The sequence below is a fragment of the Hesperophylax consimilis genome, chromosome 15 (genome assembly GCF_061612785.1).
Source record: "Hesperophylax consimilis isolate HC1 chromosome 15, BYU_Hcon_1.0, whole genome shotgun sequence".
Taxonomy (NCBI): Eukaryota; Metazoa; Arthropoda; class Insecta; order Trichoptera; family Limnephilidae; genus Hesperophylax; species Hesperophylax consimilis.
The window spans coordinates 9,350,794-9,639,151 of record NC_142850.1 but is presented as its reverse complement, the minus strand read 5'-3'; the positions used below and the strand labels follow the sequence as shown (position 1 = coordinate 9,639,151).

Sequence of the window (288,358 nt, the reverse complement as noted above, 5' to 3'; positions counted from 1 at the left end):
TTTATGGATTTGTTTTTGCGAAATTTTCGTTTCAATCTAAACACGCATAGGTACATTTCTTATAAACAATTCAAGCAACACACGTCATTTTGATTTGAAACGGTACCATCTCACAGTCATTTCATGCGATATTCGACTCTAGAGACTCATACTTTGAGTTCAATATCACAAAAGATTACGGAATCACATAAAACCTTGCGATGAACAGTCCACCGATTGCCCCCTTGATTGGTTCATTTAGTAAAACCATATATAGGGACACAGATCAACTTTGTCTAATAACTTCTTACCTGGATCAACATACTACGGGAATAGATCAATATATATGAGATCAACAAAATCTTTTGAACTTGATTATCCAAAAATGAAACTTTAATGCATCATTTACTACGTTTCGTGACTTAGCAGGGGTGCCCGGGTTCATGGGGTGAGATTTGTCTAAGTCATTTTATAAGAGAAATTTTGAACATTGATTGAATAAAATTTTATTTTAATGTATCTTTTACCATCTCTCCCGACGTAAGTTTCTTGTAATGATTAAGTTGAAACAAAACGTAATATCCATAATATGTGCCTATTAAAATTGCGGCGAATAGATTGGTGAGAATTAAATTTTTCAAATTTTAAATTATGATTGCTAAAAAATTTATTCTAATTTGTTAATTACTAAACATGGCTAAAGTCATTTCAAGCTACGATTCCAACCAACGATGTTTTAGTATATGCTCGTCAATCAACATGAGCCATAATGTCTGTACATCAGAGCCCTCGAGAACTATTACAATTATGTGTACCGCCGCCCCGGGAACCATTTATTAGATAACCAACACCCCTACCATAGGTCACCGCCAACGTTTAGCGAGATTGTTGTTTATTTCTTATATTTTTTACATCATATCCACACAGGAGGCCCTGAGGAAAATCGTAACCCTCAGGGCCTATGTCATCTTTGTGAATGCTGTGTTGGGGGAATTTTGAAGGAAAGGAAGGAGGGTGAGTTCTGGGAAGTAAATAGGTTTGATGGGTGGGTAGTAATCTGGGGTTCAGTGTGTTCGAGTGATATACATAATAATGTATGCCGGCATAGTCCAGTGGTAACGCATTGGACTGCCATTCCGAAGGTCGCGGGTTCGAACCCGGCGTGCGCAAATAAATTTTATTATATTAATTTGTGTTATTTCACAATTAATTAATTAAAATAATATATAGTATATTTGCGGCACGTTCCAGAGTGGAAGATACTACCAGTATCGCCCTGGTGTAAGACCACCATTCAGAATTGAAACGTTGCTCCAAATGGCTTTAGCCGTGTTTAGTGACTAGATCTGAATAGCCAGATACTTCCCCACCTTCCTCTTTCCCTTCCCCACTTACCTTCAGCCTCACAACATCCCCCAATTGGGGATGCCATAGTCTCACTGGCTCCAGACGGGAGCAGTTGGGACTCTTGTGAGGTATTCACTATAAAAAAAAATAAAAAAATAAATCTAACTCTCCTACTGCGTTGCAAGGCGATGCGTTGGAAGAGGACTAATCGATCCGGCCCACCACGCATTTGGTAGGCAAGCGCATCCGCCGCCAAGAACCGAACAAACCTCACCCTATAAACCCGGGCACTCCTGATAAGTCACCAAACATATCAAACAACTTGGGGAGACCTATGGCAGAAGTGTGGGTTATCCAATAAATGGTTCCCGGGGCGGCGGTACACATACCCTCCTCCCAAATTGTGATAAACTTCTACTTTCAAATGTAAAACATAATTTGAAACGTACCTAAATGACGGCCTCCGTTATCGAGGGGTATGGCTATCGACTAGCAATCCGAAGGTCGCGGTCTCAAATAAATTTTACTAAAATAAATTGTTACTATTTTACAATTAGTGTTTGGCAACCAGATCTGAATAGCCAGGTACTCTACCAACTTCCTCCTCGTCATCTCCTTCGAGGTTCACAATATCTTCAGTCTCACAACAGTCACAACAACCCCAATTGGGGATGCCATAGTCTCACTGGCTCCAGACCGTAGCAGTTGGGACTCTGGTGCGATATTCATTTTTTTTTTAAATGAAAATAGAAATATTGGTTCAATATTATAATCAGATATTCGCAGCTCGTTCCACATGCGAGCCGACTAACGATAAAACGAGTCGGAGAAACGACCCGTTCATATATGTATAGATAACATCAACTTAACTGTGAACGTGTATTCCGCTCCTTTTAACTGGCTCTAATAAAATATCTGTAGAATAGACACAGCATACGCACATTTCGTCATACATGATTTTACCGTACAAATGCCTCAGGGATCTCATTTCTACAGTATTCAGTCTACTTTCAGCCTTCTTCTGCCAGTTCCATGCCTCACTTCCATATATTAGGGTAGGTACCAGCACTCCATTGTGGACTGCTAGCTTCGCTTCTTTGGACAGTTTTTTTGTTAGCTCCAACCTCGTCCAATCATCCGTTAATTACCCATTATAACAAAGAACCCGGCCACCCCTACTAAGTCACGAAGCGTAATCAGGAGAGATGGTAATAGATGCAAGTTCAAAATTTCCCATATAACATTATGCCTTTTGCCGCCATTTTGGATTTTGATGGTCAAAAGGCATCCCTCAACCAGTCTCTTTCGATCCGGCCCGCCACGCAGTAGGTATTTTTTTATGGATTTGATTTTTGAGAAAATTTCGTTTCAATCTAAATACGCATACATTTCTTATAAACAATTCAAGCAACACACGTCATTTTGATTTGAAACGGTACCATCTCACAGTCATTTCATGCGATATTCGACTCTAGAGACTCATACTTTGAGTTCAATATCACAAAAGATAACGGAATCACATAAAACCTTGTGATGAACAGTCCACCGATTGCCCCCTTGATTGGTTCATTTAGTAAAACCATATATAGGGACACAGATCAACTTTGTCTAATAACTTCTTACCTGGATCAACATACTACGGGAATAGATCAATATATATGAGATCAACATAAGAATGCCAATTTGGGTAGATCAACATAAATTATGCATCCGATTTCCATACAAATTTTGAAAATTTTATGAACAGTACATCAAATGGTTTTTCTGGCAAACTGGCAACATTGATAATTATTGTACCACTGTTGTCAATTCATTCAGATGTATTCCAAAATTGCCAAGTTATATGGTGTTAAAGGTGGATCAACTTAGTCTAACAACTTCTTACTGGATCAACATACTACGGGAAGAGGTCAATATATATATATATATATTTATATTTGCTCTGTTAAAGCTGTTTGTCTCTCTACAAAAAAAAATAAAATAAAAAAATAAAATAAATAAAAAATAAAAATGTTTCTGTTAAAAAACTACAATACATCGACTTTTCATTTGACTCCATTTACTAGAGACCGGATTATATGCAACAAAAATAGCCCAAAATATGCAATAAAAATAGCTAAAATATGCACGAAAATCCATAAAAAGGGTCAAAATATGCAACATGAAATAATACAGGAAGTCGTATTTTTACATATTTTTTTTATTTTAGTAAGCTATTAGTTCTCAAGGATAACAATTATTTTCAAAAATATTAATTATAAAATGTATTTAACAATAAAATTTTGAATTTACCTTTAAAAACGTATATGACTAAGCACTGTTCAAAATTTTCTGTAGAAAAATTGTATCTACGATCGCTTAATATATTTTTGTAAGCGGAAAAGGAACGTTCTACGTCTACTGATGTGGCTGGACAGAATTTAAATTTGGGTGCGATTTTTGAACTTATTGTTCCGGGCAAAATTTCACCTGCCCCGTTGATGAAGTTATCAATTTGGCACAAAGGTTCAAACCCTGGGTTATTATTCAGTATGTTTTCAAATTTTTCTTTGAGTTTACTCGGGAATAGCTTTGGCAACGAGGAATTCATAAGGCGAATTTCCTTCATAACCTGAATAGATGCATTCAACGCCAATCCATGAGTTTCAAGCGTTTTTATACTTGCAGGTATGTAGGCGAAATGAGTGGTAATCATAGCTAGTTTTAATACTGGCGTCGTCAAACAATTCTTTGCACTGGAAAACTTCCGAAGCCTCTGCACTATCGAAGTCATTGATAACACCCTTGATGGCTTCAAAATGTTCATGGTAAAACATCGTAGCTTCGATCCATGTACCCCAACGTGTTATTACTGGCTCAGGAGGTAAAGGGATATTTGACAGTTTTCAGGAAGCAGCATTCAGGAAATATTTTTTTATACCCTCATTCATAAATCTGGCGATCGTAGAATGATTTGCCTTTTCAAGTTCTCTGCAGGCCACCAAATAGGAAGGTGAAGGTTCAAGTTTTAATGCACAAACAATCAAATTTGCAATGTAACGGCCGCAATTGTTGGTGGTTTCGTCAGCTGAAATCCATATGATGTTATCCTCGAGTTCATTGCGTATTTCTTCCAGCACATGTAGATAAATTGATGGTATGTAATTTTTACTTAAAATAGATTCATCCGGTATATTTTGATTTATGCAATATTTTCTGAGAAAATCCTTCAAGGCAGGATTTGTCAGTTTGTATAGAGGGATATTGCTTGCAAGAAATGCTTCACATAGATCCACGCTAAAGTGATTTTGTTGTTTACCTTTGGAGGTTACTTCACTGTTACTGCTACTTGCCACTGTAAAAACTTGTTGTCGCGGGCCCTTCTTCTTCACTCCTGCGATATGAACACTGGTTTTGACATGCTGGTCTATTTGGAACTTTTTTGTGCTAGAAATTTTTTTCTCGCAAACTCGGCAGTATAAAACTTTTCCGTCGTATGTAAATATTCCACGATATTCAGCTATCCACGTATGGGCACTTTTTTATCAGGGGGCATGGTTCACTTTCACAATATACAACTTCGTGCAAACAAACAAAACACTAGACGAAACTCTAAAGAACAGTGTGTGCGACCAGTCAAAAACAAAATTCGCAATTCACTGAATTACCATAAAAATAAACCAAATCACCCCTCATACGAATGAATGAATTGTTTTCGGCAATTAGCCGAATTAAGCCGAGTAGGCGCGAGCGCAGGCGAAGATGAGAGAGGTTCCCCCCCCCGCTCCGGCCGCCGGCCGTAGCGATCAGTAAGATCAGTTATCAGTTCTTCGCTCAGCTTCGCTGGCCGCGCGCCTTGCTATCTGACGTCTATAGTGTCGCTATGTGAGGCATCTGAACGATATCAAGCGTAAATATGCAAGATCTCAAATTATTTGCTAAAATATGCAACTACCGCTGAAAAGGGTCTAAATATGCATTTGCATATGCAAATATGCAAATGCATATAATCCGGTCTCTACTCATTACAGTGAAGAGATATTGCGTTAAGTATTCATCGGGCGTACACAACTTCTTCTACCATTTAAACGGTGACCGGATAAATCATCACATCTTTAAAATCTTACATAAAGTCATGGGAAGTGATGAAACAATAACTTGATTAAGTAGGTTAGGTTTAAAAAAAAATTTTCATCGTTTTTAATGATTTTATATCGCTTTTTAAAGGTGTGTTGAATAGTCACTGTGTTTATACATTAGTAACCAGTTAGAATTTTATTTTCTGACGTTTGGAGTGCATTTTATAATATAAGACGCCACAAACCGCCTTCTTTATAGCGCCATCTGTTGGACGTATAAGCAAAATTGGCTATTGTGTCTCTATTTGCACAGACGACTGAACTACAGCAACGCGTGGCGGGGTAGAGCTGTAGATTATAATAATTTATCGACTATTCATCATGATATATAGCTGTATTTGGAAAACAGTATAAAATAAATTTGAATTACATTTATGGAGCAAATCCGCTACATTACTGCGTTGTAAATGAATACAAGTTAGTTTTGTGGAAGTTACAATATTTTGGAAATATCATGCCGCCATTACGCGATGTTTTATGTATATTTTATGCCTCCATAAAATTGCATTACACTGAAAGCCGCCGGGAGATGCCGTTTTATTTTTACAGTTTGGAAATTCGTATTGACATTGAGTGCTTTCTTTCGCAGAGATCGTAAAATTCATATTTCGTTTGAAAGACATTTTGCATACGTCTGACGGTAAATTCCATATTATATTTGATCGTAAAGTAAAGTGAATACTTTCGAAAGGAAATGCAACTTAATTTTCAGAAGGATAGAAGGCAGAACGCGGTTGGCGCTAACAAAAAATTGTCCAAAGAAGCGAAGCTAGCAGTCCAAAATGGAGAACTGGTACCTACCCTGATGTATGGCAGTGAGGCATGGAACTTGCAGAGGAAGGATGCAATTAAACTGAATACAGTAGATCTTGAATGATCGTGTGAAAAATGTAGAAATCCGCAAAAAAATGCAAGGCTTATGAGGCGTCGTGAGTAAGATTAAGAAATTGATGCTTAGATGGTTTAGGCATGTAGAGCAAATGAACGAAGAAAGAAGTGTAAGGAGAATATATGACGCAAATGTGAATGGTAGTCGAAGTCGGGGACGCTTGAGAAAGACATGGCATGATCAATTGAATCAAATACTTAAGTCGGGCCATGTCAAGAGCCAGAATAATAGAAGAGTATGTATGAGACGATGTATGAATGTGAATGAGGCAAGAAGTACGTGCAAAGACAGGTTGTATGGCGGTCCGTTCTCTCTGCCTACTCTTGCAAGGACACGGTACGATAGTTTGATTCGATTTAAAGTTGAACATGGCTTCGTCTCAACATTTGATAATGAACTGGTAGATTCATAAATATAATGCTTTTCAATTACATGTTGAATATGTTTCCAAATTTCTCTTACAATAAATCAAAACCGAAATTTTCTCTGAAATCATGAGATTCTTAATTGGGTATTTACTTTAAAATCAACCTATTTAATTACATACCATAAGTATACAATTTGATGTGACATTTTTTTAAATTTTAGCGACAATAACAGTATGTCAAAATCAATTTCAGTATTTGTACGAACACGTGTTCGCCGTCCTAATAGGACATTCGCTTTTGACTGATACTTTGTTACGAACTCTGTTAATTCATTCGTTGAAGAAAACGAATATTTTTACAAGATTTTTAATAAAGTAACAGTGTTTCATATCAGGAAGTTTTCTCCGTCCAATCTTTTTCTAAACTTTATTCAGGCAGTAGGTACCATGATTTTGCAAAGCTCAATCGAATTAAGCTACCTAGTCAAAGTTAGCCATCTAGATAGAGTAAGGTTTAACTGAATAACAAAGCAGATGCAGCAGATTTTGGAAACAAAAAGTAAGGACAGGTGAAATGACAAACGGTCTAGTTAAAACAGGACAACAAGATCAAAGAATAATAATGTTCTGGTTGTCGCCAGGGATTCTAGTAGGAAACAGGTTTTATAAATATACTATTTTTTAAGCCATTTGCTCATTTCACATTGCTGTGATATTATTTTTCCCTCAGATTTTGTGTGTAATTTCGCATAATCTGAATCTAATACAGTTGAAATATCTGATGGAAACTTACAGAAAAAATGTTTCTAATAATATTGTTTGTAAGGCGCTTCTTAAAATGGGGTGTATAGTAAAAAACAGGCTCTTTGGGACCTTTTACACGCCCATATACATGGGATCGTTATGGTACAACTTTAAGAAGGAGGACATTTATAGGTTGAAAGTATGTTACCGCATTTTTTACCAACTGCTACACAGTTTTCAACCCTGAAATAGCTAGAGGGATGCTGGCCCAAGCACAGATACCAACCCTTAGCTTGACATTGAGGTACGCGTCATTGGGGAATCTTTCGAAACTCGACGAAAACGACAAAAGTCTATAAAACTAGACTAAAACTACAAGTGGAGGTCATCGCTTTTCATGTATTATGAATGTACAAGCGGTTCAATGCATAATGAATGTGGATGCGGGTCAATGTATTATGAATGTAGATGCGGGTCAATATTTATTTATTTATTTATTTAAACGCCATAAAATGGCTTTTACAATAGAATGATGTATCGTATTATAAGTATACGGTGTTAGACAGGGGAATATTAGTAATGTGTACACAAAAATATTATTGCAAGTGATACAGTTGTTAATAGAAGTGCAGTGAGACAATACATAATTAAAAGAAATATATACTAGTGTAATAATAGTTGAATGAATACTAGGTTTGTATGAGACCTGACATAAATAGAGGTATGAGGTGTTTATGATAATGGATAGTAATTAATATAAAATAAATTCTATTTAGGTATAGAATGTTTTAATAACAGAGAATATTTTATTTGAACAGCTGAGCAGGTATCGAAATTTGACTTTGATAATACAGGGCTGTCAGAGATTTAATGATACTTTTATAAGAAATAATAATTTTTAATAAAATATTACATATAATAGCTAACACTATAAGATATCTGGAGTAAATAGTTTAGATGTAGTAAAATATGATATAGGACCAACGCAGAAGAATATTATCATGCCTAACATTGATTATTGTGATTAAGGTGTGTTATTATAGCCTTCTTATAACTATATTCCATGCAGTTGAATATATCTACTACTTCTGAGAAAACATTGCTAACTGCATGCAATCTAGGTATAAGCGAGTATCTAAATGACTGATATTATGAATTTACAAGCGGGTAAATGTGAACAAATATAATTGACTCCTTCAAAAGTTTCAAAGAAGTTGTTCTAATAAAAATTCAATATTCATTAAGGACGGGTTGTTTCGGAGAATTTGAACAATTTATCGAATTTCAATGTTCATTTACGGGTTCTGTGAAAGTCCTCTTCAAATTCTATTATTATATCATTATTTTTTTTTTTTTTACAGTGAATGCCTCACAAGAGTCCCAACTGCTCCCGTCTGGAGCCAGTGAGACTATGGCATCCCCAATTGGGGGATGTTGTGAGGCTGAAGGTAAGTGGGGAAGGGAAAGAGGAAGGTGGGGAAGTACCTGGCTATTCAGATCTAGTCACTAAACACGGCTAAAGCTATTTGGAGCAACGTTTCATTTCTGAATGGTGGTCTTACACCAGGGCGATACTGGTAGTATCTTCCACTCTGGAACGTGCCGCAAATATACTATATATTATTTTAATTAATTAATTGTGAAATAACACAAATTAATCAAATAAAATTTATTTGCGCACGCCGGGTTCGAACCCGCGTCCTTCGGAATGGCAGTCCAATGCGTTACCACTGGACTATGCCGGCCGTCATGTTATAGGCTAGTTGCTTGACAGAACTGAAATAAAAACAGAACTTAAATATATCTTTCACAGAACTTGAAAATGAACGTTGAAATTTGATGAATTGTTCAAGTTCTCCGAAACAACCCGTCCTTAGACTTTAAGAAAAAGTCAATCGGTTTCCCGTATAAATTTAAAATCGGATATGTTTATCCGAGACACTATCTAGGTTGCAAACCAATTCTTTACAACTTTTTGATAATTCAAAAAGATAGCTACCAAAAATATGGGAGAAATTAGTTTGGTAGTTAGTAAATGTGATGCATTATAAGAAGACGTTGTCCCGGTAAGGCAGAGATCCTGGGTTCGATTCCCAGTTCATACCGTTATCTTTTTATTTTCCGTGTCTTGTTCTGTCTCATGTTTCGAATAGATTTGTCGGTATTATCTTCTTCAAGGATATATTACATTGATGCGTATAAACTTCAAAAGTTTAAGAAAAGTTTTTCCAATAAAAATGAAATATAATTTAGTTAACAGAATCAATTACTCTGAATGTATTGATACGTTTTTTACAGTACGGGGCTTACTACCAAACGCATTGCAGCCTGGAATCTTCGGGGATCGCTACGATAACACGCCGGCCAAAGCTGTCTTGCGCCCCATATAAATCAATATTCAACTTTACAATATTTTTAATAGGATATACAATATACATATATCCTTTGTTATCTTCAACGAAAACTTGCACTCGTTTTGGCATGGAATCTATTAAGTTTTGGCATTTCTCTGTGATCTTGGCATTCCGAAAACAAACCTAAATTACTGTTTATATTTTAAATTAAATTAAATTACTTAATTAAATTACTAATTTAAATTACTTACTTACATGATTCCATATAATTGAGCTACGATTAACTCACCAAACACAAGAGCCTCGTCTCTTTATGGTGAGGAAAAGCTATTATTATTTACCTTGATAACACTGTATAATATGTATAATTGTATATTTATTGTAAAAAACATACAAATATTAAATAAAATAAAAAAAAAATAAAAAAATATATCATCTTCCTCCTGTTCGTGAACTCCAATTTTTTATCATATTCTTACATATGGACCACAAATTCTCTTTAAGGTTCAGATCGGGTGTATTACCAAACCAGTCTAAAAGAATATTCGAGGAACACGGTGACAGTAAGAGGATAACTCTTTTAGACATGGGATATATAAATTGGATTGCACGACCAGGAGAAAAATGATGAAGCGGAAATTCAAGTTCGGTTTCGGAATGACAAGGTCATGGAAAACTGTCTTAACTTAATAGACTTCATGCCTAAATGAATGAGATTATCATTGTGGTTAAGATAGGATACATATTAAATCCTATTAAAAACATATATTTATCGTTGAAAATATTAATAATTTATTTATTTATTTTCACATATACGGCACAACATGTGCCATTCACATACTAAATTACAGAGAATAGTACAGCAACATAAGGAATGCAACAATATAAATGTAAGTATAATAGTATAATCAGTAAATAGTAGTAAGGTTAAAAGTATGAAAAAAGGAGACATAAATAAAATATAAGTAGCAATCTGTAGTATAGTATTAAGTCAAAGTAAGAAATTATATGTAATAATATACAATAAAGTAGTATAAGCAAGAATGAAGTGCTTATAAAATGTCTGAAAGTCATTAAGAGTTTGTCAAAAATAAAATAAAAAATTTTAGAAAGGTATATACTATTGGAAAGTGAAAAGAATAAAATATATACTATTATAATATGAAAAGGAAACAAAAGTAATAATAATAATTTAATAATTTAATAGTAATAAAAGTAAAAATAATAATAATTTATAACTAAATCATGTATTTTAGAGTCGAAGATACTCCCACTACCACCCTGGTGAAAGACCACCATTCAGAATCTGAAAGTTGCTTACAATGACTTTAGCCATGTTTTTTAACCAGATCTTATCATTCCAACCTTCCTCTATTCCATCCCCTTCCCCTCTCCGCTACCCCAGTCTCACAACATACACCATTTAGGAATGTTTAGTTCCACTGTGTAAAAATGGTTTGGAGCAGTTGGGACTCTTTTGCGATATTAACATTAAAAAAAAGCTTACATGTTTTTTATAAAAGCTTATTCCCTTAACCTGTACTTTTATTTTGAATTCTCATCTCTAACGCTATGTTTTTTGTTTTGTTGTGTAGTTTTAAATTTATTTATATACCTATCCAAAATTTGGTTTAAAATAACAGAATAAAATAGCTGATAAAGAAACTTGAGTCTGTGGTGTTTAATAGGGATGGGAAGTAGATGGCAATGCTATACTTTAAAAAATACTCCACAGAATAAGAAGAAAGAATGAGAGAAACCAATGAAAACCTTATCTGAGAGGAAACGGCCTGCTGTCCGTACCTCAAAATTTGAAACTGGTGCTAGCCTGCTTGGCGTTCGTAATTTTGCAATATTTGAAAATTATTGCCTTCTGTATCTAGATAAATATAAGATACTGGAATATAAATATACGACTAGGGATGGTGAACACATGTCATGCGGGTAAGGACAGTTTTTTTTATATAAATAGATTTCGATTATGTTATGAGAAAAGGGAAAAGGATATGTTTAGAAGTGTTTGGCAACTACGGCCTACTCACTAATAATAGCTATTTAGGTATATACATACACGTAAAAGCAATATAATCAACATTTCGATTCCGATCTGTGATTTCTCACCAGGATATCTAGCACGGTCGATCGATAAAGATTTTATCCAAAATGTTGATAACTTGTTGAAAGCCAACGTACAAACCACAGTTCTAGTCGGATAAATTAAGAACACATACGGCCGTTCTTCTCAATCCTACTGATCAACTACTGACCCGAAATTTTGGCTCAACACTGCTCAAACGCACAACTATGCTCTTTCCAATGAAAAAGTGACAACTGAATGATCAACCAATTTAAGGAAGCCAAACTATTGGATTAAGCTTACCTCAGTAAATGACTACTTATAAAAAGTGTCAACAGAGTGAAACATATTTGCGAGGCCAAGGCACGGTGGCATTAAAGTCAAGCAAATACTTTATTTTTAACATATTTCATACGCTAAAATATTAAATATCGGTTTACGTATTGTAGTACTTAAAAAAATATATGCATTAATAATAAATACAATAATTAATTCTTCAATGTTAATTTAGCATTGAAAGTTTTAACTTTGGAGTCATTTTATTGTCTGAAAGTGGGCATGGCCACTTAAGATAATCAACAGTAAAGATGTTTGGAAACAGGCGAATCGAATGTTACTGAATAAATCACTTGGCTGATCGGACCCTGAGATTGATCGTTCGAAATGTTGGGAACAACGGCCGTTAGTCACTATGAACTGTTGTCTTTCCGTTGGCGATATGAAGTCATCACAGGAACGATGACAAGTAACCAAAAATATCGACAAAACCTTTATCCATCGACTGTGATAGATACCTAGATTGAAAGTATCAACCAGATCATGGTGCAGTTATGCCATATTCATAGTTATTTGCTTTTAGCAATTTAAAATTTATATTTGATAATTTTGTATGTGTGTAGTATTGCCAAAATAAAAATAACTATGGATTTCCTCTTTGTGACTGTAAATAAATAAAATAAATAAATGGTAAAACTCTATTTACAACAAAATACCATTCAGTGGTCAAGTGGTTCCAAACGAGTGCAATTTTCTTTATATTCAAAACATTTTTTTGTTCTACAAAAGTTTTTGGGTTTGCATGATTATCGACAATCAAACTATGCACATTCCCGTATTATGAGTATTTTAAAATCTGATATTATGTATAATAAATGTAGGTATAAAGATGCAGAAATTTTAAAAAAAAGTTTTAGGAAATAGAGTCACGAGTCAATGAGTTCTTAACCACGTCATATAAAAGTAAAAGTAGCTGTGATCCAAATATTGTTATTTTTTGGTTATCGGGCGGAGACGGTTTACATATAGTTACAGTGAGCACATAAGCGATAGGCCCATTGTGCTATCTCCCATTTTACCTCATTCCTTTAACAGTCACCGGTCCCTTTTATAAAGTTCACCAGGATTGTCATTGTCTATGTCTTCAATCCCCTTTGGTTCACTGAAGGCCCCACTATGAAAGTGTCCACTCCCCTTGGTTCACCGAAGGCCTCACGAGGGAAGAAGGCCTCATTTCTCCACTCCCTTTTGATTTCCTGAAGGCCCCACAAGGAAATAGTTCACGGAGGTGGGACATCAAAATTAGTTTAAAATAGGGTAGAATTTTATGTTGCAGATAAGTTATCACGCGTTGTAACAATAATCGCAGTGACAGCAGTTCGTGTTTACACTTTGCTCTTGCAAAAAAACTAAAAAAAACCTCCGAATTCGTGTGCAAACAGTATTTATATGGAAAATTTAAGTGCCAAAAAAGTTTATTTGATAAAACAGTAATAAAATAATACTATTCTAGCGGATTCTAAACATTTTTATCGAAAGTTTTAAAACAACCTAAGATTGTGTGTTTGTTCTCATTGAAATGTCCATCCCACCGATGCCTGATGAATGCTGCCATCGGCGTAAAAAAATAATGCTGGATAAGATGACGTCCCCATCACAAAAAAAGGCCTCGGGAATGATTTCTCCAGTGGTTGAAGATGAGGCATCTGACGGAGCATCGGACTATTCCGACGTGTCTGAAAATGAGAGTGAAATCCCAGTGTCCTCAGTCCAGATACTGAACGACACTGAAGCAAGTCTAAGAGCACTCCAAGATGTCCTTGCTGAAAAGCAGTCAAGAGTCTCAAAGGATCAACAACTGCGGATAAGCGCATATGTATCCGCTGTATTCAGATCAGTTTCACAGCTGTTATTGGAACGAGAGGGCTTCAAAGCTGATCTGGCAACAGTCAATGCCAAATTAATAGTGGCAAAGGGAGAGATCGCGATTGAAAAAGCAGAAAACCAACACAGGTTAGAAAAAATATTGCAGTTGGAGTCGGATCTAGGACCAGTGATGCGTAGAGTAGCCGATGCCACGGAAGCAAGCCTGTCGTTTGCCGATATTGTGAAAAATGGCCCACAGAAGATGATACCATCAATCAACCGCTCAGGACTTAACGTTGGGACCCCCAAACCTGCTGTATGCATCTTCCCAAAGCTGGATTCTACAAAAGATAGCGACGATACGAAACAGCTACTAAAAGATACATTACGACCATCAGAACTTGGAATCCGTGTGACGGGCATTAGGAGTATCCGAAACAAAGGCGTTGTAATCCATACTGCAACACAAGAAGATCAGGATAAAATACTGAAAACCCCATGTCTAGCAAACTCGGACACTCTAAGCGCTCGATTACCAACAAAACGGCTTCCAAGGGTGATTTTCTTCAACGTTCCTCGTGACCTAACGGACGAGTGCTTCCTAAAAAATGCCTTAGCAGGAGCCCAGGACAAAGCAGGCCTAGATTACGCAGTAAAAAGTTGCAAGCTAAGTCACCTTGCTGGCGCTCGAACAGGATCAACTTGCCACCGGGTCTTCGAGGTTCCTGCCCACATTCGTCACGTGCTGGTGGAGCAGGGGAAAGTCTTTGTGGACTGGAATGTGTGCCGTGTTCGTGACTTCATTGGACTTACAGTGTGCTCCAAGTGCCAAATGATCGGACATTCCTTCAAGTTTTGCAAGGACCAGCAAAGATGTGGACACTGCGCAGGCGAAGGTCACGCCCGGATAAACTGCCCAAAAGCCGCCGCCGAGCCTGTCTGCGCCACCTGTACAAGATTTGGGAAGCCCGCTGCACATCCGACTGGAGACAAGGACTCCTGCCCGGCCTACAAGGCTGCCCTTGCCAAGGACTTTGCAACTATTGATTATGGCGTCTAATTACATTGAAGAAGATGACGAGGTAGATTACGAAAATACTCATAATTTCTGTGATTGGCTAAAGTTTCATAGCAACTACAATATGGAAAATATTAATATTGTTCAGTTGAATGTTAGATCGATTTATAAATACTGGGATACTTTGAATGTCTACTTAAATACTTGTTGGAAGCATATTCATGTGTTAATGTTATGTGAAACGGCTATAACACCGAATCTTGTCTGTCTGTATAATATTCCTGGATTTAATTGTTACAACTATTGCCGAACTAAAAAATCTGGAGGAGGTATATTGCTATATGTTCGAAATGAATTCACATTTCAACAGAAAACAATAGAAACAAATCATTTTGAATGTGTGCTTGGCTCTATGACACTTCCAAACAAGAGTATTTTAAACATCATAGCAATATACCGCCCCCCCAACTCTAGCCAACCACAATTTCTTAATGAAATATCTGCCATTCTGCATACTATAAGCCCCAAAGAAAATGTTTTACTTATAGGAGATATTAATCTAGACTTGTTAAATTGTCAAAACCCTATTATTATGGCATATGAAAATATAATGTCGGATAATTATTTAATCAAATGTATTTGTGACGTAACTAGAGAAGCAGTTTTAGCAGGAAAAGTTACTCGTACTTGTTTAGACCACATATTTGTCCGATTTAACAGTGGATGTAAACAAAGCAATTCTCTTTCCTCATGTGTATGTAATAATATTACTATAGCAGATCACTTTTTAACTGCAGTTAATATTAAATATAGTGCAAGGAAAGAAGCCCCAGAACACAGGGAAAGAATTTCGTTTTTATCGCAAAACAAAATCGACAAAAACATTCATAATTTTAAGTGGCACTCCTTGCTTGAGGAACAAGATTGCAATATACTATATAGTAAAATTAAAAACAACTTTAAGAATTTGTATGAACAGAGTAAAATCGTTATGAATTATAAACCCAAAAAAAGACCTCTGTCAATAAAACCTTGGATAACTTCTAATATCTTAGAAAACATTAAAAAAAAAGATTCATTGTACAGAAGGTGGAAGAATTTTCCTAGCAATCAATTCTTTGAATTGGAATATAAAACTTTCAGAAATAAGGTGACAAAAGAAATTATTAAATGTAAGTCTACCTTTTTTAACAATAAATTCAAAAGTTATTTTGGAAATACAAAAAAAACTTAGGATGAAATAAATAAATTATTAGGACGCAAGTCCAAAAGTAGTTGTGACGAAATAATCTCGAAATATATGTTAAATACGAATAATGAAGAAACCGTAGCAGATAAGTTTGTTGAATATTTTACAAATAGTGTTAGCTCTATGATACATAAATGTGATTATTTAGCATCGACCGTCAGGCCGAATGAAGTGCAACATAGTATGTACCTACCCAGAGCTACCTGCCAAGAAATCAATATTATTGTTAGCAAATTAAACAATTCAAAGTCACCAGGGATTGACAACATTCGAATGTTTGACATTAAGACACATATTAATATTTTAGGGCCTGTTATAACACACTTTATCAATTTAATTTTATCGCAAGCAGTAATACCAGATGAACTAAAAAGTAGCATCATTAGGCCAATTTACAAAGGGGGCAAACATGCAGATATTCAAAATTATAGGCCAATAAGCATATTGCCAGCCCTAGAAAAAATACTTGAAAAATACATTTCCATAAAACTTAATAAATATCTAGAATCTTTATCTTTGTTGGATCCCAACCAATATGGATTTCAAAAGAAAAAAAGTACGGAAATGCTGCTTCAGGAATTTTCAAATCACATAAATTATGAATTAAATCTAAAAAAACAAGTTTTGGTTTTATTCATAGATAACTCTAAGGCATTTGATACCATTGATACAAATAAACTATTAGAAACACTGGAGGCAATAGGAATTAGAGGAAAGCTGCTAGTTTTATTAAAAAATTTACTAAGTGATCGACAAATAAGAGTAAAAATTCTTAAAAAATTTAGCAAAAGAAAATATATCTCAACAGGTGTTGCACAGGGGTCAATTCTAGGGCCAACCCTTTATATTATTTATGTCTCAATTATGAGAAAATTGTTTTCATTTGTTAAACATTTTGTATATGCAGACGATACGGCGCTCGTAATATCGCACGAAGATCTGGTTACTGCAATGAACCTTATGCAACATGATTTTATTGCCCTACTGAAATGGTCGCATGATGCAGGCCTCTTTATAAACGCCAAAAAAACTAAAATTATGCACATCAGATCTCCACACGCCAGATGTAATGTAATTCCTTCATTATATACACACACATTTGACTGCATACATAAAAATGTTGCACAGCCCTGTTCATGTGAAACCATTGATTTTGTCAAAAGTTATGTATATTTGGGTGTTACTATTGACTGCTACATGAAATGGGATGTACAAATTGCTAATGTTTGTAAACGTCTACGAGCTATTGTGGGTAGGATTTATAAAATAAAATATTTCGTGCCTATAAGTACTTTCAAGTTAATCTACTTATCTCTGGCTGAATCCACTATACGTTATGGAATTACTTCTTGGGGACATTCTTGTAAAACTAATATAAGCTATATACAAACATTACAAAACTCCATTATAAAATTGTTAATCCATAAATATGACAATCAACACAGAAGTAACATTAAATTAATATACAAGTCTCTGAATATTTTACCTGTCAGAGGATTATTGTTTTATAATATTGTAAGTCAACATGTTATATTGTCTGATTCATTGTATAGGGAAAGAGTTTGCCATAAACATAACACAAGATTCACTCAAAATGAAGGACTGGTAGTTCCGAAATGTACTAATAAATATGGTGAAAGAACTTTAAACTATATAGTACCCAAAATGTTTAACTTATTACCAATGACAATTAAAAATAATAACATGTATACTGCTAATGTTAAATATAATCTAAGGAAATGGTTATTGGATAATAATGATCTATACTGATGCCCCTGAAATGGAATTCATATTCTTAGAAAATGGAAAAACAATTATTTTGTAATACCTGACTACCTACCTCTATTTATGAAACTATTGATGTACTTGTTGATAATACTAATTTGTTCATACATTTATTTTTACTTGCTTATTTTATAAGGCTTTTATGTTTTATGTTGATAATACTAATTTGTTCATACATTTATTTTTACTTGCTTATTATATAAGGCTTTTATGCTGCTATTTAAACTTTTCTGAAATGTAACCAATTTATGTAATTATGTACCGTTCAAATTGTATCTTATGAGTGTATAAATGTTGTCTCTATGTCCCTGCTGACAAACTACATAAGTAGTTTAGCAGGTTTAAATGTGAATAAATAAAAATAAAATAAAAAATTAAAAAAAATAAAAACAAAGTACTTATCTAAATAGGATTAATGCTAGATATAGCAATATTAACTGACATGTTGTGAAAAAAATAATTAAAACAAAAAAAAACAGAATTAAAACCGTATAAAATTTCAATAGAGAAAATATAATAGAGATTTAATATTTTCTTATGTTGACGATGTAAGGCATTCTTAAAATAGTTTCATCGCTTTCCTTGGTTCCTACCAAAGATATTAGAAGAACGAGATGTGCTATGAGCAGTTCGTACTGAGTGGAATTGTTTTGCCGAGTGTCGCCGGTTTTGTTCACCAATACTACTGCACACCTTCGCTTACGCTAAGGTATCCGCACTAATACATAGAACAGATTTCTGTGCGTACACGTCCCAATACCGTTCAAAGTACCCTAATTAGGTAGTACTCCGGCTACGGTCCGGCGGCCAACATAGCATATCTCGTTCTTCTAATATCTTTGGTTCCTACCTAAGCGTTACGAGTTCGAATCAGCTTATTCCTCCATAATTATATTAAAAAAAAAATATTACAGCAGGAGGAATTAAAACATTTTCGGTTATTTGCTACCGACAATTTGTACACGCCGACATATAGTCCTCAAAAAGCTCAACAGAGAGATATATTTTATATTATTATAAATGTACTTACATACAGGTCTTTGGCCACATTTAAAAGGTTCAACTCACATGTAAACAACATTACAAACAGTCACCTGCCAGAAAAACAATTTCAAATCACAACAGGTAGAGAATCACCTTTCGGATTAAATAAAATAAAACAAGTTGTTGGTTTAAGAGTAATGATAGCGACCTTGTTTCTTGTTCGGTGAAATATCTCACGAAATGCTCTGGCGTTATCTCCGTCTCGGAACTTGTCAAGCTTCACAATAACGTTATCGTGCATTCACTCAAAAACTACGTTTCAACAGCTTTCCTTTGAATCTTCTCTCGCTTTTCAAAGTAAAACAGTCGTTCAATCTTCCACTAAGATTGGCAGATTTATTAGCATTTAAGTTTTATATTACATTACGGTTTTATTTTTAGAATGCGACCGTTGTGTTTTAATGTTTAAATTAAAATTTGTTTTTAATGTCTCTGAAACAATTCACTTTGAGTCACTCTCGTTACTACGTTATTGAGATAGCATTCAAGTTTTACAACCGTTTGGAACCATTGCGACTAAAAAAAACCCATTTTTTAAAATAAAAATGGACATAGGAAATAGCAAGTTTATATTTGCGCCAGTTATCGTCCTACTCCTAGTTACCATTCAAGATATGAGTTTTTTGTTAATTGCTTTCAATTAGACATTAAATTAAAATACACTAATATTCGTTAAATAGTACAAGACTATAATTCCCTCATAGGTTCTCGCGCCAATTTGTTCTCCAATCTCCAGAACGGTGCAGGCATATCTTAGAAGAGGTCCAAAACGGCTGTATTTTTTTGTTATTCGGATGTTTCGACAGTGATGGTCACGATCGATACTAAAACACCCACGACATGAACATAAAACACGATTTTCACGATGGCTTCAAATGCCCAAAACAAACACAGATATTTTGCGACAGTATTTGACAACATTGCAATAAAATACAGCAATATCCCACATACGTACCACAAAATATCGTTAACACAAATATCCCATCAAATTTAAAACATGTTCACTAATATAATCAAATAAGAAATCTATACCACAAAGTCATACATTATTTAAAATGTATTAACAAATGTCGTATTTTAAATGTTCTTCTGTTGACGTAATTGGATATTGTTTTTTTTCGATTAAATATTTTAGTAAGTAATTTTAGCTACAAGAAATTGGAAACTCAGAAAGCTAAATCTTTTGTGTGAGAATTTTAATGTTACTGTGTATATATATGATAAATTGGTCATTTTGATGACATTAACTTCTAAACAAGATAAATTCAAATTATTTTAAGCAATATTTATTCCCCTGAAATACCCAAACAAATTGAAAAATCTCCAGAGAAAGAATAAACGCCGCTGACAGGAATTGAACCCGCAACCTTCTGGCTGCCGGTCAGCCGCTCAGAGCACCAGAATGGTTAATTCAGGTGAATATTTATTGCTTATAATAATTTATTATCCTTTGTGCTATGCAAACATTATTTTTCTCATTAACATTAGTTTATTATTATAATAATATTAATTCATTCCGATTATCCCTTATTTCGAACCGTCACTACTGCGACTGTGGCGAACATTTTTGTGTTTAGTAAGTTTATGATATTAACAAGACAATAACTTTGAAACAATGAAACCTTAATCGATTTAACTTCTAACTTATAACTTTTCTCCATTGTTTGATATTTTCTCAATTATTAGAGAAAACGTTTTTGTTTCGTTTGTTAATCAGATAACATCTTAAATCACGTAAACTCGGGTAATTCGTAAACAGACAAACAACCCAAAGACGATGTAGTCATTGAGCATTGAGTTACCCACACTCAAAAGTACGGCAGCCCTAACAGGTTCAGTATTTTCTGAATCCATAATGACTGTATCAAATATTTGTATTGCGTTTCGACCGTCACGTACCAGGGGAAACGTGAAACGTAGCAACCTCTGAACGATCAAATATTCTTCTGTGCCGCTCCGCCTAAATTATTTATGCCCCATCCGGCTGGCAAGACCAAGTGACGACGTCTCTGTCGAGGGGAATATACCGGAGACATGAAAAATGACGCCCAGCCGATTATGCAGATGTGAAACTTACCCTATTTACTGCTAGAGGGAAGCTTCACGCTTCGCAGACCCGACCAATTTATTCAGAGAAGCAATATCTGGGTCCGTTATATTATATTTCGCGAGTGTAAATATTCTAGTCGTACAACGTGTATTATCTTTGATATAAAGCAGTAGATCTGTGTGCTGGAGCAAATGGAAAGTCGATGTGTTAAGGCATCTTGAATATCTCACAGCTTTCTTTCGAAATTTAGTACGTCATGGTAACCGCTTTATACTCGAAACGTCGTGGAGATTAATCTGCATAATCTTAATCGCAGAAGAAGCGAAAACACTGGTAAGGTGGATTCTGATTTTTACCACTTTGAAATACTCAATTTACTGTCAAATTATGCAAAATAAAGTCAAGATGCCGAAGTATCGTTTGTTCTGTAACAGATGTGAAACAGAGATACCAGAACCTAGTTTCGTCAGCCTAAAAAAGTTAAATCTCAGTTTTTTTTCAGATAGTTTTTACCTTGCAAATTTGAAACCACTACTTTGAACTACACTGAAATTTGAAACTACTACAAGCAGTGACTTTTTCAGATCATATATACTTTTTTATGTGAATTTCTTCGCGACTGTACGAAGAACCGAAATCATAAAAGGCGTTATTAAAAAAATGCTTTTTGCGTCTGTTGCATAATTTATTTCTGCAAAACGTCGCTCAATTGTTGTCATCTCAACAAAATTATTAAATATTCATCCTTTCTTTGTTTACTTTTAAGAAATATGGCCTAGGGTGGGACTAGGGCCTCGGGTTTTCCATCATCTCAAGTAAGGTAACTGCTGAGAGGTCCGTGGACCATTAGACGACAAAAACTGAACATATGAATATGAAATGACGTTTTATCACAATTACAAGGACGCATAAAGACAAGTTATTCTCTTACTAGTTGGACTTTCACATAATGGATGTTATTTAAAGTCTGTTGATAGTCATATTCAAAAAAGTCTACTGGTCTGTTGATGAAGTTATACTCAAAAAAATTTAAAGTCATCTTAACTATTTTTTAGTTATTGTCCGGTACTTGACGGTCACACCAAAACCAAACGTCGAAATTCACATTAATTTCAGTATTTATTATTTTGAAATTCTGTTCGCGGAGGGTTAAGTAATAAATAATAAACACAAGCTTCACCAATATCTACATATATGACCCGATGATGAACACCGTAACGCTGTCCAAAACGTTGACTAAAGAAGAATAAAATAAGTTAAAAAATGATAATGCTTTTGGCTGTAAATATCTCAAATCATATCTGTTTTTACTACCACTGAAGCGTCCCAACTGTAAAAGTTATAAAAACTAGTATTGCTAATTAATTAAGAACCTCTTTAGTAGTGCATTTGCCTTGATAATATATGATGATGAAAAGTGAACATATTTGCATTTTCATGAACACGTGTTCAGACATCTATTTATTTACTAATTCATTAACAGACCATGTCCAATTACAGCATATAACACATTACACGAAGTTAATTCAAGGAGTCAAAATATTCGTAATTTCCTGAAGGTTTATCGTGAAACCTGTTAATTCATTTGTTAAGGCCTGCAATCCTGTTTTTAACCGGAATACCAAAAATTTGAAGAGATTTCGCATTTTCCTCCGTGTGCCTCCCCATTTTATGGATCCTCAAATATATTGACATTTTGAAGGGCATAAAAAGTGGAAGGTTGGGAAACACCTGGCTAATCAGATCTGGTCGCTAAACATTGAAAACAACCGTCGATATTTCGATTATGAATAGTGGTAATTTTTCAACACGGCGACCGTCTTCCACTTCCACTTCTTGTCTCAAGATAACAATATTTTTTAATGAAGCTTTAACATCTGGTGTTTTCAGATTTAGCGTACCTTCATATTAAGAGGTTATAATTTACCTTCATCTCGGGTAGGTTGTATCTTGTATTTATATTTGAACAGTATCTGAAGCTTCAATGTTTTATCAAAAGAACATCTTTATTACAGTGCTTTATCATCATTTCCATGTTTGCCTGCCATGTGATAAAACCATAAGTAAATAAATTTATAAACATGCACCGTGTGAGAAAAAAATTTAAACAAGATCGGCAGCCATTTTGGGTGCCAGCATAATATACGAGTATATATAGGCCTTTTATTCATGCGGTTTTGAAAAGTTACCCCGAATGTATATAACACAGCGGGTAGATACCAACTGACAATAATGAAAAGTTTCTATAAACGTAATTTTTATTTTAAAAACGAGTCACATAAATTTTCTGTATACCCTGTATACTTGAACATCGCCAGCATGTTTTCTTGTGGTTTATTACCTTTTTATTACCTGCCTCATTCCCTATCTAAACAGCCTTAAGGCATTGTATTAGTTATGTCGTTGTTGATCTACAGCTTTCCGTAGGTTTTACAAAGTAAGACATATGACGCTCGAGAGCATAATATATGGGCACGACGTTAGGTACCATACCTCAGCTAAGATAATCTAATATAATTCAGAGGTACAAAATTCAAGAAAACAAGCGTACGTAATGTTTAGGACATCTTAAACTTCGTTAAAGAAGTAAATATGAGAAACCTTTTTTTTCTAATCTAAAAAGGGCTTTGTTTTTTTGTTCAAGTGTTGTTATATTTTCATCAAATGGAAAAAAATGAGTAGTAGATGTAAAAGAAAAAAACTTATACAACTTGGTAAAATTATGACCAGAAAAGGGGAATAAAACAACTTGCGAGGAGCGCGGCAGGCGGCGCAAGGTGCCTTCATCGCACACAACCAATGGGACATCGTGAATTTTGACGATATATTGCAATTAACATTTTTTAGGAATGAAAATTTTGTTACTTATAAGATTTGTAACAAGGTGTGCGTGCATCACTTTACTTACATCGCAACTATGTTCTTGGTGTGTGGGACCTTTAAGTACCTGCACATTATCATTTTGATATTGGTCAAATTGACAGCCCTGGAATTCTGACTTGGAGAGTTGCTAAACAGGAGGGAACAAGGATCTGTGATTTGCATTGGAAGCAGTCGCCATTCTTTGATCACCAGCCCAGAGCAGCGGGTATTCCTCTTGGCTGAGGTTCGACGAACACATTCGCCACTCCTGAGTGAGCATCAGCTTTGCATGTGGAGCATTGACCATTGGATTGATGAAATTTGATGGCATCTGCCGATCCTGGTTAAAAGGGACCCTTTTGGAGACCAGCAGCGGGAGGCTGTTTTGCATTGGACTACAACATTAGTTTTTGGATAAATTATAAACTGGGAGTTGCTGTGAAGAACCGGAATCTACTACTTCGCATCAAGAAAGAACTGGTATCACACCTTCATTTTACCTATGCAAGCCCTTTGCCAGACAGATTATATAGTAGGGTGCTAATTAATTTCTTTTTTTTATGTCTTTTTTGGTGGTAATACATTTTAGTTTTCTAAAATATTTTTTTTATTTCTAAATAATAAACCCTTCCTTATTATTTGTTGCCACTTAATCTAATTCAAATCACACCAAGATAATACTCAAAAATTCTTTTTGAGTATTATCTTGGTGTGATTTGAATTTTATTTTTTTAAGCAACTAATTAATTAATTTTAGTAATTTAAATTTTCACAGTTTTTTTGTTTCATTTCGAAGGCTCGTCTTGTAAATAATGTTTATTTTATATATGTAATACAAATTTTAGATTGTATTATTTTTTTTTCATTTCTCTATAATTTTTTACGGTCTCAAAAATAAGAGTAATGAAAAAAGAATTTTTACTATAAATGCACCTTTTTTAGTCTTTTTAAACTTTGTTTTACCTAATTTTAGAAATCTTGTATCTCTTCATACGTAAATTTAGTCTCTATCATTCGAAAATGCTATATATTTCAATAAATATGTTACGTTGTTTTGGAGATTTTCTTTTTATAGTTTTATATTTTTCCCTTTCTCCATTGTATATTTAATTATTGATTACTAATAAAAAATATTTTAATACACCATATTTTAATTTATTTCACTGTTCTTACCCAAAATATCTTTACAAAATGACTTAATTTATGTATAAAATCATGTGACATTATCACGGGGTACTTTTCGTACTGTTAAAAAACCTCCGAAGAAATTAAAAAGAAAGAAATTTGAATTTTTTTAACATAATATAGTTTTTTTAATACTTTAACTTTTCAGGAACCTAATTATATTTCTCTTAATGCTACACTTATGAAATTATTAAAGTTGCCCATAAAATAAAATTTATATATAAAGTCACCTCTCTTCTCTCTATGATGCTTTAAAACACCCTAAAGAACCAGAAACATAGAGGGTGTCGAACTAAACCCCCTGATTTTTTATAATAAAAAAGGTTTTTTGGAGTTGTCACAATAAAATTTGTAAATATAATTGAGGTGGGTGATAGCGTGGCATCGACGGAAACAGAAGAAAAGAGAACTCTTTGATTTAGCCTTGAGACAGTACGGGAAAGTCCGGCTGCGGCCAGAAGAAGACAGGAGCTTCAAGCAAGGCACGATGGTTGCATTGGGAAAGAAAGAGTACCTAGATCTATTTAATCCACGACCTCCGTGGTTGAGAGGTAAGGCTCTTGACTAGAAAGCCTGAGGTCGTATTTATTTATATTGGTAATTTGTATTCTTCCACATTTTATTCATTTAAAATCATATACTTACGGCCGTTCCAGAGTGAAAGCTATTATCAGTATCGTCCCGGTGTAAGACCACTATTCAGAATTGAAACGTTTATTATATTTACGACAATTATTTTTTTTCGTAGAGTATGGTCCGTTTTTAAAACGGTGGTGTGAACAGGGCCATTGGCCACCCGTTTTTAAAACGGGACCCGCCTCCGATTTGAAAACGGAAGTGGGAACGGGCCCTTAGTCTCGGGATTACGGGATTTTCGTTGAGTTCACGACCTTTTTTCAATCGTGGAAATATCTTTTTTTATCGGCAGCATGTCGTTCATTGCACACAATCCTTGAGATCTTGTGAAATATGTCATACATTTTTTGAGGAAAATTATAAATATATACATACTATGCTGTTTCTTAGATGCAAGGAAAACTTTATTGAGGCCTGCATGACATTTAGTATTTAGTCTTTTGACAATTTATTTAGGCAGACGAGCTATAACTTATATTTTTTTCTCACAGGAAAATTCATTTGGCAGTTTTTGATGTTTTCTACAAGACACCTAAACATAAATCCTTGAAAGACAAAAAAAATACGACAATCGATTGTTGACAAGCAAAAATCAGCCAAAGAAAAAGATATTTTTCTCCGTATCGGAATTAAACATGGATATTGTAGCGCTAATCGATTAAAATCTGTCTCCACAAGAAAAACTCGATTGACCTATTGATCGGGGACTTATTTCCAAAAGCTCTTCATTAATAAAAAGAACCAGAGATATATCAAATGTTACGAATAGATACCTGAAAATTTCGAATTCGAAACGAATTAAAATCATTACCACCTGCGAACGGGTTTTTCTGTATGTGGGAAAATAGCGACTAAAATAAAAGCATCCCTAAATGTTAAAACCTTAAACACTTTGATTTTACTGAGGTCGCATATTAAGACTCAAAATATCTATTGGTTTTATTACTGTAATGTTTATTTTTGAATTGTTTTTCTATCGGGCAACTAATTTTAAATTAGTGATTGTTTTTTGATTACGTAAACTACTTAATAAATTTATAATACCTGTATCGAACATGAACAATTATTTTATTGCATTTAATTTTTATGGCGACTAAAGTTGAACACCTGCAAGTTTGATGACCCCTTTTTCCAAATCATAATATTTACCAGTTAAAAAATCTATAAGTCTTGTTACCAGGCAGCAAAAATACTGAATTTAACCTGAAACAGTTCGATAACCCTATTTTCTAAAACGAAATCAAAATATTGACAAAACCAGTCACTGGGCGAAATTATTATTGGCACTAAAAATACCTACCTTTTGAAACGTAAATATGTTTTTGCAAGCTGACGTCACACAAACGCTGGTAGAAAGACATTATAAATAGACCATTTAAACAAAATATTGGCAGTCAAATTTCAAAAATTAACACGAGTGGACAGAACACCTCCAGTTAAAACGCGATCTCAGGAATTTATAATTTAAAAATTATAAATTCCTGAGTGTCAACTGAAATTTGTAGTCGCTTCTGTTCCTCCATCACGGCACAATCATTTTAAAGATTACAACTATTTGCAACGATCTGTTTACGGCCGGCACTCTATCAGCTGAGCCAGACGCATCTGTCATCATTACAGTAACGAGGCGTCTCCGTGTGCCGGCTCTTATAATAAAATGACCATGCTGCCGTTGATCACCTAGAGGCTGGCCAATCCCTGCTGCGTTGATGCTGATAACCTAGAGGCTGATGAATTCCTCCTGGCTACCGACTAAACCAGCCACAGATGCTGACAACCTAAAGGCTGACGAATACCTGCTGGCTACCGACTGAACTTCCCACTGCCGCTGATCACCCAGAGCCTGCCAACCCCTGCTGCATTGATGCTGACAACCTAGAGGCTGATGAATTCCTCCTGGCTACTGACTGAATTAGCCATTGATGCTGAAAACCTAGAATCCGGCCAATTCTTCCTGGCTACTAACTGAATCAGCCATTGATGCTGAAAACTTGTAGGCTGGCCAATTCTTCCTGGCTACCAACTGAATTAGCCATTGATGCTGAAAACCCAGAAGCTGGCCAATCTTTCCTGGCTACCGACTGAATTAGCCATTGATGCTGAAGCCTAGAGGCTGTCCAATTCCTGCTGGCTACCAATTGAACTGGCCACTGCTCCAGCAGTCGCCTACGCCATTTGCTGTATCGAATGGCGCGATGATGCACAATGTGCTCCATTCTGAAATTATCACTGAAAGAATTTCGATTGTCTCAGTTTTCTATCTGTGTTTTAAATCCCAGTTGTATTGAAATACACATAACTATTTCTTGTGAATTGGGTTGGCTGTAAAAAATAGGAAGTACCTATAAGCTACACCCCTTTGTACGTTCTGTATACCAGTACAATACTTGTAATTCAAATTTGAATTTTGATTGGAATCGTCTTTCTTTTATGATGGTTTGGATAGAACACCTCACGGTGTTTTACTTAAATCATTACCCAGGTTGAGGACTGATGTTTGCCGGTGCTTATTATTTACAGTCTTTTCTTGTGCAGGCAAAGACGTCCCGTACAGTACTTAAAAAATAAAAATAATCGGTATCTCGGGATTGAAAAATGAAAGCACCGTCATACCGGTTCAAAAAAAACTCCCCGGGATTGAAAGCCCTAGTAGGCACTGTGTGCAATTTAATTCCACTGAACAATATTCAATTAACAGTTCACAACTTCATCGCATCGTTCAAACACGAACTTTCAAACTCTGATGGGATGTGTTTTAATGAATGATTTCTCAGCTCTTACACTGCAATACCGATTGTGAAACTTGCCTTGAAAATACCTACAAAACACCTGTCTAATACGGTTCTCAAATACATATCTTACCACTGATGATGAAAAATGAGCTGATATCTATCTATATATAAAAATTAAAAAAATTGTGTTCGTTTGCTCACAATCTTAAATTTTTGAAAGTTCTTCGCCGACAGCTTTGAAACATTGACACAATGTTGCATTCGACTACGCGTGTTTTTATTTTATATTATATAGATGTCACCTATGACAGGTAAAGCATGCTTTTATTGAAAAACATGAGCCATCTGTTTGAAAAATAAGATTTTTTTAAACAGCGCCATCTATTGGACGTAAACGCAATAGGTGCTATTTTTTATCTTACTGCACGATCACTGAGCACAGCAACGTGTGGTGGGGTACAGCTAGTTAAAAATAAAATAATATTTATTATTGTCAATCTGTAACATCAAGTTGGTCGAAAACACACCAATTTATCTAATAAAAAAAAAGATTTGAGAGGCTGGCAATGTTAGTGTAGCAAAATTCAATAACAACTAAAGCTTGTCTAAAAATACTCACTTACTTAATTAAAGTAAAACTATGTGTACATCACTATTTAAAATATTCGACATGTCAATGTTTCTTCAATGAGTTGACAACAAAATATTACTACGAACAGTGAGCAATTATTATTTTAAAAAATTAAAATACTAGATAAATTTAATTATTACAAAATATTTATTAAATTTATGTAACAAAAATATTTATAAATTAAAACTACTGATGCAAAGAGTATCTAACCTAACTAGTCAGAAAAAAATATCAATATGGTATGAAAATAAATTTATAAAAATATTTGTCTAATAATAGTATTTAATTGCCTATTAACGTTTTTTTTATTTCTATTTTATTAAATTATAATCCCATTCCTTACCATTTCTTACTAACCATTAACCAATGTTTTGCGAAAAGAATAATTTGTTTCCTAAATGTGGTTGGCTAATTCAGAATAATGGTATTTTTTAATACTATACTTTGTTTATTTGTAAGTGTCTATGTTAGTTGAAAAGCATTCGATTTGGTTGGTGTTCCATCAAACATAAAACTAAGCGTAATATTTACTTAACGCAAAACACAAGTTTTTAGTCATTTTATTTTATTTGAGACACAAAAATTCTTATAGGTAGTTTAAAATAAATTTACATTCAAATATAAATTTCCCTAGACTAATGTGTCTGCAGAAATAACATTTTGGTTCTAGGAGTGTAAAATATGAACCTTAAAAACATTGTTAATGAAATTAAAAATTAATGCTATTATATGACGGGACGGAACAGGGACTAATTAGTTGTAATTTTCGAATAGTTTCCGGACAAAGCCAGGCTTTTATGTGGGTTATATGTATTATGTAGTCACGCCAAAGAACAATACATTTCACCCTACAGCATCTGTCACCGGGTCTATGGGAACTAACAACTCACCCCATAATCCTGATTTACAACAGGTTCCATTATTTCAACTTTTGATTATCCAATGGGTGGTTGTGCGAAGTTGTATATAGTCGCAGGCTCTGTTGATGATTTTTTTATTATGATTCCACGCTGGAGGCTCGTAGGGTCATCCCTGGGCGGCTGTTGACCAAAGTGGGGGAAGAAAGGGCTGCCGGAAGGGTTAAACTCGCTTACAATGAAATTCTTGCAAGGGTTTTGAAAAAATAATATTGCACACAAAACAGACTAAACATATTAAAGTGGTTTCCATAGCAACTCAGGTCAGTGGCGGTTCAACACACTTTTAAAATATGATAGTCTTACCTAACGTAACCTATCTAATCTGGTTTTTTTTATATCCCTTTCAAGAAGTGATGAAGTGTGTTGAATTGCCAATGTCCTGAGTTGTCCAATTACCGAACTCTATGACTTTTTGTTTGAACTTAAACAATATTTTAAAAATTGGAAGTGTTTGTTTGGAGAATCTGGACAAGTGATAGAATACCTACCTATTGTGTAATGTTTTTTAAAGAACATTACTTCAATTGCCATTTTCAAAACTAGAACTGATTTTTCGGAAATTCAGACTACACTCATTGATGTATTTAGATGAAAAACGAACGAAAAAAATGGTTCCACTGCTTTACCTCCAATAGTCCACTTGAAACCTCCAACTCTCTAACGCCGAACGACCTGAAACCATCGAATACAGTTCCGGTGCTACGCGTATGATGATAGTGGAACACGTTTCGACAAGTTACTAGTAACGTTAAGTCGATTTTAAGATATTAGTATCTGATTTTCTTTTCTCAAAATTAAGTTAAGTTCCAGGACACCCTGTGATACCCACATTTATTTATAAGTATTCAACCTTTGACCTTATCAACCTTATTTTGGGTGACACTGATGTGGGTAACATTATTTTGGGTGACACTGATGTGGGTAACATTATTTTGGGTGACACTGATGTGGGTAACATTATTTTGGGTGACACTGATGTGGGTAACATTATTTTGGGTGACACTGATGTGGGTAACATTATTTTGGGTGACACTGATGTGGGTAACATTATTTATTATTTATGAACAATTTAAATTGCTAATTAGGCAATTATGATTGTATAATGTATCTTTGTTATTGGATATTTTTATTCTGTAAATATACATTCAATATTTAAATAAATAAATTATTGTCATGTTTTGTTAATATTCTAGATAACAAACTTTCTTCCCAACGCATTTTATTTACTATAGCGAATGGTAAACTTTACAATATTATTAATGCCAAGTGACGTGCAACAATATATATGACAACCATAAATATAACATATGGACAAATAAGCTTCCTTTGCTGTGGTTTATAGTGTAAACTGTACAAAAAAAATCCCACTCTCATTCAAAACTCACAACAATATTACAACATTTAAATCTCAAATAAAAAGCTGGATACGTAATATGGTGAGATCAGAAATATAAAATATTATGTGAATACCGCACAAGAGTCTCAACTATTACCAACTATCTCTAGCCAGTGAGACTGGCTAGAGGAATGGGGTATGTTGTGAGGCTGAAGGTAGTGGTGAGGGTAAGGAGATGTGATAGAGGAAGGTGGGGAAGAATCTGGCTATTCAGATCTGGTCACCAAACACGGCTAAAGCCATTTCAATCAACGTTTTAATTCTGAATGGTGTTCATACACCAAGGCGCTACTGAGAGTATCTTCCACTCTGGAACGTGCCGCAAATATACTATGTATTATTTTAAATTAAGGCAATACCATACGTAGTAATGCGTTTTTTTGGTTTGAAAATTTGGTCGCCTAGAAATGTTTCAGATGCTTTAATTAAATACTGCGAGTAGAATACATATTGGCCTTTGAAATAATCGAGTATTTTTTAGATAAGTCTGTTTATAAGCCCAGAAAAAATAATGTATAAGGCATATGAAAACTGCTTTTTAAGTTCAAAATCTCCTACTTACGAACCCATTTTCAGTTATGATTTTATTGTATCACGTGGATAAATAAAATGATCGAAAAAAATTAAATATTTATGCCTGAACATCCACAAAATAAAATAAAAGGCACTTTATGGCCATGTTTTTTTCTGGCATAAATCAAAACAGGCGGATGGTGTTAAGCGGGAATTTAAACCTTATCGCCATCTACGTAAGGGTTGTTATTGATAGCGGCTCAATTTAAAATACTACACGACGTAGTGCATCGCCTTAATAAATTGTGATTTGTATAACACAAATTAATCAAATAAAATTTACTTGCGCACGCCAGGATTTGAACACGTGACCTTCAGCTTGCTTGTCAAGGGCCCTACTCCTCGACTAAAACTGATTGGGAAATCATATTATATCACCTAAATAAATAAAAACAATGGCCGCCAAGTGAACGATTTTTGTTAAGAAATTATTATTAAAATGCATTAATTTTCCATTTCCGGAATCTCAATTCTTATTTTTATCTAACTGCGTGTTTTAAGTGCATATTTACAACCGTTTTCTAATTTTCTGTATTTTACCTGCATAACAGATTATATTATTATGCCATTCAGGCGTCGTGAAATATTGCTAGAAATGGAACACATTATTGAGTTATGGAAATAACCTACCAAGATAGTTTTTTATGATTCAGTCTTTAGTAATTTGCCAGTAATAAAATATAAATTAGAATTCTAATAAAATGAGAATTGGATTAGATAAAAAATATTTTCGTGTTCATATTCATTCCAGCGTTAATAAGGCATCGGAGCATTAAATCCAGTCGTAATTGGCTCTTTATTTAATGTGTATTGCTAGCATTGATTACCTATAGTCAAGATTACCCTTGGAACAACGAAAGTGATTTTATGTACTTACCTCTATCGATCCGTCTACTAAGTATGGAGGCTAGACTAAAAGAAAATTAAAACATGCAATAATTATGTTTTGAACCAACCTATTCTAACTTCTAATATTACCGATCTAATTGTAGTTGAGTGTTACGCATAAGGTACTTACACATATGCATTGCTTGTATACAGCACATTTCTAACTTGTTATTCTTCTTCAGAATTCAGAATAAAAATTTCCATTTAAATTAAATATAAGTTCATTTTGCATAATAAAAATGATACACTCTAAAACTTTTCCAACAGCCGAAAAAAAAATTACATTTGCAAATGTTATTATTATAACTATACAATATATGTATGTGAAATTCTAAAATTCAAAAACACAGCACTATTATTTTCAACAAATATAATGAAATTAGGCCGTCGTTCTTAAGCCCCCGCATATCCAATTTATACCGATTTCTTCTCGTCCTCATTAAATCATTAAAAACACGTTCTGTTCTGTCATTTTATATGTTAGGCATGAAAAAATTCACAGTGTATCTTTAAATGCAACAAAAGCATTTGACGAGAGATGTTTGCTCTATTTTAAACGAGTCGTGTTTTATTAAATATTTTAACAGTTTCGCTTAATTACTATCGTTTTTTAATATTAGCGCACTCCCTCTAACATTTTTTTTACATATCTCCCTTTCAAACCATCTTAAGGAACATATTACGTTTCCTTTGGGAGGACCGATACATCTGTAACCTGTTCCTCAATGAACTCATAAAATGGTTAGCCTTCCAAGCAATTGATCCGGTTTGTATCTCGGCCATAGCAATTTTTAATTGTTGTATCCGAAACTGCTTCCTAATTACAACTTCATTTGAACATGAATTGTGGACTGTAAATGAATTAAAACGATATGAAATGATATGGTGTTTGTTGGAATTATTATGTGTATGAATGAAACAGGGTGTGGAAAGAAGAATAACAGGATGACCAACCCCCTCCTTAAGAACCACATCATAAGTCTCGCGGAATCTTTTTACTCGGGCATTCCAACCCATACGAACCCCTCCATTAATTGCCTCGCCAAGTACGACGCAAACACCAAAACAAAGCATAAAAAACCAAAACAAATCCTTAGAAAATTTCCCTCCTAATTGCAGCCATTTTATTGCACACAAATCTTTTCACAAAACCAACAAAAATCTCTTCCTACAACCAATTCTAAACTCATGTTGAAAGAGAAAGGGGCCTTATTGGCCCGGAGCTCTGTATGCCATTTATTCAAAAAGTCAGGATGACCAATCAATTACCAATAAGGCGCATCACACAATATAGTGAGTGCAAGCACAACACAATCACGGCAAGGACACGAAAAACACAAACAACTTGCTTCCAGTACTTTTTTAACCCTTTTTCTTTTTTTTCTTCAAACAAATGCACTCGAATTTGCAGTTTTCTTGATATTGTTCCAAATTTCAAAAACTTTTCCAACAAGTCGATGGTTATAAATAGGTAGGAACGAGATAAATGACATTCTGATAGAAACTAAGCATACTATCATTTCAAAACCAAACAATCATTATTGTCGTATTTTTCAATCTTACAATCTTTATCTTTAGTTTACATTTACAACATTGCACACAAACCTAAGCATATATATTGTTCGCATCAAACTTTATCTCATGTTCAAGTAAAACAAATAACATTGTGGGTAGTTGTGATAATGCCCATCTAGTATACGTCAAACCAATGATCTTGCCATTATATCACAGACACTTAAATTAATTAAGCAATGGCGTCTCCCATGGAGTCCGGCTATATTTAATCAATTTTATCACTAAACGATTATGGTCTAAGTCCCATGATGGAGAGTTTAATCAGCAATCCGTAGGGGTCTATTTCTGTCCATGGAGACATATTAATTACGAAGGTTTAATGTAATAGAGACGTTCGCAATACCGTTTATAAAAAAGCTTAGTCAAATTTAGGGCTTTTGAATTAAGGGCCGTAAACATAACGCAAAAAAGGTTCTGAAGCTTTTAACACTTTGATACCAGAAATTGTTCAAAATGTTGACTAATTTAATCTTTTTGATAGTTATTTTATTCACAAAATTTAAATGCTATTTTATGCCGTTTGTTGTTAAATTGAGATATGTCATGAGTTATGTATTTTGGTACGTATTTTTTTATAGCGCCGCTTTTGTTTTGGGGCGCCATATTGTAAAAATCTATTTACAATGTATACTCACCCTCTCTCTATGAATGACCTGATATGTACCTATTAAATATAACTGTTGTTAGTATCACTTAAACTAGGCGAAGCCCAACCAAGTGCCGCCCGCAGGCCCTAGCAGAAAAAAACCCGCGGAGCGGGTTTTTAACTGCTAGCCTTTTAATAATACAAGCTGTGCCGTAGAAAATAAACTGACAGTTAAAGAGACCGTTTTCAAACTTTTGCACTGGGTTAGTATACGAGTATATACTAGTATATTTAGTATAGGTGAGTGGCAGGGATCACTATCAAACCCTGCAAAAACCTCTACAAAAGTCCGAAAACAGGTATCTTTAAGGTCAGTTCATTTTCTATAGCACGGTGTGTAAATAACAATGGCGGTTGTTGTACTTACAGCAAAATCATAAAACAATATAACAAGAAAATCTAATTCCTTTCTTATTATTTTGTACGATATTTTGGGGAGTTTCTTATCTCCCGGGGTAACAATTTACTTTTACTTCAGAACTTAAATTCATATGGCTCCAAGCTCTCTTCTCGACCTGAAAATCATTACTTAAAATGAACAAACGATATAAAAGGAAACCGCAAAAGCGGGAGAATCAGTTATAAATATTAAGTTAATTTGATTCTACTCGGGTTATGGAGGTTCTAGTTGATTGGATGTGATTATGCCCCGCAGTATATCGATATGGCTTTCTACCCAAAATATTTTTTACTTTATGACTGGCTTTTTTACTGTAAATTCAACGTTATTACCAACCGATTAGGCTACGTTGTGAGGTGGTTTAAAGGAAGAGCTGTAGGAAGAGATTTTCGTGAATTCAACCAATTCAATTCAACCCCATTCCCTCAATTTAGGATGCGGGTTTGGGTACCGCAGCCCCGGGAGCATAGGTCATCCCAAGAGGTTCGCTCTGTTCAGTGATTTAGCAGGGGCACCCTGGTTCATCGGGTAAGGTGTGTGCCTAACAGAAGCGTGGTGTGACAGATTGGGAGGGCTGGCTGGCCAGGTTGGTTTAGGAAATCCCTTTACTTCTCTAACTGGTCTCTCTTAACCTATCGTCTTGCGCCGCAACGGGAGGGATAGATTCATTTGTCCGTCACTCCTGGATACACTGATCCCTAGATTCCTACACAACCCTTATACCTCTTTTCCTTACCAGAACTTCCTTTCCTTAAAAGGACTGTCCATACATAAAGATGATAAAGGCCCTGAGGGAAATTATTTTTCTCAGAGCCTCCTTTTTGGAAAAAAATTGCAAATAAAATATTTAAAAAAATAATATAAAATTCCATCTTCGAAAGCCTCCGGGTCGCCATAATTTATGCCGCTCAACAAAATATTTATTTATTTCTGTTAATTATTGTATGCATTCCAATCTTACGTTTTTTTTATTAATTACTAAATAATATTATTTTTGTATTAAATTGCTAAAAAAATAAATTTGTTTTATATAAATAAAAATACAAAAAGCAACATTTTGACTAAATTAATAAATTCAGGCCAAGTTGGCACAAAAATTAATTCGGTTGCTGTGATCAGTTTTAGTCAAAATAATTTCAGATGGGGTGAGTCGAAGTTCGAATCTTCTTCTTTCGTAAGGCGGGAAGGTCAGAGGGAACATCTAGGTTAACGAGCCAGTCTAGGGCCTCAGGTGTCACCCTGTGGACCTCATCAATCCCACCGGGGAATGAATTCAGCGGACATCTTTGACCACATGTTCAGTGGTTTGCACCGCGTCGCGTTCACACATCGCCGATTCTTTAAGGCGCCATATGTACATCATATGGGCACAGCGGCTGTGGAATAACCTTATTAATATGACACTTTTGAGTAAGATGCTTCCTCAATATGCAGGCAGGGGCGGTTTTTTGTTTTTGCACAGTATGTCTTCAGTCTTTACATAACAACTTTCAACGACGTCTGTGCTCCAGTCATCGATGTACGAAAGTACGCTCCAGTCGTAATTCCCGCCAAGTCATTATTTGAGCTACCTTCTAGTACAAGACTCCCGCGCAAGAGCAATCGGGCCGTGCATACCCCGATATGCACAGAACCGTGTTTTACCATACTACTGAAACAGCATCGGGCAGTATCGAGACAATCCGACTTAGCCGAAACGGTGACATGAACGAGACAGATTACAATCACGTTTTAGAGCAGTGCACATATATAACTCATCCCGTGCATTATCGAAGCGCTTTGATGACGAGTGAATTTTTCGTCACTTTGATCATACGTAATCCAATACATCTGGAATTTATTCGCTTAGAAATACTTATGTACAATGTTAGCGCTACGACATTCCCACATTGGAACTTGTGCGCGGTGAACAGTTTCGCTATATTTTTAATGATGATTTGCGTGTTCTTTACTCTCGAGATGATTTTTGGAACGCTGACGTAGCAGTATTATTTAATCAATTATTTTACAAATGTAACTTAGTAGATAGAAAATTGCGGCAGGTACCCCCATTCATTCATTTGCTCCACCTAAATTACATATTTGGTACATTTTCAAAGTGAAATGCAGTGCTGACAATTTCAGTCACGGACCGCTTCTATATTCAGGTACAATATTTTTAATTATTCCTTGATTATTAGTGATTCACCTTGGCCAGGAGACCTGTCGGTCTTCAGTCTCTTATGTAGAGGCATAATTTGTAGTCGGAGACCCACTTAATTTGGATGCCGCATCACTGTACACGATACCCACGAGGTAACAATAAACGTGCTGGTGACATCACAAACCACGCGGCGGGAACAACCTTTACGTGCGGTAGTTGAAGCGCTACTCCTAAAGTTGAGTTAATTCCATGCTATCAGATTTTTTTAATAAACGTACGCCCAATGCCAACAGAGAAGTAAAATGTATTATTTTGCACTTATTGTGATTATTTTTTCGTTCGTTTTACGTGAATGCCGCACAGGAGCCAGTGAGACTATGGCATCCCCAAATGGGATATGTTGTGAAGCTTAAATTAGTGGGGAGGAGAAGGAAATGGAGAAAATGTGGGGAAGTACCTGACTATTTAGATCTGGTCACCAAACACGAATAAAGTTATTTCAAGCAACGTTTCATTTCTCAATGGTGGTCTGCCACCAAAGCGATACTAACAGTATCTTGCACTTTGATGCTTGCCGCAAATATACTACATAATATTTTAAATTAATCTTTTGAAATTACACAAATTGTTGACATCCCTATTTCGTTTTACTTCAAGGAATTGAAGAACTATTCTCCTTGCTTTTTAATACAAAAGCAATTTTTTAAAATGTATACCGATCACAGACATAGGAATTAATAGACGAGAAGATAATGGCGAGGGGTAAAATCAACTGTTGAAGAACGAAGGGGGTGAAGCTGACTGTGATTCGTCAATAAATCAATCTGACAGTAAATAGGCATCTCGCATTATAATATCACCATTTACTTCTTAAAAGTAAAATCTGCTTTTGAATGAATAGACATTTTTACATGGGAGCGCAAATTACTCGCCACGTTATGAACAAATTTGCGAAGTCCAAATTCGGCAAAAAAATTCGGTTCTATTTTCAGAGTCGAATATTTCGTTTAAGTATTTAGTTAAGACACTTTTATAAATGTTCATAATTTACTTCCCAGCAACCAACCAGCTTTGTGTTTCGCGTTCAGACATGTTTCTACAACTGATCCATATTATACAATGTGAATATGCTTAAAATAAAGTAAAATAATGCTTATATATGGAATGTAATACGACAATTGGGTTTATTCTCTTTTTCACATCTATTTTTACAAGTTTTCATAGCATTAGGTCAACATTTTGCCGTGTTATTTCGTAAAATGAACCGATGATGCCTCGACCATAGTTCGCACAAGAATGATGACGTCACGTTTTCAAATTTCACTTGAGGCCATACGCGAGCACAGCCGGCTCCAATGGAACCGGTATGGGGAGTGGGGATAATACGCTTTTAATCACTTAGGGCAGGTCTACTATACCGATACTATCCGCTCTGTCAGATAACGGCTTAGCGGAGGTAAATAGACAAAACTTCGTAGCTGCGTTAATGACTCTGAGATGATTCAATGTTCATTCAAACCAAAAAGCTTAGCTGTCGCTCTGTTAGATTAGTGAAAACGACCGTTACATAATTTTAAATCAGGTCACCATAATACTATAATAGGTGATTATGTCTTTCGAAATTCACCATTGTGTTATTATTTGACATCTATCACCAAATCCTGTGAAATACACGTTTGTCTTTAAAAATTGAATAAAACGCTCTCAATTCCAAACCATAAAAATTGAATTTAATCTGAAGTTCGTGTCACTGTCACTATACCGCATTTCAATACAAATTATATTCTCAATTTGACAAGTGCCTCTCAGTGAGATTCCCGATATACCGTTTTACGGATAAATTCGTTTTCATTTTTCGATGTTACCATTTTTACCAATAATTTAGGATATTAACTGTCATTTGACCTAAAGTTTTGTAACTGATGCATTTATACGTTTTATATGTTTTGTAGTATGAATGCAGTAAGTCGGAAAGAATTATTTTTTTGATCTTTTGTTTCTTGTTTCTGATATGCGATTCATTTAGTAAACGCACCAGAAAAGTTTCACATGGACAAAAATGATATGTTTCAAAATATAACGAAAACACGTGTTCTTTTCCTAAAAAAATCATGACGGAATGGGACAATATCAGTGTCAATTAAAATATTTGTATAAACACGTGTTTCGCCGTCCATTAGACATTCTAAATTATATATTCTTTGTTACGAACTCTGTCAATTCGATCGTTGAAAGCCTGCAGTTCCGTTTTTAACAGGAAAACGAATAATTTGACCAGATTTTTATTAAATCAACAGTATTTTATATCGGTAAGTTTTCTTCGTGTAAGTCTGTGTAGCAGCGTGAATCAAACAAAAGCAACACATTATTATGTTAGGTCAAATTATGTCCATATCAACATTATTGTACCGCAGAAGATATTTTTCAGAACAACCTCACTGAAAGAACCGTATTTTCCAGTGGTTTTTTTATTCAAAATTGTCTTACTTTGTCGACAAGCCAATTCTTTGCAATGCCTAAAAATCAGTTTACATTTCTGTAAGGAATTTTCTCTATCGTATTGGGTTGAAATTATTTCATTTTAAAATTAGCACAAACTTTTTAGCGCAGCTTTACATAAGGATTAAGCTCCGTTTATTTTTTTTATTATTTTCATCCCTTCAAATTGTCCTTACAACCGTTATATTTCGCGCAATAAATTCGTAATAACGAAATTACTTCACCACCCACCCTCTCAATGGAAACCACTGTAGACAAAGATAACACACATCATGTCTATTCCAACCATAAATATGAATTTCAATCCACCCTATTCATTCACCATAACACTTATTCATATAAAGGTGATATAAAGCCTCAGCCCTCCAGGCATCCGCATTTTATTTTTGTACCATTTTTTATCATTTTACCGTTGACATTCATATTGCTAGCAAGTATTACGGAATTGATAAATGAACGTTGGTGTTTTTTATTTATCTCTCTACATTTTTAACAGATGTCTATTTTAATTAGGCTAATGAATCAGAAATTTCAGGGAATATCGTTTCAAAGGTTTTTCAAAAGCATGAAAGGCTTTTCAACATTTTTGGCATATTTCCACATAATATTGTGAATTTAATATGTTATTTAACAACAAGGGTAAAACAGGGCAAAATGTCAGTTTTCCAATATTAATATTTATACCCGTGTCAATTCTGTTTGTGTCTTGCATTTGGCAGGTCGATAATTAACTGAGTTAGTTATAGGTTATCAAATATCGACGACCATTAGCAATTATTCTTTCAGTGCTCTTTGAGGAGTCTTCCTCGAATGGGTTTCGCATAAACATGTTATTTACATCTTTTGGGAATCAAACTTATATTATTTACTAAAACAATAATAAATTGAGTATCATTGTGGATATAAAAGATTTGTAAGAAAAAATATACTAGTAATTTCAATACTCTTTGTGTGAAGTGTACAGATTTTATTAAACATTTCACAAGTTGCCGAATTCAATTTATTTTTTAAATGATTTCTAAGGTGCACATTTGAAGTTATTACTTAAAACAATAAATGAATAATTTTGCAGAAGGTTTTAGGTATTAATGTATTGACCGGAAAAAGAATCATGTTGTGAAGAAACTCGCATATTCTTTCATTTATTTTGTAGATTAGAAATGTTAAAAAATACAACAAATTATTATAAGCAATAATTATTAGTCGCCTGAAATATCCATTCAAATTGAAAATATCTCCCGAGTAAGAATAATAGAATTTGTTATCCTTTGTGTTATGCATAAAAAACATTGTCTTATAGTTTATCATTTAAAAATATATTGAAACAGATTTCCAGCTTAATTTTACGTACGTATCAAAAAAAAACCATTGTAATTTAATTTTAACAATAATGATTTTGTCTGTTCGTAGACGAGCCAATACTTCCTAAAGAACAAGTATTGAGGAAATAAATATATTCAAATATTTTACAGCTTGTGACCAAAGGAGGAGAGAGTGAACTTTAACAAAAAAAGACAAACATTATCGGATTACAAATAATCTCACAATGTTTGAATTTTTTCCCACTTCCGTCATAATAAAGGAAAATATTGCTTATGTAATGATGGAGTGAATACACTCGGGTGGGAGCCTGATGATTTGTACCACTCGGCCACTGACGGGACGAATTTAAAACAATTTTTATTTTTCTTCAAAATTTTTGTTAGAATCATAGTTTTATATTACTTATTTATGTTGAGTTGTTAAAAAGTTTATAAAAACGTGACACCGTTGTCAATTTTGTTTATTGAACATTTAACGACAATAAAAAATATTTTTAAATTGTGTTTTTAGATTCGTACCTAACATTCTTTTTACTGCAGTATGAACTGGATCTCTTGGAATCATAAATATAAACTTCTTGGAATTTTTCGGAACGACAAATATAACGTCGTTTTTTTGTTATTTGGTATTCACTTTGATGTTTACTATGAACATAATATGTTGACAACCTCGATAGCTGCTTTTTAGGACTCCAGATGTATTTATTTTTATATGTTAAAACCGTGAAAGCTATTCTCAGTATGACCGTGGTGAAATAACACCTTTGAAAAATTACTTCTTATTGATTTTATGGGAAACAGAATTCAATAGATACATCTCTCTCTTAAATTGTTTTATAATATTTTATTTTTTCCCCGTAGGGGTAGGCAGAAAAGACGGAAATGCAAACAACGCGGTCTTGGCACACTTCCCTTGCCTCATTCACATTCATACATCGTCTCACACATACTCTTCTATTATTCCGACTCTTGACATGGCTCGACTCAAGCATCTGATTCACTTGATCATGCCATGTCTTCCTCGGGCGTCCCCGACGTTGGCTAAAGTGCATCAATAATTAGAAGTGACAAACAATATTAACATAAAAAAACAATTAAAAATAGAGTAAAAAAATAGAGTAAATTAAAACATTTAAAAATACAGTAATCAGTGATATTTAAAGAAATCAATAGAAGGTTTATGAACAAGGATGGAATAAGTATAAGATTAAGGCTCTCGACTAGCAAGCTGGAAGTCGCGGGTTCAAATCACGGGTTCAGTTAAATTTGAATTGATTGATTTTTATTTCACCTCCTTTCAGAATTGAAACGTTGCTTGAAATGGCTTTGTCCGAGTTTGGTGACGATATCTGAATAGCCAGGTACTTCCCCACCTTTATCTTTTTCATCTCTTGCCCCTCCCCACTACCTTCAGCCTCACAACATACCCCAATTGGGGATGCCGTAGTCTCAGTGGCTCCAGATGGTTGGGAGCAGTTGTGACTCTTATGCGGTTATTAGTTTCAAACGGTTTGAAACCGCTGAATCGGAGGAATGAATAGAATGAGCAATATATGTTGACAACAAGTACGTATGTATACATACAAGTTGTATGGCATGCTGCCTTGGAGGAAATATTATGATCGGTAGAATCTTAGTAGAATAGTGTTTTATGACGTTTTATTCTTGTGTATACGCATAGGTTTATGAGTTGCAGGAGTTCGCAACAGTTTAATTTTGAGTTAAGTATACTAAATTTTTAATTTAAGTTAAATCATTTATTTTCCGTCCATCTTTTAAATTTGAATGAATTTATTTTTAGAGTATTTAATAACAAATGATTTATATTTTCTAGTGGAATATTTAATTTAAAAATTACAATATCTTATATGTATTATGGTTCTAGTGTCTATATTATTTTATATTTTAGTAATATTGTTTTTTATTCAGTTTATCAGTTTACTGTTATATCATGCTTTAATTTTTTGTATAATTTTCGATAGATCACTAGATATATTCTGTTTTTTTAACTCCATGTAAAAGCCCAGCTGGGCGTAAAACCATTTAAAATAAAACGTAGAAAATTTTATGAACTTGCTTGATGTTGTTACTGTGAATTTTGTAAGATGGAGACCAAACTACTGAGTTGAATTCAATTATGCTCCTGAATAGAAATACGTATAACAGATTAATTACATGTGAGGAATTACAAATTTTGGTTTTATTATATTGTTTTCTTACCTCTGTTTATAATTTGGTGAATGTGACTAGCAACATTTATTTATTTATTTAACGCCCAGAGGGCTTTTACATGGTTGGTAGTATAATTAATTAATTTTAATTTGACAGATAGGCTACTTTGAAACATAAAAAATAAGAATAAAATTACATTTGATAAAAGCTATGCAACAAGTCGTACAAACACAAGAAACAAAAACAGAAAATTACAGCTATTTGTAGGTTTACATGATGTGTTTAGGAGTATTGTTGAAATAAATGTTTTAAATGATCCACAAAACTTGCCAAGTTGGTATTGAATATGTCAACATCACCCAAGTAATGATTTCCCATGGTGTGAAGTCGTTGTATCGGAGAGTGGGCAATGTAGTTACGCTTATGTGTGCTGCTGTAGAATATTGTATTTTGTCGTGTTGTTACTGTGGGTGTATGTATGTTTATAAGTTGCAGGAGTTCACAACAGTCGAATTTAGAGTTAAGTATTTTGAATAAGAACGTTAAATCGTTTATTTTACGTCTATCTTCTAATGTATGTATTTTTAGAGTATTTAATAAGAAATTGTATTTTAAGTCTTCGACAGGGATATTTAATTTGAAATTTATATAATAATGAGGTCTGAGACATTTAAAAACATTGCTATAAGTGGTTTCAGCTATGTTATGTGGCAGGGTACTCAGGTTATAGATCGTGGGTACAAAACTCGACGAGCGCAAGTAAAAATGTAAGTATTCAGATTTTTTCACAAAAGATATATTATGTAAAAAATTGGTAAAACAATACTTTGTTTATTTCTTGTTCGTTTTGTTGTACAAATCTCACTATCACCGAGATGACCGAGTTCATAATCGACACGTGTCTAGGAACGACTTTTGATTATTATTTTTTAATGATAAACTAATATTTATAAAACCTTGTCTTTTAAACATTAGTTTATCATTAAAAAATAATAATATTTGACAAGACAAAAATATTTCACCAATAAATGAAGATATCATATGTCTCGACGCCATCTAGTGAGAAATTTAGCACTAACAAAGCCTTTCCTACAAAAATAAAGTTGGATGTTTACAGGTGGAAAAATATAATAAGCAGTAATTGTTGATTGAGGTACTAGTACATATTGAATCATTTGGCGGGTTGGAAATAAGCCGACATAGCTCAGTGGTTTCAGAGCACCTGACCGGACATCAGAAGGCACGGATTCAATTCCCGTTGGCCGCATTTATTTTTACTCGGGAGATATTTTCAATTTGTATTGATATTTCAGGCGACTTTTGATTAGTATAGTAAACAGTTTTGAATATCTAAATACATGTTTCCCAACCTCTCTCTCCAACCTTCTTACCCTTAAAATATATTTTACTCCGGACAGTTACAAAACCCTCGTACGGTATCACAAAAAGAAAATTATAATTAGGTAGGAAATTACCTACTATAGGATGCATGCAATTTAAATACATTCACAAGGCATTCCAAATTTATTCAAAATGGTTTGTATTACCTTTACTAACCTGATTTGAATAGTCACGTTCTTCTTTGTTCCTTTCAAACAGTGAGACACTTGTATTATGGTCACTTAAAAAAAACCCTTGGCTTAAAAGTTCCACTTGGAAGGTATGTTTTAATTCAGCGTGGGAGTCGATTCTACTTCCGAAGCCATTTAAAATTACTAAACTTTAGCGATTAGTAATTAGTAATTGCGTACCTACAACATGTGGTAAACACACCTGCGATATTAATTAAATTACTGCTGTGGTTTAGATTGTAAATTTACTGGAGATGTTCCTAGTATTAAGCCCGTATATTACTGTATTATTATATTTCAGATTATGCGAAATTTTCGTGTATCACCTGGTTTGGAGAATGGAACGGATAGTAGAATATACACGTGTGTGTTAGGTGTGGTCGGTTTCTGGAATATTTCTCATTGAACTGCGAATTGTAGAGACTTATTTATAATAACGGACCTTTTATATTCTGGTAAAAAAAGTATGGATGGAAAGATCTTCATAAATTAATATTATATACACGTATGTAGGTACAACAGCGGGTACATCCAATATACCGGCTAAAAGAAAAAATAATTATATCCCTTTTGGGGAATATTACGAGATGGAATGAAACGTCGAAATTTATAGGAGAGAGTGTTCCCTTTCAATTTATGAATTCCGAATACTTAATTCTGATATTTTTTCATAAAAATGGAATAGGTACCGGAAAAAAACCTATAGTTTTATTAAGTACTAGCAGACGTGTACCCGGCGTTGTTCGGGCTTATGAATGGTTTGGAGTAAAGTTTTGAGGTTGTGAATTATACTGTATAATTGTGTAAAATTGAAATATTTTTTTTTTATTTCACTTAATCGTGCCATGTCTTTCTCGGGCGTCCCTGAATTCTACCATTCACTACTGTATACTACATTGTTACTATTCAGAAAACTTCATTATATCGACTTTTATTCAACTCCGTATCTCATTCCAGTGCATATAACGCCTTTGTTTTCCTTAGGCGTCCCCGACTTCTTCTTCCATCCAAACCCCTCTCTAAACACTCCTTACACTAATAAGAAATATCATTGAAATATTTGCAATAATATATATATGTAGATATTGATTAAAATAAGGATATAAAAGGATACAGCTGTGCGATAATCGCGTTGACTATCGACACATGGGTAAGATTATAATGGTTATAATTTAGGCAGGTATGTAAATTAGCCTAAGTATATTAACGCTCCGTTCGCTAAACCAAAAAGATAGGTATTCGCAAATATGACTTACGGAAGAGTTGGTTGTGATGTTCGATGATGTGGTTCTTTTGGCAACGTTCGTATGGTGGAGGAATTCACAGGCACTCTTATATGATTGAACTAATTCTAAAAAAGTCCGACTAAAAACAACTCCAACTATGGCTAAAAATCGAATTGACACATCGGTTGTTTTCGGTGAGGTGTTTTTGTCAACTGTCATTAGCTGACGTTTTCGCTACGGCGCGGGTGGCTCGATTCAACTCAAAGCAACACTGCGCAGATTCAAACCAGTAAAATTTTAATCCCAGCCTCTTTATTAGTTGGAGCGGAAAAAGCTTTAAAACAATTCAGCGTCACGAAACAACAGCCTTTATTTCAATTTTTCTTCATTCTAAAACCCAAAAATGGAGTTGGTATTTTTACACCTGAACATTTTACAAAAGGTACGAAAATGAACATTTATGGAACGAATAATTTGCTAACCTAAAGCTTTTGTTCTGAAATATGTCAACAAAATGTTATTGCACGCCACGGCCAGTCAGATATAATGACTAAATTCAGTTCATAATACGTTTCCACTGTAAGTGTAATAATTAACCTGTGCTATAATAATTAATAATTATACTGAGGTGGGATTTCACTCTGGGGAGAAATATTTGAAAATAACATTACTAACAATTATAATTTCGAGAAATTAAAATTCATAACTACGTACATAATACATGACATCAGCGCGTGTTCTCTCTGAACACTCTCATGCAGGACCGGATTAAGTCTGTGAAGGCCCTTAGGCCGTTACCGGTATAATTTACTCTACCTTTTTTTCATTTTTCATTGAAGATTTCTTCTTCGTTGACTAAATATTGCAATGAGGTATATAAGCTTTGATAAGTTATTCTAATAAATTGAAAATAAATTTCATTTGAAACCTGAGTACCTATCTATTTTAGTGGGAAGCTAAGAATGCTCAGTATTTCATGTATTGCCTAATAACATTATAATTTTTACTGTTTCTTTTACTCTCGTGAAAAAATACGACAAAGAAGATATTTTTTTTTTTTTTAGGTTGACGAATATATTGTGTAAAAACTTTTTAAAATGCGCCATTTTCAATTTGCCGCCAAAAAGAAATGTTCGTTTTTATTCTAGAATTCGGTGGCGTTAAAGTCACGCCGGGTGACGTTGGTGACAGCCGTCTTACCAGACATTGGCGTTTTCTGTGTCATAATGACGTTTACATCAATAATTAGTAATTAAAATATTAAAATTACACATATTTATACATATAACACTGATCACAATCAGAAAAGCAAGCGTTTGTGAAAATACCCTATTCGGTCTTATTATTGTTCCTAGTCAGAGCGGGCCTAAATCAAGAACTATTTTAAATTTAAGCCTGTGACAGACCACCCTACAACTGCACTATATTTTCGTGGCTTGAACTATTTCAGCATGTCGCTTGCCATAAATTTCCATTGGTAGTGTATGGCGAGCGATATGTTGAAAGAGGATAAGCCATGATGCGTATATAATAATAATAATAATAAAATAGCATTTATATAGCGCAGTTTTGTGTTGTTTCACTTCAAGTGCGCTTAACTATAATAAACTTAAAATAAAATTTCCTATTGTGTTCCTTTAAAAAAAATTTATTACATAATATGAAATAAAGAATAAACGGTTTACACAAAAGCAGAAAATAAAATTTAACAATAACAGTGCTATTTTAGTAGAGGACAACAATAAAAGACAGTGACAGTGCACGAAAAATAAGAACTTTAAAATTAAAATATTATATAAAACAGGAAGACATTAAAATATTATATAATAGGTGGACATTAAACATAAAAGTACAATAAGGAGGAAACCGAAACCAAACAATTACCGGAAAACTTCAAAACCTGGCTTTTTATAGTATATTAAAAGAAGCTTAGATTCATGAGAATATAAATGATTTTTATATTATTAAATATGATTTTTTGAATTATTTTGTTTTTAAAACCCGTTTAAATTCAGCCAAATTTTTTATATTGGTAAGGGCTGGGGGAAGTTTATTCCAAATGAGTGGGCCAGCTACACGAAAAGAGCGATCATAGTAAACAGCTCGATTTGACCGAGAAAGTTCGATTAAACGATTGGTAACATCTACATTTGCTGACCTCAGAGTAAGCTGTCTATCGCTTAGGTTTTGTCGGACACATAATTCCGATATATAGGCTGGCGCCATTCCCTGCAATGCTTTGAAGGTCATTAAGCAGATCTTGAACTCTATTCTTTCAGGGCATCGAAGCCAATGAAGACGATCCCTTAGAAGCGGGGTTATACGACAGTGCTTAGATTCACCAAAAATCATTCTCGCCGCAGCATTGAAAACGGACTGGATTCTGTTGAATTGTTTTTTAGGTAGGCCAGCATATGCACTATTACAATAGTCCATACGTGAGACAACGAACGAATTTATGAGTGATTTTGCTCCATCAGAGGGAAGGCATCTCCTAATTGATTTTATCTGCCTTAGATGGAAAAAGCCAGCACTTACAGTTTTTGAAATTTGCGATTCAAGAGAAAGACAATTGTCTAAAGTGAAACCTAGAAATTTTATTTCCGTAGAAGGGGTTATATTTGTATTCTGAATATGGATTGGACTGGAGTCGATGAGGGCTTGTCTTCCAGGAGAAGCTATCCAAATAAATTCCGTCTTTGTCGGATTAAGTTTGAGTTTATTAACAGACATCCAACTTGAAACCGTGTCAATGAAGCTAACCACCTCGTTTTTAAGGACGTCTTTTTCATCCGGGGAGCAAAACTTGAAAATCAAACGATCATCCGCGTAGCCTTGTGATTCAAAGCCAGCTGAGTGAATGAGTCGTTCGAGACGATTAGTATATAGAATGAAGAGAATGGGACCCAGTACAGAACCCTGGGGAACTCCAAATTCGATGGGAGTTTCAGGTGATGTATATTTATTGAAAGTTACTGAAGCTACTCGTCCAGACAGGTACGATGACATCCATTGGAGTACATCACCTCGAACGCCAAATTCGGTTTCAAGCACATTTAATAAAATACTATGATCTACAGTGTCAAATGCCGCACTCATATCAAGAACAGATACCAAACCCAACTTACCTGCTTCCATCCCGATGATCAAATCTGAAATTACCCGCAAAAGGACAGTTTCCGTTGAATGAAACTGTCGATAAGCAGATTGATTTTTGGCAAATAGACCGGCCGAGTTCAAGTACCCCACCAATTGTTTGGCAACGATTTTCTCAAGCAGTTTTGACAGAAATGGTAGGTTAGATATTGGCCTGTAATTATCCGTATTGTCTGTATCAAGATTTTGTTTTTTTAGAATCGGAGTTATAATTGATTTTTTGAGTGTTCCCGGTACAAGTGAATTTACTAGTGACTTCTGGATAATTGCGGTAATTATAGGCGTTATATCCGGAAGACATTTCTTTAAGAGCCAGGTAGGTATGGGGTCTTGTGTGCATTGTTTATTAGGACAAGACATCACAGCACGCGTGACATCTTCTTCCGTTACAGCTGCGAAAGTAGTGAAGTCACCAGAGAGCGGACTTGGTGCTGCGACAGAAGGCGATCCTGCTACACTGAGGGCCCGAATGTTTTCAACCTTATTTCTGAAGTGTGTTGCGAGGCTGTTTGCTTCAAGGGAGGAATCAACCTTGATGTTGCTCTCTCCAGACAGAGTCTTTATGTTTTGCCAGAGCTTTCGAGGGTCCTTTTCTGACTCAATTTAGTCACACCAAAAGTTTGATTTTTTCTTCGTCACTTCTTCCTTATACACTTTTTGCTTTGCAATCCAAAGCTGCCGATTGCTGAGAGTTGGGTTCCGTCTGTAAGCTCTCTCCAATTTACGCATTTCCCTTTTCCTTTTAAGGCATTCTGCATCGAACCATTTACTGCAATTTCTAATGCGGCAGATCTTCTCTGTGAAAGGAGCATTTTTATCAATTAATGCCAGTAGCGTAGAATTATAGAGAGTAACTAACTCTTCTACCTGCATTTAGCAATACTTTTCCTTATCACAGAGAGGCGAGGTTTTTAATTCGATGCAAAATGTCTCGAAGTCGAATTCTCTCCAATTTCTGGAGATAATAGATTTAAACTCCAGTTTTGGAGGATCGAAGGCAAACACGGATGTGATGAGACGATGATCCGATAGTCCAATGTCCGTAACATCTACGATTTTCGGAGGAAAATCGACCCGGGAAATTATTGCGTCAAGTGTGCCTCCTGCATCATGAGTAGGTGAGTTAACCCACTGGTCGCAGCCGAAGTCACGCAGAATTTTATTAAATTTTTTAGTCATGGGATTGGCTTTCTTTTCCAAGTGAATATTTATATGTCCTAGAATAACAACTTCGCAATTGTAATTGGAGGTGCACTCCAGGAGAGATCTAAATTCATTGAAAAAATTACAGTCGGTGTGCATGACCCGGGACGATAGATGGAAATTATCACGAGGGATGCACCATTAGCTGAATCCTTGCAGCCGACAAACTCAAAAGTGGTATACACCTGACGTATTCCTATACTGTCTAAGCGAATACCATTTTGCGCTACAATTGCAACCCCCCGTGATTTGTAAAATTAACGTTGCTTGTGTCCGTTTTGATCGGTCTTGCAGCTTCATACACCGAGAAACCGCTTGACCGAAGTGTTTTGATGGAGTATGAGTCTGCATTCTCATGCCAAGTCTCCGATAGCGCCAAAATATGAATATCTTTGCCCCTTATCAGATCCACAATATCTTCGTGTTTATTAGCAATGGATCTCGCATTCCAAGCCGCCACATTCAGAGACTTAGGTGGACGCAAATTTCTGGTTTGTGCTAACCGCAGATTTTTCACTAATTTTACTTTCCTCCCGGCTCTACACCCTCGTTTCCTTCCCTTACGTTGGGGAAGAAGTACACCATTGTCCTTTTCATTATCACCACTATTAAAACTATTATGATTGTTTATTACCGGTAAGGGTCGTAAGGCATACAGTTCGTCCAAAGTATATCTTATCATGATTTATGACCTTACTACCCATTTCGAAATGTTCCCACAAAAAATAAAACGTAACCTTACACCAGTCATCGCTCCACCCTGGCAGAAAAACATGTGGCATCCATCTGTGAACCCACACTGCACTTTTAAATACAGCTATGTCTGTTAAAAGTTTTTGAATAAAACTCTTACTTCAATATTTTAAATTGTCATATCTATTAGAATTTACACTAAACAACTATTTTAACATAAAAAACACAACAATTTTAATATTTCACTTATAAGGACGAACTTTCAGAACACTAGTATAAGAACTACCCCGTCAGCTTCTAAGCGCGAACACAACTGATTAGCGTACCTTTTACCTAAACTAGCTGAAGAAACTGACGTTGTCCGGGGTTACTCAGAGTTTTTCAAATTCAAATCTAAACAGTGATTTCTCTCTTATTTTGAATGTCAAGTTCCAAAAAATTCTGCTTTAAAGTGTGAGGAAAGAGGGTGGGGGTAGTTTTTCCAAATTTCATGGAGACAGTTAACTTCCTCCTGTTTTGAATTTCAAGTGTGCAAAATGTCATCAGTAGTAGATTTGTATAAAAAACAAATCCACACCACCATACACTTCTTTGTATATAATATCCGAGCTTTCATTATTGCGAGTTGTAATTTAACCCTTAAATGCATACTGTTGCAAAACGGCAAAATACCGTTCAATCCACCTTTAACTCTTTGGTGTATACTTAATGCATGGCGTTTTAGAATTATCAAGTTCACGGTAATATATTTTATCGAGTTTCATCACCTTTTTTTTCTTTCGCGAATGTCAAATGTCATTTTTCTTTAACAATGTGAAGATTCTCGAAAATTTGTTGGAGGTTAGAATTACAATTTGGTTTTGCTGTTATTATTTAGATTTTATTAGGTTAGTAGATACAATAATACAATACTTATATGTAATAACTCGTTTTTTTCCGGTAAACTTATTAGTTTTGAGAATTTTTTTTAGGTTTTTTATTTTTTTTTCATACGTAAATTGTTCATATTATTTTTTTATTAAATACATGGTGTTGTAAATCTGCAACAATTTTTTTTAATCAAATATCATTAAAAAATTACAAAAAAATAAATTCTTTATATTTCCTTGCATATGCATGTAAATATCTACAAAATATATGTTTTTCCAGAAAAATTAATAAATCATGCATTTAAGGGTTAAGAACCGCTGGGACTGAATAATTATGGGTTGATTGTGTTTACTGTCGCAAAACAGATAGCCTATTTGTAATTTTTTTATTGGTCCTCGTGTGTTCACTGAAAGGAACGAGCCCGTGTGCAATTGCCCTCTCTGCAATATAGTTAATCCGGCACTGCTCCCAAGTCATCATCATTTAAATGCGAATCTTAAACAATTTGAAAGTTTCCCTTTTAAGTAAATGGAAATCATGATAATGCCAAACTACCCCCCTAATGGTATCCTGGAACTTAGAAATGTAACAGGCAAAGTGATGAAGCAGCGGAGAGGTATAACTTTCTACAGTACGGGGGTTTGTACAGCGATACAACCTTGATACAACCCTTAGATAAGAATGTCTCTACTGCAGGGGATGAAGATATTTGTCCGACAAACTCTAGGCATAAATTGAAAGTAAGATTTTCTACCAAATGATAATTACGATAAAATAGAGTAAGATTTCAAACTGCGTTTTAATATCAACCTGAGTCAGAAGTTGGGTACATAGAGAAAGTGACGCTCTACAATTTGTAATTTCACCTGTCTGTTAATTCCGGTTCAAGATGGTGGCCTTGTCCGATACTACATTTTTATACCGCCAGAGTTCGCATAATCGTAGTTCCTAATTTGAGCTGTCATATCTGAATAATAAATATTATCGTACCTACCGGCTGGAAGAAAGTTTGAAAAAAGATTTTTTATTGAAATGGTGACATTTATTTGGAAGTATTCTGTAATTCCGTGATTAACTATGCCTCTCTGTCCAGAATACTAATGGAGGAAAACTCAAATAATAACGAATGGCCAAGAATAATTAATAACTTCGTATACGTATTAACTTTGTATGATTTATAATTTACTATTCTTATGTAAATGCCCCTAATAAGGTTGTACAAAAAAAAGGTAATTATTCGGAATCGCTTGACAAGGATTATATGAAATATTTTTAAATAAAACCTCCTGATTTACCTTAATTACTATAAAAGGAATCTGACTGCATTTGGGATATTTTTAATTTTAGCATTTTGATTACGTAAATCGAAAATTGCTGAATGCTGAAATTGCTGAAAATTGCGATGACAGCTGGAATGGTTTCTGTTGATAACATTTTCTTTTGTTGGTATTCCTGATACGAGTGGCTAGATTTTTTACCATATGCAAATACTACGTAGATACTATTTTAGCCAAACTCGAAAAATAAAATAAAGATATTCGGGTATGTTTTATAAAATAGAAAAATTAAAAAAGGTGAGGTTATTATGGGTTAGGTTAGGTTAGGTTGGTTTATTATTAGGATTAAGGTTAGGTTAGGTTGGATTATTATAGGTTAGATTCGATTATTATAGGTTAGGTTGGATTATTATTAGGATATAGGTTAGGTTAGGTTGGATTATTATAGGTTAGTTTAGGTTAGGTTGGATTATTATACGTCAGGTTGGATTATTATAGGTTAGGTTAAGTTAGGTTGGATTATTGTAGGTTAGGTTCGATTATTATAGGTTAGGTTAGATAATTATTAGAATATAGGTTAGGTTAGGTTGGATTTTTATAGGTTAGGTTAGGTTGGATTATTATAGGTTAGGTTAGGACATAGGTTAGGTTAGGATTTAGGTTAGGTTAGTTTAGGTTTGATTATTAGTTTGGGTATGTTTTATAAAATAGAAAAATTAAAAAAGGTGAGGTTATTATGGGTTAGGTTAGGTTAGGTTGGTTTATTATTAGGATTAAGGTTAGGTTAGGTTGGATTATTATAGGTTAGATTCGATTATTATAGGTTAGGTTGGATTATTATTAGGATATAGGTTAGGTTAGGTTGGATTATTATAGGTTAGTTTAGGTTAGGTTGGATTATTATACGTCAGGTTGGATTATTATAGGTTAGGTTAAGTTAGGTTGGATTATTGTAGGTTAGGTTCGATTATTATAGGTTAGGTTAGATAATTATTAGAATATAGGTTAGGTTAGGTTGGATTTTTATAGGTTAGGTTAGGTTGGATTATTATAGGTTAGGTTAGGACATAGGTTAGGTTAGGATTTAGGTTAGGTTAGTTTAGGTTTGATTATTATAGGTTAGGTTACTATAGTTAAGGTTAAATAAAACTATAATTATAATAATACCTAAAAATAAACAATTTAAGTGTTTTAAGTAACATAAAAATATTTTATTTTTCGAGTTTGGCCAAAACAGTACCTAACCAGAATTTGCATTCAGAAATGATTCAAATTCTAGCCACTCGTACCAGGAATACCAACAAGAGAAAATGGCACCAACAGAAATCATTCCAGCTGTCATCCCATACAACGAAAGTGAATTTTCGATTTACGTAATTAAAAATTAAAATGCTAAAATTAAAAATATCCCAAATGCAGTCAGATTCCTTTTATAGTAATTAAGATAAATCAGAAGGTTTTATTAAAAAATATTTCGTTTAATCCGTGTCCAGCGATTCCGAATATTTACCCAAAAAATATTGCATAGTACTTTAATTTATATTATGTGTGCGTGTAGATTATAATTAAGCAGGTAGGTATTTAAGTACCTTCTAACAAATCTTATGATTTATTAAGTAAGAAAAATTAGAAACATTCATTTTGGATGAGAGGTCTTCTGTTCACAGAACTACTAGTTTAAAGGCTTTTTCGTTGATATTGAGATGGTGAAATAATAGTCAAGATACTATAATTAACACGACTTATTATCTCGGATGACAGATGATGATGAAAAGCAACTGGGCAACCTTGCATGTTCTCAAATATCTATATTGTAGTCCCTCTTTCATGCTATCTCTGTCATGCAAGATGCCAGTCACACGTTTGTTACAGATATATTGTGGATTAACAAAGAAAGAAATGTCAAGAGATTTTAGGACATGCGTGTGTATCAAATAATAAAAAGGGAACTTCTCGAGAAGACATCACTCGTTCAAGAAAATCATATTCAATATTGCGTGATAAGGAACTCCAATGAAAAATACTACGGGTTAAAAAAAATATTCATACAGATCAACAAACGCTGATTCTAAATTTGTAAGCTTTATTATATATTATTTTACGTAGAGTTTATAAATTGAAGTTTAAAAAGAAAAAAGGATCATCACATTAAAACACACCGTTTGGTTGGTGCGACTGAATTCGCTTATTTACCACAACAATTTATGTATGGTTTATAAAATTTTCCAATTCCGATTTGCCAATTCGTGGCGAATTTCCAAGATTTTGCAAAAATTTGATTTTTGTGTGGAAAACTCTTTCGTGGGGAAAATGTAGGGATTCTGGGCATTTCTTGATCATCCAACAAAAGAAACTGGGCAACCCATTCGAAAACTGACGCTCGTAAAAAAGCAGCAACAATTATGATTCAGCACCATAGTTTTTTTTTATTTTTTTTTATTACAATTATTACAAATCACGTAATATTTTTGTACACGACTCAGGGATGGTTTTACGCATTTATGTGTTTAAAGGAGCACTCAAATGTTTAGTACTTGCTGAAATGCGCAATATATGGCATGGCGGTGACCCTTTTGGCAAAGAAAAATCAAAATTCAAAATATTTGTTGTAGCACGAATTTCAAAACCCTGCTATATATATATATTCCTTTCCGTCAGGTCCAGTTTGAGATCCGGATGCCTTTTGGTTATTGCGTCTAAGACCGGTACAATTTTCGTTCACCCCATATCCCATCTTTGGTCCCTGGCGACCATTATAACACATCCTTTTATGTTTGTTCGTCATTAATTTAACCAGACAGGTACTTTCACAATAAACTCGTAATTACGAACTCTGTGAGTGAAAAAAGTTGAAATAAATTGCTGTTATTATTTAGGCCGTAAAGGCGTTCGTCGTCATTAAATTACACAACTATTTGGGATTTTTTTTTCGTTGCTTTGTTCACTTTTCATAAATTTCCCGTGAACTCGTTAATTTGTAAGCTAAATGGAATATTAGTATTTATTTTAAATTCTGGTTATTTTTTCGTTCAAAAATTCTTAAAGGGTAAATGTCAACGCTTTCAAAGTCTTATACCTGAAAACAAACTTTTCAGTTTATATTTTGGTAGAAAGCAGTAACTTTGTGGTCAGGGTATAAAATTGAAGGGTCTTATTTTATATTCTGAAGATGCTTGTACCAAGCGAAACCGGTCTGTTATAGAAAATAATAAATTAAAAAATCGTGATTTTTAAAAAAGTAATTGTTGTATTTTCAGTTTCGTTTTTGCTATGCACGTTGTCCGGAAACTTGTAGTTCAAGAGGAAAAATTGTGAAATTTTCCACGCATAAAACCCAAAAAACTCCTTTTCGATTGGCGTACTTTTTATTTTTTTTTAATTTTTACCCAAAAATACATTAACTTCGAACTTGATTTACTCGAAAACGAAAGCCCAAATCAAAAAAAGGCGTTGTATAAATATTTACAAATATTTATATAAAGTTTTACAATTAAATTGAATCAATCTATCAAAGAATGCATTCTTTTAAATCCATTTCACATACTCGGCCATTAAATGTTTTAACAAACTCTATAAGGAATTATGAAAATTTTAAGAATAAACTAAAAATACACTTTATCTCAAAGTAATGTGGTTGTGTGGTATAATATTGCATAAAAAATCAATGTTAAAAATAAATGTCATACAGGAATTTTATTTTAATGTATTTTCAGTAATAAAATTAGCGTATAGACTAACTGTTGTTCTGTACACATATATTCACAGTTTTACAGTTTATAGGTACGTTAGTATTCCTTAAATTATTTAATCTATAAAACTCAAGATGACACTCCTTCCATAAACTCGAGTTATTCTCAAACAGGGAAATATTAGTCAACGGCTTGAAACATATATTATAATTTTACCCTTGTGCAGATCATTTGAAATAACCCTTAAATGCATGATTTATTATTTTTTCTGGAAAAAAATATATTTTGTAGATATTTACATGCATATGCAAGGAAATATAAAGAATTTTATTTTTTTGTAATTTTTTAATGATATTTGATTAAAAAAAATTGTTGCAGGTTTACAACACCATGTATTTAATAAAAATTAATATGAACAATTTACGTATAAAAGAAAAATATAAAAAACCGAAAAAAAATTCTCAAAACTAATAAGTGTACCGGAAAAATACAAGTTATTACATATAAGTATTGTATTATTGTATCTACTTACCTAAGAAAATCAAAACAATAACAGCAAAACAAAACTGTAATTCTAACCTCCAACCAATTTTCGAGAATCTTCACTTTGTTAGAGAAAAAGTGACATTTGACATTCGCGAAAGAAAAAAAAGGTGATGCCACTCGATAAAATATATTACCGCGAACTTGATCATTCTAAAACGGCATGCATTAAGTATACACCAAAGAGTTAAAGGTGATTTGAACGGTATGTTGCAGTTTTGCAACAGTATGCATTTAAGGGTTTATACTGTTTTATACCGTCATTGGACGGTGGGTATATATATACTTTGTAATTTTCTTAACTTTAACCCCTGTCTGCTGTACACTTACTGACATCAATATGTATTATTTGTTATCACCCTATTAACTAAATAAAATATTTGGAATATATTTGGAAACTAGTAGTACAAGTGGGAAACTGGAATCTACATCACATAGAGAATCGAATTCTTTTGTTTTTAATAACTATGGGCTTATTGTAATACGCTTCGACGAATTAAAAAAATCTAAATTGATTCCAAAATCTTACAAGTCTATGGCTTTCAGGAATATAATATTATGTAAGTTCAAACATTTTCTTCTGTTTCTTGCATGTTTGAAATCTGCAGGCTTCCTTTCATAGGCCGTCTCACAATGAAATACCGCCTTAGGAAATTGGCAGTCTGTAATTGAATGTTTCATTTTTAATTTCCAACTTAGCGTTGTATTTTCTTTGTGTCCATTGTATCTTTCCGACAATGGGGTAATTTCGCCACAATACAATATGCCCCTGCAGAAGCCTATTTATGTATTAAACCCGGTTTTAAGTAAAGTGATTTGGTGGGAAAAGGGAGGGTAAAGGAATAGGTACTACATTTAAACTTACTTTTAAATTCATCTAAATTTTATAATTCTGCTAATAATAATATTGGTATAATTATAAAAAATATTTGAATCATCGTAAGTATACCGCCGTTTTGTAATAAACCACTTTGTGGCGTTGTTACACAATACGCCTACTTATTACTAGAGAGGATTTTATCTTTTCATAAGAGAAAAATATAAAATTCTTAAAACTATTCTTTAGTGATGAAATATTATTTTATTTTACTAAAATGTGTGAATTATTAATAAAATAGTATAATTTATCACTACTAAATTTCAAAAATGCATGCAGGGTGTGTTCGTTTTTCACATCTTTTTTTGTTTGTTGCTTATTAGTTATAAGAACTTAACGTTCTTTAGACAAAGTTTGCCATAAAATTCTCCTCGTCAAACTATGTAAGCTCGGTATCGATTGAAAACTTTTAGACTGGTTCGCAAGCTATCTAACTGATAGAGTTCCACTAGTAAAAATCAATTCGTTCCTTTCCAACCATTTTATAGCTTCAAGTGGTGTACCACAGGGGTCTCATTTAGGTCCAATATTGTTTTTACTGTTTATAAACGATATTGTTAATATATTTGATAGCGATATAAATTATTACTTTTTGCAGACGATTTAAAAATATTTTAAAAAGTAAAAACCGTTGAAGATTGTATCAGTCTACAAAATAACTTAAACAGGTTAGTTAATTGGTGCACTTTAAATAAACTATATCTCGATATGAATAAGTGCCATTCAATAAGATTTTACAAAATAAATCAACCAATTATTTATTAATATCAACTTAATAACTCAACCCTTACCTTTGTCGAAGAAATTAATGATCTGGCATCATTTTCGACTCTAAATTAAACTTTATATCTCACATAAACTCAATTGACAATAAGGGAATGAAAATGCTTGGATTCATTCTTCGAAACTCCAGAGGCTTCAGAAATATTTCAATCTTGAAAATTTTTGTATACATTTTTATTTCGAAGTCAAGTCGAATATAACTCCTCGATCTGGTCCCCCCATTATTGATTCAATAGAAAAAATTCAACACAAATTCCTAAGACACATTAACTTTAAACTCGGTATTCCCATTGAAAGTATAAACTATAATTACTTAGTGAAAAAAAAAATTATTAAAACTCTCAAATCGAAGAATTATATCCAACTTAATATTTATGTTCAAAATTGTAAATGGTACTGTAGACAGCCTTGATGTAATTAACCTCATTGAATTTCATGTACTCTTAAGAGCTACTCGTTCTAAAACCCTATTTAATTGTAACAATTCTAAGACTGAACATTTCAAACACTCGCTTGTACCTAGATTACATGAAATTAGTAATAGGTACACAGATGTAGCGGATCTGTTTAACTGCACAGAAGCTAGGTACAAACAGGCTTTATCATATCATTTAAATCATGACCAATAAAATGTAAGTCTACTCATAATTACGTAAAAAGTCTGTGGCTTGACTTCAGTTAACTTGTATATTTATATCTATCATTGTATATTATATAAAAGCTGTTTGTTTCTTACAAAATAAATAAATAAATAAAATATAAAAAATTATGTATATAAAATGAACTGCCTGGGGCAACTGAGGAAACTTGGGTCAATAATAATATTCAACATACATTTAATGACGTTACAATACACATAGACTCGTTATCGTCACACAAAATTAATAAAAAATGTGGCAAGTAAGAAACAATCTTATGCTTCCAGTAAATTCTTATTCAAACGTTGTTCATCTATGAAAAATATAGTAATTCAAAAATATATGTGCATGAAGGAAATAAACGATAGGACCGAGCGGTGTTGTCGTATTCGATTATACAGTTGGGTCGAATTCTACCTCGAGGCCAACTAGATTTTGAAGGCCTGGGCGCCTGACGGATTTTGAGATGTCAAGTCATGTTGATACTTCTGATTTGTACGTTTTTTACCACAAGCATAATATATAAGCAGAATGATATAACTTTTTAATTAGTTAAACTTACCGCAGTGATTTCGTAATTTGGCAGTTGTACGCCCAGACCTACACTGTTGTCGGTCTTACATTTTCTCTAACTACGCATAAAATGTTCGGGAGAAATAAATGTATTATTTATAATAATCTATAATTGTAAGTAAATTGTAACGTGTATTAACAAATTAACTGTAATTCCTTGGATTTTACTAGTGTTCTCATTACACACGAGGGCGTACTTTTTGCTTGCCATTTTGAGATTTCTACAGCGCGGGAATATTTTAACATCATTGCGCACATTATTTTCTGTGATCAAGAAACAACTACCGTGAAATAATGAATCCTCCGATTTCCTATCACATTAGGAGGTAGGTACTTGGTTTTACATAAAATCTAATATTTCTTATTTAAACAATAATTTTCTGTTCATATTGTAAGATATGTCAAACAATTTCAAAATTCCTGTCATAAAATTTTCAGTTTAACTGGCAAATGTCCATATTGACCTACCAACACATTAAATTATAATATGCGAGATGATTTCAACTGACTTTCGACTTTGCTTTACCTACGTGTGCTCTAAGTATGGGTGTAGAGATATTCCCTTTGTTCAAGAAATATGTCAAGGTTCAAAATGATAACCATTATCCTTAAGAATCACTTTCCCTCAATGTTAAGTTATTGTGATACGCTGTCTGGAAAATTTTAATCTGTTCAGCTTTAAAAGTAAACCTTTTGTTTTAAAATAGCCGATAAAATCACGATTGTAAGATTATTTTGTTCGGCTTCTACATCTTGAAGAAGTTATTATAGGAGTTATATTTAAATTGTATGTCTTCTTTGTCTAAATTTTAAATACATTTCAGGAAGTATATCGAGTGAGCAGCGTCATATTGCCAGCGAAACCGATTATTATTATCAAAAATTAAAATCAAATAGTTCTATATCGTTTTTTACACCACTAAAAAATGCTCTTCGCCATCATTTTGAGGCTCGTATCAAGGGTAAACATCCTTCAAACAAAAGTAAGCCATGTACAAAACATTTCACAACTCATCGAAGAAAGCAAAGTGGCTGGGCCTGTCCTATTATCATAATTATTCTCAAAAAAAATACGAACGAGAAGAGGTTGCTTCATTTATGTTTTAAAGACGTGGAATTAAATATACAAATTGCCCTCGCTTTGCTGGATTCTGTACGAAATCAAAAACATTTACACAGATTGGACATTTTGAATTGCAAAGCTTCGGCGAATGTTATTTACAGTTTAACAAAAGTAGTAATCGTTTCGAATATCACTGAATTAAATCTGGACAATTGTTTTATGCCAGAATTAAACTGCTGCAGTATATTGGACGGTACAAAATCATTAAAAAAACTATCTCTCTCAAACTCTGGAATTAATGACTGTGGAGTAAAACATATTGCCAAACTACTTCATCATTCTAAGCCCCAGGCCGAATACTTGGAAGTCTTGAACTTATCTGCAAATATCATAACTAATTGTGGTGCGAAATGTATCGCTAAATGTTTGAGAACGAATCGCCGCTTGACCTCCCTCGTCTTGGCAAATAATTTAATAAGAGATGAAGGTTGCTGTGAAATATCCAATTCAATGAAATGTTTTTGTTTAACAGATAAAGAATTAGTCTCTAAGAACCGACGGAATATTGAGTATTTAATCAAAATACCAGAAATCTTTGAGGTATATGTCCAACTTAAATTAAACACTGTTGAAACTAAATCAACAACTTCAAATAATAATATTGATGATGAAGACGAAACTGAAAAGCAATCAATTCCAGAACATTGCCAAAACACAACTGTTTCTAATAATCTTTGTATTGACGATATCATTGAAAAACATTTAGGAGCAAATAATAACGATTACCCCTTTCGACGCTCGGAACTCTTTTGCGAAAATGAAAATGTTTACTGTAAAGGAAATAATTCGCTGAAGCATTTAAATTTGGCTTTCAATAGTATAGGACACCGGGGAATATGCCATATAATAAAGGCAATTCAGTATCAAAATAAATATAAAAGAAAAAGAGAAGATGTAAACATTTTAATAGAAGGCAATCCAAACGTTGTTACTCTTCCAGAATATCATATTTTAGCAGACTTAATTTGAGAAAAAAATATGGATATAAATAATATATATGATTTGTAGGTAGGTACCTAAAATTATTTCGCTAATATGAAATAAAATGTTGATGGCTACTCTACATTTTTAATTATTTTATATATTTTACATATATATATATATATACGGTCTTAGGTACTACAAAACGTTGTGAAAATTTTTTAGATTGATGTAGGGTAAACCACCAAATTATTGGCACTTTAAGCAGCTACTTCACAAAACCGGTAAAATTTGCATGTAAAAATATGTTTTAACAAAGAGAAAAGCATTTATATTGGTCTTCTAATCTCTACAGAATATTATAAAGTACTTATCATTAATAAATTATATCGTTTTCATCAATATAGTGTACCTTTTAAAAAAATACCTCAAATACCAGTTTCTGGCATAGCCAAACCTTTCATTGGCAGTGATTATTACCTATTATTGTCACTGTTCTCCCGAGACTGAAAAATAGCTGCTAGGTCTTATGTAGGGGTTTTAAAATGTATTATACATCGTCTATGTTGGTACCTATTTTAAGATAATTCTTAATAGAAATAAACAAAATAAAATCCTTTGTTGAGAAAAGTAACATTTATTTATATAGGAACATCCCATATCAGTTGAAACGCTTATAGTTAAATAAACTTTCCATAAAGTATTAAAACAAAACCAAAAAAACCTTCTACCTAGGCTTGAACAAAAAATAGAACAATTTTAGCTTAAGACTATTTAACTTCCTTAATTATATTTAATTAAATCACAATCTAATTGATTAAGATCATAAGTAATTCTTAAGTCACGTTAGTCATCTGAATCCTGAGTCAACATTTTTTCTATCTCAGCAGCACTGCAATTTTTGCTAGTACCTACTTGCTTTTTGGTTTTCTTTGTTATTATTTTTAAGTGCAGCTTTCAATTTGCCATTGTCAAGTTTATAGAAATCTTCCGAAAACAAAATTTTAGACACGTTGTCTTTAGTTTGTTTTTTGTTTTTCTTTACCATTTGTTTCTCTTTTTCCAATTTCTTTTGTTCTCTTTCTTCTTTTCTCTTTTTAACACCTTCTGCTTTCTCTTCTTTAATTTTAATTTTTTCATTTTCCTGAGCTTTCCATTCGGTAGATGTTAGTACAAAAGGCGTCTTCTTGGTATTTTTTATCCCTTTTCTTTGTGGCGTTTTAGGAAGTACCAAAATATCTTGTAATTTTAATATATTATCTTCCTTAACCAGTGGTACTTTCAGTTGCATAAAATTATTTTGATCTGCACCTATTTTGACATCTCCAGTTACTCTGATAGACGGTTTTTGGGGAGTTGAATATATTGATGATTGCTGCTGACTGCTAACGGACGCTTTGTAGATAGATGTTTGTTGAACAAATGTTTGTTGTGTGGATGGTTGTTTGTTGCTTGGTACGTAAGTGAATGATGGCTGTAAGATCGAAGCATGCTGTAAGGAAGTAGAGGCTTTTTGGGAGGATACTTGCTCTACGGATTCTGGCTGAATGAATGCTTGTTGAGTGGGTGAAAGATGATTGTGTGGTTGTTGGCTAACTGTTTCTGGAATAGGTTCTTGTAGGGTTGATGTATCTTCTATAAAATAATTTAATTCAGAGCATTGGACTATTTCCTCAACATCTTGTGAAACATCATTCGTTAACGCTTGAGATGGATTAGAACAGTTTTCTGCCATTGTGTTTTGAATGGTTGAAATGCGGCGACGTCTGCAGGTTGAAGGAGCCTAGTGCAGTTAGGGTATAACGCTATGAGAATTATACCTAAATTAGTACATAATTCACTGGTAGCATACGTCAAGTGCCATTTGTGGCCATCTCTCTGTGGCCTCTTACATCAGATGCAGAGACTGTGGAGCTGGCAGCTGTTACGGCTTCTGGTGTTCGAAATGTAACTAACTGTTGGATGTCTAGCTAAAAACAATTTAAACCACTTCTCACCATTATTAAAACTGCTGGCTCTCCCCGATTTATTGATAAAGTCTGAAACACTCTTTATCAAATCTTCTTTCCTCTTTGGAAACCCTTTTTTGCTACTGATTTTTATCCAGTCAACAAAAAGCTGTTCTTCTTCGTCAGTTAAAATTGTGGACGGACCGGGCTTAGAGCGATGATCAGGATGTTCCAATCTGAATTGTATAGTAGACCGTGGTACGCTGAAGGTTTTTGCAGCAAGTTTTTTGCTCATGCCTTTTGATATTTCGTGTAGAGCTTTTTGTAGGTATAAATTTTCCGTTAAAAACATTTTTTACTATTTTTTTCTCTAGACTTCTTCTGACTAGGCTTAATTTTGAAAGTGGCTGAAAAGACAATATTTTTATTGGCACGTTTTTACCCAATGTTTGACACCCGTGCCAATAAATGGATTTTATATAATTGGCAGTGGGCCAACTTTTGGATTGGTGTGTTCAAAACGTTAGAAAATATTTTCAATGCAATTTAAACTCAATTTTGAGACAAACAAGGTATAGTTTTTAATAAACTCAAATTATTTTAAATGCCCTTTTATTGGCATGTGTGCCAATAAAATGGATAAACCGATTTTACGCATACCAAATGTTGGCACCCCACAAATAACTAAAAGTTGGCGGTTAAATTATAAAATAATGTTTTAAAAATGGAGTTAATATATTCAATAATAAAACAAAATGATTCGGTATAAGAAAAACAAAATAGATTTGCAATTTTTAAAAGATAACGATAGCTCTTACCTTAGTAAAAAACGAATATTTTGATTGTTTTTGTCGCACAGGTTGCGGCTTGTCAAACAGATGGTAAATGCGCCGCCATGTTTGAAAAAAATTAAAACGTGTGTTGCCAGTTGAGTAATAAATGATACTACTGTTTAATTTCTACTAAAAAATATAAGATCTGGCTACAAAAAATCTTAATTTTCTTAAAAAACTAGAGCATGCCAATAAATTGGTGGAGTGCCAATGATTGGGTGGTTTACCCTATGTATCGACCGTGTATGTGAACATCTTACTAATTGAAACGTAAAATAGAAACTAAAAAAATAGTTCGTGGAAAGATACATAAGATATACACATTGCTTATCCAGTCAAATAGGGTTGTTGGTTATTACTTTAAGTAATACTAATTTGCAATAGAATTTCTGAATTTTTCCAAGGTATTTTTAATTTTCTACACATTTCTTAATTTTGAAGATGTTTTAAAAATATATACCATTTAAGAAACTATATAAAATTATCTTTTAATTTTATGTATTTAAAATATACTTTAATGTTTAAAAATTGCATTAGTTAAATTTCAAACAAGAATAAAATCTCTAGAAAAATAATTCCCGGAGGATAACCAAAAAATCAGATATTTTGGCGAAATAAATAATAAAACCTACTCGTATGTGACGTCAGTGTGACTTCGTTCGTTTTGGCGGGCTTTGAAAACTATAATATGAAATTTTTAACTATATGAACACAACATTTATTATTCAAAAATATATTGGTAAACCTCCTTGCTAATAGACGTGTTTTAAACTTTACACAACTGATAAACAATCATTCACCAAACATGAATGATTGTTTATCAGTTGTTTAGAACTTCAAATACGTTTATTAGTAATGGCCCATAAATTATAAAATGAACTTACACTTTAAAAATTACACCGAATCCATTAAATTGCACAACTAAAACTTCCTTCAAATTTGATGTATAATTTTTAATCAAAAATGGTCTGGACTCATGACCTAAACTTACCAATTTAAGTAAAATTCGAATACCATCACGATCATCCTGACAAACCGATTTCTTTCATATTTAATCAAAAAGGATCAAACTATTTGATTGAATAGTGGTGTTCACGAAGTGATTTATTTTATTGTAATTAAAATGACGCCACAAAGTGATTTTGCAATTATTAAATAAATAAATAAAGGTTTTGTAAATTCGGCATTCGGTGTTCAAATCACGCACAAAAAAGTTCAACCAGGCCTGGGTCATGCCTGGGTGTAGTTATATTTAAAAAACTCAGCATCCGGAAAATCTACACTAGCGACACGACTGAATATAAAATTACGCAATATCTTTGTCGGAGTGTACGAAGCTACAAAATATCTTTTGCCTTTCACCGATGGATGCCGCTAATAGTTTTAAATGAAGTTTTATTTAATTGTGTGCATTTTATACCAAATTAACCACTTCCAAAACAGGCCAAACACAATTTATCAATGTTTGTTTGTTACTTTCGCTTAATTTACTATTGATCTTTGTCTTCATCTCCTCAAGTTCTAAATACATAGCATTATTACGTAGATTAAAAACTACAGAGCATATTTAAATCCTGATGGAATAATGTTGTATCCTGAATATTCTTTGTCTAAAACGTAATCACTGTACAATATATAAAAAAATAATTCAATATTATCAAATTTAAATACACCAAGCGGTTTGTAAACACGGTCTGATTTTAACGAGTTTCGTTTAGAGACACAGTTTACAATAATTATTCATGTTCACTTTCGTGGCGACCCAGCTCTACGAAAAAAGATTTATTTGTCATATTGTCTATTGTTCGATGTTGTAAGAAAATAATATCTCTACTCTGTTGTCTATTGTCATTCATTTGTCATTTGTGATGGCTGCTAGGTTTCTGCGATTTACGATAACGTTATCGAAAAAGAAAACGTCCTCGTAATACTTACATGGAGTTTCGTTGTGTTTTCATTCGGCGGGGAAAACTGTGGTTGTGATATAATAATGTGCCAATGCTTTTGTACGACGATTTAGTGTTTTTGAAGTATATTGGATTCATGTTGGAACGTAGTGACTTTGACAGATGCTCGTTTATTTTGATCTCTGAATGATGCAGAAATGAGCTGGTTAAGGAACAGCCCTTTGCGGGCAAGTTTCTCGAGACAGCCAACGAGACCCTTGGAATCTGCGGCTAAATGTGACCCCGGCGCCTGCTATGAATCGTTTTGTAAACATTGGCAACAAGCCGAAGAAATCATCCTGAGAAGTCATGTACGTTACTTATATATTTATAGGGTTAATATATCGAATTTCAATACAAATATACTATTCACATGTCCGGTTAGTTGTATTACGTATTGAAGAAGTATTGTGCAATTGCAACATGTTTAATATTTTAGATAGTGACCCAGTGACTGGTTTTTTTTTCAGTCAGCTGTAGTTTGAAGAACATTTATTATTCAGGTTTTTCAATGTTATTTATATTTTTCGGGTCATTCAAATTTTTGCTATAATAATATGAACCATTTTCAATATTTTTGTATATTAATTGGCATAAAAATAAAGTATTTTTAATGGAATTAGGGTTGAATACCAAAAGTATGTATACAGTTTTTGCCACTTATTTTTGGCATTCTTTATTTAATATGCACTAATGTGAATTAGAATTATTCCAGAAAAAGTAGAGAATTGCGCTGTTTTTGTCAAGAAAGAAGTTTTAACCCATTGACTATTTCACATTCTTTTCATTATAATTTTACGGTTTTGTGAAAGCGTTAAATTTTTTCTCTGCAGGGCTCATCGGTACCGTCCCACGATGACGTCCTCGGAGTGGTCAGCCACTTGGAGCACCTGGTCACCCTGCTGCTGCTGGAAATCCGACACCACTCGTCCTCCTCCTCCTCGCTGGAGGGGCCTGGCGGGGGACCCCAGAGGGATGGGGCATCCCAGGACCTAGGCCGGGGGGGCGTCTGCCTAGAGCACCTACTCAGTGAGAACTTGCTCGAGAAGTTGTACGAGTGGGGGAACAGAACGGGAAGGTAAAGCATTAAATCAAAACATTACATTAACTCCGCACAGGAGATCCTGAAAAAAATAGACCTTTGTCATCTTTGATGATGCTGTGTGGTGGGTATTTTTGAGAAGAGGAAGTAGTGAATATGGGTCTTGAAGAGACAGAATATGTAGCTGTTAAATGTGAATTAAACTTTTTTATGTGATTAACGCATAATAGTCTTGACTGCTCTGAGCCAGAGAGACTATGGAATTGCCAATTTTGGGTACTCTGCAATGCTGAATAAAAGTGGGGATTGAAGGAAATGGGAAAGAAGTAGGTTAAGTAGTATGGGTATCGCAGCAAGAGTTACACAGTACTCACAAAGATACATCGCTTCCATATGGCATGTTTCAAACAAGTTTTACAACTTCCGAAAAGAAAATTTTTGTGAAATTGGAAAAGGTTAATTTTTGTTACAATCAAATTTATTTATTAGCTGTATCCCGCCACGCGTTGCTGCGGCTCAGTTCGTCTGTGGAGATAGAGAAACAAAAACGTGTGTTGCTTTTAAGTCGTACAGATGGCGCAGATTTTCAAAAAAGCATGTTTTTACCTGTTACACAGGTGACATCTGTATAATATTGATATATAAAAACAAATGCGTGTTTGAACGCAATGTTGTGTCAAAATTTCAAAGCAATCGGCGAATTAAGATTATGAACAAACGAACATTTACATTTTTATTTATACAGATAGATTTGCAAAAAACTGTCATTCCAATAACATTTCACAATATTTACAATTACGATTAATCTTATACCTACGAGTAAATTAATATTTTATAAACATTTATTAAATCAGTTGCGATGCATCATCGTGTTGAAAAATATACTTATTCTAATTTGAATTCATTGAGGTTTGACTGAAACATGTTTATCTCTGAAGGAAGTTGGTTTAAAAGTGTAGTCATTCTCCCCAGAGGCATGAGACTTGGTAGGTTGGGCCTACCTCTTGGAAAAATAAACCTTTATATACAAACTTTTGTATATAAAGGTATCATATAAACTTTTTTTTGCATCTTTTCTATATCATGTGAGTGTATGGCGTCTTCAGGTCCCCAAATTACCTAGCCACTCTCGAGAATGCTACTAACCAGAGTAAAATAAAACATTTTTATGATTACTGTATTAGAAAAAGATTTTGCATTTGCAGATAACAAAACCTAGCATTCGCAATGCAGTGTTGCATGCCAAATCAATAAGAGAACGAAAAGTCAGTCGCCTGTCAAAAGTTATTCCTAAATCCTTCGTTAAAGAAATATGTTTTAACAAGGTGTCAGACATTTTAAAGAGTACAGAGTATGCTTTGCCCTTGTAAATGACATAATTGTACACTTTCCGCTGTTACAGTAAAGTTTATTTCGATTACTTGACTCTACTATGCCGTCAATATCGAATTGTGAACAAATAGAGTCCTCTTTCGTCGTTATTCCGGTATACAGTTTAATATTGTCAGTACACATTTATTTATTTATTAACGGACATCGTCCAAATTACAAAATAATAACACGAATACAGTAAAATGAAAAATACAGGAGTAGACAAAGGTACATGAAAGCAAAGACATAAGGCAGATATAATATAAGAAAATAAAGTGACAAGTCGAATCAAGTCAAGACTACGCCGTGGGTCAGGACCACAGGACACTTATAATATTCCGTCACTTGTTTAGCGACCGGCAAAAATCATTCAGACTTATCCCAAAAAAGTTAAGGTTTTGACTTGAGTTGACCAGTCTACACATTCTGGACAGTGGTGAATAATATACAAAATTTGTCGAATGATGGTTGAGGAAGAGCAGTTCATTATTTCTGAGTCTGTGCGAGGGGATATTGAAGGGAATGAGTTGCAGTAGAGTAGGTGAATCAATAAATTTATTGAATTGATCCTTTCTACAACTCACTTGCTGAAACTTTATAAACTATTGTACATAATGTTTTCTCTTTACTTTTTATAATAACTATAAACAAAAAAAAACTTTTTCTACTAATTTATATTATACTTTAGGTACTTGAAATATAGTAATCGTTTTATATTACCCACACTCGGGCAGTGCCTTAGTGGGTTTTCATTTCTTGTGTATACTATTTGGTATTATATATTGTGTTATTATATACTATCTATTAATATGTATAATATGTGTAAAGAAATGAAAATAAATAAAGTAATAAAAAAAAAATAATAATAATAATAATACCATAATTTTGAAGAAGCAAATGAGGTAATTTCTTTCCCGACGGACTTCAAAGGAGAGAGGTTTAGAGTTAGTTCAATTTCATCATATGAGTATTTGCCTTTTTCTAATCCTAGCCTCCCAGCAATCCCTCTTAAGAACTGACATTGTTAAACTTTTAGAATAACTCAAAAAAAAATAGTATTCAAATAAATCAATGTATACACTTGTTGTCTTTGCTAAAAATAATAAGTAGGTATAAACAAGGCCAAAGTCTGTTTCTCAGTGACATTTTCATTCAAACTAACAAACTCATCACTTTCAAAATAAAAAAATACAAAAAACTCTGAAGAAAACCTTAACTTGAAAATTCATAGCCCGCATCACCTAAATGAGAATTGTAATTGTCCCTCATTAGAAAACGTTGACCATATAACGTATCTAGGTCTAAAAATAGATGGAAATTTAAAATGGAACAATCACATTAGCTATTTAGATAATAAAATTAAAAAACTAAGTTATTTTTTCAAAACTATCAGGAATGTGCTCATTAAAAAAGACTTAATCAAAATCTACATGGCTCTCTGCCAATCACTGTTAGAATACGGTATTATCGGATGGGGCAGTGCAAATAAAAATATACTAAATCCACTAATTAAAACTCAAAAAGCCATAGTGAAAATTATATTGAAAGTTCCTGTAAGAACTAGCACTGACGAAATGTTTACCAATCTTAACATCATGTCAATTAAACAACTATACTCATTTACATTCATAAGTACAAAACCCAAGAAATAACAACAAACACGTACAATAGAAACACTAGATCTCATGGTCAAAAACTTATCCAACAAATAACTACTAATACAACTTTTGGGCAAAAAAGCTTCTTATATCATAGTAAAACTCTACAATAAAATACCACTCTCACTCAAAAACCTCAACACTTTAACATTTAAATCTCAAATAAAAAGCTGGATACTTAACATAGGGAGATCTGAAATAGAAAATTTACTGAGATCAACTGAACTATGTATACCAAAAAACACTTACTTATTTTATAATAATTTAAAAAAAAAAAATTATACTACATGATATATGTTCATAATTAAATAGGGAATTCTCTTCACACCAAAAAATCACTTATTATAAATTATTCATATGTAGAAACACTTCAGACACAAGAATACATAGTTTTTATAATTTTCAAAAATCATTTATTAAAGTTATAATGACTTTAAAAACAGGCGCGAATGAAATATTTCAATGCAGCTAAAAACGCCCGGTGATTGATCAAGCGTTCAAGGGCGAACGATGACGTCACTGTTGACCGGCCCGAGTAGATCCTGCAAACCGATGGCGGCAGCGGCGGCAAAGGTGTGACGTAGCGGTCAAGATGGCGCATGACCGTTTTCAGAGCCGAAATAGCACGCAATTTTTAAAACAACTACAAAAAATTGAAAATGCATTTAAAATAAAAGAAAAAAAAGAGGCACATAATAAAATAATTATCTTTATTGAAATAAATTATTTACAAAATGCACGAGAATTCCCTATTCATATGTAACTTTGATGTAATATTAATTTTCTTATAATTAAATTATACATAATATGTAAATGAAATCCTCAGCACGGGAGATCCCAGTGAGGATATCATTATATCTATTTGTTACAAAAAAAAAGATAATAAAACACTTATTATTATTATTACTGTCAAAAGTGTATAAATATGTATGCACCAATACACATAAATGTATATGTGGGTACGTGTTGGATACCTCGACTCTAACTGTGCAACCTTTAGCTGGCTCTTCAGATCTGATCACCAAACATGGCTAAAACCATTTCAAACAATGTTTCGATTCTGAATGTAGATCTCTCACCAAGATAATTCTAAGAGTATTTTCCGCTCTGAATAGATTTAACAATTGGTTTTAATAACTTAGGTTTATAAAATAATTAATTATACAAATCATCAAATACTTGCCATCGGTCATTATTAAGGCGATGCCATACGTAGTAATGCAAAATCATGTGTTTTTGGTTTGAAAAATTGGTTCCCTAGAAATGTTTCAGATGCTTTAATTAAATACTGCGAGTAGAATACATCTTGACCTTTGAAATAATCGAGTATTTTTTAGATAAGTCTTTTTATAAGCCCAGAAAAAAATAATGTATTAGACCTATGAAAAATGCTTTAAAGTTCAAAATCTCCTACTTACGAACCCATTTTCGGTTATGATTTTATTGTATAATGTGGCAAATTAAGTTATTTATAAAATGATTGAAAAAAAATTAAATATTTATGCCTAAACATCCACAAAATAAAATAAAAGGCACTTTTTGGCCATGTTTTTTTCTTGCATAAATCAAAACAGGCGGATGGTGTTAAGCGGGAATTTAAACCTTATCGCCATCTACGTTAGGGTTATTATTGATAGCGGCTCAATTTAAAATATTACACGACGTAGTGCATCGCCTTTATCAAACAACATCTATCTTCTTCTTCCATATATAAATATAAATGTTCGCTTGTTCATAATCTTAAATCTCCGAAAGCTCTTCGCCGATTGCTTTGAAATTTTGACACAACGTTGCGTTCGAATATGTGTGTGTTTTTATATACCTATATTATGTAGATGTCACCTGTGACATGTAAAAACATGCTTTTTTTTTAAAAACAGTGCCATCTGTTGGACGTAAAAGCCACACGCACTATTGTTTCTCTATCTGCACAGACAGAATCAGCCAAAGCAACAAACTGGGGTACAGCTAGTTAATACATAAAGATAGCGTAAATTTACAGCAATGGTCTTGTTTGCCAAGAATTAATCATTTTCTTAGACAATCTTATTATGAATCTTATTAACTAAATGTTATGTTGGTACAATGTTGATGTAAAAAGTTTATAGCACTTAGTATGATTATTTTACCACACTTTTTTTGCCTCTAGTTATACAATAATTATTGGTAATATGACTTTTTTGCCTCTAGTTATACAATAATTATTGATAATATGACTTTTTTGCCTCTAGTTATACAATAATTATTGGTAATATGACTTTTTTGAACTTTTCAAATTTTCGAAACATTCAGTTCTCAATTTATATATTTTTTTAAATGAAAAAAAAACTCTGTTTCACTGTTTTTGTATATAAAAATGTAATCTCCTACCTGAAATGGAAACAAATTCTCTCTGTGCTATATACAAATTCTTTTCGGTAATAAAAATACCAATCGAGAATTGTTACGGTTGCGTAAAAAATTATCAAAACAAGTTAGCATTTCAATGAAAATTGTTAACCGTTATCAGTGGCAACTGTTTGGCTAGGTACTTATTTTTATCAATACTTAATTATAGGTCCTGTTCATTCACGCTATTTACCTTGCCATTGTTTTCTTTCAAGTACGTATTAACTTACCACTGCGTACCTAATTCTAATGTCTCGCTAGAAATTACGCCGAGAAAATTTCATTTTTTAAACACTTCATTTAATGGCAACTCTGAATCAAACAACTGAACTTAAATTTCCTTTACACACAAAGAAAACTTTATTAATTTCTATTTGTTATTTGATAGGAGTTAATCTCTCAATCTTTTATTCTAAAGGTGCAGTTTATATTCTCTACTGTATAAATTAAGTCAATTAATTATTAATAAATTAAGCAAGCATTAAATATTGCGAATGTGTGATGACAGAACCTATATTGTTAACCACAAAAATTGAATTAATTGTTGTGCAAACTATCCTGAATTTATTGATGTAGTTAAAATTATATTATTTTTTATAAATTTTATTCTATAAATTAAAACAAATTAACTTAATTTTTAAAATTAAAAAAAACAATACAAAAGAATTCAATGCGTACTACAATTTACGTAAAATTTTGTCAAGAAGCTTAAATTATTGCAGCTCAGAGGAAAGGCCTTCTAAGGTAGCCGTCGTATGATGGAATGGGTTAAAGAAAAGCATTAACAGATGCTGACCCAAGATAGAATCTTGAGGGACTCCAGAGATAACCCAAAATTCGACAAAACTTGAACCTTTATAGAAAACGAAATGTTTACAATTTGCAAAGTAGGAAGTTAAAAAAAAACATTAACGATATGTAACACATCGAGAAGAGAATAGATTTGGCCAGGCAATATTGTTATAAATCAGTAGCCGAGCTACCTCACCGGCAAGATAGGTCAATATATCGACAAGAATAGGCATACATGACAATCTTGCGCAATCTTGACCGACAATACAGAAATCTTGATGCCAAGAAATTTCTGTAAAAACTTGCTCATTTGCCAGCATTTTTAACGAATGCTCATCTTAATCTCTATCCTCTCTATCTTTTTTAATAGCGATATCTGCATAGAAGTCTACAGAGAACCTGCTTTAGCTGAAATGAATATTTCCTTGAATTAATTATTGCTTATCAATGGTTTGTATTATTGACTGGTGATAAATATTATTTGTTTTCCATGAGGATAGAAGTGTATTTTAATTACAAACGGCATATTAATAATACTTTATCCGGTCTCATCACCTACTATGTACTGGCTGTTAAATAATTTATGCCAAATAAGGTGAGAATGCTGTTATCTGGATGTTGTGATGATTCATTCTGCTTTTCTAGCGCATTCTACTCAAAGTTATTTACTTACGAAGTTCGTATAGTTAATGAATGATTTTGAATGAGAGTAGGAACATCCATCTGGTTAAATTCCTCAAATTTCTCAGCAATTTTCTGTTAACATAATAAAAAATCTCAAAAATATATTTCATTTCAAAATAGGCAAAATAATAAGTTTATAATAAAACTGATTTTTTTTTTAATCAATTTATACCTTTGGACTTTTTGTCTTAATAACTATCTAAAATAAAATAATTTGTTCAAGCTGCTGTTTTTATCTTGAACTCTTTATGCTTAGCATTATAGATATATTATTCCCAATGATATATTATTATAGATATATTATTCCCAATTCCCAATAAAAATAGTAATTGTTTACCTATTTTTATTTAGTTATTTTATCATTTCTTATAATTTATTATTCATACTATCCATGTTGTAATTGTTAGTATGGTTACCCTTTGCTTGTGTCTGATAAGCCAGCACAGGTACCCTGTACTGTAGTTAACAGAAGACTATTATTGTTGCCAAATTACTATAAACTTACTGCTCAATGCTTCTTTTGTTGACATTTTTGTTTTATTTTTCGTACATTTCTTACTAAAATTTTGTTTATTTTTCTCTACCGGTCTCGAAACAACCGTGTCATTAACTTTTCTTTTTTGGGTTTACATTTAATGTTATTATTATATTAAATTTACAATTATGTATTTTTTTAAATGATGTAATTGTAAAGCTGCACATCTTGATACAGGAATGCCCTAGTGAGATGTGCAGAGTATGTTTTTTTATGTTAAAAACTGTTTTTTGAATAAATAAATAAATAAATGAGTTAGAAAAAACTCACTCCGGGAAGGACAGCATTACAAACTTAGAAGAAAATCTTATTATCTTATCATCCATTTTCAGATATTTTAGATTATTTAATGGATGAACCTTTCCCCCGCTTTTTTTTTTTTTTTTAACATTAACCCATTGGCCTCAAACGACGCCGTCCTGGCGTGTGTACGTCGATGTGTCTTAAAATCAAACGACTGAGGGTCTGATGTCTGTCGGCTTAAAAACGAAAAAGGGATACATTATTTACATCTGTGTTTAAAATTTTAAATGCCAATCGCTCTGTAGATAATTAAGCATTTATTTCGTAGTAATTGGCAGGACTCCGTTTGTACAATTTATTTCCTGATATTTACAATTGAAATTTTGTTATATTTCAGCTTCATTGAATTTTTTCAAAATGGCGTGTGGTTCGGGAATTGACAAGCTTGTTCGTAAAACGCATGGTGGGCGGCTAACAAGAGCCCAAATGGCAAAAATGTATATTATGGTAATAAGTATGATTAATATACAACTTTTCTTAGTCCAATTATAAAAAAATGAAGAAAAAAAAATTGGTTTTTGAAAAGAAACATTTTCATATCCTCGTTTAATCATATTATTTTTTATTTTAAACAATGCATATATTTTTTACATACCTTGATTCAATCACAAGTAAATTAAAAAAGATTGTTTCGTTTGCATGTTTAGTTTAAAAGTTATGTAAGATTTAGTACACCACCGCACTTAAAACTTTTGGTACAAAATTAATTCGGATGCAAAGGACAATTTTTTAGCCAAACAATTCGGAGGCCAATGGGTTAACCCCACACTGGAGGCCCTGGAGAAAATAATTTCCCTCGGGACATATATCACCTTTTGAGATGCTGTGTGGAGGGTCTTTTTTAAGGAAAGGAAAGAGAGGAAGTTCTGGGAAGGTAAAAGGCATGAGGGTTGGGTAGGAATCTATCGATCAGTGTATCCAGGATTGGCGACATATGAATATATCACTCTCACTGTGGCGCAAGACACCAGTTGGAGATGTCAAAAAGTCTCCCTAAACCAGCCTCTCCCGATCTGGCACGCCACGTATCTGGTGGGCAACCGCATCCTGAACACACCACACCCGATGAAGCCGGTCATCCATGTCGAATCACATTATGTTTCGATATGTTTTTAAACGGAGTATGTTTTGATTCACAGATATCTAAATGCAGTCCGCCTAGAGCAGATGAAACTGTACTCTCTTCTGGTGACTCACGCTGGTCAACAACTGCTTTGTGCCGAGCCATTTCTACGGCCTCTACTAAAACTTCTCAGCAGTTTCAGAACAGAATTGCCAACCGGCGATGTTGAAGGTACCAACTTTATTTATTTTATACCTTTGCAAATTTTTTTTCATGTCAGTTGAAAGTTCTCAATTCTAATTGCTTGACATGTTTCGCAACCCTAATATTGTTGATGGAAAATGTTTTCAATTTCATTATTAAGGCGATGCCATACGTAGTAATGCAAAATCATGTGTTTTTGGTTTGAAAATTTGGTCGCCTAGAAATTTTTCAGATGCTTTAATTAAATACTGCGAGTAAAATACATCTTGACCTTTGAAATAATCGAGTATTTTTTTATAAGCCCAGAAAAAAATAATGTAAAGGCCTATGAAAACTGCTTTAAAGTTCAAAATCTCTTACTTACGAACCCATTTTCGGTTATGATTTTATTGTATAATGTGGCAAATTAAGTTATTTATCAAATGATCGAGAAAAAATTAAATATTTATGCCTGAACATCCACAAAATAAAATAAAACGCACTTTTTGGCCATGTTTTTTTCTTGCATAAATCAAAACAGGCGGATGGTGTTAAACGGGAATTTAAACCTTATCGCCATCTACGTAAGGGTTGTTATTGATAGCGGCTCAATTTAAAATATTACACGACGTAGTGCATCGCCTTAAATTTATTTGTTCTAGTTGAGTTTTTGATTATATTGAGCATTTTAACTTTATAATTATTTATTCTTGTGTAAATAATTTCGTTGTTTTGAACCATTAGTTTGAATCAAATTTCAATAATAGCCTGCAATTGTGAATGTTAACCAATTTTACTTCTACAAAACTACATATCTTCAAATGAAAATTTATACAATCACAACTGAAAAAAGGTTTATCAATAAATAAAAAATATATCATCTGATAAAAATTTATTTCGGTATTGTATTTCAAACTTATCTTGGTTGATGGGAAGATTTACGATCATTCTGATAACGGAGTTATGAGTTTTTGTTTACTATTTTTTCTAAATGGAATGTCCTCTATTTTTAAGTACATCTATTTGAACTTCGATTTTGTTTTCTTGATTGAATGAATAAATGAATTTATAAAAATTGAATGATTGAATAAAATGAAATCTTGGAAGTGAAAATTAAACCAGTTCCCGACATCCGATCGAGCTGAAACTCGCCAGATTGACTTGTTGTCGTTGATAATGTATTCTATCAACTTTTGGTGGCACTCATTAGGATTTGGCTTAGGTGTTAGCGAGGAAAATTCAAGCCTCAGTCAAACCAAAAAAAATTATGTATCTACATATACTGGGGTAAAATGCGCTAACTTCAAGGGTGATTCTACATGATTTTAGAAGCAAAATTCATAAGTAACTTTTTTTGAAATACCAAAGATTTATGGTAGTTTTTAGGTTAAGAAGCTGAATTTTTTGTACAGGAAATCATATTGAATCACCTCCTGAAGTTAGCGCACTTTACCCCCTTACACATATATGTGTGTATAGTGAAACTTGCCTAAGAAGTTTTGTTTTGCAGGCCATTGAAATTCCATACAAAAAATGCAAAAAACATAATTTTTTCCCTCATATGAAGTTTTAGCTAAAACTGCTTCCCACCTAAGAAGTTTTAAAAGTTCAGCGGTGAATCCATCACAAACAATAATTAGTGGCAAAATATAACTAAAAATGTATCTTTTTTCCTAAAGTCATAAAATTTATCACTGTCTGCATCCTTTTTAAGAAGTTTTAGAAGTTTGGCGGTGAAACTATCATAAACCGAAACTAGTATCACAACATAAGTATCTGAAATTAACCTTTTAAGAGTCATAAAATGCACAACTGTTGAAGCAGATTACGCAAGTTACACAGCGGCATCTCAACATTTTTGTGTTAGCCATGATTGAAAAAATATGAAATTATAAATATATCAATAAGTGTGTTGTTGTAGCCGGAAATATAAAATATTTTTAATTCATTTTATCTATGAAATTTAAAAATACATAACACTATAAACTTTGTGTGCAATACTATAAAAAAATTGCACAAATTTGCATCCCTAGAAGACAGCACTGCCAAAAAATTTATTTATAAACTTATTTCTTAATAGTCTTAAAAATATTAATTTCTACATAAATCTGAAAACATGCCCTACACGAAAAACAACAATCAAAAGGTATTTTCAAATCATTTTTTTGTGTTACTTTGAAACTCAAATGTTTTCATTTTTGCAATGCCGTTTTACGTAAATAATTTTGACATTCATAGATAAATTATTTCGTAAGCTGTCATATAGGCTACATTCATGAAATAAACCTTTAAACCTGCAGTGACATTAGTGCAAGTGTTTCTGATTTTGTTCTCTATTCAAAGCATAAAGGTTAAAAACCATGCACTTTTTCAGAATCATACGAAACTTTCTCGGCTTACATCACCTGAAAATGATTTATTTTGCAGTCTGCAAATCTATTATTGAGTATGGTATCATAGCATGGGGAGGCGGCACTTCATCTGCACTAGACCCAATCATAAAGGCTCAGAAAACAATTTTAAAAATAATTCTAAGGCTACCTATAATAAGGAAGTTGAGTGAAAAATATTTTGACTTATAAAAAATATGTTCATGTAGATCAAAAAATATCGATTCTAAATATATAAATATATTTCTATATTATTATTCTTAGAATTAGTTAAACGTTCTTGAAAAAGCATTCAATAGCAATAGACTGTATACGCTCCACGATTGGTTGAAAGAATTCTGACGTCACATGTGTCGTGACTTGTACGTACAACGGATCACCTATGGTGCATCTCTTTCTATTACATGAGAGATGGTCGGTTTAGATGAGAGAGGTGTATAGGCCAAAGGTTTATTTGGGTTTGTCAAATATATGTACGTATTTGTTGTTATTATTATATGAAATGGATTTCTAAAGATACATATTCGTATAGTGCTTTATAATAATATGTTGTTTATTGCATAACTCAGAAGTTTTTATTATTATACATGTCACATAGCATGTGATACACTTCAGGCCGCCGGCCGCCCAGAAAAGTCTCACAGTGAACTGGGCTGTAAACCGTTATTTTACTTTTGGTCTTTACTTTTCTGCGCGGTGGTCCTGAATTCGCGCGGGGAACGTCAACAAGTAGCGACGGTAATACCGTACAAGTACCGTACCGGGCGGGAAGAGCAAATATTCTAACTTAAAATATTAATTTAACTATGAAATCTTAACCAATTTTCTTTTTTTTTAATAACATCAATTCTAATAGACGGTTAACATTGGTAAAAAAATTACTGGAATTCCTTGTTGAAGAATTAAAAAATTTTCCATACAAAATGCTTAAGCGACGTGATTTTCACAGTTCGAATGACGTCACACCACACCCCGCCTCTTACCGCTCGGATTCCGCTCGTTTTGGCGGGCTTAATAAAATTTAAACTTTGAGAATTAATTTAATTATGAAAACAAACTTTAAAAAAAAAAAAAATACCAGTATTTAAGTTTGAATGCGAACATTGATAAAAAAAATGGACTCAACTTCCTTATTACAGACTCGAATCTACTTTTAATATTATGAATGTTTTTGATATTCGGTAGCTATATTCAAAAACTAACCTAACTCATCTATACTCAAATATACATAATTACTATGAAAAAAGTTCAAATACACAATGTACTCGAAGCAACAACAAAAACTTACTACAAATACCGATAACACATACTACGTTTGGTCAACGAAACTTTAAATACTTTGCGACAAGACTCACAAAAAAAATTTCAAAGATAATGTAAAAAGTTGGATCAAAAATAAGAATAGGGCCTTCACCGGTGCATTCACCCAAATTCGCAGTTATTGAAGTCACCACATTATTGAGCGAATACATCTTAATACAAGTATAGGTATGTTCAAAGGTATTAGGAACTAACACGAAAAATTCTGCCTCAACACAGGCTAGCCTATTGGGGTGGTATTGGAGAAATCTCAACCCACTGCACTTTTATTTTCTTTTTACCTTCATCATATTATGTTATACATATTAAAAGTTACAAATCAATGTACACCATAATATGTATTTATAGTTGTAATCTGTAAACTTTCCTAAAAATATTATTATTATTATTGGAACAAATTCCAGCGTGGATGTGTGGATTCCACATTTGTGCGTAAGATCTGAGCACGGTCTAAAAAATTGGCATGCACGTGTTCTCTATAAACAGTACACTGGTTAAATACAAGGACCATACATACATTCATAGAAATATTAATGTAACAATATTATTCTCTCTATATATAATCTATGTGTTATTTTTATTATTTTGAGAAATTACTAACCTTTCCTCATCTGTGGTGTGTATTTACTACACATTGCTTCTAATAACTTTAATAACTCCATAAATATAATAAATTCTTGGTTCAGATTTTAGGTAATCCTCCGTTATACATTTATGCACTGAATTAAAAAATAATATTTTACATAGTTTTCAAATTCAATTAAAAATCAGAGATTTTTGTTAAAAATCAGGAACAAATACACCAATACAATCATCCGTGTGACACTGCTACGCGAAGAGTGTGCGAAAAGAAATGACACGCTATTGATGTCCCGCTTTAGTTCACTATGCGGGAACATGAGAAATCCACACGTCCGCAGTTGTATTTTGATTTAGACCATCGATACCTACGACCGCATAGCTGTGTGTGTGTGTCCAGCGCCTGTTGTGCCAGCCGGCCGTCAGTCGGTCGCGGGCCGTCGTTAGATATGGACTCCTCACACATTTTTTTAGCATCTGCCGATGGTTTTTTCATGTTTTTAGCAATTAAATTACAATTGTTACCACTTTTGATGTAAAATACAATAAACATAAGCGATTAGCCATGAATATTCATATTTTTCCCATATTAAATTGCTTATTTTGAGATGTGTATTGACTACACAGCACCGAAACACGTGGATTTTTTTAGTACAGTAAGGGAAAGGTTAACCTCAACACAGGCTTGTCCTACTGAGGTTAAAAATTCTAACGTATGAAAGATACAATGTAAAGAAACAATAAACAATACATTTGTTTTAGGAATATATTGTGTTATGGTTGTGAATGTGTTATCTAATGATAACAAGATATCTGGTTTTATAAAATTATTTGTTTATGTTTTCAGGCCGCCTCGTGTGTCTTTTGGAGCAACTCTGTGTGGTTCTTATGCAGAATTCCAACTTTGTGGACCTCTTCTTCTATCCCACATCGCACAATCAGGACAAGCAAAACTCCAGGTCTTTCAATAATTCATTACTGTTACTAGACTTAGTGCATATCCTAGACCAGGATTGTCCCCGTTTATGTCACACTTCCGCTCGCTAGGATGGTATTTTAGCCATCCATGTTTTTTTATCATCTTCATGAGCTTAACATGCATGTTTTAAACATAGTCATAAAAATTGGGTTCTGCTCCTCCACCCTCTCTTTTCTTCCTACCCAAATCGGCCAAATTTCTTTATCAGTCATATAAAGATGTTGATCCATTAATAAAAATAAACGACCCATCATTAGCTTTCACTACAAAATATTGTAATTTAAAAATAAACATATAACTTGTCATTACAACGAAGGAGAGATAGAATAACTGTTAAGAAATGTGGAGAAATGGTCTTACACACAATCGAGAGTATTGTGAAATTGATACAATAATAGTTAAAAAATATGGTAATATTTACTTGCATTTCAAATCAAGTTGGAAAAAAAATTCTAATTCTTCGCTCACTAAGATGACAAATTGTCCATCGTACTTACCCCATTGAGTTTGTGGCTGTATTAAGCTGGCGGGGGGACTGGGTCGACCAAACTCGGTCACGATCTAGCGGAGAGGAGTGTAACTAGAGAATGCTGCCCCTCCAACTGCTTCCTCGGTACTCTGAAGAAGAATATGTGCGAAAATTCAAAATGACATTCAATCTGCCGTCCTAGCGAGCGGATGAAGGTTAAAGATACCTCCTGGTCAGTTTGTTATATTTTTTTTACCTTCATTTTTTAATGCGTATGGTTTGACGATTGTAATGTGTCATTTTTTTAAGCTAGTATGTTAATGTTCCAATTCAGTTTTGTTCCTGTGGCTCTGCTCCTAGCTTTTGTCCACCGCGAGGGTTCAGTGGGTCAGCAAGCCAGGGCGGCCTTGCTGCTCTGTGCCGCCATTTCAGCCAGGAACCAATATGTGGCCGAGTTCATAGCTCACCGCTCAAATGTCTGCCCTGTTCTAGCTACTGGTAATATATATATTTTTTTTAAATCTGTTATTTCTCGGTAGATCGCTGCATGCTTAAAGATTTTTTACTATACCAAAATGGGACTAATCCAAACAATGAAGTTAACTGAGCTATCATAATGTGTTGACCCCTCACATTAATTTGTTCGCTTTTGGAAACAGCTCTTGTGGTCTCATGGAAATCATTCAGTCTCACTTACTGTCATGGGTAGAAATATTATCTAAACGGTGTTCGAAAGAGAAAACACCACGCTTTATATTCAAATCTAGAAATTAACCTCAGAAGAATCAAAAGGTTCCGACAGCAGTTTGAGAAAAATGTATGAAACTTTTTGAATTTTTTATGAATTATTATTATTAGAAACATAATAAAAGTGAGATCACAATAATCATGTATTGTTTCATAGTGCTTTGACACAAACAAAGTATTGAATTCTGTAAGTCTAAACACTTTAGGATAATGTTTATAATTCGTTTGTCTAATAAAATGTGTTTTTTCGTATCTGTAATTGGTGAATAAACTTTGTAATTTAGTTCATTTATTATGTTCAAAATTTTAATATTTAAAAAATTATATGTTTGTATGTTTTAAAATTATATGTTTTTATAATAAAAGCGTATTTTATCACCTTTCAAAGACAGTTTTTGGTTTTCGGATACATTGAGAATTATTCCATTTATGTAGGTATTTTGATTTTATTAAAAAGTGGAAATTTTCAAAATTGTTAATACTAAGTTTGATGATCACATGTTGTTTAGTTGTGTACATTTACTATACAGCGCCGTTCATATATAATTGCACCGCAGGAAAACAATTAAATGACTATCTCTCGCGGTATTTTTCTGTAATAATTACACTTTACTTATCAAATCATTTCCACGACTTAAAAGTAATTACAAACATTTTCTGATTGCACAGTTTACCCGCCATTTTCCCGTCGTAAACTGAGTTTTTCTGTAAATAATCTATCAAATGTATTGCCTTTGCTTTTATTTGGTTCCTTTCTCTAATTGCACAGTTTCTTTACCTTTTACTACTAATAAACTGTATTTTCCCTTCAGTAATCTGTCAAAGCTAAATCATTTGCTTTTGTTACCTACTTAGAAAGTTTCTTTCTTCTGAAAACTTTTAAAGACTAGCTCAGACCTGTGAAAAATCACGGGATGTTAGAATTCCAATTTTAATTCCAAAGACTATTAAAATATTTTGCTAAAGGTAGGTTACCTACTTTATCGCTTGTCTGAATTATTTTTCACCACAATCAGTTCCAATTTTGAAATTGACACTATTCAAGACAAATTATAGTTCATTGGACATTAAGGCGAAGCTTAATGCCAAATCACTATTTTGATTAATCTTTATAACGAATTGGTGTACATTATGAATACCAAAAAATATGCTTTAGATAAATTGAAGGTTTTCCTATCGCTTCGCTTGATTAGAATACAAATAAAATATAAATTACTCAATAAAAAATATTAATGAACTCGTAAAGAAAACAGCTTTAAAAAAATACTGTATTACAGCTAAAATTATCTGTGACAGTTTCACTTGACTAACTTTTTTGCTTTCTTATAAAATTATTTACAAAATAAATAAAAACCAGTTTTTTTGCTTGAAATCGAACGTTACTAGACTCCGTTTGTCAAGCGATTTTGCCTATTACCTACGATATAAGGTATACCAAGAATAAACACATTTTTGGCTTGTAGCTTCCTCTTAATAATTTCACGCTGAAATAACGCTCATCACAGAAAACCGAAAGTAGTATGTTTCATGTAAATTCTAACACAATGTGAATGATCGCACTATTTTAAATGATTTTTCTCCCTTTTTTCTGTCATTTTTTTTTTTTTTTTAACTTGCAGGTCTCAGTGGTCTTTATTGCTCCCTCCCGAGGTTTGTGGATGTCACCCAGCCCGACTGGCACCGACTCACACCTGATGATGTGAATGACATAGATAAACTAGGAATTTTCATGAATTCCTTGGAATTCTGCAATGCAGTAGCACAAGTAAGCCCTATAAATTCTCTTTGCTGTGATTTTCACTATCTTGAATTTGTAAGTAATCATAGAAGATGATTATTAAATACAGTAGTAGGCCTCTGATTCTCTATCTTTGAATCCGTATCGCTGTGATCTTTAACCGCATACTTTGACAGTTCTCACATATTGGAAAGTGCAGTTAATATTCACATTTTTTATGTGTATTAAAATATTGATCTATGTCCTAGAGCCACTTTGATTTCGATAGCTGTCTTAGACCCTTCTTCCACAGGGATACGCAAGTATCCTATACCAGGGTGGCCACAGACCTGGAAAACCGGGAAAACCGGGAATTATCAGGGAATTTTACCGAACCGGGAATTATCAGGGAAATGTCAGGGAATTTTAAAATATTCTTAAAATATCAGGGAATTCCAACAATAAAACGAAATTCGTTATTTACGATTTGTGAAGTCCCAAAGTTGTGTTTTATTACTTTTACTTGCGGCCTGTGTAACAAAAGATATGCCTACAAAGACAAACTAAATAAGTAGGTATTTTTTTATTATTATTTTCGTAAATAGCCCTTGCAACACAATCATGTCGTAAACCACCCGCCTTGATTTTTACCCTATACTATGTACTTGCGAAATCTGTAAAGAAAAAGCTAGCAAAGTTACAACAAAGTGTCAAAAGGGTCGGACACCCAGTACGGTCGTAATAAAATTTAAAGATCATCATTATCAACATTTTTACAAAGTATCAATACAGTAGAACCTTGTTAATTCGAAATCCACGGGACATCAAAAATCAAATTTCGAATTAAGGAATTCCCACGTAATTCGAATTTTTATGAAAAAAAAAAAAAATACGCCGAAAATCGATTTTCTCGGCCGCCTCTTCAAATCCGGGTGGTATTTTAGTTGTAAATTCGTATTAATACCAATTATTTCTTTATTTTCGCGGCCGATTACCGTAGCGGCGGGCCCTTTAAATTCAGATATTCGCAATAAATTCGTAAAAATGCTATATATTTACGCGTAAATCGAGATTTCGCTGCCGATTTCGGTCGCGGCCTACCCTTTAAATTGAGATATTCGTAAAAATACGATATATTTCCGCGTAAATCGAGATTTTGCGGTAATTTTCCGTCGCAGCCGGCACATTATTTCAAATATCTGAATTTAAATTCGTAAAAATACGATATATTTCCGCGTAAATCGAGATTTCGCGGTAATTTTCCGTCGCAGCCGGCACATTATTTCAAATATCTGAATTTAAATTCGTAAAAATACGATATATTTCCGCGTTAACTCCTTGAGGTACGAACTTTTTTTTCTTATTTTTTACCTTTTTTTTTTTTTAATCAATTGATGTAACTTATAATAACGAGGAAAAAATATTTTAAAAAAAATTGGACTGAAGGCTTTTCAGGAATGAGGTGGTCAAAATTTTATACCACAGTACACATGGGAAAAAAATATTAGGTTCAAATCAAAAGTTTATTAGAAATAAAAAAAGGCCATTTTATATGACTAATTGTGGAAATTTTCAAAACAGTTTTTATCTTTTTTTACACAAAGGGGTACTTTGCAAACACAACATATCCAGTTGGAACGTATGGGCCTGTCTTTTGTACTACAATTCGCAGAACGACGTGAAGTAGTATGTTCTGGCCGATGGGCGCTATTTTTCAGACGTATTTCAGGGTCCACGTAAGGCTTATGTCTCTTAATTTCCACCACCTCCGATGTGGACCCACGCTTTTTGGTGCATTTCAGCTCCTCTTCAGCCAAAAGTCCTCTGTAAACTTGCCTCCTGAAATCTTTGAGCCTCAATGGATTGTCTTTGTCAGCCTTACCCAACTTGCAGAGCTCTGTGTAAACAATGTAAGAATTTACAATTGTTGCATCTAAAAAGTGGAAAAATAAACGGTGCCACCATTTTTTAGACTTTCTGTTTATCGAGTAAACCGCCTTTTTTTGATCAAACTTGTCCACATAATTCATGCAGTTGTTATAATTATTTAGAGCCAACGGACATGGTACCCTTGTGATCTCACCAGTTTTCTCTTTACGGTTGACATGCATGGCATCCTTTGGGTTGTGAAAGTTTGAAAGGAGGTGTACAGCTCTTCTATCTCTCCATTTTATCATGGAAATTCCTGTATCACTCACGTACCAGTCATATTCACCTCTTTTTAGGTTTTTATCATCCTTCATCTTAGGCAAATATTTTCTGGTTGATTGGACAGTTCCACATGAGCGAATATTCATATCTTTCATCTGTTTTTGTAGGGGGTAGCAATTAAAATAATTATCAAAGTAAACTGTGTAGTTACGACCTTGAATAGATTTGTAACATTTAATCTTACCTGTACTGGATACTTATCAAAAGGAACAGATTGACAAAAATTTAAGACAACTCTTGGCCCTAAGTTAGACTCAGCGTAGTCACCAATTTTTCCTGTGTATATTTCAAATTTTAAGTTGTATCCATTTTCTGCACACATCATCCAGATTTTATAGCCTATTTTAATGGGTTTTTTGGGAATGTATTGCTTCAATGTGCTGCGGCCTTTGAATTTGACCATGCTCTCGTCAATTGCCAAAGTAGGTGATGGCTTGTAATTTCGATCAAAGGTGTCTGACAAGCAGTTCAACAAAGGCCTTATTTTATATAATTTATCGAAATTAAGTTGACCTCTAGCAGGCATCAATGAATTGTCGTTGAGATGAAGGTTTGACAACAGCCAGCCAAACCTATGGACTGTCATAAATCTTGAAATATAGGGGTCGTGTAAATCAGGGGACGATGACCAATAGTCTCTATAACTGGGGGATTTTTTAATTCCCATTACTAAATTTAGTGCAATGAATTTTTTAATTTCCTGAACGGTTGTGGGTTGGTGATTTTTCCCGACTTGTTGTGCGTATAGATTGGTCTGGAAGCAGATATTTTCAATCAAACTAGGAGTCCAAAATTTCAGAAAAATTTCCAAAGTTGTGGGATTTTCCATCGTAAGAAAGTCATTATGTAGTCCTGTTTCTTCACGGAATTCACCAGGGAGGGCGGTATTGAACGTACGGCTCCATTTAGGCACGACTATAATCGCAGGTATGATAGGTGTAGATGCAGTTGTGCCTGGAACAGCAGCGGTGGATGACAAAACGGACATTGAGATATTAGGACTATACTGGGCAGATGGAGAAGACGATACTGGTCGGTTACGCGTACGCGAAAGATGAACATCAAAAGTAGATGGTGATTGTGAACCAGAAGGGCTGGATGTGCCTGCTATAGGGTGCTTGAGTGTGGTAGATGAAGAAGACGCCGGGATTTGATTCCTCACACAAGATAGAGGCAGTTCATCATCATCATCGTCCGAAGAGGCGCTAACTGTGACATTTGCTAGATGCTCCTCCTGTAGATCCTCTTCCTCATTGTCTGAGCACCCATAACAACTGTCATCATCAGAAGGTATCTCTTCTAAAAGTATTCCTGCGATTTCTTCTTGGCGAAGACCTTTCTTCGGCATGGTGTATCTGTAAAATTATAAAATCAGAATAACCATGTTGTAAGACTAAAAAAATTACCTCAAGTACGGTGGTCGAAAAGCAAAACCACCAAAAAATTTCGATTTTACAAAAAAATACTATATTTATAGACATTTCTTATTGATAATTCAACAAATGAAATACAAGGGCACTAGAATTCATAAGAAATGGACAAAAATTCGAAATACATACCGTTATATTTCACTTTAAAGTCGGAGATCACAAAAAACCACAATTCGCTGGCAATTGTCAAACACATAACCAAACCGTGCAAAGCCACCTATTATCGCTATTGGGAACTAAATAGTAGAGAATCTATGTCTCACATGGCATTTAAAAAACTTGTCAATAGATGGCCGTTTTAGCATAATTATTTATTTTCAAGGTGGCCGAATTTTGAAACCACAGTACTTCAAAGAGTTAAACGAGAATTCGCGGCCGTATTCCGTCGCGGCCAGCTCTTAAAATTCAGATTCGAAAAAAATTCGCAAAAATACGATATATTTCCGTGTAAATCGAGAATGCGCGGCCGATTTCCGTCGCGGCCGACCCTTTAAATTAAGATATTTCATGTAAATTCGTAAAAATATGAAATATTTCCGCGTAAATCGAATTTTATCGGCAGTTTTTCGTCGCGGCCGGCCTTTTAAGTTCAGATATTTGAAGTAAATTCGTAAAAATATGTCATATTTCGGCGTGAATCGAAATTTTTCGGCCGATTTCCGTCACGCCGTATATTTTAACTCGGATATTCGAAGTAAAGTTAGTAAAAATACGATATATTTCCGCGTAAATTGAAATTTCGCGTCCGATTTCCGTCGCGGCGGGCCCTTAAAATTTCAGATATTCGAAATAAATTCGTAAAAATACGATATATTTCCGCGTTAAACGAGAATTCGCGGCCGTATTCCGTCGCGGCCAGCTCTTAAAATTCAGATTCGAAAAAAATTCGCAAAAATACGATATATTTCCGTGTAAATCGAGAATGCGCGGCCGATTTCCGTCGCGGCCGACCCTTTAAATTAAGATATTTAATGTAAATTCGTAAAAATATGAAATATTTCCGCGTAAATCGAATTTTATCGGCAGTTTTTCGTCGCGGCCGGCCTTTTAAGTTCAGATATTTGAAGTAAATTCGTAAAAATATGTCATATTTCGGCGTGAATCGAAATTTTTCGGCCGATTTCCGTCGCGGCGGGCCCTTCAAATTTCAGATATTCGAAATAAATTCGTAAAAATACGATATATTTACGCGTAAATCGAGATTTCGCGGCCGATTCCGTCGCAGCGGGCCATTTAAATTCAAATATTCGAAATAAATTCGTAAATATACGATACATTTACGCGTAAATCGAAATTTCGCGGCCGAGTTTCGTCGCGGCCGACCCTTTAAATACTATATTTGGTGTAAACTCGTAAAACTACGACATATATCCGCGTAAAACGTATTTTCTCAGCCCTTCAAACTCGGATATTCGAAATAAATTTGAAAAAATACAACATTCCAGTGTAAATCGATTCAGATTTACACAATAATAATACTAATTAGGATGATGTATAACCACGTAAAAATACATTTTTCGGCGTTTTACCGCCACGGCTGACTTTTAGATTCAGATTTACGAAATATTATGATTTATTTTCGCAAAAATCAAATTTTTTCGAATTTCACGAACAAATTTTCGTGCGCGGAGAAAAATAAATTTCGAATTACGAATTAACGAATTTCGAAAAATTTTTGAAAAATTTTTTCTGCGGTAATTTTTTTGGCGAAAATTTCGAATTACGCGTTTTTTCGAATTATCGGGGTTCTACTGTACTTACTTTTGTTTATTTGTCTATTTTTGTCTGGTCTTTTCATTTGTACACAAATTGTCTTCAGGCGAAATATCATAAATTTGTAATAAGTGTATTTTGTTTTGAATAGATCATTGTGGTGCAAAGAAATAATAAATGCTTTAGATGACGGAATTCCTTTTATTTATGTATCTGTTCTAATTTTCTGGCGTAGATGAAAATCGTGTTTCAAAAATAAAATTTTGAACGATATGTCCTTTATACCAAATAAAACATATCAGGGAAAAATATAGAAACTGCCCTGGAAAACCTGGAATTATCAGGGAATTTTGAAATCCGTTTTTTGTGGCCACCCTGTATACTCATGTTGTGTTGTTGCAAATTGTTGCAAACAAATTGTCGCGCACTCTCCCCAAACTTCTCTACTGAAATCATGAGACTCGCGTCGACACCAACGGATTCTCGAAGTCAAAACTAAAATGTTTTCAAAACCAAACAGTTGTGGAGCTGTTTGGATTCACTGTTTTATATCTAGCATCGATCTAAAGCACCGCATTGTTACTGTGAGTGGGAACATCCTCTCCTGGCTGGTCACAGGAGATTGGCGTCGCCGATGAGTTTACAAAATATTGGCAACGTGTACAATCTGTGTACGAACCCCTGCTCAGATGTACGGTGGTAGTCACTAAGATACTTGAATAGTCGAGTATCGGATACTTGTGTATGTATCTCTTTGGAAGAAACGCTCTTTCTCTCTTTGTTAAAAATTTGTCCTTTTTCTATTCTTAATATTTATATTATTGTAATAAATGAGACAACAATTTAGGTATATAAGATCATGAAAGGTTGTCCAAGGTCTCATCATTAATTATTATTATTATTCTGCCATTCCAAATCTATTGATTATTATTAACGCCATTGTACAAGAGGCAAAGGCGTTACAATAAGTAAGTAGATCTTTGTAATGTTAAATGTACATACATACTGTTACTTGTTTTGATTCCAATTTGTCTCAAATAGGTGGCACACCCTCTGATTCAGCAGCAATTATTAGATTTCCTCTATCAAGGTTTTCTGTTACCAGTTATGGGCCCTGCATTATTACAGGTAATTAAATGATTTCCATATTTTTTTTTTAAACAAAACAATTAAATTTCAATCACTTATTTTGTCTTCGGACTTGATTCAACTGATAATTATTATTAATTACTACATAACTTCATTTTTTCCAATATTCTTAGTTTGAATTTTTTTACTTAATGAAATATGTTTTTAATTATGCTTTGGCAATGAATTTCAAGTCTGTTAATATTTGCTTCAAGTTTTTATGTTGATTTTACGATGTGGTGTTCGAGTTTTAATGCACACATTCATCTGGATTGCACAAATCAATGTCCTATCTCCTTTGAAGTTTTTTCCATCCCACCTATGCTTTCATCCTTCCCACTAATCACAAATTCGCCCTAGACTTGTGTTTAGAAGAAGAGGAAGAAGTTATGTATGAGAAAATACCCATCTCCATTATAATATTATTGTTAATAGTTTTTCTTAGTCGAAGTTTAGTCTTGGTGTTAGTATACTATATTTTTATACACAGTGTAGTAGGTACCGAGCACATATGGGTATTTTCCTTATTTTAATATTGGGTTAGATTGATTTTTTGTTGATTCTCAGCAAGATGTGGTTCAATGATGGAATAGTTCCAACCGTTGCCGGTACTGGAATATGTACCTCTTTTGCCAACAAATTGTGTAAGATGGATGTTTTGAAAAAGTTGCCGCTACTGCATCATAAATATGGTGTGCAAATAATCTGTGCATCCAGCTCTTTACATATTTATATAAGTATTATAGAATTATTTGAATAGATCAGGGGGTGGGTCTATATCTTCTGCGTTAGCTAAGACGGCGTTATCAAAACTACTTGGGGGTCATCCAGGCTCTTTTATGTACGTTATGTGACTTATTTAACCTGCGTCAGGCTAAAGAAAAAAATACAGACTCACCCTCCAGGTTATGACTCTTAAAAAGAAAAACAATGTTTGCCTCTTAATTTATTTACTTTGATTGGTAAAATGGTTGGTCAGACATACGTTTTTACCGAAAATAAATAATAATACATCTCTACAAACTCATTCAATACTTACTTTTTTGATAAGTAGGTGGTGTTTAATTTGAAACTACATAATGGCAAATGGGATTTTTACGCATAGAATAACTTCATGATTTTCAACAATTTGGGCATCTCCTATTTTATGTAATATTTTGGTTTGGTTCTCATGTAATGTATTTATCTGGTTTGGTTTCGGTATTATGTACATATTTTCTCGTTCAGCTTTAATGTGATATGTCTTCTGTAAATGCCATGCTTTGACGTGGAACATCCTACATTCTGGTTTAATTTGATGTGAAATATCCTCCTTTTTCTTATCTGGTTTAGTTTTGTTCTCATTCAAACATTCTACTTTCTATTTTATCTTTTTTTTTCTATTCTATTATCTGGTTTAGATTGATGTGAAACTTTCTACTGTTTGGTTTTGTTTTACTTGAAACATCCTACTTTCTGGTTTTGTTGAAGTGAAACATTCTTCTTTCTGGTCTACTTTGATATGAAACATTCTACTTTCTGGTTTAGTTTTCTGTGTAATGTCCTACTTTCTGATTTAGTTTACTGTGAAACGTCCAACTTTCCTATTAAATTTATGTGAAACGTTTTACTTTTTTGGTTTAGCTTGACGTGAAACAGTTTGGCTTGAAACCCTGACTCTGGCTTCTTCAGTCAATCATCCTCTCATTTAATCATTGTTTTATCTTTCTTGGGTTTGGCTGGATTCAAAACAATGTATCTTCTGTCTTCTATGCTTCGAAATATCCTTTTCTGGTCTGGTTTGCGTGAAACGTTCTTTCTGGTTTGGTTTGGCGTAAAACATCCTTTCTGGTTTGGTTTGGCGTGAAACGTCCTTTCCGGTTTGGTGTTTTCTGGTATGGTGTCGGCTTCTGGCAACTTGGTCTTGGGTACCTGTAAGGCCGTCGAGCCGTCCGTACTAACAGTCCACCAATGTTCCCGCCACGGCCAGACCAAGCGAGCCTTCGCCTCTACGAGACCGCAATACTTGCAGACTGGCGTGGATGAGCAGATTGCAGCCATCGCCTACTTTGAGCTCGTCTTGCGCTCCGTGTCTGAGCCCGGCCTGCTCAAGTCTCTGGTAAAGTTTCTGCTGGACAACAGTTACGACGGAGCCAATATCTTGGATGCTTTGGTACCTCTCATTGACGGTGAACCAAGGGTATGTACTTACTTTATTATTACAATGACTTGTTAATTAAGTGGTTTTATCTATTTTTAATAGGTATTGCTGTAAAGATCTGATGTTTTATTTTATTCATTAACTTCATACAAACCGTAACTGTGATTTGGATTGCTGGACATGTTGGCATCTTAGGTCACAATACTGCGGATTTATAGGCAAAACAAGGAGAATCCAACCCCATTGTTATCCTCATAAACCACATTCCCTATGTTTTTATATTTCCCGTGCTCGCAATATCTTCTTGACATACGGCTTTATCAATCATCCGTGCTAGACCTCCTGAACATGACAGTCGAAATGATGGTTTAAAATAAAATTGATAATTCCAAATAATTAACAAGTTTTGTAAATTAAAATATTTTTTTGTGTAATTTCGATTAGATATTATTGTAGACTCCTATTTTAGATTATATAAACAAAGTTTAGAAGTTGATGGTCCTTCCAAACAACATGTTCCATTCTCTGATAATGTATGATACTTTTTAATTTTCCTTTAACTTAGTCAAACAAAAGTAAAATATGTACTTGTTATGTGCAGCTCTCCATTGTAACTCTGTCGCTCTTCGAAACACTTGTGGATCTAAACTGCGAAGATTTGATGCTGGAGATGGTGTTGAAGTATCTAATCGGCGGCCACCACCTGATGGTCTCCCACCGGAGACGGTCTCTGGACTGCGACCTCCACTGCAAAGCCACCAACATGCTGCTGAACCTGGCTCCGGATTGCTGCATCAGCAAACCTCTCACAAATGTCACCAGTTCAAGGAGAAATAGTGCAGCTGGCAGTAGGAAGCCTTCCATTTCCAGCATGGATCAGAATTTGCATAGTCTCAGCTCTATCGGAGAACAAGGGACCTTCTATCCTACTCAGAAGAATGTCGTATCTTATGGGGTAAGTGTCCCTATTTATTAATAATTTACTTGGTTCAAACGTTGCTAACAATGTAAGTTGTAACTGACTGAATTATTATAGGAGCGCTAATAAACATAATCAACCTGCAGACAAGCTGTCATGTGAAGCTTTGTAGGACTACCTATTGTAAACACAACTGTGTGATTGTAATAATTATGTTTGCACAGTTAAATAAATTTCAAAAATTGTTGTCAGGTGACAACATACTGTTTAATTTATCGAAGAAATGTGACTGATGTCTTCGAGAAATGAAACAACCGTGGAAAAATGAATAATAATATAGCGGAGATTTTTAATGTCTGCTAAAATAAGAGGAGTTTTACAAGAATTTTTGCTGTAATATGCTATGATTTGTTTTTAGCTGCACGCAAACGAATCGCTGTACGGAAACTACCACGCATACCTCTGTGAAGCGCGCAGGAAAATCCAACTCTGTAAAAGCGGTTGCAAACAGTGGAGCTCAAAATACGACGGCCACTCCAACGGGCTGTCCAAAATCCCTAATGACAAAGTCATCCTGTCAGTCGTAAAAGACTTCCAGCTCGAACACTCCAACCTAATCAAAGACAGTAGTAATCCATTCACTGTAGAAAATGACAATGATGAAGGCCTCAGCGAACCGATGTCGCATAACAATCTACAAACTTCTCCGCATGTTGTTTATACCAGCAGTAAAGAAGAAGACAGTTTGCAGTCCATTGGAGAGAGCAGCGGATACGATAGCTTCAAGTACAAGAACGAAGACCATCACGGTACTCCTGATGAAGAACACGCCACTTCTGAAGATGGGAAAGAATTCACAGAAGACTCGTTCTGGAGACAAGCGGAGAGTATTGATAGACTGTCTAGCCTAACTCATGAGACTGTTAAAAAAGGGGCTGAAAAAGATGCCAATACTAGGATTGTTGATGTAAATATAGGTAAGAACATTACTTTCTGATATTAAATATAGCAATTTAGTTTAGTCTGGAGTCAAACCCTCGGAGAGGGTTGGGAGACAAAAATGTTAATGATTAGATATGTATTATTTAGTTTTTGGCCATTCCTCACCGCAGTCACACCGTGTATGTTTCAATAACATAAATTTATATTGTTAATTATTATTTCTATATTGTGTTTCAGGACCATTGTTAAAAATAACTCTAAGTAAGTTGGGGCAGATGTTGGATAATGATGTGTATGTTAACCTTAGACTAACCGGCCTTATCACAAGACTTGCAGTTTACCCGTTGCCTTTGTTGAGATCCTTTCTACTGTGTCCGTGGATCGTTCTACAGCCTTCTATTACTTCGCTTTATCAGGTAAATACCATTTTACACACTTAATGGATTCATGGACTTTCTGTATATCTTCCAGGAGTCATTGTGCTGTCCTCTTGTGTGTTTGAAGATCCTGGTTGTAAAATTTTAACAATAATAAAAAGAGGAGTCATGGAAAGCTGCCAAACGGCAAAAATACATAATATTTTTTTGCTGAATTTACTCAAATTTAATTTCACAGCAATGAATGAATCACAAATCATTTCCTGCAACTATTAGTGACTTATAACCCCAACAGTTAAACATGTCTCCCGAAGTGACAAAGTCCTAAAAATTTAATTTCACAGCAATGAATGAATGAATCACAAATCATTTCCCACAACTATTAGTGACTTCTACCCCCAACAGTTGAACCTATCTCCCGAAGTGACAAGGTCCTTGAGGGATAAGCCTATTGACTCCCTGTTCAAGCCTTTTCCATCTGTTTGATTTCTCCAAATGATACACTTCAAAATGGGTCAATTATTATAAATGACTTCTAAGATACAGACATTCGGAAATGCGTAGATTTTTCCAAATTACTTAAACACAAAAAAATATTATCTCATAACCTTTGTTGTTAGATGCATAAAAAATATTTTAATTTAATTTTTCCTTTAGATTCTTGTCTCCCTGAAGCAGAAGATCGATGAATCCGTCCGAAACGAAGCCGAAATGTACCGCCTTTTAGAAGAAGCTCAGCATTTCTTAATAGACCGAGAGATCCGCCTTTCCAATGCCCGCAAGAACGCCATAGAGCTGATTGGATACAAGAACCAACAAGCCAATGCTGACAGGAACAGCTCTACTCCAACACACATCAATCAGCAAGCAACGCACTATCAGAATTCAGGTATAATATCAAATGGTTTGATGGTTGTCTAAAAACCGTTAAAAGGAAAGGGGCCAAATTGTTTTAACCTCATTTTAAGTCTGTTTTTATAACATTTTCAACAAATGTTAACCTAACCTAACTTAATTATGATCAAAACTTTAATCATTTCGAGCATAAGTTGAATTAAAATAACATTTTGATATTTTTCAGAAAAAGTGTTGTTGTTATCAAAATTGACGCTTTTAAGAACTACATTCATAGATTTTTACCTCTTGCCTTTTTTGTGCCTTGTGTTACAAAATATTATGGTAAACAAATTTTATGCATTTTATTTGGCTCTCGCCAGTTTTTTAACCCGGCTTATCTAAGCCCATATCCAAAACTCTTACCAATTATACCACTGAAGTGGATGTTCTCAATATTGCTTAAAAATGTCAGCTATTGAAATGATTATATTCTGTAATTTTGATGAAGTTGAGTTATTGATGATTCTGTTTCATAAATATTGCTTCCTTTGATTTTACTACTAACGCCTTGAATTGTAACAGTGTTTTGTTTCCCTAATAATTCACAGAAAAGCTTTAAATAACATGATTATTATATTACCAACAAAAGTAAGGATTACCGCTTTTTACTTACTAATGCAATTATTATATCATATACATATACATCAAATGTCATTACATTTCAGCATACATTTGCTTTTGCATATTTACAAACTCTTTTTATTTTAAAACGAAATTTATTGCAGGAAAGATTTATATTGGTGTCAATTTCTTATTTTCATCTCCATTACTAGGGTTGCCATACATCCATCCACTTTTTTCTAGATTTTCGTAAAATCTTTGAAATTTTCCAATTTTCAATTTTCCCACGGTAATTTATAATATACATTATTCTTGTCTTTTCTGTATGAACTATCTCGCAAATTATATTGCAGGGTTTTTTTTGACTGTTGTATTTTTTTAGCTTTTACAAACTCATGCCTCAATTGTTACCTGGTAATAATTGCTACCATTTACTGTGACCTGGGAATTATTATTATTAAATTTATTGTACAAAGGAAAATGACAGTATAACTAATGAACGATATATTTAATATTAAAAATGCGGATTGGGACATTCAGTAACACAGAAAAAATGGTTTGAGTTTTTTTTTTTATATTAACTCCACACAGGAGGCCCTGAAGAAAATAATTTCCCTCAGGGCCTATGTCATCTTTGGGGATGCTGTGTGGAGGGTCTTTTTGTGGAGAGGAAGGAGTGAACATGGGTCTTGAAGAGTCCCATGTTGTAGGAGGGAGGAAACACAGAGGCCGGCAGTTCGTTCCACAGCCGAGCTGTTGAACTTAAGAACGAATCGTAGAAGCGACCCGTTCTTATGTGACAAATGTCAATTGTGTACAAATGTTGGGCGCGCGTTTGGCGTGTATCCCGACTACGCACCGGTGCCGAAGGGATCAATGACGCTAGTTCCTCAGAGCATCTTCCATTGTAATAACGAGTGCAGATATGGTTCTATTTTTGCATGTTGGTACAATGCAACAACAATAGTGACCAGATGCTGTCATATTACCATGTTCTTCAATAAAAGCTGTTAAAATAATTTGACTAAACTTCTTAATTTTACTCTACAAAATCCAGTATTGAATCTGTCAAATGATAAAACTGTATAAATATACACCCAAATATGTCACCCCGATCTGCCATAGATATCGTGCCTTTTGGCGGGCTTCAAAAAATTATTTTAATTTGGAGAATGACCTTTAAAAAATATTGTACTTGTATTAAAGTTAAAAGGTCAATATTTTTCAATGGAGTGGAGTTCGTTATTTTTTTTTTTTATTTTTTTTTTTATAGTGAATACCTCACAAGAGTCCCAACTGCTCCCGTCTGGAGCCAGTGAGACTATGGCATCCCCAATTGGGGGATGTTGTGAGGCTGAAGGTAAGTGGGGAAGGGAAAGAGGAAGGTGGGGAAGTACCTGGCTATTCAGATCTAGTCACTAAACACGGCTAAAGCCATTTGGAGCAACGTTTCAATTCTGAATGGTGGTCTTACACCAGGGCGATACTGGTAGTATCTTCCACTCTGGAACGTGCCGCAAATATACTATATATTATTTTAATTAATTAATTGTGAAATAACACAAATTAATCAAATAAAATTTATTTGCGCACGCCGGGTTCGAACCCGCAACCTTCGGAATGGCAGTCCAATGCGTTACCACTGGACTATGCCGGCCGTCAATTATTGTTATTGTCAGTTAACAAAGTTCCTATTATTATTTCAATTTCAGAAAACTCAAATTACATTTTACACTGTTGGTGGGGTAGAATACAGGCCACAAATGAATGTTTCGATTATTTTTATGAAGATTTTTATTTAGTGAAATAAATATTATTTTGGAAATATGGCAACCCTTCTATAAACATTTATTTTAATAAACTGTTTTATTATTCTTTATTCTTATGTATGTATTTAAAAAGTGTGTTTTCAATGATTGTGACCAATTTAACAGATAATATAGCGTCTCAGCCAAATAGCGGGAACTGGGAGCAAGCACCGCCCTCACCGCAGCCTCAAACACTTAGTGAGCCCTTCAAACGAAACGAACCCAAAAGAAAAAGCATTTCGTCTAGCTTTACCGCCATGTTTAGTCGAAAGATGATCACTGGAGGTAAATTACATATAAAATTGATGTACATACATACACACCCCGGTTACTGAGAGAATAACCTCTGATTTACATACGATCTATCACCCACTTTCATCGATACCGTTCAAAGTTATACTGATATAGTACAGAGCCGTGGAAAATCACGGGTTTCTTATTCCAATTTTGAAAAAGACAAGTAGACAAGACAATAAGTTTCTGTTAAAATATTATTTAAAGGTATATGTACCTACTTTGTCGCTTGTCTGAATTACTTAACCTCTCAGACATAGAATTTTATTTATTATGTGTCCCTTTGAGAACTGTCAGAACATGATAATTTTTGTGTTATTTACGAGTTTTACTAAGAGCTTCATAACTCACGTTTTGGGAAACGTAGCCTCATTCTAAAAAATGTTTTGGAAAGATTATGAAATCCACTATCGCATTGTGTTGTTATACGTAAATATTTGCGTTTCTAAATATACATTTTATGAAAACGTCAAAAATATGTAAAAATCGCTTACCATTATTTCAAAGCCTTGAAAAATGTACTTTTTTCTGAGTAGTATAAAGAAATAACACTTTATATATTGAAAAAATATATTTAAAAACTATTAGTCACCTCAAAATATTAACCGTCCAAACTAAAATATTTTTAATAAATTATTTAGAAACGCAATAAATTATTAACGAACATCTTGACAGTTTCAATCGGCTTAGATAATGCACCTCTACGTTCCATAGATATTCTTGAATACAGACGCGTAGCGTTATTCATTATCGATACTCTGTTTTTTAAATCATGGTAATCCGTATACTAGTAATGGAAATAAATCAATTTTTGTAAAATCTCGCGCGTTTACGTGAAAAGACGTTCTAATTTCTTGACCGCTATTATCATATTTACGTCTTTTGACGTTCTAATGTTCTGAGTGGTTAATTAATTAAATTACTTGTTCTTCACACAAGCAGTTCCAATTTTGAAAATGACCCTTAAATTCAAAGCGTATATGAGTTCATTGAATGTGAATATTTTCTCCTGGAAATAACGCACATCACAAACAACCGATATTAGTATGTTTGAGTATAACCTTTTTTATTACATCTCTCAAACTTCAGTCGTACAAAAAAAGGTTCTTATTTTAATATCTGATTCGAAAGAACCTAATGGATGATTTCCTATACTTTTTTTATTCAATTTTCCAATATGGACCAGCTGTCTCATCCAGTGGCATCCCGTGACTTTTGGGTATACTAGAGAGCTAATATTACAAAAAATGACATTAGTAATGTTGTTGTAGCTGAAAACGATTTTAATTTTATTTCGATTTTTCGTATGAAGGTATTCAGGAAATTTCAGTTTAGCTGTGTGCCGCACGGATTTCCTGAAAATCTTCATACAAAAAATCGAATTTTCGAATAAAAATAAAAAATCGTTTTCAGCTACAACAACATCAACGTGATAATATTTTGTAATAATTAGCAATCTAGTACACCCAAAAGTCATGAGCCGCCATCGGTCTCATCCTAATGCCATAGTTTAGCCAAAACTTCATATTTTTATCTGCTCTAATGTTAACTCTTCTTTTGTACAGTGTCAGAAATGAACAGAATCAAATAAAATTTTAATAACTGTAATTTTTGACGGCCTATTTGTATGAAATTGCTTTATTCAGTGTTTTAACTTTGAACAGCTGATCGGTTAGTAAAAAATTAAACATTGGGTGGTAAGATTTATACACAGACTCAGACTGAGGTGATTCTCTTGGCAACTGGGACATAGCACTGTTACACGTATCACTGCTATTGATTTTGGTTATTTTTATATAAGTTATTGAAACAAAAATAACTTTTTAGGTCTTGTTTTTTTTTTCAATTGCAATTTTTGCATTTTTTCTTTTTATTTTTTGATTGGACTAGTTTTTTTATGTATAAAATTTACACATTTATTATTTTTATAGCGATATGCTTTTATATTTTTCTCTAACACAAATTATTATGTACAGTGGCAAAAATTAATCACACTATGTTTATATTTTTGTTTAGTATTTAAAATCAAGCCTAATACTATCTCTACCATTTTTATTTTGAGTTTGTATATTATAATTTTAAATCAATTCTATTACAATATTATCTTCCATTATTATTTTCCTTTATATAATATAATAATTTGTGTAGATATCAAATCTCTTCACACCACAGCATCCCTATAGGTGATGTAGGTCCTAAGAGAAATTATCTTCCTTCGGGTCTCCTGTGTGGAGTTGACACAATGAAACCCATTTAGATGTTTCTCACATTAGAAGTTTTTATGCTTAAGGCAGCTTAACCTTTTCTCTGCGGGAGACGCACGCCTGCGACGCACTGTACATGCCCTGTACGCGGGTGGCACATCTGTGCGACGCAAAGTTTCTTCGGCGTTATGGGTATGAAACATGCTTGAGCACGGTAAAACTTATACTCTTAAAAAATCTCACATCTTTACACTACTGACATCTTACGATATTTATCCATAATACGTATCCTAATCATCGATACAAAGATTTGAAGGGATCTTCCAACTCAGAGCGAAAAATGAATCAGTTTGAATTCTTCCCGCGTCTTTACACACGTTATTGCGCAGGCGCATTTTATAAGATTCTCAAACAGAGACGCTCGCCGTGTAGATTACATTGTTTTATCGAATTATTGTTTGCTTTTTCGTGGATATGAACTATTTTAATTACAGTGTACATTAAATCTGATTTATCATATTTTAAAATAAGTTCAGTTACATACATTCATTCAAACTATTGAAGAAATATAAAATTTCGTCAGTGTTAGATTATTTTCAAATAAAGATACGTGGTTAATCTTTTTTATAGTGAAAAATCAAGTGTAGAGTTGTACAAGTTTGACTTTTTATCAATTCTTGAAAGTATTTTTATTGCCAAAATACAAAATGTCGGGTCGTGGTCTTAATGACGAAGAAATATTTGGTGCTACTTTAGAAATAGATTCAGATTTTGAAATTAGTGACAGTGACATCGATAATAATTGCGAAGCTGCTGAAATACATGAAAGCCATGATTCTGCCGTTATGCGTTGAGAACTGTTTCAAAATCACGATAAAAAAATATATTAAGTGATACATATTTACGGTGACATAATAACAGAAAAATTATTTCATTATTTTTGTAAATTTAAGTGTAGTTATTTTTTATTATATGAACCTTTTTAAGTGTGTCAATATTTCATGTATCCAGTCAAACGCGACATCGCACCCATAAATCAACCACTTACATCGCACCACAGTTGAAGAGCTCTACTCCGGCATGTTTATAATCATGTGTATCGTTAACCTTGAAATAAACATGGCCGCCCGGGCATACCATATCAGTTACATTATGAATATATACTTCGAATTTTTATCAAGCCCCATTGATGTTCGGATTGTTTATTTATACTTGAATAGATAATTCAAGACATAAGCGACGTATTTTTTAAAACAAATTTTAAAATCCATGCGTGATTATTGTTTAAAGTCATAAATTAGATTGATAATAAATAGCCCCGCGTGTGAACGAAGTGATACAAATTAATGACGCATAGAAAAGGTTAATGCTAAATCACTATTTTGATTAATCTTTATAACGACTTGGTTTACATTGTGAATACCTTCAATTTAGATAAATTGAAGGTTTTCTTATCGTTTCGCTTGAGTAGAATACAAATAAAAAAATAAATTGCTCAGTAAAAAATATAAATGTAAGGTACTAAAAAAAAAATTTTCAATAGAAATGTATGAACGCGTAAAGGAAGCAACTTTTAAAAAATACAGTATTATAGCTATGATTATCTGCGACAGTTTCACTTGATCAACTTTTTTGCTTTCTTATAAAATTATTTACAAAATAAATAAAAACCAGTTTTGTGCTTGAAATCGAACGTTTCTAGACTCTGTTTGTCAAGCAATTTTAAGGCCTATTACCTACAATATAAGGTATACCAAGAATATATACATTTTTGGCTTGTAGCTTCCTCTTAAGAATTTTTCCCGTTCCTTGGAAAATTTGAAAAGAGCGTTTCACTGTATTATTATATGTATACGTATAATAATACAGTGTACTATAATATAGTACTATATATGTATATGTATTTTTTTTTTTTTTTTTATTAAGTCAATTACAATCTTATATTTTATTTTTTGAAGTATTTTATAATCTCTACCATAATTATTTTCAGTTTCTATAACATACAAATAGTATTATTTTTATAAAACACTTATAATTTTTATGCACCATGTTTTTGAGATTTGTATTAATAAAGATACTCTTCAACCGAATGGGAAATAAAATTATATTCCCTTTTTTGCCAGCTCCTGGTTTTGCTGCAATTTACAACTTTGTTTCTAGTGGTAAATACAAAATATTCTAAAAAAAGTATTACTGTTGCTTTAGATTTACAAGTTATTTACTGGAAATATAAATCTAAATTAGTACAAAATGTTTGTTTGGTTGGCTATTTTGCATCTAAGGACTGATTTTTGCATGATTGCATGTTGGTAAATCATATGTTCATTTTGGAGGTTAGGAAAAAAAAATCATTACATGTATAGGTACATATTGTTCTTTATTACCATATATACACTCCCCACGCAGCATCCCCAAAGATGACATAGGTCCTGAGGGAAATGTTTTCTAAATTGTAAATACAACAAACTAAAATATTATGACTACAGAAGTTCATTAACCTTTTTCACAAATAGGTACATATATGTTTTTTCACAAATATTTGTTTTAGGGTAAATGTAAAATATATTATAATCAACGCATTCATAGATGGCGTTAATTTAAGTATTTTATTAAAATACACTTTTGCAACTTATTATTTCATTAGACCAATGTGTATACAAATAAATAGTCCTGTCCGTATAAAAACTTTCTTTCAATATAGGCATACAAATACAATATTGAATTGAATCAACGATATAATATTGTATTTTTGTGCCTTTTTGAATGAATTGAGTTTTTAAATAGACAAAACTATTTATTCATTTTCACATTGCGTACGTATTTCGGGAGGCGTGTTTGGGTACCGCCGCCCCAGGAACTATTTATTGTACAGGGTGCGGCAGAGAGGACGGACGGTTTTAAAAAAATCATAAAATAGTTAATTTTTACTCAAAAACAAATTTATTGATGGAATCAGGTTCGCGAGGAAATAGCATTTGAGACAGTCAAGTGTGGAAAATCACATCAGGCATGTGGTGGCCGAAATCGTTGATGCAGTGCTGGAGGCGTTCTTGGAAGTTCGCGTAGACTCTCTCCATTTTCAGGAGTTCGAACTGTTCGCGGAGCTCCTCTTGGTCTTCTGTTGATCAGTTCACCACGCCTGCGAAGTGATTCAACCCAACGAAGGATGGTGTTTCGAGAGGGAACAGCTCTATTCCGATGAATGTTGAAGTGGCGACGAAACTCACGCTGTACGACGGTGACTGACTCATTATTTCGGACGAAACAATCATAGGCGAAAACGCGGTGCTCCACCGTCCACGGCTCCGTGACGACAACTGGTAAAACAATGCTAGGAACTAACGAGTCAAGCGGCACCCCCCCCACCTCTCTCGTAGACGGACGGGGAGAGTACTATATATCTCAAAAACGTCCGTCCTCTCTGCCGCACCCTGTATAACCAACACCTCTGTCATATGTCACCCCAAGTGGTTCGCTGTGTTTGGTGAATTAGCAGGGGTTCCCGGGTTCATCGGGTGAGGTGTGTTCAGGATGCGCCTTCCCACCAGCTACGTGGTGTGCCAGATCGAAAGAGGCTGGTTTGGGGAGACCATTTGACCTCTCCAACTGGTCTCTTGAACCATCGCCACGCGCCGCAGTGAGAGTGATATATTCATATGTCCATCACTCCTGGACACACTGATCCCTAGATTTCTGGAACTTCCGCGGGGGTAGGCAGAGAGGACGGACCACCTCGGTCTTGGCACACACTTCTTGCCTCATACATACTCTTCTATTATTCTGACTCTTGACATGGCCCGACTCGAGTATCTGATTCACTTGATCGTGCCATCTCTTACTCGGGCGTCCCCGACTTCTGCTACCATTCGCATTTGCATCATATTTTTTTTTTTTTTTTTTTTTTTTATTTATTTAGAATAAAAGTAAACATTCACAAGAGATAAAAATATATTACATTTCATATCAGACATCACTTTTTTGTTTACCCAATTTGTAGAGAAATATTCTCGGGTCAAACTGGGGAGCTAGTCTATGTGCTTATAGATAATAATATGAACAGTAAAAATGGAAAAAGAATATTTTCAAAAATACTGTAAAATACTACAAAATATTGTACAATAAGAAAATTACATATAATTATAGAAACAGAATATCAACGAAAATCAAGAATATCAACATATATCCTCCTTACACTCCTGTCTTCGCTCATTCGCTCTACATGCCCGCTCTACAGGGATTAATGTTTGCAAAAAGGGAATTTTAATAAAATAACTAAATTTACGCCATCTATGAATGCGTGGATTATAACATATGTTACATTTACCATTAAACTTTAAATTGATAATCTTAAAAAATAATATTGTAATCCATAAGCAAAGAAGTAGACATTCATGATTTTTTTATTATTCTATAATCCAGAATCTTTGTGTTTTATGTGACCTTAAGTTATCCTTAAGCTAATCAAAAATTATTATTATCCTAGCATGAGTATTGTAAATTTAGAATATTAACTAACAGTTTTTGTTAAACCCCCTTAATTTAATAATATAGAAAATACTATTGATAGTAAATTATTGTGGTGAGAAGTGAATAATCATTTCCAGCTAATATTTATTATTTAGGCACGATTTTGCATCTTTTTTTGTATGTGTGTTTTATTTTACTGCGCATTTTAAATTTATTTACTTCTCTTCCTATCTAAATGAACGTAATATAATTTTGAATAAAATCTAACTCTTATTTATGACGCACATATTATGTTATGACATTGAATATCAAGAACACTTTAAAGCACTCTAATAATCACTAAAGCACTCATTTAATCAATCTCTTACAAACAAACAAAAAATAAAGTAGAACATTGCATGAGAGAATATATTTGAATCGGTTTTGTATCTTATCCCCAGTGAATTAAAAATTCCTTCAAAACCTCTCTGACAATGATACAGTTTCAATGAGCCCCTATGCGGAAAAGCAGTGTTATCGGAATAGCGTTTTTTTGTGCAGATTCATTCAAATTACGTGCCATATATCCAACTACATTCACAGCGAAAATCGTTTAAAATGGTAAGGACTTGAGAGCGCTCTTCCGGTCGGCCATTACTTCATTGAAACTGACAGTTTGTGCGATCGGTGCTTTTGTCGCAAATTTGTCACTATTATGATGATAAATTGTGGTATTTTATTAATAGATTGTAACATTTCTGGAATTTTAAATATTCAAGTTTTTGTTAGTAAAATAAAAAATATTGATTTATGCATAGACATTCAAACGAAAAGATGAGCCAATCAGGGAAAGGGAACCATCCCACTCTACGGCGTAATCATCCCACTTTCGGTGATCTGTCAATAAATGAATCTGACAGTATACAGGCAACTCGTATTGTAAAAAATCCCCATTCGGTCCTTGAAAATAAAATCTGCTTACGAATTACTAGTCCTTTTTACAATGGCGTTCAAATTGCTGGCTGCGTAAAAAACTCAACTACATATCTCAAATAGGAAAAAATGAAAGTTCCCAATTTTTTCCAAAATTTGATATTTTGTTTAGTTACTTTAGACACTTTTACAATAATTTACCCACCTCACTCAATTTTAGCGTCGCTACGCCATGCGATTCGTTTTAAGAACTAAAATTCAGATCCTGCGCTGAAAAGTGACAATGGACAGCACTGCAAACCTTGGCTTTACTTAGTGAACTTTTACTTTCCTGCGCACGGTTTGGTTATTTCAATGTGCGCTCTTCGTTGGTATGTACGACTGTCGTAGTTTATTCATAGTATTCTCGAACCCTCCTGGTGACAAAAATATGGTCACCTGGTTTGCCTTTAACTCGTCGAAATTATACCCAGATTTCATGTTAGGGAAGGTCTATTAAATTAAATGTCTATGGATTATAGAAAAATGAGTACATCGTCGACAGCAATCCATCACCACGTAAGTCATCCTGCAATGTCATTTGACGGTGGTAATAAACCTACATCGGTTGGATTAATATAAGATATTTTTTAATGTAATAGTCTTACTATGAAAAAAGAATCACCGCGCATCTCAATTGCCCTCCGTTTGGGTAAAATAATCGCCAGTTCTTTGTCTCTCCTGAAAAGTGGACAAATATGATTTACGCAGTGATGGATTGCCGTTTTAAAGGATTGTGAATTATCGCCAATTTAAATGGATTGTTGACTGGATGATTCTGTGTTTCTCCAATCCGTAGAACCCAAGGTTGCGTGGTTACTCTCGGTGTGTAAAATCAGAATTCGAATATTTTAAATTTAGTTTTATTTTAACAAACTCACGTTACAATAATTTTATGAACAAAAGTAGATGGCGTACGTTAGAGGGGATTTAGAGCTAAACCGGCGGCTGAGACCACTGGAGAGAGAATGAAATATTTGCCGCGCGAGTTTACAATGATACCAGTCTCACATAAATGTAGGGAAAAGTAAACGTTGTTATTATTTTCGGGAGATGTAAACTCCCTATAATTTACCCTACACCGTCGATGATATGCTCACTACAGTCGTAAATGTTTTAAAGTCAATATCTCAGAACTCACTTTTTAACATCACGCTGTTTTTCCACACATAGGGCCTCAATTAAAATGTATTTCGTCACAATTCAGTTACATATTTTATCAGATAGTGCGCACTCAGTATGTATTAGCATGAATGCAGTTAAAAGTTCAATGGATGTTATTGACGCAATTTCAAACAGCTCACGAAACCCCAATGACCCGGTTTCTATACCGTGATATTTTGTTTTGACCCCTTCAGTAATCATTAAAAAGTTGAAAAAAACGCTTCCACGTTAAATAAATTGTATTTATTTTCACCCGAGTATATTCGTGAGTAGTCTTTTCTGCAGGTAAAGTTTGCCCGAGTTATTTCGGGTGTGAGAATCTCCGTACATAATAGCCGCCCAATTATACTCGGGCGTAGTCCAGTCCTTAAGCGGTTAAATAAGGATTTGAAGTGTTCTGGATTATGTGCACCACATGTTGTTACGGATAACTCTTTGCTAAAATTTTATTACAACTGCAAAGATCCATGGTACAATAATGTCACTATATTTATGTTTAAAAAATTCCTTATAATAAAAACAAAAACTTAATTTTGTGTACTATGTCTTAACATTTTTTAAATATTTTCAGGCATATCAATGATACCCACAAACAGTGTTCTTCAAATAGAAAATTCCCATCCCAGAGGAAGTAACCCATCGCCATACAGCTCCTTCAGCGAGGATAACCTCTGGCAGTCATCCCAAATGCGAAGGATCATCGTCAACGCCGTCATCCTTGACGAATGGCTCAGAGAATTAGGCTCCTTGGCTCAGGAACACGTGGTTAGTTCCATTACAGACCTGATGAATAGCACAAACTTGGAAAATGGAGAATCAGCACACGCTCAAAATAAAGTCTTATGATCGTTAGGTGTACAGAATAAATTGTTACATGTTCAGAGTGAACTTAACATGTACAGAATGAACCTTACGTATTAAAAATAAAACTACTTGTTCAAATTGAACTCGATATGTTTAGAGGGAACCTTGTGTGTTCATATTGAGCCTTACAAGTTCGAAATGAACCTTTCTATATTTAAAATTAAGGACGGGTTGTTTCACAGAAATTCAAATGTAACATTGTCAGACATTTTTTTTTATTGATTTGCAGTTTTAAGGTCCCCGTTAAATGCCGATTCTAAGTCCGTTTCAGCTTTTGAACAAATTGTGATCAGCAGAAGAAGACAAATATCATGTTGTTAAGCTTGTCAGCTATTACAATTAGATAGAAAACTGAAATGCACCTAGAATCGGAATTTAAAAGGTAAACTTTGAAATGTAAAAAAAAAATGGCGCTGAATGGCCGTTTGATGACACTGTCACATGTGAATTTCTGCGAAACAATTGAGCCTAAATGTTCAGAATGAATCAAACATGTGCATTATCATGGCATACATTTTGAACCTTATGCTTTTACTTGAAACCATGTGTGACATCGTTTTGGTCCTAGCATGTCCATTTTGAACTTTACTTTATGTGTACAGAATGAATTGTTGTGTCATAGTTGTGAAAATGTAAAGAAAGCATTATATCAGGGCATGTTGCATGCCCTGAGAATTATTATTTTAACCCCTGACAAAGCATAATTACAAATAAGCTTTATTTCTTGTTATCCCATTAGTTTAAAGTTTTCTGTGAAAATATCTCCCTTGTGAACGTCCATTTAACATTTTTACAAAAGCTTTTGAAGATTAATAATAATAATTCCTTATGTCCATCTAACTTTTCTGTCCTTGTGATGTGTGAAACTAATTACTGCTTAATCTTTTGTCATACGTGTTAAGTGCATAAATAATTTTTTATTATATTCAAATCATTTATTAAGCCTTTCTCGCTTTAAAAATCATACATATTATCATTTTATTCACCTTTATAGCTTTATCTATTTGTAGTACCTAGTGATGGGCATAATCCAAATATCCGATTATGAATTTTAAGAATCAAATAATATTTGAAATGAATGTATTGAACAAACAGTGAATTTGACTTATTTTACAATATTTTGGCCCAGCACCGAATTTTGAAAAAAAACGGTCAAAATGCAAAAAAAATTATATTTCCAGCCTTTTTTTTCTTTCATTTGCAGAAATTTTTAATCTAAGAATATTTTGTTCTAATGTATTTAATTTATTTTAAATAATAGTAAAGCACAATACTATTATGTAGTAAGCTCAAATAATCCATGCCCTGTTATCAAAATACATATCAAAATTTTAATATTTCAAAACAAATTATTTATTCAAAAATGTAAATCTTGATTTTGCCCATTACTAATATTATAAAGCATTGTGTTTGTCCCAATGACGTTACAATACACATAGACTCGTTATTATCTCACAAAACTAAGATAAAATGTGGCAAGTAAGAAACACTCATGTTGCCATTAAAATCTTAATTCAAATGTTTTTCATGTATGACGAAGATAGACATTCAAAAAATATGTGTATATGAACGAAATAAACAATAGGACTGGCAGCGTTTTTGTATTCAAAAGATGCGTCGAATAACTACCTCAAGGCCGACTAGAAAACAGTCCTCGACAAGTTATCAACTCAGTGCCGTGCCATAATAGAGGAATGACAATTTGCAAATGACGGCGATTTTTGTTGATACTCGTTATTGCTGATTTGTATGTTGTTTTACCGCAAGCATATAAATAACCTACATAACGACAGCTATTTGGCGGTTGCGTGCCCAGACCTGTACTCTAGTCGGCCTTGCATTTTCTCTAATGATGCATAAAATCTTCAGGCGGGAAACAATTGTATTATTTATAATATTCGATAATGATAAGTAATTTCCTTGTATTTAAATGTTATTATACTAGTGTTTGCCGAGTAATTAAAACACTTTCTCATTTCACACATTTAGCCACCTTTTTAATGCAATTTACTTAGAGGTAGCACACAACCTTACGTTACTTGTGACAGTTTAGTACTACATAGTAGAAATCGAAAGCACTACAATTGACTTACTTTTTGCTTGCCACTTTGAGATTTCTACAGCGCATCTATATTCATATATATTGTGACGTCTTTGGTTTGTCCTATTTTATTCTATATTCTTATAAGAGATACATTGTGAATTTAACAGATTTCAAGCTGGTAACATTTTGAAAATTAGTCATTTCATCAACAACTGTTTGAATAATATTTTAATGCTACCTATTGAAATATTTTTTAAACAATTTTAACTAGCATAAGGAATGTACTGATAGTACAACTAAACATGTAGTGCAATAATTTTAATGATTTATTTACACATGTTTTTTAAGCTCTTGTCAATTATAATTTGAATAACACTAATTTCTGACTTAGTATTATTTCATTTTTTTAAGTTCTGCTACATTTTTTTATTTAGAAAATTACAATGCTTATAATATGACTTCTTGATAAATTTATCATAGATTAACACACTTCATGGCGAAAACAAGGGTCCCATTCGAGAAAATATATTTTGTTTTAAACAACTATATCTTTGAAAATAATTCAAATATTTTAATTTAAAAAAATTCATAGTACTCACCAAACCGCAACGATAAAATTATTCTCTGAAATTAAAGTCTACTTTTGTAATACGACTCCATAAACTGAAGTTAAAGTCAGTGTTGGGCCATTTAGTAATGTTTTATAAAAATATAGTTAAACATATTTTATTGCATTATATATTTTTTTTTCATTTTCTCACAAATTATCATAAAAATATCAAAAAAGTTCCACATCTTCGGTGCGATAAGTAAATATAAAAATAAAAGGATGTATTACACGTTTTACGGGTTTAAATATTGTTTCCTTTTGATAAAATATTCTTCCACACAAAAGACAAGAATTTGAAGATGGGGTAGATTTGGTTCACATTTTTAAATACATATACATATAGTTGGGACCCTTACAAAGAGATTGATATAAAATATTTATATAAAATTATCGGACAGCATTAAAGGTAGAACTACCCTTCCCGCCGGAAATGTGTTAAAAATAGGAACACATGGTACAGACTAAAATTTGTAATTTTAGTGTTTCAATTTTTATAACAAATTTTTAAACTAACAAATACGTAATAACAATAAAAGTAATGTGAAAAATTGCTCATTTTCCTAGACAGGTCGTAAAAAGTGAGCTTGAATTTAAGTAAATAAATATAGGTCATCTTCTATTATTTAATCAATTATTATTATTTTTATCTATTGGTTTGCAATGTTTTAAAAATTGGTTGTTCATTTTCATCTCTTATTCAATTATTGTTCTTTCATTTATCGTTAAACTTCAATTTTCATCCCCCTGTTTTACCGAGTTCCCCGGAACCAAAATGACTAATTATTGTTGCGTGCCAACTTAATTGAATTTAAATCCATTTCTTACATTGACAACGCCAGAATGTTCAGAATGGATACATAATTAAAAGCTATCGCCTAGAATAATTCAGTAAACAGTATTGCGAGGATTTCTAATTTAATTTCGTTAAGTTGTCGCAAAATAATAACCATTTTCATTTTGCATTGCGTGAACTGTGAATCATTCTATATTTCATTTAAATAAATATATTATTATTTATGAAATAAATAATACCTGCCAAACTTATTATGTGGAATAAAAAGTGATACTAGGTTTTAAATAAAATTTTAAAGTAATATTACGTGTTGAATAAAACATGACCAAATTTCTTGTCATTATTTTGTTAAATGTTGTATTTCAATTTCTCTCTGAGGATGCTTATCTATCGTAATTTTCCACTAATCATTGTGTCTTAAAATTCTGTCAAGTTCATTTACCACAAGTAAAATGAATTGAGCCAGTAAATTTAATTTAAGTAAGCTGATTAAAATTAAAATAAAACTTTTAAAGATTCACACTGAACAAGTCGCTACATACAGGGTGTCCGGGGGTAAAGTGCACTAACTTCGGGAGGTGATTCTACATGATGGTAGAAGTAAAAAAGATGAATTACTTTTTTCGAAATACCACCTTTTTTTCCCATATTTTCAAATATTTCTCCATAGAAGAATATTTATTTCCCATACAAACAATTCAAATTTTTAACCTAAAAACTACCTTAAAACGTTTGAATTTCGAAAAAAGTTATTATTTTTTTCTACTTCTAAAATTATGTACAATCACCCACTTTACCCTGTATGTATATGCTGAAAAAAATTGTAAGCGAAGTTGTTATGAAGGAACTTACTTGTAATTTTTTAGAGAAATAACCAAAGATATTAGAAGAACGAGATGTGCTATGAGCAGTTCATACTGTGTGGAATTGTTTTGCCGAGTGTCGCCGGTTTTGTTCACCAATACTACTGCACACCTTCGCTTACGCTAAGGTATCCGCACTAATACATAGAACAGATTTCTGTGCGTACACGTCCCGATACCGTTCAAAGTACCCTAATTAGGTAGTACTCCGCCTACGGTCCGGCGGCCAACATAGCATATCTCGTTCTTCTAATATCTTTGGAAATAACAGATTCCTTATGAATTTGATATAGTTCTACTTGCCTTTAGAACCTTTTATAATGCTCATTTTAGTCATTTTTTTAACATCTGATTTGTTCATGTAATTTATTTAGACAATCTATTGATAAATGATTAGTGGACACTTAATTACTCTCAAAACATTTTATGGTCCGTTAAAAATCAGTTAGAAAAACATTTTTAATTTTATGTAAGTAACAATCTATTAAAATATATTTATATTGTTTTATGTCAAATATTTTAATAGTTATTTTATTAAAAAGGATAAACAAAATAAAGCCTTTTCTTACTGTTTTTATTCCCGTCTTACAATATTTACCGCAAAACTTCCTAGTCTTAAATAGTTGAGGTTTCAGAACTTTTAATGTGTAAAAAAATAAAAAGAAGTCACTAGTTTAATAATATATTTTATTATTTTTTAAAATTATGAATGAATACACAATTGCATAAAAGCACAGTTTTAAATCTTTATGATTATGTTTTCAGATTGTACAAAAATATATTCCTCAATTAAATACAAATATGTATTACGCAATATCAAGTTATTATTTACAAAAAGTTATTATTGTTCAGGAATGCGTTACATTAAATAAAAGCACATATTTTTGAATGCATTGAAAATTTTATACCAGAATAAAAGAACTCCCCATCTGTTTATAATATCACAATAAAATCTGCCTAAACGTAGCTATTTACATAAATAATTATATTAAAATTATAATTCAAATCACTGTTGAAATGCTGGCCAGTAAATAGTTGTGATTATTTTTAAATTTACTCTAAAAATAAATTACTATGAACAAAATGTCATGAGGATTTAGTCCATTTGCTACAGATATACAGAAATAATTATTTTGTTACTCTACCTCCCTAAATAATGTTAATTAAAAACAAAACTATGTTAACTACTAAATTGAATATTCCATTATAAAAAGATTACAATATAACAAAATAAACGAAGGTTTTTTTTCATCAAACTTAATACTTTTTGAGTGGTTGAAATATATTTGACAATAACATTATAATAAATAGAATACCTAGAATAAAACCAATTAACAGGTTTGCTGCCACCCCCGCACCGGTGCGGTGTGAGGAGTACATACGAGGGGCAGACCACGCACCGGTGCGGTATCGCGTCTTAGTAGATTCATAGGCTTTGTTTGGCGCCAGCATCGGGCCAAGTACGTTGTGTTTGGACCGGCACGGCGGTTGAAATTTTAAAAATATACTTGGCCTCCCAGTTGATCATAACTTTTTCAAGTGGCAGCGAACCTGTTAACTCTCATCTTCTATAATAATGAATATTTTTATTTCATGATAGCTGAAATCTCCGGCTTTGCCTGGGATTAACACATAGTTTTGCAAAATTCGACGTAGACAGTGACCTTTCTCTTATCTTGAAGGTCAAGTGTGCAAAACTTCATCAATCTCTGATAACAAAAACAAAACTGTAGATTTTTATAAAAATCAAATACAGATCAGTAATACTTTTCTTCACATTTATCCTTATTTTTTTATAACATTAGCATAATATTGTCGATAAATCAGTAATTCTAAAAAATTCCAAAAGCCAAAAATTTTATTGTTTTTAAAACATTAAAAAAATCTTATTTACAAATTTCTTCCATCTGTGTCATATTGTTTGGTTTGCTTTTTACGAAGTGGTGTTAAATATTGACAGCATTTTAAACCAAGTGTAGCCATCAAGTATAAAATTATTCACCAAGACTTATTTTAGTAATGTTATAGAAATTATCAATTTATGCTGGGGTACTACTGTTCATCGACAATATAAAATTTTGAAATATTATTTTTAGTATCTACCCTAACAAAGCGAAGCTAGCAGTCCACAGTGGAGTGCTGGTACCTACCCTGATGTATGGCAGTGAGGCATATGTAACTGGCAGAGGAAGAATGAAAGTAAACTGACGTTGTAGAAATGAGATCCCTCAGACGTATGTGTGGTAAAACTATGTATGATCAAAACATGTGAGAAATGTGGAGATCCGCAGACAGTGCAAGGCTTATGTAAGCGTTATGAGTAAGATTAAGAAAGAGACGCAAATGTGCATGGTAGCAGAAGTCGGACACGCCCGAGGAAGACATGGCACGATCAATTGAATTAGATACTTGTCCGGCCATGTCAAGAGTCAGAATAATAGAAGAGTATGTATGAATGTGAATGAGGCAAGGAGTGTGTGCCAAAACTGAGTTGTTTGGCGGTCCGTCCTCTCTGCCTACCCCTGCGGAACGGCATGATGGTTAGTTAGTTATCTATCCTAAGAACTTCAAAATTTCTAAATGTCCAACAGAATTATGACACTAAAAACTAACTATGCATTAGCTGAATGAGAAGTGTGATCTTAACTGATTTGAGAGACCTTGGATTCCAAGATGATGAAAATGATTATCTGTTCAAAAAAAAAATATTATGTTTGAAAATGTTTAGTTAATTTCACCCTATGCTCCCTGCCGAACTGGTAAGGAATCGACATAAACCGGGTGCAGCAAAAATAAAGTTATGTTGCACAATGTCTCGTTCCATGGATATACGCGTCTGCAAATGTCGGCACATTATTGTAGCCTGTAAATTCTCGGTATTATATATATATAGGTTTCTGTTTTACCGTCCGGCATTTAGCAATAAAAATTTTAACGAAGAGATTGTCAAATTTAAAATTTATTCACGACGCTTTTGTGATATTATCAATGTGCCTAATTAAAAAATTCGTAAGTATGTTTTAAAAGCGTTTAAAAAATAAAGAAAAGTCATTAATAAAAAAGTTTCTTAAGCGACCTCGGTGGTGACGTGATAATAATAGAGTAACTACAGAAAATACCGCTACCTGTATACTAGAAGTATGCAATTCCGCTACTGCGCCGTGTACTGGTGTCAATAGAAATATAAATATATATGGAGTGCTCTCGGTATCATGCATATTTACAGTATTCGTTTTCCCAAGAGGGAGTCGCCTAAGGTAAAATTTATTAACCTTATACTTTAATTTTTAAATATTTATTTTTTTGTCAGGGTGGAAGGTTCCGTAACACTGTCCTCACTGTCTACTCCTACGTTAGTGCCAAGTTACCACATGGATATATATGAAACAATAATAGATTAGTAGGTCCATCTCAAAATAAGGTCAAAAATAATTTATTGTGAGTAATTTCACCAACTCACCAGTGTCATAAAAATAAATACTTAATTACTAAAAATAATACTTAATTATTATTTGTGCGTATTAGTATTAATTTCTTTGAGATTCTCCGTTATATTGAAGAGGTGACTCAAAGAGTAATTATAAAAAAGGTGTGATGTCGTTATTGTCTGCTGAAATTTTATTTTATTTAGATAATGGGTACCTTTTGAATCACCAATTCAATTGCTATCATTTCATCACTTTTAACCTTTAATTCAAAATCCTTAATTTCTTATTATGAAATAATATTATGCCGAACTCTTATCAATATTTTTAAATAATTTAAATCTAAGTCTAATGTCTACCCATTACCACTATTTAATTTATCACAGATAAAATGGTAGTTGTTTTTTTTTAAATTCTGTCTAATATTTGTCTAGAAAAATAGAATAGTTATAACCCGCTTCCACCTTGAGCGGTTATGGTAGCGAAGATATGATCGTTTGTTGTGAAAAATGTCGGAGCCTTTCCTTCTTTGACAATCCGTAAGGCTTGTAGAACTCTGGCAGTATCAAGTTCTTTCTCCGAAGCTTTTTCATTGTCGAGGAAGATATCCCCCATCCTCATGTTAAACTGCTCGATAACTTTAACCCTGTAATCTACGACAGACGCTACCGGATTGGCGGTAAGTAGCAAATTCTCTAGACAGGGTAATTTACAGATATTCTGAACTTCTTCCACGTCTGAAATTTGGTTACAACTCACATCCAGATTCTCAAGCGAATACAATTTGCTGAATCCAGCAAGTGATGATATTTTATTCTGCGCCAGATTGATGTAAATGATTTTTCCGATCTTAGAATGCCAATCTTGACAGGACGTGAACATATTTTCACTAAGATTTAAATGCGACAGATGAGGTAGGCTTGATAAGTTGTTGATTTCGCTGATTTTGTTATTGTTCAATATCAATTTTTGCAGTTTAGGAAGAAGTTTGATACTTTTATCAATGTCAGTTATGTTGTTAGTGCTAAGATTCATTTCCACAAGCTCTTTCCAATTCTGTAATAGAAACAAAAACACTTCATAATTATAGAAAATCTATGCCCACTAAATAAATATTCAATACTAGCCAATAGTTCTAGTTTTTTGTATATCTTTGGCATTCACTATGTAACAATTTCTAGAAATTTTTTGTTTTTTAATGAGTTTTATTATTCACAATGTACATTTGTTACGTATAAATTTTATTAATTAGCGAATTTAATTTGTGCGCATTAAAAACATTAGAAATCAACAAAAAAAAATAATTCAAACATTAATATAGTTAATAAAATAATCGCACCTTGCAAATCACCTCTATTGACAATGTTCCCCGTTATGTTGACTCCTCCCTCCGTTTCCTTCTCAACCCCCTCCCCCTCCCTCAAATCCCCTCCCACCAAAGAACCAAACTAAATAAAACCCCATATTTCTGCACTTAAAAATTTAGTTTTAAAATAGCTAGTTAAGGGGGTATTTGCAAAAACCGAAATAATATTTCGGGGCGGAGAGGAATGAAGTATGTTGGAACGGGGAACACGCGGCGATGTGCTGTGGTCAACTCAGTTCGAACAGAGCAGCGATGAAATCCACTAGATGGTACCCATGAGTAAGGTTTGAACATGAAACGCTTAATAATGAGCGTCTTTCAAATAAAGTTTATTAAGTTGAGTATGCATTATTTAGGTAAATTTCAATAGAAGAATTGCAGAAGGAGCTCATGATTTTATGAGATTTAGATGAGATTATCAGATTTCTATCAAACTTGTTTGATAAATTATCGATACTATCAACTACACTGCTAGACGGTAAGCAGTACCTTATGACCCGTAACCGACGTGTTCTTCATTGACAGATGTCAAAACAATACGGTATTTATTTTCATAATATCTGATCATAATTATATCTGAATATATTGGCAAGAAAAATAAAATATCGGTCATTTTCAATATTTATTATTATTTTTTGCAAAAAAGTTACATCATAAAACAAATAATTATGTAATGTAAAAAGCAAAAGATTCAATTTTTTATAAAAAGGCCATCATTTATTATTTTATCAGTTAGGAATAGTAAAAATAATTTAAATAATAATTTACTAGATGTCATTACAAAACAAATCAATAATATAATCGTTCCCAATCAGCACGGCTTTATCACAGATAGAAACACTTTAAGTAACTTAATCATTTATGAAAATTATGTAACTGATTCCCTTATCCACAAGCATCGGGTGGATTCGATATACACTGATTTTTCCAAAGCTTTTGATATAGTTAGGAGACATATTCTTGTGTATAAACTAAGTCTTTTGGGCATTAAAGGAACCTTATTGATCTGGATCAACAGTTATCTTAGTAAAAGAAAGCTTTATGTTAAAATAAATTCTGTAGAATCTTACATCTTCGAATCCATATGTGAAGTTTCCCAAGGATCTCACCTCGGACCAACTCTGTTTTTATTATTTATAAATGACATTGTTGGTGTATTTAAAGATGTACAAGTTCTGCTCTTCGCTGATGATTTGAAAATATATAGAATGATACGTACTATAGAGGATTGCCATATTTTGCAATCTAATTTGGATAAATTGTAAATTGTATCATTGGTGTGTGATCAACTAATTATTTCTTAATATTCAAAAGTGCCAAGTTATTCGTTTTCGTAAAATCCAAAGTCATGTTACTTATGAATACTCTTTAAATAATGTACTATTGACATCAGTCGCTCAGATCAGCGACTTGGGGGTTATATTTGATGAAAAGTTAACATTTACTCTGCATTTAAATGATATAACAAAGAAAGCTGACCGGTCAGTGGTTGAGTGGGCATAGCGCTTGGGTCTCACCCGAGCGTAGCGTGTTCGATTCCTCGGCTGGCTAAGTCCTCCATCACAACACGAGCAACATTTTCGGCTTTCTGTGGTGGTAGTAGGAGATTTTCAAACATTGTTGGGTTATTCGTAACCTGGGAATGTTTGTCTTTCTTTTATTAAAAAAAAAAGCTATAAAAATGCTTGGTTTCATATGCAGAACAGCGAGTGGTTTCTAGTCACTTGAATGTTTGAAAACATTGTACACTTCTTTAGTAAGAAACCAGGTAGAGTATAATTCGCCTATTTGATCTCCATTGTATAAAACGCTTTCTGACAATATAGTAAGGGTACAGCACATATTTTTAAGATTTTTATATTTCCATCTTGCATGATACATATTTTGCTTTCCATAATCCACACTATTAATTTTAATTTACTTCATCATAAAACATTATTTATTGTACACTACATATAATTTTATTTGTGTACAAAAATTTTTACAACATTACAGATATTTTATCTAACTAATTGTAAAAGTACCATTTTCACAGTGAGAATGTAGTGCCAAAAACCTTACAAACTCATTGAATTTTCCGAAGAATATGTCAAAATTTTTATCTAATATATTTAAATAGCGTATCGCTCTTCCCACGGGCGAATTCTGGTACAGATTTGTACGACTCAATCGGCAATATAATATGTTATGGTGACATGCCCGAGAGTATAATATACTATATAGTACTATGTACCTAACACAACTGTATTACTTGTTACTTATTTTTGTAAAAGCCCATTAGAGCGTATTCATTTTTGGGAAATCGACAGTTTACATTTAATCAGTTTGTTCATAAGTATTATATAGTAAAATAAAACCAATTGTGGATTTCCTCTTTGTGACTTTAACTGGGACAGCATAATATGGAATAAGTTATTTAAATTTGTGAGAAAGAAATATGAATTAAAAAAATTATATAAAACAAAAAATTATATAAAACGAAAAATTTACAAAACAATACATTTATAGCCATGGAGAGAGGTGGTAGATATCAAATCAAATAACAATTGATATATAAACAATAGAGACATAAACATTATTCACAAACCATCAGAGAAATATTTATATATATATTATATATATTAATAATAAAGTTCGTAACTGAAAATATCAACCTTAGATAATACGCTATTGTAATTATTGCATAGTCTGTTCAGGCAAGAATTCTGCTTAGAGTTCGTTTTGCTTTAATCGGGACAGAAGAGCGTGTTGAACGCGCAGGTACATTGAAAGGAATCTTGTTTAGCAACTCTGGGCATTGAATATTATCTTTAACTACTTTATACAGGAATAGTGCATCCTTATGATGCCTCCGTACGCTCAAGTATGAAGCTGCCTCTGCATAATTATTAAATCTTACAAATGACTTGTAACAATAACATTAATATAAAAAACTAAAACAAAAATATCCAATCAACTAGCATTTCGTCGAAATCTAAACGACGCTTTCCTAATTGACGTTCTTTACATACTATTGCGTCTAAGATATATGAAGGATCACGAACATTCATAGACCTTGTGACTCGAGGATCGATAAGCTCGGGAAGAATGCAATCCATTTAAAAATTGGTTAATTTAATAAGCATTTTTTCTTCCCAGAACTTGTCATCTCGAAGTATACTCTCAACTTTTAGAGGGAAGTGTGAGCCAGTCCAAACGGCAAAAATGCAATGACTTTTCTTACTAATGTGTAATTGGCCCTGCACCTGGAAATACCAATCGTGATTTTGGTTTACGCGATATTTTTCGTTGTCTAATTTCAACGTTATTTTTTTTTCAATTGCGTCTTCAACAGACATACTCTTTGCAGAAGATGGGCATTTAATTTCGACGATACAGTTATTACCGGACAGACCATCAGGTGTAGCTCCAAAAAACAATGTTCAGGGTCTATAAATAAGCCACTCTGTTCAATAGTTATGGACTCTTGTTCACATAACTGCCGAATTGCGATTGGCTCATTTATTTTCCCATATTTAATTGATTCAATATTTTGCAAAGAACCTCCATATAGTAAAGTTTTAACTAATGGCGCACAACTTATCATTCTTCTCTTACAAATCTTACCAAACCACGACGCTGTTAAAAGATTTCGATGCCTTTCTAACCATTCACCACTCTCAGACTGTAAAATGGATTCCCTTTCAATTCGCCGACGTTCTGGGGAAGAACATTGCAAATCTTTAAAAAACTGCCTTTTTGCAGCATCAAATGATATATTATCCATATCCGGCTTTTGACATGCATCGCCATATTCGGAATCTGGTTTTAATGAATTTAGTGTTTTATTATTTTTTTGTTTTGTACTTATAATTTTGGTTACTAAGTTTTCTACGTTTATTTGCTTCAAAACTTTTCAAGACGTTTCGCGGGCTGCTATCAAAAACCGTTTTATGGAGAACATAATGTGGCCGTTTTGTATTAAACGCAACAACAGATGCTGCGCACCTCTCAGTATAAGACTGTTTTGTTGAAAAATTTATTCTTTTCCCACCTATCATTTTGGCGACAACGCTGTTATATGATTCCGTAATATTGCTATCAACGTTATATATTAAGCTGCGGGAATTTGAAGCTAAACGCGAATAAAGTTGGGCGAGTTTGGAAAATAATTTGCACAATTTTAAATCTTGAATGTAGTTTTTCTCATCCACATGCTTACAGTAATAGTCGTCACAGGTAGCGTGGTCGCCAAACACATGTTTAATGCTATTTAGAATATCTTTATTTAAATTCCCGACTTTGGTATCCATCAAACAATTTTCTGAAATCCTATATTTAATAGCAGATGTGATTGATCTACGTAAGCGGAGTAATCTTTCACTGATAATTTTGCGTAATCGTATAGGGGTATAGGGTACTGGGTATCTAATGAAAGTAAACTGATTTTAGTTATATAATTACGTAGAAGGTAATTCCGGCCTTTGGTTTTTTTCTACGGTTATATTTGAATAGGGTCGAGCTTCTAATATTTTCTTATATGTACTACAATCGCCATCTGCTATTAACTTGGAATATATCAATCCGTGTGTGGCTAATGAGCTTTTAAATCATTCAACAATTATTTCGGATTCCATGCCGCTTGAAGAGCCTACGTAATTCTTATAGCACTTATGTTCGGGTGGGGTCACGCTTTTATTTGAGGCCCGAGTGCAAGTCATACAAAACTTATTCTTGACACCCATATACAAAACTTTCTTATATCCTATATCCAATAATTACAGCTGCGCCAGATAAAGCAGCATATTTTGTCTTATAAGATCTTTTAGACCAACACCCGTCTGCCACAACTGTAATCATTGGAACCCCATCCCTGTTAACATCACCGGCAATTTGGGCTAACGTAGCCTCCTCTTTGGCGACGTAGGCTTCTGCCATCGTCTTAACCTTAGTACGGTCCCACCATTCACACGCCCTTTCATTTGATTTGCTGTACTGTCTGTTACTCATACAAGGGATCCCTGCTACTGCCGTTAGTTCATTTAGGTTAGAATAGCCAGATCCAATACTTATAATTCCAGAAACCATTGAATCAGTAACATTCATATCATCTTTCACGTCTTCGCAGGTAAAAATACTAAATTTGTTCTTGCACATATTACAAAATAAATGTCAATACTGAATTAAATCCTGATTGCTTCTCTTCAAATATCTCCAAATTAGATAATGTACACTCATAAAGAGAGTTGTGGTGCTGCGAAATTGTGTTTAATTGATTTTTTTTAAATGTATAACTACTATTCTTCTTCCTTCCAGAATAACGGGTTTCTTCTTTTCCTGTGTAAACAAAACTTTTACTTTATTTACGTCAATTGAAAATAACATGTATTTGAAATTCTTTTTAGATAAATTATTGTTACAACTAATATAACTGTATAATTAGAAATTTATGTAAAAGCACAGTAGGGCGTGAATAAATAAAACTAGGAATACGATTCTAGTGAAGGGGCACTCTCTAATATTCTGTACCGCTGGTAGTCAGCCAGCTGGCCAAGTGTTGCATAAAACGAGATTTATAGTAAAAAAGTCAACTTGGGCTAGAAATGATTCATAATAACATAACGACTAGCCTTTAGTGTGATCTCTTTTCTCATGTGCCTACACATTTACGTATTTATTTTTTGTAAAATGAAACGTGCTCTCACGCCGAACTCACCTCGGTTACTGTAGATAAATAACTTGCGTTGTTATTTATATAATGCGGTGATACAAGGAACAATATCTTAGTGTTAAAAAACTGTTTTTATTCATTTAAGCATTGTTTTAATGCTTTTCAAAAAAAAATTATTTTCTCATCGTTTAGACGACATTGACGTGGTGATAATGTATTTATTTAAAATTCTTCGGTATTTAGAATTAAAGGATATAATCGAACTTAAAGCTATTTTTAGAGGTTCTGTAAATATTTTTTTACGCAATTGTTTTAAACATTTTAAAGCGTTTTGTTTTCTCATTGTTTAGAGGAATAAATTATCTGTTCAAAACATAATATTATTTTCTTATAAACAATATGGAAATTTATAAAAAACTGCGTCAAAAACCGCAATTATGCTGCGCTTGCGGTAACATCCCCTTAATGACACGAACGTGTCGAAACCGGTCGCTATTTAATAAAATTTATACGTAACAAATGTACATTGTGAATAATAAAACTAATTTAAAAAAAAAAAAAATAAATATAGTTCTAGTGTTAACTATTTAAGAAATATATTTGTACAGCACCCTTGAGGTGATTTCTCACGAAAACTGCGCTATATAAATTAGCCAAATATTATTATTATTAGCTGTATCCCGCCACGCTTTGCTGTGGCTCAGTCTGTTTATGTAGATAGAGAAACAATAGCGCATGTTGCTTTAATGTCCAACATATGGTGCATCACCTGCGACAGGTGAAAGCATCTTTTTACCTGTCACAGGTGACATCTATATAATATAGGTATATAAAAACACAGTCGTATTTTAATGCGACGATGTGTCAAAATTTTAAAGCAATCAGTAAAGAAATTTCGGAGATTTAAAATTTTCAACAAAAGAAAATTTACATTTTTATTTTATTCTATATTTTTATTGAGTTTGAATTACCACTCTCAGATGAATAATGTGAAACAGAAAAGACAAAAAAGATTCCGTCACACCTGGAATTTTAACAGAGGACCTCTGCCTTGCCGGGGCATTGCTCTGACCATTGAGCTATTTCGACCTCATCAACTTTTGTCATTTTTAACTGTATCGTAATTGGATATAAGAAATGCCATTTTTTATGAATATAATATCAATAATCTTTATGAATGATTGCAATATTCCATCCGAATTAAATTGAATCTTTTTTTTTATTTCACATATTTCATTTGAGAGTGGTTAATATTATCTTCAATGACTAAGGACGGGTTGTTTCGGAGAATTTGAAGAATTCTTCAAATTTCAAAGTTAATTTTCAGGTTCTGTGAAAGATTTTTCCAAGTTCTGTTTTTATTTCAGTTCTGTCAAGCAACTACCCTATGCTGATATAATAACAGAACTTGAATAAGACTTTCACAGAACCCGGAAATCAACATTGAAATTTGATGAATTGTTCAAATCCTCCATAACAACCCGTCCTAAATGAATGATAATCATTACTGTAGTTGTAACACATTCTAATTGTTCAGGAGCTCATTTCAACTAGTATACAGACCTACAGCGGCAAGCGTTAACAGATATTATTGGCAATACAAGGAAATGAAGAAATGCAGGAATTTGTCCTGCAATAGGTATGTAGGCATTGATGTATTATACTAGATTAGCCCTGTCTAGTTAAATTCATTTTAAAAATAACGCCACGTAGCGTACGTCACAAATATGGAGATGAACTTAACAACCCAACTCTGTTTAAACTCCTTGTACAAGCGTTCAAACTCGTAAGCGAAACCACGGAGAATTTGTTGTCAGAGGTGTTGTAATATGGACATAATTCAAATTTAAATATTTGGAACTGGTTTATTTTTGTGATTGAAAAAATGAACCTGCCCAGCATAGCTGAGAAGAAAAATAGCTTACTCTAGACCAACAAAAGGTAAAACGCAATGCACAGTGCCCATTTCGCATTGCGACACAGTGCGTGGGCCTTTTCATAAATGTGCACGTGAACCAAACCAAAATTGTGTTGGGGTTATTTTTAAATGAATTTGCAGTGTCTAGTCTAATTTAGTCTATGTATGTAGGTTCTAATTAAGAATACTAAAAATATATTTACCAGTTGATTAGAATTAGCTTCAATATTCTTATGTATAATATCACAAAGTATAATATCACTAATTTTACGAGAGTTCGTCTTGTGTACTCGAAACACTTTCAGGGTATCCCTCAGACTTCCTGAAAATTTAAATAAATCAACATGAAAATTATTATTATAAATAAATTATAATTACTGGCAATGATGCAGTCCATTATGAACTAGAGCAAAACACATTCTAAGTATTTTTGTAAAATGTACATGGGAAGTTTAAACTGGATAATTAAATTGTCCACCTAAACATTTTGTTGAATATGTGTGACTAAGAAACTAAGAAGAAATACACATGTTTAGGTTAACATTTTATTGAGATCATTCAGATTTAGCCACTAAATATGGCTAGTTTCATTTGTATGTCCACTGGACCTAGTTCGTTGAAACCACCCATTGTCTCAGTAACGTATCTTCACTCTATTAATATATATATATTTTTTTATTCTAGATAAAAGAAAATTACATTTTCACTTATTTAACTAGAAATAACAAATACATTACACATAAATATGTTACATAATGATATTGTTCACTTTCATTGTTTTGTTGATTGAGCATAAAAGTGAAAAAAAAAATTTTAAATGTACCCTCACTTTTTTCATTTTTAATTTTGTCTGGGAGGGAATTATATAATGTTGCTACCCTCATAACCAATGGATTGCTTGCCATAATGAGTATGTATGATGTTTAAATGTATTTTATTGTGTTGCCGTGTAAACTTGGGACGTTTTAATGAGTTCTGTATTTGTATGTATGAGTTTATTATTTATTGTGTATATAAGGAGACATGTATTATATTCATATAATTGTGTTTCCATATATATTTTGTTTGTGGATGTTCTAGGTTAGAAGTGAAATAGCTTTTTCATTACTTTGTTTTGTGTTACCTGTAGTTCATTTATATATGTTTCATGTGCATTTCTCCAGATTTCAATCAAGTAGTTTAAATTTGAATGTACAAGGCTATAAATATAGACCTTTTTTAATTTTATTTGGTAACAGATATGATATGCGGCTAAATACGCTAATTGAGGGGGTGATTTTATTTTTAACATTTTGAATTTATATGCTGTTTAAAAGTTAGATGTTTATCAATGCACAGCCCAAGATATTTCTCTTGTATCAGGATTTGCAGGTTGTTATATTGAATTTTTAAGGGTACATAAGGAGGAATGATTTGACGGGTTGAGCTTAAAATCATGTATCCTGTTTTTTTTAACATTCATTGTTAGGATATTTGATTGGAGCCAACTGTTAATTTTTGTCAAGTTTGAGCCAAGTCTCTCTGTGCATTTTCTAGTAAGATGTTTAAATCTTTAATTCATATAAGCATCTGTCGACGGCATTCGTGGTCGAGGGGCAAGGCTTTCGACTAGCTGGAGGTTGTGAGTTCAAATCCCGCCGTGCGTAAGTAAATTTTATTTGATTAATTTGTTTTATTTCACAAATTATTCATATTAAATGATATATAGTATATCATATATAGTAGTGGAAGATACTCTCAGTATCGCCCTAGTGGAAGACCATCATTCAAAATTGAAACATTGCTTGAAATGTCTATGGCCGTGTTTGGTGACCAGATCTAAATAGCGAGGTACTTACCCTCCCCACTACCTTCAGCCTAACAACATACCCCATTGGGGATGACATAGTCTCACTGGCTCCAGACGGCTGGGAGCAATTGGGACTCTTTACACATTAAAAAAGATTTAAACAAAACAAATACACATTTCGAATGAAGAATTATCAATCAATAAAATTATTTTGGTATCTAGTTCATTGCTTGTCTGATACGATAAGAAGTTCCAATTTTAAAAATATAAATTTAATTTAACCTCTCAGACAAAGACTTTTATTTACTGTGTGTTCCTTTGAGAACTGTCAAAACGTGAAAATTTTTGTGTTATTTACGAGTTTTGCTAAAAGCTTCATAACTCACGTTTTGGGAAACGTAGCCTCATTCTAAAAAATGTCATTCTAAAAAAGATTATGAAATTCACTATCGTATTGTGTTGTTATACGTAAATATTTGCGTTTCTAAATATACATTTTATGAAAACGTCAAAAATATGTAAAAATCGCTTACCATTATTTCAAAGCCGTGAAAAATGTACTTTTTTCTGAGTATCATAAAGAAATAACACTTTATATATTGAAGAAATATAATTAAAAACTATTAGTCACCTCAAAATATTAACCGTCCAAACTAAAATATTTTTAATATATTATTTAGAAACGCAATAAATTATGAATGAACAAGATGACAGATCCAATCGGCTTAGATAATGCACCTCTACGTTCCATAGATATTCTTGAATACAGACGAGTAGCGTTATTCATTATCGATACTCTGTTTTTTAAATCATGGCAATCCGTATACTAGTGATGGAAATAAATCGATTTTTGTAAAATCTCGCGCGTTTACGTGAAAAGACGTTCTAATGTCTTGACCGCTATTATCATATTTACGTCTTTTGACGTTCTAATGTTCTGAGTGGTTAACTTGACTAATGTTACCCAATATGCAGGAATATTTCACATTACCCATGCATCAACAACCGAAATTAGTAAGTTTTATTAAAAAATAAAGAATTGACTAACCGGTATTTACAATATTTTGCATTGGAAACTTGAGTATAAGTAGTTCCGTGAGGGACTTGAATGGACTCAGGTCAAAAGACAGTTTGTTTGGTACAATGTTGCTGGTTCCAATGTTTCGGTCATTCCCTTCTATGTGAAGTGTTTTCAGCTGGGAGCAGAAGTCCAGAACGTGACTGAAGTCAAACTTGCTGTCTGCAAGCTCAAACGAGGAACACGGCTGCTTCAACCTTTCGCTAATGGAGAATAGCTGGAAATATAATATTTCATTAATTACTGGGATGGAAATAAAATATGTCATTAAATTACTGGGCGGGAAATATAATATTTCATTAACTACTGGGACGGAAATAAAATATATCATTAAATTACTGGGTGGGAAATATAATATTTCATTAATTACTGGGACGGAAATAAAATATATCATTAAATTACTGGGTGGGAAATATAATATTTCATTAATTACTGGGACGGAAATAAAATATATCATTAAATTACTGGGTGGGAAATATAATATTTCATTAATTACTGGGACGGAAATAAAATATATCATTAAATTACTGGGTGGGAAATATAATATTTCATTAATTACTGGGACGGAAATAAAATATATCATTAAATTACTGGGTGGGAAATATAATATTTCATTCATAGTCGAGGGCCGAGGCTCTCGACAAGCAAGCTGGAGGTCGCAGGTTCAAATCCCGGCATGCAAAAGTTATTTTTATTTGATTAATTTGCATTATTTCTCAAATTACTCTTTTAAATATAATATATAGTATATTTGCGACACGTTCCAGAGTGTAAGATACTTTCAGTATTGCCATGGTGTAAGTCCACCATTCAGAATTGGAACGTTGCTTTAAATGACTTTGGCCATGTTTGGTGACCAGATCTGAATAGCCACGTACTTTCCTATCTTCCTCTTTCCCATCTCTTTCCCCTCCCTACTACCTTCAGCCTCACAACGTACCCCAATTGGGTAAGCCATAGTTCCACTGCCTCCAGAGGGTTGGAGCAGTTTGGACTGTGTCTTGTACGGTTTCACATAAAAAAATTACAGGGTTGGAAGTATAATATTTCATTACATTACAGGAACGGAAATAAAATATTTCATTAAATCACTGGGATCAAAAAACATAATATTCAAAATTACTGGGATGGAAATAAAATTACTGGGATTGAAATATAACATTGCTGCTATGGAAATATAGTATTTTATTATTCATATAATGGAATGGAAACATAATATTTCATTTAATAGGTGTAAAAGACAAATTACATTTCATTAAATTGGAAACGTAATATTTTATTAAATTACTAGTACATATGGATCTTTATTTATATTTTTTAGTGTGAAAATATATTTGGCATAATTTATTGTAAAATAAAATGTTTGGACTGTCCAATTAGGAAGAATTTCCTTTTTTAGGGTGGTCAATTGAATAGATGATTAATCCATCAAAAAATATCACACAGTGTTTTTTGTGAATATATTTTGCTAAATGAGTGCTGTTTAGTGTAAATCTACCAGTTTCATAAGTGGTATTCCGTGCACACATTTAATGCTTGTAGTAATATACATAAAATGTTGATGATTAACATACAAAATAAGGTATTTTTGCTAGTCATATATTAAAAGCTGATTTTATGACAGCGTAACTTTGCTACCTAGATTAGTACAACGTATATAAATTATAATACTGAATAGCACACTGATAATTATGTCAGTTCATTTTGCATAGTATTAGTATTGCGATGACCGAGTTAAAAATCAATTGACACAGATAAGAAATGAACACATGTTGTGTTGATAACACAGTAACAGAATACTTGAAGATAACAGAACAACAAATACAAAGAATAGCACAAACACAGATAACTGCCAAAATAAACAAATCAATGTACAAACCTCGAGAGGAGTAAATGTGTAGACGTTTGATCTCTCAAGCAATCTATCGCCATCAATAAAAAGCTTCATTGCCAAGCTTTGTAAAAGAAATGCAATGTCGTAGTCTTGAAAATTGAGAAACTTAGCAAACTCACGGGGCATTGTCAATTGAAGATAGTTGAAGATGTTTTTTAAGTACGCATTCAATCCTTCTCGCCTTTGTTCTACGAACTTAGGACATTTGTTACGAATAGCTTTCTTGGGAGGCAATAAATCCTTTGCGACGCCATGGTCAGACACCAATTTCGTATGTAACTCATCGAAATCCTTATATCTATGTAGCACCGTCCACACGACGTGGTTTATTTTAATTTTGATCTTGTAAAGCGTGACGTTCTCAATTTCCTCTACGTCAAACACATCCACACTGGCATCATCCTTGTATTGTGTGAAACAAGACATTGTTAACGAGTCAACTGTTCGATAAAACGGTACACAATAAAACGAATATAAGAATACTCAATTACATAACTCAAAACATAACAACAACTCCGATGCCGAATCACAAAAACGTCATCTCAAGACTTCGGAGAATTCTGATTCTATCTGTCAGCCGCCCGTCAGACGTCACGCCATCGTCACGCTGTCAAACATAATACAAAAAGTTACGATTCGTGGCTGCAATTTGATTAAATATGCAGCCATGTAATTATATAAAGTTCTTACTTTGCTTAGTTAACTTGCACCTATCAGAGATTATTAATTATTATCGCACCAATAAAAATTTCTTTTTCTTTGATAGAAATAAGTTCAATTATTATTTTAAAATTATTAAAATGAATATATTTTTCTATTGAGTAAATTTTGAAGGCGCTCTTGTAAAAAAATGTTACGGAAATATTTGGCTTTCAGTGTGTTTTGATAAATAAAAATATTTTATGCTTTGGTGAATAATTTTAAAGATCGGATAATTCTTATTCTTATCACAGTTTGAATTATTCTAGACGTTTTTTCTTCCCACTCGCGGAAGCCCACTGAATAATAAAAAAAATATTCTTAAATTAGTGCCTACGATATATACTCGGAATCTCCCGAACCGAAACGCGAACCGCGCCCCGAATTACGAGAAAGGAACGAAGCAACTTCAAATGGCGTTTCGCGCCATTTTCGGTCGCTTCGTTCTTTTCCTATTAGTTGAGGTTCAGCTCGGCAGTTCGGCTCGCGTATGTATACGTTGCATTATGTATTCAATGATGTTATTTTTCAAATTACAAAAAAAAGTTTTATGAAGCAGTTCAGCTGTGTAATAATTATCACGCGTGACAGCTGTTTCGCCTTCTGAAGGCATTATGAAACTGCCTTCGGAAAAATCAGCGAAACAGCTGTCACGCATAACAATAATTACACAGCATAACTTGTTTACAAAAGAATTGTGTTTTATTTATTAATTAAGTAAAAAATAAAAAATAAAATATTAATAATATTACTGAATATGTGAAAAACTAAAAGTCAAAATGAATTTCTACAAATTAAACTTGTTATAACTCAATAAATAAACACATGATCTTAATTACCCTTGACAGTCATGAAACCATTTTTATAAAGATTGTAGCCAGACTTGTTGCGCTTACGTAATAACCGTTTTCCTGCATCATGTAATCCGGGCGTCTTCAAGACCAAAATAATGTAAAATACCTCTATAGACCGATATAAAATTATACCTATCAACTCCCACCTATGTATTGTAAGTTCCTCTCGTCCTACAGTGAGTTTTGTAACTCATCGGTATTGCTTTTAAAAGACCCGCATTAATAATACCCTTCCTACAGCCCCTACCAAAACCCGCCTCACAACGCTTTCTAGCGGGGTGGTGATGTAGGTCCCCTCTTTCCTGCATTGTACAGACAGGAGCCCTCTTGTGATGTGTCGCATAGAACAAAAAAACGTTTTAATTTTGTGTTATGTTACAAAACTCATAAGGTCGCCCTGTGTATACAGTGCAAAGACAGGGGTACTATATCATCACCCTGTTGGTCAGTATAAAAATGGAATTAAAAGTTAAAATAATTTATTTGTTGATTTCATCAACAGTTTTTTTCTTACTAATAACTTTTGCTAGCAAAAATGTTCAATATTTTATCAGTGTGATTTACTTTTTTTTTAATTAAGCATTATCGTACTACATACTAAACGCAAACACAGTTTTCTCCTTTGAAATCAAACAAGAAACAATCAATTTTTTTTTTGAGAAAAGTTGCATAGAAAAACTGAGCCACATTGTAAATTTTGTGTAGACGGTCTTTGGACAGGTACCTTTCTCTAAAAATCATATTCGACAAACATTTAAAACGAGGCTGCATCTACCGGTAGAGCCCTGCCTTAAATTTTTATTCAATAAAAATTAAGATTAATTTAATCAGTCGGTCGTTTCAGCAGTTAATATTTGCTTATGTCAGGATATTTTTTGCTTTCTTTTTAATTCGGGTCGTTCCTGGCTGCGTGGTCAAATGCCGCTTGGTATGTGATGTGAGCCGCCGTAGTGATAGTTGCAGGACTGTCAATTTGTCATTGACGAATTCACTTTTCTCCAGTTGGGACTAAATGAAATTGTCGGTGTAATTTGAATCAATTTGTAGAGGAATCTAATAGACTGGTGAATTCTTAATAGGTAGGTTTTCTCTTTTCACTAATATAACATTGTGTAGAAACCGATAAAATGTCAGAGGGAGGTTCCTTTTTTTAATGAGCAACGACCTATCGCAATTGTCATATTTTGTGTGATCGAGTAGTTTATTTTACGAAATGTCACTCTAAAAATAGTATTCTTGGATTGTAAATGATATCTCGAAGTCTTGACACATTTTGTGCAGAAGATTTGTTAACATTTGTATGACAGAATATTATCCTGATTCAGTCTTGTGGTGTTGGCTAAATTTGAAGCTTATCTGGTTACTGTTGTCTGTGTATTCATATGCGTTATTTGTTGATAAGGTTTTTAAATAGTCGAGTTAAATATGAGTTAATGTGGGCGGTAAGTAGAATGTGTTTCATTAATGAATAGTGTTACATACTTGCAGAGAGTTTGAAGTTGGTTTTTCCGTTCCCAGGGCAAGGATGCCTGCTGTCAGGGGTGATGGGATGAGAGGTCTGGCGGTGTTCATTGCAGACATAAGAAACTGTAAGCATATTTTAATTCTTAACCTATACTCTGGCTTGTAACATATTGATTTTGTTTGCCAAATGTCATTGACATCTAGACAAATAACTGTAGAGATAAATAATAAATCAAATCATGTGTTTTTGCCACTATGTTAATCAAAAAGTTGATCTGCCTATGAAGAAAGATATTTTAAGATATATACAGTAACAAAACTAATACTTACAGCTTACCATTCCGTAGGTATCGGACAACCATATGTAATTTTCATAAAGACTATTCAGGTTCTTAAATAGCTTAACGTCTAGCACTGCAGATCTAGCAAGCGTTGCATATTTACCCACTATTTTTAACAATGGCACAGCTTAAACAGTATTCTTATTTTTCCAGCTTATTTATTGAATCTCTGATCAGCTGTTGTACGCTGTTTTTGACATTTTAGTTGGTCTCGGTAGACAGTAAATTATTGCTTACTGATTTTTAAATTACATACCCCAATTGGGATGCCAAAGTCCCACTGGTCAGGACTTTTTTGTGATATTCATATTAACACCACGGGGCCGGAGACCTGAATTTGACTTGTTAAAGAATATACATTAATTTTGCCTTTGGACATAACCTCTACGACAAAAATACAAAAAATGTCACATTATCAAGTATGGTATTGTCTACATGTTGGCTTTAATCAATTTAATTTTATTTTTATTTATTGAATATGTCCATTTAGTAAGGGCCAAATCAACACAGGGGCTGGCAGTGCTGTTGAAGTAAAATGCATAGATCATTTACGCCACAAAGATTCAACTTTTCGCTAATACTTTTATACGGAAGCGGAATTCGAACAATGTAAATTTTTTTTTATGAACTGTACATGTTATGCAATAAATCTTAAATTTCATCTGCATTACTCCTTTTAATAGAAGCCTGTAAAAAAATGTAAATGTTCATTTGTTCAAAATCTTAAATATCCGAGTTCTTCATCGATTGCTTTGAAATTTTAACACAACGTTGCATTTGAATACGCGTGGGTTTTTATATACCTATATTATATAGGTGTCACCTGTGACAGATACAAACATGTTAACTGTTAATTAATGTTATTGTAAAAAATAGCCTTATTCTGTTGGACAAATATGCTTTTTTTTAAAAAGCGCCATCTGTTGGACGTAAATCAACACGCGCTATTTGTTTCTCTATCTGTACAGAGAGACTGACCCACAGCTATGCGTGGTGGGGTACAGGGTACATAATATGAATGTATGGAAACTGGTTTTCCTCATCTCTGTTAAATGCCGAGGAATACTTTTTAACACTCCCGTTCCGAATGGGGGGGGTTATAATTTCACCCAATTAAATTTTTGTGCGGTATGTAAGTTGTTTTTTACATCACATACTTTATAATTTAGGTTATCTTAGGAAAAACTATTTAGTGAGAGATTTCATTTAAAAAAAGTTTCACTATAAAAATTAATTATAAGATATTAAATAATAATCGTATCAATTTTCGATGAAAATCTTCTCCGCTCTCCCCCCCCTCCTTTTCCTCTGATCCACCTGGCTAATTTTTAACCGTTAGAGTGCCGACGAGCGCCATCGCGCCCATGCGCGTACTAACCAACTTTGCCACGAGCGCGATAGCGCTCGCGTAATCAGTTGCTGTTTAGCGCGCGATAGGGGAGGTCGCTCGCACGCATCGCAATTTTTTTTATCTTTCTATGTGTTACATAAAGTTCTAATTATAATATTATTAGTAATTACAATATAAAAAGGATTTAGGAAAAGAAATTTTTTAACTCAAAATGTCTAAATACGAAAATACAGGGTTTTCCAATAAGAGGTGTTATTTTGAATAGCCTATTTCGGTAGATGTTACTTTTGAAGCTGTCATTTGTTGACATTTGACAAGTAAAAACTACGCCATTAATAAACATTGAACGATACACGCTTCAACAACGCATTAAAATTATTAAAATTCACTTGAGTAAATCAAATGCAAATCATCTTGAGTGATGAGGCCCATTTCCACCTCGGTGGCTTCGTCAAAAAGCAAAATTGTCGCATCTGGGGCTCGGAAAAACCAAGAGTTATTGTTGAAAAGCCTCTTTATCCTCAACGTGTGACTGTTTGGTGCGGTTTATGGTCCGGCGGAGTCATTGGACCTTTTTCGAAAATGAGGCTGGAGGAACAGTTACGGTGAATGGATTGCGCTATCGAGAGATGATTAATGATTTTTTATGGCCGGAATTGGATGGTATTGATCTGGACAACGTTTACTTTCAATAAGACGGCGCTACGTGCCACACAAGCAACGAAACCATTGATCTTTTACGATTGAATATCAAAATAACACCTCTTATTGGAAAACCCTGTAGTTTGAGTGAAAATGAATGTTCTTCAAGTTGTGAAGGAAGCGATAGTGGGAGTGACATTGCGGTGCACTCACACCGTGTAATGCAAATTTTGAGTGATAGTGATAATAGTGATGATAACAATTATTTTGCTGATACGGAGGATGGGCGGAGTAGACGAGAGCGACAAAATGCTATACACCTATTTGGATGAACAAAGAACTCTAATGTTTTGGAAAACGGTGTATTTAATGTATTTGGAAGGATGGTGGTGAATGCATATGTATTGTATGGTGAAAAAAATGACGAGATTGAAATTTACATCGAGTGTAATTGACGATTTAGAAGAGAAATGGTAGCCCCACAAAAATAGACCAGAACCTGCTACTCCGACTACATCTTCCCCTCAAAGTTTTGGATTAGAAAAGTTACCCGGGCGTAATTAACGGCGCTGTGTAGTGTGCAGCAGCAAGGATTACAGCGCTGTGAAGAGGAGCAACTTGATTTGTGCCCGCTGTAAGAAGGGGCTCCATGGAGTCTGTGCGAGAAAGCACACATGTTAACTTTTTTACTTTTATGTTCCAGATTTTGTTCACAATATATATTTCCATAATATTCTTTGTATTTTATTATCCTTGTACAAGTTTTTATTAAAAAAACATGGAAAAAATGATTAAAATTGAATTATTTTTGGAAGAGATACAGTTTTTTCTTTCGAGACAAGGGTAAATGACATCAAAAACGAAAGATTTCTTTGGCATCTCTAAGTATATATGAGTTAAAAACAATGGCACTAAAAGGGTTAAAATTGCTCTCTCCGCTAACAAACTGCGGTTGTAAAATGTAAATTCTACTGGAAAGGGAAAAAATATATATTTGAGTCAAGCTCGCTTTCGTAGAGATAGTAACTCTTAGGTAATGATTGACTGCTGTGCTTAGATAGGCGATGTCCGGTTAAAATGTCATGTGGTAACTGCATTTGCAATAAATAATAATTAAATAATATCTGAATGTTACTAGAAAGGGCAAAACGAATATTAAGAGGCACGGTCACTTCGCAATTTTATGGGGGACCCTCGTGAACGCTCTTCGTGACCCCCTTTCGGATCTTATGTGATTTTTACCTCCAGTTAATTTGTCAATTTATGAACAGTTAAAAAAATCTGTGTAGGTGTAAGGTACAAACAGAAGTACTGTGAATTCTCCATCAATCGTTCCCACATTTGTCATTTATTTCTTCCAGTCCCGAAATAATTTTATACAAAACTCGGAAAAAATAGATAGCATTGATCGTTCCTGTATGGGTATGGATTTAATATGGTTACAAAAAATATTTATATTCGCAATCTCACCAATGAAGAAACTGGTTCTTGTGCTTGGTGAGATAACATTATGCAACCGGTCGGTGGCCGAGTTGACATCGCGCTTGGGTCCCACTCAGGCGTAGTGTGTTCAATTCCTCAGCTGGCTAAGTCCTCCATCACAACACACGCAACATTTTCAGCTTTCTGTGGTGGTAGTAGGAGATTTTCAAATATTGTCAGGTTATTCGTAACCCGGGAATGTTTGTCTTTCTTTTTTAAAAAAAAATTAATAAAATTTAAAAGGTAAGTATATATATAATAGGAACAATTGAAACTTCTGGATTATCTATATGTGTAGTTGTACACATATAGGATTCTGTTAAATACTAATTATTGAGTAATTAGGAACATCTAAATACAGTGGAGATGAGTATAGACTGATAATAAATATAAATAATGGGAAAAACAGGCAATTATTTAGTTAATTATTTCTGTAAGTGTAACTTCAGTTTGAGGTGGGAAGATGAGGTAAGAGGGGATGCAGCACAGCTTCTCCAGGTGACAGACTGGAAGTCAGCCGCTGAGGACAGGAGGAGTTGGAGGCGACTGTTGCAGGAGGCCAAAGCTCGATATGGGCTGTAGCGCCATCGAAGAAGTAACTTCAGTTTTAGTTTAAGTTTGTTGATATCCTTTAATTTCTTTATTTCAATCGGAAGGTTGTTGAAATACTTTATTCCTAAATAGATATAGTTATTTTGCATTTGTTTGGTATTACATTTTGGTATTTTAATATTGTATTGATATCTTTTTGATGGTGGGTTTCAAAGTTTTTGATTATATTATCTTTATAAATTTGGATAATAACATTTTTCTTGAAGATATCCTATACTCCCCCCACCCCGAAATCTGCAAATAGCATTTCTGTTGGATATGTGAAGGGTTTCTTGATTATTACTTTGAGGATTAGCTTCTGGACCACTTATATAATAATAATATAATTTTACAACATTAATCTTTAAAGCAGTTTTCGTACTAAATATTTAACCCAATCGATCTTTTTTCAAAATGTGAACATACAAAATGACATTTCGTAATAAATTGTTAGTTTCAAGGGGGGCTAGGGTTAATTCGTATGAAAAAAGGCATTTTTTTGTGAATTTTTTGAGACAACACATTTAAAATTGCTTTATTAAATCTAATAGGACAGTAAAGTATGACATTTTAAGAATGTTGTATAAAATTTTCACGGAGAAATATTAAAAAACACGGCAATGGCAGCAATTATTCGGACGTGTCTCAAAAAAAAGTAGAATGGCGGTGCCCCTCATAACTCGGTGCTGGGTCATCTGAAATCAAAAAATTAAAGTTCATTCGTTAGATAATAATTTTTCCCAGGTAACGCTGGGAGAGTTTTTCGAAATTTTAATTTTTCACTTTTTTGGAACACTTTGAAGGGAAAAACGCTATTTTTAGTGAAAAAAATCGGCTAATTTGTTATTATAAAATAATAATTATTAACAAATTAAATTCTCGTAAATTATGTACAGAAATAGTTTCCAAAATTTCAAAAGGATCGGTGCAGTAGTTTTGAAGTTATGACGGTCACCGACTTTGAAAACGTGAGTTGTGGAAAAACGCTATAAAGTTTTGAACACTAAAAAATCTGGTATTAAACGTTTATAAGCAAATTTTATCGGCTTACCTCACACTGAATCATCAATGCCAGGTCCATAAAGGATGTTGCTATCATCCATGATGTCTAAAGCACCTTTTTGCTCCTGTCTATGACGAATCCTGCCTTCTTTAGTTTGTCTCTCAGCTTCCTGCTCTGCTCGGCTTATACGTATGGTCGGGTAGGGATTAAAATCCGACAAGTATAAAAATCCGACAGGTATAAAAATACTCGTAACTTCGTCAATTTTGCTCCAATCAACTTGAAATTTGAACACAATATTCTTAACATATTAAGCATTTATTTATAAAAATACAAAAAAAAAATTTTAAAACCCTAGCCCCCCTTAACATTTGAAATCTTTGCAGCGTCCAAATCTACAGTATGGAAAATCTTCAAAAACTAGAAACTCTTAATGACCTTAAAGGGCAAGTCCTGCTACAGTGGTAAAAGAAGGATCTCAGTGGTGCAGTGATGGAACTGACATATTTTATCATTTTTAAGGTACCTTGACGCAGCAATGGGCATAAAACAATGAAATATTTTATTATTTGTAGATAACTGTACGACATATAGAATTTTTCTATATTCCCGCATTCATTGTTTTTTCAATAGGTCGAGGTTTCACTATACTCTGATGTAAATACTACCAAAATTACAATAATTTTAATTTTCTGCTGAAAATTGTTATTGGACAACCCTTGTATTTTTACCATCTTTGCTACAGTGTATTTTAAATTCTCTACATTTTTGTCAAAGTTTCAAAAAGTTTTTTCACCATCAATTTAAATCACTTCTACAGGAATTAATTAACACTGCACAAATATTGGTTGATTAATTAATCTTCTTTTTCAAATCTGGAATTGGAATCGAGCACAGTGCGCATAGAATTGTTCAAATGATTAAACTAGGTTAGGTTAGTTTGGGTTAGCATGAATAGGCGTTGTTATCTTTGCAGCCTATTAAACGGACATTCCGATCAGCTGTTATTCATCGTTGCATTTGAACACATAGTCTAGTAGACATGAAACTAATTAAATATTCTGCAGTTTATCAGTAAACCAACTTTACCAATAGAAATATTATGCATTTTATCAGTGTGCCAACATTTTTATCAATAACAACTCTAAAAAAATACTTCTGTCTATCGTAATTTGAGATTGTGTTAAAAATGCTCAAAACTGAAATAAAATCACTGAATTAATTTAATATTAAATTTATACACTCACAAACTCTTATCTCTACTGCAGTGTATTCTGATTTACTGTTTTTTGTACATGCTTATTCGCCTACCTAATTCTTACGCTAGAGTCAATATTTGTTTAAAATTTATGCTAAATTGTATCTGCATTAATAACTTTTTTTTAGAAACAATGGGAATGCTACAGAATCTAAATTCATTGTTTTGATTACGTTTGACTGGGGTCAACATTTTTATTTTTCTACAAAACTGTAAGTTTAGTCGTTTATTCTAAATCATAAGCAAATACTATTTATTTCGCAACAATCAGTGTATTGTCCCCTTGAAATATCAATTAACTAGGTGTTTGGCGGTTGTCACAATAATTGATTTCCTCACTCATTTTTAGAATTCTTATACATTTCTTTACATTTGATTACTATTTGATAAGTTATCAATCTTATTATCAACCTGCTGCAGAATAATGGTCCGATTTAACAGTAGCCTTTGGTTGTTTTCTCTAAAATGTGTTTTTTCTCTAAAATAAGACAAACTTGTGTTACATATTATTTTGCCAAATTTTGAATGGCGCAATATATAATTTCCGTGATAAAAAAATTCCGAACGATACTTGTACTGCCCAAGAGCTAGTCCGAAATGAATCACAAATCTCATAGGTGCAATATGAATATATGCACCGATGGGACCTTTCGTCACATTTCTTAGATTCATACAAAATATACTAGTGGCGCCAGAGCGGTAGACCTGAAAACCTTGGGAATCAACTAGCTGCCCGAGTGCGCAGTACCTACGAGATTTTTTAACATCAAATTTGTTTATGGAATAGTTTTGCGAGAATCAACAGACTCTTTCTGTGATTGTCGTGTTTCAAGTTGTTATTAAAATTAGTTAGTTACTGAAAATCTTACTTTTTATGTTGTTGTGATTTTCGTATAAACTGTTTTTTGTAAATTAAAACATTTTTTTAGCCGCAGACGTTTTAATGAAATGCCGAATTGTATATTGTTGTTAGGCCCGCTAATCGCTGGTGCAGTGATGTGATGAAATTCTTTTAGATCTAGGGAAAATAATAATAATATGAATAAACCCAGCAAAGAAATTTTTGATATATCGGAGGGATCTTTTTCTCACTTTTTAATCTCTCATTGAACCACCCATGAGATTGGACACAAACCACCACTAGTATTCTCAATCTCACCTTCAATTCACAAAATTCTTCCTACTCCATAACTAGGTTTTCCTAAACCGCAACTAGGTTTTCCTACTCCGTAACTAGGTTTTCCAACTCCGAAACTTGATTTTCGTTTTCTAAAAACTATGAGTATGCCTTTGTAAGTATTTTCAGTGTGCCAATTCCAGGCAGTCAAAATCTATTAGTGCATTTCTCACCTTGAGTTTGCATTGAGTTTGCATTATTGTTGCCACAATAATGTTGTCAGTCGGAAAGTACAACTCAGCAAACGTCTGCGAGTGCCCAAGAATTGTTGAGCGACTGCTATCTTAAAATTCTGCTCAATTGCATGATCTCAGTGCGACAACAAGATTAATTATAATTTTCGCTAATCATTGAACTGTCGAAGTGCCATCCCAATATTTTGAAAACTAGCTGCAAGTGCAAATGTTCAAACAAAAACATTTAAAACATTATGCATTCTGGAATGTAAAATAAATCAACAATAGTACAACAGTATTTTAGTTTTATGAGCTAATTTCTCATTGAACAAATGCTCTGAAAAAAAAAGTTTTTGAAATGTAATTGAGTAATCCTTCATTGAATTGCAGTTTTTTTTGCATTACTCATTAGTAATGTTATGTAAACATAATTACGTAATAATAAATGTACTGACAAACTTTTTCCGTACACAATAATAATTGGTTAATCATATTTTTGTTTCCATATTTATTATTTTACAAGAAAATCTACCTAGTCTTAGGATGGCATTTAGACAATTTTATCTCATCTCATCTGCCTCCCCTTGTTTTATTCGGGTCAGATCCATCGCTTCAACAAGACACCTTCAGGCCTCCCTGTCACGGATTGTTTTAGCGACCTCCGTTGATAGCAGGTCCAGTTTCTCCTCGCACAGCCTCTGCAGTTGTTTTCCCCAACTTTGCCCAAGGCTGCCTACTGGACTCCTTTTTTGAAACTCCTTCCCTCTAGAATTGTACCCAGTATTTTTTAGCAAAAGTCAGCCATCTGGCATTCTTAGTTAATGTCCAAGTCTCCTTATTTACGTCTTTTCTATGAAAAGTAGCAAAGGTTCAAAGCTAAATACATCTCGGTTCGTCGAGCTTCTCACTCGATACCATTTTGTAATATCTGCCACTCCTTTCGAAAATCTCATTTCAGCAGCTTGTTTTATACGTATTTTAAATGTAATTTTTGTTTCAGGCAAGAGCAAAGAGGCAGAGATCAAGAGGATCAACAAGGAGTTGGCCAACATCCGCAGCAAGTTCAAGGGAGACAAGACCCTCGATGGCTACCAGAAAAAGAAGTATGTCTGCAAGCTGCTCTTCATCTTCCTGCTCGGCCATGACATTGACTTCGGCCACATGGAAGCGGTCAATCTACTATCTTCCAATAAATACTCTGAGAAACAGATTGTAAGTGCGATTGTAACTATAATTTAATGATAATTTTCTTTAGATTAGAGTGTTCCCACACATCCCATAAAGTATATTCATACCAGTGAGAAAGTACAAGCAAACCAAAAACAACAAACGACGTTAATGATCTGTTTGATAATTGGAGATTGATGGGGCTAATAACTTTCTCCAACGTTCTTCGATGCTGTAATCTGGACTCTGGCGGGATTGTATGATGAGAACACATTTTCAGAGTTGTGTATCCTAACCCTTAACCTGCACCCGGGTTCTTATGAGCGCTGCAAAACCAGGAACTCGTCCCTTCGTTAGCACGTCGGAAGCATAATGTTACAGTAGTAATATTGATGTATCTTACACTGGGTGCTCTACATTTTTTTGTTTTATATGGTTAGGCTTGTTTAGGTTTTGTATGTCAGATTGTGTTGTTATTTTAATAACAATTGGAAGTTTCTTAGTTTACCAGGGGTTAGCCTATACTAAAGTGTTGTCAGAACCAAAAGGTTACTAATTATCAATTTGGTATTTTATATTTCATAGTAAATTACCACTAATTCACTCCGATGTAATGTACCACTTTACTTTCAAATTTTCCATCTCAAAATGCGTTAGACACAGATTGGTGTTTGCTTTGGAAATAATATAAGTGTAATTTGGCTGCCTGTCAATTTGATTTGAAAATCAAAACCACTTCACCCAAACGTTAGATCTTTTTTTGTTCTCTTTCTTAGACGTAAAGTTGAATTTTAAAAGATATGTTTTCAATATGAAGTACCATTTCCGATATGCAACTGATAAACAACGCACATGTGTAATTACCAAGTAACTGAATTATTAGTCAGAAAGCTAAATTATATTTTTGGACTTCTCGTGACTGCTGCCAATTCACGACATTGCCAGATTTTTTTCCTACAGGTATTGAAAACAATATTGGTCTTTATTCCATAAGTGAGATTCATATACAAGTCGAGCTGTTATAAAAATTGGATGTATTGTATTGATGGATCACCTTTAGATACCGTAATACACATCTGACATTTTACCGTTATGCATTTATTGACTTTTTGTATTATATTCACTTTGGTTAAAAAGTATTGTATTATAATGTTACCATAGAAAGCAGCTGAAGATTTTCATGGTGCTGCAGTTCTGTGCTCTAGTCCACAAATTATGCTTAGGAAAATGGGCAGCATTAAATGCACTTCAATTTTTCAGGGTTTCAATTCAAAAGTATTCATAAACAACGAGCAGAACATTCAATACCATCAGTCATTAGTTGTCGTAATGTAGTTGCGACGTCAAACACGGCGGTGCACGCTTGCGATCTTTTCACTGTGCGGAAAATCTTTGAAAACTAAAAAGACACAATGAGGTTATAGGGTATGTCCTGACACGGTGGTAGAGGGTCGTTAGAGGGGATCACCATGTTCTTTTGCATCAACAGTGATGGAACTTACAAATGCAAACTTCTCACACATTGGCAAATCTCTGAAGTCTAGGTGTTTGAAGAATTGAACACTTTACCCATAAAATATTATGCAGACAAAAAGGCATGGATGACTATGAACATTTTCAAGGTACTTTGACGAAGAAATGGGTGCAAAACAATGAAATATTTTATTATTGCAGCTAACCTAAGTGACATAACATTTGTATGAATGTAGCATTTTTCCATATTCCCGCATTCATTGTTTTCCTGGATTCATAGTTTTTTTTCAATAGGACCCTTCAAAAACGATAGATAGAGGTTTCACCGTACAGAAGAAATTTACACCCGCATATAACCAAAGTTTGGTTTCAAAAAAAATTGTTTCTTTATCTCTGTTTTACCCAGAAATGAGTCGGGAGTATTTTGACCTGACCAGGTCAAATAACTTGCAATTAATTTGATTTCTAGTGGGATAGGCTTGAATGGTTCTCACTTGTCAATGATAATCAATGATCTTCTGATTCTAGGGGTACCTGTTTATATCGGTGCTGGTCAACACCAACAGTGACCTGATCAAGCTGATCATCCAGAGCATCAAGAATGACCTGCAGTCGCGCAACCCCATTCACGTCAATCTCGCACTTCAATGCATCGCCAACATCGGTAGCAAGGATATGGCCGAGGCTTTCGGAACAGAAATTCCAAAGCTTCTTGTGTCTGGGTAAGTTAATTTTATAAATACATACGTTTGATTTTTTTTATATATTTGGTGATAAACTATTTTTTAAAGATAGGTTTTCATGCATAGCACAAAGGATAACAAATTATTACAACCAATGATTATTAGCCTAAAACACCCATGCAAATTGAAAAAAATCTTCTGAGAAAAAATAAATGCCGCCGATGGGAATTAAACCCGCAGCCTTCTGATTGTCAGTCAGTCGCTCTACAATTGCGTTACGTCTGATTATTCTAAACCCACCAAATAATTCCATATGTACTAGCATTTTTCATTCAACAATTTTTGCTTATTAGATTTATTAGATTACAATCAGCTTTACTTTGTTAGGAAAGGCTTTGTTAGTGCTGAATTGAAGGCTGCGGGTTCTATTACCGTCGGCGGCATTTATTTTTTTCTTGGAAGATTTTTTCAATCTGATAGTATTATTGTCCCAGCGTCTGGACGGTGTAGGCCCTCTGATTGGTCAAATTTAAATTGTCTGTTTCGGGTAACTTGAATATTAAGACACAATTCCATACTAAATTAGGATCGCCTCATAATAATACGAGATTTCTTCATAAGCATCGTTTCTGCTCATATAATTTTTGGATAATATCGAAGAAAATATGTTTTAGTAAGTTCATAATCCATTGGATTAATTACATTACAATGAAAATTCTCCACAGTTACGTGATTATGTTTGACGTTTATAAAAATTCACGCGTTTCTTCAAGATGGCCGACAGAGCGCACCTCTGGCGGTTTAAAAACGAACCAAATGCCTGGCGCGAATATTTAAATATGCAGCTAACAATACTTGACTACTTACCATTAACAAGCGTTTTATAAGAAGATTTCTTCTGGAAGCTTATCACTTTGTAATGGCATTTATCATTATTTTTAATATTTTTTTTTCTTATTAATTATATCTGATTTTATATTGGCATGTTTTCTAATTTCTAAAATTGCAAAATTATTTATTTGCGATGCTTTATATCCTGAGTGAAGTATTTTAAGACCTGAATTTTTATCGAAAGTGTGATCATTATTTAAAAGATTATTTGCAAACTCAGATTCACTATTTCCATTTATAGCCCTGCGATATTCTTTAGTTCTGACTTCAAAGTTTCTATTGGTTCTACCTTTGTAAAAGATATTACAATCATCTCAATTGAGTTTTTAAACTCCTGTTTTTTTTGTTTGAATTTTGCTATCATTATTATTAAGAATATATTTCTTCATTATTATTAGTGTAAAACGCCAGTTGAATGGTACCAGGATTGTTTATATATATATAATTTTAGAAGTATCGTTATCCACAAACAGAATTCTACGCCATTGTTTATTTCTATCTTTAGAAAGACCGTTTGAAGAGAATGTGTTTAATTTTTTTATTTAGTATTTCAACTATCAATTTATTAGAATAACCGTTATTAAATGCTATTTGTCTTATGAATATATTGTTTTATGGTTATATGCTATTTGTTTTTTTCAGGTCTTAAAATACTTCACTATAAATAATTTTGAAATTTTAGAAATGAGGAAACATATTAATATAAAAGCAGATATAATTAACAAGAATTTTTTTATAAACTCTCTTTTAAATATTTTCCCACTCAACTGGTCTTTCCCGTCTAACGATATTGTAATTCCTAATTATTATAAACCCAGCCTACTCTTACTCCTCCCCCCTCCTTCCACTTCTTCTTTCCCAATTGCAATCTATATTTAATTTTTGACTTCGGTGTATACACAATAAAATGTAAACATTATATTTATTTATTTATTGGACAATTTGCATAGCGCCGCTTTTGTGAGATATCACCTCAGGGGCGCTATATTGTAATAATCTACCTTTATATATAGATTTTTACTCTCCTGATGAAGGTGTATATATAATCTAGCATTAAACTTTATTAGATACAGTAACAGTTGTAGGTAAAGAATTACCACCAGTTGGAGTAAAATTAGCACCTTTTAATTAAACCGACTGCTAATGTCATCGCACAATTACCCTCCTTTTATTCATAAACACGGGTACAATTAATCAATATGTAATAATCTATTATTTAAGTCAACTTTGTTAAAACTATCTTTAATTGTGACAAACTAAACGATATTGATTCAACTTATAGACATTGACGGTTGTAACACATATTTAAGCACTGCAAGTCTCCTATGAGCTAACTATATTAGGTACGATAACAGTTAATATCAGTTGTAGACATGTAGTCAATAATAGTGTTTCATTTGAAATAATCCATCACAAATACGTAAAATTTCATTTATTCAAACAACTGTCATTCTTATTATGCGTAAATTTAGAATGTTATTATTAATTAACTCCTTCCTGTTCCGTGTTTTAACAATATATATACTCACCCTCTCTCTGTGAATGTTCTAATATCTATCTATTAAATGTAACTGTTGTTAATATCACTTAAAATGGGCGAAGCTCAAGCAAGAGCCGCCCGCAGGGCCTAGCAGAAAAAAACCCGCGGAGCGGGTTTTTAACTGCTAGTTTGTATTGTTGTTACAGGCTAATAATCGTTGCTTGTAATAATTTACTTCATACATTTGATATTGTTTTCTTTATTGAAAGAATAAATTAATTGGAATCTTTGAAGTGGAAATTAACCCACTTCCTGACATCTGATCGAGCTGAAACTCGACAGATAGACTCATTGTCGATGACAATGCATTCTATCAATTCTATTTGGTGGCACTCATGCACATTTTTCTGAAATTGGATGACATTGAATTTAAAAATTTACAACAAAATAAACTAAATAAATGCTGGTACTATACATTTAGGATTTGGCTTAGGTGTTAGCAGTGTTGACTCTAGTCCCTGGGGAGGAAGGTTCAATCCTCATAAAAAAAACAAAAAATTTGGCCGTCACAACTAGGTTGAAAATCTCTAAATATTATAAAATAATGTCGCTATCCGTGTCTGTCTGTTTGTGCGCTTAGTTCTTTTAAACTACGCAACAGATTTTGATTGGGTTTTCACTATCATTTAGAGAATTTCTTCCAAAAGGTTTATATATAATACATGTAAATTATATTTCTAGAAAGTTGAAAGAAATTACCTTTTGAACGCATTAATTTGCTCCGTTTTATCTATACCCGTACACGGTACATATTTTCAAATACCTATGCACGCAATTAAATGTCAAATTATAGCATTCTGGCATGATTTATTGGACTATATAGACAGAACAGATTATTCTCCACAATATGAAAACAAATCCTCGTGTGTCAATACTCTTAGATGTTTATAAAAACAAAAACGTAAACATAAAATTTCATACAAAGACGGACCATATCTTTTGAATGTGGTCCCGCCATTCACTCGGCGTGTGTGTACTTAGGCCACTGTGTTGATAGACACAAGTGGGACACCATGATCACTTATCATTTTTAGTTATGAAAAGTTGTGAATGACATACTATTACTAACGCCATCTGTTGACAAAAATGTTAACTAAAAGGCGCGAAGAGGCGCACTTGATTATCGATCTTTTTTTATGAAATACAATTTAATTTTTGAGAAATTCTTGTAAATGTCAGCATCGTGATAGTTCGACGAATGTCCAAGTGAGCATGAAATACATTTATGACGAAAGAGCACTGGAATATCGACCGTCAAAGTTTCCGTATCAACTGTTGATACAGCCGCGTGTGAGTATAGACTTTTTGCCGTAACAACAGTTGATACGACCGTGTGCAAAGAGTTAATAGAAAAGTCGATGTTTTGTAATCAACATTTGCTCTTGCAAAAAAACTAAAAAAAACCTCCGAATTCGTGTGCAAACAGTATTTATATGGAAAATTTAAGTGCCAAAAAAGTTTATTTGATAAAACAGTAATAAAATAATACTATTCTAGCGGATTCTAAACATTTTTATCGAAAGTTTTAAAACAACCTAAGATTGTGTGTTTGTTCTCATTGAAATGTCCATCCCACCGATGCCTGATGAATGCTGCCATCGGCGTAAAAAAAGAATGCTGGATAAGATGACGTCCCCATCACAAAAAAAGGCCTCGGGAATGATTTCTCCAGTGGTTGAAGATGAGGAATCTGACGGAGCATCGGACTATTCCGACGTGTCTGAAAATGATAGTGAAATCCCAGTGTCCTCAGTACAGATACTGAACGACACTGAAGCAAGTCTAAGAGCACTCCAAGATGTCCTTGCTGAAAAGCAGTCAAGAGTCTCAAAGGATCAACAACTGCGGATAAGCGCATATGTATCCGCTGTATTCAGATCAGTTTCACAGCTGTTATTGGAACGAGAGGGTTTCAAAGCTGATCTGGCAACAGTCAATGCCAAATTAATAGTGGCAAAGGGAGAGATCGCGATTGAAAAAGCAGAAAACCAACACAGGTTAGAAAAAATATTGCAGTTGGAGTCAGATCTAGGACCAGTGATGCGTAGAGTAGCCGATGCCACGGAAGCAAGCCTATCGTTTGCCGATATTGTGAAAAATGGCCCACAGAAGATGATACCATCAATCAACCGCTCAGGACTTAACGTTGGGACCCCCAAACCTGCTGTATGCATCTTCCCAAAGCTGGATTCTACAAAAGATAGCGACGATACGAAACAGCTACTAAAAGATACATTACGACCATCAGAACTTGGAATCCGTGTGACGGGTATTAGGAGAATCAGAAACAAAGGCGTTGTAATCCATACTGCAACACAAGAAGATCAGGATAAAATACTGAAAACCCCATGTCTAGCAAACTCGGACACTCTAAGCGCTCGATTACCAACAAAACGGCTTCCAAGGGTGATTTTCTTTAACGTTCCTCGTGACCTAACGGACGAGTGCTTCCTAAAAAATGCCTTAGCAGGAGCCCAGGACAAAGCAGGCCTAGATTTCGCAGTAAAAAGTTGCAAGCTAAGTCACCTTGCTGGCGCTCGAACTGGATCAACTTGCCACCGGGTCTTCGAGGTTCCTGCCCACATTCGTCACGTGCTGGTGGAGCAGGGGAAAGTCTTTGTGGACTGGAATGTGTGCCGTGTTCGTGACTTCATTGGACTTACAGTGTGCTCCAAGTGCCAAATGATCGGACATTCCTTCAAGTTTTGCAAGGACCAGCAAAGATGTGGACACTGCGCAGGCGAAGGTCACGCCCGGATAAACTGCCCAAAAGCCGCCGCCAAGCCTGTCTGCGCCACCTGTACAAGATTTGGGAAGCCCGCTGCACATCCGACTGGAGACAAGGACTCCTGCCCGGCCTACAAGGCTGCCCTTGCCAAGGACTTTGCAACTATTGATTATGGCGTCTAATTACATTGAAGAAGATGACGAGGTAGATTACGAAAATACTCATAATTTCTGTGATTGGCTAAAGTTTCATAGCAACTACAATATGGAAAATATTAATATTGTTCAGTTGAATGTTAGATCGATTTATAAATACTGGGATACTTTGAATGTCTACTTAAATACTTGTTGGAAGCATATTCATGTGTTAATGTTATGTGAAACGGCTATAACACCGAATCTTGTCTGTCTGTATAATATTCCTGGATTTAATTGTTACAACTATTGCCGAACTAAAAAATCTGGAGGAGGTATATTGCTATATGTTCGAAATGAATTCACATTTCAACAGAAAACAATAGAAACAAATCATTTTGAATGTGTGCTTGGCTCTATGACACTTCCAAACAAGAGTATTTTAAACATCATAGCAATATACCGCCCCCCCAACTCTAGCCAACCACAATTTCTTAATGAAATATCTGCCATTCTGCATACTATAAGCCCCAAAGAAAATGTTTTACTTATAGGAGATATTAATCTAGACTTGTTAAATTGTCAAAACCCTATTATTATGGCATATGAAAATATAATGTCGGATAATTATTTAATCAAATGTATTTGTGACGTAACTAGAGAAGCAGTTTTAGCAGGAAAAGTTACTCGAACTTGTTTAGACCACATATTTGTCCGATTTAACAGTGGATGTAAACAAAGCGATTCTCTTTCCTCATGTGTATGTAATAATATTACTATAGCGGATCACTTTTTAACTGCAGTTAATATTAAATATAGTGCAAGGAAAGAAGCCCCAGAACACGGGGAAAGAATTTCGTTTTTATCGCAAAACAAAATCGACAAAAACATTCATAATTTTAAGTGGCACTCCTTGCTTGAGGAACAAGATTGCAATATACTATATAGTAAAATTAAAAACAACTTTAAGAATTTGTATGAACAGAGTAAAATCGTTATGAATTATAAACCCAAAAAAAGACCTCTGTCAATAAAACCTTGGATAACTTCTAATATCTTAGAAAACATTAAAAAAAAAGATTCATTGTACAGAAGGTGGAAGAATTTTCCTAGCAATCAATTCTTTGAATTGGAATATAAAACTTTCAGAAATAAGGTGACAAAAGAAATTATTAAATGTAAGTCTACCTTTTTTAACAATAAATTCAAAAATTATTTTGGAAATACAAAAAAAACTTGGGATGAAATAAATAAATTATTAGGACGCAAGTCCAAAAGTAGTTGTGACGAAATAATCTCGAAATATATGTTAAATACGAATAATGAAGAAACCGTAGCAGATAAGTTTGTTGAATATTTTACAAATAGTGTTAGCTCTATGATACATAAATGTGATTATTTAGCATCGACCGTCAGGCCAAATGAAGTGCAACATAGTATGTACCTACCCAGAGCTACCTGCCAAGAAATCAATATTATTGTTAGCAAATTAAACAATTCAAAGTCACCAGGGATTGACAACATTCGAATGTTTGACATTAAGACACATATTAATATTTTAGGGCCTGTTATAACACACTTTATCAATTTAATTTTATCGCAAGCAGTAATACCAGATGAACTAAAAAGTAGCATCATTAGGCCAATTTACAAAGGGGGCAAACATACAGATATTCAAAATTATAGGCCAATAAGCATATTGCCAGCCCTAGAAAAAATACTTGAAAAATACATTTCCATAAAACTTAATAAATATCTAGAATCTTTCTCTTTGTTGGATCCCAACCAATATGGATTTCAAAAGAAAAAAAGTACGGAAATGCTGCTTCAGGAATTTTCAAATCACATAAATTATGAATTAAATCTAAAAAAACAAGTTTTGGTTTTATTCATAGATAACTCTAAGGCATTTGATACCATTGATACAAATAAACTATTAGAAACACTGGAGGCAATAGGAATTAGAGGAAAGCTGCTAGTTTTATTAAAAAATTTACTAACTGATCGACAAATAAGAGTAAAAATTCTTAAAAAATTTAGCAAAAGAAAATATATCTCAACAGGTGTTGCACAGGGGTCAATTCTAGGGCCAACCCTTTATATTATTTATGTCTCAATTATGAGAAAATTGTTTTCATTTGTTAAACATTTTGTATATGCAGACGATACGGCGCTCGTAATATCGCACGAAGATCTGGTTACTGCAATGAACCTTATGCAACATGATTTTATTGCCCTACTGAAATGGTCGCATGATTCAGGCCTCTTTATAAACGCCAAAAAAACTAAAATTATGCACATCAGATCTCCACACGCCAGATGTAATGTAATTCCTTCATTATATACACACACATTTGACTGCATACATAAAAATGTTGCACAGCCCTGTTCATGTGAAACCATTGATTTTGTCAAAAGTTATGTATATTTGGGTGTTACTATTGACTGCTACATGAAATGGGATGTACAAATTGCTAATGTTTGTAAACGTCTACGAGCTATTGTGGGTAGGATTTATAAAATAAAATATTTCGTGCCTATAAGCACTTTAAAGTTAATCTACTTATCTCTGGCTGAATCCACTATACGTTATGGAATTACTTCTTGGGGACATTCTTGTAAAACTAATATAAGCTATATACAAACATTACAAAACTCCATTATAAAATTGTTAATCCATAATGACAATCAACACAGAAGTAACATTAAATTAATATACAAGTCTCTGAATATTTTACCTGTCAGAGGATTATTGTTTTATAATATTGTAAGTCAACATGTTATATTGTCTGATTCATTGTATAGGGAAAGAGTTTGCCATAAACATAACACAAGATTCACTCAAAATGAAGGACTGGTAGTTCCGAAATGTACTAATAAATATGGTGAAAGAACTTTAAACTATATAGTACCCAAAATGTTTAACTTATTACCAATGACAATTAAAAATAATAACATGTATACTGCTAATGTTAAATATAATCTAAGGAAATGGTTATTGGATAATAATGATCTATACTGATGCCCCTGAAATGGAATTCATATTCTTAGAAAATGGAAAAACAATTATTTTGTAATACCTGACTACCTACCTCTATTTATGAAACTATTGATGTACTTGTTGATAATACTAATTTGTTCATACATTTATTTTTACTTGCTTATTTTATAAGGCTTTTATGTTTTATGTTGATAATACTAATTTGTTCATACATTTATTTTTACTTGCTTATTATACACGGTGTCCGGAAACTCGTAGTACAAGCGGGAAACTGGAGAATCTACACCACATGGGGAACCCAAAAAAACATAAAGTTTTTTGATTTGAGCATTTTCAAAAAAAAAAAAAAAAAACCAAAAAAAAATATTTTTCGGCTATTTTAGGGTTAAATTTTTTTCTGGTGTTTAGGGTTGAATAACAGATGTTTTAACCCTGCAGAGCAGAAATATTTTATGATTACACCGGGTTAAATGAAGGGTGATTTCAAAATAATGCTTCAAATCCGAGTTTCTTCATTTGTTTTCCTTTCAAATAGTTTTAATTAGTTGGGTACTTTGATCTTCAGTAATAATTTATAAGAATTTGATTAAAAAAAAAAAAAAATTAAAAAAAAAAAAAATCAACTTCAAACTCGATTTACTCGATAACGAAAGCTCAAATAAAAAAAAAAAATACTACAAAATCGACTCCAAATGTGATGTAGATTTACCAGTTTCCCGCTTGTACTACGAGTTTCCGGACACCCTGTATAAGGCTTTTATGCTGCTATTTAAACTTTTCTGCAATGTAACCAATTTATGTAATTATGTACCGTTCAAATTGTATCTTATGAATGTATAAATGTTGTCTCTATGTCCCTGCTGACAAACTACATAAGTAGTTTAGCGGGTTTAAATGTGAATAAAATAAAAAAAAAAAAAAAAAAAAAAAGTCGTAAAAAAATATTTTCAGGCGCTCACATTGCTAACGCTGGCTAAACCTCATGAGATACATCAAAATAATTTACTACAGAATTGTATATCTTGAATAGGCCTACAAAAAAGTCCATGATGGTAAATGTCCATCTTCTAAGGATAACCCCCAGCAAAGCCGGGTACACGTCAGCTAGTTGAAAAATAAATGTATAATAGTAAAAAAAACTTTTGTATCGGTGCTGACTTGGTCTTCAAAATACTCACACCCGTTTTTATGGGTTTGACTAAACTTGGTCTACAAAAATCTCACACTCGTTTTTTAATGTTATTTACATATTGTATGTATTATGTTGTTTGACCTTTGGTATAGCATGCCGTGTTGTGCTTCATTCTTCTTGAGCCAAACTTTCTGACGGTGACTGGGGATGTCATCAAAATGATAATTCAACACACCTCAAAAACTAGGTTAAATAGGTTACATAATATGTAACTATTAAACCTAGTTTTTGTTTCATCACTTTTAATGACTATATCACTTTTTAAAGGTGTGTTGAATTTTCATTTTGATGAAATATCATGGAACCTTTTCTGACTGCCTTGCGGTGTCCATCCTCAGGGCAGATGAGTCAGTTGCCCTGATGACGGAAACATCACGGCTGTTCGAAACGTTGGCTTGAAAAGGAGGGGGATGCACAAAACAGCTTGGCACTATTGGCCGTGAGAATCTCAAATCATTGTACATTTATAAAGTTTAATTCGTATTGGAGGTATAGAAATCGACAACCTCTGCTGTTGAGTGGTGTATCAATTAATACCTGACCCTTAGAACTTAATGTTTTGTAAACAAATTAAAAGACGAGATTCCTAAGATTCATTTTTCTTTATAGAGGCACAGGTACAAGTGTGATGTCATTATGATTTGTGATGTCATTATGATTCAGCTAAGGTGTGAATTTATATTTATAGACCTTGATTTAAAGGGCTAGAAATATATTCATATTTTTACATATATATTACCTAGATGTGTTCAATTCACTTGGTGACAAAAGATATTTGTCTTAATATTTCAATTTCATTGTTGTCAATAAACAAAAAAACAACTGCCCCCAACCGTCTGGAGCAAGTGAGACTGGCATCCCCAATTGGTGTGTGTTGTGAGGCTGAAAGTAGTGGGGAGGAAAAGGAGATGGGAAGAGGAAGGTGGGGGAGTACCTGGCTATTCAGATCTGGTCACTAAACACGGCTAAAGCCATTTCAAGCAACGTTTCTTGATGGGTGGTATTTCACCAGGTCGATACTGAGAGTATGTCACACTTGCCGGAAGTATGTCTATATATTATTTTAAATCTATTGTGAAATAACTCAAATTCATCAAATAAAATTTATTTGCGCACGCCTGGATTCGAACCCGCGACCTTCGAATTGTTAGTCGAGAGCCTTACCCCTCGACCAAGTTTTCTGATGAACAACTCCACCCTGCCTGTCTCCTGCTGTTTCTCTCAAGTTCCTAATCGAAAATCTATTTTTACAGTGATACCATGGATGTGGTCAAACAATCTGCCGCACTCTGCCTGCTGCGTCTATTCAGGACGTCTCCGGAAATCATCCCCGGCGAGGAGTGGACCTCCCGCATCATCCACTTGCTGAACGACCAGCACATGGGTGTCGTGACGGCGGCCACGTCTCTCATCGACGCCCTCGTCAAGAAGAATCCTGATGAGTATAAGGGGTGCGTCAATCTGGCCGTGTCCAGGCTCAGCAGGGTGAGTTATCATAATATGGTCAAACCCCATTTCAATTGATCCGCTACTTTGCAATCTTTCTCTTCACTTTCCCCCCCCCCCCCCCTTCCCTTCAGCCTGACAACATACTCCAAGGAGTTTACCTCTGCCTGAGGCTCTATCATATAATATATGATATCTAGTAATTTTTTCCCGTGCGGGCTGTTGCAAATATGTTATGTTTCTTAGATTTGTTAGTGGTTAAATTCTCTGGTTAGTTGAAATTTAATATTAGTTACACCTTCACTAAATCTTCATTTCATGATGCTAGTGATGTGCATCCGGGAATATTCCCCTACCTAATATGAATTCCCCAAATTCAGGAATTTATTTTTTTACTAAGAAAGTTATTTTAAATTTCTTTTCTTGGATATTCACAGAATGAAGATTCAATATGCAAACATTCTCATAAAATTTTGAGAGCGATATTCAAAACGAACTACTGCTCCGATACGATAAAAGTCGCTCTGCATTTGTTGCTTGTGCATTTATTATAACCGGTATCGAATTTCGTATTGTCATGAGCCATTGTAGAAATTGTACATTGTTCGGCACTCGGTAATTTTCAGATTGTCTGGATTATTAAGAAAGTTATTCTAAATGAGGTTGTCTCCTAATTTATTTTTATTAAAATGAAAATGCATAATATTTAAAGAGTAAATAGTGACAATTTTTTTGACATCTCCAAAAATGACGATGTTATGAGCTTTCAAAGTGAACTTAGGTAAAACGTATACAATTATGTCTCGTGATTTCACACAAGGCATAATTCGAACGGCAGCTAGAATGCCGCAGTACTGCTGCACCAGTCATTGTATGTACCGTGACATCACTCGCTTGTCGAATATATAAATACCGCAAATATCAACATTTTGACGGTTTAAAAAAAGGTTAGGTTAGGTAGGTTTGTAAAAAGTTTTGTCCTTGGCATACTCTAATTTTTGTTACATTTGTAAACATTCAGTATAGGAAGCCCTCATTGGATAGTCTGTGGATTTCACCATTAAATGAAAATCCCCACAATATTCCCCGTTCTGGAAATATTCCCCAATAATAAATTCCTGGGATTTTACCCATCACTAGTGACATCTTCAAGATTTCATCAATAGCATTAATTAAAATTTTAATTATTCCTTGTGATTTGGTCTTCTTTCTGTAAACATTTGCCAATTCCCACCACATTCACTTTGGTGTATACACAGCAGATAAACTGGAATCTTAGAATTCGGACTGCGCTTTGATATCATTGATTGTCTTCAAAATAGTTTTGTAGTTTTAATGCAAAATTCTGGTACATATTATCTGGTATGATGTTGTTGTTTGAAACTGAAAATATTTTGGTCAAGCATTCTGTTTTATGTAAAGTGTATTTAGAGGGATTTAAAGTAGGATTTAGCAATGTTATTCTGACCAGTGATCTTGAAATCAGTCTTAGCATAATCTTAGACAGTAATATTATAATAAATGAATGTGGTACCTTGTCATGAGCCACTTGCTGTAAGGGTCAGGTAATAATGTTTGTTCATCAATGAAGAGTGACAGTTTAAATTAAACCACACAATATAATCTCTGAAACTACTCTTGTAAGAAAATTAGACCCTGTCGGAGAAAAATTTTAACTTTCGATATCTGAATGGTATATTGTCCCAGCAAATCCATCAAAGTGAAACTCATCCTAAAATACTGTTTGATGATCATGAAGTTTTCTTTTTATTATCTGTACCTAAAGCACAACAGGCCTGCGATTCTGGAGTTAAACGATCAATCGTTTTCGTATGCGCCGTCTTCGAGTGAAAAACTACTAGTCGTTGCGACTAACTTTTTCGAATGTTTCAATTTTACGTATTCTTGAGCGTCGAACGGTCGAAGTTGGTAGAAGAGATGATTATATTGGCACCCCTGTGAATATTGTCTATGTTCCTGATGTTTTTGGGATTTCTATGGTGTGACTGTCAAACAGACAACAGTTATTCGTTATTCAAAACAGAAATGGCTGCGGGACATATTACAAATTGCCAAAAGCAACTCTTAATTGAGCTTGTAAGCTCCGATAAAGACTTAGTAAGTGGGAAATTTTCACCCACTTTTACATTTGCGGAATCCGCGCTGTAAAACAAAAATTGACAGCTAGACTCGATTTTGACAGCCAATTCCATAGAAACGCCAACAACCTACCACTCGCTGCCCTGTTTCTACTGGTTATACCCAGTAGATGTTGTGTGGAATGACTTTTGATGTTTGGCGTCGAAGTATGTACCTTCGACCAATTTCGGGAATAGCAACGACGACCAACGTACGTACTTTCGACGGCGATTACGAGCGCCCTCGATTCAGGAATAGAGCCCCTGCAGTCTAAGAATATTCCCAATTCTTTCAGTTTTAGATAAATAACCTGTTTGCACACGTGGTGCATAAGAGGCTGTTTCATAAAGATAAGCATAGAATTTTAAATTAGCTCAGTCAGTGTTTCCAGGAGTGACGTGCATATGAATATGTCCTTCCCCCTGCGGTGCATGGGGATGTATTCAGAGAGCTGAAAGGGTCTCCTTCAACTGGCCTCTCCCAATCCGGATCGCTATGCAGTTCGTCGATAGATGCAACCCCCGCTAAGACCGGGACAAACCTCACCCCATGAATCTGAGCACCCCTGCTAAGTCACCAAACTTAGCATGCTACATAAGTGTGGGTTATCCAATGACTGATCAAATATCAAAGGCATCGATATTAATTTATAATGTATCCTTAATTTCAGATTGTAACAGCCAGCTACACAGATTTACAAGACTATACCTACTACTTTGTGCCGGCTCCCTGGCTGTCGGTCAAGCTGTTGCGCCTGCTGCAGAACTACTCCCCGCCAGCAGCCGATGAACCCGGAGTAAGGGGCCGCCTCTCCGAGTGCCTGGAGACCATCTTGAATAAGGCCCAGGAGCCGCCCAAGTCCAAGAAGGTGCAGCACAGCAACGCCAAGAATGCGGTGCTCTTTGAGGCCATCAGTCTCATCATACATAATGATAGGTGAGTTTTAGGTTATGTTGTTGTTATTAGAATAGGATAAGAGATATAAAGGAAGGTCAAGTAAAAGCTTAATGATATTTGAGGGTACATTGACACATTCTATAGCACACCATAGGGGAGATACTTGCTAAAGATTTTTATTTGAAAAAAATTGTCACGGAGTTATTGTAAAATAGAGTTATCCTCACAGGGGATCCTGTGAAGGCAACATATTACAGACCCACAGTGATTAACCTATGCATATTACAACTGGTCAATCTACATCACATTTGGAGTAGATTTTGAGGTATAACTTTTTGATTTGAGTTTTCATTTTCGAGTAAATCATGTCCGAAGTTGGTATTTTTAGGTACCAAAATCGTTCACTACGGGTTAACTCAGCTATTTAAAATCTTTTAAATGTGTCAAAGTGAAAAAAGTATTTTTTTATTTTTAGTTCTCTGTGATGTAGATTCCATAGTGGAACATTATCTTAGTATCGCCCTGGTGTGAGACCACCATTCAGAATTAAAACGTTCGGTTCATGTCAAGATTCAGTATAACATAATTAAAATATATATGAGATTATGTATTTTATGGTTATTTATATGATGTGTTGTACGATCAGGTAGTCCTTTAACTATCACGCTGTTTCCCCGCAGGGGTAGGCAGAGAGGACGGACCGCCAAACAACTGGGTCTTGGCACAGGTAGTCCGAAATGGATTATTGCATTTATTATTAACCTACTACATACAAGTTTACGGATACGTCTTTGCTAGCTAACAGCTGAGGTGTGAGAGGGAAATCTATGTACTACATGGGCTTTTATAACTCTGTCACATATCTGTCTAGCTCTATACTGACCGAATCAAACACACTACTTATTTATTATACCACATTATTAATATAAATTAAACGAGATGTGTTATGCTAAGACAGAGCTGCGTGGCATTCTATCCTCTCTGACCACCCCTGCGGATAACTAGCATAATGGTTAGTTAATTACTATTCCAAGTTTTTCCCACTAGAGGCCTCCAACTTTATTTATTGCAATGGCAAAAACACATGTTATGATAATTTTGTTGAAATAAACTATATTTAGGGTATTTAGGTCATCGTTCCATGATCTTTTTATTCTTGACCACAGTAGTGCTTAGCGTTTAAAAATGTATGAATATGTGGATGTAAAAAACTAATTTCCTTAATATTTCCAGCGAGGCCAATCTGCTGGTCCGTGCCTGCAACCAACTGGGTCAGTTCCTGAGTAACCGGGAGACGAATCTTCGCTACCTGGCGCTTGAGTCCATGTGCCATCTTGCCACCTCCGAGTTCTCCCACGAGGCGGTCAAGAAGCACGAGGATGTGGTCATCTTGTCCATGAAGGTGAAAATTTCTTCAACCCATGATAAAGAAACCATCATTGTATGTCTTGATGGATGCTGTAAAATTGCAATCAATGCGCTTGATTGTGTTAGGCCCTTCCACAAATATCCGATACTCATGTTGTGTACTCACGTCATACAACAATATGTCGCGCGTACTTCACTACTCAAATCACGAAACCCGCATTACAACCAATAGATGTTTAATGATTGTAATAAAATGCTTTCATAAATAAACTCACAACCAAACAGTTACTGTAGCTGTAGATCCTGTCATTCTTTGTTGATGAATAATAAGTTATTTGTGTTTTTGCAAAATAATTTTTTTGTAAATTGTACCCAGATAATGCAACATAAATTTGTAAAAATAACATTTACTCTACCATAAGTAGTTTCCTCAGAATTGCTCAGAATTTTTTTTTTTTCATTCTTCAATGTGAATACTGCGGCACTTAAGAAGTTAAAAAGGAAGAAGAAAATGTCAAATTTTAAATTTTTCAATTGTATGAAACCAGGATTCAAAATGAGAGCATTAAAAATATTAGAAATGGCCTTTCATTTTTACATCATCGTTTATAGCAACTGAGAATATGTGTGGCACTTATAAAATAGTAAGTGTGTAAATTATATAACTCCGTTTTTATGGAAAATCACTTCAAGGGCATTTGCCTACATTATTTTGGGTATTAGAGTAACATATTTCTACCTAATATATTCATATTTTTTATTCCCTTTTATTTGTTAAAATAACCTTTCAACTGTTTTTGTACAAATTTTAGATGGAGAAAGACGTGTCAGTCCGCCAGCAAGCGGTGGACCTACTATACGCCATGTGTGACAAGTCCAACGCGGAGGAGATTGTCCAGGAGATGTTGGCCTACCTAGAAACGGCAGACTACTCCATCCGTGAGGAGATGGTGCTGAAGGTGGCTATCCTGGCGGAGAAATATGCTACCGACTTCACGTGGTGAGTGCTTTGCAAATTATTGTAATTAATAAACCCATTTACAGTGTGACCTTAGAACGAGCTATCTCAGTAAAGTCTTAAATGAATTACCTTAGAATAAAAGGGTCTGGTGTTCCAAAGGGTGGAAAGTTTTTTTTTTTTTAAAGAGTCTTAGTTCTTTTTTTATGCTTCAAAACAATTACAGAAGTTTTTTAATACAACTTTGTACATTTTTTCCTCTTTTGGCTGCTGTGTTCATTCGTCAGTTGCTCTTTTAGCCTCCCCAGAAAGATTATGAATCTCTAATTTTAGTAATGTACACGATAATATGTAGTGTAACTAAAATGGGGTACCAATATTATGTATATATATTTTCTTAGTAGATTTTTATTTATTTAAAAACAAACGGCACGACATATGCCATTAACATAAATATAAAAATACGGTTAATAAGTATAAACTATACAGCATAAAGTTTAAAGTATAATATACGGTATAAAGTGTAAGGTTAAATATGAAGTTAAGTATAAAGTATAATTTACGGTGTAAAGTGTAAGGTTAAATATAAAGTTAAGTTAATTATAATGATTGAGTAAATAATGATTGTAAATAGGAGAGGAAGAGAAAATGTTGAATTATTTTTTTAACATAACAGTCAACTGTACACACCCAAAAATAATATAAGTGTGCAAGATGAACATGGGTCTTAAAGAGACCCACGTTGTAGGAGGGAGGAAACACAGAGGCCGGCTAATTGTTCCACAGCCTAAACAAATGTTTTTCCCGATTATACACCGGTGCCGAAGAGATCAATGATGCTCAGAGCGTCTTCCATTGAAGTACCGGTAGAACAAGGACATCATTCCCACAGAGGTGATATCTCACAAAAGCGGCGCTATACAAATTATCCAATAATAAATCAAATAAATAAATTTGTTAAGATCTATCAAACGTTTTTCAAAACATCTAAGGTTTTTCCAAATATTTTGGGGCTGTAGACCAGAGGAAGACCAGACCAAATTTGTCAGCATTAATGTCAATAACTGATTGACTTGTTGTGTTTATTTTACAGGTATGTGGATGTTATACTGAACCTAATCAGAATTGCGGGAGATTATGTGTCTGAGGAGGTGTGGTACCGGGTCATTCAGATCGTCATCAACAGGGAGGAGGTGCAGGGGTACGCTGCCAAGACTGTATTTGAGGTAATTTACATACACTTCCATTTCGTCTCTAAACGTTTCTTGACAGAGATTATCCACACTTTACCCTGATTGTGACATAAAACCTGCGTTTAGTGCGCAAACATTTCAAAAATTTTGTGTGCCAATTTAATAAACAAAATAGTTCTTGTGTTTTTTCTATTATTTTATCATTATTGGCCAGGGGCTTCACAAAATTGAAATAATAACAGAACTTGAATAGATCCTTCACAGAACTTGAAAATCATCTTTTGTGAAACAACTCGTCCTTAGTGAACAGTTGAAAAATACAGGACAATAAATATGGCATCTCTCATGACGATGTAAAACCACGTAAAAATACATTTTTCGGCGTTTTACCGCCACGGCTGACTTTTAGATTCAGATTTACGAAATATTACGATTTATTTTCGCAAAAATCAAATTTTTTCGAATTACACGAACAAATTTTCGTGCGCGGACAAAAATAAATTTCGAATTACGAATTAACGAATTTCGAATTAAAAAAAAATTTGTATGAAAAAATTTTTCAGCGGAAATTTTTTTTGCGAAAATTTCGAATTACGCGTTTTTTCGAATTATCGGGGTTCGAATTAACGGGGTTCTACTGTATATCCTTTTCACTCAGTTTATATAGCACAGCAATGTTAGTGCTATCTCCAGTGTACAGCCCCCATTACATGTCATTAATTACATTTATCAATAACCCTCATAAATTTCCACACAAAAAACTGTAATAAAACACATATATTTAATTCAGAAAATTCAAGAAAATTAATTAATTTTGTTATTTTTCAGGCTTTGCAAGCTCCCGCTTGTCACGAGAACATGGTGAAGGTGGGCGGGTACATCCTGGGCGAGTTTGGCAACTTGATTGCAGGTGATCAAAGATCCTCTCCGCTGGTGCAGTTCCAGCTTCTCCATTCCAAGGTAACCAACAAGTCAAACCTCATCCACTGCTCTATTTATTATATTTCATCAAATTTCATTGTCACAAACAACTTCTCGCGCATAGTTATAGCATCATACATGTCACTATTGAAATATTGAGACCCGCATCGCCACCAATGTTGAACTCTCGAAACATCACAACTAGAATGCTTTCATAACCTCACTCACTAACTAAAGCATACGCATAGTTACAAAATGTCTCAACGACATGAGTGGGAACAACCTCACCCGACTGGTCGTGAGAGATTAGCGTCGCCGATGAGTTTACAAAATGTCACTAACATGTGTTAATGTCTTACAGTCTTATTAATAAAAAATCACTTCACAACTGTTAAACTGTGTTTTTGTTACACGTTGTACTATCACTGTACAATTTTTATTTTGAATTATCACTAATAAAAAATGTGTTTAACTGGCTAGGTAATATTTGGCAACACAGCCCTTTCCCAACCCTAACGTATGGCGCGTCAGGCGCATGGGCGGGATTAATGACAGCTTCGCTTTGTGATTTATAATGTGTCATTTGAAACATGTTTTTGTTAATAATTTCTATTCTAATTACCAATTCTCTATTATATTAGTGTAATTCAATACATTTCTGTCAATTTTCGTAATATTCAATGCATTAATAATGTCATATTGTGAACATGGTTTCATGTTACCGGAAAAGAGAGGTTATTTTGTTCATACTATTTTTTGATTAACTTTTATCACGTGAAAACTTCCACGAAAGTAATGTTTTAACCAAATGCCTTCTGCATATGTATGTAAATACAAATTTTAAAAATCATCTTATATATTGTGCTAAAATGAATCCAAAATGTCTGATTTTTATTTGCATGAACGAGATACAAAGTGAAGTGACAATTTTCTTGCAAATTCCTTAAATAATAGGACTGTGTATTTTTAATTTTGAGTTCTGTAAATTTTTTTGACATTTTGATTAAAAACATTTCTGATAAGCTTTTTTTTCATGTTTGAAATTAAAATAATGCACTTTTTAAATATGAAAGTATATTTCAAATACATAAATCTAAAAGGTAATTTTATCTAGTTTCAAAAATGGTGTTTGTTTTTAAGACATCTTCAAAATGAAGAAAAATATTGTACATTTAAAATACCTTGAGAAATTAATATTATTTGAAGTTTACACAACAGAAAACCAACCCCCTGTGACTGGATAAGCAATGTATATCTTTTATCTTTCCATGAACTATTTTATGTCAGTTTCTGTTTTACGTTTCAATTAGTAAGGTTTTCACATACACGGTCGTTTATCAATTAAATAAAGTTTTCACTGCGTTTTTTAGTATGACCGTTAGTGTGCTAATTATCTTGTATTGAATTCATTATTAAAACAAAAATCTGAGAAATAATGTGTTGAAAAATTGCTTAATTTGTAAGAAATGTCAAATAATTCATTATAGTTTCCAATAATTCACTGCAAATTTAATTTGAATATTATCAAAATTTTACATAATGCATTATTCACACCTATTTCTGTAAATATGTATGAGAAGAATAATAAAAATTGTGCGTTAATTTGTCATTTTATGTCACTCAACTGGAAACTGATTTCTGAAAGTGGCTGACTTTGGTTGATAAATTAGTATGTAATAAGTTTTTAGAGTAGATCTTTAGTTACACACATGACATGCAAGAAAAAAATTGAATGAGTTAGCAAAGCAACCCCAGAGAGAGGTCGTACGTGACGGCATCGTTCGAGTATCTTCTGTCTTTTTGTTTTCATACAAGACGTGTGAGAAGGAAGAAGACGATTGTCGATGATACGTCTTCTCTATGATTCATACAAGTTGTCATTCATTCATTTTGTTTTCAAACAAGACGTGTGAGAAGGAAGAAGACGATTGTCGATGATGCGTCTTCTCTATGATTCATACAAGTTGTCATTCATTCCTTTTATTTTCATACAAGACGTGTGAGAAGGAAGAAAACGATTGTCGATGATGCGTCTTCTCTATGATTCATACAAGTTGTCATTCATTCATTTTGTTTTCATTCAAGACGTGTGAGAAGGAAGAAGACGATTGTCGATGATGCGTCTTCTCTATGATTCATACAAGTTGTCATTCATTCATTTTGTTTTCATACAAGACGTGTGAAGGAAGAAGACAATTGTCGATGATACGTCTTCTCTACGAGGCTACTATAAATATGTTAATATTTATAGTAGCCTCTAATTTTATTGAACCAAAGGATATATGTATCTTACGGTTCAGTATTTGAAATACACGACAAGAAGAAAAGGTTGATTGAACTCATTTCATTACAGCTAATTTTGTCTCATCTCCTTTATCCTCAGTTTAATACAAAGCTTAACCTTTCAGTTTCAAAGGTGACTTACAACGGCATTACAAGGTTATTTACAGTTTTATTTAAATTTCAGTATCATCTCTGCTCCCCCATGACACGAGCTCTCCTGCTGTCTACCTACGTGAAGTTTGTGAATCTGTTCCCTGAGATTCGCACCCAGATCCAGGATGTCTTCCGCCAGCACTCCAATCTGCGTTCAGCCGATGCGGAACTTCAGCAGAGGGCTTCGGAGTACTTGCAGCTTAGCATCATAGCCAGCTCTGATGTTCTGGTAAGGATTAATAGTATTCAAATTTCTACACACAAATGCACTAAGGTCCTGCTGCTAAGGGTTCTATTGGAATCTCTCTGATAACCAGTCGAATGATGGCTACCCAAATTTAGGTCACATCCCTCTAGCCCTTGAGCTATGCCTGCCTAAATTTAGGTAGATGGTTTTTGCGAATTTATTTTGAAATTCCTGCAAAAGATGAAAAAATAGATGGCAGTAGTGGTCATTTGTTGGGATTATTCATAGATTTTAACCAACAATATGTTAGCAGTTAAAATTATTTTGTTCGTGCCGGAATATGGCCTGGTCGTTTAAAAATGCTCTGGATGTTTATTTTAGTTAAATTCAGTTACATATTATATATCAATGTGTTCATTATTGACTTCTTCATTTAATTCAAGTTCTGGGATTAAAAATAAAGTGCCATTGTGTAGTTTGCAGCTGTCAAATTAACATACAAATTTCACATGTTTATGAATTTTATGATATTATTTTATTTTATTATAAAACCTACAAATACGGGATAAACAACGAAATGTAGGTGGATCAATTGGTTTTAAATCACAGTAAACAGTTTTTATGTATTTTCTGTATTAATATGCGTTGGTGTGATTTTAATTATGAGCGCGGATGAATCCAAAACGAACGCCCGGAAATCTCCATCGCTCAATGCATTTTGTAAATACACCATCGATCGAGTGATTAAGGTCTTTTTAAGTTTCTTCCACTTCTAGGTCCTCGTCCTTTTCCAGACTCATATTTCTTGTTAATCCAGGGTCTCTTAAGTAGACCCTTTACATTCTGGGTTCCTCTAGGGTTTATCATTGAAAGATGACAAGCAATCTTAAAAAAGACAATATTACCAAAATTCTATAACATAAAAGAATAAAACATAAACACGCAACACAAAAAAATATATAAAACACACAAACACATAAATCATTATAAATGCCGATTTCCATTCTCTTTTAATATTTTTCTTTTAGTGTGATAATTATATTTTAATTTGTAATCTTTATTTTTAGTTTAAATTTATCTTTATTTTAATGTTGTTTTATTTTTAAATGTATAAATTCTTATATTATAAAATGGGGGCCTCAGCACGGGTAAACAACCCAGTGAGGCCAACATTACTGAATTAGAATATAAATATTGTAAAATAATGTACCAACAATAAAAAAATAAAAAAAAAATCCTTGAAAAAACACAAGCATTATTTTGTCTCAGTAAATTTCAATAATTTTTATAATCTTCTCGTGATATATTGATATATAACCGTTTTATGAAGATCATGAAGAAATACATAAGTTTTCTGTTTTATAGTCTAGTCAAAAATATAAATGCATTTTCTTATAACGTTTTTGTGTCTAGGCCACCGTATTGGAGGAGATGCCAGCCTTCCCCGAGCGCGAGTCTTCCATCCTGGCTGTGCTGAAGAAGAAAAAGCCTGGCCGAGTGCCTGACAATGAGATCCGTTCCTCCAAGAGCCCGCACCCTCCTTCCATCGGGGGCGTAAACAACCACAATGACACTAATAACACCAGGTACTAATACTAAAAGACTTCAATGTCCTATTCTAATATATTTATAATTATTTCTTTAAAAACACTACTCAAAATATTTATAATTACTTTATATTATCCACACTACTAAATTTTATTAATATGTAAATGAAATCCTCAGCATGGGAAATCCCAGTGAGAATTCATAAAATCTATTTGTTACAAAAAAGATAATAAAACACTTATATGCGCCCTTGAGGTGATTTTGCACAAAAACAGCGCTATACAAATCATCCAAATATTATTATTAACAACCAATGTACTTTCACTTATCTATTAAGCCCAGATGATTTGCTTATGCACATTGATGTATTCTCTTAATTATTTGTCCTTTTGCAGTGCTTTTAGTGCCACCAGCACTGACCTTTTGGGCCTGTCCACCCCGCCGGCCAATAACAGCAACTCCTCGTCCGGCCTACTGGACGTGCTGGGTGATCTCTATAGCCGAAACTCCAACACCACTGGCGCCAGTAACAACCAGCAGAATAATGCCAAAAAGTAAGAATAATTCGTCAACGGACAGAAACTGATAATTTTCTTCCCTAGGGTACCTACCAACAACTATTGTATAATGATGCAAGAAAAATAATAGTGATGGTACTTGCCTAGCTCAGCTGTGGCACTGTTCCAAATTCAAATATTTAGAATTCATAGATAGAAGAAGGGAAAAGAGTTCTGTGGCTGCAAGAGTTATGTTTACATCACGTTGTGTTACTATATGAATATTTTATATAGTTGTGCCAGTAATTTTTGTTATGTGACATGATTAATTGATTGTGTTTAATAATTTCAGGTTCATATTTAAGAGCAACGGAGTACTGTTTGAGAATGACCTACTTCAGATTGGAGTCAAGAGCGAGTACAGACAAAATTTGGGACGAATTGGGTTGTTCTACGGAAACAAATCACAGGCTCCATTGCACAGGTAAACCAATGATTCTAGTATTACTGTGAAATTAAATAAACAGTTCTTCAAATACTGCAAACTTTAAAGAATTACAGCACAAATCTTACCAAACTTCTCCTAGGCCTCTGCCAGCCGAAATGGGTCGTCTACTGTTGTTTAAATTTATATTTAACCTCGTTTTTCAATTCCAGTTTACGATTGGAGTTATTATGGGACGATATCACAAAGCTGACAGTCCAAATGAAGCCGGTAGAACCACTGCTTGAAGCCGGGGCACAGGTTCAACAGATGATCACAGCAGAGTGTATGGATGATTACGCAGGTAAATCAGTTTATTTTTAAGGTTATGCATGTTTGTTGTAGTCATGCCAAATAAGTGCTGTAATAACAAAATCATTTGTTGCCATGTGCTCACCTAATGACATATTTTTTCTTTCCAGATGCACCGGTGATGGCAGTATCATTCGTCTATAACAATGTTCCTCAAAAGATCACAATGAAACTTCCCTTGACCCTCAATAAATTCTTTGAGCCTACTGAAATGAATGGGGAATCATTCTTTGCGCGGTGGAAAAACTTAGGGGGGTAAGTTCATTTGTACATCTACAATAATAGTACAATCAACAAAAAACATAATATTTTGCAACACATCTGTGAAAACCAAATAAATAGTAGGGAAATGATCAGTAATTTTTGGGGTTATGTTGTCTCATAGTTTGAAAGTTGACAAGAAGATCAAACATAAACAGCCTAAACAGGGATAAAATTATTCAAGTTGTTGCTGGAATATTTTTTAAATTAAGCGCATGAAAGTCATGCTGATTCCATGATAATGTGATAAAACAATAGCTCACAAAAGGTGAACCGCATTCGAAATTGTTATTGAAATGTATTTATGTATTGTACTTCTGCAGAACTTATTTTTTCCCTCACTTTCCTTAACCTTCATGCCATTTCACCGCAGGGGTTAAAAGTGAGAATGAAAAATGTTCAGATCTGCAAAGAATGCAAGGCATAATAAGTAAGATTGAGAAAGGGACTTTTATATGGTTTTGGCATGTAGAGCAGACGAACAAAGAAAGGAGTGTTAGAAATGTATAATGCGAATATGTATGGTACCCCCGACCCCTGAGGAAGACCTGGCACGATCAAGTTAACCAAATATTTGATTCGGGTCATGTCAAGAGTCAGAATAACAGAAGGGTATGTATGCGACAATGTATGAATGTGACTGAAGTAATGAGTGTGTGCCAAGACTGAGTTGTTTGGCGGTCTGTAATCTCTGCCTACCCCTGCAGAAGGGTTGATAGTTAGTTGAAATGAACTACTGAAATATTTTATTCAATATTTTGTTCACCATGGCTTCCTGACTAATCCTATCCCGTGCCCTCTATTTATGAATATGGCTTTATTTTTTAATTAATTTATATTATGTTTATTTTTTTTGGGAACAGAGACCAGCAGCGCGCCCAAAAGATCTTCAAGTCCAGCACGCCCATGGACCTGGCGGCAGCGCGTACCAAGCTGCTGGGCTTTGGTATGCAGCTGCTGGACGGCATCGACCCCAACCCTGACAACTTTGTGTGCGCCGGCATCATCCACACGCGCTCGCAGCAGGTCGGCTGTTTGCTGCGGCTGGAGCCCAACAAGCAGGCGCAGGTAAATACTTATTATTTTTATACTTCCAAATTGCTTATTGGCATTCAAATGGTTTTTTCATTGCTTTATACAAACTCATGCTGATTTTAAGATAATGGCCGTATCTGATTTTCTGAAGTTCTTCAACCATGAAGACATTTGACGTCTAAATGTTATCCTATGCGAATTGGAGATGATATTATAGCAGGGGCGTGCGGAACATAAAGGCAGAAAAGCTGAGCAAATGTGTTAATCTAAATAAATAAATATAAAGAAGAGTGTCCCGGTGTGTTGTTTGTTTTTCAAACAAATCTATAGTTTTATTTCAAGATGAAATTTTTCACACTTGACCTTCAAAACCAAAAGAAGGTCACTGTCTAAACGAGGTTTCGATAAACCACCCCAAAATACCGGCACAGAATTTTGATACTTCTATATTTTGCATACTTGACATTCAAAGTAAGAGATAAGAAAATTACGGTCTACATCTGATTTCGACAAACACTGTGCATAGTCTGTGCAACGCCGGGGACTTATATACGGGTAGTTATAACAAAGGCATTTATTTTTAATTTGTATGGATATTTCAAGTGACTAATTATTGCTTATAATAATTTGTTATCCTTTGTGCTTTGCATAAAAAAATCTTGTCTTATAAACATTAGTTTATCAAAAAAAAAAATGATATTTGACAAGTCAAAATATTTCACCAACAAATGTAGATATAATATGTCTCGACGCCATCTAGTTGGAAATTTAGCACTAACAAAGCCTTTCCTATAAAATAAAGTTGGTTGTTTGTTTACAGGTGAAAAATTTAATAAGCAGTAATTGTTGATTGAAGTACTAGTACATTTTGAATTATTTGGTGTGTTGGAAATAAGCCGACTAGCTCAGTGTTCTCAGAAGGTGCGGGTTCAATTCCCGTCGGCGGCATTTATTTTTACTCGGGAGATATTTTCAATTTGTATGGATATTTCAAGCGACTAATTATTGCTTATAATAATTTTTTATCTCAAAATTACCTTGTGTCAATACGATTCTCTTTTTATTTGCAGATGTTCCGGTTGACAGTTCGCTCAAGTAAAGAATCGGTCTCTATGGAGGTGTGCAATCTGCTGACAGATCAGTTTTAATTCAATTTTAATTATTTATCACCACAAACCTAAAATGAACAAGGAACAAACCGGTATACTTAATAATTGTTTGGTTGCTTCTGACATTCGATTTATTGTTTGCCACCGTTAAGTTTAATTTCGTTGGATAAAATACATGCCAGCTTCCCTTGTACATTTGTTACAGAAAGGGAGATTCCTTGTCATTTTAATTCAATGAATCTTATCCAACAAGGATGTATACATGGATATGGAATTCACTAGAGAGTAAGCAATTGAATCCAATAAAGTTACGAAGCACTCGAGCTTCTTTTATAATAACATAGTAACATAATAACATAGTTCTGATATCAAGTTAAAGAATCGATCAAAGAGTTTTAGTTGTTCTTCATTGAATGTTTTTCTATTGTTTTCTATATCCATGGCTAAAGTCAATGCAACTGGTGATGATTAGGTGTATTAGATAATGTTGGAGTATCAAGTTATGGTTTATTGTTGGTAAATGTATTCCCAGAAGTTCGCTATAGAGAGAAGAGTATTGATTATGACAATATAGTGCTTTTGAATGTCCCCCATCCCTCGTATGTATGTATTCAAGTAAAATGCACTGATTATTTTATTTTTTATCTTTTATTGAGATAGTTTTTTATTTAAATATTTTTAATGTGAAAGAACATTATAAATGAGATTCATAGCCATTATTTAAGTCATGTTGCGGTCCACTATTACGCTTCTAATCAAATTTAAAAGTTGGTTACACTCTTCATCCCATTTTTCCTATCCCTTCATCCTAAACGGGTCGAAAACCCATTGCTTTGATAAGGCAAAGTAAGCTGCCGTCATAAGCAAAAATACAGCTAGTAATTTGCAAGAGTCATATTCTGATATACGAGACCTTTCACCTATTATAATAAAAAGTACATCAGAATGTGACTTGCAAATTTCTATCTAAATTGGCTAAATTAAGTTTGCCCGCAATCGAGATAAAATTTTAACAATAATTATAATGAATCAGTTTTGTTACTTGCAAGTGCAGATGTGGCACACCCCGTTCTGAAGTGATGTCCCAATAAATAATTGTATTCTTATTTTATCATTATTTGATAAAATCAAATCCTTTTTACATCATAGAGTTTCAACTAAATATAACATTAGCTAAACTTTATCTGCTTAAAATGTATGATACAAGGCGTAATCTTATTACAAAAGTTTCTTGGAGATGATTTCTTGCTTTTCTGTTAATAAGATATTATTAAATAATTATATGATTCCTTGTGTTGCTCCATTACATATAATTATAAATAAATAGATGATATTTGATTTAGTGAAATTGCTGGAAGCTTTCACTATTTATTGGTGCACCCTTGAAATTATTATTTATTGTGTTTTCCTAAACCTTTAAAACTATAATCTATTCTTTTCTTGCCTCTGGTTTTCCTAAAGTAAAATAACTTTTTTTCTTGTTTTCTCCACTGTAAATATTTTTTGTCCATTTTGAATTTATTAGATTCTTATTACAATATGTATGATAGTATAATATATAGATAATTAACTGAAAATCATATTATGTAAATGATTGTTTTCATTATTTCATTTGTATCTATCGAAAATATGTTAGGTATTTTTATTTTTATTTTAAAGCAATATAATTTTTTCACAGGCAATATTATATAATTATTTTTGATAAGATTTGCAGAAGTGGTTAAATATTACAAACGACCAAATGCAAATGCAAACGGCTGAAATCAAAAATATTATGTTGTTTAATTATTGTATAAAAACTCAAATCATTTTGTAAATTTAGTGTCATAATGCATCCGCCCATGTCAACGAGCCCAATAAAAGGATTCCCCGAATTTACAAATTCCTGCTTTTTACAATTTTTAATCAAAAAGGAGTTATTCCTTCATATGTTTTGACTGGCAGCATCATGTTATTGTTAGATTATAAATAAATGTAAAAAAAATCTACAATAATGATAAATGACGTCATCTGCATAAATTTGTAGATCCACTCGTTTGTAAATAATACTGCATGAATTATAATTTGTTATAAAATACCAAAATTATTATTAATTATATTAAGGAAAAATATTCATTCCATTTAGATTTATAACATACTTACCCTACACTTTAAATTTGAGATTCCATAATAAAAATATCTCTGTATATCATAATATGTATTGATAAAGTATTGGAATGTAATTATTTGTTTTGTTTTTTTTTTTTTCGTTATCCGTTGATGATTTCAATCATCTATCGGAAATAAAAAATAATAGTTTTTAATGAAAAGAAAAACATATATCATATTTGAATTATATTTATCAGTACATTTATGGAATCAGCTGTTGTAATGAGTATTTGATACTGCACTTCTGTAGATAATGTTCAGTCTATTTAAAGAAATCCGTTTTCCATTACTATAGAATTTATTCACAAATAAAATTACATAAATAGACCAGTGTTGTAAATGGTCTTTCTGCTGAGCGCTCCGTTGTAAGCTCTCCCTTTAAATGATGTTAGTAACAAAACTATCGACGGTCGACTGTAATAAGTTGTTGATTATCTTAATCATTCGACATTAATACTGCGTGTAAAGATCGGTAGGCCAAAATGAATTGAATTTGATGTGTTTTAGCCGAGGGCAAATCTAGTTTATCGCACATCAATGGTCTGTATTCACTTTTATCACCATTCGTTATATATACTGTTAATTCAATGAAATTATATGTTATATTCCTAAAACGTATTTGGTTGGAAGAGCACATCAAATAAACTTGATATTTTAAGGCGTTTTGAATCTCTTTTATGAACATTTAGCAAATTTACATAAGAGTTAATTGTATGTGTAGAGAGCGTAAATGTAACTTAATTGTTAGTTGTTTTGTGTAATACACGCATAATATGACTGTATACAGCTGGTAAAAAAAATTACTTTTCGTTATTTCATTTTTTGTAAGATGCACTGCGTTGCCAATAAATTGATCTAAGAACCAAATTTAAGAGAAGTTTTCTAATTTTTAAGGTTTCGATTTTTTTTTTATAGAATTTTCATTTTTACGACTTTTAATTTCATATTGTTTCTTTGACCTTTATTTGTGTAAGTTGAGATGTTTGCATATTTTATGCATGTGACATTTTTTTTAATTTATCCAAAGTGTTGTAATATTAATAATGTTGATCACTCATTGTTATAATATCTACGGTAAAAACATTCACACGGCTATCATACATACATTGGTATGTTTAGAATATAACGTCAAAATAGATTACACTTTAAATAAGCACCCTAATAAATTGTAAAATCTAAAATTTATACAAAAAGGTCACCCCTCTTTTGCGATTTGTTTAGCTAACCGGCATAAAGACAGGATTTTGTTACACAACAAAATCTTCTATAGTTGTAGAGCTTTTTTCCTTTCAATATTGTCTCTTTGGTGCATAAATGTTGCATGTCCAGTGGTGAGCAAAATGAGTTTTGAGTAGGAATTGATAATTTTTTTTACAGCACAGTTGTATGTTATTGGTTTTGTGATGACATTTGACCAATACACACCACAATAATGGGTGGTGACCACTGGGTAGCTGGGTATTATCAGGAAATTGGATTGAATCTGGAAATATCAGGGTAATGTGAGGGATGTTTTTAAATTTATATGAATATCTTTCTAGATAGACCAAAGTTGGCATGTCTCTATAAATTTTTGGTACATAATATGAGTCGTCGACTTTGCAAAACCCGCTTTGGAAATTTCTGCTGGTTCCGAAACATTCCCAAAAAGCGCTTAAAATAAATAAATAATTAATATTTTTCGCTAAATATCAAAAGAATAATGTTATATTTAGCATAAAAGTGTTCCAAACAGTTTTTCGTGACATCTTCAGATTTCCGAAAAATTCCACAACAGGTTTTGCAAGTCAACGACATAATCATTACTACTTCATTTCTAATTTCCCAGATGTAGAGTAAAACCTGTTGACCACTGATACCACTTATATAAGAACTGAATTAATAAGATTGGACATGTTTCTTTTGTGCATTGAAGGAATAGTATGCACATTGTTAAATCTTTATAAAAAACATATGTATTCATTTGGTTTGAATAATTAATATATTTCATTATTACTTAAGCAATTTGTATGTTAACACCTTTGAATGAATACCAACCACACTGATATTATAAGTTTTTATGATACTTTACTGAACTATAGTATATTAATTTATGACTACATAATATATCTCTATATCCTATTTCATCGCTCCGCCCTAAGTGTATCTGCTTAAAATTGTGTTTAAAATCTTCTTACTAAAAACTTTCCAATTTTCTATCCAATTATTGATAATAATAGTAATAATACTATGAAGAGTTATAAATATTTATTTAAAAGTTGGTATTCATAATATTAATGATATTTATGTATAACTATAATGAACAGTCATTATATCATATAATAATACATAAATAGGCAATGAATAATTTGATGAGTTTATAGGATATGTCTGAGTATAGTCCACAAATGTGTACATACATCCATATTACGTTAGGCTGAATATATTGTATGCTGTTTTTCGGAGTTATACCGTACAAATAAAAATATTCTTGCGCATTTCTTTTTTTGTAATTTGAACCTTTTATCTTTTACTGCCGACATTGAACCCACCAAAGTTATATATAACCAGCGTAGACCTGTGAAATATCATATGATATTCAGTGGCGGCCGATGGACAAAATATGTGGGAGTCCACCGGAGTACAACATTAAGGGGGTATTTCACTATGTCAGGCTAAATATCTGACTAGCTATCCGTTGGCTGGCTTTAAAGATCAGAATAACTTCGTTATTCAACGGCGATCGTTTCACCATTGTTTCGAGCTTCCGGATAGATAACACTCGAAATAGTCTGGCAACATCGCAAAATGTTTGCAGTTACTCCATCTAATGCCACGGCTGTCATGCGTCACAGTCCGCACACCGCGAAGTGTGCATTTTTTTGGTTATGTTATGTTGATTATCAGGTCATTTTAGATAGATTCGTGTCGAATTAATACATTGTTTTTTATTTTGAACACAATCAAATAATTCAGGATGGATCATACAAGCATTCAAATTCATTCAACAAAATTCGACTCACTTCTCCGCTGTCAAACTCGGAATGTTTTGACGCCATCTTTGATTCGAGGAATAGCGCCTAACGTCTGGTTCGAGCACTGATTAGTCAAATCGAACTTTAACCCGAGCGTTAGCGTTATTCAGATATAGTGAAAACGAAAAAATGACTAATCCGCGGATTAGTGCTTTGTCAGAACATAATCAGAGATAGTGAAATACCCCCTTAGTCAGAAAATAAATTAAATAAAGGTACATACCTATTTATAAAGAAGTTCTATTCTCCGCTCCTTTTGTTTAGTGAAGACCTCTATGACTCTCGTGTTGAAATCACGTATAGACTGAATTAACCTTTTTAAATGCTTGTCTGTCCTGGTTTAACGTGTTTCTTAAAAAGGATTTTATTCTTTTTAACGTTAAGAAATATCTTACACTTTCAACTGAGGTCATTGGAATGGTGCTCACAAGTAATTTCGCGGTCTCAGAAAAGTTTTCTAATAAACAAGTACTATAAAAAAGTTGTAAAATTGACAAAGCGCCGTCAGCATTTAAGCGTCGTAAATTGCACAGAGTTCACCTTTTAACTGAACTTTATTTAGGAGGTCTCTCTACTCGACCTATAGTTCTTAATATATTCCACATTCAAACACATTTTTAATTTATACAATGAACAAACACAAAAGTAATCATAAGTTGGTATAACTTGCAATTGATACACCCAATTAACAATTGATTTATATGATCGATATAACCTGCAATTAAACTTCAAAACTTTCGCAGAGCAAGAAAGGTTTTAAATTCAACAGACAATGCCTGACAACGGTCACAACTGACTAAACTGATAATAACTACATAATCTGAACATCACTCATCTCTTAAATGACATGTTTTATCTTGTATGCCTGTTTTGAAGAAGGCTGTAAGCGGAACATTCGCTGAAAAAGAGCAGATGGTAAATTGAAGACAAGATATCGACAATAATATCATACATACGCGTTTTATTTTAACTTTCTACTGAACAATCCGTTCCTTCTGATGTGGTAAAGCTCCGGACGCCGTCCTCGATATGGTAATATTTGTAAAGAATAGTATGTACCCACACTTTCGACTGTTCCACAGAACATGCGAGCAAAGCAGTAAAATTTTGGATTGCAATCGAAAATGAACTGCTACGAACATAGGCACAAGTCACAGTCGGTCTGCAAATTAAGAGCGCTTAATAAGTAGGTACCGTTTGTATGAGATAATATAACCGAACTGAATTTTGTATTGCGATTAGCCATGTCGGAAATTTTGTTGGTTGTTCGGCGCTTGGGAGCATATATTAGCTGGCCGACACTGGTGATATTATAATTGTAGGATTTGTGAAGCTATAGTATTTATAAAATATTTGCCTCAGGATCCATTGCCATCAAAATAAAAAAAATAAATCTTTTTTTTTTTTTAAAAGAAAGACAAACATTCCCGGGTTACGAATAACCTGACAATATTTGAAAATCTCCTACCACCACATTAAGCGGAAAATGTTGCTTGTGTTGTGATGGAGGACTTAGCCGGTTGAGGAATTGAACACACTATGCCTGGGTGAGACCCAAGCGCGATATCAACTCGGCCACCGACCGGTCAAAGATGATCAGAATAATTTTCATCTTTTGAATGAACGCAGTTAGTAAACTTAATTAGTTGTTCAGATTGAGATCTTTCAAAAATTTAAACAAAAGAAATACACATTTCAAATATTGTATTATTATTAAAATAAAATATATTTGTTACCTACTTTACCGCTTGGTTTCCAAAATCAGTTCCAATGTTGAAAATTAAAAGTTCAATGAACGTGAATAATTTTATGCATTAATAATTCCCATGGCAACGGCAATGGTGTTTCATTTCTTTAATACTTGTGAGGGAGATGCAATAATTAGTATGTAGATTATGTATATTATGCTTGTTTTGAGGCATTGCCAGCCGTAGGAATTATAAAAGTGCCCATTACATTACGCAGGAATATTTCACATCGTCGCAGACAACCGAAATTAGTATATTTCATTACCAAATATAAACAATGATTGTTATAAGAATGCTTTCTCGTTAATTTAGCAGAATGAAAAATGTGTGGATTAGTTCAAAGGATATCGGTTAGCTGGATAGTAAAATAGTTTAAATAGATTCGGCCAAATTTTTCTCTTAAGAAATCTAAATCATGGTTTGTCACCACTATATACCAAAAGATTATAAAAAACTAACCTTCACTCCATTTCTCCAGACGGGTAGGCAGAGAAGATGGACTTCCTCACAACTTTGTCGTGGCAGACTCTTCTTGCTTTATTCAAATTCATACAGAGTCTCATACACACTTCTGTTACTTTGACTCTTGAAATGACCCAACCCAAGAATTTGATTCACTTCATCATTATCCCATGTCTTCCTCGAGCATCCTGACGTCTATCATTCAGCTAAGAAAGAGGTTGCCGCGAAGAGGAAAATTAAACAACACCAAATACCAAACGATGAACAATATAGTCCACTCTTTGCTTATCTACGGAATCATAGGCTGGGGAGGATCTTGTAAAAACAATCTAAACTCTGTAAAAGTTTCGCAAAGAATCATCTTAAAAGTAATACTAAAAAAAATTCTACCTTCTCAACAGAGTCACTATTTAAATTGTTTCCAGTACCAAATGTCAATGACATATTTAAGCAAACTTCCATTGTAAAAATGTGCAAAGAAAAAAATAACAAAGAATACCAAGAATTTTACAAACTAATGAGAAATAGAAATCAATTTATTACACCAAATTTTAAAACAACACAAATGCAAAACCATTATATTTACCAAGCCATAAAAAACTACAATAATCTCCCTTCTGAACTGCGCTTTATTGTCAACTAATCAGAACAAATAAATGAAATAAAATAAAAACACTTAAATTAAACATTACATTGAAAAATCTATATTCCATACAAAAATATTATTACAACATAAAACCTATGTAAGAATCGTGGCTCCCTTATCAGACACAAGAACTCCTCTTTTCTGATAAGGTATACATAACCAATGATGATCTAAAATGTAATATTGTTACATATATATAATAATGTAATAAAAAAATAAAATAGGTTGTGTCAGGGTGTTTGTAAGTAATAGTCTTTCAGCGTTGGTTAGTTTATTTCTCTTAGATACAGGGTTCACAGCTTATAGTAAAAAACAGAGTTCAGGAAAGTTGTAGCACAAGGTAAAGTCATTTAGAGTTTAAACAATGATCACTGACGTTCTCACTAAACACTTAGCGTAATAACCTCAACAGAGGACCCGTGGTCTCTTAGTTGGGTTGAGGTTTTCCCGACAAGTAATGTCCCCGAGGGAGCTGTTACTTGAATTTCCAAGGAGGACCCGGAGGGTTCTCTCCACTTGGTACTGGGGAGGGTTTGACTGGGCAATGACCACTAGGATTCTGTTGCTTAGTTTAACCAGGAGACTGGATACTCTGACTCCATATAGGAGTGTTATATACCCTTTGGGGCAGGGTAGTGCCGGCCGATGACGGAGGGGTGGGGGTAGCTCGGCCAATGGGGTGTCTTCCTGTACGGGTGGTGAGCTGAAAGTTGCCGAGCTAGACGGCGCAATGCTTGTGAGGGAGAAAGTATGCGGATCCGTGCATCGGACCAAATACCGCACGCTATAGCGTGAGGTAAAACGCTAAAAAATAAATAAAATATAAACGCTACAACCTTATAAGGTTGCATTTCTGTTAGTTATCAAAATAAAAGTAAAACAATATATACTTGGTTTCATCATGTTTATAGTTTTATTTTGGAATTTTTGGATAAGGACATGGGCAATAGCAGTAATTCACGCACTGGACTGCTGGAAAGAATTTTTTACTATTAACGGACTGCTGAGAAGCTTTTTGAGTTGGCTTATTGAAGAGTTCTTTGATTTCAGTTAGCGAGTTGCTCAAAGGTCTGTCAGAACTCTTGTCTTCTGGTTTGATGCTTTGAACGGAAGATTGAGGTGGTTTAGTTGTGCCCACAGAGAAAATGTTAAACTTCTTATGCCTTATTTGTAAAGGCAATGGTTTCCAGAGACGTATCTCACCACAGAGCTCACATACATTTACGGGAATGCTTGTAGAAATTCCTAAAAGGTACAAGAATTATGCAAAGGAATAAATGTAAAACCTATCGAGTAGAATTAATAATATCTACCTTTGCTAATATTGGAAATCATTCTTTACTGCAATACTAAAATGAATAATCTGACTTGCGCTTAGTAAGTGACTTTATCCTCACATATATTGAAAAATACTTACCCACAGGAATACTGCATAGACAGGTCTGGTTTGGAATTCCAACGTACCCTGAAAACAAGGCAAGAATGAAGAGAACCAGAGGCAGCACGATACACAATCAACACACTGATTTGCAGTTGGGGGGTGTCCCCACTATAGATATTAGATAATTATTATATACAAAATCAATTTTTATTTAAAAGAAAGACTAATATTCCCGGGTTACGAATAACCTGACAATATTTGAAAGTCTTTTACTACCACCACCCACAGTAAGCGGAAAATGTTGTTTGTGTTGTGATGGAGGACTTAGCCAGCCGAGGAATTGAACACACTACGCCTGGGTGGGACCCAAACGCGATGTCAACTTAGCCACCGACATTTCGTTCATTAGCTCCTCCTTTGGCCACCTAGTAAGGTATGTTAAGCCGTACATCAGAGATTCCCAACGGGGGCTTTGGCAAGATTCAGGGGGGCGGTTGTGGCCTCGAGGACAAAGGTAGGGCGGTGAAGGGGTGGGGATTAGGTATTATTGATGGATTAACAGTTTTTTTTGATAATATTGTTTAAAAAAAAAACATTTTCAGTTACAAATAATTTCAGAATGTTGAAGAATATGCCTAGAAAGTGGGCGGTGAGCCAGACAAGGTTGGAAACCTCTGCTGTACATCATGTCCATATCATGTCAGATTGACACAGAAAAGATTTAAGAAATCTAGAAACTGATTTTAGAGTATTGGGATTGGATTTCCCCCAGTACATTTTTATTAGATGATTCCAAAGAAATATAATATATTTAAATGGTACTCACTTTTTGAGGGCACAAATGGTTCATCTTTTTTGAGTCCTGGGCATTTATCTTTTTTACAACGAATGTCCGATTTAGCTACAATAATTATTGAATGTCAGAAATATTACTAGGATACATGGAAATATTGTGAAGTAGCATTGCGTAGTTATTTATAATAAACCTACTTTTTATACTGATCATGATAATTTTATGTAAGATTTGCGGAAATTATAAAAAATTATAAAATAAATTTATAATATAAAAATATGCATTCAACAATGAGTTTCTATAAGATTTTTAGTGACAGTATTTATAATTTGAATTTGGTAGAATATAAGCTGTCACCCAATTTCCAGGCAAGGAAACTTAAGAAAACTTTAAAGCAACTTTTGCTTGGAAGTCATTGGTTTATTTATGGCTTAAAAAGAAACATGGACCTAAAAAGCCCGGACAGAGCAATTCGTGAACAAGTTGAAATCGCGGGGCGAGGAGAAACATGTATGGAAGTTTATTCCTTAAAAAGCCTTTCAATTCGACAACAATTTGAAGCCGCGGAGTGAGGGGGAAGATGTTTGGAAATCCACATAAATTTTTTAATGACGTATCATCGTCTCATCAAATATTCCATAAAATCAAAAGCCTATATAACTGTATTAACAACACAAAAATAAAACAATAATAATTCATTATGCACCACTTGGCGTACAAATCAGTTCAAAAGTAGGCATACAAGATGGCTGTCACACAATTTTCCCTCACCGTAGATTTGGCTTCAATGCCGTTCATACAAAATTGCACTAATTCTCTATCCAGGGCTTCTCTATGCGTCTAGGGCCATCGAAGGAAATAACTGTCTTTTATAAAACGTTACACAGATTAGTAATGGGTAGATATAATATATTTGCGAGGATGGAGCTGTTTTCACCCGACTTGTCTAACAATAGTTTATTGTCCATGGGTGAGTGACATATCTATGGTCTGTGGGTTTGTTGCAAAGTGTCAAATTATTCTTGACGGCTGTCATAATCACATTCGTACGGATTAGTCATAATATTTTGAAGTTAGAAATAACTATTTAATTCTTGGTCATGACGGTAAGCGCATTATTTTCAACATAACTATGTGTTACTAATATGTATTTGATGCATAAATATTTCACATTCTAGATTGCAGACCTAGGTTTTTATTCATGAAACCTTGAATATTCATTACATCCTTTTTCGTCTTGTATTTTGTAATGAGTTTGGCTCTAATTTATCTGGGTTAAGGTCGAAGCTTCTTTATTTTATTATAAATTATATTCAGCTTTTCATATATTCATGAACTATCTTGCTATGACAACGAGCAGTATCGATTTTTAATATGGAGTATAAACATTGAATAGGTGTACGATATCTGACTCTAGACACTTGAATGACAATGACACATTTCCTGAACTCTGTATATCAATAGATTTGGAAACATAATTGAGCATTAATTAATTAGATTAAGTACATTTATGACATTGCAAAAATCGTAAAATACATAATTCCACTTTAAAACTTCGTAATGGTATCTGATTGGATTCTAGAACCATTCCTTTCCCTAATAAATTATGAGCCGTGTTCATAAAATTATTCCTCTTTCAAACATGGTGATTCTAGGACCTCGATTCGCCGAACGGACCAGAGACGGAAACCGAGACGGAAAATGTCCGGGTGGTGGTACGTGTTCGCCCCATGGACGCCAAGGAGAAATTGGAGTCGAGCCACAATGTTGTCACCGTGGACTCGGGCAACAATATGGTCACTGTTGTCAAGCCAAACTCTCTCCCCAATGAACTTCCCAAGACATACTCGTTTGATTCTGTATTTGGAGTAGACACAACACAGGTTTGTAATGGAACAACTATTTACTGAAAATCACGCAAAGGTGATCTTGTTTTATGCACTGATAAGGCCTGGCCTCCATTTGCGATTTCTAGTTACGGTGACCAAAAAATCGCTGCTGCAGAAAATCTACAAAATCCACTCATTGAAACTAATGTGCAATCACTCTTTTAATCCAAAAACAAGTAAAGATTATTTAAATAGCAGTTTTACAAGTGGTTTGAAGACTTATGCTAGTTTTTCCAGTATTACAAAATGACAAATAGTAGTTTTTAAAGTAGGTTGTTTAAGCTGTGGACCTTTTATAACATAATCAATTATTCTTTGGCAATGAGTTTTATGAGGGGTATAAGGGTACTTACAGAGGTGGAGGAACATTCACTTGTTGGGATGCACTTGGATTCCACTGTAGTTTTGGTATTAGCTAAACTTTATTTATTGCGATGCGTTAAGATGATTTTTATTGCTATGCGATGCGTTATGGGTAATAATGTTCACCTCGCGTCACGGCTGTTGGTTTTTGACTGACTCCCGGACAAAGAGGAGAGGTATGAAGGAGAGGAAAACGGGGTTCAGGAACAAAATTCATTGCCATAAACAATTCTCTATGAAACGACAATTGGCGTAAACAAAGGTATTCAATAAAATTTTTTATCCATCAATAACATAATATAATGACAATGCGGAGAAAGTCCATTCCATAAAAATAATGTAATTTCTCATTGGTTTGTTTGTTTATTCCTTTATCGTTTATTATTAGAGCTGGTCTCTTTTCAATTTTTTAACACTTACGTCTACAGGTCCGTATTGTACGCATTTGATGGGTCACTTTTAACGGATTTATTAGGCGTAGTGCATGGTAGTACGTCCACTGACTTTCGAATTTTCGAAGCGTGCGGACGAACTGTGTTTGCGAGCCGAATGCAGAAGAAATCCAAGCGCGTGGGATGTCCATTGGATCGACAATCCATATGACGTCATCGGCACGCATCGGAAAAGTTGTTGTGCAATGGAAACACTTTCTCATCACACACAAGGGCATTTTGGCACTCATTTACGCAATTTGGTTAGAGAAAGCACGCGACCTTCACTATTTTTAGTGCTAAAATCACTAATTCGAAAGTACGACAATTACTGTATCTTTCGCTTGCCACTTTTGGGATCTTTTTTTTAATGTCACTTAGCTTTAATTTGATGATCCGAATAGAAATGCCGTGTTCACTCGACCGTCCTCAATCTTTCCTCTTTCTCTTGTCGTCAATCTTTTTGGTTACACTAACTTTGGGAAATGTGTGGAGAATTCTTCAGGTCAGCTCGTTTGGATAATTCATATTTAGCTTATTGTAAATTTTGGTTGGTAGATTTTATATGGCATTTTATAATGGACAAAAATGGAAAAAATGCGTTTTAAATGAAAGCTATTTGAATTCTCTTCGAATTATTATAAATATGTGGTTTGACTATTGATTTATCCTCTTCCAGATGGACATTTACATCAGAACAGCCAGTCCGATAGTAGAACAAGTCCTGAAGGGCTACAATGGCACTATTTTGGCCTACGGACAAACAGGCACCGGTAAAACGTACACCATGGCCGGAATACCTTCTGCTCCTGAACTTAAAGGAATCATTCCCAACTCCTTTGCGCATATTTTCGGTCACATTGCAAAGGCAACTGGAGATGTCAAGTGAGTTCTTAACCCCTGTTGTGCGGCTGGCTACAAATATAGTCCAGTGAAATTATGACTACCTTGAGGTGCACTGCAGTGTGCAGTGTGTTGCTCTAAAAATTCCAAAGATTATGAACTAATTTTTTAGAATCGTGTCTATTATTTCAAAACTAATTTTTTGATTTTAAATCAAATTTGACTTTAAGATATTTACAAAATTTAACCCGTCTCATAGGCGCTATTATGTACTAAATTTGATATGATTGAATGATTTGAAATGACTTGAAATCTCATGGTTTTGAAAACTATGTGACAGGTACAAGAACAAGTCTGCTAAGTTATTGAGCTGCAGCCTGCATTGTTGGATATTTCTCTGCCAACCTCCGACAGCAGATGGCATCGGAATAATAATAATATTTTGAAGAACATGCCCACTCCATATAATTAAGATTTCAGTCAATTAATGCTCTAAAATGAAATTCAAAATTCCCTAATTCACTCGTTTGACATCTTTCTAAAATGGAACTGCCCGCTTCAGAGAATATGCAAATTTAGAGAAATTTGAGGGAGACCTTCGTCCAAAGCTGTGCGCCAATGTCTTAAGACGATAGTGTTAGAGGTGTTATTCTACATGGACTGAAATTCAATTCTTTATTGTATTCCTTTCTAGATTTCTTGTGCGCGTAACATATTTGGAAATATACAATGAGGAAGTCCGTGATCTGCTGGGTTCCAAGGGCCACAACAAGCAGAGTCTGGAGGTCAAGGAACGCCCGGACATCGGCGTGTTTGTCAAGGACCTGACGGGTTACGTGGTTCACAACGCGGATGAACTGGAGCGGGTCATGCAGATGGGTAACAAGAACAGGGCTGTCGGGGCCACGGCCATGAATACGGAGAGTTCGCGGTCTCACGCCATCTTCTCCATCACGGTGGAGTCCAGCACGCTCGGGGCCGACGGGAATCAGCATGTGAAGATGGGGAAGCTGCACTTGGTGGATTTGGCTGTAAGTTATAATTCAGATACTTTCGGATCTACTCTTTAACTATTGGTTTCACTTTTTAAAATTATGTATACATCACTATGAATAACAATAGAGGGCAGGAATCTATTTAAGCCTTTTGGAACTTTCGTATACTGGGAAAAAGATTCAGCTATTTAAAGGCAATCTATCTGGAGGCCATGAATGTTTTTACAAACCTTAAATCAGAGGTTCCCAAAGTGGTCTATATGGACCCCCAGGGGTCGATATCGGCATGCTGGGGGTCCATGTCAGCGAGAAAAAAATTGTGTGGTTCACGAGATTCAAATGGGGTACATATGAGTGGACCCCCATTTACCTCAAGTCAACATTTAGGAGTTCCGTAAATGACATAATAGACCTAACACAAATATAATAAACTGAGAAATTACTTATTGGATATTTGTATTTTTATATTTCGTAAAGTTGTTAATTGAGGTATATAAATAGAGTCTACATATCTTTTCTCGTCAGAATTAATATATTCAAGCAAAACAGTGCACATTGGAAGCCGCGAATTTTCCTAGTTCCCCAACTTGTTTTTGAAAAACGTCCAGGGTAATAATGACGTTCAACATTTAAATGCACTTCACACAGACTTCAAAACTAAGTTTTTGGGATATTTTGACTATGGAAATGCAACGTTGAAGAATCGGATATCATGTGACAAGAAGAACTGACCGGAGTAAGCACTGACAAAGAAGTTAAGGGGTAGTTCTGTAGGGCTAGCTACAGAAAGAAATTCCCGTTGCTTATCCTGCTTCATTTTCATTTGGTGTAATACCTCACAAGGGTGCCCCTGTCTTCACAATGTAAAGACAGAGCAACTATACCGCCACCCGGTTGTTGGGCAGGCAAGGGAAGGCAATATGTTTACTAAAAAAATAAATGTTTATCACATGGGACGTTAATACTTTTAGGAAAATTCAATATTTGGCAGGCAGGGGGTCTACGGAAAAAAAAAAATTTGGCAAGTGGTCTACGGGGCAAAAAAGTTTGGGAACCTCTGCCTTAAATGAATGATATCTAGATACATTTATTTTGTTTGAACTGTATTGAATGTATAAGTGGATGGAATAAGAAGTCAGGGGACGTCTCGGAAACACATGGCGTGATCAAATGAATCAAATTCTTATTTACTGTTATGTCAAAAGTCTGAATACCAGAAGATTATGTATGATTGAGAATGAAGCAAGTTGTGTTTACGGGACAGAATTATTTGACATTCTGTTCTATCTGCCTACTTTGCTGGTTTGTTTTTTTTTCACATAGAGGATTACTCCCAAAACCTTGACAGGGTTATTTGGTTGTTGTGTGTTTATATTTGGGTTGGATATAAATTATACATACACACTTCTTTTTACGCTCGTCTAATGATAATTTGTATTTCCCCAGGGTTCAGAACGGCAGAGCAAGACCCAAGCAGCCGGCACTCGCCTGAAAGAAGCCACCAAGATTAACCAGTCTCTCTCTGTGCTGGGAAACGTCATCTCGGCTCTGGTGGACGGGAAGAGCACCCACATTCCGTACAGAAACTCCAAACTTACACGACTGCTGCAAGATTCGTTGGGAGGCAACTCCAAAACTGTCATGGCGAGTATATCATAAGAATAATTAATAATCTTCCAATACTACTGTGCTTTCTTTAGCCAATGTTTCGGACAGCATTACTGTGTCTTATGATTATAAGACAGATGTGTAGATTATGGTGAAGTTTGTGTTTATGTATGTAAAAGTGTTGCAAGCCCTAATCCTCTTAGGTCCGGTATTTCAGTACAATAATTAGTGAAATTAATGTGGTTTTCGGCATTCAGTTTAGTGTAATCGTCAGGCACTGGTATTGGTTGATGTATTGTAACATTGTTTTATGTATATAATATGTACATACTCATTATTCCTTGCCTTTTTATAGATCGCCAACATAGGACCGGCAGACTCTAACTACGTTGAGACTATCAGCACGCTGCGTTACGCCAACCGCGCCAAGAACATTGAGAACAAGACACACGTCAACGAGGAACCCAAGGATGCTCTTCTCACACGTTTCCAGCAAGAGATCGACGAACTCAAGAAACAACTAGAAGATGGTGTCAACGGTGAGAATTGTTTTGCTTGTAAACTTCAGATTAGAATTGTGCTTTCAAAAAAACATTTAAACAAAAGCAATACACATTTCAAATAAAGGATTATTAACTAATCAAATTATTTTGGTACCTACTTTATCACTTGTCTGATATGATTTATACTTACCAGTTCCAATTTTGAACATTAAAATTTCATTGAACTCAAATAATTTTAACGCATTGTGCAGAAATACAATTTCAAATCGCGCTGTATGTTTAATTAAATTCACTGTTACTATTATTTGCACAGCATAATAAAATATGGATGTCAATGTATTGCCTTTTCAGATCTGGGATCAGAGTCAGAAAATGGCTTGTCAGATATTGAATTCTCGGATTCAGCTGATGAAATTGAAGACTATGTTGATGATGACGGCATTGTGAAGAAAAGGAAAAAGGTTAAATATCACCTTTCATTCGAATTTACTTATATGAATTATGTACATATAAAAAACTTTGCAAGATTTGCATTTGATTTTGTTATTTGAAATATGCATTTTTCAATATTGTTTTGTTTTCAGGAATTGGATGAAACTGAGAAAGTGGATGCTGAAAAAGCCCACCTGGCTAAGAAAGCTTTGGAGGAAAAACGGGCAGAACTGCAAAGAACAAAGTAAGAAACAAAAAATGTTAAATGCTTACAGGGTGACTGAAACTTAATGGGAAATACATATATAGAAGGATGCAGGGAACCATTTATAGGGTAACCCACACCTCTGCCATACGTCACCCTAAGTGGCAAACTACGGCCAGTAACGTAACAGAGGTGCCCGGGTTCATGGGTTGAGATTTGTCCAGGTCTTGGTGGCGGATGCGTCTAGCCACCAGCTGCGTGGTGGGCCGGGTCGGGAGAAACCGGTTGAGGGAGACCCTTTGACCTCTCCAGCCGGACTCTCAACTGAATGCCTTGCTCTGCACGGGGGCAGATTCCTACCACCCCTTATATATACCCTTTTCCTTCCTAGAACTTCCTCTCTTTCCTTTACTTAATAAGACCCCTTACACAGCATTCCGGAATATGAAATTATTGATAAATTATTTCCCTCAGGGCCTCTCCTGTGTTGAATTAAAGTAAACAGAGGAACCTACCCCAAAAACCCAGTTATGAGTTCGAAAACGCAAATCGATTCTCACATTCGAGAGGTTATATTTCGAGATGTCAAAATATCTCAGATTGCTTGACAAACGAAATATTTTATAAGTACATTGTTGGCTGCCTACTGAAGCATGTTGATGTTATAATCAACCTCGTGTGTGAATTGTAAATTATGAATTAATACTTTTAGGTGACGATTTACGTTTCCAGTAGGTATAGTTTATGTGTAAAAGATTTTCATGGTGATAGTTTTTCACAATTGAAGTTTTAATACCTACCTATGTTATTTTTAGATTATGTATCATCTATTCGGGACATTCGGGTAGTGTATATTTAAAATAAAATAAACCAATAACTTAGCAAACACCATTTTTATATTTAATGCTGATCGGGTTTCACTACAATATACAGTAGTGAAACCCGATCAGCATTAGCTGATAGCGGCAGTATACAATATTCAGTATATATTAAACTCAAACACAAAATAAATTACAACCGGAATATGCAAACAATTTTTTTTACGATAGGAATATTCGAGTTTCTATTTTCGAATCCTACCCCCCCCCGACGGAAAATTTTTTGCCCCTGTCCGTAGCTATTGCTCCCGCACTCCGAGCGATTCATTCGAATTCGATTCTTTTGATGTTTCGGTTAAAATAAATCGATTATATAAATATTTCGATCATTCCCATCACTACGCTAAACTGCCAAAGCAGTTTGTCTCCATTTAAGATCAATATGTATTTTGTAACACAGACAGATGCAAAATGACCTCAAAGAAAAGCTGCAGAGATTGGAAAGCAAGGTGCTGGTGGGTGGAGAAAACCTTCTGGAGAAAGCCGAGGCACAGCAACAGCTGCTGGAGCAGACCGCCAAGGAATTGCAGCTGCGGCAGATCAACGAGGAGAGGCTGCAGACCCATCTGCAGAGAAAGGAGGTGAGATAAGGATATGTGCTTCTGCTGTATCTTTTCTACTGGTATTTTAATGATAGGTGTCGATCCCTTTGGTCCGGTGCATAGTCGGGAGACATGCCAAAGTCAAAGACCACCATTCAGAATAATTGAAACATTGGTTAAATTGGCTTTAGCCATGTTTAGTGACCAGATTTGAATAGTCAGATATTTCACTATCTTTATATTCCCGTCTACGTCCCCTCAAGCTCCCTTCAGCCTCACAACAAACCCAAGTGAGGATGATAAAATCCTTAGTTATTGTTACTTATTTACCTATGTTGACTTTAAGAATTGCTGTTAACCTTTCCAAAAATAAATAAATAAAATCATACAATTTTGTTGTAAATCTTGTAGGCCGAGCGTCTGGACATGGAGGAAAGGTACTCTACCCTCCAGGAAGAGAACGCCGCCAAGACCAAGAAGCTGAAGCGCGTTGTGCAACTGCTGAACTCGGCCAAGGCGGAGCTGGCAGATCAGATGCGGGAGCAGCAGCGCGAGATGGAAGGCATCCTGGATAACATCCGCGCCCTGAAGAGGGAGATACAGCTGGCTGACCTTGTGCTGGATTCTTATATACCAAAGGAATATCAGGTAGGAATAATTGCTGGTTGATCTACAAAATTGATATTAATTACAATAAATGAGCTGTTTAATGCAACAGAAGCCAACATACGTATTTGAAATCAGTTTTTTTTAACTATAAATGCAACAAACACGCAACCCCGCACTAAAATTTAAAAGGATTTTGCAGAATAAAGTTTGTTGTGGCATTTGATAGTGGCACTTCACTTTTCAATTGATATTTGCCGATTAGGCAAATACTAAACACACTTTACCTCGCGCTTGTCGATTTTCAGAGGCACATCAAAGGAGTCAAATGGGCAAATAAACAAATAAACCATCTACACATATGTCATTTTCAGAAGCACGCACCATTCTGGACTACTTTGTATTTCATTTAAATAATGAAATCCCACCGCAAGTGAAAAAACTTTCATATTGTTCAGTGATCAAATTAATATAACAAATCAATGTATGAATGGCAAATATATTTGCGTTTACCATGTGTGGACGGTCGTACTTGCCTTTTTTTACATGTTTGTCTGTAGGTCAACATTTTGCCAAATAGAACAAACACACAATCTCAAGTATGCAACACCGAGTGAAGTGCCATTCTGAATATTTACATGTCAATGATATTGCAACACAAGCCCATTGACGATTGGACTCTTGTTGCTCACTATAGGGGATGCGCGATTATGCAATTTACTCCAAAACAACAAAAGTCTAACCCACTTTTTTTCAATTTATGAATATATTACAAGAATATTTAATAATTATGCTCAATCATAACATTTTATTTAACATTATTACTAATATCTTCAATCAAAAAATTTCAATCCTTTATAACTCGGTTCAAAGTTTTTGGCGTTAGGCTTTTGTTGCACTAGTTGGAAATTAAAATATTTTTTTATGGACACTTTACAAGAGCGCCCATGTGTGTATGGTGTAAAGGCAGGGGAACTATGTCACAACCCGGTTGGGCAGCGTTGTGGGTTGGGTTAACCCCTTGAAGGCCGGAGCATAAAACAGAAAAATATTAGTGGAACCTAACGTTTTATTAGCCCAAACGATGCTGATTTTGTTTTCATATATTTTTCGAAGCTTTAAGGTTTAAATTCATCAAATTATTCTAATAAGAATCATATCTGAATGCTTGAATATTCTCCAGAGATCCATCGGCTTTCCACAGGTTATGGTAGGAGTTGTAGGAAGAGATTTATTAATGCGGTTTTTGAAGAGGCCCGGATTAAACGAAGGAAGAAAAAGAGATGCTGGTATCTCGTACCACATACAAGCCGACTGACACAACGAGTTGAAGAAACAACCCATTCTTATGAAGCCAACATCAATTGGGAATGGGTATTCCGCTCGTGTCCATGCTGCTAGCTCCGTAGAGCAGTCTCTATTAGAATACCCGTAGAACAGACTCATTGCATGCCCACATTGCATCTGTGCATTAGAGATGGCAATCGGTGTGTTAGACTGCCCCCCTTTGCACAGAATCAAGTAGGTTTATCAAGTATTGTGAGGCTCCAGCCCAGAGGTGGCTCCCAATTTCAATTGTTGGGCACACTTGAGATTTGTATAGGGTTAGCAGCTGGTCACTATTGAAGATCATCTAAATGTCATATTCTCATTATCATATTGTGTTTTGTTAGTATCTTAGAGTTTTTGTTTCCATTGTGTTTGTTTTTTTTCGTGTGTTTTCCTTCCAATAATCTGTCAAAACCAATTATTTTATTGTAGAAGCTAATAAAGTACCTTCTATTCCAATGTCTTTACAATCTGTATGATGCTATCATAAATATTTCTTTTTTTTTTAATAGAAATTGTTGGAGCAATATATCCACTGGAATGAAGATATCGGAGAGTGGCAAGTGCGATGTGTGGCCTACACGGGGAACAATATGAGGAAACAACACATCCTGAATATGCAGAATAAAGAAAGAGAGGTATGTAGCCAACTGCGTAATTCTTAAATTTACTTTGACACTTGGCTATGTTGATATTTAGTGTGTTTAAACTGGACTCTAGGTGCACTAATATTTGGTTAATATGACATTTGAAACCGTCTTTGTCCACAGCTCTCCTCGCGTAAAACCAGCAAAATGAAAAAAAAGTTATTACCAATACTTCCAATGTTGAATGATTTGGTGACGGGGACAAGTGTTTTGATCCCTACTACGCGGTGACTAAATTTCAAATGGGTTTTTATGGCCCAGTCTATATATCGGCATGCCGCACTCAAGGGGCATTAGTGTCGTACCGATATATCGGCATACCCCACGTAAAGGGTTAAAGAACCTCAAATTCAACCTTTTTCTTTACAGCACGAGAGTGTGGATTTATCAGGCCAGTACCTCTCCTATGGAAGCAGCGTCACAGTGGGTGGAGGGACGTCTGAAAGAAGACCGCGATCCGCAAGAACCGGAGTATCAGGAGTTCCCAGACCGGCCACTGCTCGGTCACAAAATAGACGCTAAATTGTAAACATTTAAAAAAAATATTGATAACAATGTAGGATTGTTAGTGGCACTGCAGTATTTATGTTTGACACTGTTATTATGTCTGTATTATTTTGACAGTGTGCTCTTTTGACGCTATGCTCTTTTGAGACTGTGTTCTTTCGATACCGTGTTTTTTTGACACCATGTTCTTTTGACACCATGTTCTTTTGACACCATGTTCTTTTGACACTATGTTCTTTCGACCCTATGACCCAGATACAGCTTGACATACTTAATATTGCAGGCGGTGGAAAAGAGAAACTATGGTATGAATAGACTTTTTCCGTCGATTTTTATAACCATTAAACCTACACTGACGACCCCACATACTGCAAAATTAAGATTGAAAAAAGTCAATCTGAATTGTGTTTTTTTTGGACGCTGCGCTTTTTGACATTGTGCATTTTTTAACTGTGCTTTTTATATTATCCGTGCTTGACTTTGCAAAATTTTGCATATTGATTAACCCTGTAGTTAACCAATCACTGCCATTGGTATGGATTTCACTAGATGGAGAGCTTCGCCATGAACTCACATCCAAATTTGGTTCACTGATGACATGTTGTTGTTTTTAATGTTAAATTATAATTGTCATCATTTGATTACAAACATCATTAATATATTAAAACAACATTTAGTTGTAAAACAAAAATGGTATTGCATTAGTCTTGCTAAAATACCTACCAGACTTTTTTAAATTTTTTTATAGAGCGGAGACGGTTTAAATATAGTTCCCGTGAGCACTTAGACCATAGGCCCATTGTGCTATCTCCCTTTTTACCTCATTCCTTTAACAGTCACCCGGTCCCTTTTATAAAGTTCACCAGGGTTGTCATTGGGTATGTGGCTATTCTTCTGGTTCCACAATCTGTATTCCCAGGTCTCATTTCTCTTCTCCAATCCCCCTTGGTTCCTTGAAGTCCCCAAAAGGGAAGAGAGCCTCGTCTCTCCTCTCCACTCCTCCTTGGTTCCCTAAAGGCCCCACGATGGAAGAGGACTTCGTCTCTCCCCTACCAGACTTAAAAACGATTTCATTTTAAGATTGAAAGCACTGGAATACACATTCAGAGTCTGAAGTTCCGGACAAAGATCATAATAATTTTATTTTTGCAAACAATTTTTTATAATTTGCTTACTATTTTGTTCATGGGCGGCTTTCCCTTTCAAATGTATTTTAAAGGGGGATAAATATTTATTATTTGAGAGAAGCAATTGGGCCCGATGTAACCTTTCCAAACGCACAGGAATTCAGTTATTGTTATAGAATATATATATTGATAACTTAGATCTCATTGCTTTTGTGTTTATTTTTTTTTACCTAATTTATTTGGCATGATGGCATTTATTTAAATTTTTGCATTACATATTGTGTTTTGCGAAAACCTTTCATGAAACCTAAATTACATAACTTATAAATATATAAAAGCTTTTAGAATACATAATAATATCCTTCTTATTTGGATTTTAATGAAGATTTTGAGAGTATGCATAATTTTATTAGTCACCAAATATATTTTGGTTGTGATAGCAAATAAAGGCAGTATTTGTATTAATTTTGTAAATAAACTTATTATTTTTTCAGAAGTTTTATTTCCATTTTTCTATTTATGAAAAATGTATTTACCTATGACATATGAAGTATGTAATCTTTAATACTTTTTTGTTTCCATTTTATACTAAAATTTTGTATTTGGTACAAATCATACCATTCGCTTTTCAAAATAACCATTTTAAATAATAATAATGCTATTTATTTAAGTATATACTTACCAGTGTCGGTCTGTGACTTTTCGTAGAGTGGTAAATGAAGGTGAAAAATGATGTTGTGGCTGAAAATATTTTACTTTTTTTTTTTCAATTTTTTGTATGAAGATTTTCAGGATTTTTTCAGTTTGGGGAAGCGCAGCATCCTAAATCTTCACACAAAATCCTGAAATTTAACAAAATATGAATGTAAAATAATACAACATCATTAAATGCTCGCTGAAAATTCACGGACCGCCACCGATACATAATATTAAATTGTGATTTACTATGTTTTAATTTAAATGATTTATTTTGATGTGATGTGTAAAATAATTCCCCTCATATAATGCTTTAATTTTGTTGTTTTTTTTTTAAAACACCGATCTTTATCTTGTATATTTAATAATTCAATTATGTAGTGTTTATGTATTTGGAAGATTTAAGTTGTTATAAATTATTTATGCAAATAATAAAGTTGTTATAACTACAAAGTATGTAGATTCATTATTTTTATTTCCTAATGGCCCCTATTTATGTACAATTCTTCGATTTGGAAGAGTTCTGTGCCAAATCTGTTCGTGAATGTGGAAATCCTATGCAATTTGTGTGAAGTGCACGGTCGGGTACCAACCCGACAAGTTCTGTGCCAAAATCCAACCGACCACTCCACACCTACCGTGAATGTGAATATCGTCCGCCGCACCGGCCGCTCTAATATCTCTTTGTGAATGTTAAATTCATACTCCAAATATACGTCAACCTTTGTGTGTTCTCGGAGAGGTTGGACATGTCATTGTTAATTAATTGCGCTTTGTATTCACATAATTCATTTTGTTGTAATGAGAGCAAATTATACTGCAATGAAAACGAATAAAAATATTGTTTTGTTTTATTTATCGGAGTATCATTTAACAGGTTCACTGCCAACCTTAGACAGTTGTAATGATCCGCCCTTTCTACTTCAAACTTTTCCTTCTCTTCTTTCTACGATAAATTTTCCTTAAGTCCCGTAGGTAACTTTTCCATAAGGCTTTGGTTATATATATATCCGGGGTTGGAAGGTCCTCCCTGCCGTCTTTTCTTTATTACACACCCCTTCAAGTGTGTACATCCTAGTTTGTCTACGTGACGTACGACCTTGAACGTACTCATTTCACGTGACGGTTCAGTATAAAAAGGCTTCACCGAACGTTGTGTTGGGTTTTTGTTTCTCGGTTTAGAAACCTAGTTATCTATATATGTGTGGTATCCCTTGGTTCTTTTGAGATAGAGTGAGTTGAATTCATTACCGCTGTGTTTTAAAGCCATCTCATAAACCTGATTTTTCTGAGTCGCCTGCTCTTCAAACTAGCTACGTGAGTCTACCTGTCATAGGATTATGTGAGTATAATAAAGTGTTAGATTTTATATATGTGATATACATACGATAAATTTATGGTGTTAGTTGTCGGCGCCATCCATGTATATATTTTGGGAGGGGAAGGAGAGGAAAGGGAATGATTTTTTTTTCAAGCTAAGATTGACTCCTCCTCTTACCAAACAAAACTGATGGATGATAATTTGAGCAAGGCGATCGATATCTGCGTGTCTGGATATCACAACCGGCCGGGTCTCCCCTTGTTCCAAATCGGCAACCGTCACGCCAGAATAAAGAAAACCAGGTCTCATCACCAATTTCAGAATTGCCCCAATCTCATACACCTCCAGGAAAACCTACTTTACTGAGTGTAGAAGGGGAAAACCATGACATCCCTTGTCACGAATCTAGTCGCGAAAATGTGACACGCAAGGTCCTAAGTTACGTGCCACCTCTAGAAAACGTTGTAACTCCCACGCCGTCGGGGATTTACATCCCTTTCTAGGTCAATACATAGATAACACACGACGATCTTGTCGACATTTAGCCTGCTTTTTAACGATAGGTTGTGTGCTTACCCATTCAGCCAATTATCATGTGAGATATATGTAAGGTCTACTCGAAATGCCAAATTTAGGATGAGGACTGTCTGTATTTTAATATTCGGTTCTAGTAATTATTTTATGAGGTTACTAGCATCCTCGTGTATTAGGTATGGGTAACTCCTACTGAATACCTATCCTCTCAGGTAGGTATAAACGGATAATTGGTTTGATTTTTGCATTTAATTTAAAGAGGCTGCCTACCTCTCGAAAGGTACCTGTTGAGAAAAGTTGTTCGGTTGGTAGTTTTATTTCGGAGATTACCATCTCCCTCTTTTGACTTTAGATTTGTTTTTGTGCATCCCAATTCGTAACTTAGAAAGTCAAACAATAGATGAAAAGTATTAAATTAGAAAGTCAAATAACAGAAGAAAAGTTTTCATTTTGTTCCGTCTGGTTGCATCCAATCGCTTTCAATTTGGGACGGCATACGCTAGCAAAACTTCCCCTTTGACTGACTGTACACCGCGCCTCTCGGCCTATATATGAAAAGGTCATTGGCCTGTCTCTCACTCACGGCTGATTGACATTTCGCCTAGCACATCCCTTTTAATGATAACATTATTTGGGCGGCAGGTGTCGTAAACTTAGTTCCTGTACCTCGGTTGTATCCGTCTTTTAAAAGGGGTCCTCTGGAATTTAATAAATAATATAAAAAAAACTCACCCAGTTAGTCACCTCTCATTCTCAGCGTGAAGCTTACCTGGTTACACTATATAGCTAAATCACTTTAATTTTCGACCTCCTCCCTACGCTTATAAAAGGGTAATTAAGTATTCCTGTAAATAAAATTGTACCTCCCTAATCTGTCAGGATTAGAACCCACAGTTAATAATCTATTTGATTCTCTGGTTTTCGGTCTCCGTGGATAGAATGCCATCTCGCCAAATCAATAACCTAGCCCGATTAAAAACTTGCTGCCTTTATATACGGTCACTCTGTTTTTAAAACGAAATTATTATTATTATTATTTTCATGTTTTTAAGACAAGTAATTTAGTTTGAACTACACATTTAAATCAACACAGCTTTATAACACAATCGCGATTGCACAACACCTGGCGCCCCTGAGGTGGGTTTTTACAAAACGGCGCTCTACAAATTATCCAATTATTATTATTGTCATTATTATTAATTGTTTCTCACTGAGTCCAACCACTTTCACTTCACACAAAACCGGTTCAACAATATTTCACTTTAATTCAGAAACCAACAAAGCTTTCTAACATCATCTGAATTCATTATTATTAATTGTAATCTCACACATCACTTCTGGTTTGTATTCATCTCCCGGGGCTGTCAACGTATCCGAATTCGAGACTCGACTGTCTCATCGATCTCTGCTCCTTTCCCGTGGGAACATGGCACTTCTAGCCCGTCTGTCAACAAATCCCATCTGTTAGCCCAAACAAAAAAATTTTAGAGCACGTTCGTTTATTATTTATCGTTTATTTTTGTGGATATTCAAAACATCACACAGTGAAGGCTTGGAAAACTCCGATATGTGAACTTGGAAAACTGTGTGACCCATATTCAACATGTTATAACTTTAAAACTAGAGTAGGTAGTCAAAAACTGCACACGGACAACAATTTTTTATCCATTCAAGCACAGGGCCAGCATAAAAACAATTTCCGGATTTTTGATGCGAAGTTATATTGGCGCACACGCCAATTGGCGGGTGCGGAGTTTCTCGAAACTAAAATATCCAAATTAGTTCAGTGAACGTATCTTGTTTTTTTATAATGGCCGTTACTAGAATTAATAATTGATTTCTGCGCCTTGGTCCATTCTTAAATAATTTCGCCTGTCTAATAGTTGTAGGGTTAACTCGATTTAGAAGAGTAGATTTTTGTGAGAACATTGACTCCGTTTTTGCAACCAGCCTTTAGTCTATTTACTCTTGGGTTTCTTTTTCTTAATATAAATACAGCTGCTGCTGCGAGTAAAATTTCATTTTCTGAATTAATTTTCCACGACAACCTCCGTGCAAAATCAGTGTGCTCGACTGATTGGTGCGGAACGCCGTGAATGGTGATGTGAAACACAATGCGATTCATGTGGAAATCCAATGGAGCGGTCTTCAATGGCAAGACAAACAAACCCTCATAAATTATTGACCCCCTTATTATAATTAAAGTATTATAATAATTCATTATTTTTTTATCACCTTTAAACCTCAAATAAAACTGAATATTATAACATTGTTTTTCGTAAGCATTCCATGCCCGGTATTATGTCTCCAGTTTTACAGCTACTTGGGAACTCTCACTTGGAAAAAAGAAAAATGCTTGAAATAAATAACGAAAAATAATGAAATAATTAAATGAAAATGCTCGAATCAAAACAAAATGAAGTATTTTCGAAGGAAGCAAATACTTTGGGGTTTGATATTATCAGAGATGTGCTTTATTTCAAATAAATCCATATCAAATGGAAATGCAAAATGGGTATTTTCCATTTTGCATTTTAAATGCTTTTCTAAAAACCATTTTGCATTTTGCATTTTAAATGCTTTTCTCAATGCATTTTCCATTTTAAATGCTTTTTTGCAACATTCTTCCTACTATCGCCATTCATCTTTTTTTCATAAGCCCCAAATATCAGTCGGTCCTCAACCTCGCTATGAGAGATAATTTACATTTGTCAAGTTGCTCCCTGGTAGGAGCCCTGGAAATTGAGTGATACCATTACAAAAAATACTGATTCAAATACTGAACATGGGGCCATGACGCTGTAATATTAAATAGCAGTTTCTATGTTGTTATGTTGGCAACATTAGTCCCTTGCAATTTTTTTGTGGTTTCACAATCTGTAGTCGTGGTGTTTTTGGATTTAACATCATGTAATATGTTTGTTCTACATTCATGACCATTATTAAATGAAAAAATTCTATAATTATTTTAATTGTTTGACCTGAGAAACCATTTTGCATTTTCAATGCATTTTGAAAATAGGTATTTTGCATTTTGCATTTAAAATGCTTTTCTAAAAACCATTTTGCATTTTGCATTTTCAAATGGAAAAGTTTTGACCCATTTCCATTTTGCATTTCAAATGGTTTTGGGTACCCATTTTGCACATCTCTGGATATTATATATTAAATGAAAAAACACACTTTGAAATACACCATTTTTTATTTACCCTTATACCCTTCTTATAACATTTTGTCTCCCTCTATTCAAATCTCTCTAATATTATTGTCTCTCTCTATTCTATTTCTATCTCTTTCTGTCACCAATAAGGTGCGTTCTTTTCTATTTGTATCTCTTTCAATCATTGTTTTATTTTCTTATATATATATAAATATGTCTCAGTACGTAATTATCATTAGTTAATATAATAAGCCCTAACGAAGCTCGATATAAGCGAAACCCGGTTAACTGTCACTATTAATTCAAATAAATAAGGAGGGGTTTCACAGAATTTGAATTTTATGAATGTTATCATTATAAGATTATTATTATTATCAATTATTTAGGTACTTTTATTCTTTATATTTTTTATATCTATTTATGTAAGCGCCTTATCGGCGTCAAAATAAATAAAATAATGATTTGCTCTTCAATTTTTTCAAAGAGATTTCATAACCTCGCGAAAAAAGTGGTTTGTTAATTGAAATAAAATTTCGTTTCAACTTAATAATAAGTCTAAGAAAAAGACTATTTACGTCGGGGGAGACGGAAAAAACAAGCTCAAATCAGGTTATTAGGTTACTACGTGGCCGGCCCTGTTCGGGCTAGATTATTTTTCACAAAAACAGCGCTACACAAAAATAAAAATCATCCGAATATTATTAATTACCGTGACCACCACCTAGACCTGTACTGGTTTTTAAAGGGGCGTCAAAATTTTGCCCGCGCCAGGCGTCAGCAAGCGTCATATCATACTACAAAGATCAAACATGACGTCAAACACGGAAAATTTTGAACTTCGAAAAAAAAGACAATATTTCCGTACTCCGCTTCAAAATTCATCCAAATTATTGAAATAAAAAATCCTGGGATGAAAAAACACGGACAACATAGGTTAGTTGTTAGTTTGGGATATAAATAATATGGGCGCATTTATAATATATTGAAGCGAAACATTTCGGCAAACATTACATCACACGTCATACTAACAAGATCAAACATGGCTTCAAATCGGTGACCGGATAAATCATCAAAATGATAATTCATCACATCTTTAAAAAGTTATATAAAGTCATGGAAAGTGATGAAACAAAAACTTTATTAACTGGGTTAAGTAGGTTAGGTTAGGTTTAATTTTTTTTCATCGTTTTAATGAATTTATATCACTTTTTAAAGGTGTGTTGAATTGTCACTGTGTTGAGTTATCATGGAACCCTGTAATATTCTCGCCTTTTCACCATTTTCTTTTATTTTTATTTGTTTAAAACAATATAAAATTTTCTTCTCTCTTGGCTATGACCGATATTTAATTTTTTCTCTAAGGCTTTGCATATGTGTTCGCAGGGATGGAAAATTCCTCCCCTACAACACATAAGCCTCCATGAAAATTGGACCCTTTTCTTTGATATCTACAGAAAGCTACTTAAAGCTTTCTTGTACTATATATCTTCATAGACATATGTACTCAACTAATTAATACGTTATTTACGAACTTGAACGCAAATATTTCCGTATTTATATTGTAATTAAATTCCATCAAACGTTGTGTAATTTTTTTGATTTATGATATAGGATTTTAATTACCTTCATTTTTGTGGTAACCCCCTTGGTTCTGATCGAGGTGTTGAGTTTCACAATTTACATTTATTAATTAATTATTTCACAAAATTCCTACAGCAGGTTCAACCGAAAACCGGCCACAATAACACTTGCTCCGTGCAATTCTCAACTCTAAAATTCAAAATAGCGTTTTTCATTAAGAAAATAAGTGCTCAATCGACGTAGAAAGTCAAGGGCTTTCCGCCAATTTATCAGTTTCATAATATTAAAACTTAAAATCAACGTAATTATATGGTTTAGTGTTTTTGAAAGTGACAGTTCGGCCCGGTCCAAAGGACCCGGTCTTTAAGTTAGTGTTTTAGTACTTAAGTCAGTTCTAATCTAGTAAATAAGAGACCACCCAGAAGTTAAAAAACATTTCCCATCGAGTGAAATCTGGCACGGTCAATTCAGCATAGTTTTAGATTCCTTTTTTTGTGTTAATTTTGACGTTTATGTTTGCGGTAGTTTTTGACAGTTGACGTTTGTTTTCGCGGCTGTACCGAGTGAAGTTTATAATATTATTAACTAGTGCTTAGTAGAGGATAATAGTTATATGTTTACAAAGTGAACAATAACGCAGAGAAGACCACTCCAGAATTACCTTCCATCATCTATGGATCAACCGGACGATAACGTACGCCGAAGGAAGAAGAGAGGCGGCGCCCCCCCGCACTCTCCCACAACCGCCGCCGCCGAGATCCCGGGCACCAGCTGCAGCAGTCCCAGGCTAGAACTAGGTGATATTTCGGACGAGGATTCGGACAATTCTGAAGAATACTTTAGATCTGGGAAAGAAGCTCTAAGCGATGTCCAGATGGCGCTGGAGGAATTGCAGGACACTTTAGCTGAAAAGCAATGTAAGGTAAGCAAGGAGCAGCAACTAAAAATTGCCAGAAACGTAACCTACGTAATTGGTGCTGTATCACAACTTACATTGGACAGAGAAAAACTGAGAGCTGATCTGACTACTGCCCAGGCTGGTTTGAAAGTGGCCCAGGCGGAAAAACGTTCGGTTGAGGACTGCAACCGTCACCTCGCGGAGAAAATTCAGCAGCTAGAGGCGGACCTAGGACCTGTGATGCGACGTGTCGCTGAAGCTACTGAGGCGACCATGTCATTTGCGGACATCATCAAAATAAAAACTAAAGATGCGACTCCATTGCCGATCACTCGTACAGGACAAGCAGTAGGACCTACAAAGCCTACTATATGCGTTTTTCCTAAGCTGGATAGCATTAAAGACAGCGAGGAAACAAAACAAAATGTAAGAAAAACTTTAAAGCCCTCAGCTTTAGGTGTCCGAGTAACCGGCATGAGAAACATACGAAATAAGGGAGTAGCGATTCATACTGCCAGTGTGGAAGACCAACAAAAATTATTAATTGCGCTCACTAATACGAATTCAAGTACTTTAAGCGCACGACTACCAGCAAAAAGACATCCCAAGGTAATATTTTTCAATGTACCTAGAGAGTTATCCGATGAGAGCTTCCTGAATAGCGCTTTAGCTGGAATTCCAAACATGGAGCAAATGGACACTGGAGAGATGATTTCGAATTGCCGACTCAGCCATTTGGCTGGCGCTCGATCTGGCTCAACCTGTCATCGAGTGTATGAGGTTCCGGCTAAGCTACGTCATCTGTTAGTAGAACAGGAACGGGTATTCGTGGATTGGACGGTGTGCCGTGTACGAGATTTTATAGGGCTTACTGTGTGCTCTAATTGCCAGATGACTGGACATTCATTCAAATTTTGTAAGGAAAAACCAAGATGCGCTCACTGCGCCAAGGAAGGACACGGACGTGAATCGTGCCCAAGCGCTGAAGCCAAGCCGGTATGTGCAACATGCACGAGGTTCGGTAAGGCCGCGGACCACCCGACGGGAGACAAGGAATGCCCAGCTTATCAAGCAGCACTATCCAGGGACTTGGCAACCATCGACTATGGCTTTAAATAATTATATAGAAGATGACTGTGAAGTGGACTTTATAAGAACAAACAATTTGAATCAATGGGTAAAAATGAAACGTAAAAGTGAGATAGGAGATTTAATTTGCATCCAAGTTAATATTAGATCAATATGTAAATATTGGGATGTATTACATGTATACTTAAATAGTTGCTGGGAGTTTGTAGACATTTTAATGCTATGCGAAACTTCCATACAAACTGACCTTATTGATTTATATGAGATACCGGGCTACACATGCTATAACTATTGCCGCACTAACAAGTCAGGTGGGGGCATTCTACTATATGTTCGGAATAATATTGTATTCAAACAAAAACAACTAGAATCGTTTTATTTTGAAAATGTATTCGGTGTAATTACTCTTCCAAATAAAGAAAATATTAGTATTTTAGCAATATATCGACCGCCGAATCTTAGCAAACAATCATTTATTGGGGAAATAACATCTGTTTTGACAAGTTTCATAGATCCTCTCGATAATGTTTTGTTCTTTGGGGATGTTAATCTAAATTTGATGAATTACCAAGATCCTGCTGTAATCTCATATGAAAATATTCTAGCTAGCAATTACTTAATCAAGTGTATAGACGGCGTGACTAGAGAAGCAATTGTAGACGGACGCGTTACACGCTCATGCATCGATCACATTTATGTTAGGTACAATAACGGGCATAAACAAGTGGACGCGTTATCAGCGTGCGTATGCGAGATTGCTATAGCAGATCATTACATGGTCGCAGTTAATATTAAATATGACGAGCAAAAGGAACCTTTAAACATTGCGAAGGAGATTATTGTTTTGTCCCAAAAACGTATAGACAGCCAAATACATAAAATAAATTGGAATTCCTTACTTGATGAACAAGACAGTATTACACTGTATCAAAAAATTAAAAACAATTTTATTAACCTATACGAAAGATGCACAGTATCATTCCTGAAAAAACCGAATAAAAGACCAAACAGGATCAAAAATTGGATAACTACTGATATTTTAGAGAAAATTAAAAAAAGAGATTTGCTATTTCGAAGGTGGAAGAATTCACCAACCAATAAAAATTACGAAAATGAATACAAGGCCTTTCGAAATAATGTTAACAAACTAATTACTAAACAAAAATCATATTTTTTTAAAGATAAATTTAAAACATGTTTCAATAATACTAAAAAAACGTGGGATGAGATAAATAAAATTTTAGGAAGAAAAACTAAAAGCAATTGTGATGAAGTCATCTCGCGATATGTGATAAAAGATCAGACAGTGGAAAGTGTAACTAACCAATATGTGAATTATTTTTCAGATACTATATGTCATATGTTGCACAAGTGTGATTTTAAAGCATCTAATATTGATACAGTAGAATTACCTCACAGTATGTACCTACCTAAAGCAACTATCACGGAGATAACAAATATTGTTAAAAAAATTAAAAACTCAAAATCTGCTGCAATGGATAGTATAAGAATGCACGACATAAAAAAACATATAAATATTTTAGCCCCAATTATTACGCACTTAGTAAATAGACTTATTACTCAAGCAGAAATACCTGATGATCTAAAGTGTGCTATAATTAGACCTATTTACAAAGGTGGAGTACACTCAGAGATAGGAAACTATCGACCTATCAGTATCTTGCCTGCACTTGAAAAAATCTTTGAAAAATATATTTCTTTAAAATTAAACAAATACTTACAGAAATTTTCCATTATAGACAAAAATCAATATGGCTTTCAAAAGAAAAAGAGTACTGAAATATTATTACAGGATTTCTCGAATTATGTAAATAATGAATTAAATAAAAAAATGCATGTTTTAGTATTATTTATCGATAATTCCAAGGCGTTTGACACAGTTAATCCGCAAAAATTATTAAATATTCTAGAAGCAATAGGAATCAGAGGAAATCTACTAAATTTATTTAAAAATTATCTATCTAATAGACATATCTGTGTAAAAATATTTGAAAAACTGAGTGGAAAAAAAAAATGTACGCCGGTGTCCCGCAGGGGTCAATTTTGGGACCCACCCTCTATATAATATTTGTATCAATAATGAGTAAACTATTCTCACATGTTAAACACTTTGTATATGCTGACGACACGGCACTGGTCATATCGGATGAACAATTATATACTGCGATGAAATATATGCAAGAAGACTTTATATCTCTGATTAAATGGTGTCATGACGTAGGATTAATTATAAATACAAAAAAAACTAAACTCATGCACATAAGATCTCCACATGCAAAAGTTTCCATCATGCCTGAAATAATTTCTCATAACTTTACCTGCATCCATCAAAATATTGTGCAGCCCTGCTCATGCGAAACGATTGAGCTAGTAAACGAATATGTTTATTTGGGCGTGACTGTTGATTGCTACTTTAAATGGGACATACAAATACACAAAATTTGTAAACGGCTGCGGGCGATAGTGGGTAGAATATACAAATTGAAGTGTTTCGTTCCTGTGAATACCTTAAGAATTATTTACATGTCACTCGCGGAATCAACTTTAAGATATGGAATAACCACTTGGGGACATTCTTGCAAAACAAATTTAAATTACGCACAATCAATACAAAATTCTATCGTTAAATTACTAGTTAAAAAAAATATTTTTTCGCAAAGACGAAACATTTCACTTTTGTATCAAAATTTAACAGTTTTGCCGGTGCAGGCCTTATTGTGGTATAAAATATTAATTCAGCACATATCTGACTCTGAGTATAAGAGGAAAGTTGAACATGGGCACAATACTAGGTTCACAAAGAATGAAGGCATGCTTGTACCTAAACATAATAATAAATACGGACAGCGAACCCTTGAGTATAATGTGCCTAAAATATATAATATGCTACCTGGTAATATTAAGAAATGCGAATTTCCAAATAGAGTCAGATATTTGCTGAAAACGTGGCTACTAGGTAGAAATAATTTGTATTAGGCGATTTAATGTGTAAGTTTATTGTTATTGTATAAATTAAGGTCTAAGTTGTAATCTGTAAAAAGTTGTAATAAAAATCCTGTTTGACAAACTACTTAACTGTAGTTTAACGGGATATATATGAAATAAAAAAAAAAAAAAAAAAAAAAAAAATTGGTCTTTCCATTGCAAACCTAGACTTAAATGAATTTTCTGGATGAGCTAACTTTCCTATTGTAATTATTCTGATTCCCTGCACCCTAACAAAGTCGTAGTTAAACGCTGATAAAAGATATTATACATGTTTATTTGGACAGGTAATTAAATATAACTCAAATGGTTAATTGTTAGTAAATTTGATTTTGGTAAACTCTTGTGTCAGTTTGGCGCCACTCCTTTATGATTCTGCTGCTATAAGGTACATATAAAGATTGATTTAGTAGGTTAATGTAATTAGTTAATTGCATATTTGACGAACTCGGAATAGCCCATTTGCTGGCATAATTTGGCTCCAAATCCTCCTGCAAGTAAACGAGATGATCGTGAGTCAACAAGAAATTTGCACAATCCTTTGACACGGCTCTTTGATTGATACCTAAGTTATCGCGTCCCAAAAAGCCTTCCACGTCATCATGTGCTGCCTTCAAGTTTCCCCTCGGGTCTCGATACCCCCAAATTCCGACCCCTCCTTGGACTACAATTTACTTAGGGCGAACCGGTTTCGTCCTATATACAATCATATACTCACGGTTGGTGTGGACTTACGGGTCGTGAATCCTCATTCCACGTTTAAGAGAAAATGCGAGAGTAGTCTATAAGACCTAAAATGCAAGCTGTATGCAGGTCCGCATTCTCCAGTAAACAGTACATACGAATAAATATATGTATACATACAGTTTGGGAAAGGTTTATAACTCGCAATACGAGGCTATCTACCTCGCATCCCGAGCTCGGATCTCGCGCCAAGAACTCTGCGAAGCTCTAGGTCTGGTAACCGAATATATACATACTAATAAGGTGATACTAATAAATACTAGTAAAATAAGATATTATTTGATAGTTTGTTTTGGAGAGCTATCGAACTCCAGGCTTTTTGTTTGGTTTTGACGTTTTTATTTAAGAGAATCGTCATCTCTATTTGGTTTGGTTAATGGTCTTGTTGTAGGAGCGACCACTGCCTCCTGTTTGATGAACTGTATTTGTTTTAAATTTTACCTCCAGGTTTCAACATTAACTTCTGTTCATCCTATCCCGTGATTTTCCAATTGTTTCAAGTAGTTGATTGCCACATTAGAGAGTACTCGACTCTCAAATGACTCAGGCAACTGATGGGGTTCTGTATGAGCACCCAATCAATAATATTCAAATGTTTCGTACAATTATTCGATATAATCCTACTAACCCGTGATTTTCCAATTGTCGATTGTGAATGATAAGTATTTGTAAGCACGCAGCTTCCAGCTGTTTCAGGTAACTAATAAAAATCTATGCGACTATCTAATCAATGATATTTAAATGTTTCATGTAATTTTTCGATATAAATCTGGCTAACCCGTGATTTCTCAATTGTCGTTTGTGATTGATAAGTATTTGAGAACACGCATCTTCCAGCTGTTTCGGGTAATTAATAAAATCCTTTGTGACTAACTAATTATGGCCAAGGTCGTTTCCAAACTATGCGGTTGACCCAATTCTCCAGTGATCCTTTGTTTTGTAAACAAATAATATAAACATCTCCTGACACACTAACCTAAATGTGAGATTTGTTTATTTTAAAATTCCTTAGAAGTCATTTGTGCTTCTTTACTTTTATTGTGCACTATTAATTAAAATATTTTTAAATCCTTTATTGAAGTTAAACTATTTTTCATTTTCCGAATTTAGTAAACTTACTAGAAGTTAGGTGAAAATAATATAAATATATATATATATATATGTACACATATCTCGATTGTCAAAATACGTTAAATAAGATTACATATATTAATAAATAAATATAAGGTATATGATTCTACATGGTCTTGAATATTAATAAATACATATTTTCTTTTTCAATAATATAGGTATGTCCTCGGGTAGGTATTAAAAATCGCTACCATTTCGATGTTTCGATTAATAAATAAAATACATATATATAATTACATTACTCATATATATATATTCTTTATATACAATATTTTATTTTATATTTATAAATATATATACAAATATACAATATACTGTCGCGCGTCGGACCTGGGGGGGCCCTGACTTACCCTCGGCCAGCTCAGAAGCGGGGCATGAGACGTCTCTCTCATAGTCAGGGTTCGGGGTCAGCGCGGGGCTCAAGAATCCATATCCCACCGTCTACACAAAACACTCCCATACAACCGCTATCCCCAAATGAAAGAGGTTAGGTTTTTATAAATCAACATTGTATTTGAGCGGCAAAATGGACATTACATGGGTGAATGACAATAGAATACAGGTTGTTACATCCTAACTAGAATTATCATCAAAGGGTTCCCTAATCTCTCTCTCTGGGAAATAATTAACAGCTCTCTAGACCGACAGGCAGCGTGGACGAATTTAGGTTATTAGCGGACACATTCAAGGGTAATAGGAAATGTAAGAGACTCACAGCATGGTGTTGTCGGGGTATCCTGTTGATTGCAGGACTGTGCGCCGTGTTTCAAACAAACGGTGCCAGCCTGTCGATGTTCAAAGCGCGACATTGTCGTACATTTGGCTTCTCGACCGAGCGGTGCGAATTGGAACGCGGGCGCCGAAACGAACACACGTCCAGCTAGGTCAGAGGTCGGCGCGTAAGAAGCGAGGAACGAGGAGCTCGGTCGCCGGGGGTGGGGGGAACTGTAGCGGATCTTTTGCGCGTTACGTTTGACCCAGCAACTAACCTGATAATTCCCGCTACTCAAGTTGGCAACTGTAGGATCTTTGCGCCTAAAATCTGTTATATGACACCTCCCCCCGCGCTCGTAAAAAGGGCGACGTGGTAATGGAGCATCAGGGTTAAAAGATCCTCTATGTGCCTCCCTTGGGGTTTTTTGACAAAACAAGAGTTGTCCTTAGTTTGAGAGACTTGGATGGCCAGAGAGATTCCTAGCTAAAACATAATGACTAGCTTATGCCATAGGCTAGGTAACAATATTTGTGGGGAGAAATGAGGAAGGGTACATAGCATGTTTGGAGCAAATAATTTTGGGGAGAGAGCAGGTGTGGAAACAACAAGTAAAATTATGCAATTAGAAAACAAAAGACATGGTTATGCAATTGAAAGACAAAAGACAAAATTATGCAATTGAAAGACAAAAGGGCATGGTTATGCAATTGAAAAACAATAGACAACATTATACAATTGAAAGACAAAAGGGCATGGTTATGCAATTGAAAAAACAATAGACAACATTATACAATTGAAAAACAAGAGACGGAATGTTAAGGTGTGATTCTAGGGTTTCATTGGTCTGGAAGCTAAGTTTGCGTTGCGTTGGTTTTTTGGTTTCGAAGAGTTGCGAAGGAAACGAGATTTCACCGACTCTAAAAGATTACATTATCACTGTAATCTGACCCATTGAGATAACACTCAGGAGTACACTTAGGCCTTGGAAAGAACACTTTGCTTCGTTGTGGGCGTTGATGTTTGCGAAGTGGGGCTGTGGTTTGCGGGGCTGCGGCTATGGTTACAGTGGTCATTGGAGAGAGTAGTCCAGGTTCCGTAGTTATGCCAGTACGAGTCCTATGTGCTATTATGGTGGGCACGGATCGTATGTGTTGGTTATCGGAGCACAATGTAGCTCAGGATAACTTTTTAGAGATGCGCAGTTTGTGTTTACTGGAGGGGCAAAGGGTAATTATGTTTCACCCATGACCTGGTATGTGTCACTGCATGACAGAGCAAGAGACGGTATAACTGGCATTGGCATTGAGGGCAAGAAATTTGAACTCCGGGACTAGCGTGTCCGAAAGGTAGTTCAGAGTGTCATAAAGTATAGTGGGACAACTCGGCTTGCAGTGGTGCGACAAACGTCATACATATGAGTGGTATGGTCTGTGGTTTCAGGAACAAGATGGAACAAGTGTGTAGCGAGTAGTAGTCGAGGGGCCTTTGTAACCACAGCGCAGGCTGCTAGGAGGTGAGGCTCAGCTTGGCTGCTGGAGATGGCATCCGCCTGGGCTTCTTTTTAAATCCGGGGGGAATTATTATTAAAGCAAATTTCTTGAAGTTTACCTGCCTAGGGACCAATGAAGAAAAGTTTGGAGAGAAACAAAATGTGTCCAGAAAAAATAAACAAACGAGGTTTAACTGCCGGTCCAGAGAGTGACGAAGAGTGTGAGAGAGAGGTAGAGAGATTCCTAACTAGTTTTGATTACATAAACATTATCCTTTATTAGGATGACTTGGCGTTTGCCGAATGACAAACTGTCTTGGTTGAAAAAACAACCGGCCTTCTTTGGCCTATGTTAACATACAGGTGGTAACATTTTCGTAGGATTTCGAAGAACAAGACAAAAAAATTCGTGAACGAGTCACGGCAACAGCAGGGAAACTAATTCATGAATAAAGGTTGTCAGAAAAGACAGACGATACGCCAAGTGCGTATCATACATATTCAAAATTCATGAATGTGTTTCGTTGAGGAGAGAAAAAAAAATGACAACATACGTGAAAGGTGAGGTAGGAAGCCTGTTGGTGACCGGAACAATTACCGATTCGAACTCGAAGTGAGGGCGAAATATGGTCGACAACAGATTTTCCACTTCATACATATGCCTGAGGGCATGGGGGTAGGGAGGGGAAGGAAAAAGGACGGGAATTGAGTTACGAAATTTGCTAGAGACTGGACTAATTTCCAATTCAACCTCTATGTGAGAGTGAAACATATTCAACCAGCAGATTTCCTGACTCTTTACATTTTAATAAAGTGGATTAATTTTAAACAGTATTTGAATACACATTGTACTAAAGAGGCTAATCTTTTGCGTGTATTTGGCAAAAGATTAGGGGTCGTTTTAAGCTTCTACATGATTGTGAGAAAAGACAGACCCTAGTTCCAATTTCACAAACCTGGGATTCTTCTTATTCGTTTCCCAGACGACGAGTTTAGTGGTTTTGTGCCCATCGATTAACTCCTGCGGCACTATGCCCCATAATTGACAGTGAAGCTGAAAACTAGTCCTTTTGGGATAGTAGATATTCCTGGGCTTCTTTTCTTTTTGGAAAGCAGCAAAAACAGGAAGTCCACGGGCATTGGCGTTGAACAAAGAGGTTTCTGTGAAATACTTACGTAGTTCACATATAAAGGTTTGATATTATTTCGTTCGCACGATTCATGGTGAGTATTGTAACGTCTTCACGTATAGTGTACGAGTATGCAGTATATGCAAGGTACAACTCAATTATAGACAGAAGTCAAAGAGTGTAAAAACAGTTCCTTAAAGGAGATGACGATGTCGATATTATGTCGTTCACACGAATCACGGTAAGTATTATTATTACGTCTCCACGTCTCGTGTACAGGGTTGTACACAATTATACACAAAAGCGGTTCTCATGACATGTTAATGACACACGACCAGATTATACACAAAGGCGGTACTCATGGCAAGTTAATGTCACACGACCAAATTATACACAAAGGCGGTACTCATGGCAAATTAATGTCACACGACCAAATTATACACAAAGGCGGTACTCATGGCAAATTAATGTCACACGACCAAATTATAACACATGGTTATAAGTATTAAGTAATTGTAACGAACTTCTCGTGTAGTGGTGGATTTTTTAAGGATCTCTCCTATCGCGTGACAATTTTTTTACATTTAAATATAATTCAACAAAAGCTAGCAGTATCATTTGATACTGTTTGCAAAGATTTGTTAGATTGACTAACTCCGTAGCCTGGAGAGGCGTACGATGGAACAATAGAGAAGATAAACAATTTCAATGTTACTTCATTTGTTACAAGGTGCAAGATGATGGTAGGAGGTATTTCTACTTACATCGTGCGATGGGTGAGAACAGGCCCATAATGGCTTTACATACTGTTCATTGTAGCGTGCAATTGGGTTGCAAACACTTGGTTAAATGGTGAGACAAAGGTTGGGTGTTTATATTATGCAACGATGATCGAACAAAGTCCTGTTGATTTACGTTGTGATATAATTATTTGCGTTCGAAGATCAGGATAACCGTAAGGTTTTACTAACCTGTCCCGTAGGGTTGAAACGTGAAGTACGAGACATACGTGACGTAACAGTAGAGAAAAGAAATCGAGATCTCGTCATACAATAAAAGACCTTAATGGGTTTTACATACTTTTAGTTGAAGCGAGTCCAGTTATGGTATGTGGTTTTATAGGACCGACATTTGGTTTTCTTTTATAAATACAATTTCCCAAAATGGATGTGTCAAAATCCGATTTTTGGTAAATGTGAGCTTGGGTAGGACGCCATCAATTTTTGAAAGGAAAAAATTGAAAAAAATGAAAAAATTATATACATACAAAGAAGACAATTATGTGATTAATTGCTACTTGGTTTTTTGCCTTTGAGACCACTATAGGGTTTTACATACTCAAGGTAACGTTGAATTGGACAAGAAAGAATTAATGGCTGTACTTGACAGGTTTTCTTTTTTTTTTTAAAAAAAGGGTCGGTATTTAACACTTTGGAATTTACAAAATCCGAACTCTTTTGGATGGCACTCTTATGAGTGATTACCAATCGTTATTTTACAAGGAACAAAAACAAAAGTGGGGTGGTTCTTTCTAACACGACGAAGGGAACAAAATGAAACGAAAATGGGGTGACATGACATAAACATTGCATAGTGTAGGAGTTGAGAAGCAAAAGCGGGTTCGCGACTTCCCGGCGATTGTAACTCGAAAACGTGTCTCTATTTTAAAATGATCAGTTTCAGAACAGGTGAGAAAATAAGACGTAAAAAGGGAGAAAACGATTGTCGTGAGGGAAAGAACGTTATTACAGGAATAATATTTCATGGTCATAATATGTTAATATACATTTATTTACAAAGGTAGGTTAAACTCGTTTTTGACGAATAGGTTGACATGTAGTTGACACTTTACACGCCTAATTATGGTAAGACTTCATAAGCTTACAATAGTTTGTGATAATACACAATGGGTTAGTTTAAAGTTGCTGGGGTGGTGGGGCAGTTTCAACTGTCTCCTCACTTCCAGACTTTACAATGTCCTTAATATGGTAATTACCAGTATGTTTGCCAGAGGAGTCGGACAGGTAGTAAACTAAGTCCGATATTTTTCTTACAACCTTGGCCTTGACAAAACGGGGTGCCAGCTTGGCAGAGAAGTACAGGGCTCCTTGAGAGAGGGTGTTATTCCTTCTCCAGACAACATCGCCTACATTAAAAGTGATGTGTTTCCTACGTAGGTTATATCTGTCCGCACTTTTTTGGTGGGCCAGCAATAGGGCATCAGTAACTTCACTATAAATGGCAGTAAGTTCTTCCAAACGATGAGCGTAATCAACGGCAGGATTGCTTGTGGAGGTGGTTGACGTGGGGAAATTCGTGTTCCAGTGCAATGAACCATGTACCACCTGTTCCATACCGTGTTTTAAAAAGAAGGGGGTGTAACCAGTGGATAGGTTAACAGTGTTATTCATGGCAGCTTGAATTTTATCTAAATTCTTACACCAATTACGTTGGTCTTTGTCAACCAAAATGGCCAGAGCTGTGTTAATAGTCTGGTTATACCTTTCGACAGTGTTATTTTGGGGAGTGTACAAGGTATTATAATAAATATCTTTAATCCCGTATTTAGCAAGGAAATCTTTAAATTCTTGTGCTATAAACTGTTTTCCGTTGTCAACTATTACGGTTTTGGGTGTTCCGTAGGGTATGAAAATGTGTTTTTCCACAAGTTTGACAATGGCGGCGGCGTTGGCTCTTTTTAAGGGGAAGATCCAACAAAATTTGGTAAAGATATCCACAATGCTGAGTATATGCATGTGTCCAGAATAACTCCTGGGAAAAGGTCCGACGAGGTCCATAGATAACGATTGGAGGGGTCTATCAGCACGTTTGGGTTTTCCCATTAGGCCGGCAGGGGGTGCCGTACTATGTTTGTAAGCTTTACATGTTTCACATTTGGAGATGTAGTTGCGAACTTGCTTGAAAAGACCAGGCCAGTAATACTTCAAGGAAATCTTTTTATACGTCTTGAAGGTTCCTGGGTGTATAGAGTCGGGGGCACTATGATTGTTGATGATTACTTGTTTTCTCTTTTCGAGGGGCACAACGAGTTTCCAAGAGTAATCTTCAAGGATGGACAGTGGGGCCCTACAATTGCGATATAGTTGTCCTTCTTTTATAATAAAATTGGGAAACTTTTGTTGATTGTTTTTGCATCCTTCATAGATTTTGAGATACCATTCATCTTTTGTGGATGGGGTAGAGGCAATTGTATCGATGTTTAATGTGGCAAGTTCAATTCTTGACAGGGCATCTGGGACAATATTGTCCGCACCTTTACGGTGGATGACATCGAAAGTGTATTGGGACAAGCGAGAAGCCCAGCGAGCGAGTCTGCCGGAGGGATTACTTAGAGAGATCAACCATTTCAAACTACTATGGTCTGTGACTACAGTAAATTTGCTACCGTCTATGTAACCGCGAAAATGGTGAACAGAATCCAATACTGCCAGTAACTCTTTTTCGGTGATTCCGTAATTTTTCTCGTGTTTATTCAAGGTGCGGGAAAAATAGGCTACCGGGTGTTCGCCATCGGGGAATTCCTGAGTTAGGACTCCACCGATCCCTACGTTAGAAGCATCCGTGTGGAGGGTAAAAGGTAGTTCAAAATTAGGACAATTCAGGACAGGGGCTGTTTGAAGAGCATTTTTTAAAGTCGTAAAAGCTTCTTCGGCTTCAGTAGACCAACGAAAGTTGCTGATACCTTTACGGATACCAGTAATTTTGTTTAAAGGGGCCGAAATAGTGGAAAAGTCTTTAATGAATCTCCTATAGTAACCTGTAAGTCCAAGGAAACCTTTGACTTCTTTCGCGTTTTTGGGTCGGGGGAAATTTGCCATTGCTTCCACCTTAGTAGGATCTGTTCTCAGACCTTTTTCGTCGACAATGAATCCCAAATAACGCAGGCGAGACTTACAAAATTCAGACTTCTTTAAATTGATGGTTAAACCAGCAAATTTAAGTTGTTGAAAAACTTTTTCCAGCATTAACAGGTGTTTTTCGAAGGTGTCACTAACGATGATGAGATCATCAAGGTAGCAGAATAGGTTGTTGTCAACTTCAGGGCCGAATAGTTTGTCCATCAGCCTCTGTAGTTCGGCGGGGCTATTTTTTAGACCAAAAGGTAGCCTTTTAAAGTGGAACATTCCCCTACCAGGTATAACAAAAGCAGTTTTTTCGCAGGATTCCGCATCTAAAGGTATTTGCCAGAAAGCTTTGCTTAGATCAATGGAAGAAATGAATTTGGCATTGCGTAATTTGTCTAAAGTTGCGTGAACGAAAGGCAGTGGGTACGCGTCGGCTTCAGTGCAAGAGTTCAATCGTCTACTGTCGAGGCAAAAGCGTGCAGAGCCGTCTTTTTTTGAAACCAAAAGGGTTGGGTTGGTCCAAGCACTTCTGCTGGGAACTACCACTCCCATTTTCAACATTTCATCAAGTTCATTTTCTAAAAGTTTCAATTTTTGGGGGGCTAAATTGTAGTAGCGTTGCTTGATTGGTGGGCCGTTGGTTTTGATGTGGTGTTTTACCAAATTAGTTAAACCCAGTCCGCATTTTTCGAAAGATATTGATTCAAATTTGTTGATCATTTCCTTTAATTGGAGAACCTGGTCAGTGCTTAGGTTTTCGTGAGGAATTATAGTGCGAATCTCACCAACTTGAGCGACCGGAGGTTTTTGGCCAAGAGTATTAAATACTTGTGGAGCAACGTTAAAAGCCTTCCAGAAATCAGCGCCAAGGATGAAATTCTGGGATATAGAGGGTACTATTAGAAAGTTAATTGTAACTGTGTTATTGTTACATTTAATTGGTAATTGCAGAGTACCGATGACTGTCTGGGGAGTATTGTCCGCAGTTGTCACGAGTGTAGGTTTGGAAAAAACTTTAAAACCGTTGTTAACAAAAGGCAGGTGGGCATTGTTGCCAAGGCAACTAACAGATGCACCACTATCTAGTAGTCCAGAGAAGGGGACATTGTTAACGGAGAAAAGGGCATAAGGTCTTCCATCTTTAGCTTGTTTGCAACAAACCGAAGAAACATTTAAGGTCTGGTTAAAATATTTAATGTGTGATAACCAATCAGTCCATTCCTTAGACCTTGGTACAGAATGAATACCTGAGAGGTTATTATTTAGTTTTTTGGTTTTCTTGCGTGAAAATTCGGTGGGGGTTTAGAGAAATCCACTTGAGGTTTAACAAAGTGAGGGTCTTGCAACCTTTCCATGTTATTTCTTGATTTTTTGAAAATTTCACGCAGTTCGTCGCGTGGAGGAGAACGATCCCTGGAGCGATGTCTCTTTAAGGTTCTGGGTTCTTTAGCTTCCAGAAATTTGGCCTGCTTGAAACAAGTGGTAGCTAGGTGACCTACTTTTTTGCAAAAGGAGCAAACTTTTTTGTTGTCAAATTCTGGTTTTAATCCAGAAGGACGGCTTGGTACAGTGATATTGTCCGTGGTGGTTTTGTTGTTTTTCCTGTCTTGGTGGGATTCCAAAATGAGGCAAACTTCGTTTAAATGGGCCAACGACACAATTTTCTGTGAGGTGATAATGTTTTCATATCTTTGTAGGAGGCCATCAGTTATAACTGGTAATAATTCGGCTTCCGGGACAGGGTGGGAAAGTTTGATGTTGATGGACTCGGCCCTCTCTATGAATGTTGCCACCGTTTCGTTTACTAATTGTTTAATGGATAGTAACGATAATTTAATTCTGTGTTGGGCCTCTGATTTGCCGAAACTAGTGATCAGGGCTGATCTGAGTTTATTCCAGTCCTTGCATTTTGATTTTTGTATTCGGTGCCACGGGATTAATTCTGGAGATATTAGTTCTATAAAGTTTTTCTGCAGCACGTCAAATGGAACATTTTTAATTGAGGCCGTTTCTTCGATTCGGTCAATGAAATCCAGTACATCAGAAACACCGTTATATTTGATCTTCCAAGGAGTGAGATCGTATGTTTTTTCTTGTGCCGTGATGGGTGCATTGTCTTGTTTTACTGTAACATGTGTCCTGGTTTCTTTGTTAGAAACGGGGATTTCCAAAACTGGGGTATTGGGTGCCTTGTCTTCACTTGCAACGGATAGGTTTATTTTCCTGATGAACTTCTTGTTGAATAACAAAGCGTATGCTTTCAATGCTGACTTTGATTTGTTTAGTGGTGATATTCCTCTGTCTTTTAAGACGGCTTGTAGGTGCACTTTGGATAAGTTGTGTACATTGGGAATGACACCCATGTCCAAAGATGTAGCCATTTGATTGGAATTCATTGTTAAAGAATGGTTTAAAAAAGGAAAAAAAAAACTCCGAAATTTTTCTAAGTCTTTTTGAAGAAAATTTGGCCAGGGGGACACTTTAGGATTTGCATTATTTAATTTTGTGGGCACTATTCGCACTTATATTCACTGCACTCGAGGAAAGGCACGAAAAAAGGCACAAAAACAGCACTTTAGAAGCGAAAAAAAAACACTTTTGATGGAAAGATTTTATATTTGCTTCATTTACTGGCACTAAATCGTGAGATTGAACACACGTTCTTATTATTGCGTCGAGAAAGCACTTCTTTGCAAAAAAAAACACTGCACTTCTGAAGTTAATTTTAAACAATTCACTTAAAATCACTTTTATAACAGTCAAATGCTGAAAAAAAACAAGAAAATGGACGAACACCGTACCTATATAATTAATCGGGATAAAGAATTATTTGTGTTTTACAGGTTGTAGCTGATATACTTTTTAGAAATCAGCTTCGATGGGCCGTTGGGTGTATTGTGCTTTTTTTTAAAAAATCACTTCCGGTGTAAAAATTGGCTTCACAGTTCTAAATCCTGACTGTTATTATTATGGTGCAATTTATGCCGAAATTAAAACAGTGGGTTTGTTTTGTTTAAACAAAGAACACAGAATCTATGTTATTGAAGAAACATTATGTTCAAACTTTCGTTATCACAGCGTTTTGGCGGGAATTTCGTGCGTCTCTTTTATTCGTTCGAGAGGATTCCTACCGTTATTTTTTCGCGGCAAAATGCGCTTGACAACAAACAAAAGTTCTCGCGGCGAAAATGCGCTTGGCAACAAAATTGCATAGTACATGTTTTCAAATTGGGGGCAATCGTAAAGGCAATTTTGTGCAGTCGGGAAGGATATGTTTAAAAAAAAATTCTGCCCTAAGTTGGTCGCCAGTGTCGCGCGTCGGACCTGGGGGGGCCCTGACTTACCCTCGGCCAGCTCAGAAGCGGGGCATGAGACGTCTCTCTCATAGTCAGGGTTCGGGGTCAGCGCGGGGCTCAAGAATCCATATCCCACCGTCTACACAAAACACTCCCATACAACCGCTATCCCCAAATGAAAGAGGTTAGGTTTTTATAAATCAACATTGTATTTGAGCGGCAAAATGGACATTACATGGGTGAATGACAATAGAATACAGGTTGTTACATCCTAACTAGAATTATCATCAAAGGGTTCCCTAATCTCTCTCTCTGGGAAATAATTAACAGCTCTCTAGACCGACAGGCAGCGTGGACGAATTTAGGTTATTAGCGGACACATTCAAGGGTAATAGGAAATGTAAGAGACTCACAGCATGGTGTTGTCGGGGTATCCTGTTGATTGCAGGACTGTGCGCCGTGTTTCAAACAAACGGTGCCAGCCTGTCGATGTTCAAAGCGCGACATTGTCGTACATTTGGCTTCTCGACCGAGCGGTGCGAATTGGAACGCGGGCGCCGAAACGAACACACGTCCAGCTAGGTCAGAGGTCGGCGCGTAAGAAGCGAGGAACGAGGAGCTCGGTCGCCGGGGGTGGGGGGAACTGTAGCGGATCTTTTGCGCGTTACGTTTGACCCAGCAACTAACCTGATAATTCCCGCTACTCAAGTTGGCAACTGTAGGATCTTTGCGCCTAAAATCTGTTATATGACAATACATATATTAATGTATAATTCTTTGTTTTGTTGTTTTAATTTAATATTCAATTGATATACTTCCACTTCACAGCCCTTCTGTGTCTCCTGGGACCTGAAAATTATTTATAAAAGGAAAACTCACCCACGTCAAGGTATTTCCGGTCGGGTAGTACACAACAACCTTGATGAAGAAATCCTACCTAATTAATTGTATTTTTCAACTAATTTCAAAATAAATCTTTTCGACTATTTATTCCTATTTAATATTTTATTCTCGCTTGAATCATATAAATTAGCTGATATTTAATTTTTCTTCCGAACGAAATCCTAATCCAGAAAACCCGTTGATTTAATAACACCTTTCTAGTTTAGGCTTTTGAATGATAGCTGTTTCAAATTCTTTTTCGAAATGATAGACTGATGATTAAAATTCCGGTTAAAACGACAAACACTTTTAAGACTGTCGCTATACGCACGATGGATTTTAATTGAACAATTTATTAATTCTAAATTTCTTTTTATATATTTTTATAAGAAAATTTATTCCGAATTGTGCAAACTTTTAATTAACTTCTTAATAAATTAAAATTTTTTCCTCTTACTATTAATTTTAGAACAAAGGTTTAACGTTTATTATTATCGAATCCTTTTTTTTTGTTTTTGTGTTTCTTTTAACCTAAGATGGAGTATTTACTATTAATAATTTTAAACAAAATTATAATCTATTTTTAAATATCAATTCACGAGCACATCCACTTTAATTTAACGATAACAAACTCTTAAATTTAATTTGAATGTTTTCACTTTGAATGAAATAATTATTTTTAAATTTTAATTAAATTCTTAATTCCGTAATCACTTTCTGCACTTCACTTAACACTTTTAAGCACTGAGTTTAAATTATATTTATTTTCACTGTTTAACCAAATTAAACTGATTTAACAAAACTTCACTGGTGGGGTTTTCAGAATTTAGAAACTGAATTTAAGACTTTTTACAAAACTTTCTAAGTCCAGGTACTTGTTCAGAATTTAACACTTAGATTATTTCACTAGAATTTTACCAATAGACGTAGTACTGCCACGTAACAACTTTTCAAATCCTCGGCGCGACTGTCTCCTGACTGATGTGTTCCATCTTTTATACCCCTCTCAGGTTCCAAAAGACGTATCTGAATTTCTCTTGATGCTTAATTCTATCTCCTATCAACTCGTAAATCCGAACACCCCTTCCATCAATATCGATTGTGCTTCCATAAGATGTTCTGCTTTCCGGCTCAAGGCGGTGGTCAGTTTCCATCTCACATATCTAAATCGATAGGGTCCGAATCGGGTAAGTCTGCGTTAATCGCCCAAGCTCCCTTTGTCCTCTGTTCATACAAAAATGTAGTTAAAATCTCATGATTTTGTGTTCCTTTTTTTTCTCAATTCGCGATAGGTCCGTCCTCAATAACATATATACAGATCTCAATTCTATGCATCTCGTGCGAAAATTGTTTAAATCCATGTCGAAATCTTTACTACGCATTTTAGAATTTCGATTTATCTAAATTCTACTTAATTTCATTGTCACCTATATGAGTTTTTCCATTTTCACCAGTACTTTCTCTCTTAATGCCGCAGATTTGAATTTTTCCTTATCTTTTGGATTTTCTTTTATCCGCGACGTTTTCTTGCACAATTTCTTCTTGATTCTTATGTCATTTCTCATAACTCTTATAATTACTCATTTTCCAAGTCGTATTTATTAATTTCACGGATAAATTCGAATTGTATCGCTTTTCTCCACTTGGATTATTCTTTATCTCCGTTCTTTACCCTTCCTTTTATCCCTTCTCCACTTTTCCCGATGTGTGTGGTCTGCTGGGAAATTTCATACTTCATTTATTATTAATTTATATATAGTTTTCCACACTTCTATGGGAGATATACCTAATTAGACTCTGGGATATCTGTCATTTTTATTGCCTGATCCAATCTCCGCCCCATCCTCCATCTTTCACTTACAAGATTTCACATAAATTATATGTCTGGACACCTGTTTACGTTTAAAATTTTGGTACTAGACTCGTAAATTTAATTTAATTTCAAACCTATTAATTTTAATCTCTTTTGTCTAATCTAAATACTTCCATAAGGTCCACGTTAAAGTTAATCGCTTTTCTAATCGTTTATTACCTTAACGTAAATAAAAATCATGTTCAAATTCCGATTGTTTATCCTTCAAAATATACATGAGACCGCCAACCTTTTATCTTGTTTCGATCCCTCCGTAATATTGGGTAACTCTAATATATATCTAACCTAATAATCATGAAAATGTCTACTTTTCCTGAATCTAATCTATCGATATATGTTTAGTTTTACTGTCTTCTTCTGATACTCGATTTTCACGTCCCTAGGACCTTCGTAGCAGCTAAAATCTCTGTATTTTCCTTCCATTCGGTCGCCGCACTTTTCTAAAATGTCTATTTTTTTTGCGAGATTTTCATTCAAGATTGATTTACCAATATGTCCGTTTCATCTTAAATTGATAACGATTAATTTCCATTGTTTCCAAAACTCTCACCTCTCTTTAGTACGATTTTTATCGAACATGACACCCTCCTTCTATCATAAATAATTGTACTACAGTTGAAAATTCTGCCAGTGATTTTCCTTCGCTTTTCCCGTCCTTTTTTATACTATCACGTTTATAATTTTTTTCATTGCATTTTTGTGTGTGCGCTTTACAACTTGTAAAACTTCCAAGCACCCGATTTCAATGGTTCGATACCCCATAAACGTCTCAGTTATTGTAAACATTTCCAGGAGTTTGTCACCTTGAAAGTCGATGTTGACCCTAAAGTGCGTTCACCTCTAATTTCTGTGGGAAAGAAGAAGCCATTAATTATCTTTTTTTATTGCCCGATCCACAGTTCATTCCTTTGTCTGTATTTGGTGTACGCCTCTTCGTTCACTGATTGGTTACTCAAAATTTTATAGCTCTTTGTTCAGATCTATTGGTTGACAAAATTCAATATTTGTTTTTAGGCCTAGAAAAGGGGAAGCCCTGTCTAGTCCTAGACGATTTTACGACCTCTCTGCTTTCGTCTTAGAACCTCGATATAATTTCAACTATTACAGGAGTCTACTGCAAGCAAGCTGGATCAATTCTTTCTCCGCCAGATGTCGTTAGCATGTCCGTTTTCATAAATAATTTGCATATTTTCTTGCAGCTATGGTTTATCTGTTTTTTCTTTCACTGTGATTTAAAGCCTTTCATCACAACCCTTAAAAACATGGGACATTTAGAACTTTAGTATTTATGTATTTATCACAGAGCGTGAAAAAGTACTGTTTTAACTAGACCACTTGCAATTATTTAAATGTAATCAGTATGTAAATTTGTTTATCACGTTCCGGTTCCGGTTTCACGATGGTGGCCGTTTTAAGGTTCAAATGTAAAATCGTCGTGTTTATTAAATAATTAGGTAGGTATTTTAGTTCCATGTACAAAATCACAGAATTGAGATAATCGCAAATAACCATTGCAATTTTCATTTGACCGACTGTATGCCCAACTGTATCTCTTAAACGGCAGAATGAACGAGACAAATATGTCACTAATAAATATGATTATGGCATTACCGAAACAAAGCTTAACTCAAAAGTTTTTTTTTGTAGTTAGGCCCCTGTGATCCTAAGCCCCCGTTAGTAAAGAACCTATAGAATATAGGTAGGTACCTACTTGTTTGTAATATTTACACTCCTATTAAATTTTAACATGTTTCATTATTATTTGTAGGTGCTAAACAAAAGCAAGGGAGTTGGTTTTGACAGGTGGATTATTGGCGGGAAAACACAGTTTAGCGGGGAAATTGAGTAGGGAAACAGTTGTTTGGTTGAAGTCTACAGTAATGTGGTAATGAGAGGCAATAATAAGTGAAAATTGAATATAATTAACAGCAGTGGAATTTATCTACCTTATATTTTGTGAAATTATATTATATTTTTAAAAGTACCAACTGCAAATAAATAAGGATATTTACTAAAATTTACCAGGAACGAGTCCTAGATGTGACCGTATCCTTTTCTGATTTTCTGTTTCAGATTTTCGTTTAGAAACCGCTAATATTGTCTTCAATAATTAAATATGACCTTCTAACTTAAATACCATTTCTTTGTTAACTGCTGTAGTTAGTATAGATGTTTTTTATTCTTAAGATTGCCGTCCTTCAACATTGAAAAACACTAGGTAAAATGCTAGCATCTTGTCAACAATATTATTGTATGGAACCAAAGTGCAAAAATATATCCACGACCGAACCTGATAAACGATTTACCGGTGTTAAAAACCTGCATTACTACGACAGAAATGGTGTGACGTGTGACTGTGGACCTTGTAGACCATATATATTACTCACGTAGACTGGTGTCAGAATCAGCAAATTCAATCCTTACAACCAAACGGTGTGTTTTATTAGTTTTTAAATGATGATTTATAAATTCTACGTATAATAATATACATAATAAAACTTATACATTCAGAATCAGATCTATATGAATACATTTTCTTAAGTCATAATATTTTTCACTGCAGTTCCTTGTTGAGAAAGCATGTCATACGAGCCCTTTTCAACCAAATTTATAAGTATTTATATTGCGCCATTTAATTTGGGCCCAGTTTCCTAATTACGTCAAAGAGCAGCTTTTTTCAAAGATTTCCAGAAATATCATCAAACCACTCAAGAGGTCGATGTCACATTTGGCCGCCTGCAAAGATAAGTGTGTCAAATGATTCCTTTTCAATAACGATTTCTCAGTATTGTAGGCGTCATTTAATATAATATCCACGCAGGGTAGGTAGCGATTTTCAGCGAATTTCAGGAAATTTCAGCAAACCACTCAAGAGATCGATGCCACATTTCCAGCTGTTCCTGAAATTACCTCTTGAAAACAATATTCTAAATTGGCCCAGGGTTGACAAAGTAATTAAAAGCCACCAGCTATTATGAAAATATTATTTCTTCAAAATTAATGGGTAATTATGTATGTAAATGAGGTAGGTGGTGGCCTGCTTGCCATGTCACAAAAATATTATTGAAACCGTTATAAATTTTTTTTTTTTTAATTTATTTATTTAATTTATTATTATTTATTAAATTATAAAGGTAAATACATTCTTTTTTCTGCCCTCTTAGATGTTTGTTCAGAAAACATTTTCCTTTTTCAAAATACTACTAAATATAACATATACAGACATGATATATATATTTGGGGATCAGTGGTGAGGCACGGAATGAAAGGCGTGTGGTGAAGGTCATTGTGTTTATTGGTGAGTCAGTTTGCCGTGATTAGGAGATGATGTAGGACAGATGTAGAATATTCCGGTTGCTGCGATGATGTGCTGGTCAGGCGCGGGTCAGTGAGTCGACACCGGGCGCTGGTGACCGGGACTCGATGACTGTCAGGCACTGGCGATCTGGGGAATCAATACTCCAGTCCTTTGCGCTAGTAAGAGGAGCTCGGGTGATCACTCGTTGATTTGACTGACGGCTGGTAGATGACTGACTGACTGACTCGCTGCGTCGGGCTTATTTACACTACACGACCGATGGCAACAGTAGGTAGATGGATGGCAACTAAATCGAGGCCACTCGCTCGGTCTGGCCCTTTCGCGAAGTTTCGACGGCGTGGCAATTATGCCTAGGCGGTAGACTCGAACCTTCTGGCGAGTTCTCGTAATGTGAAAGACGACCTGTGACGTATTGTCACCTGGTAGACAAGTAGGTGCTTGTAGTAAGTAGATTGCTTTGTTTACGATGCGATTTCGACTGCAGGTACATAATTCGGGAGTAGGTACTATGTAGGTCGAGCGGTTTATTATTAATTAGTTAATCTAGATTTTTCTCGACGCCACAAACCCCCCCTTCCCAGCAGCTTGCTGAGGGCTGCGATAGAAGAAAATAGCTCGGAGACGAACGTCTTATAAGTGTGACACTTCATAAAAAAAAATTGCAAAACACATGTTCACAACACGGGCTGAAGATACACTCAGATAACCATGGTGGCACTATTATCCGCGCTTGTGCGGAGATGGTCTGGTGCATGATGCTCCGTGGTGCCTTAACTGATCACCCATTTTAAGACGGGGTTACCGGTGAGTCGGGGTAACACTATCACGTCGGGCTGCATATCACGTCGGGGTCACCACTTTGGGGGACCAATGGTGAGGCACGAAATAAAAGGCGTGTCGTGAAGGTCACTGTGTTTATTGGTGAGTCAGTTTGAGCCGTGACGAGGAGATGATGTAGGACAGATATTGAATACTCCGGTTGCTGCGGTGTTGTGGTCCAGGCGGTAGTTGGCGACGGCGCGCTGAGACCGGACTCGATGACTGTCAGGCACTGGCGATCTGGGGAATCAATACTCCAGTGCTGACGGAAGGCCGAAGGTGCGGCGGACCTTGTAGGCGGTTGTGCGGGAGCGGCGTAGACTAGTGAGGATGCTGCGTGTCCTTGTGGTGGTCATGGTGGCGTGGAAGAAGCGCTGGTCAGAGAAACTGGAACCAGGGCGCTTGTAATCCGAGTAGCGCTTGCCAGGAGCGGCGATCTGGACAAGGCGCTAAGATGATGTCCCGATAGAGTCCATGATGGTACGGGAGAAGCCGGGAATATAGTCCTTTGCGCTAGTAAGAGGAGCGCGAATGATCACTCGTTGATTTAACTGACGGCTGATAGATGACTGACTGACTGACTCGCTGCGTCGGGCTTATTTATACTACACGACCGATGGCAACAGTAGGTAGATGGATGGCAACTTAATCGAGGCCACTCGCTCGGTCTGGCCCTTTCGCGAAGTTTCGACGGCGTGGCAATTATGCCTAGGCGGTAGACTCGAACCTTCTGGCGAGTTCTCGTAATGTGAAAGACGGCCTGTGACGTATTGTCACCTGATAGACAAGTAGGTGCTTGTAGTAAGTAGATTGCTTTGTAAACGATGCGATTTCGACTGCAGGTACATAATTCGGGAATAAGTACTAAGTAGGTCGAGCGGTTTATTATTAATTAGTTAATCTAGATTTTTCTCGACGCCACATATATTTAAATATAGATCGAAATTTAAATTTCACTTTTGTTTTCGGAACATTTTCCCTTTTCAAAATACTACATAATATAACATATACAGACATGATATATATTTAAATACAGATCGAAATTTGAATTTCACTTTTGTTTTCTGAAATAAATTAATGCAATTCTTGGAAGTAAATCATAAGTTAAGTTGATACGTAGTAAAAAAAGCTACCAATCGGCATTTGGCGAGGCTGGTAGAGTTGTCAACTCCAGCTCCTGGGTAGGAAGGTTAAATTCTCAGTCAAACCCAAATAATTGATTTTTTTTAATGTTTAAAAGATATTTTAAAATAGACGTTTTACATAAAAAAACTTTAATTTTATTTGTTGTGATTTGAGATGTTCTTAAAATGTCAACTTTAAAACAGAATCTCGTTTATTTGCCTCATCAAAACTTTTCGAAAGTCAATAAATAAAACATTTTTCAAATGTATATCATTTTATAAATGTATATTTCAACCTGTACTAAAAAAATAAATATGGTATGGGTGCACTGTACCGAATACATCTAACTCCCGAAGCCAATGTTCCAAGATTTCTCAAGATCACCAACCCAGCAGCCGATTTCAACAGAGGGCAATAGAATTTGGGTTAATTTCTGCTGACGACGATGGTGGAACTCAACGAAGGCTAACCTCATCAGCTGTAGTAGTGGGACAATTTATTGGTGCTATTAAACGTAATTTTATTTGTATTATTACTCAAATAATTAATAACTGCGAGTCGTTCTGTAATATCTTCTCTCTTCGAAATCGCCGACTCCAAATTATTCAGCATAGTATCACGACCAAAGTCCGACTCTAGGGCAAGGTTTATTCCACAGTCTGGAATTTCTAGGTAACCATACGTCATTTCCATGTGAGCCATTGTACTTTGAAATAGTGATTTAATTATTCGATTTAGATTTATTTTAGTAAGTAAGAAATTAATTTACGAAATATATAAATTTTGACTGTTCAATTGGGATTTTCCCGTTTTAAGACGGTTGAATTATTTTGGAAAAATACGAAAATGAGTAATTGTTTGATCGATAGGTTATACGTCGTTACACTACTGAAACTCGTATTAGACCGAATACTAAGCTAAGATTGTTGCAACATTAACACGAGACAGCATCCTAAAATAAAACCAGAATCTTGACAAAAAATATGCGACCCGCGGCCCTGTGTATTGGACAGACCTGCTGTTGAATTTGCCCTATCAAATTTTTAAAATAAAGTGGCAATCTTAACGACATAAGTGATGAAGTCGTGTAAAAACAATATTCGGCGTACGGCCCGGCGTAATTGACGGACCTACGGTCGACTTTACCTCAGCAGGCCTAGAAAAAGGATCGTTCCGTGGAGTTTATTTTAATGATTTCTGATGAACGTATAGCTAAATTCTTAAATGTTTCTAGACGAATTCCTCGGGTAGTTACTAATTCTACGTTTAAAAAATAAAATCTGGTGTTTACCGCTAATTTTATAGTTGAAAAACGTTATATAAAATTTTCAAATTGTTTTAAATAAAATATTTTAATAATGTTTTTGCCCTGTTTTTATTATTCTAAAATATAATCAACTTACACCCGTAGGGATCCCACAAGAAACATTTGGGATTTTAGTAATAAGTTCATCAGAAATAATTAAAATGTGAGCATCTTATGTCGCCTTAATAACAAAATATTTTGAAATAAACAAGAAACAAGCATTTTTGATCAATGGCAGCTCGTGACTTGCTTTCGACGGTTATTATAGACGTGTTTGTGTAAGAGATACTAACTGCGCAGAGCCAGTGGATCTATGGCAGACTATGTGGCAATTGTATAGCGGAAAGGTTATTTATGAGGAATGTTAAATACATTATAGGGGCAAGATATCTAGCCGAGATTGTAATTTTTTAAATTTAAATTTATGCTTGGATTCTTTGTAAAATTGGTGCGAAAATTTTATAACTGCGCGCTTGGGAACTATTTTGAGAACTCTATTTGTCTCAGATGTTTTTAAACAAAATTACAATATCTGCGCATGACAAAAAGCAATGAAAAAAATAAATATATTGTTGTACATAGATAATTTTTCTTTTATCTTAACAATATCATTCCAAAAGTCATTAAGAAAATGGAAAATTATTTTTAATAAACGTAAAAGCAAGGCTTACAGAAGTTTCAGTAGATGAATTATAAAAGAAAATGAAAACTTCACAAGACAATAATAAATTGCGAACAGCCTCGCGGGGAGGACAAAGAACAAATAAAAAAGATCTTTCCTTATAATAATAACAATAAAATTTTGATTTTTAACAAATAAACCGTTTTTGTAACTAACAGAGATAATGATATTCTCGTCGGGATCTCCTGTGCTGAGGATGTCATTTACATTTTAAAATTTATTATATTTTAACAACATTCATTATTCTTGGTAACAGTTGCTGTTTAGCAAAAACTTGCTCAGAGCTGTGAAAATTCACGCGATTTAATCGCATCTGAATTTTTGACAAATCAATTCCTGTTTTGAAAATGACAACTAAAGTAATTTTCTGTTAAAAATATTATATTATTGGTAGGTAATTCATCTTTTGTCTTAATTCTTCACACAATCAGTCTCAATCTTGAAAACGTCGCTTAAATTCAAAGAAAATTTGAGCTCATTGAATCAGAGTTACGCAAGACGTACATACAACCGAAATTCGTATTTTTGACTAGCGTAGACAGAATTTAAACTAGTGTGAAAAATTGCGTGATAGTCTAAATTCTCGTCAAATCAGTTTAAATTTTTAACTTAATAACTTTAAAATTACACTCATTCAAAGCAAACTTCATTGAACCAGGTTTCACAGACAAACGAAATTAGTATGTTTGATGATATTTCAGTAGTATTTGGAGTTTTACGAATATGTAGTGATAATCTTGTAAACTTTAATGAGGGGTTGAGACAAAATTATTAAGTTTCATTAATTGTTAGTAACTAAGAATTTTTTTTGCTGAAATCTGCTTAGCTGTTATATAGTTTGTCAGCAGGTAATGACAACATTTTATGTTATAACATGGTATATTTTCAAACAGTAAATATGGAATGATTACAAAAATGTTTTGATCGATCGCTTGTCATAATGTGCCAATTTTATAGAACCTAAAAATATGGGGCAAACGGTGAAATCTAGGTGGATTCATTGGCTTTAAACCTCAGAAAACAGAGTTCACATGTTTCCATATTAATACGTTGAAGAATGATATTTAAAATAATATGGTATATATATACATATACACACAATAATCACTCGAGTGGTTAATAATGATGATAATAGATTAACAATTTGAGCAGGTAACATTTTTGTCGATCAGTTAACATTTTTTTTTAATAAAACAGCGGATTTCCTATGATTCCTATTGTCTTCATTGTTTCTAATAATTTCTTTGTATCAATGGTATCAAATACCTTAGTAAACAATGAACAAAACAATGTTTTAATCCACTGGGCTTCGCCTTTAAAATGAATGAATGAGAAAATAAATACAGCGCTAGAAACAAACCAGCATATTTATTAAAAATTCTAAGGGATTAAGAAGTATTTCACACTTTTGGTGAATTAAAAAAGTATTTCACACTTTTGGCGAATTAAAAAAGTATTTCACACTTTTGGCGAATTAAAAAAGTATTTCACACTTTTGGCAAATTAAAAAACTGACCTGTAAAAAGATCAAAAAATGATTTTCTACCTGCTACATTATGGACTTAATACAATATATAATAATATTTTATAATATCAGCATCCCTTTCAATTTTTCTTAATAAATAAAATGTTATCTCCAGTAGAACAAAGCAGGACCTTTTTTATTGTCTAAGGCGAAGCGCTACAAAGTATTCCAAAATCGAGTGTTTTAGTTTGAAAATTAAATTGCTTAAAAATATGTAAGATTCTTTAATTAAATGCTGCGATAACACATCTTGGCCCTTAAAACAATCCAGTTTTTTTATAAGCCTAGAAAAAATAAAGTATCAGGCTTATAAGACATGCTTTAAAGTTGAAAATCTCCTACATACGAACAATTTTTCGGTTATGATTTGATTTGATCTTAAAACATTTTAATATCTGTGCCGGAAAAAAACAATAAAACACTTTTTTGGCGATGTTTTTTTCTTGTATGATTCAAAACAGGCGACTGATAAGCAGGAATTTAAACCTTATCGATTCCAAAAGTTACAAGACGAGGTGAATCGCCTTAATATTAATAAAATGAAATAAATAAAACATGTATTAATATTTTTTATGAAACGGCTACAAATTATTATTATTTTTTTATGAAAGAAGGTACCTTATACCGGAACCTAGAGACGTATGTAGGTTGTAGGTATGTAGGTACCTACCTCCTTAATATTTTTAGACACATTATTATATTATCGCATTGCAACATTATTAATTTTAAGAAAAAATTGCAGCCCTGCTTTTATGTGATATTTAGTCAGGGTTGTCAGAAAACACTTAGTGAAAGCGAAGGTCCGACAGCTTAATGTTCATATTCTCTGTTAATGCCTCCAGGGGCTAATGGACGCCATTGTCCGCCGCCTATTGTCGGCATTTGTCAACGGAGATATTGTCATTTATTATATTTCATTTGATATTGCCCTTCCCACGCTGCGGGCATTCGAATCAGTGGGGTGCTGATCTTGAGTTCCGTCTTAAATGATCATCTCACGTCCCATCTACTAGAAAGCTCATTTCTATGTAGTCCTAGAATCGTAGTCTTCTACCAAAAGGTAACAATTTATGAATTTTGAAAACATGTTAATTAATAAATAACATGAACTCCCAATAAATTTGAATGAATTAAATAAAATCGACGGTCCCCCAACCACTACAGATAATAAACCGATAGTATTTTTTATGGACAAGTCGATGTGCAAGAAATTGTCTAAATTATACTTTATTTCTGGTGAAGTCAACGAAATTTTGCCAAAAATCGATCTTTCTTGAACAGATATTTCAATTCAAAATATTCAAATTCATTGTCTACTCTGAGCCAGGGAGTCAAAATTATGCAAATTGGCGTCATCACTTTGTTTTAAAATCGGTGTAGATCACACATCTAGGGATTAGCTTTACAGTGGTCCCATCGAACAATGTCGGATATGAAAATGGGTTACTTTTCATTTTATGTCATTGTTCTTTAGGATCGTTGAAATATACTAGAACATCCTCAAAAGCAAATATTCAATATTTTAATTTGTTTCATTAATTATTGCCAATATTTATTTGTTTCATATAATTGTCACTAATTGGAATCCTTTAACCATATAAAGTATCAATGTGTAAAAAAGGATCAACATTTAAAATGGATTGAACATGTTAAGTAATAAAATATTTTTTTTTTCAACATGTCAAGAACGTCCTCATTTAAAATACTTAATCAAGATCTACATATGACTCTTTGCCAACCACCATTATAATACGGTATTATCGGATGGAGCAATGCAAATGACAATGTTCCAAAATCACTATATAAAAACCCAAAAAGCCACAATGAAAATTATTCTGAAAGTCCCTGTAAGAATCTTAACACCATGTCAATTAAAATTTCTATTTTAAAACAATATTTCTTAGTAAATACAATACTCTAAAAAATAACAACTGATATTAGATCTCAGGGTTTTATTAGAAACCAGAGTATAACAGGTCTCAGGGTATATTAGAAACACTAAAATCTCAGGATCTTATTAGAGAAAAGTGTTGACAATACACATTCGAATAGGAACCGACCCATCGGGGATAGTCTTTTGATAATCCCTAAGAAATTATGCTTTTTGGGATCTTTCTGTTTTGTAATATCAGTTCGTATTGTTTTATTTACTTCGTTCAAAACATTTTATAATCCTGTTTTGGAGATACACCGACACAAAGTGAGTGTTGTTCTGAAGGAATCCTTTGTAGGAGATCTAACACCTTCGGTGTATTAAAATGAACGAGAGTGATTATCAGAAATGAATCGTAAATGTGAGAAAGTCAAAATGTACTTCGCTTTCCCTTTGTACGAGATCTAACACCTTCGGTGTATTAAAATGAACGAGAGTGATTATCAAAAAAGAATCGTAAATGTGAGAAAGTCAAAATGTACTTCGCTTTCGAGCTACACCAAAATGAACTGAGTGTTGTTCTGAAGAAACCCTTCTTAGGAGATCTTACTCCTTCGGTCTATTAAAATAAAAGAGAGTGATTATCAGAATTCAATCATTAACGTGAGAAAGTCAAAATGTACCTCGCTTTTATGTCGTTAACACATTATACACCTTTTGTAAAAATCTGTGTTTATTTATTTATTTGTAAAACTGTTATTTTCTATTCTCGTTAGTTTTTTACAGACGATTATAATTTACATAAAAAATATGTTCCAGTAATTCCAAAAATGTTAAAAATCAGTAATTGTATGTAAATAGGTTTGAGTTTTAGTGCCGGCAACCCGGGGGTTTATTTTATTGTTTTTTTTTTAAATTTATTAGATGTTTCTATTTTTGAGACCGATAATTCGTGGTGGAATTCCATTATAATATATTTAATATATTATATATGGAATTTCTAAATATTTGGTAATTTTTAGTAAAAATTAGTAATATTTGGTTAAAATTATTAAATTATATAATAATATTACTAATTTCTTACTAAAAATTACCAAATATTTAGAAATTCCACAATCTTAAACGACTTAGTAACAAATAAAATTGATTAAAACCCTATAAACTACCCCTCTCCCCCCTCCACCATATGTTGTGTATATAAACCGTAGACTAAGAATTTTGTGTACCAGTCTGAAGATGGCTTTGACGAGCTGAAACCGGTTACGGTCAAAATAAAATTAAGTGGAATAAAGTTTTTTATTTGTTTTATTATAAAATATTTATTAGATGGTTTTATAAATATATGCATATATTATTATACGCATAAAATGTATGTTTTAATACAATTGCATTTAACGTTTATATACTATACCTTTGAAATATAAACAACAAAAATACACGTAGAAACATTAAAGATATTAAGTACATGATAATGAACATTGCAAACAAGCAGTACATTGTATATTTTATTATGTTGTAACATTATGTAATTTTGTCAAAAATTGAATGAATTGTGTCTGTAATATGTAGTCATAGTTTTTAAGAATATTTCGAACGCTTGGTCGTTTTTTTCAGTCCACTTTACAAATCTTTTGTACAGCCCACAAACACCTCACTAAGAAAACCTCTGCTGAGGTGTTCACAGGTTTCGATAAAGTGTTATCATAATATTATATGGACCCAAAGTAGTGAACAAAAAAGAAAAGGATACTTCTTGAAGTGAACTTGATGAAGCGGACAAAAGTTAATGAAACAAGACAAAAAGGTCAGTATTTTTAAACATTACCATATAATTACCTATAAAACAATATTCCAGGTTAAATTAGATCTTATTACCTAATTTAAATACAATTTTTTTAATGTTTATGTCATGCTATCGGTTTGAGACTTTGCTAATTATAAATCATCAGCTAAAACGCTCTAAGTAAATTAATAATATCATTTTTTACATAAATACAATTTAAAAAACATATTATGTGTTCAAGGTACGAGTCCCGAGTACTGAGTAGTGCAAAAGTAGTGGCTGCGAGAATCCATTACAAAATGATTTATTAGCCCTTATGCCATTTTTTAAAATATTATCATCTATCATTCCATTTCACGCTTTCGTGTTTTGCTCAGGGTGAAAATGCATTTTGTGTGTCACCATGGTATTACTATCATGATGAATCTGTTTTTTTATAATGAAAAAATATAAGTTATATGTTTATAGTGTAGGATTAATGAAAGTGAATGAAGGTTAGCACTACAATTTTTTTCCCAGGAGTCGAAACTACCGCTGCCAAAATGTTTGGAACCAGTGAAACTATCGAATCCCCAATATTGGGGTATGTTGTGAGGCTGAAGGTAGTAGGGAGGGGAAGAACTTGGCTATTCAGATATGGTCACCAAACACGGTTAAATCTATTTCAAGCAACGATTCGCTTCTGAACTGTGATCTATCACTAGGGCTATACTGAAAGCATGCATCTCTCTGGAACGTGCCGCAAATATAATATACATTAATCAACGATTCAGGCTTAAATTATAGTCGCACAAACTTTAAAAATAGACTTTTTTTGATTATTTTCTACGAACGAAAACGAAATATAGTGCGTTCTTCCAATTATTGTAAACCTAATTTTTCAATAGGTTGAATAGTAAAAAAAATGCCAAGAATTCCCGCATTTTCACCATAAAAAGGTTCTCTCCGCAAAAAACCCAATTCTTTACAAGTCTCCCGCAATTTTGGGAATTCTCCCCGAATTAGCAATGTGATTTGGATTTTTAGATCATATAATATATAAATATATATATATACATTACTCACGTAGACTGGTTGTGTTCAATCAGAAGTTCAGTTGTAATTTTAGTGTTTCCTAAAACGCTTCGATGCGGTTTTCAGTCAAATAATGAATTACGAATCATTTAGGTCATAATAATAATAATAAATAAACCGAGCGATTAGTCACAATAGACCCGCTACAGTTTTACAAAAAAAAACTTATATCATTGATGTCGTTAGTCCAAATTCCTGTAATATTGAAAAATCTGTTTCTAAACAAATAAGAAAATACAGAAGATTTAGGAAATGAGATAAAAATATTACCATTTGTTATTTCGGCTTCTGGCATTATACCTAGCTCTCTCATTCAAAATTTAGGCGTATTAGATCTGTCAAAGAATTTATATATAAAAATGCAAAAATCAGTCATTTTAAATACATGTAGGATTGCGAAAGATTTTTTAAATATTTATACTGAGGGATTAGTAGGATTTATAGGTCCAGTTAGGAGTTCTACCGAGCCGAACCCTCTGATATGAAAATATCTGGAGTCGGTGAATTATTTTCCCATTTTATCTCTGGTGGGTTGACGTGTTGTTCTTGTATTGTTTTGTATTTATTAGGCTTATTGACTAGATGATCATGTGTGGAAGGGTTTAGTTTTTCCCGTGGGGAAGATTTAAACTGGACATAAAGTCGGAAAAATAAAATAAATAATAATTTGCTAATTTATACAGCGCTATTTTCGTGAAAAATCACTTCAAGGTTGCTGGGCCATTTTTCTCCATTTTTTCATGGAAATACAACATTAATTGGTGTAATTTTTTGTCGAGAATCAAAAAATGTTTAGGAACTTTGGGTTTAATTTTATCCAACTTCAAATAATGTGTGATGGATATGATTTAGAAAACTACACACTGAAAAAAAATTATAATTTAATATGAACCCAGTACCTACTCTAAAACTCTATTTACCGACAAAACACTAACATTGCGCGCTTATACAATTTAACACATTGATATAAACTACATTAGATGAGGCCCTTAAAAAATATGTAAATAAATTTTAAACTTTAACTGGGATATGATTTGATTTTCAAAATTGGAATTGATTGTGGGAACGCTTCGGACAAGCGATAAAGTAGATACCAAAATTAATTCATTATTTCATAATATTTTAAATGACATGTGTATTTCTTTCGATTTGAAATATTATGTAGTAATTTTTCAAGTTTGTGCTAAATATTTTTTTATATATGTACTTACTTTTAGCTTCACAAATCCTGTAGCAGTTTTTTACTACCCGCTACATTTAAAGATTATTCGGAGTGTGTAAACACTGGACTCCGACAAGAGGAGAGGAGACGGCAACTCGAGCGCGCCCGAGCGGCCAGTACCAATACGGCTTCCGCCGGCTGGAGACGCGATCCCGGAAGACACAGCGAACGCTACAAACGACATTGGACGAACATTCGAGACATCGATCTTTTGGGGAAGAATGACGCAACATGTTATAATCGTTTTGCTGGTCGTTGCTTTTCTCTACTAAATTTAACATCATGTAAAATGTTGTTTGGCGCCCTCTGCTATTTATAACAGGTTAGAATACTTTGTCACACACACACACGTTTCCTTATGTTACTTATTCTTATTCACTTTTCTAGTCACACCATTTAGCATTGCTACCTATTATTAAAAATTCCGATGCGCAAGACCTTCGGTCCGACGCACACGCCCTAAGATTAAATTCAATTATGAATATTTAGAGATCTCTAGTATGCTCTGGTTTTGTACACTGTAGAAATAAATAATATGTTGTAATTCATAACTCTTTTTATTACTACATTTTCATCATCATGTTACCTATTGTGGGATTAAATCCCGTAATAATGGCGCGCAACGTGCCCTTAACCTTGAAATCTGGTTATAATGGCGCACCAACGTGGTTTTTCTCGGATATTTTTAACATTTTAATTAGGTTAGCATTTTGGATGGTTTTTTTTTCTTGTGTGACATAGTATTTGGCCTGTTTTTCGTGTTTTTAATGTCGTTTGGAGTGTGTCTTCCTGGATTGCGTCGTCCCCTGGCTGAGTTTCTTTTTAAAAATTGTATTCAATTTTTAAGAATTTTTAATATTGCTTTTAACCTTTTAAATTAATTTGTTTTTTTAAAAAATTATTTTTATACAATTAATTAATTTTTATATATTAAATTCTATGCCGTTGGTACTCCGGGATTCATAACGAATTTCGTTATTTATTTTATATTTTTATTTTGTGATTGTACTTTGTATTGTTCACCTTGAGATAATTTTATTTAGAATGGTACTCCGTCCACGGACGTGACTAATCGCTGCACTATTAGTCCAGTCAAGATGTACATCCGTGCTTGCAAAAGGTCCAGTCATTCTGAATTTTTTATATGTTGTTTGGACCTAAACCAGTATTAAAAAAAAAAATTTGCAACTTCGAAAGTGCTGTGCGAGCGGCGGTGGACCTAAAAAACCAGGAAATTTTCGGATTTTTTTCAGTTTTTGCTCAATATCTCAGTAAAGGAAGGGTCTGACCGGTGTAGTCTGTATTCACACTTTTAAAGTAGACTAAATTTGCTATAATTTGAGACCAAAACAAGCTATATAAAGCCATTGGTTTTCAAGATACAGTTCTTCAAAAATAGGCAATTTTTTCCAAAAAGTGAAATTTTTTCGAAATGGTCACTTATTTTGTAAAATAATTTCTAAAATACGCATCTCACGTCAAATATTGTATGAAATAAAGTTGTTGTAAATTTAATAAGCTTTTATTTGAGACTAAATTGATATCTGTAGACTAAACGGTTCTCTCAAAAATGGCAGATAACCAAAAACAGTCATAAGTGGGTTTTCGGTGAAATGCAAATAAACTTTTCTCGCGTCTTTTTATGGTTTTATTGTGATGTGAAGTAAATCCATTAATCTTCGTGAGTTTATCCTAGGGTTATAATATAATTACGACTATTTCAAATTTCAAGTACCCATTAGTACCTATACCCATGGTTACCCATATGAATGGGCACGCATATTCACGAGCTGTTCGAGCCCACATTTTGGCAAACCTCACACTGGCCAGCATTGTTTTTATGAGGTTAACATAACTCCTGAGGAGCGAGACGAAACTGAAAAATTGCTGCGAGACACTGAAAGGTCTCTCACTATATCAGCAGAAGAAATTGATACCTACCAAATACTAAAGGCAAAATTTAAAAGTGCCTTGGAGAAAATTAAAGCGAATGGTCTAACATCACAGTTGTGGGTCCTATACTTTCGTATGACCACTTTGATAAAACTATTCATCCAGGCAGAGTGTGCTGGTGATTGGAACCTTCATTTGTACACTGTCCACAAGATGCTCCCTTTTTTCCACGCAGCTTGACATTTTTTGTATTCTAAGAGCGCGCACCTCTATCTTCAGGATATGATGGCTCTATAAGATCGGATGGATAAAAGTGAATACGACATGTTCACAAAAGGATCCTTCACCATTTGCCGGTCTGACAAGTTTTGGTCTGGGTTGTGGTCAGACCTAACAATTGAGCAGAAGCTGATGCGATCCATGAAAACCTACGGTGGGTTGACCCAAGGAAGAGGAATCTCCGAAAGTGTTCTGGCAAGGTGGACAACAGGAATGGTGTTTATGTTGAACATTTGTGAAGAACTGGAAAGTTTTTGCAGCTTATCATGTCATACTGAAGAGCAGCATGTAGACATGAGACCTTCTCGAATCATCCGAGATAATAGTGATGTGGAAAAACTAAAAAACTGGTTTGCTCTCCACCCTCCATTTCCCAAAACTGACATTTTAATTTCTATCAGTAGTGGTTTACTGGCAGGTCCTGAAATTAATTGCCACACAGCCCAGAGAGTTGGATCGGAAGGAGTAATGAAAATTGTGGGGAAAATGTACGACAAGGTAGTAATATAACGGAAAAATAAAGTTACCACGCTGGCATCGATCATCTCAACCGTTAAACTGCCGGACAAAAACAGAAGAGTGGCTGTGGATCCGCTCACAATTTTTCAGCGAGTGTGTATTGCAAAGAAATCTGAACAGGATTTACAGGATGACTTCAAATTTGAGTTGGCCCCGTTCCCGATGTCTCTGTTCAATGAACAAGGGATGCGCAAGGGCACAAAATCTACTCTGTACTCTGCCTTCACTCCTCTTTCCAGCCACACGCCGATAGATGCCAGCACTCACGTCACTTTGGATGTGGGCTACCTCTTGCACAAGGTCGTGTGGCAGCGTAAAAGCACGGTTCGAGCACTTTTGGCGCGTTATACCACCTACGTCCGAAACCACTTTCGGAAGAACGTCTCCATCGTTTTTGACGGCTACCCCGAAGATGCTACCAAAAAAAACACCAAAACAGCGGAACGACTCCGGCGCTACGCAGCTCATTCCAGCTACGAATTGACTTTCGATGAATCCACAGTAATTCAAATTGCTCAAGAGCATGTATTGGGCAATGAAAACAATAAGAGACGCCTTATAACTCTTCTCTGTGACGCCTTTCAGAAGGAGGGAGTAGAAGTGGCTGTTGCCGAAGAATATGCTGATCGAGAGATCGTCATGATGGCGTTATCAAAAAGAGCAGATGCCGATCGGGTCGTCATAGTGGGAGAAGATGTCAACCTGCTCGTTCTTCTCAATGGTTTAGGCGCTGAAGAGACAAACGTATATCTTCAGAAGAGCACGAAGGGTGAAACTGGTTGCTGTTACTACTCTACGACCTCCTACAACAACCAGGACTCCCGACAATTACCAGGAACGGTACTATTTACCAACGCGTTTGCCGGGTGCGATACCACCTCAGCACCGTTTGGCCAAGGAAAGACCAAAATCAGCACACTTCTGAGCAAGAGTGAACCACTTGCTGAGCAAGTGGAGGTCTTCCTTCGGCCAGACTCTACCCCACAAGCCGTGAGTGAAGCAGGCATCAAGTGCTTCGTGGCTCTATATGGGGGTGACATCGCGAGGGATACTTTGGATTTTCTGAGGTATAAGACGTTTGTCACTTCAACAAACATAAACCTCGCCCGTTTGCCACCGACGGAAGATGCTGCAGGCCACCATGCAGCAAGGTGCTACCTCCAAGTGCAGAAGTGGCGGGGAGTCAACTTGAATCCCACTGAATGGGGGTGGAAGCTGTCTTCTCAAGGACTCACCCCCATCCCCACCACGATGGATCCCGCACCTCCTGCCCTTTTGCGAAAAATTTCGTGTAAATGCAATAAAGGATGCTCTGGGAGCTGCTAGTGTAGAAAGGCTGGGCTCCACTGCTCAGTCCTCTGTCAGTCATGCGGTGGCAAATTTTGCATTAACGTCCCGGATGTGGAGCTGAAATGCTCGGACGATGAAGATGACCCGACTACAGACTGGGCGCCTCTCCCAAGTAAGATAAAAAGAAAGACATGATTTGGCAACCAAGACACAATACCTACATGATTTATATTAGTTTTATTTTTTGTGTACATGTAATTTGTCCTTATAGTAGGTACCATGATGTTTGTACAAGCATTTTGGTATGTAGGTATATAAAACAATGTTTGAAGATGACGTAATTCCCGATAGATGTAATATCTTTTCTTTTTTTCATTAAAAATCTGTTAACTGTTTGATAAATAAAACCATAAAAAGACGTGAGAACAGTTTATTTGCATTTCACTCAAAATTCACTTATGACTGTTTTTGGTTATCTGCCATTTTTGAGAGAACCGTTAAGTCTATAGATATAAATATAGTTTCAAATGAAAGCTAATTAAATTTACAACAACTTTATTTCATACAATATTTGACGTGGGATGAGTATTTTAGAAGTTATTTTACAAAATAAGTGACCGTTTCGAAAAAATTTCACTTTTTGGAAAAAATTGCCTATTGAAGAACTGTATCTTGAAAACCAATGGCTTTATATAGCTTGTTTTGGTCTCAAATTATAGCAAATTTAATCTACTTTAAAAAAGTGCATACCAACTACACCGGTCAGACCCTTCTTTTACTGAGATATTGAGCAAAAACTGAAAAAAATCCGAAAATTTCTTGGTTTTTTAGGTCCACCGCCGCTCGCACAGCACTTTCGAAGTTGCAAAATTTTTTTTTTAATAATGGTTTAGGTCCTAACAACATATAAAAACTTCAGAATGACTGGACCTTTTGCAAGCACAACCCCCTTTTCATGTTTAACTTGACTGGACTATATGCTTACTTTTGTGTTTCTAGCTATTCAGGTACACCTATTGACTATGCGTTTAGACGAGACGCAGTTTACAATACTCTGTTGCTAATATGGGTAAAATTTCATAGCGAGGACCGCTCTAGATTCTTGCTGCCGCACAAAACACGGCTTACAATAACATTTATTGCTTTTATAGCGAGGTAAGTGAAATATTATGTTCACGGTTTATTATTGTTTTGTGACTCATCATTTTGCACGCAAAATGCGTCGTAATTTTATTTTGCTAATTACTTTCACCTTTATTACGTTTTGAAAGGTTTTGATCGCGTATATTTTTAAAAAAATTTTGTTAAATTCAAAGTAATTTAATCATAACTGCCATGTGGAATTTTTTTTTGATTTGGGAGATTTTTCCTTTTTGTTGTAATAATATTATTTGACGGAAGGTTAGTTGTAATTCCGTTTTGTTCACTCTGACCGACGGGTTATGGTGACCACAATGGAATTGCTGACGTGTTTCGACACAATTAATAAATTATTTTTTGTAATATTCATTTTGGGAAGGGAACTTTCCTATCTTTTATTAAATTTTGATTATTTATGTTGTGCTTTAATTACCATCTCTTCAAGAGGATATATTGGAATTAATCACACGTAATTAATTATTTGCTATAATCTTTAATAATTATTTTTTGAAAATCTCTCCAAATTAAATTCTTCCATTTTCAAGTTAATCAAATGTTACAAACATAGTCTCGTAATAATTTCATATAAATTCATATGTTACATTTTTCGTCTTTGTGTCCATCTCTTTTCGGAGGATTATTTGGTACATTTGATCGAAATTCTGTACGTTAATTTTGTTACATAATATAACTTCCTTATAATTTTACATAAAATTTAATTGTTACATTTCGTCGTTTGTGTCCAACTCTGCGGAGGATTTATTTGGCACATTTGCTCGAAATTTACATATTAATTTTTGTCACAAAATACTAACTTCATAATAATTTATTTAAAATTTTAATGTTACATTTTACAATCCCGATAATAATAATTCATAAGTTATTATTTTTTTAATTTCACGATGTTTGCTGTTATTTAAATAATAATTATCCGCGGTAGAAATTTTTTTTCTCTCATCAAAATTTAGTGTTGAGAATTTTTAGTGTTGAACATTAATATTGTTGACTCCAATGTTGAACTGCATTGTATTGTCACGGGTTTTGGTAATCCAGCTTGTAATGAGGGATCATTGCATTCCGATCGCAACTGAACGGCGAGTCTATAATAATGATCTATTTTAACTACGCAGTAGCAAATATTTTTAATAAATTTCCGATTTTATTTTGTAGTGAATATTAATAAATTATACATTTATTTTGAGTTCCTTCTTGGAAATTGTCTTCGTAATTTATATTATAATAATTAATAATGAAATAATTATTTATAATTATTTTTCATAAAATATTTTTGGAATTTTAAATTTTTACATTTATTTTTTTTTAAATTATGGATTTTTAAGTTTTAAATTTTTCATTTTGCGTTACTGTTTAATTGGTGAGTTTTGTTATCTATCTCACATTGAGGATATATTAGATCTCAATTCACGCTTTTTGAATGTTATCGGATTTTGGAATTTTAATTTTTAAATTTAATTTTTTTCGTAAATTCTTGATTTTTAAATTTTTCATTTTACGTTACTGTTTAATTGGTGAGTTTTGTCATCTATCTCACATTGAGGATTTATTAGATCTCAATTCACGCTTTTTGAATGTTTTCGGACTTTGGAATTTTTATTAATTAATAATTTTTAATTTCTTTTCACGTCATTATTTACAACTTCGTTTAAGAGGATCTCATGGTTATATTTTAGGTATCTTTTGTGGTTTTATACCGCGCTTTTGTTTAAATTCTTCGTTTTGGTAATAATTTTGCGAAATTATTTTTTGCCTTTTTTATTTATTTTAATATTGCTACCGCCATCTTTGGTATTTCTGCGCTAACTTTTAACTTCGTGATATTTTCAACTTCTTGGGTTTGTGTTTTGATGAATTTTTCTTCAACTTTTCTTTATTTGTTCTTATGAACATTTTAAAATTCTATTTATTGAATTATTATTTTTTTTGCAACATTACAATCAACTGGTAGTCAGAGTTTCTATTACATTTCCGAAACGGATCAGTGGGCTCGTTTACAAGAATTCATATTTTAACAATATTCTTTTGTTCTGAATTCTTTTAATTTTTTTTTAGTAAGGTGAACATTATGACGTCCTGTCTTGTATTGTCGGTGTATGTACTTGTGTTGGTTTATTTCGATTATTGAGGATTTGGTTCTCATCTATGGTTGAGTCTGCAAATAATGCGCTCTAATACACCATAACTGGGTTTCGTTATGTGATAACACCCATGTTATAAGCTTTTAGCTTTAACATTTACCATGATAGCTTATTCAGCTTACAATAGATACAATACCATGATAGCTTATTCAGCTTACAATAGATACAATACCATGATAGCTTATTCAGCTCATAATAGATACAAAACCATGATAGCTGATCGGCTGATAACAGATATATTTTATGTGTTATGTCATGTATATGTTTACGTATTTCATGTTTTGTGTTTTGTTTCGTCAATTTTCTACGGAATTCTTCAGTCATTCACTGGTTCGCTCTGTGACGAAAGAATATGTGCTTGAAAATAAAATAATTATGATTAGATTAATTTCAATATAATTTCTCTATAAACTCTAGATTTTTATTCAATATTTTTTTAACAAGAAAATTTATTGATTTTCTATCTAAAATTTATTTCTACACTACTGCCATCTATTGTCAAGTAGTGCAAAACTTTTAATTACCATTGCTTTTGGTTTGATTATTAGCTTCATTCACTTGTATGGTTATACACTATTTAGCTGTTATCTTCGATATTACGGTAAATTCTTCTTATTTAAGAAAATTTTCCTTTGAATATTAATTGCATTTGTCATCATGACGTTTTACTATTATATTTTTTTTTGGGCCTTGGAATTTATTTTTCATTGTTGGTTACCTCGCCTATGTACAACTGTCACTTTTAGTACAAAACAGTTTGTTAGAGTTTTTTTTCAGGTTTTCAACTTGAGCTTCACCTTTTTCAATTAGTAAATATATTATAATTCTTGCTTGTAAGGTGTGCACCTTCTTTCCTTGAAAAGGGCTTGCTATTTTAATAAATTTTAGCTTCTTTAATCAATGACCAGTTCGGGTAGGCTAGACATCCAACATTCTCACGAAGACTTCTTCTGCTTCCACTCATCCTACTACATAATGAGCTCATCAGGATCATCTGGATTGCTCTGCTTCTTCTTCATCTCCGTGCTGTGCTACTGAACAAGTCAATCATCATCTTCCCTCAACGTACTACATGATGCGCTCATCAGGATCATCTGGATTGCTTTGCTTCTTCTTCATTTCCGTGCTGGTGCGACTGAAGTATCACTTATCATCTTAGTATGCTGTCCGTCTTTGCTGTCCTTCTCTGGCAACTTCTGAAACTGAAATGGACGGGCCCTGTTTGGACAACTTGGAGCCTGAGGTGCTCCACCACATAGACGTCGGAAACTCATGTCGTCATTTTTGAAGCCCCTTGCTGCCCTCCTTTACGCAACTACTGATTTCTACTGCAGGAGTGGTTTCAAGGCCTGTTGGCCACGAGGTGTCAGGCGAACCTCAGACTTATAGGCATAAGTCTTTTGGCTGAGGGGGCATTGTAGCAGTTCTTTACTACCCCCTACATTTAAAGATTATTCGGAGTGTGTAAACACTGGACTCCGACAAGAGGAGAGGAGACGGCAACTCGAGCGCGCCCGAGCGGCCAGTACCAATACGGCTTCCGCCGGCTGGAGACGCGATCCCGGAAGACACAGCGAACGCTACAAACGACATTGGACGAACATTCGAGACATCGATCTTTTGGGGAAGAATGACGCAACATGTTATAATCGTTTTGCTGGTCGTTGCTTTTCTCTACTAAATTTAACATCATGTAAAATGTTGTTTGGCGCCCTCTACTATTTATAACAGGTTAGAATACTTTGTCACACACACACACGTTTCCTTATGTTACTTATTCTTATTCACTTTTCTAGTCACACCATTTAGCATTGCTACCTATTATTAAAAATTCCGATGCGCAAGACCTTCGGTCCGACGCACACGCCCTAAGATTAAATTCAATTATGAATATTTAGAGATCTCTAGTATGCTCTGGTTTTGTACACTGTAGAAATAAATAATATGTTGTAATTCATAACTCTTTTTATTACTACATTTTCATCATCATGTTACCTATTGTGGGATTAAATCCCGTAATAATGGCGCGCAACGTGCCCTTAACCTTGAAATCTGGTTATAATCCCACAATTATAATATTCCGCGATTTTTCACGGGTCTGCGCAGGTAATATATATTTCCAGCTAAAATGAACCTCCCACCCTCTCTAATGGTATGTTGTAAGGTTGCAAGGTGAGGGAAGAAGAGGGAATGGGAATGTACCAGAAAGTGCCAGAAGTACCAAACTATTCAAATCTGGTCATTAAATACAGCTAAAGCCTTTTCATTCAACGTTTCGATTGTGAATGGTAGTCTTACAATGGTCTAGAAATAAGTAATAAGTAAGTAATAACTTGGTTCCAGAAAGCTAAACGATGCCACACCAAGAAAAGGTCTTAATTTTTCTGTGTACTTAAAAGATAATAACCAATCTTACGTTTTGTATATCAATAGTAAAAGTACGAGTACTTCCTAGTTTTCATTCCTAATCACGCGATGTTTTTATTATCTCTAAATTTATAGGGATTAATTATGTCTGCAATTATTACTAGGCGGTGATTCTATCCGTATCTTTAATAAACTTTAGATTTCTTGGTTATTTTCGGCTTTCAAAACGGGGATGAAAGAACTTTATAACATGAGAACAAAATTAATAATCTAGTTTTCATCATCAGCGTCCACGTATTTACCACTGTCCTGTTCGGTAAGGGTCCGTCACTTCCACAAAGCATATCCTTATTATTCGTATTCCTGTTAAAAATGGTCCAGTTCCGAGTGGATTGACAGTTTTCCTAACAAACTATCAGTAAAACACGAATGTGTTATAAGGATGTCGGAACACGTGTTAATAAAAATTCTAATATTTTCGCATTTCATCATTATATTTATCAGGATAAGCGCAGCTGCATAAACACGTGTTCCGACATATTCGTGAATGTAGTAATATTTTGTCAGGAAATTTCCGGCCACAGCGTTTTTAACACGATTTTAATAAATCAGCCATACTCATTTTTTTCTTTGCATTTGCAAAATGTTTCGATCCCGAAGAAAGCGGAAAAATGAAGCAGATAAGAGTGAGAAGTTAAGAAATACCTTGTTATCCAGATTAAAAAAATATATATCTCCACACAGGAGGCCCCGAGTGTCATCTTTAGGGATGTTGTATGGAGGGTCTTTTTAATTAATTTGGGGATCAACGTGTCCAGGAGTAACGAACATTCGAATCCATCCCTCCCACTGCGGTGCAGTTGGTGGGATTAATAAATCACCGAACGGAGCGAAACACTTGAAGTGACCTATGGAAGAGATGCTTGTTATCCAATTATTGAATCACGGGGAGAAGGTATTTATACCCGCCTCCTGATTTTATCTGATAACTAAACAAAGTTAAGGACAGTTCAAATAATCTTATAATTCTGTTTAATGGTCTCAAATTTGTGCGACATCGATGTCTCCAACTCTTAAACGAGGTGAAAATATACACATATACTGTGTTTAATTTCTTAGTCTAAAAAAAAACATTAGAAAAAAATCACATTTGCCCTTACCAGGGTATAAATTCGCGGCATCTTAATTCAGAGCCAATGAGCTTACTCCTGTGCCACGGAGATGAAGCAATAACTTTTTATCTTAGTGCTGCATCCATTTGAATAACCCAACAAAGTCATTTAAGTGTTTCCCAGCCACCGAAATGTTTGTTTCCCCATGGGTAAATAAATGTCCATGATTAAATTTTACTTTCGTATGAACATCAAAGGGAGGTAATTCTGCTCGGAATATCTACACAACAGTAAAATTAAATATCACATTAAATAATTATTTTACTCGAGAATTATAAATGTTATAAATTTGTTAGCAAAAATGTTCCGCACAGCCATTAGTTTAAAGCGTTTTAACTTTTGCTTTTGAATTTAATAGGTGCTCTGGGCTTGTATTTGATGTAAATATATTTTAGACATTAAATCGTCGGTAGATAAAATCTGGTAGGTGAAGGATTTTACTTATAAATATGCACGTGAATGTTATACACGTTGCATGTGTGCCCACATGTCCATAGGCTGCTTCTTAAGAGGAAGCTACAAGCCAAAAATGCGTATATTCTTGGAATACCTTATATCGTAGGTAATAGGCATTAAAATCGCTTGACAAACGGAGTCAAGAAACGTTCGATTTCAAGCAAAAAACTGGTTTTTATTTATTTTGTAAATAATTTTATAAGAAAGCAAAAAAGTTAATCAAGTGAAACTGTCACAGATAATCTTAGCTATAATACTGTATTTTTTAAAAGTTGTTTTCTTTATGCGTTCATACATTTCTATTGAAAAATGATTTTTTTTTAGTAGTTTGCATTTATATTTTTTATCGAGTAATTTTTATTTTTATTTGTATTCTACTCAAGCAAATCGATAGGAAAACCTTCAATTTATCTAAAGCATATTTTTTGGTATACATAGTGTACACCAATTCGTTATAAATATTAATCAAAATAGTTATTTGGCATTAAGCTTTGCCTTAAATGCATGTTTCGTGGTTTAAGTTTTCAATACAAGTAACCAAATGAAAATTTCATTCTATAAAACTCTAAGGGTTATAAGAGGAACGAGAGGTGGCAATAAAAAACAGACTTTATAATACACCACTAATTCAATAAAAGTGGTGTATTACAAAGTGTGTTTTTTCATTTAATACATATATGTCACACCCCAAAGTTTTTAAAATTGTGAATGAGTTTTTTAAAATTTTTTATATAAATAACTAAAACCATAGAACTTGATGTCGGTGAAACAATGTAGACTGGAAGTATCGAGGGCTTAATGTCAAACAAAGTAATCTAAAAAAAGATATTCCAATTTATTTGTATGTTTTTTATAGATAATATTGTTTGACTTTAAGTCCTCAAATTATTCGTACGTTTTTTATGGATGTTAACGTTTTGACTTTAATATATAAAATTATTTGAATGTTTTTTGTGTACAGCGTTGCTTCACTTTATATGTGGGATCTCTTTAATAAAATAATATATAATAAACCGAATTCCACCAAATGCTATTTTAATGGATTTGTTGACACTGGAGTAAAATATATTTGGTACTGTAGCGGCAGCTACAAGAAGGTTTTGGAACGTTGATACATGCAAACCGCATCGCATTAGAACCTACTGGTTAGAGGCGAATGTACGCTGCTAGAATAATGGCCAAGCCGCTGACGGGGAATTCGCCGTTGACTACATCCACCAACTGCGTGAAAATCGGTCCGGAGTCATCTCGCAACTACACTGACTCAATAAACGCCGTGACTTCACAAACTCTTTCATACTTCTAACCTTACAACATCCCCAAAGTAATTAATTATGGTATCTTTATTTCTTCATGTATTTGAGTTATATATTTTTTGTTTCATGTATTTGTGTAAATAGTTTTACACACGACCAGATTAAATCTACCAGATTCAATCTACCAGATTCAATCTACCAGATTCAATCTACCAGATTCAATCTACCAGATTCAATCTACCAGATTCAATCTACCAGATTCAATCTACCAGATTCAATCTACCAGATTCAATCTACCAGATTCAATGTACCAGATTCAATCTACCAGATTCAATCTACCAGATTCAATCTACCACCTTCAATCTACCAGATTGAGGATTTCGTATGGATCAAAAATGAATATAGATTTTTATATTTTTTAGATGATGGATAGGTTGGAGGTGTCAGTATTTTAGTATCATCCATTGCAATAACTCACGTGTCACCCCTGTGGAACTCCTACCATACTAGATCAAACAAAATCCATAGTTACGTTTTTTGTACTAGTATTATTCGTATTCATCATTCATTATTCGCAATTCCTCCGGGTCAGTGAATGATATGTCTACAGCGGGTTTTGAAGGTGTTTTATTTTTATTATGATATATAGTCTAATATAATTTTTTAAAATATATTTTCAAAGGATCTTTTATATACAATGCAATATATCTTACATTTAAAAAAATTACAAAACAAAAATATATTTAACACAAAATCTAAAAAGTGACAATAAATGAAATAATCTGCCAACGACAATAATAATTATAAAGAAACATCTAAAATTGTTTTTTACAATCATTAATACTAGGTAGAATTAGTTTGACGTACGGCGCTTGAAGTTTTCTATGTTTAGATTTATTTTTTTTTTTTTATTTTTTTTTTTAAATGGATTGATGGAAACATTTATGTATCTTTTATTAATTAATATGAAAATGTATAATACTACCGGAACACCAAATTCAGAGACGGTCATGTCAATGGTGTCGATAAGTTTTGTATAAACTATCATAAATGCTTCAATTGCCTCTTCTTTGTTAACAGTTTTATCGTTGAAGTGACCATCAGTGTCGAACAGTTCTTCTAGTTGAATTATCAGTACCCGTAAACGCTCAATTATTATACACATTTTTGTGAAAAATCTAAGAGTTATCACATCGTTAACGAAGCTTGTCAAAAAATTTACGAATAAAAACGGCAGATATTGTGAAAGGAAGGAATAGTAAATTACAAAGTTAAGATTCATTTCAATAATGTACCACAACAATGTCATAATGTGAATTATATCTATGATTGAACTTCTTTTTTGTTCTTTATTTTTTTTATTATTTTTTTATTTTTTATTTTTTTTATTTATTATAAATTTTTAAAGATACAGGTATATGCAGTCCCACAAAGCTGTCACACATGACGGCTTGTCTGTAGGTTCTACAAATAATATATATAAAACATTTTTAATTTTTAATACATGTATGACACAAAATTATACAATAAACAATATCACAAAATAATATATATCAAAGTACCTACCTATATACAAATTATTTAGGCAGGTACGTTGAGATGTTCAGGAATAATAATGTTCAGAGATACATTGATTCGTCGCTTATTAGCCAACGCTTAGTGTTTTTGGGGCAGGGTCTCTCATTATTCTGAGGTTTAAAATAATTATTAAATTTATTGAAAATCTCTGGTATTAAATATTTAAGCGTTCGGCTTCCATACTTATTTGTTACTCTTGGAATAATGAGGCCCTTATTTTCAGTGAATCTTGTTGTGTGATTATGCACCGGTTGCTTTTTATATTTGCTATCTCCCTCATTATCCATTATAATAATGTACCAAAGAAGACCCTTTATTGGAAGTAGGCCCTCAGAACCATACAGTAGTTTTAGATTACTTCTTTGTCTGTAGATATTCGGTGGTACAATTTTTTTTATTATAGCAATTTGTAAGTTTTGTATATATTTAATATAAATATTGCTTGAGTGCCCCCAAGTTCGTATGCCATATCTGAGTATGGATTCGACCATAGAAAAATAAATTATTTTAAGAGTACAATGAGGCAAAACAAATTTCAGTTTATAAAAATTACTTGCAAAAGATCGGAGCTGGTTACAGATTTTAGCCACTTGTTTATCCCATTTAAATTTATTGTCTACTATTAGTCCCAGATAAGTATATTCGTTAGTAAAGTCAATTGTTTCACAGTGGCAAATATTTTCAATTTTTCTATGTATACATTCAGAATTATGAGCAATTATTTTGGGTATATTCCATATTCCCAGGCTTGGTGATTTTACATACATACATTTTGTTTTTTTAACATTAATAATTAAACCAACATCATGAGCCCATTTAAGTAGCTCGTTAAAGTCACTTTGCAATTGTTGAATAGCTATGATAGGATTTTCATTGGATACTACAAGTGCAGTATCGTCAGCAAAAATGAATCTAAAGGCCTTTTTAAAGAGTTTTGACATAACAATAACATATATAATGTACAATTTTGGACCTAAAATTGATCCTTGCGGTACTCCTGATTTAATATGTCTTCCTTTACTCATATCATTTAAAATCTTTACGTTCATTTTTCTATTAGTTAAGTAGTTTTTAAAGAATGAGAGGAGTTTACCCCGGATTCCAATGTTTTCAAGAACCTTAATTAATTGTATATGGCTGAGAGTGTCAAAAGCTTTTGAGTAGTCAATAAAAAGCACCAGTACATGTTTTTTAGAATTAAGTTGAGAATTTATAAAATCAGAAAATTTTTCCAGCAATTTATCACAACTTTTTTTTTTCTGGAACCCGTACTGGCATTCATCTATAATATTCAAATTATTCAAATATTTATCTAAATTTATCGAAATATATTTTTCTAAAATTTTTTCTAGTGCCGGGAGAATAGAAATTGGCCTGTAATTGTTAATTTCGGAGTGATCTCCATTTTTGAAAATAGGTCTTACAATGCTATTTTTTAATTCATCGGGGATGAGGCTGGTATCGATTATTCTGTTGATAAAGTGAGCAATAACAGGGCTAAGTAATTTGACATGTTTTTTTAAATCAAACATACGAATTAGATCTATGCCCGGTGACTTTGAATTTTTCATACCTCCGATAATATATTCAATTTGCTTAGCATTAGCTCTAGGTAAGTACATTGAATGCGGTAGGGATTCTTGCAAGTGATTAGACGCTCGGAAATCACATTCATGTAACAACTTATTAACTCCTTCATCAAAAAAGTTAGCAAAATTTTCTGCCACTGCATCAGAAGATTGTGACTTTAGGAAATATTTAGATAAGACTTCATCGCAACCAGATTTATTTTTCCTACCCAAAATTGTATTAATTTCATTCCATGTTTTTTTAATGTTCTTGAAACAGTGATTAAATTTGTTATTATAGTATGCCTTTTTTGTGTTTAATATTTGTTTATTAAGTTTATTTCTATATTTTTTGAAAGAGATTTCATATTTTTTATTATTAGGCGTGTTTTTCCACTTTTTCCACATGGCATCTCGTATTAGAATACTTTCAGCGAGACTGTCATTCATCCAAGTTTTTTGGTTATTTCGAAATTTTTTTGTTTTTAATTTTGTAAAGGTACTTTTTTCATAAATATTTTTAAAAATCGATTTTAATTCTGCATAAATAATGTTTGGTTCAGACAATTTTAACATTGCATTCCAATCGGTGATTTCGATCAATAAATCAATCCTTTTGTCCGATAGTGCAGTGTAATACTCTTGGTGCGATTTGTCGACGGTACATTTATCATAGTAACAGAAGTTAATACTAGCTGCAGTTAGGTAGTGGTCAGCTATTATTGAATCGCATACGCATGAACTGATTTCGGTCGTCTCCTTCACTCTTACATAGATATGGTCTAAACATGAAGCCGTTACATAATTAGTCAATATCGCTTCTCTAGTCACATCATTTATACATCTGGTCATTCCAAAATGAGACATGAGGTTTTCATATTGCATAGTTATGGGTTCGTGTACATTTAATAAGTTAATATTCGTATCACCTAGAACCAATACGGATTCTTTTATATCAATATTTCCCAATATTGTCTCCAGCTCATCAAGAAATAATTTTTTTTTTGTATTTGGCGGTCTATATATTGCTAAAAGATGTAAGCGAATATGTTTGTTTACTGAAATGGTTCCGTAAACGCATTCAAAATTATTAGTCATAATATTTATTTTTTCAAATGTAAGGTGATCTTTCACGTACACAATAATACCGCCACCCGATCTTTTTGTTCGACAAAAATGGTACGAATTAAATCCCGGTAATTTATAAAGATTTATATTATTTTCATTAATAGACGTTTCGCATAGCGAAATTAAGTCGATGTTTCTCAAAGAGCTAGAAACAATTAATAGTAAAGTGTCCCAATATTTAGATAAAGATCGTATATTTAAGTTGAGGGCAGTTATTTTATTATTTCCTAACACATGTTTTTTTGTAGCCCAGTTTTCAAAAATTGACGTGCGTTCATAATCTATTTCTGCTGAATCAAAATCACAGTTCAATTCACCCATATAGAATAATATTTTAATTGGCAGCAATAATATATAAACATGTATTGGGATTTATAAATATAAATACGATAGATACATAACAATATAGCAGTTAGTATTTCCGATATGTTCCAGGTTAGATTATAGTTTTGTACAGAACAAGGTAGGTTTACTAATTGGCAACAATAATTACATATTGAACTTTTTCTACACATACGAATACACGAAGAGTGCGCGAACATCAATATAATCATAGATTTCAGTATACTAGCGTTTAACACTGTGGCAATGGGATAATGCATTGTAACATAAATGGCAAAAATTTTCGGCAAGGATATGAAATATTTATGTCTCAATAAATTATATACATTACGATGCATAAATGAAAGTGATAATATGAAGTTAAAAAATGAAAAAATTGTGATTAGCATTGTAATTGTTTTTTAGAATTATAATACATACCTAATCATAGTCTATACGACTTTGAGCGATATGCATCATCTTTTTGTAGTAAGAACAATTAGTATTATTAGCTTTGTGATTGGTATTTAGGGTCATCTTGAATAAGGTGTTCTGATGTGCACAGTTACTACATTTTTCTTCAGTGTTTTTGTTAGGGCATTCCTTCCATTCGTGATCTTTTGCGCAATGTAAACACGTCGCACGTTTGTCCTTATTAAAACATTTTAATGCAGTGTGACCAAATTTGAGACAATGGTAGCATTGCGTCAAGGGGCTGGCATCTTCCACTCGTACTCTGCTAAAACCAATGTTAATTTTTTCCTTTTCCATGAGGTAAGACCTTACTGCTCCGCTGGTTTCAAATATATAATTAGTGAGTCCATTTTGGTTTTTTGGTTTAAACATTTTTATTAGTTTAATCGTGTTTTTAGTATCGCTATTCATGATATCTTTTATTCCATCGTTTTGTGTTTTTATTGCCTCAATTATGTCCTCTTCAGTTAAATCTACTTGAAGATTTCTTATGAATATTTTTGGATTTTTCTTTCTTAATTCCTCTGCAACCATGTTTTTTTTAAGGGTTTTATTGATTTCATCTGTCAATTTCTCTGCATGTTCTTTTGAAGGACAAGATATAATTAATTTATTTTGCGAGGCTTTTCGTATTCCGTTCACTGCGATACCCAAGTTTGCTATTTTAATTTTCTTTACGATTTGTTCTTTAATAGCATCCGATGTCATGTTCGAATCTTCACCTTTGATAATCAATGAGAATTTGGATTCCGGGATTACTTTGAGACAACTTGCGTATGTTTTTTTTTCAAAATAGCTCGTATTCTCGATTTTTTTTTCTAATTTTTCAATTAGTTTTGACTGCAGACAAACAATCTCGTTTTGAAAAGATATTTTTTCCTGAGTCCATTTTTCTTCTAATAGTTTTATATTTAATTCCAGATTATTTTTAGCTTTCGAGTCCTTTACCGTAGAAATATTTGAAATTTCTAATTTTATGTTTTCTATTATCGACAGCACGTCCATAATGGGTTAAGCTTGTGACCGCCTCGCGGAACACCTCGCTCCCGGCAAAACTTAGATAAATGTGACAATTCTCTAATAATGTATTGTCTTTCTATAAACACGTCTACACACTACCACGGTAGAATGACGAATGACGATATGACGAAAAATTAAATGCAGGAGTTCACAACAATCAAATATAGTAGACCTTAACAATTTTAATAAAAAGGTGAGATTGTTTATTTTTCGCCTATTCATTTATTAAGAATACGAATTATGTGGAAGGACGACCAAACTATGAAGTTATGTTCTATTACAATTATAATATATATCCTAATGTTTTCATATTCTTATTTACAATTTGTTCAAAGTTGGTCGTGAAATCAAGTTTCTGGTTCATTATTATGGCAAATCTCGCATTTTCGTTTTTCTATCTAAATTTATTTCATTTATTGAATATGTAATCGTAAAATACAAATATTAATACGGTAGATTCTTGATACTGTGAACGTCGCTGTAATCCGAAGTGCCAAACGGCCCCCTTTGCTAGAAGGAAATGGTATATAAATCTCTTTGGAATTCTTGGACGATTACGTCGTGGGGGTATTGCCAGGTAGTCAGTGTGACAATTGCATTTTAATTGGGGTTATAAATGCACGATTTGATTAATACCAGAGCTCAAAAGTTTAATAAATTAATCAATGATTTAATTAGCTGTTCATTTTCGCAACTTTAGGGTTGTTAATTATGAGTTTAAGTGTTTTATTTTGGTTCTAAAAAAATTAAGGCTACTTTGAAAGAAAAACGGTTTTTCTTCAATTTTAATGTAATTCATATTAGATGTTTTTAAAAATGATGTTTAACTTGTGTGTTTTTATTTTTGTTTAAATAATATTTCATTTCGGAGAGAACATCAAAATCGAAAAAAAATAGAACGTTTAATTTTCTATTCAAATCAGATATTTTTGTACAAGAACTTGCCTCGAATATTATTTTGTTATTTTATTGCCACAACATACAAGATTTGAAGGCAGAAATTTCTTGACATGGACGAGTTTTCCCAGTTTGCCGTACAAAGAAATGCTTCAGGAAATGTTTATTATTATTTTAAGTATATGTGAACTTAAAGAGTTCAGTGTAAGTGAAGAAAAACAGATGAAAAGCAGAGGTGGGCTTACTTTAATTTTAAAATGTGTATTTTTCTCATAACTTGTAAATACTGTAGGTGAAAATCAAAAATGTGCATAAATAAATAATTTTGTAAGACACTTGTATAAAAGATATAAATGTTATTAAAAAATTTATATTAAAAAATCTTACAAAATTCTTTTTTTTTTTCTCTAAATTTCTTTATATTTGGGTTAAATACACCCCGAATGTGGGTATCAAGTCCTTGATTGATGTGTACCGTCTAGCTCAGGGGTCTCCAAACTTTTCAGCCGGAGGGCCACATTGACTACTCCAGTGAGTTCGGAGGGCTAAAACCGTTTTAATTTCTAGACACCCATATTTTCTGTCTAAGGAAGGGGGGGGGGGGGGGGGGTAGACAACAGAATTTTCAGGGATGAAAATATAGCTTTAGATAACGTAGCTTTGAAGATAATTTTTGATACTCGTTTCTCACACCTTGATATCATTGAGAATCAAATAAAGATTTAAAAAAAAAAATCCTCTTGATATATTTGCGCGATACTTGTGGACGCAATGTATTGGTGCCAAGTACCTCGCCAACGAGCATATATATTTATTCGCACGAAAACATTCGCGAAGTTTTCGCCCCTTCTGAGCAAGGTCTTGGCCATTAGCTGTCACGGGTCCTTGATGACACTGGTCATAAGATGTCGCGGGCCGGATGGAGGACACTGGCGGGCCGGATACGGCACGCGGGCCGTAGTTTGGAGACCCCTGGTCTAGCTTATATGAAATGAAACACTGTGCGGCCCCTCTCCTCATCCCGTTATGGCTATGTTTTTTTCTGTAGTTCGAAAGAGCTCTTACGACGGCCCCACGCTCCGCGTCACATGGTGTTTTATGTTATAAACATGATGGATAAAGCCTTTTCTTGGTAAATTTTACCGACTTTCTACGGAGGTTGTGGACTGACATGTCTCAACTTTCACAATCGTCATTAAATTGCCTTCCCATCCACATTCAAGTTAACTTCAAGAACTTCAAGTTCTTTTCCAAAACTAATGCCAGTCGGTGGCTGAGTTGACATCGCGTTTGGATCCCACCCACGCATAGTGTGTTCAATTCCTCAGCTGGCTAAGTCCTCAATGACAACATAAGCAACATTTTCCGCATACTGTGGTGGTAGTAGGAGATTTTCAAATATTGTTAGGTCATTCGTAATACGGGAATGTTTGTCTTTCTTTTTTAAGAAAAAAATAAAATAAATGACGAGTTCATATGAGAACAATGGACAAGACAATACAATATTGACTTAAGGTTAAACGCAACGCTCGTTGTATTCTACGTGTTCACAGATGGCGTTAATTGATTAATTTTGTTTAAATACGCTTTTGCAAGGTATTGCTTTACAGTATTAAGACAAATCATTGGTTTGCGCCCGTATATACGCAATATGAACATGAATCAATAGTTTTGTTCGTTTAAAGACTTAATTCTTTCGAGAAAGGCAAATGAATACAATATTTTACCGATGATTCAATCCAATATTGTATTTGTATGCCTTTCTCGATAGAATTGAGTTTTTATATGGACAAAACTATTTATTCATATTCATATTGCGTATATGAGGGCGCAAACAAATAATTTGTCTTAATACTGTAAAGCAGTACCTTGCAAAAGCGTATTTAAACAAAATCAATTAATTAACGCCATCTGTGAACACGTAGAATACAACGAGCGTTGCGTTTAACCTTAACCTAGCTCCGCGAACAACCTCGAACACTCAGGACAAGACAATGGGACAGTACAATAATTCGACAGTAGTTCAAACGTGGATCACTGTGAAAATATACAATGTGGCCGGGCACGGTGGTGGGGGAATGACATTGTCTTGCGGAGATAGCCTGCCCGTCTATCGTCTTGGTTCATTGTCCTGTAGTTCAAACATCTGTTCACACTAAGACAACTGGGAGCTGGGATATTGTCATATTCTCGTATGAACTACGCATAAGATGTATTAATTTCAGTTTCCAGCAAAGCTTTTTAATTTTTTTGTAAATAATCCTCTTTTTAATCCTGTTTGAAGTTTGAATTTGACGACGGATAGTGGATAGGTGTAAATCGAAATTGCTTTTTTAATTGCTAATTTTGTTTGATTAATATGCATATTATGTTTGAACACAGAATGCTGGGCGTGCACAGAGTAGGTTGTTTAGTTCCGAAATTATATATCGCTTTCCCATTTGCTAAAATACTCAATTACAGGATTTAAAAGAAAAAACAAAATAATCCTCTCAACATGCAGCTTAGCTACCTAAATAATAATAAAATTTAATTTGATAACTTAAAATTACACCGGAAATCTCGAATTAAGCAGACGATCAAATTAAAATATTCATTTTACGGTCTCTAACAAATTTAAACTTGCAGTAAAGTATGTTCCAATTATCTCTGATTAAAAAATAAAATCAAAAATTATCCATTAAATCATAAAATTTGTGATTAGGTACTTAAATACCTATTTAATTAATTATGAACCGTTAAATACATAGTATATTGAATAAAAAGGTAACAATTTCTTTTAAGTTTCGAATAAGAAATGTACAATCTACATAAACATTCTTCATGCAGATAGGTACTATAATATCAAATAAATTAAAATTAGAAGGTCCAAATAAAAACGACGATTTTAAATTTGATTTTTTTTTATTGAAAACATATGTAAACAACCACCATTTTGATTTTACTGTATTGAAATTGATGGAAAAATATTTTCATTTAACAACAGCAGAACTGTACTTTCCTTTTTTTGCGTTAGATTTTCGATTCTCGTACAAGAACTTTGTAAATAATGTGAAGGATCGTTAAAAAGAAAGGGTGTACAATTACCCGTTCTTAATTATAATAAATTATTGCGACTGAGAGTCTTCAACCCAGTTACAAAATAACAAAAAATGAATACGCCCAATATTTCATAGACTTTGGGGCAATCCCATTAAAAATAACCTAGAAACCTTTCCCAAACTTCAGGGTTTTTATAGAAAATGGACACAATGTAAGGAAAATATTTGCGAAACTACTGAAACGCTGAATGTATGAATTTTTTGTAAGGGTTCGGAGCCTTAGGATATTATTTTTCCTACATTTTCATGTACTAGCCTGAAAGAAAATTGGCCATTTTCAGAAGGGGCTTCTACCGCGTATGTCTTTTCTATGACGAAAGTATGATGGAAGATGTGTACTATTCGTGTTCAATATGCGCCCCTAAGTCCCAGTGTTTTAAATACATTTATTTGAATTTCTCCCTTTTATTTTTGGATGATCGGTGAATGCATATTTTGGAAGTGGAAATTAATCCACTTCACAACAAATTTGGCAGATAGACGCTTTATTGATGAAAATTCATCCTATCAACCTTTGGTGACAATCACATACACACACGCGACATATGCACATTTCTCTGAAATCGGATAACATTACAGTAATCGAAATACGAAATAAAAGTCGGTCCTATATGATCGGTATCGGAGAGTTGTCAACTCCAGTTCCTGGGTACGAAGGTTCAATCCTCAGTCAAACCAATATTTAAAAAAAAATTAATATTTTAAATTCAAAGAAAAATACCTATTTCTCGTTCTTAAATTAAAAGTACACTTTAAAAAAATTCTAAATATTATTCTTTACTTATAATCTTGATTACTAATCTTAAGAGAAAATATTTTTTTCTTAAATGTATTCATTCTATTTACTATTATCAGGCTTTCGGGAAGGAGATTGTATGTGTGTATACCTTCATGGCCTTTGTCACTTTTACCACTTTCAGTCTTTGCTGAATTTATATGTAATTTATAGTGTTTCTATTAGTGTATGATAAATTATAGTAAAAATATTATTATTTTTATATATTTTTTACAGTTTGGTTTTTTACAAAGATATTAGAAGAACGAGATGTGCTGTGAGCAATTCATACTGTGTGGAATTGTTTTGCCTAGTGTCGCCGATTTTGTTCACCAATACTACTGCACACCTTCGCTTACGCTAAGGGATCCGCACTAATACATAGAACAGATTTCTGTGCATACACGTCCCGATAGTATTCAAAGTACCCTAATTAGGTAGTACTCCGCCTACGGTCCGGCGGCCAACATAGCATATCTCGTTCTTCTAATATCTTTGGTTTTTTAACATCTTGAGGTTTTCTTTTTTCCTCAGTCAGATAATACTTTCGATTTTTCATGATGCGTTTATGGACTCGATGATTGGATGAAAGGTCCTTCTTCCACAGGGATACGCAAGTATCCGATACTTATAGGTCCCAAAGACTTGTCGCGCACAGTCCATACACGTCACTACTGAAATCACGATACCCGCAAGGCCACCAATCGCTGAATTCTTGAAACGTCTAAACTAGTAGCTGTCATTTTTATTTCTTGTTATTTTTTGTTTTTAGTTTTTCGTTCCTAGCATTAATCTAAACCAAATGTCGGCAACGTCTGCCTGTTTACGAACTTCCACGCAGATATTTGACGATGGTCGCCAACGTTCTTGAACTACCAAGTATCGGATACATTCATATAATTGTGAAAATAGGGTCTCGTGTGTATGCAGTTTTATCTCGATGGAATGATGTAGAACTGGGCAGAGGAATTGAACTGACGACGTCTGTGTCTGAACCTGGCGCATTTATCAACTCTGCCAATATCCGGTAAATATATGTCGTATTTTTTTGTGTTTTCACAGATCTATAATCACTGACGAATATAATACACCAAATCTCTCTGCCCACGCGTTGGTAATGAAAATAATTTAAAATTTTATATTTGTAATAATAATTAGTCAGGAGAAAAGAAAGAGCCATTATTCGTCTCAGTTTTACGAGCATATTAAAAACCTTTTGTTATTTATGAACGTTATTCCTCAATTGGAATTTAATCAATCTGCTTGTGAGGCATGTTTTCAAAGAAGAGTATTTTTTATCAAAACTTTTCAAATTTAAGCCAATCAGGAAACGGATAAATTTGCCGAAATGTTTCTCGAAATCTTCCAACATAAAAGGAAAATTTACATTGTGTAATATGATCTACATCAAGCATTGAAATAATTCTTTGACCAAGCAGAAAACAGATTTAATTTAGGGAGTTTATTTAGAGCTTCTACGTACTTATGGGTATTATTGTTTTTGTTACTTTAACATTTAACAAGTCCGGTCTGAACGGTGTAAATACTGGAGTACCATATCGATACCCGTTTGGGCAGCGTAGCAAGGCGGGTTAAGGAAGAGTCGGATAAACGAAGTTGACATCAACTGTTAACGGATTTTCCGTTTGTATCTGTTGAGTTTTGCATACGTGCACCAGTGCACAGGGAATCAATGCTGCTGATCAACACTCAGAAGCATTGATGGCGCAGGGTCCATTTAAATACCTGCAGAAATTACTCAGCATCCCTATATTGCATCTGTGCATTACATAATAAGGCAATCGGTCTGTTATTAACGGATTGTCAATAAGACGGACAATCTTCCTTTACACAGAATCAAGAAGGTTTATAAAGTATTGAGAGGCTTCAGTCCAGAGGTGGCTACCAAATTCAATTATTGGGCGTGTTTGAGATTTGTATAGGACTGGGAGCTGGTCACTACTGAAGAATCAGATGGCCCTATATAAGACGCCTGGTTTCTTGTAAGCCAGATTTACTCGGGCTTCTATAGAACTCCGACACTTCGTAGTCGTTCTTACATACTTACTCCAAGCATTTCAATGGAGTCTTTATTGGGGAAGGTGCTCCTATCAAACTGCACCAGAGAGTCAACGATCTTCCTCTTTGCCGAAATCAGACACGTTTAGGTTTATCAGACTTTGAAACTGACCAGGTTAGCCCTTACCCAGGCACAAACCTTCTCGAAGTGGTGGTTAATTTTCTGTCTCAAAAAATCCCGAGCTGTTCGGACGTCAACATTGAAATAGAAGCATCATGCCTCTCAATATTAAGGAATCAGATAGCAATATAGTTCGCCTGGTTTAAACCAACCTCTCTACGTGGAGTTAGTATACAGGGTGTATCAGCACGTAACCGAATGATTTTAACCAGCAATTCCCGAGCATATTTGGAGTTAAAAAATAAATGTTATTTTACTGAACGATGATATTTTTACAATTAAAAAAAATAATAAATTGTATCACGTGATGCGGAATTCGTCTCGTCCCAGCAGCACTGTAATGTTACGAATACATTTGCGAATGGAAGAGTCAAATCACGAATTATGGGATAGGAATGAAGCAGCCGCAAGTGGCACGAAACAAAAAGGAAAAAAACCTTACGTTTTCTTGTTTCCTTTCCCGTAATTCGCGCTTCGGTTTGCAAATGTTTACGCAGCATAACAGATGAGACAGAGCGCGTAGTGGAGCAGTATGATCAGTGGCGACATGTGATATAAAAATGTATTTTTTTGTAAATATGGTATATACCTACACGGAGAAAAATAACTATTGCTTATTTATTAAAAATATTTTAAAATTTATATATTTATAAATTAAAAAAGGGATTGCAGGCCTTACAAATAAATTAACAGGTTTCCTGATTTTAAGCTTTTAGTAAATTATGAATATATTATCATGGTGTCATAAAAATTAAGAAAATTCTTTCTATCGTTATGATTATATATTATCAAGGCAAATCGATAAAACATTCTTAAATTAATGTTTTATTGAAAACTAAAAAAAATTATAGATAATTTAATAATTGCCTGTTAATCTATCGTAGGGACAAAAATCGATTTTACACCATGTGCGTGGTGTATTTTCAGAAAAAGAATGAAAAAACAGTTATTCTATTACTTGTCACCTGGCTTTGAGTGAATACTAGGCACTGAAGACTGAACTTCACGTGTTGATAGACTGCTGACTGCTTGACACGAGGGTGTAATAATAAATATATCCCCGGGGCGGACTTTTGTCAAGAGGCAAATTTTCGTCGTAAGACCTGTGAGTCACTTAGATACTCGTGTTTTTTTATCGGGATTCTGAATCCAGTCAGGGCTAGATTAATCCACTTCCACGAATAAAACAGAAAGGTGATGAAACAGAATATTTAAGAAAAGTAAGGAAATAATAACTAACATAATGTGCTGGATCTAATATAAACCAATGAAACCTAACCTCTTCTTTTATCAACTTTTAAACGCTTACTCCACATAAGAGGGCCTGAGGGATAGTACGAAATATTTTAAAATAAAACCTTGTGATTTACCTAAATTACTATAAAAGAAAAATGACTACATTTAGGAAATTTTATTTTTTGATTACGTAAATTGTAAATTCACTTTCTTCGTATGGGAAGACAGCTGGAATGATTTCTGTTGATGACATTTTCTTTTGTCAGTATTCCTGATATAAATGGCTATAATTTTTACCATTTACTGTATGCAAATACTAGGTAGGTACTATTTTAGCCGAACTCGAAAAAATAAAATTAAGGTATTTATGTATGTTTTATAAATAAAGAAATATAAAAAAAGGTAAGGTTATTATAGGTTAGGTTATTGTAGGTTATGTAAGGTTATTATAGGTTAGATTAGGTTAGGATAGGTTAGGTTGGGTTATGATAGGTTAGATTACGTTGGGTTATTATATGTCAGGTTGGGTTATTATAGGTTAGGTAAGTTGGATAATGATAGGTTGGGTTATGATAAGTTAGGTTAGGTTAGGTTGGGTTATTATAGGTTAGGTTGGGTTGGGTTGTTATAGGTTAGGTTAGGTTAGGTTGGGTTATTATAGGTTAGGTTAGATTAAGAAAGGTTAGGTCGGGTTATGATAAGTTAAGTTAGGTTGAGTTATGAAAGGTTAGGTTAGGTTTGGTTGGGTTATTATAGGTTAGGTTAGGTAAAATAATAATAATAATACCTTAATAAATAATTATTGCTTTTTAAGTCGACACTTTTCGGCAGTACTTTTTTATAATTTAGTAATTCAACTGTCATTAATACCTTCATTTTATAGTTCGGCCAAAATAGTACCTACCTAGTATTTGCATAGAGTAAATATATTATATATATACTCATATCAGGAATACCAACAAAAGAAAATGACATCAACATAAATAATTCCAGCTGTCATTCCATACAATTTCCATTTTACGTAATTTAAAATCGAAATGTCAATATTTAAAATTTCCCAATTGCAGTCAGTTTCCTTTTATAGTAATTAGCCTGAATCAAAAGGTTTCATTAAAAAATATTTCTTATTATCCCTGTCCAGCGATTCCGAATATTTACCGAGCACTCTCTTCCCAATCCTTCACCTACCCCTTCCCCTTCCTCCTTCATTGCAACTTCAGCTCTGCCAATGTTTTACAACCCAGTGTAAAAGCATCTGTAACATGTATAGATTTTAATATAGTAATATACTGCCCTGAAGAAGCTACGGTTCTAGTAAAACCTGGTTGGTATTAGGTAAAATGAAGTGATGCTTACTAAGCAACTGTTTATTTTAAATTATTAAAAAAGTGAATTTACTCACAAAAGATCTTATGAATAATATATTTTCTCCAAGTCTTCGGAAAAACTCATTTCGGGAAAGAAAATATAATTAAGCTATAATAATTTAAAATACTTTCACGTAAAAAACAAACAATTTATTGGAGCGTCTGATGTTTTAAAAAATGTTTGTAGGAAATTTAAAAAAGGGAATATTCGTTAAATGAATTCTTTCAGAAAAAGGACAACATTATAAAAAAAAGTGGGTGTGTCAAGCCTACGCAAGACAGAAGTGAAACTTCTAGTATTCCTCTCTCTCTATTTTCATTTCATCAAAAATTAAATGAATTAATTAAATGAACTACAACTATAAATGTAAATGTAAACGCAACACAAAACGCGAACACAACTTATCACAGCGGGAGCACGCTGCTAACTGATTCACTGGCCGTGGTGGGCGTGGCCGCGCAAGTGCGCTACCGGCCGACCTGCTAAACCGAACTCGTATCTCGCTCGTAACTCAAAGCAAAACGTTCGTGAGCGGCTCCCCCACCTCAACAAGCGCATATGGTGAGAGAGGGACAGTGAACGGTGAGCGGTGGTGGGGGTACCCGCATTTTCGTGTCGATCCTGACTCGGTTTTACTCCGTCCCCGAAAATCCATTACGCGCCTAAAGAAGTTTCACTTCAAAAATACTTATAGGCGAAGGAAATAATAATATTTGTAAGTAGGTATTTAAACACAACTTACTTAATCATGAACCCAAAATATTTTTATGAATTTAAAAAAAATTATTTAAAAAATGATTTATACTTTTTTTACAAAGAGATTTCAGCATCTAAATGATTATTCATTTTTCAAACTTTTTTAGCACCGGTACATATCATCAAACTATTCATCACTATTTAACTTTGGCGCAATAAATGCGGGAACGTAACAGACAAATTTATAAACATATTAAATGCCAAATGGTCGAGTTAAAACAGGACATCGCTACGCTCAGTCAAAAATTCGAAGCAAAGTAAGGACATACGATTATGTAGATTAAAAATATATTATTTACTATAGGTGATCAGTGCCCTTGAAGCGATTTTTCAATAACACGGCGATATATAAATCAGCGGAATATTCTTATTACTAAAGTTAGTTTAGTCATGTATTTGAGAATGAATGCTGATTTTGAACTTATATTTGAACAAATTGTGTATCAAATAATATGTAAGATATTCCAAAAACAATATATATTATTTTTTATTAATTTTTAATTTTAAACAACGGAAGAACGTCTAAGAACTAACAACCTATTTAATACAACCACAGGCGTGCTGACTTTAATTATTTGTAACTACGAATAATAAACAACAATCTCTTGGCTTACATCAATAACACTAAAAATGTTCCTCAACTGTCGAACCCTTAGATAAACTTAACAGTCGATAAACTCAAAAATCGATAACTCGACACTCGATAAACTCTGCTTTCGGTCTCGACTTGACTTCATTGTTTGACTTTGTTTGTTTGTCTGTGGAGTGTACTATTGCGTAAGTATAATTGTATATTGGGAGTGTCGCCCTTAAATGAGATTGAGTAACACATCGAGGGAAATGGCCCGAGAATATTATAAGGATAAATCATTGTCACGAAGCGTTCTGAATTTAGACTTAGCGTGCCCGTTTTTCGCAGTACGTACGAATAAATTGAGAGGCACACGATACAATGGAGTGAATGTATTTATGTCGAGGAAATAATAAATTGAGGTAGTATATATAAGTATGTCAGGAAATGTAGTAGGCTGATTTGTGTAATTTTAAAATGAATTTGAATCCTGAAATTCTGCGATTGTTGGTGGTGAAAGGCTCAGCATACTTGCTTTCCAATCGGTTGATCGAGAGTCAACTCTCTAAATTACTAAAGGGCATATCATATTTTATCAAAAGCACTAATTTCGGTTGCCTCTAAGTTAGTTCTACGTGAATCTGGTTTAATTAACTCAAATGTGATTTGAATTTACATGTCATTTTCATAATTGGAACCGATTGTGTGAAGAATTCAACTTATTATATTCACAAGTTGTTAATTCGAAAGCTTAATTTCTAATGGATTCTAATATTGCAAAGAAATTTGTCTTTGCAATATTAGATGTCTCTGCGCTAGAAGTGTTAATAAAAGTAAAACGAATTGAAGTCAAACTAAAGGATGAAAGAAAAGCGGTTTGCATAGAAAATTTGTTTCTGAAATATCCATACAAATTGAAAATATCTATCGAGTACAACAAAATTCCGCCATCGGAAATTGAACCAGCTCCTTCTGATTGCCGGTCAGGTGCTCTAAACCACTAACCTACGTATTTCAATCAACAATTATTACTTATTATATTTTTTACCTGTAAACAACCAAATTTATTGTTGTAGGAAAGGCTTTGTTAGTGCTAGTCGGAAATTCAGCAGTAATTATTGCTTAAAATAATTTGCTATCATTTGTGCCATGCATAAAAAATCTTGTCTTATAAATATTAGTTTATCATTAAAAAATAAAATAAAACATTTTGAATGATTTTTCACGCATGTTTGGTGCGTCCAAAATAGGTCAAATTAAATTCCACAGGAAATTAATCTTGTCCTTTATGCGAAAGTGTTGACGCCACGGAAAACTCTAGATGGAAAAACCTCGCGTAAGACTGGCGAGATTACTCAGGCTTCTGATGACGTACACGTACACAAGTCGAGACGCGACGGTTTAATCACCGTGTAATTGCCTCTTTAATGTCTAAGTTCATAAATCCCACGTACCAAATACAAGAGACCTCTTCACTATTCTCAACTCCGTGCCATTAGAAAAATATTATTAGATTTTTTTTTATCGGTTACTCCTTTAATTAAACTCCGGATGAACAAAAAACTTTGAACTTTAATGTGATAGATTGACAATTAGCAGGCAGTTGGAATAATATGGACCCCAAAAGGTTTCCACCCCATTTATTGTACTCTCGATCTCTGCAATACTCGACAGCTAAACGCCATCTACGGGTAACTTATAGACTAATCTATGGGTGTATTCTTACACTAATATCAAGTATTTTACCGTTCCTTATGTAAGTTCAGAAATCAAATGACTCAAATACAAGCCCTCTTCTCTTATCTGTAACTGTGCCCAGAGACTTACCGTTTGCTCTCACTTCTAGTGTATCATGCCCTTGGAGCAACAAGGTTCTATCTGACACAGCAATGTCATGCGATTATAGGCTCTAGAGGACACTACTTTCGAATTCATTATCGCACAAATAAATAATAACTTATTGTAGAAAGCAATCACTTTGTGGTTTGACATATTTAATAAAATAAAATACTTTTTTGTTTTAAAACCACGATATTTATTAATTTAAGAACCGACCGGTTTCGCTTTACTTAAGCATCATCAGGGTACAAATTAATACTATTAATTAGTATTAATTTGTACCCTGATGATGCTTAAGTAAAGCGAAACCGGTCGGTTCTTAAATTAATAAATATCGTGGTTTTAAAACAAAAAAGTATTTTATTTTATTAAATAATAACTGTTCAATTTATTAAAGACCTTGGTGTCTCTCTTGACAGCAAGCTTTCTTTCCGGGAACATATAAATGTGATTGTTAATAAATCTCTCAAACTACTTTTTTCATCACTAGAATCACTTCTGACTTCAAAAATATAAAAATCCTTAGAACTCTTTACTGCTCCTTGATTCGAACCCATCTTGAATATGCTTGTGTTATATGGTCTCCTTTTTATGCTATCCATATTCGTCATATTGAGTCTGTTCAACATCGGTTCCTAAAAGGGATTGCTAGGAGGCTAGGATTAGAAAGAGGCAATTACTCGTATTGTGAAATTGAACAAATTCTAAACCTTTCTCCTTTAGAAGACCGTCGGACAAAATCTGATTTCATTTGTTTCTTTAAAATTATCAACAATATTATTGATTCACCTACAATACTAGAATTCATCTCATTCAATATACCTTCTCGTAGACTCAGAAATAAAGAACTGCTCTTCCTCAGTCCACACTCGACTAATTATGCTTATAATTCACCATTGTCCAGAATATGTAGAATGGTCAACTCACTTCAAGACCTTGATTTTTTTGGTAAAAGTCAGAATGTTTTATGTCGCTCACTATGCAATTGAGGGTATTTTGTATCACTTTAGTTTTAGCAAGGTCTTGACTTGACTTGACACTTCTATTTCATTTCTATTTTCTCATGTTTTCCCTGTTTGTCACTTTGCATTCCCAAATCTCGTGTCGCTTTGCAATATATTGGACGTAAGTCCGTTAATCAATTAGTAAATAATTAATAAATAAACATTGCCGAGTCGGATGGAACCTTGTTGTTCCAAGGGAACGCAGTCTCGATGTTAGAACCTAACTTGACCTAACTAAAATGATGTTTGTATACTTGCCATATCCCCATATATATATATATATATATATATATATATATATATATATATATATATATATATATATATATATATATATGTGGGAAGCATAGAATGAGGACAGTTTTTCGAGCGCGCCCATACTTCGGGGACATTTGTATAGTTTGGGGACAGGCCCAAAGTATCTGTCCCCAAACTAACACTTTGCATTATATACGCAACGCATAGATTGAAGCTAATTTTAAAATTATGCAGAAGGCATGCTTTGAGCCATACATTACTAAAATATCCATAGATGCCACTATCGTATCGTTCTCAGATTTTTGAAATTTTCTATTGTGAATTTTCGAATTAGCAAAGGCTCGGTACCTATTTACCTAATTTATGTTTGTATTCTTTTTCGCTTGCTTTTGTCGGAGATTGTCGCATTTTTAAACCCGGTGTCCGCAAATATTTTATTTATTTAATTGTTGGTATTATGTTTTCTCATTAGATAATAATAAAATTAATATGCTCGTACATAATATGATGGTGTATTAAAAACTGATTTTAAAATAATCTAATAAAAATATTTACACATATTACGTTTGTGCAAACATTAAAAAAAAAACTTCTTTTTTGGTTTTAGGCATTCCACCCTGAAAAGAGTGCTTTGTGAAAAAAAAATACTTCCATAAATTTTAATCATATTACAGATACATGTATTTTCAAAATAAATTTATTTACATACTTTGACAATGTGGGCTTCACTACCCGTACTGAGTTTTATACTTTTTATTTTTATAGTTTTTTTTTCTAGTTACCTATTCAAAAGTATAAATGTATGTAAAATAATAATGAGAGGTACATACTTCCTACTCTCATGTTACGTGAATAATGCAATAATAATATAACTATAAAAAAAGAATTCAGAAATCGCGGGTTCAAATTACGGCGTGCAATTTCACAATATTTATTTGTTGAAATAATACGTTAGTACCTACCTATATGGTATATTTGCGGCAAGTTCAAGAATGGTAGATAGGTACTTTCAGTATCGCCATGTTACGTGAAAAATGCAATATTTTAAATAACTACAAAATAAATGTTATTTTTTTAGCCGTTGAGATTGAGATTACGATCCTTGACTACGAATTAGGAGGTCGCGGGTTCAAATTAGGGCGTGCGCAAGTAAATTTTATTTGATAAATTTCTATAATTACACAATATTTATTAGTTTTAAATAATTCATTCGTAGCTATATGGTATATTTGCGGCAAGTTCAAGAATGGTAGATGGGTACTTTCAGTATCTCCATGTTACGTGAATAATGCAATATTTTAAATAACTACAAAATAAATGTTATTTTTTTCGCCGTTGAGATTGAGATTACGATCCTTGACTACGAATTAGGAGGTCGCGGGTTCAAATTAGGGCGTGCGCAAGTAAATTTTAATTGATAAATTTCTATAATTTCACAATATTTATTGGTTTTAAATAATTCATTCGTACCTATTTGGTATATTTGCGGCAAGTTCAAGAATGGTAGATAGGTACTTTCAGTATCGCCATGTTACGTAAAAAATGTAATATTTTAATTAACTACAAAATAGTTGTTATACTTTTCGCCGTTGAGATTGAGATTACGATCCTTGACTACGAATTAGGAGGTCGCGGGTTCAAATTAGGGCGTGCGCAAGTAAATTTTATTTGATAAATTTCTATAATTTCACAAAACTTATTAGTTTTAAATAATTCGTTCGTACCTATATGGTATATTTGCGGCAAGTTCAAGAATGGTAGATAGGTACTTTCAGTATCGCCATGTTACGTAAAAAATGCAATATTTTAAATAACTACAAAATAGTCGTTAAATTTTTCGCCGTTGAGATTGAGATTACGATCCTTGACTACGAATTAGGAGGTCGCAGGTTCAAATTAGGGCGTGCGCAAGTAAATTTTAATTGATAAATTTCTATAATTTCACAATATTTATTAGTTTTAAATAATTCATTCGTACCTGTATGGTATATTTGCGGCAAGTTCAAGAATGGTAGATAGGTACTTTCAGTATCTCCATGTTACGTGAAAAATGCAATATTTTAAATAACTATAGTTTTTCATTGTTTCGCCGTTGAGATTGAGATTACGATCCTTGGCTACGAATTCGGAGGTCGCGGGTTCAAATTACGGCGTGCGCAAGTAAATTTTATTTGATAAATTTCGATAATTTCACAATATTTATTTGTTTAAATAATACGTTAGTACCTATTTGGTATATTTGCGGCAAGTTCAAGAATGGTAGATAGGTACTTTCAGTATCGCCATGTTACGTGAAAAATGCAATATTTTAAATAACTACAAAATAATTGTTATTTTTTTAGCCGTTGAGATTGAGATTACGATCCTTGACTACGAATTAGGAGGTCGCGGGTTCAAATTAGGGCGTGCGCATATAAATTTTATTTGATAAATTTCTATAATTACACAATATTTATTGGTTTTAAATAATTCATTCGTACCTATTTGGTATATTTGCGGCAAGTTCAAGAATGGTAGATAGGTACTTTCAGTATCGCCATGTTACGTAAAAAATGTAATATTTTAATTAACTACAAAATAGTTGTTATACTTTTCGCCGTTGAGATTGAGATTACGATCCTTGACTACGAATTAGGAGGTCGCAGGTTCAAATTAGGGCGTGCGCAAGTAAATTTTATTTGATAAATTTCTATAATTACACAATATTTATTAGTTTTAAATAATTCATTCGTACCTATATGGTATATTTGCGGCAAGTTCAAGAATGGTAGATAGGTACTTTCAGTATCTCCATGTTACGTGAAAAATGCAAAATTTTAAATAACTATAGTTTTTCATTGTTTCGCCGTTGAGATTGAGATTACGATCCTTGGCTACGAATTCGGAGGTCGCGGGTTCAAATTAGGGCGTGCGCAAGTAAATTTTATTTGATAAATTTCTATAACTACACAATATTTATTAGTTTTAAATAATTCTTTCGTAGCTATATGATATATTTGCGGCAAGTTCAAGAATGGTAGATAGGTACTTTCAGTATCTCCATGTTACGTGAATAATGCAATATTTTAAATAACTACAAAATAGTTTTTCATTGTTTCGCCGTTGAGATTGAGATTACGATCCTTGGCTACGAATTAGGAGGTCGTGGGTTCAAATTACGGCGTGCGCAAGTAAATTTTATTTGATAAATTTCTATAATTACACAATATTTATTAGTTTTAAATAATTCATTCGTACCAATATGGTATATTTGCGGCAAGTTCAAGAATGGTAGATAGGTACTTTCAGTATCGCCATGTTACGTGAAAAATGCAATATTTTAAATAACTACAAAATAATTGTTATTTTTTTAGCCGTTGAGATTGAGATTACGATCCTTGACTACGAATTAGGAGGTCGCGGGTTCAAATTAGGGCGTGCGCAAGTAAATTTTATTTGATAAGTTTCTTTAATTTCACAATATTTATTTGTTTAAATAATACGTTAGTACCTATATGGTATATTTGCGGCAAGTTCAAGAATGGTAGATAGGTACTTTCAGTATCGCCATGTTACGTGAATAATGCAATATTTTAAATAACTACAAAATAGTTGTTCATTGTTTCACCGTTGAGATTTAGATTACGATCCTTGGCTATGAATTCGGAGGTCGCGGGATCAAATTACGGCGTGCGCAAGAAAAAAATATTTGATAAATTGGTGTAATTAACAGTTTATTAAGTTTACTTAATACGTTGGTACCTATACTATAATATATTTCCGGCACTTTCACTTTGCACTGGCACTTTCGGAACATTTGTAAATGTGTACCTACTTTCAGTGTCGCCAGAGGGTTAGGAGCAGACTGATTGATTGAGACGAGTGATTTTTTTTTTGAATACCACCTATCTTTCAAAAAAACAGCGCAATATAAATAAAATGATTCATATTTTATTACCATGATGCGCTCCGCTCAGACTTGTTAGGAGGCCCCGAGGAAAATATTTTCTCTCATGGTTTATAACATCTTTGAGAGGAAGGATTGAACAAGGCACTGGAAGAGACCCATGTTGTAGGAGGGAGGAAACACAGAGGCCGGCAAATCGTCCCACAGCCGAGCTGTTGAACTCAAGAACCAGTCGTAGATACGAAACGAGAAGGTACCGAAGAGATCAATGATGCTGGTTCTTCAGAGCATCTTTCATTGTAATACCGGTAGATGAATAAGAGCACACATACTTCACGGCTGTGCTCTAAAGATAGTTTTCTGCACAGGGGAAAAGGTCTTTTCAATTATTTTGGGGCTCTTGGCTATTTGGCTATCGATTTGTACAACAGTGGGGCCCACGTAATATTTTAAACAGAGACAATCATACCCAGGTGACGAATAACCTGACAATCTTTAAATATATCCCACTACTATCACAGTAAGCGGAAAATGTTGCTTGTGTCATGATGGAGGACTTAGCCAGCCGAGGAATTGAATTCACTAAGCCTAGGTGGGAACCAGACGCGATGTCAACTTAGCCTCTGACCGGTCTGAAATGACTCGTTACGAATAAAAATAATATTGTAATAGACAAATGTATTATAAAAATTACTGCTACCTAACTTTTTGTTGATTCATAATGAATCGTTTTAGGAGAGGAAGATCTAGGACGGAAAAAGGTATGAGGGTTTGTTTGGTAGTAATCTGGGGGTCAGTGTGTCCAGGAGTGACAGATGTTTAAACTCATTACTCCCAATTCGGTACAAGGCAATGGGTCGAGAGAGTTAAACAGAGAGGTAAATAGATCTCCTTCAACCGGTCTCTCTAAATCCGGCCCCTCACACAGAACGACAGATGCATCCGCCGCCAAGACCTAAACAATGGTGTCTCTGCTAAGTCACCAAACTTAGCGGACCACGTGACCTATGGCAGTGGTGTTGGTTATCCAATAAATGGTACCCATACCCACCTCCCAAATACCAAGTTGGCTTGACTCTACAGATGTTGTGGCGGGCATCTCTACAGTTAATAATTGGCCTTCAAAACAAGAGTATATATTAGATTTCGGAAACTAATACCCGGGCAACGCTGGGGACTCCAGGTAATCTAAAATATTCACACAAAGCAATTAAATATAGATTTCCCCGTAAAACCGTAATACCTAAAGGGTAATTATTACATACATAGATAGATCTATTTTAATAAGAAGCAGATACTTTGTGTTTTGACATTATAATTAAAAATATAATAGTGCCAGATGTATCAATAGTCTGGTACTTCTTTACCTTCCTCTTTCTCATCTCCTTCCCTTCCCCGTACCTGGTACTAGTAAACGTTCGTAACATAACTACATTCCTACAAATTGTCGTAAAATATATAATCTAAATTCTAAATCATGAAACAATCGGACCATGAGAAATGCACCTATCAATAGGTACTTATGGTAATATAATATTATCATTTCTATAATTTGGTAAAAATGTCAGATCCCGAATTTGTTTAGCATCGACTTGTAACTACATGTCCCAACCAAATATGTAGGTACATGTAGATAGGTACTTTCAGCCAGCCCTAGCGATCACGCATGGATCACGCGCCTAAAACGTGTTATAGGATGGTTCACATATTAACCTAGCTCACTTAAAAATAATTCATTGCTTCTTATATCCTATCTACTAACTTTACTTCACCTCCCCGCAGTGTTAGAGCGAGGTTTAAGTATTTTTTGCATTCAGATACGATATAGATTGTGTATTTGTTTGGTCCGTACAAATTTAGTATATAACATAGGTACTTTTTGCTATTTCTCGAAATTCCCCTATCTTTCTGTACTTTGTATTTATGGAGTTTGTGTAAGTTGGGGGGTAAATGGATATAAAAAAAAACATTCTAAGTATAGTTATTGTTATTGTTATGGCCTAAAACATGAAGGTTTCTTTTGAGAAAATCAACATACCTGTAGATTAGATCAAATTAGATTAAATCATGACATAACACCCTTACAACATACTGCAATCCGCCTCGGAACAAGAATACCCAGTGAGGAGGTCTTTGAATAAAATTCTTTGCCTTGTGTTTTTAATATAGCGATTACTAAAAATAAAATAATAATGAAATGGATGCGACCACTTTTGGTAATAGGCCTAACCCCGAGGTTCGTAAGAAAGAAAAATATTTTAAATCTTGTTTTATTTAAATTTGTAACAAAAAATAAAATTTCCTGCTAAACCAGTGCATTTCTGAACATTTTAGATGAATACAGAATGTGTTCTATTTGGCCCTTTTGTTATGATGTTTGATTTTTTATTATTTAGCCATGTAAACCTTTTTTACTGTTAACTTTTCGGCTTCGACCAAATCTGAACTTGACTCGATGCTAGTTTCTTATTAGATTAAAAATATTTATTTTTTATTTTAAAGAAAAGTAAATATTGTGTACTAAAAAATATAAAATGAGTCTTTTATAACAATAATAATAAAAGAAATCATAAGAATTTATTTCATAAAAAATATTATTTGTTTCGGTTATCTCAATATTTCGTGAACATTTGTAAATGATTAAAACATTTCATTAGTAAAAGTTTAGTAAACATTTTTAAATACTAACAAAATTATTAATTTTAATATTAAAATAAAAACAGAAAAAATCAAATAAAATTACATATTGAAGATCTCTTTGTATGTTTGGAAACACCCAGTGCAACAGTGCCGATGTAGAGAGGATTGCAAACACATCCTGGGTTGCAAACTCTTCGGTTTCTCAACTCAACTCAAGTTTTTTCTGAATTGGTTATTTTGCGGGAAGAACTTATATTTTGTGTATAGAATGCGGGGGTCTAGACATTTCTCGATTATCCAACAACATTAAAAATAATATTAACAATAATTGTGAGAATGTACTATAATTTCGTTTTCTTTAGCAGTAAATATTCAAAGAAATTTCTACTTTTAAAGCCTGAACGAAAGAAAAAAGCAGAAAATGACTAGATAGTAAAAAAAAAACTAATTTCGTAGAATTTCGTTTGTAAAATTATTTTATTTAAACATTTGAACTAATATTGTTGGTTTTTAATGCATTTGCATCGGCAACCCTGCACAAAGTATTATGTGCTATTATGCCAACATGGCTTTTTTAGGTTCATGTTGTGCGTGCACAAAGGTCATTGCCCATAAAACCGGCCCTATAGAAATTTTCCAAATATTATTATTAACTTCTTCAAATTTTGCAAATAAAAATAATAATTAATATTTTTCATTATTATTATTAAAATTACATACCCAATGTAACCCGCGCAGTATGCATATGGCATACGCTCGTCGACGGTCGGCACGCTTCCATGCCATACCTCCATTGCTTCTATTGTATAAATACCTATAAAACAGTTAAATTACACATAAATGGAAACAAGAAATACAGGCCATGAACCGTTGAAAAGTCGATGAATAGTTTGTGGGTCGTGTCTAGTACTGGGCGTTGACGATAATTCCATCCAACGCCAACGTCGTTATCGTTAGCGATTTTCAACTGTTGAAAATAACGCCGACGTTAACGCAACTATAATTGATTATTTGTAATGATTTATTAGCTCAGGTCTGTTTTCAGTGCTTAATTCTCCATACTCGATGAAACCTCATTCATCACATATGTTATTATATTTTTATAGATAATTTAGTAATTACTGTTTTTAAATTATTTTAATTTAGAAACGGTTCCGTGTTGACCATATTCGCTGGATATATGAGCTCCAAGCAAAGAAAATTCAATCGGGTGCTTTTGCTTTAAATGGCATTTTAGATTGGAAATTGTTGATTTGTGTGAGAGTGCACGCTTACAAACATTACATTTTGCAGTTTTTGTCTTTCCATCAGATTATAAATACTTCCACAAATCACTCTGATTATTGTTCGCCATTGATATTTGATATCTATTTAGGAAAGCACTTCAACTGTTTAGTATATAACGTTATACGCAGCGCTAAGGAACAATCAAATTTATCAACGACAAGCAAAATATATCTTCAATGTCTTTAATATTTCAACAGGGTAATGTTTTCAACACCGAAATGAATGTCTTCCAACAGTTTCAACTTTTAACTTTATTATAGGATTATTATTACGTGTGTGGGGCATAGAGATAATCATAATGCATCAATTATCTGGGGAACAACCCGTTAATAGGGATTCTAATACGATTTTGATCTATTTTTTGTTTGTTTTTTTGTTAGTATCGTTTCGATCTCTTATACGTTTAGTTTGATTGTACTGGCTTGTCGCGCGTCTATTCAATCTGTTTTTGTTAATTGTTTTACTTATGAAGTAAAAACACAAGTGTATGTATGTAGTGACGCCAACATAGTTCACTTATATATTAATTCTATGCAAATCGCATCTTCGCCCCTATATACCAAACTTATAACCTGTGCAGTATAGCCTATACTCGATGACAGTTATTCTAATGTTTCTAATGTATATGAATAAAACCATGTAGGTACCTATAATAAAGCTAAATTAAACATGGACGGAAATAATGAAGATAGGCCACAAACTGTTTTTTTTTGTTTGTGTGTAGTGTCGCCAAAATCTAATATGCATTTATAAAAATATTATGTTTATGTTATATTTCTCAGTCAGATATAAAGCATCCTTAGAGTGGTGTACGCAAAATCGGCGCTATAAAAATACTGTTCACAAGAAATGACACAGTAAGTTTTCGAAGCGAAATTACAAACGCTACTGTTTAGATACTTTCTAATTCAGCCATCGGAAATATGAGAACGTAAAAGATGTTCCAAGCTCATCTATGATAATTTTTTTGTGAAACCAAATGACACGCAAAATACGCGTGATTATTTTTTGCTATAGAATGCGCTCACGGGCGCACAGTGATTTTATTTTGAAAATTACTGGCCTATACTTTCATGTCTTCATTTTTATGGTTACTATTATTATTGTTTACAACGCAAATAAAATAAAATAAAAATGATTTGACAGACAAGGAAATAATTTTTATCGCATTTTAAATAAATAAAAAATATCATATTTTGTATAAGTAGGTCTACAAAGAGTAATTAATGAAAATATTTGAATAGGAAGCAGATACTTTGTGATGTGACATTATAATTCAAAATATAACAATTCGCCAGTGAATACATAGCCGCTCTGTGATTCAATCACCTCAATGGCGCTTACAGTATTATTTATTGGTAGCCTCTTCTAGTATTTTTATTATCTTTTTCAAACCAGATGGCTTCTGAACTTTCCAGAGTGGAAAATACTCTCAGTATCACCCTTGTGTAAGATCACCAGTCTTGAAACGTGGCTTGAAATGGCTTCAACTGTATTTGGTTACCAGATCTGAATAGCCAAGTACTTCCCCACCTTCCTCTTCCCCTCCCCACTATTATCAGCCTCGCAACATACCCCAATTGGGGATTTCATAGTCTCACCGGCTACAGATGGTTTGGAGCAGTTGGGGCTCTTATGCGGGTTAATATTAACATAAATAAAAAATAGATTAAATGGCAGGCCATTTCAAGAATTTGAAAAACGTTAAAAATTAATGAAAAAATTATTTACATTACACCAAGAAAAAATGTTTCGATCTGCAGTTTACAGAAGTAAGTGGTAATTACTGCAAAAGATAAATTTAAAAAAAAAATGCTTGGAAGCTAATGCTGCTGCAACATAAATCAGTTTGTGTGGTAAAACCATGAATGCTCGTGTGAGAAATAATGAGTAAAATCAAGAAATGGACGCTTAAATGGTTTGGGCATTAGAGCGAATGAGCGAAGATAGGAGTGTAAGGAGAATATATGATACAAATGTGAATGGTAGCAGAAGTCGGGGACGCCCGAGGAAGATGTGGCACGATCGAGTGAATCAGATACTAGAGTCGGGCCATGTAAAGATTCAGAATAATAGAAGAGTATTTATGAATGTGAATGAGGCAAGAAGTGTGTGCCAAGACCGAGTTGTTTTGCGGTCCGCCCTCTCTGCCTACCCCTGCGGTAAAACGGCGAGATGGTTGGTAAGTTAGTTTAGCAATAGAAAAGCAAAACACCAAAATATAAATAGGTATCTACTAAACATTTTATACATTGTTTATAAATATGTTTCCAAGCAAGGTGCTTTTCGGTCCTGGAAAGTATAGTTGATTCTTCAAAAAATTGCCTGGAATCATAGACACTATGTCTGTGCCTGGAATGGACGCTAAAAATATTTTCGTTCTTACCTCTTCCGTATTTTTTTGATATAGTGACATACGAGCTTCTGTTTCCGTGCGTATGGTTTGTCTAGTCTGCGCGGGGCAAGTAATTTTAAAATTATAAAGTAGTCATCTGCAATAAGTAAAAAGCGCCAGGCGGGATCTCCCGTCGAACACTAACTGAAACTAACTATTTTTAACAGGTGGACTTTTTAATTACCGGTGGTTTTTGACAACTCGCGGTCGAGAACGCGTCAACTTTTAACTGCCGATAATTCTCCAACTTTAAGGATTACTGATTAATATCATTTTTTTTATAAAATTAAATTTTGGAAATTTATTTTAATACGGAAAACCAACATTTATTATATTTTACAATGTATAGTAAAAGGGTGCGTATAAACAGGCAAAGTTTTATCGAGTCGAACCACGAATTAGGGAAAGGAACGAAAATACCGCAATTGGCATCAATCTTATAATAGCTCTTTTTTATCTTATCTTCGGATATATATTTTGTTTTCTACATTTTTGAAATAATCTCTTATCTTTTTGAACTATACAACGGTTACAATTTTATTTAAATCGTATATTAAACCAAAATCAGGTAAAAAATGAAAACGGAGGTAGGTAGGTATCAAAGATATTAGAAACTCTACTATTAGAACTTATACTTACAAAGATATTAGAAATTCTACTATTTGAAATTATATTTACCAAAGATATTAGAAATTATACTTATCAAATATATTAGAAATTCTTATATCTTTGGTAAGTATAGTGTGGCTTCTGGAAATTAAAAAAAAATGCAATTTAATATTTTATTTGCGTAGTGCGGGCGCAACAACAATATTTAAATAAATATGGTCAGCAAACTTTCATCAAATTAAATGAACTAGTTATTAAAAACAAAACAAAACCAAAAATTGGATTACACGCATATAACGCGGGTCTACTATTCCTTCGAATATTTTATCGTGTTCTTTCTTGCTTACATGGATATTTGTTTTTATTTTACTATATATCTCATTATACTATAAAAACTCATTATTAGACCATAAATGCCAACGTAAGGTATATTTTCTATAAGAAATAAATCATTAAACAGCTAATAAGCAATAAACCTAACGGTTCCGGTATTTTGAAATAGAAAAATCAACCCGTAAAAAGTTCGTCTACTAAATATATGAAACATCTGTTTTTATCAAAAGATGTATTTGAAAATATTTTTTTTGGTTTGATTAAGGATTGAATCTTCCTCTCCAAGGACTGGAATTTATATTAACTGCTGTAATGTCATTCAATTTCAGAAAAATGCAAATATGTCCGCGTGTATTCACGTGATTGCCGCCAGTTCATTGTAATCAACAACGAGTCTATCGGCCGAATTTCAGCTTTATTGGATGTTGGAAAATGGGTGAATTTCCACTTCATTCATACATTAATTTAAGAAAACGCATGTGAAATTCAAGAAGGTGTATTTAAAAGTATAAAAAAATAATATTTTAAAAAAAACACACGAACATATCTTCACAGTTTGAGAACTAATAATAATTGTACACAAAAAATGTCAACAACGAAAAAAACAGTAAAAAAAACATCTGCACATCCGGTCATCGCGCATCGGCAGTGTATATACCGACCAGCCTCATATACCTATGTACTACCGTATTATTATTCAAAAAGTAATATTATCTCATTTGTGTTTCTTTTGCGGCAATTTTTGAAACAAATAATGTCTATTATTAAAGCCCGAACGAAACAGAAAATACAAAAATGACTATTACCAGTTTCTACTTTGAGATTGAGATAACAATCCTTGGCTATGAATTCGGAGGTCGCGGGTTCAAATTACGGCGTGCAATTGTGAATTTTAATTGATAAATTTGTATAATTTCACAATATTTATTAGTTTAAAATAATACGTTAATAACTATATTTGCGGCATGTTGAAGAATGAAAATGGGTACTTTCAGTATCGCCATGTTAAATTAATAATGCAATATTTTAAAAACTACAAAATATTGTTAATAGTATGAGGTTGAGATTACGATCCTTGGGTACGCATTTTGAGGTCGCGGATTCGAATTCCGGCGTGCGCAAGTAAATTTGATTTGATAAAATCGTTCCACAGCCGAGCTGTTGAACTCAAGAACCAGTGGTAAAACGAAACGACAAGGTGCCGAAGGGATCAATGATGCTGGTTCCTCGGCGCATCTTTTAAGAAAGAAAAAAAGTTAATTTTTGTCACAGAAATCTTAGCCATAATTATGTGTGTTTTTCTAGTTACTCATGTGCGTTCTTATGATAAAATACAGTTTTTAGTATTTTACAATTATATTTTAAAATTATACAATGATACAAAGTAATTGAACAAATATATGTTAATTCCACTCAAGCAAAAGGATAGGAAAAACTTTATCAAAAGCATATTTATTGGTGTTCACCTTGTAAACCGAGTCGAATAATAGAGATACTTACATCACTGATTCGTAGAAAAGATACATTTACAGATGGTCGCTATGGTAGAACGATGGTATAATAGTAATTTATGTGAATACATCACAAGAGTCCCGAGTGCTCCCAACCGCCTGGAGCCAGTGAGATTGCAGTGAGGGCATCCACAATAATTGGGGTATGTTTTTATATACATATATGTGACACCTCACAAGAGCGTCCCTGCCTATGCAGTGTACAGACAGGGGAACTATGTCACCACCCGGTTGGGCGGCGTTGTGAGGCGGAAAAAGGTAGGGGCTGTAGGAAGGGATTTGTTAATGCGGGCCTTGAAGAGGCTCGGATTATAGGAGGGAGGAAAAACAGATGCCGGTAGCTCGAAATTGCTTGTTGAAAAGCTAAAAGTATTGGAGAGAGGAAGGAGATGTGGAAGAGAAAGGTGGGGAAGTACCTGATCACCAAACACGGCTAAAGCCATTTCAATCAAAATTTCAATTCTGAATGATGGTATTACACCAGGGCAATACTGAGAGTACCCTCCAATCTGGAACGTATCGCAAATATACCTTATATTATTTTTAAAGATAAATTGTGAAAAAATACAATGCCATATCTGCTTTGTTACTTTTATCTATGGGTAAAACCATCTAGGTGCCTACCTAACACAAAAGTTAAAATGTGTAACGGTACAACGAAGATAGGCCATTAACCGTTGTTAGTTTGTGTGTAGTGTCGCCAACATCATATAACCTAACAATGCCCTGCATCTACACTCCTACATAGTCACCAAACGTACAACCCGTGCAGTATGGTCTAAGCTCGATGACAGTTGGCAAGCTTCCATGCCATATCCGCTTTGTTTCTATTATCTATGGGTAAAACCATGTAGGTACCTACCCAACACATAAGTTAAAATGTGTAACGGAACAGGGAAGATAGCCCATTAATCGTTGTTAGTTTGTGTGTAGTGTCGCCAACATCATATAACCTTACAATGCCCTGCATCTACACTCCTACATAGTCACCAAACGTACAACCCGTGCAGTATGGTCTAAGCTCGATGACAGTTGGCAAGCTTCCATGCCATATCCGCTTTGTTTCTATTATCTATGGGTAAAACCATGTAGGTACCTACCCAACACATAAGTTAAAATGTGTAACGGAACAGGGAAGATAGCCCATTAATCGTTGTTAGTTTGTGTGTAGTGTCGCCAACATCATATAACCTTACAATGCCCTGCATCTACACTCCTACATAGTCACCAAACGTACAACCCGTGCAGTATGGTCTAAGCTCGATGACAGTTGGCAAGCTTCCATGCCATATCCGCTTTGTTTCTATTATCTATGGGTAAAACCATGTAGGTACCTACCCAACACATAAGTTAAAATGTGTAACGCAACAGGGAAGATAGGCCATTAATCGTTCTTAGTTTGTGTGTAGTGTCGCCAACATCATATAACTTAACAATGCCCTGCATCTAAACTCCTACATAGTCACCAAACGTACAACCCGTGCAGTATGATCTAAGCTCGATGACAGTTGGCACGCTTCCATGCCATATCCGCTTTGTTTCTATTATCTATGGGTAAAAGTTTGTTGGTACCTATAAAAAAGCTAAAATTAACAATAAGTATTGAAATTTTTTTTTTCGAGATGGATGAAATTTTTCACTCTTTTATCTTTCGAAAAACTCGGCGAAAAAGTTTCGATTTGACTTGAAGACGAAACATTACTTTATCATAATGTACCAAATTCACAGCGCGTAAATATCTACATATTTGATATTATTATTTGTGCCATCTGGCGTCAAAAATATTAATAATTACACATTATTCCAATGGAAGTTTCCTACTTACCATAGGTCCAAAGTATGCTTTATGTACACGAAACACCTCTCTGTGAAAAGCATTATTTGAGACCACGACGGGAAATTATATATAACGCATACATTGAGGACTGTCTTCAAACTATCGTCTGTACAGAATAAAAATATGTCTTCAAAGTATGCTCTAGATGTATGTATCGATATATATATTAAACGGTACATCATAGACGTATATAGCTGTGAGGGGGTAGTTTTTAAGGGTTGATTAAACAAAATGGCATTAAAAAAAAAGTGTATATAATGTGGCTCAAAGTATGCTTTATACAAATATATATATATATATATATACTCCATATGAGTTAGATTAAGAAGAGACTGCACAATGCAATTCTAAATATTTCAGTAAAGCCACTGATTTTGCATTTTTAACACCAATTTTGCTAAGCGTTTGTATTTACACAAGTGTAGGTACCCTGAAATATTTATTTCTAATTTGACACTTTCCGTTTTGAAAATAGGATCGTCTATAAGATCAGATATCTAAGGTCTCAAATACAAGATCACCACTCGATTATGAGCTTCATGCCCTCGGATGAATATAAATTTAAAGTTTTTTTTTATCACTCTCTCTTCCGCTTTGAAAATAAGGTTGTTTTTTAATTCTACCTTTGGTGGACAGCCATCGGAAACTTGCCCGGGAAAATTATTTTAGTTTCACCCCCGCTGCTTATGAAATAAGACGGGAGATGGCGCTTGATAGCAATATATTTCGAGACACCGAAAGGGAGGGAAAATATTGTTTGGAAAGATTTATTACATAGCCTAACGTTTTTAGATATACCTTACACCGTTCTAAACAGAGAAGTATTTTTATTTATATATTCTACTAACCTATTTCATAAGTACATGCTATTTTTGGAAAAAAAAACAAGAATTTAATAAGTAGGTACACTAATACCTATTTAATAAGTAGGTACACTAATACATATTTAATAATTAGGTACCCTTATACATATTTAATTAGTTGGTACACTAATACATATGTAATAAGTAGGTACCCTAATACATATTTAATAAGTAGGTAAACTAATACATATTTAATAAGTAGGTATACTTATTCACATTTAATAAGTAGGTACACTAATACTATTTAATAAGTAGGTACACCAATACATATCTAATAAGTAGGTACACTAAAACATATTAAATAAATATGTGCCCTAATACAGATTTAATAAGTAGGTACACTAATATATATTTAATAAGTAGGTATACTAATTCATATTTAATAAGTAGGTACACTAATACTATTTAATAAGTAGGTACACTAATACATATCTAATAAGTAGGTACACTAAAACATATTAAATAAGTATGTGCCCTAATACAGATTTAATAAGTGGGTACACTAATACGTATTTTAACGAGTTTACGGCTCCCATAATACAGAGAATTGCTAAATATGTTTTTATTTTACATAATATCCACCATAATTGAAAGTCAGCAAAATATTGCCTAATTAGCGCAGAACCGTAAATAATCACGGGGTATTATAATTGTTGTAGAATTTGTGAAGCTGAATGTAATTATAAAATAATATTTGACCGAGGTACAAATGAAAAAAAAATCAAAAGAGGAAATTGAAAAATAAACTTGAAATTACGATATCTATATCTAATAACATTATAAAAATACAAACCACATATTATTCATACTAATCTAAAATAATAATCTATTTAATTAAAAACGTAAACGTTCGTTCGTTCAAAATCTTAAATTTCCGAAAATTCTTCACAGATTGCTTTGAAATTTTAACACAATGTTGCATTCAAATATGCGTGTGTTTTTATATAACTATATTACATGCAGACAAACATCCTTTTTTTGAAAAACAGTGCCTTCTGTTGGTCGTAAAAGCAACGCGCGCTAATTTTTCTCTATCTGCACACACATATTAAGCCACAGCAACCCGTGCCGGGGTAGAGCTTGTAATATCATATAATTGGTGAGTTATTTGTTGCATAAGTGTTGTTGGCTTCTACATGAAAAAGCCTCGTGGGTCTGGTATATTTTGTATTATTTTATTATATTACATACCACCGATCAAGCTGTCCCTTTCAAAAATGATTGTCCCTTTCATACTCTTGAATCTTGGAAATATGTTCCTTACAAGTAATCAGTTGGGTAATTCGCTCATTTCCTCTGCCTCCTTTCCTTTCACTCTCTGAATCTTATTCTTTTTCAAAACGAAGCGATAGTTCAACTGTCTCCGGACAGGAGTAATTTTATTGCAATCTCCTCTCAGAGTTAAAAAAAGAATAATAAATATAAGCCATGGACTCGATGTATAAAGCCGAGTTTTTCAAGTGCGCCAATCAAATTTCTCTTGTTTTTTGCTTCTCCGAGTTCTGGGAAAGGAAAGGGCGGGAAAACGGATGTAGCTGTCTGCCATTTTTTATTGGAGAACTGTTCTCCACAGATTAAGATCGGACTTTCTGGAATTCCCCTTCCGAATCAGTTCTGCTGGTAATTTTTATCGCATCAGCCACGATAAATACTTGAACTCTGAACATTTCCAGAAGAACTTGTTCGATTATAAAAATAAGACTTTATTGAAAAAAAGTTGTGCATGAGAAAATTAGAATTAGATTGGAATTCTATTAGTAAGGACGAAATAATTCGCATTTTCAAATTAACCCATTTTTAAAATTAATTTAAATTAAGTGGAATTTTGTCAATAATTTTGGCCAACATTCAGATATACAAAATATATATTATAACTAACTATAGAACCCAGCAATGCCCGGGTTTTATTCTGCTTTAAGGGGTGGGCAAAGGTGGTGAAGGTGGTTTTTAGAAATCTCACGTAGACAATTACCTTTCTGTTGTTTTGAAGGTCAAGTTTGCATAATTTTACCAATCTCCGAATTTGAAGACATCGTGATTTTTTGTTTTATAATTATTATGCCGTATTGCGCCACCTATTTCATGGCCACTCCTTATTCTGGAGATAGAAATATTGAAGAAGGGATGGAAGTTGCGATCATTATTCTAGCATCAATAATTACGAACTTCTCTTCTTCTATTCGAATCACCCTTTACAATAAAATTATAGAATGGGTCAGAACAATTTACGGAGTGCCGTAAATATGCGGCTGTTATTTGTCAAAGTTTAAGATCCCATTCAAAGAAATGATATTCGGCGGCAGTTCCCCAATCGATCATACCCCCTCTCCTGAGTAAGATTATAGCTTAGTGTATCACCCCAACATACGTGTCTAAAGTGTCAGCTACACTACTCGCTTTGACGCTTCGACGAAGTCCTCGACGAAGTTTGCCGAAGTTCGAAGTGCGTGCCCACACACTCGTGCAACTTCGCGAGTAACTCAGTCCAGTCCTTTGACTCGGGCGCATTTGCCGACAACAATCGGAAGTCGGGCGAAGCGAAGCGAAGTTGCCCGAAGCGAAGTGAAGTTCGTGCCCACACTATCGTATTCGGTCAACTTCGATCAACTTCGCGAGTAGTGTAGCTGGGCTTTAAGGCTTTACGCGTATGCAGCGCGCTTCTAATGGGGCGTCTTTTGTCTCTGGGAGTCACGAAGAATCTGGGAGTGGGGGCACAGTTAGCGGCAGGTCACGCCCACTGATGACTCTTGACTTTCAACGGCTACACTGAAAAAATACACCGCGCTGTCGGAAGGGGTTGTGCACGTCTTTTACAGGATCTGCATACATACGAGGTTCAAATAAACAGGGTTGTCCTACACAGCAATCCTTAATTAATCCAAAAATACAATATCTGATAAATATGTGTGACGGGTGGTTATGAACAACCTCCGTGGTTGAAGGGTAAGGCTCTCGACTAGCAAGCCGGAGGTCGCGGGTTCAAACCCCGGCGTGAGCACGTCAATTTTATTTGATTAATTTGGGTTATTTCACAATTTACTCATTAAATATAATATGTAGAATATTTGCACTTAGTATCTTATTTTGGCTGTGTGGTGACCAGATCTGAATAGCTAGGTACTTCTACACCTTCTTCTTCTTCCAATACATTCAGTCTCACAACATAC

General features: G+C 34.1%; 4 protein-coding genes and 1 long non-coding RNA gene across 9 annotated transcripts; 3 read left to right on the top strand and 2 right to left on the bottom strand.

Moving 5' to 3' along the window:
- The first annotated feature begins 67,534 nt into the window (after positions 1-67,534).
- LOC149417284 (FHIP family protein AAEL005291-like) lies at positions 67,535-114,859 on the top strand. 4 transcript variants are annotated; one of them, XM_089640187.1, is made up of 15 exons: positions 67,535-67,925; positions 68,448-68,692; positions 77,527-77,681; positions 82,770-82,881; positions 83,705-83,868; positions 85,737-85,882; positions 92,230-92,316; positions 94,328-94,495; positions 95,058-95,411; positions 95,794-96,352; positions 96,555-96,733; positions 97,352-97,583; positions 100,087-100,245; positions 104,582-104,620; positions 109,612-114,858. In XM_089640187.1, the coding sequence occupies exons 1-15, from the start codon at positions 67,773-67,775 to the stop codon at positions 109,884-109,886; spliced, it is 3,027 nt and encodes a 1,008-aa protein (XP_089496313.1). In that variant the 5' UTR covers positions 67,535-67,772; the 3' UTR covers positions 109,887-114,858. The 4 variants fall into 4 exon arrangements, with proteins under 4 accessions (XP_089496313.1, XP_089496311.1, XP_089496312.1 ...); XM_089640185.1 differs by having other exon boundaries at positions 94,286-94,495; XM_089640186.1 differs by lacking the exon at positions 104,582-104,620 and having other exon boundaries at positions 94,286-94,495.
- A 269-nt stretch (positions 114,860-115,128) lies between these two features.
- On the bottom strand, positions 115,129-131,908 carry LOC149417283 (nischarin-like). The gene is made up of 4 exons (XM_089639972.1): positions 131,320-131,908; positions 129,411-129,657; positions 126,777-126,895; positions 115,129-118,695 (listed from the first exon to the last, which is right to left on the bottom strand). Exons 1-4 carry the CDS (start codon positions 131,758-131,760, stop codon positions 118,087-118,089), a joined length of 1,416 nt encoding a protein of 471 aa, XP_089496098.1. The 5' UTR covers positions 131,761-131,908; the 3' UTR covers positions 115,129-118,086.
- Positions 131,909-133,668: 1,760 nt separating this feature from the next.
- On the top strand, positions 133,669-173,413 carry AP-2alpha (adaptor protein complex 2, subunit alpha). Of its 2 annotated transcripts, none has more exons than XM_089640183.1 (18): positions 133,669-133,966; positions 134,406-134,476; positions 143,373-143,584; positions 145,541-145,734; positions 156,435-156,666; positions 159,437-159,702; positions 160,897-161,065; positions 161,844-162,031; positions 163,083-163,215; positions 164,011-164,142; positions 166,571-166,768; positions 168,140-168,312; positions 168,670-168,828; positions 169,124-169,255; positions 169,429-169,559; positions 169,678-169,822; positions 170,692-170,896; positions 171,934-173,413. In XM_089640183.1, the coding sequence occupies exons 2-18, from the start codon at positions 134,413-134,415 to the stop codon at positions 172,009-172,011; spliced, it is 2,811 nt and encodes a 936-aa protein (XP_089496309.1). In that variant the 5' UTR covers positions 133,669-133,966; positions 134,406-134,412; the 3' UTR covers positions 172,012-173,413. The 2 variants fall into 2 exon arrangements, with proteins under 2 accessions (XP_089496309.1, XP_089496310.1); XM_089640184.1 differs by having other exon boundaries at positions 134,376-134,476.
- Positions 173,414-180,970: 7,557 nt separating this feature from the next.
- LOC149417281 (uncharacterized) lies at positions 180,971-182,995 on the bottom strand. The gene is made up of 4 exons (XR_016303283.1): positions 182,936-182,995; positions 182,198-182,272; positions 181,408-181,455; positions 180,971-181,235 (listed from the first exon to the last, which is right to left on the bottom strand). It is a non-coding gene; the product is annotated as an uncharacterized LOC149417281 (long non-coding RNA).
- Positions 182,996-183,138: 143 nt separating this feature from the next.
- On the top strand, positions 183,139-196,186 carry Klp64D (kinesin-like protein 64D). Its single transcript, XM_089639971.1, has 12 exons — positions 183,139-183,270; positions 183,820-184,047; positions 185,527-185,732; positions 186,385-186,721; positions 188,132-188,329; positions 188,649-188,832; positions 189,148-189,257; positions 189,381-189,472; positions 190,712-190,892; positions 191,265-191,501; positions 193,301-193,426; positions 193,805-196,186. The coding sequence occupies exons 1-12, from the start codon at positions 183,265-183,267 to the stop codon at positions 193,955-193,957; spliced, it is 2,058 nt and encodes a 685-aa protein (XP_089496097.1). The 5' UTR covers positions 183,139-183,264; the 3' UTR covers positions 193,958-196,186.
- Positions 196,187-288,358: the final 92,172 nt, after the last annotated feature.

Coding starts and splice junctions, on each gene's coding strand:
- LOC149417284 (XM_089640185.1), top strand. CDS start 67,773: ATGAGCTGGTTAAGGAACAGCCCTTTGCGGGCAAGTTTCTCGAGACAG. Junction 77,682..82,769: donor GCCAACCGGCGATGTTGAAG/GTACCAACTTTA, acceptor TTATGTTTTCAG/GCCGCCTCGTGTGTCTTTTG. Junction 85,883..92,229: donor TCTGCAATGCAGTAGCACAA/GTAAGCCCTATA, acceptor TGTCTCAAATAG/GTGGCACACCCTCTGATTCA.
- LOC149417283 (XM_089639972.1), bottom strand. CDS start 131,760: ATGTCTTGTTTCACACAATACAAGGATGATGCCAGTGTGGATGTGTTT. Junction 129,658..131,319: donor ACACATTTACTCCTCTCGAG/GTTTGTACATTG, acceptor TTATATTTCCAG/CTATTCTCCATTAGCGAAAG. Junction 126,896..129,410: donor GCAAAATATTGTAAATACCG/GTTAGTCAATTC, acceptor TTAAATTTTCAG/GAAGTCTGAGGGATACCCTG.
- AP-2alpha (XM_089640183.1), top strand. CDS start 134,413: ATGCCTGCTGTCAGGGGTGATGGGATGAGAGGTCTGGCGGTGTTCATT. Junction 164,143..166,570: donor TCCAGCTTCTCCATTCCAAG/GTAACCAACAAG, acceptor TTTAAATTTCAG/TATCATCTCTGCTCCCCCAT. Junction 170,897..171,933: donor AGCCCAACAAGCAGGCGCAG/GTAAATACTTAT, acceptor TTTTATTTGCAG/ATGTTCCGGTTGACAGTTCG.
- Klp64D (XM_089639971.1), top strand. Junction 188,833..189,147: donor ACTAGAAGATGGTGTCAACG/GTGAGAATTGTT, acceptor TTGCCTTTTCAG/ATCTGGGATCAGAGTCAGAA. Junction 190,893..191,264: donor CCCATCTGCAGAGAAAGGAG/GTGAGATAAGGA, acceptor TAAATCTTGTAG/GCCGAGCGTCTGGACATGGA.